Source organism: Abramis brama, assembly GCF_963993115.1.
Source record: "Abramis brama genome assembly, chromosome: 25".
NCBI lineage: Eukaryota > Metazoa > Chordata > Actinopteri > Cypriniformes > Leuciscidae > Abramis > Abramis brama.
The window spans coordinates 16,889,651-17,178,008 of NC_139987.1; the positions used below are offsets into that span (position 1 = coordinate 16,889,651).

A 288,358-nucleotide genomic window follows, 5' to 3' on the forward strand; every position below is an offset into this window, starting at 1 on the left:
AGAGGAAATGACAGGCTTATAATGATATTTCTTACAGATCTGAGGAACTGCTTTATTGAAGACTGCTTTACTGCAAGAGGAAAAGAAAAATCCGGGGTAAAATTTGGTTCGGTGGTCAGAAATCTCTGAATGACTGTAGACGTGACAAGCGCCAAAGGCAGACGAAAATGGTTTCAGAACCAATTTACAGGTCAATGACATATAACAGCGTCCATGAAAAATCCAAGTACACTTTATATTCATAGGTCCATATGGGTTTTAAAAAAACATTCATGCAAAATTTCAGTTAAATGACAAAATCAACAAAATTACCATTTTGAATATTTGTTACATTTTCAATATTGTTTTTAAGTGTATTTTTAAGGGAAAAAGTATTTTTTATTTATAAATATGATTTACAATATTTGAATATTGAAGTTGCACCATTTGAGATTTTACAACCTGAAATAACCTTTCCTTGTCATAAAACCTAAAATTACGTATCTATTTTAAGAACTTACTAACCTTGGCACACAGTCATACAACATTCTGTCATGAAACTCTAGATGGGCGCAGGCTGATAGATACTTAACTCAATCTGCTTGCAATCACATCATTCTCTATAGGGCACAGCTGATTGGTTCCTGCTGTATCAGTAGCCAATGAGCTTGCTGCTCAACCTTGTAGCAGTTACAACTTGCAGCGCGCTTTCAGAAACCCTTCCCCTTCCCCAGCTCCACCTGTATAGATCTGCTCCGGGTAATTCATGTATGCTATATTGTACAGCAGCAGCGTGTCTTACTTGCTCACAGCAGTGTGTCATGTAGCCTATGTATCGGCAGTAGCAAGGCCTGTACTTGCTCTGCAGCAGCAACAGTAACCAACAGCAGCAGCAGCGTAGCAGATCTATTCTGCCAAGACCAAACATATCAACATTGTCATACCCATTACCATGCCAAACACTCAAACACAAAAATTGTCATGACAGAAATTAGGTTATTGCAAGGATCCTCTATATTACATAATTTCCTGTTTCCTGGACAGTTGTATCACCCTGACTTGCTCTGCATAATTGAAGTGCTTTTTTTTATGAATTTTTATATACATTACCAAATAGGAAAAAATGCTCAAGCTCTTTAAAGTCAGATAGCTTTTGATTGGCTGGCAATGTTTTTATCTTTCATCGGCTGGGAAAAAAACATTCTGAAATTGATTTCAAAAACACAGTTTATTATCGTTATAGCTTTAAAAAAAAAAAAAAAATTAATTAATAGCTTTCACACCAAAGACATTAAGTATAATGGTAACTATATAAGAGTCCACTTCAATGGATGATAACATTCTGTTTGTTAAAGTCGGTCTTTAAAGTCGGTGGATTCTGATGCTGCCAATGTTTTTAATGTTTTATTCCAACAATGTTGTTATCATTAGGACTTTAGACTGATTATTCAAATTTTACAGTTATCATCATCCTTGGTGTGAATTTTTTGTTAACTCTTTTGTGAACTTCTCTTTTGTTAGTTTTAATTTAATAAATAGCATCGCATGATGACATTCTGCTTAATGTCATCTATTTACAACAAACAAACGCACGCACACACAAAGGCTGACAAACTGATTACAGAATAAGAACACAACCAGGGTGAGTGCTGCATCCCCGAGGACCCCTGTCACCCTCCAAGCACAAAGCTTATTCCCAAACCCACTCTCACACAATGAAGAGAGCCTTGTAATTAGCTTCCCATCTTTTCATTCACATAATCATCACACTCTTGTCACAATTTGACGCACAATCAACTTTCTGAAGAGGCCTGAAGTGCACAGAGCCGACCTATGTGATCCTGCATACACAAACAAGCTTATTTGCCAAACACAATTAAAAGTTTCCTTGAAACACATATTCTGTTTGCTCCCTCCTCCGGTGTTATCTCTCAGTTTTTCGGGGGAACAATAAAGCCGTACTCGCTGGCCCTTTTCAAACACTTGGAAAAAAGCTACATTGCATTTCAGTCACGACGCTCTGTGTATTTCCTTTGTCCTCTAGTTGTATTAATTTGCTCCTGTCTTACAAACAAAAGCAGTGCTGGAATACCAAATGTAGAGAGGGCTCTACCTTATCCAACTCATTACTGTGATTCTTTTTTCTAATAAGATACTTTATTGAGGCCTTGCCCTTCATTTGCACTCCTTCCAATTCATATAAAAATATATCCCTCCATTCTTCAGTCAGATCTCCAAAAGGACAAAAAAAATTTGGATTGTCCTTGAAGTGTCAGGTAAATTAGGGCTTCAAAACAGCCAACTGTCCTTCTCTCGCCAGAAAAGAAAATGATGTTTAGTTGGTTAAACTTACAACAGTAGCACGCAATTTGTATGTATGAGCATGTCCACTCTGGAGATGAATGATAGGTGTTCATATATGGCACGAGGCCTTTAATTACCCAGACATTCTCGTGGGACGCATTATTGAGGGGAATCCATGTGGTCTTTATTAGTGCATTTTAATATTTGGGGGGTTGATATGGCACTGTTTCCCTTACCAGAGGCACATTTGTCCTGCTTTAGGGGGCTTGTGGGGTATCGGTTGAATATGCATGGGCTGGTATGGACTGGTCCCCAAGAGCATCAACCAATGACAGTGTGATGGACGAGAATGCCTGGCATCATCCAGTGGGGGGATCAGAGAACAAAGAGCAGCCCAGACCCCCAGACTTTAACAAGGCTAATGAAGGGGGCATGCTAATGAGGGACATGCCAGCACTGGGGAAAAGAGTTCCAGAAGCAAGAGATGGAATTCTCTGAACCTTTCTGGAAGACGACACAAGAGAATTCCTGAAGATGAGATGAATACGGAACTAAGTTTGTTAAGTATTTGGAAGACGTGAAGGGTTATGACAAGACGGTAAAAAGTTTCTTTCAGGAAAGCTGACCATGCTATAGAGGTCAGGAGTCAATATTTAAAGTTACACAGTATCTATAGATGTTTCAGAAAGTGCTGTAAGTGGTGCCTTGTAATAAGTCTCTTGGATATTAATCAGCTGATTATGAATTCAATATGAAATCGCCTTGATGCTGTAAGACACCTAGGGCCCTAATTTAACGATCTAAGCGCATGGTCTAAAGCACACGGCGCAAGTTCACTTAGGGCGTGTCCAAATCCACTTTTGCTAGTTTAACGATGGGAAAAATGGTCGGCGCGCCAGGCGTGTGGTCTAAAAGGGTTGTCCCTATTCTCATAATGAGAAATGGCTGTGTTTTGGGATTTACGTGTGTTAAACCAATCAGAGTCTCATCTCCCATTCCCTTTAAATGCCAGTTGCGCTCGCGCCATGGCAGATTCGCTATTTACATGACGGAATTTGATAGTGGAAAAACCGACTCCGTCTCCAGAGCGCAAACGGAACTGCTCGTGCGCAAGGTTAAAGCCCATCTAAAGCCCAGATAAAGCCTATCTACGGGACAAGCCGGATTCCACCATATCTTTATGTACACAATAATAATCTTTTACATTGTAATCCTTTTATTTTAAATATTTGGCATGTTTATATGCTGCTGTGCGTCCCTGTGTGTTTAATAAGCAGAGTGTACGCGCGTTGTGGACACGCCACATAAAAAAAAATATTGCGCCATTGACTTTAGACCACCAGGTTTCAGTTGGTCAATGGCGCAGTCTATTTCTGTTGCCTCAAAATAGCAATGCGCCAACAAAGCGCCAGAACACACCTCGTTTTCAGACCAGCATGCCCATGGGCGCACAAATGGGCGCAAATGCATTTGCTATACAAACAACGTGGCGCAGGAGGACGTGAAAATCATAACTGAAACTAGCTAAGAACACTTGCGTCGTGCTTGGCGCTGCATTGCGCCGGGTGTAAGATAGGGCCCCTAGACTCTTTGTGCACTACAGGAGTCAGTAAGATTTTTTTTCTACTTAGATTAGGCTACTACTTAGATTAGATAGTATTATAAATTACTACTTTTATTTGGATAAGGATACATTAAACTGATCAGAAGTGACAGTAAAGACATTTACAGTGTTACAAAACATATATAGTTCAAAGAAATGCCCTTTCTTTTGAACTTTCTATTCACCAGAATCTAAAAAATTTATCATATTTTCCACAAAAATATTAACCAGCACAACTGTTTTCAACATTGATAATAAGAAATATTTCTTGAGGCACCAAATCATCATATTAGAATGATTTCTGAAGGATCATGTGATTCTGAATACTGAGTAACAGCTTCTGAATCATCAGCTTTGCTATCATAGTAATAAATTACATTTTAAAATGTATTAAAATAGAAAATGTAATTTAAATAACATTTCACAATATTACTGTTTTTACTGTATGTACTTTTACTGTATGATCAAATAATTGCAGCCTTGGTGAGGATAAGAGACTTCTTTCAAAAACTTGAATAACTGTAAAAAAATAAAAATAAAAATAAATATCTTACCAACCCCAAACTTCTGAATGGTAGTATATTAATGAAATTTGTTCATAATTTTTTTTGTAAAAAACATAATTTTTTACATTAACCAAATTTGAAATATTAGTGTTCTGCTTTCTAAATATCATTACTTGAGACAGCAAGGAAAAATTTGCCTTAGTATAATGATAAAATGGTATAAATAAAATCAAAATAACATTAAATATTGTATTAATGGGTTTATTAATAGATAAATTAATAACCCAGTGCTTCTGGGTTGTACATCAGAACGTAGGCTCAAAAAGTATTCTCGTCACTTGATAAACTTGAGGTTGAGCCACTGTAGTCACTTGGACTATTTTAACAATGTCTTCTTTACTAACTTTTCTGGGATGGCAGATATCGATTACCTAGCAGCCTATGAAGAAGTGAGACAGCTCTCAGATTTCATCAAAAATATCTTAATTTGTGTTCCGAAGATGAACGAAAATCTTATGGGGTTGGAACAACATGAGGGTGAGTAATTGCTAACAGAATTTTCATTTTTGGGTGAACTAACCCTTTAAAGTCTCAGATTCTCTTCAAATCACACAATAACTAACTAAACAAAAGGCTACCGCTTCATCAACACTTAATAATGAAGTCCCTTAATATTATGTCTAGATATGACTGCTTTGCTTGCTAAATTATTCCAAACCAAACAAACATTGACTTTTCTAATCAACAAAAGCACCATTATATCCGATGAATGCAATTAGATCCTTTTGAAATAGTGCTGGATTAGATTGTAAATGAGGCCACAATGCCACACAAGTTCTCCCTGATCTTTCCTTGCAAATGCAAGCAAGCTCTGAGCAAGCCCTCTAAAGCAGGTCGGCCGGCATGCCACTTCACACAACAGCAGCCAGATAGTGTGTAGTGTGACTACAGATACAATCGTTGTGACAATAACAACAGAAAATTATCTTTAGAAATAAAGGTTCCACAGAGAAAACAATCTATGTACTGGTTCTTTAAAGAACCCAGAAACCTTAAGAACCTAAAAATTTAATTTCAACTTATTTATCTCCAAAAGAACCATAAAACCAAAATTGGCTAGTCAATGTGAGTGAAATTGCCAACTACCAAGTCAAATATTCCATGCGAGTGATGCTTGTCTATCTGTCTACAACATTCCACCACGATGCTTTGGTGCTCTGGGTGGTTGCTAGGGCATTGATAAGTGGTCAGCAGAGTGTTTTGAGTGGTTGTTAGGGTGTTGCTAAGTGGTTACTAGAGTGTTCTGGGTGGTTGCTAAGATGTTGCTAGGTGGTTACTAGGATGTTCTGAGTGGTTGCTAGGTGTTGCTAAGTGGTTACTGGGATGTTCTGGGTCTTAGGTGTTTTTTCTACTCTCAATGTTAGTCTCAATGTTATCCTGGTCATTTTTCACTAGGGTGTTCTTGGTGGTTGCTTGGGCATTGCTAAGTGGTTACTATGGAGTTCTGGGTGGTTCCTAGGGTGATGCCAATGGATTACTAGAGTGTTCTTTGTGGTTGCTGTGGCATTGCTAAAATCTAACTAGTGTTTTGAGTGGTTGTTAAGGTGTTGCCAAGTGGATACTAGAATGTTCTGTGTGGTTGCTAGGACGTTCCTAAGTGGTTACTATGATGTTCTGGGTGGTTGCAAGGTGGTTTCTTACTGCCAAAAGTCAAAAGAGCCCACCTACAAGTCTCTATGTTATTCTGGTCCTATTTCAATATAAGCCTATGAGATTTTTTTTGCCTTTTGCTCACCAAAATTATAAGCCCACCTTTCCTTTAAAAGCTGCAATTCTTGTTCAAAAGAAATAGTGATGCATGACTTATAAAATACAACAAACTACCGCATAACAAATGTTAGGTTGCTATGTAATGTTTACAGTAAATGTTTATAGTCTGAAGGGTCATTAGTGCGTGCCGTTAATCAAAGGCAGAAGGAAAAGAAGAGCCCCGGTGGGCCCCACTGCAGCCCCTCTGTTTCCAGCCCCTTTTAATTAGACTCACAGCAGGGACACCTTACCCACACACGTGCCTCTCAGTCTCGCTCTCTCCATCACTCTATCATCCGCTCATCCCCTTCACCCAGTATATGAGTTACTGTCTGTGAGCCCCAGTGGGGCCAGGACATAATCATAGTCGTGCTCAAAAGACCATTTCCCTGCCCAGTCTGTCAGTAACCAATATTAAATAAGAAAAAGTGTGACGAACAGTCTGAATGCCATCCAATAATAAAATGAACAGGATTATATGAGGATTTAAATAGTTTGTACAGGAACTCAAATGGTCTCCTCTATGTGTTGTAAAACAGTACTAAGCGAAACTTAAAGAATACCTGTCCGTTTCAGGATAAAGGGATGCTTATTACCAAAGGGAAGGATTGGAAGTGTTGCTGGCCATCTGCCCAGTCCCCTGCGCACTGACATTTGGCTGTAGACCTTTAACCCTGCTGGAAAATGTCATGCCACAGAGTTTTCACCCCGGGACAAAGACCTCTCAACCCCTGAAGCAGAATGACACCCGCAATACAATGAGATTCATTAATTATGATTTTCAAAAAGATAATGGGACACTTTTGGTATCTTAAGACTTAAGTATCTCAGCTTAACTCCAGAAAACCCCAAATGAGCTAATTTTCTCCTAGACAAAAACACGACTAAATAGCAACTTTTGCAAATGTCTATGGCTTTTTATCCTGAGAAAAAAAAAAACATTACTCTCACAAAAGTCTCAAAAAAGTTAAAAATAAAAAATCTCAATGTCTCAAACTGTGCTCACATTTGCCAACAAACTAAAGACTGCGATCAAAAGTCAAACAATTATAACATGAGCTCAAACATTTCTCATCAAATTTGTCCTAGATGTAATTATAAGCACCATGCTGCCCACTAATAAATGATAAAGGGCCAATATTAGATTCATATCCTATTTTGTAATACCCTATTTTGTATTATACCCTAATGCACAGCTTGAAGAAAATTAATTTTCCAGTGTTATTATTAAATTATTATTGCTTTTAAAAATTAACTTTAAGTGGCCATTAAATGGCTGTGAATGACAAGTGAATGTAAAAATGTCCTCCCCACTATCCACATACATTTTTACAGCTTACTGAGTGGCAAAAGTTTTATAATTTCTATTCATTGTATTTCTCCCAAGGACACATTTGAGACAAAGTTGTTACGAGACACATAACTCAACTAAGTCTGAGTGTTAAAAGAGGAACCCCAATGAACAATAAAATGATCCTCTTTTGGTTAACTTTGGTTCTGGATCACAGGCTTTATTAAGGCTCAACTGAATATCTCTTAATGTTAAACTTCAGCCACAGTATCCGCCCATGTATCAGACCTAGTAATAAAGAAATCCTAACTGCCTTAACTGCAGACAGAAACTGAACAACCTCAGCAGAGAGAGATAAGACACACATTCACCACATATCCTCTTGAGCTTCGATTGTGGTTATCAATCAAGAGCGCACAAAGTCAGGGGACAGCAAGTGAGCCAATTTCCACATGCAGAGCGTTCTCATTATGAGGCAGCTGAAAGGTGTCGACTGAATGAATCACCGTGCAGCGATTTAGAGGGCCGATGTCTAACACAGCATGCTGTGATGGATTTCATATGCCTCAATCACACGTTACGACATCAGTGGAAAATTCAGAGGTTGGAAATCTTATTGAAAACGACAACCTGCGCTTGTGTATTTGGATTTCATGCAAACTTGACTTACTGTTTGTCAAGCACATGTGGAAGTGAATCAGTCCTGTAAAGAGGTAGAATAAGCCAGGGCCGTAACCACCATAGACATTGAGGGGGACAAGTCCTCACAATAATTAGAAATGGCCAAATTATCCCCCTCAATATTTGATATTCTTGATGTTGCTCTGCTGCACTCCATTACACACCACTTTGTTTGTTTGGGATGACAAAAAGTAAAAAAATTTAGGCTGGTCTGCCTCAGTGTCTGAAAGTGCTTATCAATGTCAAAAAATGATTGATATGGCCAATCAAATGAAAGAAGGCAGGCCTTACTGTTCACAGAAGATGAGTGCAAATCCCAACGCAACGCTTTAGTTTTAACGTTGAAAAAGTGCAAACATTTAATATTTGACAACTGTTTTACAATAGAAATGTTCAACTACAGAAAGAAATATAATGAAAACTACTTAACTCTTTTATAATATTTCGCCATATTTGAATTGAAAATAATTTACATGATTCATGTAATTCATAACTGAATGTGAAGAGAAATTGTTTTGCACTTTTACCATATCAGACATACAATTAAGAGTGCATGTGTGCAAATTTTAAAATAAAATATTATTTGCAAATAGTTTAAACAGATTACTTCATAACCTCAAATAGACCTCGAACATATTTTACCATTCTCGTTTTTAATAAAAAGACCAATACCAACACCAATACCCCTCCCCCAATACAATTATGTGCATCATTATTTATACAATTATTTTATACAATATTTATTTAAAATTAACTGTACAAAAAAATACCGTTGAAAAATATTTATGGTGTATGACATATTTATCAATGTGTATGGTTATTGTCCAATATTGATTATGAAATTGCAACAATTACTTATAAACTGCCAAATTTCAATGATTAATTAGCCTGACTATTACAAATAAATGAAGTTATGGCCAAATAAGCTGCAATCTGCTTGCATGCCTTGTCAAAGCTGCCATGTGTTCTGCAGACCCCCTGTTATAATGAGCGGTGACCGAGACATGTGAGTTATCAGCGGTCAGTGCAGCTGCAGGGGGTAATGGTATATTGAACGACGGACAGTGCTGAGGTCAGGGGCCGGACCCCGCAGATGCAGCTGCCCCACACCTGGGCCACAGAGGACCAGAGAACTGCCCATCCTCGGCCGTCCTCCCGCCCACGCCACCATCAGGCCAGTTCATCTCTCACCATCCACATCAATACAAACCAGAGTGGGCTACTCAATCAACTCATTTATCAAACTCATCGCTATCTTGATGCCTTTATTGACTCCCTTCACAGTTACTCATTCTGACAGAGTTATCAGCGCTGATTGTGCATCAAAGAGAGGAAAATAAATATTCAGAAAAATGAATATGCTTCACTAAGTGCTCAGTTGGGCTTCAAAACTTTTTAAACAAATTTAAAAATGTTTTTGTTTGCTTTAGAGTCCTTAATTTGCTTTTATGAGACTACTTGTGCATGTGCATGAAAAGCTGCCTTGTAAATTCAAGCTTTTGAAGTGCTGGTCATACAAAAATCAATGGAAATGAATGATGTTTTTGCCCAATCTTATTATATTTGCAAATGAAGAGGTCCATAGAGGTGAGGGGATAAAGGGATAATGAGGGCAGTAGTGACCATCCCTGACCCCTCACACAACACTTTGACCACACAAAGCCATTTCGAAAGAAAAACACAACTGTATCTGTTTAAAGTGCAGCTGAGAGTTGATTATTTTATTAGTCCACTTCTATGTTCTGCTTCTGATTGCAGCACAAACATATAAGAAGGTATCTGCTTTTACTTACATAAAAGGGGTCCTTTTATGCTTTTTTTTACATTTTCAGCTTCAATGTGTAATGTTGCTGTTTGAGCATGAAGAAGGTCTGCAAAGTTACAAAGCATTAAGTCCAATCTAAAGGGAATTATTCTCTATATCAGAAAACACAGTTTCTGAACTCCCTGAAACATTTTCTTCCGGGAAGTATATTCCACAATATTCCTCATTTAAAATAAATACCGCCAAAGGCATACGCAAAATAAAAGGGACAAGTCCTGGTTGAGTTGCCTTAGTAGTGTCTTAGAGCGTGACATTTCCGAAACACGCTCAAAGCGGTTGACCAATCACAAAACACTGCTCCAACTAACTAATCAAAGCACACTGCGCTTTTCAGAAGGAGGGGCTTCATAGAGACAGGAACTAAACAGAGCATTACTGACAGACTGGGAAGAGAGGTGCTGCAACTATGTAAAATATGTCAAAAATAAGTTTTTTGAATATTCAAGCATTAAAACCTATTCTAGTAGACCCTTAAAAACAAAATCAAGACTTTGAAAAAGGGCATAATAGGTCCCCTTTAAAATGGCACTATAGCAGTAATTTTTAACCCTTGTCTTGTCGAACACAATATTCAAAACCCCCACCCCCCTTCTTATATGCTAATATATTTACAGTATATCTTCTGTAATTCTGTTTTCTATTCATATATTGAATTAATTAATTAACCACAATTTATTCTATATTCCAGAAGCGTATGTTCTTCAATAAAAATAGCAGTTATTGAGAAAAAAATACAAAGAAACATTATTTCAGCTTACATCTCGAATGTATGTATTAATTTTTTGCATTTTATTTTAGATTTATTAATAATATTTTGTTAATTTAAACTGACTTAGAATGAGACCCAAACCCTAGAGACTTGCTTACACACTTATTGAACAGAACGGAATCAACATTGAATTGACTTCAGCTTTCTTTTTAGAGCTTCTTTACAGCAGAATTGATTTCTGTTTGCATCATGGAATCATTATTTTTCTGTTTATCACTGTAAAGTTGCTTTGAAAAAATCTGGGCTGCATTTCCCAAAAGCATTGTAAGCCTAAGTAGATCGCAGAACCATTGCCACCAATGGTCTCTATGATAAACTTAGCTCACTCACTTTGCTTTTGAGAAACACATATAGCTGGATTCATTCAGAATCCGAATTGACAAAAATAAGTAAACATACCTTGTGAGGTGTGCTTTATTCATTGCTACACTATTGACAGTGAACCTATTTTGCCAGTGAAATTTCGCTAATGTGAAAGCACCTTAAGACCAGACATATTCATATTCACCAGACAAGTGCATTGCGTCTCATCTCAACTTTAACAATAGATTAAATGATACAACAAAATCACAAAGCACTTTGATAATTACATTACATGCGCACATAAATTCAATCATCTGAAAAAAAACCTCCACTAATCACTGAAAAACAGCAAGATGAATCTCAGATGATCTGACCAAATATGTTTACCAACATGATATCATACACAAAATCATCTATCTGTATCTGGCACAGTTCAGTACAAGACTCCATCTTAAACAGCAACTCCCTCGACACGCACAGAGAGACGGCCAACATCAATACAATCTTGCTGAGCCTTGAACTTGGATGCCATCTAAGCCAACGTCACAGCACCCTTCCCATTCACCATCATCCAGGCGTGACATGGCTTTGGCCCTGACCGTGATCTGTTATTGCACTTGAATATCAGAGTCTGCCGTCATCACAGCCTCTCTCATTAGCCTTGGCCGTGTCCGCTGCGCTCTAATGAGACAAGTCTTTAATGTAAAGTTGCTCTCCGGTGAGGGCCTGCTGATGAGGGTGCACGTGTGTTTTGGAGCCGCCGATGAATTACCTTGGCGTCTGACTGAGGGGAAACACCTGGTCCTCGCCGCCAGAGGGGGGGTTAGCCACGGATCCGGCGCTCCCACGGGACCAGGTCCCATCTGCGAGAGGTGCTGAGGTAAATTCTCATCGGGGCGGTGGGTGGCCACGTAAGAGGCCTCGTCTTTATCTGTCTGATGAGCAAGAGAGGCTTTTGTTTGAAGACATGCAGGAGAATTTGGGATGACGGAATAACATAATGAACTAAAGGATGCTGCCCATATGAATCTCTCTGGCATGTGGTGTCATTTTAATTTGTCTGTTTAGGTATTCATTTGGCACGGTGAGGATGTCAGAGTGGTTTTCCACTCAAAGTAGCAAATGATCACCTATTTACATAAATCATAAGGTTTGTAAACTGCATATTAAGTGAAAAAATTACAGTATAACATATAACTACAATTTTTAAAATACTTCTATCTCAGCTTAATGTGGAAATACAACTATAAGTTAAAAAAAAAAAACTGTAAAGAAAGTGGGTTTTTGAATGTAGCAATGTCTGATTTGTCAGGGTTTAACAATATATTGTGTCACAATACATCGCCATACAAAAAGATCGATGTCCATATTTGTATTGTGATATATTGTGACATATATGTATATTGTGAGCAACAATATGTACCGTGTGTATAGTTCACCCCCCCAAAAAAGAGTACTGTATCTTGTATCATGATTCGAACTGAATTGTAACATAAGTGAATTGGAACACCCCTACTGATTTGTGAATAAATCATTCTTTTGAGTCAAATATTTTCAATGAATCATTTGAAATGATCCACAAAACTGGTCTGGGGTGCAAAAATCAATAGAATGAAAGTGTTGTTTTTGAAAAGCTCTAGTTTTTTAAAGTCCTCCTGTGGTAAAAATCAAGGTTTTAATGTTGTTTATTTGTATATGTGGTGTTTTTAATATGCTTTAAGACAAAACATGTGTAAATTCATAAGTCAACACTATTGCTGAGTATTTTCTCCTTAAAAATGCAAACCAAAGACAGTCTCAAAAACGCAGTTTGAAATTGCTGGTGTTTCTGACGTCACAAACTACCTTGTAACCAATCACGTCAATGATCATCAATGAGTGGATCTCTAATGCTGGGTACACACCAAAAGATTTTTTACATCTTATAAGATTTTCAAAATGTGATAGACCACAATGTTGATTATTTACGATTCTCGATCGCAGCGGCTCCGATGTTCTTCCGAGCAGGTTCGGACACTCTTAACACACCTCACACCAAGGGAAAATCTGATAAAATAATCTGTAGGACCATCAAGATAATCGGGACATAGCTAGGATTGTTGAAAGAGAGGAAATCGGCCCAAAATCAGATCTGATTATCTTTTGGTGTGTACCCAGCATAACCTGGTGCGAGTGAGTGGAGGTGGAGCTAATTTGCATATTCATAGAACCGCTTATACTAAATGAGGCAAGGGTGTAGAGTTACATTCAAGCTATTTAAGGCATTTTTTTCAAGGAGCAAACGCTTAAATATGTCATTTTGGTGATCAAAGATGAGTATTAAGGGATAAAACTTTCCTTTTTTTGCTTACATTATGCATTCAAATGTAAAACAGAGAAAAAGAGAAGAAGCTAAAAAAAAATATGAATATGAGTACAACAGAGTATTAAAAAATATGAAATAAATACTTGGTAAAGTTCACAAACTTTTAAAGTCAACAAAACCATTAAGTTGGCTTTACGAATGTGCTCTAGTTCAGATTTAACAACGGATGTGTGACAAAGTTAATAAGGTGGATACAGTTTTTACTAGTTCATTTATCCAACAATGCATAATACTATGGTGGTTAAGCAGTGAGTAAAATAGCTGTACGGGAAACACAACCCTGAGCGATTTGTTCACGATTAAGAATGAATCCCTCAAACTTCAAGCTAGTCAGTGCACTGTGATTGAACGAACTTAAGAATGTCTCTTTCGGACATGTCAGACTCGCAGTGATTCAAGTTAATAAACTCACCAACACGTTGAACCTAATCGCCTCTCTTTCAGAATTGCCTCCAAAAAACTTGAAAGCGATTCCACTGCCTGACTGAACTGGTGTCTCAGCCTGTATAGAAAAAAAAAAATCAATGAATGTCCTTCATTTTAAAACACATCAGTTTTATCAATTCAATTAAACATTTCGCTTTCTTCATGATTACAATTAGAACATTTTTGACAAGCTAACCGATTCTATACACATTATTTTTAATTAAACATTAAAGCTTTAACTAATAACTCAGGGGGGAAACATCAAGCATAGAATCCAGAATCAAATATGGTTTGAAGAATCAAAAATAGGTTCATCTATAATTCCTCAAGGTACAAAAACTATTTAGCTCTCTTTAATGTCATGTATGAAAAAAATGCACATATTTGAGTATTTCAGTGTGATTTCATGACGCTTTAGGTGAAAAAAGAGAGAAAGCTGCCTCATAATGAAAGCCTCCAAACCAAAAATGTGCTTTTTCTCTGAACTGGAGTCTGCAGGTGCTGCAATCAGCCGCGCCACTGAGTGAATCTAATGATCGTTCACACCACCGTGATAATGGTCTGATCTAAAGCCAGTCGAGGGAGATGAGATGAAACAGAATTTGAAGATGGGTGTAAAAAGCTCCAATCATTGACGACTCACTCATACAAAAAAAGAGCGCAAGTATCCATCAGCATCGCTGGCAGAATTTCTGGATTCTGGAACGAAATGGAGATCCGAATCAACTCTCTTTATGTCAAGTAAAAGCTCTTGGGTTTTTAGGCTTGATATGTCTTATAGGTGAAAGTATTGAATGGCATTGCAGGAGGAATCTTGGCAGAGCTCACTTTGTCGGACAAGCAGCACATCTGTGACCCTGTAGGGGGTCAGTCAGCGTGGACACCCTGAAGATCCAAAATTGATTCCTGGCAACCATCATGCCATGCAGAGGTTGTGTATGAAAACATCCTCACCTCCAAAACTAGCTAAAAAAAAAAAAAAAAAAAATCACAATTTGCTCTAATTGACTGTGAATGCATGTGCGAATTTGTGTTCGTAGGGGATAAACGAAAATATCTCTGCCCATTAGACATTATGCAAATAGGCACTTTGGGCTTTATAAAATGCTAAGGAATTTTGCCTGCCAATCCTAAAAGCAATCTCTCCGACACAAATTCACTTAAATGCTTCCAGCATCTTTACTAAAATGCTAAATTATGAAATAATAATCGTAATTATCTTCGCTTTCTCAACGCCCCTTAATGTGTCAGAGGGTCATTACAATTTCTCTCACATTCAGCCATTTAAAGGGCTTTCGTGACTTCGCTGATGATAAAAAAAAGTGCTTGATTTCACGAAGCTGGTGAGTTACTATGTGATCTGACTAAGAAGTGCTCCTCTTAATGTCGGCAAGACGTTTAGAAATGCCTCTAGAGCAAGTCTAATCAGAAGGCCATGCTTCTGATCATGAGCAAACATATCCATTCCCTCATTAAGCTGAAGGTATGGCAATGCATGGGCTGTGAGGTATAATATGCATACGCTAACAGATTCCCATTTTAGATTTGCATTCACAAATATACTATCCATTGTAGTACAAAGCCAATTTTTACAATACGAGGTTGCGGCTCTTTATTATTCATATTCATCATGGTTGAGGGATTCTTTATAATGCATCTTGATGAGAAACGAACACCTTAGGCTAAATCCATACACAATTGAATCAGCCGCATAGGTTTGCTCTTAATTTGTAAAATAATAGCAAATGTAAGCTTAGGATTCTTTTATAGTTTTGTAATAAAAAGTTGAATGGAAAACAAACTAATAGCTTTATCAGGATGTACTGTATGCAGCTACAGCTTAGTATTCAGGATCCATCGCCATATGCTCATGAAAATCTTTACATTAACATACTGGTACTTTTAGAAACTCAAGAGAAGACACAATCTTGTCATCTTTGGTTTTTTTAAAGGTTATACTGTCTCCTGACTCTACATCTAACCTTTAGCAGACATCAGACACAATGAAGTTGTCAGAAAACACTCAGATACGGACAGAAAATGGTGTCAGGACAGTTCACTATTCTTAAAACGGGTTATAACCTTTGACCTTAGACTCTGTTAAATCACGTGATGTATAGTTCAGTTAAGATATAATCCCTATAGGATTATTGTTCAATAATACCCCTATTTTTTTCCCCAGCACAAATAAATAACTTGACAGCATCATCATTTGCATTAAGAAGTGATTCATGCAGGCTTCTGTGGGTATAACAAATTTCATCTCCAATGCACATGTGTGGCTGCCAGAATCAAAACTTGTCTATGACAAACTACATTATACTGAATTAAACAGGACATAAAAAAGAAGATACCGGCAAAATAGGGAATCTAAAGCTGTTATTTTATGCGTAGCATTTTATTATAAAAGAAAAGAAAATGGCGTGATTACATTCATTATTTTAATAAAAACACAGGCAAAATGCATATTTGACATATGTTTACTCATTTAATTATATTCAAGTAAAATTTGCAAAGCCTGTTGTTGCCACTTTGACAAACTCTCTCAGACGCAGTCTTACAGACGCAAGGCAGAATGAAACGATGAGCAACCCCACCTATTGGTCAGCAGTGGTATTGTCGCTTGTAATATATACAGCTAGTGGAAAATATCATAGACATAGATTGCAGCAAAGGAAATTCCGCATCCCTAAAATGGGTAATTCATTTTAATATTTAAATAATAATAGTTAATGTTTTACATATATAAATTGCAATTTGTATTAAATACAAAAGAGATTTTGCTGCTGCAACAGTTGCACTGATGACATGGTAAATCTGACCTGTCATATTTATTTATTTGCGTAATATATAATTATTATATGACATGACATCCGTGCTGTTGTTAAGAAAACAGTTTTCTTGTTCTTATGATAGCACTTATTTAACAGTGTTAAAAATCAAGCTATTTATAACATTAATTGGTTAACTTACTTTTTAAGGCCACCACCAACAGCAAGGCACAGACTGAAAGCCCTGTCTGTCTGGAGTCTGGAACTTTAGAACAGACCGACAGAGTTACTTTCCTTCTCAGAGCATTATGTAACCCATTCCAGCTTCAGTCTTTTCAATTTCCCGCTAATGAAACGACAGCAACACGACACGAGGCGAATGATTTTGGAAGCAAAACACGTGACTTAAACTTCAAACCTACATTCTATGCTGCAATTAAAATTCTCACAGCATTGCTACCGTTTGCAAAAGGAAACACTGACGCTTCGACTTCATTAAAATCTGCTATTTGCAACAGCCAAATCGGCTTTCACTCCGCACCGTTCACAAGGAAGAACGCCGCGAACTTGGTCAAGCGGAGTAATACATGCGTCCCAATGCGGGTATATTTTGTATCAGCACTATTTAATATATATATATCATATTATTATTAATATTATACATAATATATAATATATATATTATAATTATAATATATAACAGTGACATTAATTCAAATTATACATCTAAACTGTCTATATATAACTATCACTTTTCATAATAATTACCTATAATAATTTGTATTTAATATTATTAGCTATAATGAAAACATAAAGTATCATGCAAACATGATAACGCTGAACTGTCAATATGAAGCTGTCAACCTCGCTTGGAGTAAGCGCGCGTGCGCGCTTCCTCTCTGCCCCCTCCCCTTAGCAACAGAGGCAAGATGGCGGCCCCCAGTAACGCCGAGCGTTCTCCTGATATATCGGTGCCTCTGAAGATTCCCAAAACCGAGGTTCCTTCCCCAGAATCCGAGGATCTAAGTGACAGCAACCAATACCATTCCAACCCCTCCACCCCTAACAGATTCTCTCCTCTGAACGTCGGGGCTGCGCTGTCCGGGGGCGCAGGCCGGAGTGGATCGGCCTCTGCATCCAACAGCTTCACTGCTTGTCGAGGCATGTCGTGGACACCGTCCGAAACCAACGCGCTGATCGCCGTGTGGGGCAACGAGAGGCTGGCGGAGGCGCGGATGCAGCAGCTAGAGGTGGCCGGGACGGTGTTTTCTGGCAAGGCGCCGGGACCAGCGATGTACGAGCGGGTGTCCAGAGCGCTGTCAGAGCTGGGTTATGAAAGGACCCCATCCCAGTGTCGAGAGAGGATGAAGGTAAATAACACATCGAAACACATGGCTGTCACTCGGATATGCTCAGAGACTTGTTGTCATGTTTGTTTGGCAGTTTGTTTTTGTTACATGGGGCTTTAGTGAAGCTGTCAAAAGCAAAACACTAACGTTATCTGTCTCACCTCAGGGCAGGCTTATTAGACCGATGGCTGTCAGTTGTGAACATGGAGTTGTTGTCACGTTTATGGAGTCTCTGCTCCACATAGCTTTGGTGAAGATGACAAAATGGCTGCGATTAGGGCATTGAACTTTAGATACATAACATATTCACATAGAAACACAAAAGCTTCATTGTCCGTCCTGCCTGCTTCAGCATATACCTGTGAAATCACATATGCTACCCACCACAACATCAAAGTGATTTACGTTTCATCATATAGCCTATATAATTTTACATTTAAATTAATCTGGGTTTCTTTTCTGTATTATATTTGTATAGTATATATATATATATATATATATATTACCGGCAAAGTGTGAAATCCCGGTATTGTATAGAATGCCTAGGCAATGTATAGAATTCCTGATGTTTTTTGCAAAAAATACATTACCTAATTCTATACATTACTTAGGCATTCTATAGAATGCCGGATTACACACTTTGCCGGTAACATATACACACAAACACACACACACACACACATAAAGGCTGGTTTGAAATCAGTATGATCAGATTTATTTCTACAGGGTTATTGCTACACCACACCAACTGAAAATGTCTGAATATGCATATGCCTCTGCTATATAGTATGCAAAAAGCGGTATGTCAAATTTGTATGATGTCCGAGACTCTGAGTAAGTATCTAGTGTGCACGTTTGTATTTCATAAGGCCATGCAAGCTGAGGTGCTATCAGATTAGAGAAGTTAATCAAGGGAATTGAGCGTGTCTTTTTAAGTGCGAGTCAGTGCTTTTTAAGGGTATAAGTACTAAGAAAGTAGTTGTTCACGGTTTATCTATTCCTCAGAATTGGTTCAAATACAGTGTTCCATCTTCACGTGTATTACTGCTTTTATAAACATGACCTTGATCCCTGTGGTCCTCTGCAGACACTTAGAAGGTGTTATAGCCGAGTGAAGGAGCACGGCATTGGGAAGAGGAAGAGCAGTTACTCCATCGAGCAGCTGGAGAAGGTGTTTGGGCAGGGCGGCTGGGATTCCCAAAGCTGTCAGCCTGTGCTGATCAACAGCAGCGGCCTCTACCAGGAGATGGAGTCAGACGGCAGTACTATGGAGGACTACTCTCAGGAGGACTGGTGCAATCAGGACCTTTCTGCGGCCTTCAATGATGGAGACATAGAGACAGGTGAAAGTGTTAATACGTTTAAAGCCACAAATGTAATATCCTCTGTCTTTAAAAAGGAGATGGTTAAAAGGCAGGCAACCAAAAGAGTCCTACTTGATTTCTGCTTCCACAGAATTCCTCATTAAGCTCCACTGATTTCCATAAAATGTAATTACATATTTTTACATACAGTGTTCAAAAAAGTATTATTTTTTAAAATAATCAATACTTTCATTCAGCAAGTACACATTAAATTGATCAAAAGTGAATATAAAATATACAAAAAAACTAATGAATGCTATTCATTTTGAACTCTCTATTCATCAAAGAATCCTAAAAAAATGCATCATGATTTCCACAAAAACACTGATAATAAGAAATGTGTCTTGAGCACCAAATCGACATATTAAAATGATTTCTGAAGGATCACGTGACACTGAAGACAATGACTGATGAAAATTCAACTCAGCCATCTCAACAATAAATTACATTTAAAAAATATATTAAAATAAAAAGTTATTTTAAATTGCAATAATATTTCACAAAAGTATTGTATTTTTGATCAAATAAATGCAATAGATGTATTTCAAAAACCCAAAATTAATAACAGTATTTCTATTTGTATATATGTGTAAGATGAATGAACATATTTTGGATGTTTTTCTGCAATAAATAAATTCCACAGATTTCCAATTATAGTTATAAACCTCAATCTGTGAAAAAAATCTGATGCCACAAAAATGTGTATTTCTAATATGCCATATAATTCAATCTTGTCTTTCACAGAGGAGAACCAGCTTCCAAAAACCAGAGTTCTTCAGATAAGACTGGAGCCATCTGAGCACACCCAGTAAGTTCGAACCAGTGCTCTATTTCCCAATATGTTTAAATATTCTGAGTATTTCTCCTCACGTCCTCCTCTCCTTATGCTTTCTACAGGCGCCAGGAAGTGATGCAGAACGTGATGCGTATCCTCGAGTCAGTAGAGGTCAAATGGGAGCACTTTCAGACATGGACTGACTTCTCCCGCCTCCACCTGTCCAATAAGCTGGCAATCTTCGGAGTGGGCTACAACACGCGGTGGCGAGAGGAGATCCGCTACCACTACGCGGAGATCAGCTCGCAGGTCCCTCTGGGAAAAAGACTACGGGAATACTTCAACCCTGAGAAGGTCGAGGGCAGGGTGATCATGACCAAGGTGCAGAAGATGAACTGGAAAAACGTGTATTATAAATTCCTCGACATCACTATAAGCGAAGCTCGCTGTTTGGAGCTGCACATGGAGGTGGACTGGATCCCGATCGCACAGACGAGAGCGGCAGGGTGCAGCAGCAGCTCCCAGTACCTCCTGCCAGGGGGCATCCCAAAAACATACGGCCTGTACGCCATAGGCTACGAGGAGACCAGCGGGTCCAATTCGTCTAGCGCAGAGGACAAGTCCTCATCCTCGCAGGAAGAGGAGGAGACGGACCATTGCGAGAGCGTAGAGAAGGACAAGAGGACATCGGCCAAAGTCACTTACTGTTACCTCGGCATTTCAGAGGAGAGGACGCTACAGCAATGTCTGTTCCAGCACTTTCAGACTTCAGGCAAACACTATGGACGAGGGGAGCCTTCAGCCATAACCAGATTCCTGCAGGACAACTGCACCGGCCAGGCCAGGGAAAGCTCCCTCTCTGGATTACACATCTACATTAAGTTTATCGAGGTGGAGCTGGACTTTCTCTCCGCCGGATCTTTATTGGAATGTTTAGAGACTGCGATCGGTTATTCGTTAAAGTTCAACAAGAAGAATGTGCTGTAACGTTTGCCAATTAAAGCCAGGAAATTGAAATCTAGACTTGAACTCAAAGTATTTATGTGGTATGTCAGGCACGGTCTGCTCCGAAAGGGGCGGTAGTCTCCTTTGCAGTAATTGTCTTTATCAGGGAGCGTAAACGGGAGCAAACTGCCTTTATTTTAATCTCTCGAGCCAGTGCAACAGAGATCCAAATGCAGGAACTGTCCGAAAAAAAGAATCCTCAACGAGAACTCTTAATTAATCTAAGTATAAAGTCTATCTACATAGAAGTATAAATATATATATATATATATATATTTAAGAGTATATATTGATATTGTCAAGCATTCCAGCATTTTCAACTATAACATTCGAAGAATGTTTTTCATAAACCGTTTATCAATATTTGTTTTTTATTTGTGAGCTCACACGGTGTCTTTATGTATGATTGTTTCCAGGTCACAGTCTTGTTTACATGTTTGGAAGGACAAAAAATAAATTGATGAAATTAAGTGCTGTTCATTTACTTTCAGTCATTTTTTTCTCTTATTTAATGTATTTTTATTTATTCAAACCATTCAAAATAACACAATAATGTTAATTAAATCTTAAATTAGTTTTCTGCACCACATTTCGAGCACTTGAGATGGTCTTTTTTGTGACCAGCAGGTGGCAGTAAAGATCTGTGAGTGGCTGAAAGAATTAAGTGTCCATTAATGTCATTCTAGAATAGTGAATTATGTATTATAAATACTACTTCTAGGCCCTAAGTAGTGCATGTCAAAGTACCTGTCAAACATTTGAAGTAAAGTGCTTTTTGTAATTCTTAAAACATGCAATACTTTAGTTCAATTTGACCCTGATGCAATGAATTATACCCCAAATCAGAAGACACTATCGTGTTTTATTTAACATAATGTGTACTTTCTCTTTGTAAGTAAAGCTCTTTTATGGTGTTGCAAAGGTAGTTGGAGTGCTGGCTGGTCGAGCATGTGCTAAGAGAATCAATAATTCAAACACAAAGTCTAATTTCCCTGCTTAGCCTGTCATATGAGATGAGTTTCTCCCTCGGCCAGGAAACAAAAACACTCCCAATGGAGGTTGCTACACTTTATCTAACCCCAAACATTTATTATTTGCTTTACTGATCGATTTCTCTGGTTTAAAAATATTGGATGATGACTAAAATATATTGATTTCAGCTTGTTCATAACACCTTTATGTCATGGGTATTCATTCAGTCCTTGTGGTTTTTCCTTCAAATCTTTATAAAATCATTATTTAGCTTTTCATTACGGAACCGTTGATAACAGTGAACAAAATGTTTTAATATTATTTGTGTTCTTAAAAATACCAAAGGTACAAAAGTCATACATGAGAATTACAACCTACTTAAAAAAAATTGTACTGTTAAACTAATTCAATGTAAATCAGACAGAAACTGATTTACAGTTAAGAAAATTGTGTGTATGATGTAAATATCATTATATGTTGTATATATTTTTTCTTAATGGATAGATATATTATATATATATACACACACACACACACACACACACACACACACACACACACACACACACACACTCACCTAAAGGATTATTAGGAACACCATACTAATACTGTGTTTGACCCCCTTTCGCCTTCAGAACTGATGGATCCATGTTCTCATTCTGTTTACGCCAAATTCTGACTCTACCATCTGAATGTCTCAACAGAAATCGAGACTCATCAGACCAGGCAACATTTTTCCAGTCTTCAACTGTCCAATTTTGGTGAGCTCGTGCAAATTGTAGCCTCTTTTTCCTATTTGTAGTGGAAATGAGTGGTACCCAGTGGGGTCTTCTGCTGTTGTAGCCCATCCGCCTCAAGGTTGTGCGTGTTGTGGCTTCACAAATGCTTTGCTGCATACCTCGGTTGTAACGAGTGGTTATTTCAGTCAAAGTTGCTCTTCTATCAGCTTGAATCAGTCGGCCCATTCTCCTCTGACATCTAGCATCAACAAGGCATTTTCGCCCACAGGACTGCCGCATACTGGATGTTTTTCCCTTTTCACACCATTCTTTGTAAACCCTAGAAATGGTTGTGCGTGAAAATCCCAGTAACTGAGCAGATTGTGAAATACTCAGACCGGCCCGTCTGGCACCAACAACCATGCCACGCTCAAAATAGCTTAAATCACCTTTCTTTCCCATTCTGACATTCAGTTTGGAGTTCAGGAGATTGTCTTGACCAGGACCACACCCCTAAATGCATTGAAGCAACTGCCATGTGATTGGTTGATTAGATAATTACATTAATGAGAAATTAAACAGGTGTTCCTAATAATCCTTTAGGTGAGTGTATATGTATATAAACAAAACCTTTTATGTTAGATGCGATTAATCATGATTAATTGATTTGACAGCACTGATATGTGTGTGTGTGTGTGTGTGTGTGTGTGTGTGTGTGTGTGTGTGTGTGTGTGTGTGTGTGTGTGTGTGTGTGTGTGTGTGTGTGTGTGTACATACTGTATATGGAGAGAGAAAGAGAGAGACATCATAATTTTTCTTAATTGTCCATCAGTTTCATCAGATTCAAACCTTTATTAGATTTTATATGTTCTCATATACATATTATTATATTATATTATAGAATAATAATCAAAAAAATAATTAAATATAAATAAAATAAACAAGTCACTATACAAATGATTCATGTTCCCTATATAATTTTAAACAATGATAAATAATTTTAAGCCAATTGCCAATTAAAATCCGTAATCCTCATGATTTTTCATGCTTATCTTCTGGTTGTTTATGGGTGAGCTATGTGTGGTCATAAATGATGATGATGGACCTTAATCACACTGCAGCTCATGTTCACGTCATTATCTGTTCTGTTTGCTTGTCTGGGAGCTGTGAGATGATTATGGCTCTGAATGTGTTCTTGTGTGTAAACCATGTGACTAACAGCACTGACCTTTGGTCTGACGTAGCTTTTACAGCTCTGAATTGGTCAGTTTTGCCTTGGGAATGGCCAATAGGACATGCTTTTGATGTGTTTGTGTCTTTTTTAATAGTCGTTTATAGAATAAAAACGACCCTCTGTGTCAGGGCGTGTTATATTGTAGTTTAAACATCTGTTTATTCTATCCCATACACCCCAGCTCACCCTGTTCTTTGAATTTTGTCTGGATGCAGTTTGCCTGAGGTGCTCGAGCGCGTTTAAGATATTAGCTTTGACTGCACAACCACATGATCGTGTCCGAGTGGCCCAGGGTGTAATCACAGAACTGAGCTCATCCGCCCCTAATAATCCAGCAGTCCGCCTGCATCCACCTCAGCCCTGTTTCCATGGCAACATGCCATCCTAAAGAAACAGGAGTGAGGAGGTATTCACCTCCGAGGGCTGAGGTCGCTGTACCACTGTGACAAGCCCCAATCCCTGTCCTGTTGCATTATCATTTCAAGAGATATAAAGGAAATGCACAACATTAGTGCTGCTGTCCCGTCTTACCGAACAACACTAGAGCAGCCTGAGTGTGTTTTTATTGGTCTTCGGTCTTTTTAAGAGTTAAATGAAACTTGGAAAGTCAACCTGGGTATAGATACCATGTGGCATGAACTGTGACTGCAGTCATAGTCATATATTAACCATAATGCATTACTGAACTGTGAACATTATATAATGTTTTGATAATGACTTGGTAGTGAAAGGGAAACAAAGTGAAAGTAATAAAGTGTTACCCATATTAGTTTTTAAAAACACAATAAACATACTTATAATCATACAGTAAATGGTCTCATAATTAAATCTATCTATCTATCTATCTATCTATCTATCTATCTATCTATCTATCTATCTATCTATCTATCTATCTATGTGAAAAATTATTTTTGCAGAATTCACCTGTAACAGAAGCGATGACGTGTCAGTGCACGCAGGGGGGCGTTGTGCGCGAGTGCAGGTGCATTCATCTCGGACTGAACTATACTCCTAGTGTTCACCACAGTCTCGTTGGCTGTGTAGTGCGTAGAGAAACTCCCGCACTCTCTGAGAGAATTTACTGGGATATTCGCCGCGAAACAAACGGACACTTGTTCGGTCTCATACCACTGAATTCTGAGGAGTCAAATATGATTTCTAGCTAGGATGATGTAGTAGCGTCGGGCTTCTCACGGTGAACATCGCTGGTTCTGACGAGAACACACAGTTTTAGGACACTTGAAAGAGCCCTAGTTCTTTGATTAGTTTGTAGATAACTGTTATCTACGCAGCAGTGTTAATACGGACGAGCGCGCGCAGAGCGGACACTCTTCACATGCTGAGCCATGGAGACGCTAACTGCAGCGAAACTTCACACCTGCCTGTCAATATTCACATTTCTCTGCTGTATTTCAGGTAGGCTGCTTCTAAACCACTATATTAACTATTTCTGTGTGCGTTGGTTATGTAAATACTTCAAATTTTCACGAACTGGGTAGTTTGGTTTCATTCAAGCTGTTACCAGAGTCTAACGATAAAAAAAAAAAAAAAAAAAAAAACTAACGTTATAAGTCAACACTACAAGTCAACAGTATGAATAATATATTATGTATATATTTATATTGTTATAAAAAAAATCATGTAGCCTATAAAAGCCGATTTCTTGCTGTTTCCAGTCCATATGTAGACTAATTTAAGCCATAAACTCGGTTTCACACAGAATCAGAAAATTGATCGGCAATGTAACTTTTTATTTAAGGCACCTGCTAGTTAAACTACATATTTAAACAATGTTTATAATTTTATTTATAATTGTGTGTGTGTGTGTGTGTGTGTGTGTGTGTGTGTGTGTGTGTGTGTGTGTGTGTACCTACTTATTTTGGGGACAAATTTGTACCCAGAAGTCACCAAAATCTCCAAAAACCTCCCTTTAGCGGCACCCTCATTTGTAAATCTGGTATAAAAATTAAGTAATTAAAGTTTTTTTTAAAAATGTAAATATGCTGAAAGTTTTGTGTGATGGGTAGGTTTATGGGTATAGGGTTAGTGTAAGGGGATAGAATATAGGCTATATTTAAGTACAGTATAAAAACCAGTATAAAAATTACGTATAGGCTACAGTATAAAATACAGTATACAGTATAAAAATGACGTTTATGGAATGTCCCCATTTAGATAGCTAAGTAAATGTGTGTGTGTATTGTAATATTAATATAACATGTAATTAATATAGGCCTAATTTAACATTTTCTTATTATTTTGCTTATTTTGTTATACTTGTTTAGTCTTTTTCCTCCTACTTGGTAAACTAGGTTAGTAAATGAACGTAACACATATTACTACCTGGTGTCGCGCATTAGTAAAGATAAACCCTTGAGTCGCATGCCCTTATAAAACACTGTTATCTAAACATGTCCATGAGTAGGCTAGTTTCATCCTGGGTGTGGTCATCTGCTGCTTACGGAATCATTTGACAAGCTGCTTTTCTGGGCAATAGTGTCATTTTCCTTGAATTATTCTATGTGTGAAGTATAAACAATTGACATTGTTTGGATCTGAGTGCTGTAGGTAATACTGTAGCAGTTGTAAGGAACAGGATCTGACTTATGGGAGTACTGAGATAACTTATTGTTTTCTCATGCAAACATGCACATGAGCAACACATTTTGCAGGTGCGTCCTTTTCTCTCCAGTGCCTGGAAATGAGGGAAGTGGGTGAAAATGAAATGGGTTACCAGCTGTGTATTTCTTTGACTTGATTAGGTACAAAAAATGGACAGAACTTGATGGGGGCAAGGCGAGTGAGAAATAGTGAAATGACTTGTATACTAATTGTCTGTAATACTGTAACCGCAGGAAAAGTTTGAAATGTGAAATCTAGAGCTGCAGGTCTCACGTTTGTAGTGCAAAACAAGGATTTACTAAACCCGCTGGAATGAAATAGCTCAGAAAAATTCTATCGCCGGTTTCTGTGTTAAGCCCAGGTGGCAGGGATAAAATTAGTTCAGAAGAACATCATAAGTTACTGTAATCCTGCATTGCTTTGGTAGCGTGTACAAGTCAAAGCTTGGCTTTTGGTAAAAGCCCTTGTTGGCCTTTTGGCAACACTGGTAAGAACAAAGTAATTTCAGGGGTAATTCAAAAGGTTTTGTTTGTCCTGTATTTATATTTAGATATAGAAGAGCAAAGCAACAACTCCAAGTTCCAACAGAAACGACTGAATCTAGAATCTAACTGAAAACTTTGTTGATTTAAAGTGTCCGAAAAAGTATTTGGCCACTTTAGCCACACTTAAAATATCTGAATGTCTTTGCATCAGATTACAAAATATCAGATTAAGTGGTATTTCTTTGAAGAAAGAATGCGCAAGCACATTTTTTTTCAACTATCTGTTAAATTAAACAAAAAAGATTTTCATGTTTAAAATGTTAAAAGAATAGATTTATTGTTTAAAATTAAGACAAAAAGTATTTGGACACTTTCATGTCCATAATTAATGTGATCATCTACACCTGTATGAAATGTAGAGGGACTGACTTCATAAATCCACTAAAACTCACTTTAAGAAATAATTTTAAATATTTGCAAATGCCATTTGGTTTGATATTTTTTTCTAATGCAATTTCATTCATACATTAAAGTGTGACTCATTGCCGTTGTAATCTTTAAAGTGCTCATTGCCGTTGTAATCTTTAATTTTTACTATGTTTGTTAGGGTTTGTGTTGTGTATCAGGATGTCCCATATACGGAAGCGAGAGGAGTCCCTCTCTCAGTGCTGTGTCCCCAGAGGAACGTGCTCAGTGCGGTCTGGGGTCATGAGAAAACTAGTGGGCGACTTTCCCAACTCTCTTCTTGGCCTATTGACATTCTTGGAAATACACTTACACATATGCGTAATGGCATCATAAACCCATTTTTAAAAAGACATGCCACATCCTATTGGAGAAGTGGTTTCACTTTATTTTGATGGTCCCTTTAACACATTCTGTTGACTATAAGCAATGTTGCACCTACATGTCTTCTAACTCTCATTAGAGTGTTAGTAGTATTAGTAGACTGGTAGGGTTAGAGTTAGAATAAGCTGACATGTAGTTGCAAAGTTACTTATAGTCAACAGAATGTTCAAAAGGGACCGTAAAAATAAAGTGTTACCAGAGATGTTTTTACATCACATAGCTTGTACAGTGATGATGTTGTAGAACAGTTGTACTTATTTAAAGTAACTGCACCCACATAACACAATTTGTCCTTTGATGTGCCATTGTGTCATTGTGTTCACAAAGCACGATAAAGTAAGAATAAACATTCCACTATTACACACATAAATCTAGTTCACTATGTTCAGTATAGAACCACTGGCCTAAATCATTATTAAGAAAAATAAAAAAATCAATATATTTGAGTGAATTATTATTTATAATTATTGTTATTTATTAAATTGGATAAGATCATATAGTCCTAGTGCAGCTCAGAACACCAACGTGTGTCTGTCCATTTATCATTCAATTTAACTTGATGTGGTGTTGTGGCAGGCTGTCGGGCCGATGTATCAGTTTAGTCTATACTGAACTCATGCAGGGTGACGGTGTGTTGATGCTTTTACTCTGCTCTCTGTCTGGTCTAACAGGAATCTGTAACAATTCATGACTTGAGACACTGAGGTCAGTCGCAGAGACTCCTTCCTGTCATCTCTCAGACACAGATTCTCACTCATATAATAATAATATCTTAGTAAGAGAAACAGAGTGTGATGCATTTCAGAGCCAACACCTATGTCTTATTCACTAGCAACCTACAGTCCAGTTTAACCAAGCCATGAATATTTAAATTAAGGCAAATTGCAATTTTTGGAGTATCTTTGCACCATTTCGTAATTTGCATAATTCCTTTAGAGAACGTTGAAACAACACAGACAGCGCATGCAAATGAATGTCAGCTGGTGCAATTCATTCTTGAAGTTCCATTATGTCTTGTAAAGAAGACTTGCAAATCAGTATATGAAACCAATTACTTTAAATAATAGTCATATTGGATATTGCATTCCTATTATCATCACAATATTGATTGTCCTTACCTTGCACTTAGCATCTTCACCCTTGCTTTTGAAATTTTGAATTTCTTTTGATAACTTAGCATCAAAACTATTGACATGAAACTAAATGAATCCTGGAAATCCAGTTAATGCAACTCAGGCGAAGAGTAATCTTAGTGAGCTAACTGAGCGCCTGTAGAGGAAGTGACAGAGTAATTACCACTGCTGAAATCCAGTGTAATCTCATATGGCCGGTCAGGAATCATCCAGTCCTGAAATGCAGTGACAGCAACTCTCTTTGTGTCTGCCAGATCGTTCCTTTGTACCTGGAGTTCTCTGTTTGCACTGTCAGAAATGTTTTAACTTAGAACATTGACCCAATATGGTAGCATCTAAAATCGTATTCTAGTGAAAATTATTATTTATATTGTATTATCATACAATATAGTACCTAGGATACAGTCATTTTTAGGATATTTTTTTTTTGTATGTTGTGAGAATTGTTCTTTTGGCTGCACAAGCAGAAGCCTTGCCAAAACCTTGTGTGCAGCATCCTAACCATCACTTGGAACGCTCTACAGCAGCTCCATGCAGCACACAAATAGTGCATACTGAATAGCACATGAGAGTAGTGTTTTCGGTATTGAGATTTAAAAAAAATGCATTTTGAGCGCTGTTGAACGGATTCTTAAATGCCTCTGTTTGCCCTTTGTGTTCACGCTCTCAACATATGTCTGTGATATGTCGACGGCAGCAAGCTTTATGTGAACACTTAAGTGCATTATTATGGTTTAGTATTTTTCTGTAATGTAAAACAATGTTAGCAATGTTACATTCTTTCTCAGCCCTGAAACTCAAACCAATTTCTGATGCCTAATTAAATGAATATCATTAATGTTCGACTAGTTGACTAAGTGAACGACGACTAGTCGACTAAAAATCTTTAGTTGTGGGAAGCCGTAGAGACTGCAGATTGAGTGATCAAATGATTTCAAAAGAGTTTGCTGTTTGCATGTTGTTAGAGTATAACACTTATGGATGCACGATATATCAGCCACCATATCGGTATTGGCCAATATATGTTAATTTTTTAATGTTATCGTTATCGACCCGATAAGAAAATTTGGCCGATGTATTAAAGCCGATAAATAAGGTATTATTTCCTTTAGTTGTGCCACTTCAGATGCACTTTGTTTCACCATGATGTCTTTGAATTGCTTAAAATATGATTGGAATCACTTCAAAAAGCAAAGTACTGTTAAGTGCAACATGCAAGTCTGTCATATAGGCTACATAAAATTATAATGAGGACATAATTATAATTGTCTGCTTGGGACATGGCTTTTAATGTTGAGACTTTTGTTTTTGTTATCAGGTTCTCAAAAATTATATAAAAATGTGGTTTTAAATTTATCGGCTATTATAACTGTTATCGGCTTTCAAATATTAAGTATTATCGGTTATCGGTATCGGCCAAATTTTTCATATCGGTGCATCCCTAATCACACTGTTAGCTTAACAAGTAAAATATTGGGTAAAACAGTCCATATAAAATACACTGAACTGATTTAATTTATACTTCTCGGTAATGAAAGAAATAATACATTTATTTATAATTATAATATTTCTTGTTTCATTTGCCATCTTGGATTTATTCTTCACAGAGCGTATTGCAGTGCACTCTGGGATTGGCTTTACTCTAAATATCTGTCTGTCTAGCCAAGATAATGAGAAAAAAAAGATGTGGTTTATTATGGAGAGAGAGAAAGGAAGAAGTTAGAGAAGAAATCAGAAGTAAGCTGTCACTGAGGTTATGCCCACCTGTCATCCCATCAGCCATTAGAGGACAGAAAGCGATACTTTACCGCTCATCAGCACAATTTCAGCTCCTGCGGCAGGGCAAAGCCTCAACCTCATTGCTGTAAGAGAAAAAAACACCCTGCACACATTCATTTATAACCCTTGAGAACAGTCATCTTCACATGTAATTACACACTTGCTCTTCAGACATGAACTGAAGGGTCCTGAACCGATGTTTATACATTCTGGTGACTATAACAATAATTTTGGCGCAGCTCTCATTATAAGCCGTAATTATAGACTCTCAGAGGGAGTGTTAGAATCACTGGCACACACCAGTGTTTTGGAGTGCTAAGACTTCATTATGTTAATGACAGCTCAGAGGTAAAGACCCTCTGTCTCGCTGGTTTTATCCTCCCATCGGGCTTTCACAGACAAGACACTGACAGAGCTGTTTCACAATCCTAACTAAAATGAACAATGATTTAATTAGCATTTTAATTCTCCATTCCACTTCATGTGGTTTCCATCTCCATTCCATGATTTACAGGAAAGATGTTGCTCTAATTCAATCAAGGGTGCCAGAAGAATAGGTTGTTCCTGAATAACACATTTAGTTTAGTCCAATGTGAGGTCCAAGAATCCAAAGCAAACTTTTTTTTTTGGCCTCTAAAGTTGCAGTGACCGAATGGCCATTGCCCCACACATGTAGTAATAGTTTAAATAGGGGGGATTGATCAGAGGGCCAAGCCTCAGGCACTGACCTCTTGTTTCATGCTCTTTCATTAGGGGTTTCATGCTCTTTCATTAAGGGTTAAATGCTCCAAAATGAGCGTACTATGTTTAGATCTAAACTTTATTGTTTAGCAGCCACACATCTTGTGCCAAGTCTGAGCAAACACAAAGGGAAATGAAGAAAATTTGCTTTGTTGTTGTCGGGCAACCATCATGAATTTCATCAAAACACGCACTTAATGTATATGCTAACATGCAGTTTTATGGTGGGAAAATGTCTTCAATAAAGAGACCAACTGTAACATTTCAATTTATTTATTGGTATTGTGATTAAATTTCAGGCCGTTGCTGCTCGACTCTCTGTGACCCTCATTGACATTTTGCGAGTGTGTTTCTTTCCTCATTAGTGACTGATCATTACTGTCATTGATTTTCTCCCTTAAATCCTTTAGTCATTAAGGTGGATCCTCTTTGGCTCATTATGGAGTTATTTTTGGCTGTCATTTGCAGAAGTTGTATTGTTTCGGTTTGAAAATGTTGTTCGTATTCATTCTACGTGCCTGTTAGGGCTGTAGGGCTGTTTCGAAACTATAGTAATTAATCATTTTTAATTAAAATAAATAAATAATTTCAAAAATAAATAAATAAATAAATAAATAAAATAAATTATTATAAAAAAATAATTAAATAAATAATTAATGAGAATTTAATAGACATAATAATATAACAATATATCTAAAATTATTAAGACAGAAATGTATTTATTGTTGTAATGTAACTGCACTGTAAAAAAGGAATATTTTGTAGTAAGTATATTAATAATTTGACTTTACTTGTAAAATTACAATATTTATGTTTTTTTATGGAGTGTGTCAGACTATAGCCTGTTTTTTAAATTAAATTATAGCCTTGTGTGATTTAAGCACACAGTAAGCCATACCATGATTTGGATTTTAGTTTGGTTGCCAAAGCAACTGCGCAAAACACAATGTTACAGATATTTTGTTATTAGTATAAGTGTATGTATAATGTATATGTATGTAAATATAGTATAATGTAAATGTATGTGTGTGTGTTTGTGTGAATGTATACACGTGTACATACATACACATTTCTTATTAACACTGTCTTTGCCTTGATTATAATAGCAGTTCGAGTGTGGTTGCAGCACTTGCATACTATTAAGTGTTGCACCATCCAAATTGGAAGCGAGTGACACATCATCTCTAGTGAATCCACAGGTGATGTTTTTTTAGCACAGATTTTTTGAGCTACAGAGAAATGTGAAACACGAAACACTCATTTGTGGATCAGACTTAAAACTCAGTTATTAGAAAAAGATGTTACTGAAATGCCTAAAAAATAATTAAAAAGCTCTTATTTGCCATTGCATTTATGTGCATTTAATTTCTTAATTGCACAGCCCTACAGTCTGCTGCTAATGCAAGACATAATACAGATATTTGAATGTGCCGCTGCTTTTATTTCTTGAAATCTAAGCATATAGACTATTTCTATGATAATTTATGATAATTTTATCCTCCTAAGAAAGCCCTGGGGTGATGCTGCATCTCTGCGGTATATATCGAGCTAATATCTCACACACTGCTGCTCCCATCAGCTACATCAAGCATGTAGATTTGAAGCAGGGTAATGCAGTATGCATTAGTACATGCAGGGACACATAAATCTGCGCCCCAACATGTCTACGTTCAAAGTTGGATCTCTATTTGACACCTCATCGCAATATGGAAACATCTTCTATCCCAGAATGCTTTGCTCAATTTTGAAGTCTTGCAGTCTGTGAATTACAGCATGCCTGAGGCCATCAGTATTCCATCCAGTACAAGTTCTCAGATCTACTCCTGTCGATCCCTGCATTTTCAGTTAAGCCCAGGTTTTTCGATTGTCACCCACACGGCTTTGTATCAAATTTAATATTTTTATTTCCCCTGTATGTTGTACCGTGGTCCTCTGAGCTCGCACAGATCATTTTCTCGATGTTCTGCCACCGCAATCTCTGGAGTAAAAATTTTTGTACACTTTATCTTTCGCCATCATTTTGTTCCTAATTTATACAGGCAGCACTCCGTGCATCCCTCCATTTCCAGTTTGCTCTTGACATTTGTGGAAACACGTATGAAAATAATAACCCAGGGTCTCCCAACAGAGCGTCGCTTTCAAAAAACACATTAAAGCGAATGAGAGAGATGTCCTGTTCTCACTTTGTGCCCAATCCATTTCTGGCAGTCCCTGTCATTAGCCGTTCATTCCCACTCACCACTCAGAAATAATCAGTACAGGAGGTGCACCAGGGAGTTCATCTTCTCCCCATCAGTGTAAAAATAGCCGGAGCTGTCGGGAGCAGGCCTGCTTTCCCCCTCCACTATCGATAATTCAGGCTCCTAATTACTGTGATACATAATTGAGCACTTGATGAAAACCTGTGAATGTTCATTTAAACAGTTTCACCTTCAAACCTGCTGCCTCTCACAACGACAGCCTTCGAGAGGTTCCGAATACTAATGAGATTGGGAATGATTATGAGTGAAGCATTTCTCTTTGAGATTTATGGAATTCTTCCAAAGATAAAAATACCACTCTACACACATTATTCAGGAATGGTTTGAGGAACATGATGAAGAGTTCAAGGTGTTGCCCCGTTCTCCAAATTCCCCAGATCTCAATCCAATTGAGCATCTGTGGGATGTGCTGGACCAACAAGTTCGGTTCCACCTTGCAACCTACAGGACTTGAAGGACCTGCTGCTAATGTCTTGGTGCCAGTTACCACAGGACACATTCAGGGGTCTTTTAGAGTCCATACCTCGGTGGGTCAGAGCTGTTTGGAAGCATGCGGAGGACCAACAGCATATTAGGCAGGTGGTCATAATGTTTTGGATCATCAGTGTATATGTATAAAATTATGTATCATCTTATCTGGACTGCAGCTATCCATTTTAAGTTACACAATAGCCAGATGCTGATAACTGCAAAATGAATTATGAATTTGAATTATGTTCATTACAGTCAAGAGGTCTAGTATAAAATTAAAACTGAATGCTGGCAGTCTTTTGGGGACAAATATTCTCAGGGGTCAGTGGGCAATTGAAAGAAGACTCTTTCTAGGATAAATGGACGTGTTGTAATACATCGAGCAGAGGATGTGAGGAAACACCAGCAGGCAATGACTGGATCAGAGAGTATTGAAGTGAGGTGCCTATTAAAAACAGAAAGACTCTGAGCGCCAGATTTGACTGTTTAATCGAGCCTGTGAGGATTAGGGTTGGATTATTCAGGCATTGCGAAGAATCAGCAAATTAGCTAGTGGGTTTAATCCGAGAATAGGACACGCACAGAATAAGCACAGATACTGTTTGAGTGTGTGTGTGTGGAGGGAATACTCAATGAAATGCGTTCTAAAAATTTGACTAGCTGATATGACATATTTGAAAACCAATACTATTTTGTGACTTTGTTTTTATATAATGTGAAGCAGCTGTTGTGTCATTTATTGCACTTGTCATTGATAAGAATATCTTATCTTTTGGTTTGCCTGCATCTCAAGTTACTAATGTAAAGAGAAAATCCGAATGAGAAATTCCTTTATTGGTTAAGTATTAAAGGTCTTTACATTTCAGAAAACTGAGTTGGCTTTCTTTAACTTGAGATTAGCGTAAATGCAGGCTCAAGGTATTTACCATCAAAGCCAAGGTATCCTTTGCTTTTCCAAATCACCTTACTCAATATTACATCTTGTGCAGGTTGATAACTTGGAGGTGACATTGAAATCATTCTTCAAAGCTTTATAAAGACATGGTAGATTTGAAATGCACAGTTGCAGAGGATTACTACGCCGCCTGAGGATTGTGTGCACGGTAGTACTTAGCATCTCACACATTATAGCACAACTGGAAATTTATATCATTTTTGGAAACACTGTGCATGGTTTTCCAGGATACACCTTCAGATTCACATTGTTCAGCATTCAGCTGTCGCAAATTAACTTAGAGATCAATTTTCACATTTTTCTTTTGAAGCTTCAATGTTTTGGCCGTGAATGATAGTTGCAGCTCTGTGAGTGATACAGCTGTCAAACCTGCACGCAGCTGATAAGTTGTGCGACCATGAAGAAAGTTGGTCCCTCGAGTGAGGTTTCTATTTCTGGTGACAGAATTAAGGTAAATCTCATGACATTTAATTCGCATGACTGACTGAGCAGAGAACATCTGCAAAAAGTCTTAAAATGGAACATCTTAAGATTATTTATTAATACAGCAAAGCTGAGTATGGAACTTTCTTACTGAAGTTATTGGGGCACGGCACGTACGCAAGTTTGTCCTGGGTTGTCTGATCAAATTGTCAGAATCACAGATGAGAGAGAGAGAGCAAAAAGACTGTGGCGATCACCTTACATTTAGTCACTGTGGTTCAGATAGCAGCACTCTCAGCTCTTTCACACAAGGCAGACCTCCTTAAAATCATAAAATTAAAATTTGAAAACAAAAAGGATAGGAAAAGTAGCCTATTACTATTAAGTCTGGCTGCAGTCTTGTTGTATGAATAGTGCTTTTTTTTGTTGCCTTTTTTGCAATAAAAAAAAACTATGCAATTCAACTATTTTTCATTGGCCAATAATCCTAAAATGCCCCAATATTAGTGGATTAATCGACAGGTTGATTGTATGTATTTATCAACTGATATTTCATGGTATTTTGTGTTTTGGTATTCCATCTCTGTGTGTACTGTATACCTCATTTTGTCATCTTGACAATAGTGTTTAGCTGCTTGACGTGCTGTTGAAAATTAATTTAAAAGTCTTTTAAAAGACGAGATGAAGGGCTGTTGTTCTCCTGGAACATCTCCCCAGAGAGAGAGAGAGAGAGACACACACACACACACACACACAATGCACCATAGTACTGTCATAATTACTCTGCTACTGATTAAAGGCATGCACTACTGTATATGATTGGTCAAAGTGTTCGCCATGTGGACCCTTTAGCCTGGAAATAATTGTGCTTTCTTCGAGCTTAGACTGATAATCCTAATAGGAAAAGGGTTTATGTGAATGCTGATTGATTGACTAATCATCTTTTTTAAGAGTGAGTTCTAAACTCCTCTTTCTTTTTTTTGTTTCTTTTTTTAAGTGTACTGCTAGTAATACAAAACAATTGTCTCTTAAGTAGCATTTCTACATTTTAATGTTTTAAATTTTAATGCTATTTGTCTCAATAGTGTCGCTTTTTTTTTTTTCTCAGATGCCCTGATTTATGATTTGAACACTAGTTTCTGCTCTCCCCTCCATAAAAAGTAATTACATGAAGTACTAATTTGCATTTGCATTCGATATGCATCATTGCAGTCCCATTAGTAGCAAGTTTGTTTACCAAAAGATAATCTGTTATATCATAATGCTTAAATCTCTGTGTAAATGTCTCGTATGTAATTAAAAAGCCATATAGGCAACCAATTTAATACTGGGTGGCCTATGTGGTTCTCTATAGTGAAACTGCATTTTAAATTTTTATTTTGTGGTCAAAGATGTCTCACAAATAACCCAAAATAACATGGATATATAATTGATGTTTTTTTATTTTTTTATTAAATGCCCTATACAGTTGTCTGGTGACCCATAGATTTTCGTATCCGCATAGGTATTTTCAAATACTAATGCTTTGTTGAGAGTTTTAGAGTTTAGTCTACCATATAGACCATTTCAAGGACGTAAGCATTAACAAACATGTTGGAATGCATGTCTGGTCCTGAAGCATTTCCGGTGGCGGCATCTTTTTAAAGTCTGCGTGAACCGGAAGTTGCAAACGACTTTTCTCCAGTGTTGTGACGTATTTCCCAGTGAAACGGAATATTGAACCGAGGGCAGGGTTTTACTCTAGCGCTCCTCCTCTCCATCTCTCGCTCATAGCAGACTAACGGTTTGAGGGGAGTGGTTAAGCGTTTCCAAACCCAAGCCGTCAAACCTACATCATCAGAGAAGGAACGCCATTCCAGACCGGAAGTAACTTTTCAAACTTTGATTAAAGATTACGACGGCAAACAATTTTTTTCTGTGTATTAACTTGCACGGATTAATTTTTCACCACAAGACTAGTAATATGCGCTAACAAAGTAAATAGGGTAAATTTTGATTTCAGTTGGACTTTAAATCACGGATGTGTCCAAACAAGCTTGTACTTCGAGTCTAACATAAATGGAACTGTTAAAGTATTTACAGAAACTGAAACTGAAAATAAACAATGATTACTTTGAAGTGCAAACTTTTCACACAGAACATTAAATGTTCGTTTACCTGAAGTATCGTATCCAGATGACTATCATTACCTGGTTGATACTGCAAGAGATGCGGTAAAAGCATGTCGCAGTCTGGATGATTAACAATAACGTTCTTGGCGGAAAGGTTGGGAACATTTGATCAAAATATGTGGATGATATTTGTCTTGTTTTTGGTGAAGCTGAAGCAAGTCATTATGGTTTGTCGCTAAGGTGCCCGGTAAGGTTATTAGTTTACACTGCATTTGCATGGCTGGGTCAGTCTGTATCCATGCAAATGGTAAATTACATTTCTAACTGTATGCTAGTAAACTAATTTCTATGTGCCATTATTACTAATTTCATACGTTTCAAAATGTGTTAGGTTTGTTGCTAGGTTTTGTTAGGTTAATAACCCTGTATTAATCCTTTTAGATAAAAGTAGATACTTGCAGATTAGTAAACATACAAACCCACTTTGTTTTTACATTGATCCAAAACCAGTAGAAGACATTGATTTTTCCAAGCCAGTCAGACAAAGAGTACTTAAGAATAGAACATTATAGGTCCTTCAAGGTAAGGAAAACATTTTCAGAAACCTGATTAATGACAATCATTGCAATATATACATACACACACACACACACACACACACACACACACACACACACACACACACACACACACACACACACACACACACACACACACCCATCACACAGGCAAGAAAAAGTATGTGAACCCTTTGGAATGAACAGGTTTTCCTCTCACATTCACATGCTATCCGACTGTGCATCAAGCGCTTCCCGCCGATGTTTTGAATGGACTCGACAACTAACCGTAAACGTCCAAGGAACAAACAAAGACGTCACTTTCTTAAACCAATGTTGAAATGGTCTGTAATGACTCTTTTAAAGGCTTGTATTACATTGAAGCCCTTTTATTCTGAGGAATAGGGGTTTATATCTTGTAGTTGTGGAAAATGGTTCTCTTTAAACGTTCTTTGCAAAATAACATTATATGATCTTAGTGTTTTCTTTTGAAATACAGGAAGGAAAAATGGAAAAATGGAAAAGTAGAAGGAGGGTGGGAGAAAGAGGGAGAGACGGGGAGAGAGAGAGCAATAAATTAAGGAAGAGACAGCATTTAGGCCTTTCCTTTTTCTGACTCTCCACTTCCTCTTCGACCGCCTGGCACTCCCTGATAAGCTCCAGCATTCCCTCACCAGGCAATTCCACTGTTCCCAGATCACCTCGATAACGCCACCAAATAAATAAATACATTTCGCTGTCCTCTGAGTAATTCAGAAATCACTGCAGTGACTCAACCTGAGATACGCAAACTTCTCCAACAAGAAAACGCTGTCAGTCTGAACAATTGTGGTTTAAAAGTTGACTTTCCCAGTGGTGGTATGTATAAAATTACTTTTATCTTGGGTTTTATATGAAAATAATTTTCAGTAAGTCATTCTGGAATTCAAACGATTTTCCAAGCCTGTTTTGCAGAATAAGATTTCCATCGTGATAGAAGAAGTCACAGCAAATTATCACGGTCACTGTTTGGAAGGTCTGCAATCTAATCTCCAAAGTTTAAAGGGAAATGTGACTCTGTTACCCAGGCCTCCACCCATCCTTCCTGAAAATAGACCCCCGCTGAAAAAGAGGCTTGTAAAGGAACGCTTTGTTGGTATTCAGTAGCAGACGCTATTGTTTATTGTCCCTCGGGATGCGCTACAACAGAGTGTCGTTTTGCAGACGCACATTGAATGCGCTCTGTAGGTGAAGAGATGGCAAAAACAGACATTATTGCAGGAAAATATTCTTTGATTACGTCCTGGCAGATCATCTGTTCATAGAAATAATAAATGAAGCTTGTGCTCTTCATTCAACATGGCTTGAAAATCTTACAACTCTGATCTTCTTAACCTAACTAGCCTAGCTTCTTGAGAGACTTGTTCATTGCTAATTCTGTCTGCCTTGCTTCATATTACTAAATTGCTTGACCATTTGTCTGGTCATTGCCTGTGTGCTGGTAATCTCAGATATTTGTGAAGGTTTTGCTTAAGGTATCTCACTTCTATTGCTTTGAAAGCTTGGATTGAGTGTAGAGCTGCTCACATCTAAAGACCACTTTGAGCTGTGAGAAGATTAAAGGAGAGAGACGAGGCTTAGACTCTGCTAGAGAAGACCAGCCCAATCTCAGAAAGTGCAAAAGGAGGGTGTTGTGAGGGAGATGGACGTGGTAGGATGTTCATAGACTTATCTCACCTCCAGTTAATCATCTTAAACAAAACAAACCTATCGAAGGTACTCACGTTTTATGGTTCTGCAAGATCACAAAGACATTGTGTCATTTCTTCAAGGTCAGTCTCTTAAGGGTGTCCAGATTTCGGACAGGCGGATTTTGAAGACAGATGGTGGCGCTCAGTGACCCCTGTCTGTCAGAGCAGATCAGAAACCAGCTTCACATTCTGTCGAAAGAGTTGATCCTTAAAAATGTATTGAGGCTGTAGAACTCATGGCTTCCATTCGTTTCAACATTCCATTCCTCAATTTCTCTGGTCATTATTTATAATTATGTTAAAAAATAATAAGTCATATAATGTGGGCTAACGAAAAGATGTGAACAAAATTTCCTCTTAAAATTTGCTCAAAATTCATTCAAAATGTGTTTTCCATTTGATAAGACTGTCAGTAAATTTTGGAACTAATGCTTCTGTTAATCAGCTAAGTGATCCTATTTTTTTCTAATAGAATAATGTCAAAATGGCCAAATATCATCTGATTAATTCACCTGCTGCCCATCACTATAAATTATACAGTATCAATCGTTTTTGAAAGCCACATCCTTTTCACTCATACAGGATTTCAAAAACGCTAATTAGACTTTTCCATGCAAATGTGTGAATTTTGAATAGGAAGGGTATTTTAAAAAGGCACTTAGGTTTTTTTTTTATTATTATTATTATTTGAGAGGCCTTTGTTGATCTGTCTGGGTTTGATTTTTGGCTACAGTCGTAATGTGGGCAGCAGAAGAATGTTTCCATTCCCACTCATTTGCTATTCTGGTAGATAAATAGCAAACTGGTGTGGTGACATGTAAAGGTCACTGATGGCTGTAGAATGTGGCTGGTGTGTGATATAGCATAGCATAGCATAGCATAGTATATTATATTAATACAAAATACAGTTTTGACGGTAAGGATTATCTATTAGGGGTGGAACGGTACACAGAAGTCACGGTTCGGTTCATACCTCGGTTCAGACATCACGGTTCGGTACGAGTTCGGTACAGTGGAGGGAAAAGCAAAGTAAATGCAGAAGGCTTGTGCATGTCTCAGGCTGTACCACCAAAGGAAAATAAATTACTTAAGCCTTGTATTTTTTAAATAAGTTTTATTAATAAAGTAAAGGCATAGAACCAGTTTATTTCTAATGCACTGACAATAGTTTTATATAATTAATTTATTAATTCAGTTAATAAAAAGACAAAAAGACCTTGAGATATGTTTGGGAATTGTACCTGAATGAATTGAAAATTAATTTGCTACATTTCAGATTAATATATTTGTTTTCCTTAAAATTTTAATTAACAGTAGGTAACTTAAACACTTTGCAGTTTGAATGATGTCCTGTATAAACAAAATGACGGAGTATGTTTTTATGTTTCCACTGTTCGATCGCGCCCGCGCCCGTGCCACCCACACACACGCACACAAATATAAGTAAACACCTTGCGACTTTTCGATCGCGCCCCCCTCTCTCTCTCTCTCTCTCTCTCTCTCTCTCTCTCTCTCTCTCTCTCTCTCTCTCTCTCTCTCTCTCTCTCTCTCTCTCTCTCTCTCTCTCTCTCTCACTCTCACACACACACACACACACACACACATTGCAATCTTTACATCGCAGCCTGCTTCAGAGCTAAGGCGGAGCTACAGATTAGGTGTCCCTAAAGAACCTGCGTATCTAACAGTAGTTCCGCATTACATTAATTAATTTGCATGCGAGTTTTATTTATTTTTATACCGTGTATTCTCTGTGTAAATGTACGCACCGAACCGTGACGCCCGTACCGTTTCGGTTCAATACAAATACATGTACTGTTCCACCCCTATTATCTATTAATAGGCAGGTGTGTGGTTTATTTTGGACCCCTCTTATCTTTTAGTGCATGTGTTTAGGGTGTGTGAGAGGGATTTCTGGAACGGACTGCCAGTTGGGATTTCTAGATCAGACAGATCATTAACCCTGAACAGTCAGCTGTAAGCTTTTTGGCTTATCTTGCCATCTTCTTAATTCACAGATTGAGTAATTAGTTTATTTGTCACACCTTCATCTGAAAAGCTTTAGATTCTCTCATCTGTGTCATTATGAGAAACAGCTGTAGTTGAAGGCCGATAAGCATTTTATATGCCTATAAACACTGTTTATCTTTTTATCTTTTCCTCTTATTTTTCATTTTTCCATTTATTAACTATATTGGCATAAACTGAACATGATCCAACCTCACATAATTTCTGGGTATGCTTCACAATATAATTTCTACCTGCGGCACTAACACCTTTATTATATTCAATATTTACACTGGGAATTGAAGAAAATGTTGAACAAACACTCATAAATTCAGCAATAATGGTCAAATCCAATAGCCAAGACGAGTCAGAGTTAATCGTCGGTCCAGTGAACAAACACGCAATCTCATGCAGTTACCCCAAATGAGAATTGCAAAGTGACTGTGTGGAGGGGTGAAGGAGATGACATGCCGAGGTGCAACCGTGAGGCATGTTCTGCTGCATTTCTGTGCCTGCCGCAGTGTGTACTACACCGGTCCACCCTCTCTTAGCACTCATTCTCAATGGGAGACAGGTAAATGCTTAGATGGTCCTGGTGGACCGCTGTGTCTGGCCATTTCTTGTTTTGAACTCATAGCTTCTCAAGGTCAGACTGTGCACTCAAGTGCAAATAGCTTTTCTACTGAATCCATGCACCAGACAGCTCTTGACAAAAATCACACTGAGATGCAACCATCCAGCTTGCTGATGCGTTTGCCTGAAGAGTGGAAGTGGGCTAGTATTTGGAGGGGAGGGGGTTAGCAATGAGGTCTAAAAACTAGGGCTGTGTGATTTAATCGTAATTGATTTTTCATTTTCGATTTTGGTTTCCAAAGATTATGAAAACAAGATAATCGACATGAAGCGATTATTGTGCAGCATCCACATTCCGTCCCGTGCACCTTCCTTTCCTTCACAGTGGTGTGCTTTCGTTCCTCCCCAAAAGCCCAAACTTGACAACCAAATCAGCTAAATAAGTGAGGGTTGTAAAATGCAGTCTAATGTTGCCTGCTTGTGGGACTGCGGGACGTGCTTGATATTACACATGGTTATTAAAAGCGTATTAAACCGCAAAAGATATACAATTCCCTAGACGGCCTCCTGTGCGCACGCTCCGAGACGGGGCAGAACGCGCATAAGCGATGTATACTGTGGGCTTCAGATTCTCGCCTAAATGGTCAAAACGCCTACACACAAATATGTCAAAATGCCGTTTTGGTAAGTATCCTCGTAAAGCAGGATTATGTAACAGTCGTAATGTCTTAAGTGAATGTAAACACTGAGAAAGAGCGCTATGTAACAGTGATATTGGGTCTGTGCATTAGCTCTTAAAGTGACAGCAGCCTAATAAATCTGCTGCAGTCATTATTGTTAATCAAACAACAAAAGACAAAGATAAAATCACTCACTGCTCTTGAATAAATAACCTGTAGTTTTAATAAGGATTAGCCTATATTTAATGTATAGTGTTATTTTACATTTGATTACTTTATTCAATTTCTGTTGTAGGCTAAATTATCTGAATACCACTGTGAGTACATCTTCCTGAAAAACCTAAACACTGTTTATTTAATTTGTAATTTTATTCTGTTGTATTTTTTGTTGGTTTTGTTTATAATTTAGTTTCTTTGTTTTAATTGTATTGCTGACTGTTTACTTGTCTTCTGTAACTGTTTTGAGGATTTTTTCCTTACATTAATTTACCTAGTATTAGTTTTTGCTGAAGTATTGATAATTGTGAAATTTTACTGACATTTAAAATGACTCATATCATGAAATAATATCTCCCATCATATAATATCTTTGATCATATCTCCCACCAATAATCATGTTAAATAATCGTGATTATGACTGTTGCCATAATCGAGCAGCTGTACTAAAATCTGTAATTTAATTTAAATTTATTTATTTTTTATTTTTTTTGTTAAAATGTTGCATTATGTATTAATCTTTTTAATTTACATTTATCTTTTTCATATCTTCTTATATTTTATTATTATTATTATAATATATAAATAGACCTTTCTGTGAGTCCTTGAAGTCAGTTATTTGAAAATCTGGATTTGTTACGTCTCTGCTGGGGAACACAGATTTCAGTCAATGTCAGGAATTATTTGGAAAATACTTTGAAGTCAGGGCTGGATTTGGTTTTTGCTTTGAATTTGCTTTTATGAGATCAGCGCTGACTGAGTGTCATATTCAAAACCTGCTGGGTAACTCTTGATGGGCAAAATCCCCTGATCTAGCAGTGTATTTATCACAATAACAGCTCCCCTCGAGCCCATGGCCTGGATCAAATTTCTCTGGCAACACAACTAAAAGGATTATGACACCAGTAACATCCCGGTGTCATAATGCAATCACCTGAACTGGTATAAACATCATAAATATGATCCTAGATCAGCAGGCCTCTAATGAGATTTGTTACGCATTATGAACAAGCCCATAGCTGTAGTTAAGCTTTATCTGGGTCGTGGGTGTCTAGATCATGATTAACCCATGAGCAGCTTGATGGAAAATATTACATTTAGTGTCAGACCACCTGTCAGTGGCATTAAAAATTAAGATGACATCACTGCTGTTACACCTCTATGGCATCAGCTGTGAACTAAAGCTCGCTTTTTATGACATCAGTTACATTAGTGAGGCAATAACTGATATAAAAGATGTGAAATAAGTCTTTCTGCTGTTTCAACTTGAGTCGCTCCTTTCAGTTGGACATTAAAAAGAATATTGCGGGTTGTGTTTAGCCAAATCCCTATATACTGTACACTGTTAAAAAAATCTGTAGAAATTACAGTATTATTGGCAGCTACTTGCCAGTAACTTACTGTAGATTTAAATTGATGTTATTTACTGGCAACAGTTTGTTCAAAGTTAAATGAACATTAAACATTAACAAGTTTTTAAAATAACAGCCTCATGCAAAGCATTCTGGGAACCAAAATCTGAAGAAAAAAAACAGAAAAAGGTTGATGAAGATTTCTGGTTCCCAGAATGCTTTGCATTAGGTTGTTATTTTATAGTTTTATTCTGTAAAGACAAAGACTTGTTAATGTTTAATGTTCATTTAACTTTGAGCAAACTGTTGCCAGTAAATAACATCGATTTAAATCTACAGTAAGTTACTGGCCAACAGCTGCAAAACTACAGCAAATGTTTTACAGTGTAGCCTAATCCCTATATAGCCTACACCATGACTACAGGTTATATTTTAATATAATGTGCATTAAAGGGATAGTTTACCCACAAATTTAATTTACCTCATGATTTACTCACCCTCAAGTAATCATAGGTGTATATGTCATTCTTCTTTCAGACGAATACAATCAAAGTTACATAAAAAATGTCCTGGCTCTTCCAAGCTTTATAATGCCAGTGAATGGTCGTTTTCGTTTTGAAGTCCATCAAAGTGCATCTATCCATGATAAAAGTAATCCACATGGCTCTGGGGGGTTAATAAAGGCCTTCTGAAGTGAAACAATGTGTTTTACGTAATAAAAATATCCATATTTAAAACTTTAGCGACTAAAATAACTAGCTTCCGGCAGACGACCGTACGCATACTACGCAAGTCGATTTGCGCCACAAAAGTAAGAGTGTATGTAGGAGTATTGTAAGTTTAGCCGCCTCTCGCGGTTCAAACAAACAGGGCTGGGCAACAAACTCGAGCTCCTCCGATATTTCTTTTCAAAAAAATTCATTTTAGACTTCTAATTCATGACTGGTGTTTTGTTTTGCTCTATCCCCTGTACTTTCGCGTTCGTCATTATGTTGTGCGTCAAGTGTTACTCTTCCGCCATAAATCGATGCGTACGGCCGTCTGCTAGTAATATTAGTCGATAAAGTTTTAAATATGGACATTTTTCTTACACGAACACATCGCTTCACTTTAGAAGGCCTTTATTAACCCTCCAGAGCTGTGTGGAGTACTTTTATCATGGATGGATGCACTTTAATGGACTTCAAAACAGAAAACAGCCAGACACTGCTGTTATAAAGCTTGGAAGAGCCAGGATATTTTTTTAATATAACTCCGATTGTATTTGTCTGAAAGAAGAATGTCATATACACCTGGGTGGCTTGAGGGTGAGTAAATCATGGGGTAATTTTCATTTTTGGGTAAACTAATAAACATGAAAAATGTGTATACGCATATGTACACAAGTGTGTTTGTGCTTCACATTTATGCTATTTAGCCATAAGCTTATTTGCTGGTCCATAGACATTAAGTTTTGGGGGGGATTTTCCTTTTGATAAAGAATAGCAGCATTATCTATTGTGATTGTTTTCTTTTGTTTTATTGCTGGGACTTTGGGAGTTTTATCTGTGGCTGAAATTGTCCCTGCATGAGTTTTGTCAAGGGTGGTGACACTCTGTAAATTGTTATTTTTTCCATAAACCGCTCGTCACTGTTCTCCCAGGGACTGTGTTTTCATAACTCGTTGTTTTCAAATGAAATAGTTTTGCTCTATTCTCATTGGCTATATTTCTCTCTATTCAAGCGGGAACCACACACACCAGCATTCACGCTGTGGATGTGCTGTTATACACACAGCTTGAGAGTTTGATCACAAGACCCGACCTCAGCAGTTAGGAAACGTGACCGGCCCCAGGATGTGCATGCGTGCGTGCATGTGTGTGTGCCGAGACGTGCCACAGGATCCACATCCTTTCCGCTTCTGTTTGTTTCTTTTGATCCTCAGGTTAATCAGAACTCCTCTAATGCAGAAACACTAAACAGAGATTAATTACGGCCAAACACAACATTGTGACCTGCTGTTACTGCTCATGCTAATTTTTTTGGCCTTTTAGCCTCCCATACCATGTGCTTTACCCATCAGTAATGGCCTTGTGTGTTTTTAAGACAGGTTTAACTCTGGGGTTGCAGTGGCGGATCAAGGCTGTATGTATTTTTGCGACAGAATCGCTAAACTGATGTGACACCGTGGGAGCGTTAAGTCTTCTGAGAGTGTAATGTAATCCATCCCATAATGCTCGGCCGGTCTGGTGGTGCTGCTAAGTTTAGTGCAAATATTTTTTGGCTCAAAACTGACATTTTCAGCTATATATAAAAATAATTTTGAAGTAGCACTGTGGCTACTTTGTTTTGGTGTAATGAAGATAAAGGACAGAAAAGGGGGCATAAAGAAAGCTGTATGTTTTCCTTTCTGATTGTATTTAGACTGAGTGATTCTTTATTCAGCTCAACAAACATTGGTTTTATCGGTTCTCATGTCAAATTAAGATTAATGTCTCACTCAGCGTACCAGAGAACCTTTATCTACGGCTGTGGTCATGCGTCTGACATTTGAAGAGCCGCCTTGAAATGCAAGTCTTAATCGAAGAGTCCGTAATGCTACTCAAAATCAGTCCAATAAACTACATCCATTCAAGATTGAGCCGTATCTCTTTACTGATAGAAAGAATCACACTAGCTCTGAAGAGCGTAGAGATAAGGCCTTGGTCTCAATGATTTATCTGCACTATTTTCCATATGATTTAGAGGACTGGAACTCTATGGTAATTACGTTGTCTTCACAGTTGGGTAATTAGTTTTTGAACATTCATCCCCAGCATGTGGCTTAATTATCAAATTAGTCATTTTTCCTAGTTTTACTCATGCAAGATGAACATTTTGTCATACTTTGCTTCCAGCTGTATTTCAGGAGACGTACACACAGGCGTTGCATCGTCACTGATTTATTCATCACTTTGATTTATTAGATTTTTTGTGTATTCCCATTTCCCTGTTTTTACATTTAGATTACCTTTGCCATCATCTAATGCTATTTATCAGTTGTCAGACGTAACATGAAATGTATATACATTCAATTAAATAGTGTTCAAAACTTTTTTCTTTTTTTTTTTAAGAAGTCTCTTATGCTCACATTGGATGCATTTATTTGGTCAAAAATATATAGTAAAACATTGATATTGTGAAATATTACAATTCAAAATGGCGGTTTTAAAATGCAGTTTATTTCTTCGATGGCAAAGCTGAATTTCAGTCTTCAGTGTCACGTGATCCTTCAGAACTCATTCTAATATGCTGATTTGGTGCTCAAGAAATATTTCTTATTATTATCAATGTTGAAAACGGTTAGGCCTAATATTTTTGTGAAAACTGCGATACATAGATGAATAAAAGATTAAAAAGAACAGCATTTATTTTAAATAGATTTTTTTTTTTTTTGTATATGTGAAATCTACTGTTGATTTTAATCTATTTAAAGTGTCCTGTGGTCATTTCGATCAATTTATCACCTCTGTGCCCCTTTACGTGTCAATTAATACTGTACATTAATGTATTAACATGGGTTTTCTCATTTCTCCTGTCATTACTGGGTTTGTGTCATTCATTATGACAGCAGTGGTGTGAGGTTAGATTAATACAGCATTAAACAGAGCTGATAGATGGCGTCTCTGAATCGGATTAAAGGCATGAGGTTTGTGTGTCACAGATGATCACATTTGGCGACTCCTGTAAAACACAGGGTAATCCCAGCACAATTCATCATGTTAATCCACTCTCCTGGACAGATTCCATCACCTGCCATCTCTCGGTATTGTACAGATTTGACTCCCAGCTGTCAGTCAGTATGTTGAACTGATCAGATCTGGGCCAGAGGAGCATCCTGAGCCATTGAAGCAGGAGGAGTCACAAGGTTAAGTTATTTCAGGATCTTCGATGGAGACGCAGGTGTGTGTGTGCGCACTTGTATGTGTGTGTGTGTGTTGACCTTACATACTTGTGCTGTTGGAGTGTGTCCCAGTCTTTGTCTTATCTGGCCCAGCTCTCTTTCCTGAATCCCTGTTTTAACACAATGCACAGGAAACAGGAAAGAAGGGAACAGGAATACACTGGATTTAAAACTTCTCTTCCAGTGTTGCCCTTATATGTCAGCGTCAGCCCAGTATTTATCACCCAAGATGCAACAGCCATAGTTTTAAAAACAAGCAAAACTAGTTTCAGATCAGCATATGTACAAATTCTTGGGTGAATCCCATGAAAACATGTCCTGGTCACATTTCACCATATACAGGGGAAATATATATTTCATGAAGAATTATTTTTTTTAGGGCTGTTACCATTTTTTTTTTTTTTTTTTTTTTTTTTTCACTGTATCGTTGTTTTTAAGTAACGATGATTACAATACAATCATTGTTTAAGTGTATGATTAAACTACAATTTGTTTTGATTTAAATCAGCATAAAGGCAGTACCAAACATTACAGTGATGTTTCTACTTAAACAATATGTATTAAACTACATAAATGTATAAATGCATATACAATATTATAAAGATGTTATAAGTAAATATTATTTAAATATATTTTATTATATTTCCAAATTTATTTGTAAGCACATCCAACCCCAAAAAACAATTAGCCTATATTCTGTATGTACGTACATGTATACATACATATTATTTGGGGGGAATGTGCTTGTTGCCAATTAAATAATTTGGAAATTATTTTTCTTTTTTTCTTTTTTTGGGCTGAAATATGACCAAGACATGATTCTGGCAGGTTCTTTGCCGCTCCATTTCTCGCCTATTCTGACTTGTAGAAGGCATTTTTTCAGTTATCTTTATGAAGTCAGACTTATTGTCTCTTCCTGTCCATTTTTCACTATCCACATGAATCAGATTTCTCTCTGCACCCTCATTACCGCTTCAATTAACCTTGAGCCGCTCAGCTGCACTAAAGTCAATCGCAATCCTTTTCATCGGCACATCCACCCTCACGGCTCTCTCTTACATACACACACACACACACACACACACACACAGAGATATTGTGGATAACACGCAATCTTACTTCTGCAATTAAACTAATGGCTTACAAATATTTCTCAAATGAACCAAACAGTGTCACAGTTAGAACTGATGCTCTCCGCTCTCGAGCATCGTCTATAATTACTGAGAGATAGAGAGAGTAGAAGAGATTGGAATAGAAATAAATAGCAGTAGAGAAAGAGGAAGAGAGTTGAAATGAGTCAAGGGAATAAGACTTTTCTTGTAAGATAAGGAGTGTGTCAGAAGACAACCTTGCCTGGTGTCTCTATGAGTCAATGACAAATGAGGATGTTCAAGCTTTTAAAAGAAGAAATTCTACACACGCGTGCCAATATCTTAATTGAACTTTTATACAAAAATTTGTGCAACTAAGTAAAAGGTTTAATGGTTTTCTTGTCACCTGACAGCAAAAGGGCTTCATGTCATTGCTTTATTTCAAGGGCTTTACAGCAGTGCTCTGCTTTTTTTTAAATCAAATATTAGTTTTAAAAAAAACTAGCAAAATCTCTATAGAGTTTTCCACTCTGCAGACCATTAATAGCATTAATTATTATATCTTCTGATTGGGCAATTTTTCTATATTACTGAAATCATCAAATAGTTTAAACACTTGTCTATTTTCATTCTGAAAACAGTTTCAAACTGCTAATAGAGTGTATCCTTTTGTCAGCATTTTAAAATTCTGTCCCTCAGATGGAGATTTGCCCTGAAGGCTCACAAATAACATCCTCCCTTCCACATTACGAAACCACTTCATAAAAGTTTTATCAGTAGCATGAAGAAAGCCATCACTCAATCTCTCAGATCTACAGTGTACTTGTGTACGTCTCCACCCCAGATATCAGTCATCTAGTTGATCGTATCAAGGCTTTATAGTTGAGATTAGATTTGTCATTTTCAGTTGACTCATTTTGTCATAGCAAATAATTTTGGGTGTTAACTTGTCTTGCATGCAAACTGGCCTTCGGTCTCAGATCTGACTGAAGACCCAGGGCAGGAATGCTTTAACGTTAACTTTGCAGCATAGATAGACTTAAGACAGGAAGTTCTGGTCTCTCCGCCCAATGTTCTGCATCCACACAAACTGTCAGATGCATCAAAGGCCTTTCCCGGACTCTTTATCAGAGCCTTGTGCCATCCTTTGAAAAATAAATAGGAAAATTTGCGTTCTTCCTGCAATTAAAAGCATCAACCTCTCAGTCGTGCACATAAGCGTACGCATGGGAACAAACTCGTATTCTGTTGTGCTCGAACCGCCGTGTTCATGTCTTTGTGAATCACTTCATCCATGATTCCAAGTCAACATGACTTTAATAATGTTCATAATGTGACCTTTCAGAGTATAGCATGATGTTCATTGATACAATAATGTAGGGAGGACTCACAAAAAAGTGTCCCTGTATGACAGATTGTTGGAGGGAAGGGGTTAATTAAAGTTGGTTTGGATTAGTTATTCTTTGACGATGAAGGATATTAAACCCATTGTTTGACTTTGGTTTTGCAAAACACATTACCAAGAGTCTTGATTTGTGTCAGCGCAGCACTTTAGAATAATGGGGTTATCTCAGAAATTTAGTTTATATATATATATATATATATATATATATATATATATATATATATATATATATATATATATATTTCAGAATCTCAGAATCAGCTAAATGTTCCACATTGAAACTTTAGGCTCAGCTGACGTTAAACAGGTGCAGTGCATAGAGATAATTATTAATAACCCAGCACTTGCGTATCACAGAAAAATTACAAGCAGTCACATTTGTTTGAGAGTCTCAGGGTACAAGTATGATTGTATTAATATTTCTCTATATAATTTCAATATAACCAAAGTGAGTTGGTAGATTAAATACATATTTTGTACAAAAGTTTGGGACAAATTTTTTATGCCTTTTAAAGAGGTATTTTATGCACGCTGAGGCTGCATTTATTTGATCAAAAACTGTACAAACAGTAATATTATTATAATTCAAAATAACTGTTTTCTATAAAAAAATAAAATAAATAATGCATATGATTCCTGTGACAAGTCTTCAGTGTCACATGACCCTTCAGAAATCATTCTAATCTGCTGATTTGGTGATCTATTTCCTACATCCGTAACCAATGTTATTTGGTATTATCAATGTTGAAAACCGCTGTTCTGCTTAATATTTTGTTTGGAAACGGGGATACTTTTTTTTCAGGATTCTTTGATGAATCAGAAGTTCAAAAGAATGGCATTAATTAAAAATAGATTTTTTTTTGTAACCGTGAAGAAGTCTTTACTGCCACTTTTGATCAATTTAATACGTACTTATAAAATTATTTATTTCTTTAAAAAAAAATCTTTCTGACCTCAAACCTTTGAATGGATATAGTGTATGCTCTGCCATTTTAGTTGTATAGTTATTTAATGTCTTAATGTCATTTTGTATGTACATAATCGGTTTTGCTTAATTAAAAAAGGCAGGACAAGTGAATATTTATAAAACAGCACTGTTTTTATCAGCTACAACGAAGATGCACAATTTCACGTTAATGCTTCGTTTTAATGTACGACTTTATATGTGTGTTAACACTGTTCCAGTGTGTAGTGGGCATTACTGGTGTGATGACTTACTGGTTGAGTTTTTGGTCGCTGACACCTCATTACCTCCCAGCTGTGTGGCAGGAGTGAGATTAATTCAAGGCTCATCTTGATCTTTCCATCTCCATTCTGACTTCATGCTACTTGATAACATATATTATTCAGATCAGACCCATGGGAATGATTTGAACATCAGATTTATAACAGTTTTATAACACTATTCTCTTTACAGAGCTTCCCTCCATTATAAAGAGAATTTTCAAAAACTAAAAGTCCACATTCAATATTTGACTTTCTCTTTCTGCACGTTCTTCTCATTGCACATGTCCATAGATCTTTCCTTCAAACTTTCTGGGGTTCACAATAACAACCGAGCAAACAAAAGCACATTTGCATCAGTAAAACCTTTGTATACACAGATTTTGAGGACTAATGGCAGAAATCATTTGCAGGCTCATTAGGCTGATGGGATTGGGACCGTGCTGGAATGTCTTGTCATTAGGAGCTAAATCAGAAGATGCTGAAATGCTCGAAGAGTCAGGAAATAGGCTCTTTGCTTTTGTCCCTCTGTCATTCTCACAAATCCCTCAAAACATCTCCCAGAGGAGTCATTCATCATTGTTAAATGACTATAAACCACTAGTAGTGGACATTCACTTTGAATTGGTCGTTGGTTTGCGCACACTAAACTCTCCCATGTGACATCACATCCACAGTGCTAATGCTTTCCTTCTGTGGTAAAGGTCTTCATGTTTTTTTCAGGTTGTTCTTCCAGTCACTGAGTTTAGAGGGAGAATTTAAACACTGTTAAGATCCTTATGTGGATCTGAGAGACTCTGTGTTCACAAGAGAGAGAAACGCTCCCAAAAGTGCTCTGATTAATGAGAGATGTTGATGCGGACACAGGTTCCCTGTTGAGCTACTAGTTTAATCTCTTATTGAGGCTTTAGTAGAGAGATCTAGAGATGAAAAGAAGACTTGTGAATGCTGGTTCATGCATCTAATGATTCAGAAGCTCTGCTTTGGTACACACTGAACACATAGATTGACTGTACGAGTCATTGTATCTGTCATGTAATTCTAGAATTAAGGAATTTCAGTAGTGAAGTGCAAGAAACACCATATTATGTTGGTCTTTTGTTCTTATTTGTAACTAAGAAAAGAATATTAAATATAATATATAAACTATTAATATTTAGTAATTATTTATTTATTCATTCTTTGCAAAACAATACAAGTAGTGTTGAATTAAAAGTAGAGTGAATTTATCGAATGGTATTTGCTGCCCTCTATTGGTATCTAGACAGTAATACAGTTTCAGGTCAAATTCTTTCATCGAAAAAAAAAAAAAATAATTGAAAGAAATGATCTCTGTCTTTAAGCATTTCTTCTAAGCTGCTTAGGTCTTAAAATGCTTTGTATGTGTATCCTAGCATTCAGATTATGGAAATTTTACTAGAAATTTGTGCTATTGTGAATGAACATTGTAAATTTTCAATTCAAAAGTGCTAGTGTTCATGTTGACTTCACTCTAATTGACTTAATTAAACGTGTTTGAAAGACATGAATACTCATAAAAAAATATTTATTATAGCCTAGATTACTGTTGAAATGTCGGGTCGGTGAGATTATTATTATTTTTTTTTTTTTTGAAAGAAGACTCAAAAAAGTAGGCCCAGCTTTAGAAAGATATATTTTATTTGATTCAACATAGAATTTATTACACATAAACTTTTAGGCTATCTACCATTTTTGCATCTGAATTGGTAATTATATATATTTATAGATCAAAACAGCATCATATTTAAAATATTTTCTTTTATGTTCCACAAAAGAAAGTAAGTCATATTACACATGAAACAACATGGGTGAGTATATGTAAATAAAAAGATTTTAAATTTTTCAGGACAAAAACATCACTAGTGTGATATTGCTTAACAATATCATATGATACAAATAATAGACGAAAACTCATACAGGGGAATTTTGCCCTGTTATCTTGAATTTTATGGTCATTCTAATTGCATTCTAAAGACTCGCGTATTGTGTCATGTTTGATGTTCGTCACCAATCAACTGTATGAAATGCAAGATGAGCAATGCAGGTCTGGGGTGGCGCTGGCGCGTTAAATGCTTGAAATAATTTGAATGCGTTATTTTTCCATGACTAATTAATTTAAATTAGCGTGTTAAATCAACAGCCCTAAAATGTAATTTATTCCTTTGTGGGCAAAGCTGAATTTTCAGCATCATTACTTGTCAGAAATCATTCTAATATGTTGATTTGGTACTCAAGAAACATTTCTTATTACTGTCAACGTTGAAAACAGTTGTGCTGTGTAATATTTTTATGGAAGCTGTTAAATGTTTTTCAAGATTCTTTGAATATCGAGTTCAAAAGAAAAGTTTTTATTTGGAATAGACATCTTTTGAAATATTATAAATGTCTTTACTGTCACTTTCAATCAGTTTAATTTGTCCTCGCTAAATAAAGTATAATTTTTTATTTTTTTAAAGAACCCCAAAATTTTGAGTGGTTGTGTAAATTTTTAATTTGGCAGGAAGGGTAAAAAAATAGTAATAATAGTCTGTCCATGTTGCATTATCCTGTAGCCGATGGATGGATTGATGACACAGTCTACACCATACATGTGTGGTACATTGTCTTAATAATCAGCACACATCTTCTGTCCTCTCTGTATGTTTGCTTATAAATATTTTAATTTGAGAAGTGATTCACAGTATAGTTGTAACCAGTTACATACGGCTACATAAAATGACAGAAGGAGGTGAACTGGCATGGCCAGAAATCTGTTTTCCCCTTTTGACCTATAAAATGAAATGTTGATAAAGATTTTCCATGAAAGCAGATTAATTCCTTTATACATTCATAATGCGATTCAATTTTTGATCCTGCCCCATAGGCTAAATTTCTGAATTGAACGCTAAGCGACGGCTTTATTTGGAGAGGGTCAATGTAAGAAATTCCACTATCTATTGTTGCTAGTTTGTAATCGGGCTAAAGACCAGCCCGCAAACATAAAGCAGAAGAAAATGTTAGAGAGACGAGCGCAAACAGGATTCTCGTTGAGGATTAGTGGTTTTACACTTAAGGGAGGGGAATTCGAGACAGCCTACACATGGCATTGAGGCTCTCCCTCCCTCGTACCTTGCGCTAAGCCTAAAATAAGATGCTCTGCAGTTGCGTCACCCGTTTTTTGTGGGGGTTTTTTTCTGTGGACTTTCATCTAAAGTCCTAAATGACAAGAGGATTTTAGAAGCAGATTCTCTGTTATGAGTGTCTGTGTGTGGCGAGTATCTGTTTCTACGGGAGCTGAGCTGAAGAGTCCTGGTCAAGCTGGCGGAACAGACGGACGACCAGGACAGCTGGATTCAGCTGGTTTACCTCCACTTGGGGGAGTGTAAGTCATTCCTGGATGTTTCTGAGCTTCAAAGGAGTGCATCTGACATGTGGTCTGTCAACTAGGTTGAGTGTCAGTATTTTGTGTTTCGCAGGTTGTTAATCGATTTTTGCTTTCTGTTTTTTTTTTTTCTTTTTTTTTTTCAGGTGACCTGGCCCAATATCTGCTGCCGGATAAAAACGTAGAAGTGATCCAAGGGAAGATGGTAGTGCTGAAGGCTTCTATCTCTGGTGTTGATATCCAGAAAAGCACGGTCGTCTGGAACTACATGTCCAGCACCACCGAAATGGTGACTGTCTTTTGCTTTGTTCGAGTTGGCAGTGACAGCAGTGTCCTGCAGTGTGATATGCAAAACTTAATCTAAAAATATTGACTTTATTTTTATTTTTATGATGATTTAATTTTTTTGCATACACACTTTTTTATTGTTCTCATACTTTATGTTAGTTATTAATTGAGAGGCTGCGTGTACTATTAGTACGTAATACAAATCAATTTGTCACTCTGCAGAACCACTGAAGTGAAAAACTAAAACAAGAAATACAAGATTCTTTTTTTTTAAATAGTGACTATATATATATATAGAAAATTATATATACTTAAAAATCCTAAAATCTTGATGTTTAAATACATGGAAATGTTATTTGTCACTTCAAGAATTTATTCATCACATTCACAGTTATATACAGAATATATCTTGCAGTGAAATGTAAACCTGATCAGCTACTGAGACTGCATTCAATTTAAATAAATGGTAGGTAAAAATGGTAAAATAAGATGAACATAGAAAATAATAATGAAACAATAAGTAATAATAATAAACAAAATAATTAGGCAAGTAGGATTAAAAAACACCTGAGGTAGTGCAAGGACTGAATACAGTAGAATAAGACAACAAGTAGTGAGTTGTACAAAGAAAAGTAGTAGTAATAACATGAGTTAAAGCTTGTCAAAGTAAAAATTACTATTTTTACCCATATAATGTGCTTTATAGTTACTAATAAACAATTAATACTTATTAGGGTAATAATTGTATTTCTTACGCTCTTTTTATTAGAATAAATCAGAGACAATGTATTATTATAAAATACTATAATATTCAATGAACTATGAAATATATCAATACTATATCATATATCAGTACTTGCTGGGAAGTCTTTATGATTTTATTATGAAACTGTAGGGAACATTACATTTACATTTACATTTATTAAGTTAGCAGACGCTTTTATCCAAAGCGACTTACAAATGAGAACAATAGAAGCAGTTAAACTAATAATATTGACAACAAAATGCAATGACCCTTCTCAGTTTAATCTAACGCAGAATTTTTTTATTTTGTTTTTGTTATAGAACAGAATAGAATAGAATAGAAGAGAAAGTGTTAGTATTACTGGATCAAGTGCTGTCGAAAAAGATGTGTCTTCAGCCGTTTCTTGAAAGTGGCTACCGGCTCAGCAGATCTGGTTGAGTTAGGCAGATCATTCCACCAGCAGGGAACAGTCATGGTAAAGGTCCGAGAAAGAGATTTTGTGCCTCTTTGAGATGGTACCACAAGACGTCTTTCACTTGCAGAGCGCAAGTTTCTGGATAGCGCATAAGTCTGAAGTAAAGAGTTAAAGTAAAAGGGAGCAGAGCCAGTGGTTGTTCTGTAGGCAAACGTCAGTGACTTGAATTTGATGCGAGCGGCAACTGGCAACCAGTGCAATTTTGTGAGGAGAGGAGTGACGTGTGCCCTTTTTGTCTCGTTAAAGACCACTCTAGCTGCGGCGTTCTGGATCAGTTGCAGAGGTTTGACTGTGCAAGCTGGAAGACCGGCCAGGAGAGCATTACAATAGTCAAGTCTGGATAAAACAAGTGCTTGGACAAGGAGTTGTGTAGCATGTTCTGATAGGAAGGGTCTGATCCTCCTAATGTTGTGCAAGGCAAATCTACATGACCGGGCAAAAGTGATGTTCAGCCTAGGAAAATTGACATCTTCACCCTTTACTCAAATATGATCAAAGATTTGTTAGATTTTGTAAGCCTATTGTGTAGTTGTGCTAGGAGTCAATTGTTTTGATTTGTGATAACGCAATGAAACTAAATATATGCTAACGTAATTTTTGGGCAGACTGTCACAGAGAAATTATGAACACATGCAAAAACAAGAGATAACTGATTATGTTAGTCAATATATGCTTTTTCCTGCGAGCTGTTTTTCTATGCATTTTTTTCGATAGTAAAATAAAACTTGTTGCTGTAGTTTGCTTTTTTTTGCCAAATAATTTTGTCAGATAAATACCTCAACCAAGTTTAGTGTTTAAAAACAAATGTCCCCTCTGGACATAATTTTTGCCCACTACTAGTTCATGAAGTAGGTTGTTTGTGATTGCGGAGCAATGTAATGAGTGCAGTATTTTAGGTCATGTGCACATATCGGCTGTTTTTAATCAGATAATAAGAAAAAAAATTCATAATGGGTTATAGATCGATTATTTTGGAGTAGTTAAGAACGTAACATGACATGCAGCTGGTGGAATATACTGTAATGTCTGTGTCTGGTCTCTCAGACTCTTGAGTTCTAGAGGTCAAGAGTGCACACAGAATAAATCCTGGTCCTCATTATCAAACACACTCAAGTACTCGTGTGAACATGTTCCCAGTGCAATATGGTGAGAGGATTCAGTAAAGATTTATAATGAAATCTGATAATGTTATGTCCGTCCAAATTAGATTTCGAAATGGTATGGTATTATGAGTGGGATCATTCCTTAGTTTCTGTGCAGATGCCAGGAAGTTTAGCACCATCTGTGCATGTTGTGATTTGGATTATGAATGGCAGAGACTTAATGTAAAATTATTGTGGACCGATTAAAAAAAAAAAAGTCAGAAGCTCTTAAAAATTATACACTTTTTAATGTATATAAAAATACATTAATATATATATCTATATATATTTTTTTTTATTCAGTTAAATAATTTTGAATCGATGCTCACATCACACGGTCATTGCAGAATCACTTTGTGTCCTCAGAACGTCCTTTGTGTTAACCATTCTGAAACTACAAGAAGTCATGTGGGTCATCACAGCAGACTACAAATCATATTGCCTTTAAGTTCAGACCATCTTACTTTAAGAGCTAGTATAATACTGAGATTGAAATGTCCACTCTTGGCAGCAATTCTCTTTTATTTTGGATTACATGGCATCTCATTACAGAGTAAGAAACCGTATTATCTGCAGATTGTAAAATCCTCTATCCTGCATTTTCTTCAGTTGAGATTAACTCTGCTCACTGAAGGGTTATTCTGATATGAATCTTTTAGAGCTGTCCACTGAGAAATGCTGTCTCTGCCTCTAAAAGATTGATGATCTTACGTCACTCAAATTTTTAATAATACTTTTGTGCAGTGGGTTTGAAATGTACTGCCTTTTGCCTAAGTATTTTTTGTGTTTTTGCAACATTTTTTTTTTTTTTTACAGAATTGTCTTTTGTGTGTGTATAATTTATATTATTGTATTATTATTTATTTATTTATTTATTTATTAATACCTACCATATATTTATGTTTTATTATACAAAGATAGAAAAGTTATTTTAAATTCTAAAAATATTTCACAATATTGCCGTTACTGTATTTTTTTTATCAAATAAATGCCTTTGTGTTTCAAAAACATAAAAAAAAAAACATTAGATTAAATGCATTTCATGTAATTTATATATTAATACATACATATTGTGTAATATTCTCAGAATTGGCAGAATTGTTATCAACTATTCATTCCTCATTTGTAATTATGATCCCTCCCAACCTCCTCTTTGTCTTTCTTTAGATCATCTCATACGTCAGTGGACAGTTAAGTCCTGGCACTGCCCAGTTTGCAGGTCGAGTTGGTTTTGTCCATCCAATGCCCAACAACAACCTATCCCTGTTCATTAACAACACCAAAGCATCGGACTCAGGGAAGTACATGTGCCAGGTCATGATCCCCGGGGCCACAGGACCCACCGGAGAGCTAATCCTTAATGTTAAAGGTGAGTACTTGCTGTCACACTGTGGCGCACACATGCAAAGTCATAAAACACACAAGCCTTATGCACATGTCAGATGCACAAACATGTGCATCATCCCCTAATCCTCTTTCATATGTGTTCTGTGACACAGGCCACATATTTTTTTTTTCAAACACTTGATTCTGTAAGTGCAGCTTTTCACAGATTTAAAAAAAAAAAAAAAAAAAGATTTTACTCTACATTTAACATCACATCATGTCTCTTTCAGTTCCTCCCTCAGTGCCGGTGTGTCAAGTTAAAGAAAAGCCTGTTCTTAAAGGAAACATAACTCTGGCCTGTAACTCTAATGATGGTAAACCGGCCCCCAAATACAAGTGGACCAAGATGAGCCCTACCTCAGAAGTCTTTTTCTCTCCCGCACTAAGTGAGTCTATCTATGTAAGACACAAGAATATGTTTACATAATGTATTAATTTCAATCTTCTTTCTAATAGCGTATTGTGTCTCTCTACTAGGCAGTTTCACATTTCAACATGTTTCCCAAAAAAGTGAAAATCCCTAATGTCTTTCAATCACCTTTCAAATGTTTTTTGAGGAATGTCCCAGTCACTTACAAAGAAAGCACCATAAATGTATACTAAAAGTCATTTACATGACTTGGGATCCATTCGCAACGGTTAACAGCTCACTTGGAGATAAGGTTATTCATGAATATTCACTTTATTTTGGTTGGTTTGTCACATGACTATCGCATGACTTTGTGATACAGCACACGGGTCATTGACTACTTTTATGATACTATGAAAGTGCTTTTTCATCCTTTTTGAAGCTTGAGCTTCAGAAAATTATATTACTCAAAATATTTCCTTTTGTGTTCCATGGAGGAAAGTAAGTCATGTAAGTTTTGAACTGTGAATAAATTAAATAATTTCAGTATTTTCATTTTTGGCTAAACTAATCCTTTAAGCATGATGGGGAAACAGTTTGGGCTGAGATTAAACCTTAAACATGACCATAATTGTATAATTCTCGAGGCACTGGAATAAAATCCTTGGATATCTTGGATAAACATTCCTGCCATTCAGCTGGCAGGACTTTATCGGTTACTGTTACGCGATCTCTGTTTCAAATATTAGATTTGTTTGGGACCTCTGGCTAAGTTATTTTTGTAAACATGCATGTCTGACTTTAACCTCACACTGTTGTGTTGTTGTAGATGAAACGGCAGGAACTTTAAAACTGAACAATCTGAGCAGTAATATGTCAGGAAAATACGTGTGCACTTCATCCAACTCTGCAGGAGAGGAGACTTGTTACATCAACCTGGAGGTCATCACATGTATGTACTGCTGTTTGGTCATTACATAAACTCGTTCAAAACTTTGGGGTCAATTTTTTTGGGGATCTTTTATTCAGCATTAAATTGATCAATCAAAAGTGACAGTCAACAATAATTAGAAATGTTTCACCATATCAGCATATTAGAATAATTTCTGAAGGATCACGTGACACAAAGACTGAAAAGTCATCTCAGGAATAAATGCCATTTTATGTAAAACAGTAAAAATACAATAGAAAATAATACAATAGAAAACAGTTATTTTAAATTGTAGTAATATTTCATAGTATTACTGTATTTTTGAATAACAATTATTTATTTATTTATTTATTTCAAAAACATTAAAAAAAATCGTATTGACCCCCAAACTTTTGAATGGTAATGTATTTGTTTATTCTGTCTTTCATTAACTTTACCTGTTCTTTTTGTGCAGCAACTAATGCTGGGATGATCGCTGGTGTTACGGTTGGTTGTATTGTGGCTCTCATTCTGATCATTCTCTTCCTCTTCTTCATGTGGACAAGACGGAAAGACACAGAGGAGGATTTGGCCAATGATATCAAGTAAGATAATTATGATTTATTGATTGATGTTACGTATTAAATTCTTCTTCTCCCACAAACACTCACAACAAACAATTGAATACAGCAAAAATTAGGAGTTTATTTTAGACAAAAAAAGGGGACAATAACTAAAAAACTACAGGCTAAAATAAACAGGAGAAAATGCATTGTAAAATAAATTGGCACCCCACCCCCTACGAAGTTAGCCCCCTTAAAAGTAGTACTTTTACTTGCTAAAATACAATTACCAGTTTACGCCGTTTTAACAATTGAACTCCCCACAAGGAGCGTAGTTACATTTTGTCATTTACTCAGCCTCAAGTTCCAAACCTGTATGAATTTCTTTCTTCTGCTGAACACAAAGGAAGATATTTTGAAAAATGTCTGTAACCAAACAGTTGTGGGTCACCGTTGATTTCCATAATATGAAAATAATAATAATAATAATAATAATAATACTATGGAAGTCAATGGTGCCCCACAACTGTTTGGTTACTGAGATTCTTCAAAATATATTCTATTATCTTCCACATAACAAAGAAATTCATACAGGTTTGGAACAACTTGAGGGTGAGCAAATTATGACAGATTGTTAATTTTAGGGTGAACTATCCCTTTAAGTAATCTTAGCGCATTGCACAAAGGCTAAAGGCTCACAGTTAAATAGGCTTAGCAGGTTTCACAAATGCTAAGAAGGTACACATGTAAACATGTCTGAAGCAAGAGAAGGGAACTCAAAGAACGGATATCCTCACTCTGCTTATATCCGCCAAGCCACTCCAACCCGCTCGTATAATCAACCACACCTGTCACACTCTGAGTGTGGAGAACGTGAAGAACACAAACACACGTGCCCACACATATACCCTCCCACACAACTGGGACATATGAGTAAAAACACCAGTACGTCCTAGAACATGACAATAACTTATGTAGACACTAAGTGTTTTTGTGTGTTACAGGGAAGATGCTCAGGCTCCCAAACGCGTCTCATGGGCCAAGAGCGGCACTGGATCTGACATCATCTCTAAAAACGGCACCCTGTCCTCCATTCAAACCAGCTCTTACCCGCACAATCACCACCATTACCCTCACTCCGACACCGCATCCATCACCACGGCCACGGGCAGCATAGCCGCCTACCGCGCACAGCCTCCGGCAGACGCCAGCCTGGAGCGCTCGTTGCCGGGCTACAACACCAACCCCACCCTGCCCCGTGGGCCATCGGGACCCCCCAGCACCAACGGAGGCTCCCATCACACCTCAGTGCCCCGGACAGCCTCTGCCCAGCCTCAGATTCCACGTCCGCCAGTGCTGCCCATCACCGTAACTGCGGCAAATATATCCCGCATGGGAGGAGTACCCATTATGGTGCCAGCGCAAAACCAGGCCGGCTCTCTGGTGTAAGACCAATCACTTCTGCTGACCTCACGTCTGCGGTCTTACAAACTGAAGCACATTGGAAAAGGATGGACTGGAACCGATAAGCTTTTTGCCTGTGTATTGAAACTGCATGGTGTAATTTTCTTTATTTACATTTTTTATTTTATTTTTTATAAGTAACGTAAACAAACAAATATAAAGATGCTCATTGTATTGTTTTATAAATTCATAGTTTTTTTACTGTCCAAGTATTATTGAAAGCCTCTCCTTTCTGTAAAGAACTTGGTAAACAAAAAGACACTGAGATGTTTGCATTATTTGCATTTCTTTTCATGAAAAACATTTTATTTGTGTGTTCTTTTGTTGCTGTTACTGCTTTGCTGATTGTTCTTTTGCAAACTAAAGATGCTAACTTGCCTTGATGAAAACAAATGAAAGGTCTATTCGACATTATTTACAGACACTCCTCGTTAATAATTACGTTTACATACGATCAATAGCATATGTTTCATAGCCGCATTAAAGGAAATATCGAGGACATCACTTAAAGTGGCGTCATTTTAAGTTGCTATATTTGCCTTTAAATGTTTTTTGGCCAAATATATTTCAAAACAAACCCGTGTTGTTATCTCTTAGAGATATATGGTAGCATTTTTCAATTTAGAAGTGTAAAATTTGGCGGTATCTTAATCTATATTGGTTTTGTACCCCATGATTACAACTTCGATAATGTATTGTATTGATTATGTAAACAATAATTAAAAACATTCATTCCTTTACCTTACTGTAAATAAGGTATTTATTTCTCATTCTAGGTCTGTGGTTATTTAATGGCAGCAAATAAGTTCATGATTTATCTGGTGGATACAAAACCAAAGATTTCCTGTTCGGTGGTTGTAGATGTGTAAGTAAAAGGGATTGTGAACTTTATAGCAGACAACGAATCACAATAGCGTATCTGTAAATATGCCAAAATTCATGTTATATTTGTTTTTTTTTATTTACCACATAATGCATAAATGCTATTTAAACACTGCTGTTTTTCTTCTTTTTTTTTCAAACAAAAACTTGTATGTACTCAACTGTGCAACTAACTGTTTTTCCAAGCACAAAATATTTTTTATTTAATTAGAAATGTTTTATTGCCTGTACCCATGTCAATATTTGTGTCATCTGCAGACTGGATAACCTCAGATTGTTCTGTAATATAGGACATATAACGTTACCGTCTATGGACATGAAAACACTTTGTATTAATATTTTGAATAAAGGAAACTGGCTGTAAAAAATCAGTCTAGCTGTTTATTTACAAGGAAATATATATACGTAGTAAAGTTACGGTCATATATTTTGTATCTTACAGTTATGTGTATTTGTTTAATGACCTTTTTTAGAACATATCTGTTAATGCTAACTAAGAGCAGAGAAAGAGGCTGAAAAAATATCCTCGATAAAAACAGTCATGCGCATTATTTTTCGCGCACTTTTCAACGAAAGCTTTTAAAATTTAAGTGAATGGTTAAGAAGATTCAGTTGACTCTTCTAAAAAGAAGATAGCGTAAGGTAAGATACTAACTAGTGTTTTATAATTTCTAGTGATACGTTATTAATACTATTTGGAAAATATCAAACATACAATGTATTAATAAATAAGCTGCATTTTAGCAGGGTCAGTATTGCTAAGCTAACGTGACTGTGGCTAACGTTAGGCCTAGATCTCCACAAATGAATAGTCAAGATATTTACACGAGCAAAAATTAATTAGTGTTTTTATCTAACATTTGATATATTTCAAATATTGTTTTTAAACATGTAATGATAATTTAAATTAAATGATTCAATTAACGTTAGATAGTGATTCAACAGACAAAAGTACAAATGAACATCACGGTTTGTAATATATTAGAAACAAATTCCTTCATAAAGGTAAAATGCCCCCGAATATCAGTCCCAAGGGACTAAACACCGCTTAATAAATAATTATAATGTAAGTTAATATAAAGCAGATCTGGAAAGGTCACTCACACACCACCATGACTCTGGAAACTTTTTTTTCCTTTTTCTTTTTTCAAATAATAAGTTGGCTAATGGTATTATCAACAGTTTTGATGTCACCTGTTTATTAGGGTTAACAAACCAACACTTATAAGCATAATATTTCACTAAAGGCCACATCAAAAATCCTCCTGTAATGTCAATACGCTTGTGCTTATGATTATCTGCGTATGACTGACCTCTAGTGGAAGGTTGCGGTATTACAATGAATCAGTCATTCAGTTTTTACAGGGTTTGACATTTATTGGAACTGTAACTCAGCAATACTTCACATTCCTCCATGTCCCTTAGTAAATAAGAAATATATACATTAAAGAAGCACAAATCATGAATGAAAGTTAAAGTTAATAAAAAAAAAGTTTTATTAGATAAATGGATCATCAAAGAAACCACATTATGTAGAACTATATTTAATTCATACATAGGATGAAAAAAAAGTCTTAGGTTACCCAAAATAAGAAAAGTCACAAGGTTTCTCCCTATAACTTGGCATTAATGTAGAACACTAAAACATGCTGTATCTTCAACCAACCTCTGCTGAAATGAAGCCACAATACTAAACGGCAAAAAGCAGAATGTCTGGATGGATTATTTTCAAATGTGCTCTCGAAATCAACGCATCTGCGCCTCGCCTTCAGAAGATTGTGAATAATGCCCTTCTCATCATCACCAGTGTTCAGAACGGATGTGAATTATCAAGTAAAATGCCTTATCTTTCAAAATAAAAATAGTACCTGATCGTAGAGTTAAACCGATTATAGGTCACCTGTTTTACGCTTACACGTTCCATATGGCTTTTGGCCTGAAGTAACGTACATAGTAGAAAACATGTAAAGCACCAGGCGCTGTGGTATGAACGTCGTGGATATGTGAATACAGGAAGGGCAGTGAGATGAGCAAGGTCAAAGGTCATTAGATAAGCAAGAGAAGGATGGTTAGATGTTCAGGGTCCCTCGCTGATACTGGGTAAGGGAGCTCATGCAGCTGGGCTGGAGAACTGAGAGAGGAGAAACGAAGACACCTGGCCTCTCCACAGTCTCACCAACAGCAGATCACGCTCAGGACTTTAGGTAGGACACAGAACTGCAGGATGGAGATATGATAAAGTATTAATGCGCTCAATGCTACTAAAAGTCTAGAATAAAATGTTCTTCATACATATATTTATTTATGAGAAGAATATTTAGAGCTGGAGAACAGTATTACCCTGGGAATCCAGTTTTTGAATTAAAATCATCTCAAAAGTACAATTTCGATTTTTATATCTACACTGCCCGGCCCCAAAAAAAAAGTCGCTGTTTGGATTTAAATAGGCAAATGATTAAGAGTCGATGATTGGATCATTATTGCAGTGATTTCTAGCATGTTATATGTTTGGCAACAGTTCTTCAAACCATAATTGATGGAGTGTGTAGCTTTTCATTTCTTGAACAATCATGTAGGAAGACACATCATGGTCATATTCCAGGATGACAATGTCAAGATTCCTCAGGCTCAAATTGTGAATCATTTTCACATTAATTGGCGGGAATTTCACTTTAAATTCATTGAAAGTCTTTGGGATGTGCTGGAGGAGACTTTACAGAGTGCTGGACTCTTGCATTCAAGATCTTGACCAAAAATTGGTGCACCTCTTAAAGGCAGGGTAGGTAGGACTATATAAAAATAAAAGATCCACATTTGTTAAAACTTTCTATATATATCAATACATAATTAAAATGTAAGTACTCTGAAAAAAAGAGTATAAAAATCAAGTGACTCTAGACCGTTTAATCTGTATTAAACACAGCTCATTATTTCGATTCGGGACGAATCAAAGGATTGGCTTAGGCGACTGTCACTCTCTCTCGCAACCATGGCAACCACCCTTTTGCCACGGGATCTGCCCACTTGCGCGCGCACGTTTGATTTGAGGAATTCGAGAGGCACGGAACCTAGGAATAGCAAAACAATGGCAGAGAAAGAGCAATCAAAATTCACATTACCGGCATGCAGTTAGTGAAGGCAAACAAGGCAAAAAAAGAAGACAGTACAAGAAAAGGTAATGAACAAAAAGTCTTTGGATAAACAAAGAAATAAAACGCGTGTCAATATCGGCGTAGCTTTCCAGCGACCACTCCGTCCTCAGCCTCTACTTCCTCGGACCCTAGTTGCACGCCACGGCCTCTTGCACGACCTCCTCTGCTTCGCCCTAAAATTATTTTTATTTTACAAAAGGACATTTTACAAACCTACATTTTGCGCATGTGCTCCTGCACGCACTTTTCCAGTCACAACACAGCAATCAAAGGAGGACGCGCTGAAAACTGTAATGCTGTTCTCTTCCTTCATAACTCGTACTGAGAAGGTTTGAGTTGCAGAGGAATTTGTGACTGTTTCAGCTGTTCAACCACATCAAAGTTTCGTAATTAGTAAGTCCGTGCTTTTTCTCTTTTTGTTCTTATGTGCTGAAGGGCTGCTGTGCCTTGGTGAAACGGTGTTTGTACGTGAAGAGCTCTTTTCCAAAACGCCATAAACCTAAAAAGCTGCCTCAAAGAACCAGCAAAAGTAATGATTATGAATGTGTAAAATATTGCAATAAGACATTTTAATTGTTTATTAATTTCTGTGTCGGCTGCAAAGATGAAGTTGACGATATTTGACTCGCGATCTTCGCAGTAGGCTAGTGAACGCATGCACCGGAGAAATGCACATTTAGGCTACATAGTTTTATTTTGTTTTGGATGGTTTTGTTTAGAACCAGATTTCTGTAAATATATTCCACATTTTTTAGGCCTGTGAGGCGAGGCTACGGTTCGGTTCACGATGATATAATCTCCAGTTCAAGCACCTTATGTTGTGATTGATAGCCTATATTTACTTTATGTATTTAATCCAGGAATGAAAATATTAATGAATTAATGAAAAAAAAAAATATTAAAATTAAGATACAATTAATACAAAACGAAATTCGTTTTAAAGAAAGGCTTTGTGCTTTCTGTTTTGAGGTCTCTGTTAAAGTTTGAAAGTCTTAGTGCAGCTTTCAGAGCGCTGGCGTCCATAATGGAGAAATGTCAAGTAATATTGTTTTTTCCTCATAAATGCAAACACGAAAAATAAAAGACAAAAACTTTTTTAAAAAGACAAACCATAAATTTAGAAAAAAAAAAAGAAAAAAAAAAGGATTTATAGCGTTTTGGGGGAAAAATGAATGGATTTATACCGTTTTGAAAATGTTGATTGATCATCAACAATATTGTTGTTTGATTTAATAATCACTGTTGCAAGAAGTGCCTAGTTAAGTGTTTTTTTTTTTTTTTTTTTTTGTAAGTGGAAAAAGTAGGGGCTGCCACAGATTCTGTTTAGTTAGCTCCTTTATTGTTTTTTTCTATAGCCTAGAATAATACAGGTCAAATGCAGCAAGTCAAAAGACCAACTGGACCTTCTTTGCCAGTTTGCTCACATTTCTTTGAAGGATGGCAAAAATATCGCCTGAATATCGATATCTAGATATTGGAAAAAAATATCGAGATATTCATTTTTGTCAATATCTCCCACCCCTACATGCAGAACACCATATATGTTATGAATCTTACACGAAATTCATCTTCATCACAATATACCTGATGGTAATGTAAAAAAGTGTATCAATGCAACCTGTTTTTAGCTTATATAACTAGCTCGTTAGCGAATCAAAAAATATATATTTTAAATTTACCAATATCAATATGCTAGCTTGATAGTGAGTACTAAAATACATCTTATTTGTTTATTTTCATAAGCAATTAGCGTTAGATTTTTTTATTACATGTGATTCTGACATGATGTCACTACATGCACTGTGCTCCTTCCTCTCTGCTTGTCTCAGGTAAATAATGCGTCTTCAGCTCAGCGGTTGGAGTCGCGCGTTCATGTGTTTTGGGGGCGTGGCTTTGGAAGGAGCCCAGAAGGGAGGGGGTGGAGTGAATGGAAATAATGAACTGTCTTTAAAACAGTCCTGAGAGGTCTACAGAGACTCGATTTTTATACTTTCTTTTTCAGAGTACTTACATTTTAATTATGTATTGATATGTACATAAAGTTTAAACAAATTTGAAAAAGAAGTTTTTTAGACCATTCCTACCTACCCTGCCTTTAATGGAAATAAATGTGATCCATTTTTTTTTTAGGCCGGGCCGTGTATATTTATCTTTCGACCTATTTAAGAGCCACAGTTAGTTTCTCTAAATTCTCTTAATAGATAATAATACTATATAAATCAATCACAATAAAAATCTCAAATACACCTCAATGAACAACAACAAAAAAAAATCTTAATTCTGGAACAGTGAAAATATTTTAGATTTACCTTTTAATATATAGTCAGTCAGGAGGGTTGGGACCTTCTCACTGTCTTCTTTCATGGCGTACAGAACTGCAAAACAATATTACATTTTATTTATTGGCAGATACTTTTATTCAAAGCCTTCAATGTACACATTTACATTTTTATCAGTTCAAGCTCAAACCCATGAGCTTGGCGTTGTAAGCGTCATACTGTTTGAGCTACAGAAGAGCCCTATATTATATAGTTGAATTATTAATGCAGTTCAGTACACTTACTTTTCGTGAGCATTTGCAAGTCATCGACAGATGGAGGAGTCACCTTTTTCTCATATGGGATGACTGTGTTTAGGTACTTTTGACCACACACACAAGAAAAACACAGACACAGTTTATGGTCAGATTTTATACCTGCATCCAGTATATATGTTTAATCCAGCACTTTAACTGAAATGCTCCTCCTCACCTGTTTTTCTGTCCCTGAGGTCCCAAAGGTCTGTCTGATCCCTGTCTGCAGGATGTTGGACAGACCCTCCATGCTGAAGCGCTGGAAAACATTCAAATATTAAACATTTAGTACCAGAGGTTTCTGTTCTCATACAGTACAGTGCAAGCTAGAGAAAAGATCTGGTAAGCATTTAAAACTATTAATTTTATTTCTATTGTTTTATTTTAAATATATATATATATATATATATATATATATATATATATATATATATATATATATATAAAATATATAAATAATTTAATATAAATAATACAAATATATTTTTAAAATTAATAATATAAGCCATTTCATCAGTATGGAAGCTTGTTTCCGCCACAAAATAAAACATTTTAAAAGATAATTGCGACTTTTTATCTCATAATTGCGGGTTTATATCTTGCAATTCTGACATCTTTTCTCAGAATTGTGAGAAATAAAATCACAATTGTGAGATATAAAGTCCAATTCTAAGGGTGGAAAAAAGATGTGTTTTTTTTGTTTTTTGTTTTTTTATACCTCAGAATAGTTTATATAGCTCACAATTCTGACTTTTTAACATGCAATTGCGACTTTATATCATGCAATTGAGACTTTATTTCTCAGAATTGCGACTATATCTTGCAATTGCGACTTTATTTCTCAGAATTGCGACTTTATATCTCGCAATTGCAACTTTATTTCTCAGAATTGCGACTTTATTTCTCACAATTCTGACTTCATATTTCGCAATTCTGAGAAAAAAAGTCACAATTCTGACTTGATATATCGCAATTGTGAGAAAAAAAGTCAGAATTGTGAGATAAAAAGTCGCAATTATTATTATTTATTTATTATTCAGTGGCGGAAACAAGCTTCCATACATCAGTTATCAGTCATAAAATGAAAATATTTATCAGTTTATAATAATGGCCAAAAAATGTATTTCTTTACACACTACTTTCTTGTTCTATACCCAGTTTCGACAAAAACAACAACAACCTTTCACTTTTATTGGATAATAGGGATGGGACGGTATGAAAATTTAATATCACGATTATAGTGACCAAAATTATGGCGATTATCAATATTATCACGGTTTTGTTAAAACGAGATGAAAGTTTTTCAAAAAGAGTTGATGCTCACACTGAAGAAATTTCAACAAGTTTTATATTTGAAAATCAACAAACAACAAATAAAACAAGCAGCTCTATGCACTTTTTAAAGCAAGATTCTATTATGTGGTATTTCCTTCCTTATAATGACGGTCGTCAATAGCAACGCTTTATAACACCGCGCACATCCATTGTAACGGCCGCCTAGTGTTAAGTAGTGTTCATGACATGAATGTTTATGTGTTATGTGTGATAACTTCTTCTATGGCGTACGTTATTGTATGCATGCTGTTTTTATGTGACCGCGCACGCACAGTGAGAGTGAGATTGCTCGCGCAAAGAGGAAGATGACTCTACTGCTGACTGTTGTTTTATTATAATGTGTTTACTTCCACTTTGATTTGTAGCGTGTTTTAGAGTGTTTTATTTTCCCTTTTAACATTCGCTCTTCGACATGTATGTGAAGAGTGTGCTTAACTGAGAGAAAACATCTATAAAAGTCTCGTAGAACTACCAGTTCATTTGCACTGTCTTGTATCTGGGCAGTATTCAAACTCTCTGACAGACGTTACACCATGTAGGCTATCACAATCATAGACTGTATCACAATGGACGCGCTCTCTCGTTTCATTCAAATACAACTTGCCGTCTTGCGTCTCCGTTTTTAATTGTATTGAAAATTAAATCAGAGTTGATTTATTGTTTACAGAGTTTGATAATATTGTTGTGATCATCTTTTCTGAACGATTGTTTTGTACGCTGTACATAATGGATTTATAACAGTTCGATCAATTCAATGTCCCTGTAATTATGTGGTAAAAAAAAATCGGTGTAATAAGTGTATAATGAATATAAATTATTATCCCTTAAATGTCACATAGTCTTGTTTGAACTTGTTCGTTCGTCTTTGGCTCAAAGCCACTTGCTGCGAACTTTTCTTTGCAGAAGCTTCACGTTTATTTCAAGTGATTGATATAAAATAGTTCAACTTAAAACAACATTTTTTGCCCAATTATTTCCCTGGTATTGAGGTCAAAGTTAACTTGCCTTGCGTTCGCTATACAACAGTGGGTAATGGTCACACAAGACGACTCGGCTACTTTTTCTTGTGCATGTTAGAGCTGACAGGGTGACCATCCTCGATTAAGTTTCCCTCAGGACTTTTGTTAAAGCCAAAATATGACCACACACCTCAGAACTGGTTCTCTTAAAACAAGGCTGAAAAATCTCCCGAGCACGGTCACTGCCTTCCGCAATTCCTTCTTGAATAAAAAACAACAACAACATTGCGCGCTGCGCCTGCGTCAGACTGTTGCTGGCTGAACAGGATCTAAAATCGCGATCATCAAACACGGTTTTAATGATTATTACATTTTAAACGATATTACTAACCGTCAGTACATTTTATCGTGGTTTATAGTGAAACCGGTAATCGTCCCATCCCTATTGGATAAAATCCCAGGCTTCCGAGTTCAGGAAAATGGTGCATAGTTTATTCAATTTGAGATTCACAATTTGCCACATTTACTACCTCTAGTCTCTGTGTACAAAATGACTAAAATGATCATCCCATCCCTGTGAGAAAATGGATGTTGAGGACACAGATGCAGTTACTTCCATGATGTAATGGAATCACGGCAGCATTACAGTAAGAGGAAGCTAGTATTGCCTTCACAGCTCATACTGCAGGGGAATGCTTCCTCTGCTCGTCCAGTAAGTGCTAAGTGCAGCTAAAGAGTCATGGGCTGGGATCCATTAACCGTAGAGAGAGTGAGAGATGGCTGTGTCTGGAGACTGAATGGAGGTAAACATCATGCATCTACTTTCAACACACTTACTTTCGCAGGCATGCTCCCAATCTTCTCGGAGCGAGTAGATCCTTGTAGACTCATGGCCTTGTCCTTACGCCTGCGCTTGCTCAGCTCCCTTTGCTCCTTCTGTCTGTTCTGGACCTCCATTAGAGCTGTGATGAAGGTGTTCTTCACCTCTTTCTCAAACTCCAGCTCGTCCCTCCGGGCCAGCTGAGTTACCAGTTCCTCCGAATACTCTCGTATCGCCGCCTCCACCCGACACAAGATGTCAAGCAGCGCCGAGCTCGGCATCAGCCTCAGACCTCAATGACAAACAGCACAACAACATCCAGTTTCAAAAGCGAGCAACACTTGATTTTCACACTGTGAGTGTGACTAATGTGAGTGTGGCTTTAACGTAATATTTCTTTAGTGTTGCTTTCAGTCGACATGGGCTATTTTTCATTCACTTTTGTTCCACTGCATCTTTGGTTTCAAAAACATGATCTGTTTTATACATCCGTGGGAATCTTAGACAACATGGTTTAAAATAGAAACTATTTTCTCAATAGACATCTGTTTCTATTCCTGGGGTGATGTAAAGCATATTTACATTGACCTTGATCTAGTATATAAAGGTACTTCTCGTAATAATGACTTTTGCTGATGAACCTCATGCTGTTGCTTGTATTTTAACCATAAAGATAAACATAATCTGTTACCTGTCCATGTAGATACCAACTAAATATAAAGCAGTATTAGTACTTTCTTTTCCATCTTAATGTACTGTATAGTTTCACCTGAAGAATTTATTTATTAATTGCAGGTTTATCTGTGCACCTTCATAAGAGCAGTTGTTGTTGGAGGCCTGAGACAGCATGCGGATCTCCTCCAGTAGGGAGGGGTTGCTTTGAGAGGAAGAGACCCCGATATCATCGTCCTCCTCTTCCTCCGTCTCTCCAGGATCTGGGGAGTTTTCCATCATCTCCACAATCTCCTCAATCACCTGGTGAGGGAATAAATAACAGATTTCAGTGGATGTTTAAACAATTTTAAGGACACAAGTAGAACTGTAGTTTTGAATTTAAGCTTTGTACACAGTGAATAAATGCAATCCCATAAATAGCACACTTGATTTTAAATCTAGCAAAGCTTTAAAACTAGGCTACTGTTCAAGTGTAAACCTGCCCGATGTAAACAAACCCTCAAACACAGTATTAGGCTACATTTATCACCCACAAAATGCTGGCACACTAATTTATTAACCTTTTGAAGCATTAATTATTGAATAATTCTTTACTGTAAACAAGTATTCTGGGATTTTTTTTTTTTTTTACCAGTGCAACACATCTGTTTAGGTTAGGCTCACCTGATCAGCTGTAATTAGAGGTTCTTCACGCAGACAATTGGCATTTTCATTCTTCTCGTTCATCTCATCCTCATCTTTTTCATGTATCTTTAAAGCCAAGACAATGAAATATTTCACAACGTGTTTAGGAGCATCAGCAGTATCAATAGGACAAGATGGTAGAGAGTAATGGCTCCATATAGTTCCATTACACTCATTGGTAATGTGCTGAGGAGAGTGCTTTTAAAGGTAGCTTATAGAATGCTTGACAGCTCTTCTGGTCCACATTGATGCACAACAAAAACCTGACTACTCATCTACAGTACTTCACTGCTAAAACTAATCAAAAGCTAACATTATTAGATTACCCAGAGTCATCTGTGTCATCACGATGACTGAATATAAAAGAAAATACGGAAATGTCTGCCAGTCAGGCATGGAGACTTCTGTAAGATTTTTTCGTGATATAGAAACTGTTTATTGCAGAGCTTGCGACAGGCTGAATGTCAGAGAAAGTAGATCAAGTTAGATTTTTGGCAGCCAGTGACTGTATTTGCTGTCCATTTGGCATAAACATACCACACCCTGAATCAAGAGGGCAAAGCTGTACTCTCACATAGTGCTGCAGTCATTTGCTCTGAGGAAATAAATGCTTTTTCAATGAAGGAGAATTATATTATTTCAAAAACTTAGGGTTTTTCATTGTCCAGTGCTTCAATGGTAATTGCTTTGCAACTTAATTCAGTTCCATTAATATAATATAATTAATATTATTATTAAAGTACCCTAACAACAATTAATTTGTACTGATATTATTAACATAATAATAATAATAATATCAAAATATAGATAAGTATTAAAGGGGCTATATGTAGAAATTAGAAACCCTTGTTTTTAGCAACACTAGTGGCCGTTAAGTGAACTGCAGGCAGCAACTTATTGCTGGTGCTCTTAACATAAAAGAGACTGAACGTGATTCAATGCCTTGATATACTTACGGCAAAGTTCTTTTTCGTTCTTTACTTAGAAGTAAAAAGATGTTGCTTCGATATACTGTTAACGAACATCCAGATGTCATCCATGCTGCTGAGAGCGACGTTTAGATGAAAATGTACTGTAAATATGTGGTGCGCACTTTCCTCTCAATAACAAAATAAACACACAACAAAAATGACAGAGGTGAGAAAGCAGCAGTTAAGAAAGAATTGAATCATATTGATGTGGATATGTTTGCACCAGTTCTGCAATTCATCAGCATCATGTCGACAGATGAGGTAACATAACACTAGCTCTTTCGACATTATCCTGAACATTGTATAAGCATTTGTCTCATGTGTCATAGAACGGAAGAGAGGCTCTCGGGAGCGAGTGTAAAGTTCACATCCTTTTGATTTTCCCTGCAAAAACGTCATGAGTCCTTCACAAAAAATCAGTCTACAGGCTTTCATAAACAACCTATGTCAGGGAAGGTCTTGTTTTTTAAGTTTTGTTACTAGCTGTTTACACATTGTCAATAAAAGCTAATTATTAATACATAAAAATACTTACATATAGCCCATTTAAAAGAAAAGGTTGTGCATGCATTAGTAAATAATTTGTTGTCCGTAACATTTTATTGTACTATAGATGTAAAGTATAGTCATGTCCTATATCACTAATCTATACAGTAACCCTGCAGGAAATACAAATCTATTATCATGTCAACAGCATGAAAGTTATCAGAGCAGAGCAGATGTTTACCTCCTGATCTGAGAGGTTGCCATTCAGTGTTTCTGAGGCGGGGTCATCCCAGCTGGACACAGAGGAGGGGATGTAGTTGTCAGTCAGAGCATCCCACACACTACAAAGACACATGCATGGACATTTATATACACAATGTTCCAACCGACACACAGTGAATATGAAACAAATGAGACATTCATTCTCAGAATTATTAATAATACATTCTTTAACAATGGCTTTAATAAGAAATTCCACTTATATGTATTAATTATGATTTGTTAGCACTGGGAATGTAGAGACAGATCCAATGTACAGCGTTCATTTATATGCATTTGTGCACAGCAGTGACGCTACAACATGTTTAAGTTGCTGTTTAAGTAGATGCTTTCCATGTTTATATAACCAGGCTAGTGACAATGCTTTCTTTCTCCTTTCTTTCTCTTCTCTTTTCTGTCTATTCATCTACATGCCGAAATTACTCTCCACACTTTCTTTGTGCCTCTGTCTAGTCATCCAGGGAACAAGTGGCCATTCAAAGTGTGCTGATCTCTGAGGGCATACAGACACAAGCCTACCAGCCTCCATGCCAGCCCTGCAACAACACCAAACTGGTACAGACTCATCGTCTACCCATATGTCATTGTCTGAAGGAGTTTCTGTTTACTGTCTGAAGATCTCTAAAAGCAACATCTTATCTAGAATATTTACCAACCTTGGGTTAAAAAAAGGAATTGCAGCAGGCTTATTTCTGTAATTTGTCAGATGCACAGCCACAGGCTGAATTCTAGCGCAAGGACAGATTTGTGTCTGAATTCAAGCCAAGAACAAAAGCCACGGGCAATGAGAACACATCACAGCGGGAAACGCAGAAAATAACATGCTAACAAATCATAAATCAACAACATATTTACAGCACAAACTAAGAGATGCTCAAATACTGGAAATCCCAAAGACATACTCGTTTTTATCTCTTAAAATGCTACAGATTGGAAAAAAGCATCCAAAAAAATTACATTTGAAGCAAATGCACAACTATAAAGCTAGATTTCTGATGTTGTAATGCTCTTTTTTTATTTCCTTCCAATATTTGTATATATTTTTGCCATTAGAGTCCCAATCAGTGATGATGTTTTGACTGTTTTTTAAATGCATGTGCGCTATATTTAGACCAAGAGATTTTTTTGTCCTGTTTTGCGAGAGGCAGATTTGACGCCAAAGAGAGGATGGTGACAGGCTGCCAGCACAGGCAAGTCAGGACAAACAAAAGCACTGAGGCGTATAAAAATTTGCTGAATAATTCACGGCCAAACCATGGACACATGCGCACAGACAAGCGCTGGTGATGGACAAAGGGTGTTTTTTATAAAGTTTGATTGACGTGGCAGTTGGCAAAGAGACATGTCCTCACTTTGATTGGCAGAGAGAGCCAACTGGATGGGCATATTTATCAGCACAGTGATAACAATGTCCATACATGTATTTGGTGATACTTAATGGTGCAAAAACGTGAAGCCAATTGCATCAAACTGCACAATTAATTAATAAATCTACCTACATGTATTTACGTTATATATTCTGGAAGTGGAACAGAAAAGATCTTGCTTACTCTTCATCTTGAAGCCTCTCCTCGTCCTCCTCGGCGTGAGATTGGTTGCGAATGGGTGCCAGGCCTTCTGTCTTGGTGTTGTAATTATGGAAGCACACATTCAGCTTCTCATCAAATTCATTGACCAGGTCCTCCATGGACTTGAAGCTCATCATCTCGGAGAAGTTCTCTAGCTCGGAGAAGTCTTCACGGCACAGCGGGGCCAGAGGAATTGTTTTGTGAGGCCGACATGGAGGATGCTCTGATTCGAGATCCTCCCTCTTGCAGGGCCGCAGATCCTCGAATTCCTCATCCAGGCACACCAGAGGGGCCTCCATCCTGATGCCCTCTTGATCGCACAGTCACGTGGAGGTCGGCACTGCAATAATCCCTGATTAAAAAATAGAATAAACGTCAAAATGTCATTCAACATCTCAAATCACCGTCTAAAACATAAAACACTGAAAGTGAAATATTTCAAATCGTTTTTCACTTATCTTAAACAGCTAAAACTGTATTTGAATATGAAGTTATATAACAGTAATGGGTTCCTCCGAGTCAACAACATTTTGTACGGCTTATTTAATTATTGTACTATGAACATTTAGACTTATGCAATTTTTCTCAGATGACATCTCGTTAAATTAATTTCTTTCTCTTCCACTAAGCAAGCATGGGGCACGAATGACTGCATTTCGCTCAAGCAGAGTGAAAGTAATTGTGTTTAATTTGCATGGCGGTAGAACCTCTGGGATTTTTCCCAATGAATTCCTGGTCTGTGAGGCAGCCGAAGTCAAACAGCAATTATAGCAAATACTGCTCAATTAAATTCACTTTCTCGAACAAATAAAAAAATAATAAATGCTAAAGTATGTACAGTAGCTTTTTTTCTGCAGTCATTAGTGCCTTTAATACACTATATAGATTTAAAATATTAATATTTATTTTTAGCAAATTAAATATTACAATATGAGCTACAAAAGCTAACTTTGCCAAAAATAGATGCTATTGCATTCTCTTAAAGTCAAGATGACTTGAATGAAGATTCACTCTTCATTGGAATGAACAAGTTCAGTCTGAGAGTAATTATAACATTAGTTCATGCGTTCTTTTTTGCCCTGTGATCTGACAGTTCCCATGAATGAGCTTGAAAAGCTTTATCAGGCTTAACGTCAAAGCTAAAAGACTGCAGGATAAAAATCCATTTAAAACAGGGTTGCATAAGCTTTTACCCCAACATCACATTAGTCAGCAATGTGATATTACTTTACCCTAGTGTGTATGTATCTGTCTGTCAGAATTAAGGTCGTGACCTTTTCCACTTCCTAGTTTTTGGCTACCCATTGATTTGTTTTTCCACCACCCATAATTCTGTGCCTATCGGCAAAACCAGTTTAAAAAAAAACCTTAACATCTAAATCCAATGACCAAAGCACAGAGGTAATTCAATGTTACAGTGATAAACTGCTGGCCCTTATTCACAATTCCTGGGGAAGGGGGTGGAATTGAGCAGGAGTGTAAATAGCATATTGACCTCAAATCAATCGATGGAACACAAACTATGGCAATGGAATAAAACACTTTTGCTGTGCGACCTCCATTGAGGATGACGTGATCTAAATGTGCATTACATTCATATTTATCATCGTGCTGATAAATGCAAGAGATATTTCTCAAATACACTACTTAGAGGATAAATTTGGATTACAGAATGAATTTGTGAATGTTAACATTGCTTGCGGCAGGTGTGACCTATGTTGTGAAAAATGAATATACCATGTCACAAGATAAGATTAATTGACGAGCCATGATGAGAAGAAATATGGCGGACCACATCATAAAGCATGGCAGAGAAAAAAAATAGAAACATCCCACTGTAACGGTTGTAGATGAAGAATTTCTTTAGATCACATGGGTTTGAAAATATTTTTGACTATCCAAATGGAGGAAGAATATTCAAATTGTGCAATTTTAAAATGAAAAATAATAATTACAATATTTTTTCTACAAATATGTACAGAATGAAAATGGAAAAAAGAAAGGGATGGATGCATAACGGATGGAGATCAAGGTTACCAGATTTCCCAGAGGGAATAACGGGAAAACAATGGCGGGATGGAGACGGGGTGATGGAGGAGAGAGAGGGAGGAACAAATTACCTGCAGAAGAATCTCTTCTTGTATATCTGGGTAGAAAGAGCCCCAGCTATTCCAATATAGTCAGAGCAAAAACACCATCAGCAAATCCTGGTCGGGATGAAACAACACCGGACACATTCATTCCCATCACACACACACGCAAGCACTGTGTCGTGATGGCCGCTCAGCTCACTGTTCTAGTCCACGGCGTCTTGTCTAAGCCAGCCGAGGCGCCGAGTGTTGTTTTCTGATCATTAAGCAGAAGCCGTCCTCTCCTGTTCCACGGAGCCTGCGCATTGCTACGGCAACTGACGGAATCATCCTCCTCGCCACCCCTCCCCCTTCTGCTCCTCTCCTCATGCACCTCACTCTCTCCGCCCCCTACCCCTCCCGCTCCCTTTCTCTCGATCTGCCATAAGCCAAATCCTTCCATATTCATGAGGAAGGAAAAAAACAGTGGTAATGGAGAGAAGCTGTAGTGGGGCTTTATTCACACCTTGAACTCGCTTGTCATCGGACACATCAGGGGTCTCTTGGCAGGATCCCCCTCTCATTACCCCTCAAAGCACGCTCAAGGGATTTTCAATGAGAAAGCCGTGCTAACAAGATGCACGCCGGCTCCTTGCTGTCAGTCATTCCTATTGAGATTAAAGATAGAAATGTGGCAAGATTACAGTATATTAATAATGTTGCAGGGTCATATAGTGTATTAGTATAGCATAGTGGGGTCCAAAAGACTGAGAGCACTGCTGAAAATGCTTCTATATTGTTTTGTTTTTTTATCATTTAATAGTTGTTATACAAATTATATTATTAGTATAACTTTAAGTGAAAAGTTAAAATTAACACACCATCAAATCCACAAATTTGATTATTTAATTTCTGTCATGACCATGTTTGACATGGTAATGGATATGACAATGTTGATATGTTTGGTCTTGGCAAAATAGATCTACACTGCTGTTGCTGCAGAGCAAGTACAGTGTTTGCTACTGCCGATACATAGTAGACACAATGCTGTGAGCAAGTAAGACACGCTGCTGCTGCTGCTATACAATATATCATGAATTACCCATAGCAGATCTATAGAGGTGGAGCTGGGGAAGGTGGAGGGTTTCTGAAAGTAAGCTGCAAACTGCTACAGCAAATGCTGAACAAATATTTGAAGGTTGAGTATAGAGAGCAGAGAGGTTGAGCAGAGTTTCATGACAGAACTTTTTATTAGTGACAGAATTGTAAAGGTTTTTATTAATTTTAAGTCAACATTTCTTTGTTTAAATAAGGATGCGCATTATATCAGTAAAATATTGGTTATTGCCGTTTTGTGCACAAATTTGCTTTTAACAATTAAAATAATATATTTTAGTTTTTAGTGTTTTATTTGTCATTTATTTAGACAAAATAGAATTTTAATAATCTGCAATTTAGCAGTTATCAAACATAACATGAAAATAATTATTGACATCTGTATTGGCCAATTTTTGTGTGTGTGCATTTAACATGCTCATTTCCCTTAATTTTAGATTTAGATGAACTCTTCCATCATCTACACATCTTAATCTTTAAAAACACTAATTGCTCACTAATCTCAAAATGAGTATCCGTTTTTTAAATGTACATTATAAGTTATGATACCCAAATTTGCTTGTAGCAATTAAAATAAAAATTGTTTTTAGTTTTTTATATGTAATTTATATTTGTGACCCTGGATCACAAAACCAGTCACAAGTCGCACGGGTATATTTGTGGCAATAGCCAACAATACATTGTATGGGTCAAAATTATCGATTTTTCTTTTATGCCAAAAATCATTAGGATATTAAGTAAAGATCATGTTCCATGAACATATTTTGTAAATTTCCTACCGTAAAGATATAAAACATTTATTTTTGTGAGTGAATGCAGCACAATCAATTTTTTTGCACCCTCAGATTCCAGATCTTCAGATAGTTGTATCTCGGCCAAATAGTGTCATATCCTAACAAACCATACATCAATGGAAAGCTTATTCATTCAGCTTCCACATGATGTATACATCTCAATTTAAAAAAATTGAGCCATGTGACTGGTTTTGTGGTCCAGGGTCACATTTTGTAAAATAGTGTAGACTTTTGATAATCTGACATTTACTGTATCAGTTATCAAACATACCATGAAAATAATTGCCATCTGTATTGTCCTCTATTGTATTTTAATTGCATCCTATTTCAACTTTTGAAAATCTTATTTTAGATATTTAATCACAGATTGCCAATGTGGTCTCAGACTTTTGGACCCCAAGATTTGTCTGACTCTGTACGCCATCCAGTAAGTCAGAGAGACAGAAATGCAGCAAAGACAAAGACTGTGATTTAAAGGACCTGATGGGGCATAAAGAGCCAGTTTAGTTTAGTCATTGCATTGCCCATCCGCCCTCTACGTCACACACACCTCCTATGTGTTATCCCACTCTCCCTGCTGCCCTTAATCCTTCACGGCTTTTAATCGGCATCTCAGCCTTTAAAAAGACCCATACAGTTAGAGACGCTATCCTGCATGCATGTGTCTGCATGCATACGAGCTGCTCAAACTTGGCTTGCCATATTCCAGGGATTAGCATCTGATTTTGTGGATTACAGACAATGCTTTCACAGTTTTGAGCAGATGACTGTGGGAAACAACAAGAGTGTGGCACACGCTGCCTTAATAGAGCTTAGACATCACAGGATGTCCAGTCCTTATATAGTAAAGCTTCCTTTCCATGTGGCCAGATTTACTCAGAAATGTGTTTCTGTGCTTGAAGCTGCGTGACTAAAATACAAATGCAAGTGTACTTGCATTATTACTACTGGCTGCTTGAAAATGGTGATACAGTTTGGTTAATTTGTTGGCTGAATGCATGTGGCACTGCTTTGTCTAATAGACTTGAAACCATGTGAGTCCATTAATGGTTAATATGAAGGAGGAGAGAGCAGAAAGTAACAGTAGTGGGTCTTTATGAAGGGGGAGGAATATTCTGCAAAGCTCAGACAAATATGACATCATCTCATATGGGAGTGTCAATCATTGTCTAATGTATTCAATAACTACAAAACGCTTAGATCATAAAACAATCTATTTTTTTATCATCAAAGCTGCATGGTTTCGATGCAAAAACCCTCTCAAAACATCATTAAGCCCCTTCCACTTGCCAAACCAAAAACAGGGATGTCTTTCTTTTTTTTTTTTTTAACTCATAATCATACTTTATTTAAAAAATGAGGTCACAGATTATCTTATTCCTCATGTTAAAAGTTCACTCTCCGTCCTTATTACATTAGCTGCAATTAAAAAAGAAACACAAACAATGACCTGATTTCCCGTGCAAGACTCCCCCTGCTCACACAGATGCAACTCTCCTCCACAATACAGTCAAAAGATTCGGGATGACGGAGGCCCCATCGCCATGGTAACCGGGTTTGTGCAGCTGAGCATTGCGCTTGGAGCGGTTGCTGTGGTTATTGGTGAAGGATTGGAACTGGCCCATTAGCTCCACGCCTCCAAACACCGAAGGCCTAAGAGGTCTGAATAATTTGGCCACTTCATTTAACGAGCTAAGATGTTGTTTCAGCTGGCATTTACTATTTATGCTGTGATAGCAACTGTATGTTGCCCAAATTAACCTTCAGTTCTTTAGTAGGGCAAGATGGTAGTCACCTTTGACAAAAAATCAGTAAACTAAATGAAATTGCCATTGACATATTATAACATATAACATTTATTTTTACAAACATTTATGTTTGGTGCAATTAATTGCGATTAATCGACTGCACTACACTGTTAAAAAAAAACCTGTGAAATTTACGGTAAAAAACCGGCAGCTGTGGTTGCCAGTATTTTACCGTAAAAAAATAAGGTAGCAACCTTTTATGTTTTACGGGATTTAAATTTACAGGCAAAAAAACACAATGTAAAAAAAAACCTGTGAAATTTACGGTAAAAAACGTCAGCTTGGTTGGCAGTATTTTACCGTAAAAAATATGGTAGCAACCTTACTTTGAAAAAAAAAACCTTCAGCAGGATTTAAATGTGTGGTAAAAAAAACATCAGCTGTGGTTCCCAGTACTTTACCATAAAAAATACAGTAGGAACCTTTTAGTTTTCACGGGACAACCGTTATATTACATAAACCGATAAATGTTATCATTAAATTTCACTAAAGTATTAAAGTCTGCTTTATATCTTTGTAATATACTGATAACCATCATAATAACACAAGTAGTAAAAAAGAAAAGCACACGATGATTTAAGTATACCATTAGTTTTCCACAAACTAAGGCACATGTTAATATTTAGAAGGTGCACAGTGTCATACACACAAACACAAAACACCATCATGGTGACACACACATGACTCCAAATAATGCCATAAACATTCATTAAACAATATATGATGTAATATAAACCCCAAATGTATAAAACTGATAACAAAAACCAAGAAGAAACATAATTATTTAAATGAAATAGCATCAAATGTGAAGTGTCACACAGGGAATTCTGGGAATGTCCATTTAGAGAAACAACAGGAACAGAAAAAAGAGACGAGCAGAAACACAAGAACTACAACTGACTTCAGCCACAGCCTTAGATGAAATCAACTGAAGATAAAAAACATTAAATCTGTGAAGATCTCAGCAGAGGAGGATTAAACAACTCCACAAACAGCATTACCAGCTTCACTTATTACTAACCAGACTGACTTTATTTCTGTCAGACGTCTACAGTTCTGTTTGAGAATTAACAGAGGTTTAGATGTTGATGATTTATTGTTTCATTTGAAGTCACCATGAAAGAGATCAGTGACTGCTTTAGTTGGGCTCTTGACCCTTGACTTTCTGACATTAGTTTTTCTCTGCCTGCTGTAACTCTGTGTTTATAAGACATGTTGATTATGGATAGGAAATCAGAGAGAAAATGAATCATGTGATGTTGGTTGTGTATCAGTGATGGAAATCACCATGTTTGATTCACTGAGCTCTTATAGAGTCTTATCTTTGATTATATGTGTTATTAATTTTACATTATTGATTGTAGTAGCCGTATGATTTTACAGCATGTGATCCATCATTGCTGTGATAATCAGAAGAATTTTTAAAACATTGTGTACAATAAAGGTTTGAACTGCTGTATCTTTCAGACACACACAGACATCAAGAGTCAGCGTATGAATCTCAACAATGGTGATGATAAAAGTGCAGTGCACTTGATGGAGCCTCCAATCAAAACTCATCAGTATCTCCCAGCATGCATTGCAGCAGGAATACATTATGCTGAATTGCCTTAGTATTTTCTTTTATTATTATATCTGCTTTTATTTTTGATGTTGTTTTTGTTGCAGCTTTTTAGTAGATTGTTTTGTGATGTTCAGAGTTTTATCTGATTATTGTGTTGATTGTCACCGTTGTTGAGATTCATACGCTGAATCTTGATGTCTGTGTTGGTTTAAATCGAGCAGTAGTTCAAAACCTTTTTTCTACACCAGGTATTTTTAAAGTTCTTCAGATTATCTGTTGCTCACTGCTGGCTTACATAGATATTATAATCAATAATATGAAATATTTATTTGTAATATTATAATTAATATTATCACTTTGCTCATAAAGTGAGAGATAAGACTCTTTATGAGATCAGTGAATCAGGCCACAATATGACGATTGTCATCATTAACCTGCCATCATCACCTGAGGGTTGTTCCATAAAAGAGCTTAGAAAAGCGGGGATTAAACTCCAAAACCGGACTTGAATGAGCCTAACAAATAAGTTGGGGCTAAAGTGGTTCCATAAAAGGTAATTGAAGTTCACGCAATCTCACTAATTTGATCCAGGTTTATCTAGTCTAGATAATTGCGTGTGCACGCGTTTCTTAAGCAGCCCTAGAGGTCGATCGTGGATCAAATCGATCCACCATCAAACAGCGTATATTTTGTGCTGTTTTATGCGTTTGTGACATGTTTTTTTTTTTTCCCTCAGTGCAAAACTTACATTTTACAGTTATATTCTGCATCTGTAAATGTTAGAAAGTCATGCAAATGTATCCATTTTGCTGCTAATCTTCATATTGAACGAGCACTGCTGCGCGCATGCGCGCCAAATAGGAGCGCAATAATTCTGACTAAAATATACATTTTGCTTGGAAAATTAATATGCAATATTTTATAACACTAGAAATATCTTCTAATTATAATAATTTATCTTTAGGATGTTGGATAAGTTGCAGTGAACTTCTAGCGAACAGAAGTACTTCAGTGAACAGAAGTAGCCTAATTAGGGAAGATTTTTTTTAAGAAACTAAATATATAAAGATACAAAATATAGTTTTGGGTATAGGACCTATGCTACTTAATAAAGATGATGTATACTTATTTAGAATGCTGAGAATTACAGCTTTTAATGCAATAATTTTTTGGAGAAAGCAAGAATCCCCAGTTTTAAATGAGTAGATTTAATTTCTAAAGTACATTATGGAGAGGATAACATGAAATTAAGAGCAAATGTATACATTTTGAAAAGATATGTGCAACTCTAAAATCAAAGAATATTCCATAAAATAAAGGAATATATATTAGCCTACATTAACTACATTTTTATATAACCCTCCCTCCCTTTTATTTCTAGTTATTTGTTATTTTATTTATTTACTTATTTAATATTGAATATTTGATATTCAAATAATATTACTTGAATAACTATTAGGAATTATGTGTCATTATAAGAGTTTGATATAAATATGTGAATGTTACATTTTTCTTAATATTTATTTATTGTTTTTTGTCTTTTCCCCCTTAAATCATATGTAAATGTGTCTAACTATGTACTTTTTGGTTATTGTTCTAATCATGTGTTTTTTAGGCTATGTGTTGGTGGGTATTATCACAAAAGAAAAAAAAGTAGAAGGAAAAATAAGGAATATTTATTGGGGGAAAATATGATGTCTTTAAAGGAACTGTCAATTTGTATAATTGTGTTAAATGTGTTTGAATTGAAAGACATAATAAAGTACATAATAAATAAATAAATAAATATATATATATATATGCTAAAATATTTGTTATTTGGACATTAGATGTGCCTTATTTAGAATTTTAAACCTACAAGTGTATTTTTATGATAGCAATAACTGTAAAGGGACTATTGTAATTGGGTAAATCAAATGTAGGCTAATATACTGTCAATTACTAAGCTCAGATTCATCTTACCAGTTAAAATTTATACTGTGCTTTTGTAATTATTTATTTTTAATTTTGTGATTTTAACTTCTGCTTTACAAAGCTTTTTTTTAGATTGTGTTCTAATGTTCTTCTAATCATAAACATGTACTACAGCTGTCAAACAAAACCAAAGAGAAATGTATTCATAAATCAAAATCTAATTAAATCTTGGGCACAAAACATTCAGCCAGGAAAAAAGAAAACCTGTAGTATATATATTGTATTTAGGCCTATCTATCTATATATATCTATCTATATATCTATATCTATCTATATATATATATATATATATATATATATATATACATATATGTCTATATTGTCTAATTTATCATTGTAGCCTTATTTAAGTTGATTTTCTGTATACTGTGTATTTATTTTTGGACTAATAGTGGTTAATAAAGTCCAATAATGGCATGAGAGAGTGTCAGTGGTAATATCATTGTGTTGCTGTTGGTCAGTGTTAGAGGATCCGTGTAACAACTGAGGCTTAGCCTGACAGTTAGCCTGCCCTGGACCAGGCTAGTTTCCCAGCATAAGTTGCCAGGGTAACTGAGTTTGAACTATTTTAAGTTTGCTTTATGAAACAGAATCCACCGACAAGTCTGACTTACCAAAATAAGCCTGGCTTGTATTCTAATCTTGTTTTATGGAACAACCCTCCGGTCACATTTTCTCTGATTTTCATGCCGTAACGTTTGTGTTATTGTTTGTGTAACTGTTACCACACAGTTAAGGCAGTCAGAGTAAATCTAAAGTTAAAAAGTCAAGGGTCAAGAGCCCAACTAAAGCAAACACTCATCTCCATAATGGTAACTTCAAACTTTATTATTTTCAATAAAACATCAACGTCTGAACCTCTGGTAATTCTCAATAATTAGATTACAGGAAACCACAGCTGGCAGGTTTTCATTTTTTATATAAAAGTTCAGTTCAATGTTCAATGCCATAAAACCTAAAATATTACTACCGTATTTTTTACGGTAAAGCACTTGCAAGCTGCTAGTTTTTTACCGTAAACTTTAGTTCAGTGCCGTAAAAGCAAAAAAAAATTCTACCGTATTTTTTACGGTAAAGTACTGGCAAGCACAGCTGCCAGTTTTTTCCGTAATATTTAGATCACTGCCGTAAAACCTAAAATATTACTACCATATTTTTTACGGTAAATCGCCTGCAACCAGCTGCCAGTTTTTTACCGTAAACTTTAGTTCAATGCCGTAAAACATAAATATTTATACCGTTTTTTTACGGTAAAGTACTGGCAACCAGCTGCCAGTTTTTCACCGTAATTTGTAGTTCGATGATGTAAAACTTTGTAAAATTAGTAAACATTTGCTACCGTATTTTTTACGGTAAGGTACGGTAAATGCAACGGTAAGTTTTTTTTTTACAGTGTACTTCCAAAATCCGTACATTTAACAGTATATTAATGTAAAATTACATGAAATGTCCCGTGAGAGCTATTACAGTTTTTCACTGTATATAGTAAGGGTACATACCGTTAAGGAATTAACATTTTTTTCCATTGCTTTTTTACAGTTTTTTACTGTTAAAAATTACGAACATTTTTTACAGTGTAGTATTATTTCAACCTAAACCTTTTTATTTATTCTTTAGAAATTAGATCGAATTTTCCTAAACGAAAAGTGATTTTATTGCTCACAAGGAACAAAACAGCCTCCCTGAGGAATACGTCTGCTTCACGTCTACTCTATATATTGTGTGACAGATTCAGTTCAGGATTTGAACACAAAGGCTTGTTATTTCTCCTCAGGCCTCATTAGAGTGTATGGGCTTGAATTCTGCAGATGTAGAGAAAGAGGACTTCAGCTATGATCAATACTCATCCAGGTTTCTCTTCTCTGCTTCAGAATTCACTTGGAAAACACAGCTGTCAGCACCCCGGCCAGACGATCAATAACATAATCGCCTCAAAGCCAGAGCACTGTTGAAAACACATCGGCTAGAGGATCTTCCTTTATACTTGTCAAGTTACAATAAATTGTAACTTATTACAATTTAAAATAACTGTTTTCGATTTGAATTTATTTTAAAATGTAATATATTCCTGTGTTATGATGGCAAAGCTTAATTTTCAGCATCATCACTCCAGTCTTCAGTGTCACATGATCCTTCAGAAATCATTCTAATATGTTGATTTGGTACTGCAAGAAACATTTCTTATTAAGAATTTTGAAAACAGTTGTGCTGCTTAACTGCTTTTTACAGAAACCATGATACATTGATTAATTTAAAAATGTGGCCAGTCAAATATATACATTTTAATGCTTTTCTCATCAAAATGGCTATAAAGTGCTGACTAGTCAAATGAGGCGTGAGTCTGCCCTCTAGGGGTTATCAAGTGCCACTGCCGATTGATTTTAACCATTTAGATACCCAATTACCCTCAAAACGTGTTATTTTCCCCATATACAAGACCATTAGACAGTTTCATTTTACGCACCTTATTTCCCCTAACTGAATGCCATTGCTGGTGAAATGAGGACACGTGACACACTGGAAGTTTCTATGAGGGAAAAGAGCGTTTTTTTTTTTTTTTGAGGAATCAGAGTAAAAACAAATTTCATATACAGCACAAGTACTGAAAGATCATTTAGATCACATGTGTGCTCTGCACTCCTGTTTGACATTAGCACAGATCTAGAATCCCTTTGTAAACTCTGCTAGTACCTTAGAGTGATTTCTAAATCATATACTTACAATTCTGTAAATATATACTGTACATACATAATATTAATATAGAAATATGGTTATCTAATGCCGTTTTAAGCAGCACTTTTTTTGCACAATGATAAATGTAAAGAAAGTTAAGAAACAATTAATTCTTGGTTCCTTAGTTTTGAAAGGATACACAGTGCTAATTTTTAAATCATATACATGAAGTCAGTAAACACAGTCTGGCACATAGAGCCATGAGTATTCAGCAAAGAGATGCTTTAGATTTGTGAAACAGACAGCAGAGGTATCACTTACTGTACACATCAAAACGTGAGCTTTAGTCCTCAGTGACAGGCCTTGTCATGTTTTCGTTTGACACCAAAGGGAAGGGTTCTTTTTACATGCCATATAAAAAAAAAGGCATTTTAGCAAACAATATTCAGAGCCTAGTGTGTTTGATCAGTATGTCACAATCATTTTTCAGATCTAGATCTGAGTTTATATTCATTCCCTGACACAAGGATCTTTTATTTTCTTACTGTAGTGAATGGAAGTACTAACAAAAGACCAATATTGTGAAATTGCAGTCTCAAAGAAGGCAGCTCATCGTGAGATGATTCATCATGGTTTTTCGGACGGATAAACACCCCCAACGGTCCTAACATGACAAGAAATAATCACAACTGTGAGAGCCACTAACAAAGCACTGCTCTGAAAGGCAGCCGTAATAAACCTTGTTCAGGTTAGAAGCCATATTAAATGTAACGCAGGTGAAAACGAGGCTGTGAGGGATAGATTTACAGTCTTTACAATTGCACGCACCGTCTAAAGATATTAGATCAAGACATTTTGTCAGCCGAACAATCGTATTGATATTAAACAACAGTACAATTCATTGAACGCACTGTAATTCTATCCCTCACACCCTATTTTCATTGCTGTCAAGAATTTAATATAGCACTACCCTGACTGAGGTCTATGAGCCTGCAATTTCAAAATGGGTGTGCAATCACTTCCAGGACATGCATCCCTTATACTGCGCCTTATACTTCTGCTTCATCCTGATTACTTTATCAGCATTTGCTAAGTTGCACTGGTATTGTCAAAGATTGCAGGTCATATATTGGTTAGTAAAAGGTTAGAGCAATCAATGACATGTAATATGAGAGCTGATCTTCAGTGTTGGTAAAAAAAAAAGAATTAGAACAAAAATGAATGACATTAATGGAGACATTAATGCCTCCTGAAGTCTAGAAATTATTCACTGACAGGAATTAAAGAACATTAAACCACAAAACAGCCTGTGAAAACGCAGTGACACTTTAAAATATGGTTTTTCAATAGTTAACCTTATTGTAAAGTGTTACCCAAGAAATTTCAACCAACAACGTCAAACATTTTGGTTTCCCATAACCAAACCATAACAGCAATAATACTGAATTAAATAAAAAAAAATATTAAAACAAATCTACATTTTAAAACATGGCAAGGAGCTTGTTAAAGTATTATTATGTCAATACAAACCAACAGACTTTAAAATAAAATAAAATGCAGGTGCATTTCAGTTCAGCTACATACTTGTAGGGAAATTAATTTGGTTTGCTGAATCTAAACAGAAATGTGTGATTAATTTGAGGCTGATATGGAGTTTAGGGTTCCTCCTGAGACACTAAAATCACATTGGCAAAAACCCTGAAGTGCTTATAATTTGTCTTCGGGAATGGCAACAAAACGTAAAAAGGCATGTATTGGTAAGCATACTGTATATAAAAAGAAAAATCACTAAAAATATGAATTAGTTAAATACCATTTCATTAGAAAACAGAAACTGAACACTGTATGCAATGTATATGTTATGAAAGAAGATATCTACAATAACAAAACATTCAATACAGAATTTTAAAAAGTCTGGTAAAGGAAGATAGAGATGGAATGTGTTTGTGTTGTCTAGATGGACAGCTGAAATGCTTCAATTAAATATACGGTCAATAAATCAATTAATTCCAGGGTGGCGGACAAAAAAAGTAAACAATCTCAGAGGAACCGCCAGGAAGAATTTGTAAATATCAAATCGTGTTTTTTGGAGTCAGTGTTTTTGCTTTTCACATTCATCCCTTTTTTAAAAGCTACTTAAGAACTTGTTGATCATAAACTGTAATGTTTAGGAATGCGAAATATCATGTTTACGTTGCTCAATCTATTTTGGGAGCACATGCCGCCTTTAAATCCATACACACACTCTCTAACACATACACACATGAGATGATTAGCTGACATGGTTAGGTTCAGTTGCTGTCCTCTTTAGCTTGAGAGAGTGCTTTCTCTGAGCTTGCCGAGCCCTCGAAGCGCTGGGAGGCGATGGCAGCCTGATGGGACATGCTCTTCCTCACAATGTCTCCCTTCCTCCATAGTGTAATCTCCTTATGAATCCACAAAGGATGATAAATAAATAACAACACACAAAATAGATCATGTTCTGAACAATTAATGATTATTTCACTATTGCTAGGGAAACAAGTATGAATCCTTAAACACAAAATGCATAACTTGTGGACTAATTGTTTCATATTTAGTTTCCTATTTTTCATTTATTTAACACCAACCTGTTGTTTGAAGTAACGTCGCTCTTCTTCATCAATGAGTACCAGATTCAGGTAATAACGAACAGAGAATTTCTTATTAATGTCCCTCATGGTGGGCGTCATCTCGTACCCAGCCAGAAAAAGACGGATGGGGATGGATTCACCTAAAGCCATTAAAGATAAAAATTCAAATTCAGTATACTTCATTTCAAGTCAGTTGTAAACATGCTTCACATCAAAGGTGCAGTAAGCGGTTTCTGAGAAACACTTGATATTTGAAATCTACCCAATCAAACACACCCCTCCCTTCATTGCTCCGCCCTCAAAATGCACAAACACCCAATGCAAGAGTGGATGTCCTTCATCATAGCTGAAGCGAAGCAAAATAGGAACGAAAAGAACAAACAAATGAACAGGAACAAATTAACTCTATACAAGCAAGAGTTGGTTGCTAGTCGCAGACAAACAATGAAACTCAAAACTGTCCTGTTTCTATAGCTAACATTACAAACAGCTAGTGGTGCACGATATATCGGCCGATATGGTCATTTTTTTACACATCGGTATCGTTCCGATGTCAAAATATGGCCGATGTGAACAGGCCGATATTTGACGTGAAGTTGAAGATGAAGTTGACGACTCGCGATCTTAGCAGTAGTGAACGCGCCTGAGAGAAATAAACATTTCATACAGATGACATAAGCAGAGAACAGTCTGTTTTCTTTCGTTCTTTTGAATTGTTCTGTTTAAAAATAGACATTTAATGCTTTCTATATATGTCTCAGGTCTGTGAGGCAGGTAGGTTTAAATTTAAAGACAGGCTTTGTGCTGTCTGTTTGAGGTCTCTATGAAAGTTTTAAAGCAGTCTTTTAGTGCCGCTTTCAGAGCGCTCACGTCCTTAACGGAGAACTGTCCTGTCCGTAACATTGTTCATTCAGTCCAGTGCGACTTATGTTTTTTTCCTCTTCATGACACATTTTTGACTGATCATTTTTTTGACTCGTAGATATTTGAATATATTGCTTGATATTTGATACCCGTTCGAATTTGATTTTTCTCAAAAGTGACAGCACGTGTGATTTGTGGATTACTGATAAGCGCGAGTGGATAAACAGGCGTTTATTTATTCAATCTCAGTGTTGAGAAACGTAGCCTTCATGTGTTACGTTATTGTGTTAATAATAACTAAAGTAGCCTACCTAATTATGTTACATATTTATTTTGTATGAAAACTAGCGCGTTCGTTACTTATGGATTAAAAAGTAGGCTACCGTTGTATCAGTGTTGCGCGAGCTCTCTCTCACACAAACACGGACGCGCGCACACAGAGAGAGAAGGTAATTGTAAAATGAAAAATTGACGGGCTAAGTTTAAATTTTGTTCTTGCTTGTTTTTTTTCTGTCAAAATGTCAGAAAGCATTTTGTATTATCCATCCGTGTTTTTAAAATTCGTTAAATGATGGACGTTTTACTGTTAACACAGCCCATATGTCGAATTCGTCTTATAGCCTACTTGTTATTATTTTTTAGAATAAGTGATTCGTTATGCTATTATTGGACTCCTGTCTATTCATTGTCAACTGTTTTCTATATGTTTGTATTGGCTAACATTTATTCAGCTAATACGTGTCCTGTTCAAAATGTGCAATGTTCAAACGCAAAGACAGCATGTCACAAGAAGCCCTTTTCCCTGTGGTATTTAGTATCATATTTGGATATTGGAATAATAAATTAAGTAGCCTATCTTAATTGTACACAATGTTCCTGTTTTTTTTTGCTGTTTTCTAAGGGTTTCTTAATTTTAGACAAGTTGACCAGCACACATTATATGCAATATAATGCATGTGTGTGTGACATATTTTGCACACAGGTAAAGGTGCCCAATATCAGTAATTTCTAAAGTAAAAAAAAAAAATGTGTTTTGGAAAATAGCTCTTTATTTGATAATCATTAAAATTTGTTTTCTATACAGAGATATCGACATCGGTAAATATCGGTATCGGCCATAACAGCAATATTAATATCAGTTATCGGTATCGGCCACAATTTTCACATCGGTGCATCACTACAAACAGCATATCTTGGCAAAACCAATGTTACTCACGTATGAAGCAGAAACAACGCAGCCTCTGCATCCGTTTTCAGGCCTTCCCGCTTCCGTCTCTCCAGCGCTGGAAAGCTTTTCTAATTTTAACGTGGGTCCTAAAGCTCTTGCCTAATCATAGCCCTTCATTTTCCCATGATATTCCTCTGAACTTTTTTTTTTTGTAATGTCTCTCAGCCATCTCTCTTTCTACAGTCTTTCTTCCAATCTCCCTCTTGCTCATTTTCTCTCTCATCCCCCCATCATGAGTGTAAATGCCCCCTACTGCTGATTGGCTACAAGTATGTTGTGGTGCACGGTCCGATCCACTTTCAACATCGTTTCTCAGAAATTGCTTACTGCACGTTTGATCCAGCAGAAACTTCATCTTTATAAATATAAGTGACCATCAGGAGGTGTCAAAGGAAAGGTTCACCCAAAAATGAAAATGATCCCATAATTTACTCACCCTCAAGCCATCCTAGGTGTATGAACAACTTGAGGATGAGTAAATAATTACAGAATTTTCATTTTTGGGAGAACTATCCCTTTAAAAAATGCCTTCTGAAGCCAAGAGATGGGTTTTTGTAAGAAAAAAACTCTCTTGTGAACGCGCATACGGCCATTGCTGAAAGCCAGTGATTATAGTTTATAAAGTTTTAAATATGGAGATTTTTCTTACAAAAACCAATCGCTTCGCTTCAGAAGGCATTTATTAACCCCTTGGATTTGTATGGATTACTTTTTTGATGGATGAATGCTCTTTTTGGAGCTTTAAAAGCTCGGGCACTATTACGGGCCATTACAAAACTGAAGAACCAGGATATTATTTAATATAACTCCCGATTGTGTTCGGCTGAAAGAAGAAAGTCATATACACCTAGGATAGCTTGACGGTGAGTAAATTATGGGATAATTAATTTTTTTGTGTGTGATCTATTACTTTAAGAATTGTTTCATACCTCGAACAGGTGCTCCATCCATAATCTCGTATTTTGCAATGGTGTCATTTTCATGGTACACATTTGGCCCTGTCCCTGTTGTCTCCCGTTTAATAATATCAATTTCCATGTGTTTGATCTTAATTCGCACCAATAGGAAATAGATCTTCCCCACAATCACATCTTTCAGATGATACCTGCCATTTTCAAGATTTTTAGGAGGGAAAGAAACAGGGGAAAATGCAAAAAAATATATCAATAAGTGACAAATTTTAATTTTATTGAACTATTTTAACATTTCCAAATCATCTAAGCCATAAAAACCTCCCATCCTCTGGCTGTTTTTCAGACTTACTTCGACTTGTTGTACTCAAACTCAATGTGCAGACAGTCCTCAATTCCCACTTCCATCTTTATGGAGGAGTTGAGTTCTGGATATGTACTGAGTGTGTGCACTACGATGTCCATCTCTTTGCAGATGTCATTCAGTCTCCTGCTGATGGTTGCCCGCAGGAAATAGCTGAGGGAAAAAATTAGAGTTTATAATAAAATCATTAAAAAAAAAAATTATATATATATATATATATATATATATAAAAAAATGAGTTTGAGTGTGTGTGTATATATATATATATATATATATATATATATATAAAGTCTATCAAATAAATGTACAACATATTGTGTAAGCTCAAATACACAATCTTTACTGAACTTCACAATGACAGGAACACATACCGTAGTTTTACATTCTGGCCTGTGTAGGACTCGTACGGTTTCTCCACATGTGTGAACTCAAAATCAAAGGTCTGAGATTGAGCCATTTCTCCAGGCCGAGCTAAATCCTTTACCAGAGAGACAAACTCATGATGGTTTCCTCTGTCATAGTACAATTCTACAAGGAAAATGAAGACGACACAGGAGAGAAAATGTGATTTCTTAATAAGTTTGCATATTTTGTTCAAATTAGAACAATTCTTTAATGGTTTGAGTTTGTTAGGTTTGGAACAACATGAGGGTGAGCAAATGTTTGGGTGAATTAACCCCTTAAAATACAATAAATATATAAGGATGTATAAATATCACATCAGGGAAAACATTTGACATTTTCTATACATCCAGGTTACTTAACACTTCTTTGTGATGCTTCAAGGGTATATACTGTATGGCTTTAAATAGAGCGCTAACTTAGAACAAGGAGTAACAATCATGGTTTAGGGAAACTGTTCATTTCTGAAAATAAAAACAGGATCCATTGCTTGTGGCAAGCATCCAGAGGTGTGGTTTTTATACCGCCTTTTTTTACTAGAGATAGGAAGAATCGGTTCTTTTGAACAATCAGATTCAAAGAACAGGCGATTCAATTATTATTTTATAAGTAGCACATATTGCTGCTCATAATAGGTTCATTATAATGGTGTTTCTTTATTTTGTATGTAACGAAAATTTAACGCAATTTTTGGTATTCATGATTCAGCTAATATTGTGCTATTTATTTAGAACGTAAATATAATTTGCAAATACATTAAATAAAACTAAATTTCATTTACTTTTCTTAGCTATTTCTTTAACTATTTATTTGTAACATTTCTGTTTTTTGGCTAAATATCTATTCGCCTCAACTGTTCTCGATTAATTATGGAAAATGCCTAAACAGGACGATGCTCAGATCAACAGGTTGGTGAGCAAAGAGTTGTTGGATGAATGCAGAATAGCATACAAGTGTTTAATCTTTTCCTTTAGAATAAAGATTTCGAAGAGCGATTTCAGAACGATTCGGTGCGAAATCGTGAAGGAATCATTAAGACCTGTTTTGTGAACCGGTTCGTTCGAATCACTGAAAATATTCAACTCGAAAGAACGATTCGATCACGAATCAACCATCGTTAATGTGTCATATGTCACGAGACAAGGTTTTTGTAATTTGACACTTCAGCATTTTTAATGCTTCAGTCTGAGTCCCCTTTATTAAACTTACATGGAAGAAAAAAAGAAGGAAAAAAAACAAGCAAACAAACACAGATGTAAATGTTGTATTGAGCGGTAACATTACAGCACATTCGTTACGTCATCAGGCATCGCTGGTTCATATTACGTTGCACTTACCGATTTGCCCGATAAATTCTATTTTGATCCCTTGATGCTCGAGCCTCTTCCCTGGGTTTTTCAGGGTTACATTGACTTTCCCAGAGACTGTCTCCCCATCGTAAAACAGAAAGTATTTGTCCTTTTTCCCGTCCTCTGTTTTGTGCTCGGCCTTTTTTCTCGTCTCGGCATCATTTAAAACTACGTCAATTTCAGCACTTTGTCCGAAACTGAAGAAGCTCATCCCGACACCTTGTACTGGACTGGAATCCTTATGTATTCTAACACCTGGTCCAATTCCACATCAATACAATTGCGTCCTCTTTACAAGCTAGCTGCTTTATCTTCTGCAATGCATGTACGATTATAATAGACTGTTTAAGATTAAATTGTGCTAACTCTTCATATGGCTCCTGTATTACTACCTGCGGAGGATTTTCAGCAATGTACAAACAGACACAAGCTTCAGAAATGATTTTACTTCCGGGATAGTCCACGTAAATATTTTTTTCAAAATAAAAGTCTTATAGAGACTATTGAAATCAAATGTAACATAATAGAATTTAATTTATCAAAGGGCAATTGTACGAATGATTAATCGTATTGAGGATTTAAATGCTTTTAGTTTTTTAATAATTTGGTGCACACAAAATGTTATTTAATAACTTGTGTAATATTTAAAACTTGGTGTCACTGCCATGTAGTTAATGTCTCCCTCTAGTGAGTAACTTTGATAGGCTCTGCATGAGCACCGGTTACACACACACACACACTCACATTTGACTTTGCCACATGTATGCTTCGTTGAAAACATAAAGCATCTTAGTACAAATATAGGAAGTCCAACAAGATACAGTATATAGACTGTTTGACAGGCGAATAAGTGCCAAATGGTTTATAAATCTCACTCCACTCTGCCTTTTAAATCTTGATGAAAGGACCGCTTTCAAAGCCTATTAACAAAATATATTAAACTGGTGATTATTTGATATTATACAACTAAAAATGTGAATGGAAAGTTAAACTGTGGTCAAATTCTTTCATGGCAGTCATAATCCTCTGTAAATCTTGTTTAACTGATATTTAGGAAAAGCCATTTTAACATTTATTTTCTTTAAAACTAATATCTATTTTTGTTACTAGTAGGTACTCGTACTAGTATTTTGATTACAAGTAAATAATCCAACTCTGACTTGTATCTTTTTCAATTTCACTAACAACTATATTATTCCCAGATCTATTCAGTTAGTCACTAGTACTTATTTATTTGATTGGCTACTAGTACTGATTCCTTTGGCGATAATGACAAGTATCTGTCCCACTGTTACTGGTAATGAATTGCTCATTTTTTGCCACTGAATCATATGGGGATATGTTGCTCAGATATCAACTATTCACTTCTTAACTAGTGATCTAGTGAGATAAGAAATGTTTCTATTAACAACTGGGAGATACTACTATATCTATCTGGAATGGATACATAATGACTAACTAGTCACTAGAAATAAGTACTTATAATGAACATATGCTATAGTTATAGCCTAGTGAAATTGAAAATAGATACGGTCACTATTGAATTACTCTTATTTACAGTAACATAAAATAGATAGTACTTTGTAGAAACAGCCTGCCATAGGGATAAACTGGAGTAGCGTGGGTTATGCAAACGTAATCTCTGTTTACCTTTTGAATACGCGCTTGTGATTGGCTGACGCGGCTCTCACTCCCGCTGTGGGCGTGGCCAGGTCACTCTACTCTAAAACGCGCTGCTCCCTGAAAGCGCTTCATAACAGTCATTTCATTTAAAACCGCGCTAGGCATGGTACGATTCACACATCGCTGAGTTATACAGTGCTATCAGATATAGGGCTTCATTATCAGTCAGATATGATCATGTGCGACTGTTAGTGTTAGCAAACTAGACAAAATCTTCACTGCACTTATCATCTGTTTAAGGACAGTCAGCTGACTTGGGTTTGATTTTGGGATGGCAGAAGCGCAGCAACAGCTGGTTGACATCGACCCGGATTTCGAGCCTCTCTCCCGTCCGCGCTCATGTACCTGGCCGCTGCACCGACCGGAATTCAGCGAGCCGGGGAGCTCGAACACATCCTCCCCGGCACCGTCCGTCAAGCAGGAGCAAGGTATCGTGGACTTTATTAACAGCCTAAGTTTACTAGAAGAGACCGAGGACTACCAGGAGGAGAAATCCGTCCTTTTGAACGACTTCCACTGCCAGGACACCTGCGTTCATCCCCAGCAACAGCATCCCCAGCAGCCGAATCCCCAGCTGACGCACCCGCAACAGGTGCCGCCGCTCCCCGCCCCTGCCAGCAGCTCCAGCTCTGCAGCGGCCCAGAGGAAGAGCAGCTCGTCTCGTAGGAACGCGTGGGGGAATATGTCATACGCTGATCTCATCACCAAGGCGATCGAGAGCTCCCCCGAGAAGCGGCTCACCCTGTCTCAGATCTACGAGTGGATGGTGAAGAGCGTGCCTTACTTCAAAGATAAGGGCGACAGCAACAGCTCAGCCGGCTGGAAGGTAATGACTCACCGAGGCCAAGCAGAAACGTGATTAAAAGTAGCATTGGAAGCTCAGATGTGCATAAGTACAGAATACTTCATTAGATTTAAACACACACTCGCATCTACAAAAGTATTTTGTACACTGAAAGCATCCCTTTGATGTGAAGTGTCCATTAAAGTATTTAATTTTTTAATGATAAGTTCGTCAACTCAATGCATGAATCATTTAAAGCACTTTTGGTGTGTTGCAAAGTAATTGAAGGGATTAAATTATAGCCTATGTATTGTTTATCATATCATGTATAAATCTAGAATTTTTTTTTTTTTTTTTTTTTTTTGGAAGTGTATTTCAGCCGACTTATGCAATTGTTATTACCTTAATATAAATATTGTTTTTGACTGAGGTCCTGGATGGCCCTGGCCAAAATAACCTATGCAACCACCCACAACTGTCTGGCCCACCTTATATTTTAGAGGCTTTGTTTGGTGAATTTAATTCAGTTAAATCTTTTTGACTTGACTGATGTTTTTTGACTAGCTAATTTAGGTGTTAGCCTACCACATGAAACCCATGTTTAGGTCATTTTTTTCCAATGTAGGCCCCTAAAAAATGTTTAGTGTAGTATACGACAGTAACAATTAGCCCACAAATGCATGGTTGTGGATTCCCTCTCAGAGCAAATAAATGACATGCGGTTTGTTATGGAATTTGAGGCTCGAAAGAGCTCACAGTGTTCAGAAGAATGCATAACATCCCAGTATCAGCTGCACATGATGCCAGTTCAGTTTAATCATTGTTTAATTTCCTTGACCGAAAAGCTTGTGGTTTGTCTTTCTGCTGTCAACCTGACGTACAGAGAGGGTTAAATGATGGATCTTACAAATTTGCACACGCTCATGTAAAAAAAAAAAAAAAAAAAAATCACCCTCATGTCGTTCCAAACCCCATATGACCTTTTTTGTTGTTCCTGTGAAACACAAATATAGAAAATTAGTTTTTCATGCTGGTACTGAAGCTTACAAGCTTAAAAAAAGATGCAAAACCACCATTAAAAAGTATCATAAACATGAAAAGAGTGACCATTAAAGTATTTAAAGTTTATACTTTTTGTGAGTATATAATGACATATTTTGTGCAAACTGTCCCTTTAATTTTGTAATTTATCTAGTAATGTGAGGGACTGTGGTCATTTTCATTGGTTGTAGTCATGTGCCCTATTGTACTAGCACTCATGCAGAGGTATGTAGTAAGTTTGGTGATGTGACGACACATTTTTAAAGCTTCTTAGGTGCTTTAAGGTGGCTGATGACTATTTTGAGTCCAAGAGGGCTGCCATGAGTGAGGTGGAGCAAACAGAGAGTGGTTTCAGTGTTGAAAGAGTCTTTGTCAACCTGTCATTTATCTCTAGAGCACTTGTTCCTGTCTCTGATTCACCCCTCCATACAAGCCACTTTTGTTTCTTTGCTTGTTCTGTGCGTAAATGGAAATACAAATCCTTACCGTCACACAGGCCTCCTCCCATCACTGAGCTAAAAATACCGGCAGGATTACCTGTCATTACAGGGAGACACAATTACCTGAAAGGTGTGGTCCGCCCCCCTCCTCACCGCCATTGGCTCTACACGCCACGGCAAAACATTGTCTGGACTCATCCACCTGTGACATCATAGTTTCAGCATTCCAGTCACTCATTGGATGTTTGTACTGTTGGACTGTTCTTTATCATCATAGTGTGTACATACCTGAGACTGGAAAAGTATTCTGCTTCCTCTCCCAGTAGATTCCCATCTGCGACGGTCCCATTAACGTAGTAAAACCTGAACACCAAAATAAGGGGTTTGCTGTGGTGCTGTTGACTCTGTCATATGATTATACATTTTTATTTATTTATTTATTTATTTTTGCTGGCCCAGTCAGGACATTAGTTTAGATATGTATGGAAGCTTGTTTCCACCACAGAATAAAACATTTTAAAAGAAAATTGCAACCTTTTTTTATTTCACAATTGCGAGTTTACATCTCGCAATTCTGACTTTATTTCTCAGAATTGCGTGATATAAAGTCGCAATTGCGAGATTCTAAACTCACAATTGCGAGAAATAAACTTTCAATTCTGACTTTTTTCTCAGAATTGCATGTTTATATCTCACAATTCTGACTTTATAACACGCAGTTGTGACTTTGTATCATGCATTTCTGAGAGAAAAAGTCAGAATTGCGAGAGAAAAAGTCGCAATTACCTTTTTTTTTAATTCTGTGGCAGAAACAAGCTTCAATAAACAATGCTTGCAAGACAAATTATTCTTGCAATCGGGATAAAACCTCATGTGTTTGTCAGTTGGATACATTTACCATGGTGACATATTTAAATCAGAATCATTTGCAACAAGAAAAAGTTAAGTTTGAAAGACATCAAAACTGCATCTGACAATGTAAATGTATATTGACAAATATAAGCTAGAACTGTGTGCAAACTGATCTCTTTTGTTCAGTATTTTTTAGTTCAAGCCATGAATTTGAATGTAAAAGCTAGGTCAAGGAGATTGAAGTGAAAATGCTCCCCTGCAGTGCAAATGTCTCCGTGTTCAAAGGTTAAAGGTTAAAGGTCATGCCACCAAATTTGTGGAGCATGTCATGGGAGTCCATGTTCATACCCTCAAAGTCAAAGTGAAATAATGAGAATAGTGTTTAGACTCATTTTATGAGGTTCTGGCACACAGTACAGTATGCTGTTTCTTAACTCTCTTGTGTCTTTAAATATGCACAACATTGTTTTAAACGCCTTAAGTAATCAAATGCACACGCACATACAGGTAGAATTCAATGTGGGTCAGTTTTGTAACTCCCACGTGCCCTCATAACCACCATTACTTTAAAAATGGCATGTACTTTCTATTTCACAGCCCTAGCAGAGAGATGTATTTATGTGTCTGTGGTTTAGTGATACTATCTTGTGTGCAAGACCTACTGTAGCTTGTCTTTTTGTAATTGAAAACATGCTTTACCATTCATGTCATTTTTCTTTCACTTGTCATTTTTACCATTTAATTCCATTCATAATGTCATTACCAGCTCTAAGAGTTACTCGTCTGAATTAATAAATGAACTCATGTGGTTTTCATTAAGTTATTAGAAAAAACATGCTTTCTCACTTCCCCCTCTTTCTCAGGCTTTTAAAAATGTTTAACTCTGAGCCCTATTTACAGCACACGAACCCAGTTACCTCTAACATCCATTGAAGTCTACCATAGGTCTTTCACCTCTCCCACTAACACACACACGCATGCACAAACATGCAAGCTATACATTTGTACGATAGTGTTTTCAGGCCATTTCAAGGCATACACAATATTTGTTCAAGCTTATCTTGAGCAGATACTAATTTCTATTCTCGTTTGTCGGTCAGTAAGTTTCGACTGTAGGCTTACTAGCCACTGATTCTCCAAAACTAGTCAGTTTTGACCTGTTTGTGGATTCGAAGTGTGCATTAGCTAGTTTTATATTTAAAATTCAAGAATTTTGCATTTCAGTTCTACAGTTTGTGAAACTCCGGGACAGATTCTTAGAATTGATCTGATAGATAAATGTCAGTACTTACAGGTGAATTGTGCAGAGGTTGAAGTTTGTGGTTTGTAGCTGATACCTGCTCTACATAATACGGGTAGTGCATAATTAGCATTGTGCAAGGTGCAGCAAAATTGAGGGGCATTCTGCTCTTTTTTACACACACTCAAATTGAAAGAGAGAAAGGAAAGGGTGGAAAGGGTTCAAAATGAAATGAAAGCACATGCAGCGCTGCTTGTACCACAGACGCATGAAAGACTTCATCGCTGTGGCTTGGTGCAGACTTTGGCTCTGTGGGTACGTGGCTTTTAATCTAGAGCTACATCGATGTGCATGCATGGGACAGTAGCGTGACAGAAAAGTTACATGTGAAAACCCTCTGAACTCATCAGATATCAGGAAAAAAGTCCCCAAACTGAAATGTCAAATGACGACAACCGGATGTCTGCGCCAAAGGTGTGATGCAGAACGAGTGTGCTATGCAGTCACCTTGAACAATTCACGTGAAAAGTTATTTAATTCTGTACTTTTATTGTTGGCACCAAAAATAATTATGAATAATGGGGGATTTAATTCATTGACAGAATTGTTGAATTGGAGTAGTATTGGACACATTTATTGGTAATGATTTGGATTAAATTAAAGTGACTTTTAGGTGAAATGAAGCTGATTTATTTGAATGGGTTTCTGTAGGTGAGATCACATTTGTAGTGGAAATCTGAATTTGAATTGAAATGATTTTCATTGAATTGCACTGAGGTGTAGCATTCCTGCAGAATGCACAAAGAAGCATGGAAGCCTAGAGCGTCCTTTGTGATGAAGACACAGAAATAGGTATGAGATAGACAGGAATTTACCCTTTAGCTTGCCAGAGACATTCCAAAAAAAAAAACTTGTTTGCGCTTGCTACGGAAAGACATATGCATTTTAGCTGGAAGCATTCCCTGGACTTATCTGAGCTGAAGTCATGCCAACTTTCGATAATTATTCTAGAAAGCAAGACAATAAGGCATTTGTGTAATGTCAGAGCCATACCACAAGAAATCACACCCAAGACCTCTCACTGTGCTTTTTCTGACCACAAAAGACCAAACATGTCTCTCAACCTCTTTTTTGGTCCATTTAATGAGTTAAAAATATTACATATATATATATATAGATATAGATAGAGCCTAGGGAGAATTTTTTTTATTTTTTTATTTTTTTTGGAAAGCAATTCATTCATTCGGAGAATGAGTTCAGAGATAATTTCCATTTTGTCTTGACATATTGCACTTTTCTATTTTATTCTCGTTTTATTTATTTAACAAAAGTTTAAAATAATAATTTATATTTTTGTGTTTTTGAAAGAAGTCTCTTAAGCTGACCAAGGTTGCATTTATTTGATCAAACATGCAGTAAAATCAGTAATATTGTGAAATATCATTACAATTTAACAGACCTGTTTTCTACTTTAATATATTTAAAAATGTAATTTATTCCTGTTATGACAAAGCTGAATTTTCAGCATCATCCAGTCTTCAGAGTCACATAAATAGATATATTTTGTAACATTATAAATGTCTTTACTGTCACGTTTGATCAGTTTAATTGCTAAATAAAAGTATTATATATATATATATATAGCCTATATATATATATATTTATTTAAATCTTACTTGCCCCAAACTTTTGAATGGTAGTGCATCACAGTTTCCATAAAAATATTAAGCAGCAAAAACTGTTTTCAACATTGATAAAAATAAGAACCATTATTAATAATTGAGGACCAATAATTGAAAATAATTGAGCAGTAAATCAGCATATTAGAATGATTTCTGAAGGATTGTGTGACATTGAAGACTGTAGTAATGATGCTGAAAATTCAGCATTGCCATCACAGGAATAAATTACATTTTACAAATATATTAAAATAGAAAACTGTTATATTCTTAATATATATGTACACACACATACTGTGCATATATGTGTGTGTGTGTGTGTGTGTAATGTTATTTTTTATTTAATTTTTGTATGTATTATAGACAAATATATAAAAACACTGTGTGAAGATTGTTCAGTACAGCTGTGTAGTCATTCAAAGTGTGTGTCTTCAAAAGGTCAACAACATCCAGACGGTGGTATATCTCCACATCTTGTTGTCAGCTCCTGTCAGTCATATCGAAGAACGCAACTTATTGTCTATAGTGTTGGAGGTACCATGGGAGGTCTGAATTGTTGTTAAAGGGATGGTTCGGAGTAATTTCAACCTAGGGTCCTTTGCACCATGACCTCGAGCCAAACACCCCCCCAGAAGCTTTTTTCCCTTGGTCGAACATTATTAAAGTTAGAGCTTATTTAGAGACATCAGCCGAATGGCTTAGTGCAGGCGCTAATCAGTCCCTCCAGAAAAACGCGGAGTTTTTTTGTGATTGTTGCGGGCAAAAATCCTTGATTATGCGGCACGTTTCCTTAAAAAATGCGATGGAATATGTGGGATATTTATGCAATTTTATGCAATGAAATTGCGGGAACTTGCAAAAATTGCGGGAACTTGAGAAAATTCTTCAGAAAACTGAGAATATTGTGAATATTCAGGTCAATATTGTTTTGTGGCCATGAATTAATAATACCTCAGCAGGTTATACTAATTTGTTCCCTCGTTTTACTATATTGTGGCCATGTAATTCGTTAAATTAAAATGAGGGAGGGAATTAGTTCGTGTCCACGATTTATTAAAACGAGGGAACAAATAAGTCGTCGTAACAACTAATTATTTAGATCAGTGGACACAGGGCCCCGGCTGCGTGCGCGCACTCTCACCGCCTTCAAACAATATGCTGTATTGCTCTCTCTCCCTCGCGCATATTAACATCAATTGACACAGGTCGAAAGACCGATTGTGTTTTATAGATTTAGTAGTTTGTTCATATAAAGTGTTTGATTAGCAAGTACATGTTCAGGAAGTGCATAATACAAATTGTATGGGTTAATGTAATGGAAACGGACTGTTTTATCGTTGTTTTTTGAAGAAGCAGCAGCATTATTCTTGCCTCGGAGAATACAACACGGGCATAGCGACAATTTTGCATATAAATTACTATTTATAGGGCTTGAATTACAACCTGAAACTGCGCATGCGCGGGGTAAAACTGCTGGGGTGAAACTGCTGGGGTAAAACTGTGGCTCTGCGGTTCTGCAGACAGATATTATTGGTTTCATCGGCATCGCGGGGTTTGCAGCTTTTCAATGATGTCGCGTAATTACGTCACTTCATAACGTTCCCATGGCAACAGGGGAAATGTCTGCGCATGTGTGAAGTAAACGCAACATTTTTCAACTTTCCGCTAAGATATATGTGACTTTTTGCAACGAAAATGCAGGGATTGTGAAATCATGCCCCCCGCATAAATATGCGGACTTTGGCTGATTATGCATTGAATCATGCGATCGCATAATCGCGTTTTTCTGGAGGGACTGGCTAATGGATCCAAGGTTGCAGCTGGTAAATTACCCCACTAATAATGCCCAGAATGATATCAAACTTCTACAATAGTACAAATAGGTTCTGTACTTTACTCTGTAAATGAGGCATTGGAAAGTTTGTAAGTACATGAGGAGTTTATTTAAATAACACTTGCCTGATGGCTCATGCTACCGCTAACCCGGACGTCGAGGTCACTTCAGTGATTTGGGAAAAGCCTGTAAAAGTCGCGTGATCACCCGGTGTTGCTGAAAAAGTTTTTTGGTATATCCAAATTATTATTTTTTTTCCGAAGTGTTGACAACTTAGTGTTAACTAATAACTGTTGCAAACTGGTACTACCAACAAAATATTAGTGCGTTCCTGTAACTGGGCGTCGTCACACTACATCCTTATGCATCGCTTTCTGCCAGGACTTTTACGGGCTTTTCCCAAATCACGGAAGTGACCTCAACGTCCGGGTTAGCGGTAGCATGAGCCATCAGGCAAGTGTTATTTAAATAAACTCCTCATGTACTTACAAACTTTCCAATGCCTCGTTTTATGAGTATAGAACCTATTTGTACTACTGTAGAAGTTTGGTGCCATTCCGGGCATTATTAGTGGGGAAATTTACGAGATGCATCCTTGGATCCATTAGCGCCTGCACTAAGCCATTCGGCTGATATCTCTAAATAAGCTCTAACTTTAATAATGTTCGACCAAGGGCAAAAAAGCTTCTGGGGGGGTGTTTGGCTCGAGGTCATGGTGCAAAAGACCCTAGGTTGAAATTACTCCGAACCATCCCTTTAAAGCACAGCTACACCCTCCAGAGCATATATATATTCTCTTTGTTCACATTTCTTTCTAAAAATTCTCACACATAGGACTCTCCCTAAATCCAAGAGAGTTCAGAGGCATGTAGGGTCACTAAAGGGCAGCTGAGGGTATTTTGTAGGCCCCACTGTACTCCAGCCTTACTGCACAATCACAGGAGGTGACAACAACTCTCCAGCATTGTGGAGAGAGAGAGAGGAGAGAAGGAGGAGGAATAGAAGGGGAAGTGGGTTACTAGGGAAAAGCGTCAAACATCCTCCATTCCTGAGCACTGCGCTCATTTCCATCTTCGCGTGTTCCTTAAAGCATTTCCTCTGCGTTCCATGTGTGTACAGAGGGACATCAGTGAAGTTGGCTTGAACCTCTTCATTTTCTTTTTTGTATTTGTAACATCAACATTGTGCCATGTTTCTGATACCAAACATCCATGATGTCATGCTTACCAGTCATTTTTGGAACTTTTCCCCCTCTGTCCCTATGTTTTTCACTTTTAAAAGCACTAAGACAACATCAGAAAGAATGTGAGATCGTTGATTCAACATTGATCCCCCCCCCCCCCCCCCTTTTTCCCTTGGTCGAACATTATTAAAGTTAGAGCTTATTTAGAGATATTAGTTAGTGGTTAGTGGTGGTAGCATGAGCCATCAGGCAAGGCAAATTAACTCCTGATGTACTCACAAACTTTCCAATGCCTCGTTTTATGAGTATAGAACCTATTTGTACTACTGTAGAAGTTTGGTGCCATCCCGGGCATTATTAGTGGGGTAATTTATCAGATACAACCTTGGATCCATTAGCGCCTGCACTAAGCCATTCGGCTGATATCTCTAAATAAGCTCTAACTTTTATAATGTTCGACCAAGGGGAAAAAAAGCTTCTGGGGGGGGGGGGGGGGTTGGGTGTTTGGCTCGAGGTCATGGTGCAAAGGACCCTAGGTTGAAATTACTCCGAACGATCCCTTTAAGGTTGAGTAAATGATGATCATTTTTCAATTTTCTAACCTAAAAATATTTTAAAAGCATTATTTTCTATGACTCGAAACTTTCCTGTCCCTCTGACATCCCGCTCCTCTTAATAAGGGTCACTGACCTAAGAATTTCTCCAAGAGTTGTCCAGTGCTGCTGTATCCGTGTCTCTCTGTTACAGAGATGCAGAATCTTGAAAAGCCGCTCTATCTGAGAAAACACTGATGAATGACTTCCCCTGTTTTCTACCACTAATCATTCTCAGCATTGATTAGACTTCTGAGTCCATGTCCTTCCTGTGTATGTAATTCATGTTCAGAGAATGCCTGCACACGCTCTTCTCCTTTTCCTTTTGTTTCCATTTTCATAAATAGAGAATTATTAGTAGAAATATGTGTTGTGACTTGAGCATCTTGTGGCATTTTTTTTTTTAATCATCAGAAGTTTGTACCTAAAGTTTGTATTTCTTTTCCTTGTGGAGACATACAGGTATGTTAATATACATTATGCATTTATTATTTGAAATTATTTATATAATATTTTTAAAATAATATTATATTATTATGCACTAAACCTAATTATTATTATAAAATATATAATATTTATGTATATGTATGTAAATAATAATATATATATATATGTATGTATGTGTTTTGGATCCCGCCTACTATCATATCATATCTGCCCCAAAGGGATCTCATTAAAACCATGGCTAAATCAAACATGACCCTTTTCTCTTCCCTCTGTGAGAGCAGTGAAATCCTTTCCTTTAATGAAAAACTTTTGCCACTACTGAAGCTTTGTCATGTTGAGGCCAGTGGCTCTGTTGGAACCTTTGGCTTGAGGTTATTTTTGCACTTTCCTGTAAAAACAGTGCACACGTCTACCACAATGAGTGATGATGCGTTTCCTGCTGAGTGGCTGGAAAATAGCGACATTCCCTCCCCTGAAAAAGACACACACACACTCAGACACACTCACCCTGGCCAGGGAGACGGGGGGCACCAGAGTTTGACATCAGAACTCGTCGTCAGCCTGTCTGGTTTATTCCAGAATACAGACTTGACTCTGCTGTACAGTATGAAGCAGTTTTACCATCCTCTAAAAACACATGGAAATTAATGATAATGCTAATTCCCACTGAATAAAATTTTCTAAAACTCAAAAATTAGGTTGAAAGTCATGTTTTTAATGGTCAATGCGTAGGCCTGCACAGATTTTTGTGTGCTTTCTTCTTTGCTTTTTTTGCACTGATTGAGCTGAGAGTCATACACACTTATTGGTTGCTGAACGCGTTATCAGATTAACTACAATATTTACTAAATGAAGAGAAGAGATTGAGGATGAGTAGATTTTTTTGTGAATGATGTGCATGTGATGTTCTGTGGAGATTTTTCTGAGAAACGATATTCTTCTTGAGGTAATGTAGGACCAGACTTGATTTATCCATGGGATTTGATTGGTTATAATTACTTTTCCCCACCCACTCGGCCTTGGTCACATCAGCAGAAAAGGGAAGTTGTTTTAAGTGCCTGGGAAACAATAATTGAAAAATTCGGTTATCGAATTTATGTGAAATCTGGGATATCGCGAAAAATGGGGAATGGATAAACAAAGATTGGTAATCATATCTGTAAAAGTCCTGATCATTCGTAGAAGTTCTTTAAAAACTGGTCACTTTATATTTCAAGTTTTCTTTACATAAAATGTGTTTGGTATTGGGGAGGAGAACGAGAGACAGAGGGACAGGAGGAGTGTTATTCTTTACACCGTCTCACAATAACACACACGCCCCTGCAGGCCTCTGGGGGCCATTTGATGGGGGGGGTTCCGCATCCTGTAACACACACATGTACACGTGCAAACGCGCACTCATAACATAAACACAAACGCGCACACACCCACAAAGGCACTTTTGCTCCCATATACATGCACACATAGGCCAGGTGCTTGTCTTCAGAGGGTGTTCCCTCAGAAGGGGGTCCCTGTGCTCTGTTTCTCTCTTTGTTTCTCTCTCAGGGGAGTGGATACCGGTGGGCAGAAAGACCCATAATGCTTGGCGCCTTACTGGAAGTATGTGTTTTTCTCAGTGGCTTGTGACATGAAGCGTTACCACACGTGCACTATACCAACTGGCACTGGCAAGGCTTAACGTACGTCTCTCTTTTCTCTAGATTGACATACCATTGAAAAAGCAGAAAAAGCCTACATCCGAATTTCTCAAAAGCATTTTTCATTCACCGTGAGGGTTAGAGGAAGTAAGTGGACATTTGTTGATGTGGGAAAGCCGTGATAAAGAGATGAATGTGTGTGAGAGAGTGTGTTTGAGCACTCTTTTTCTGTTTGCGGGAAAAAAGCCAGAGATGAAAAGAGTGTAGATAAGGCATGCTCACATGACCTTGGCCTGGCTGTGTATGTCCATTCCTCTTCCTCTACAAAGATGTGATGTCACTTCCTGTAAGTATCCTTGGCTTAAAGATTTTTTTATTGAACTGTTGCCTACACACACACACACACACACATTATACATTTCAAAAGTTTGGAGTTGGTAAGATTCTTTGAAAGACCTTTAGGGATTTCCTCATTTGTAAATCTGGTCTAAAAATAAAGTAATTAAAGTTTATTTTTAAATGTAAATATGCTGAAAGTTTTCTGTGATGGGTAGGTTTAGGGGTATAGGGTTAGTGTAAGGGGATAAAATATAGTTTGTACAGTATAAAAACCATTACGTGTGTGTGTGTGTGTGTGTGTGTGTGTGTGTGTGTGTGTGTGTGTGTGTGTACAGGTTTATATAACACAAGGAAAACCTGAGACCAGCCATTCAGCGGTCCCGAGTATGTGTGTGTGTGTTCTGACTTGGTGTGGTACAGTGCAGGGGGTCTCTGTGTGTGTGACACTGGTATGTGAAGCATGCTGGCTCATTGTATTACGTTAAGTATGGTTTACTGTAATTACTCCTCGATGGGCCCCAATGTATGCATGCAAACCTGGAAGCTATTTTAAAGTTAGCGAATAAGACATTTAAATGGATTGTTTACCCAAAAATGAAAATTCATATTCTTACCCTTGTTATTTTGAATCTGCATGACTTTCTTTCTTCAGTGGAGCACAAAACAGGAGTTGTTTTCCAGAATGCTCTCTTACCATACAATGAAAGTAAATGGATATTAGGACTGTTGAGCTACAAAAAATGTCATCAAATATCCATTAAAGTAGCACAGTTGCTCACTTATCTTAACTGTGCATTCAAGCATATATTCTATAGATTGTATAATTTCAAGATTTAAAGAAAAAACAGAATGGTGTGACTTTAGATTTGTAAAAGTATGCTACATTAGACACTAGCAGAAAGCGAAAACAGCAGAAGGACTGAATGAAAATGCAAATGTACTATCTAGCAGTAGGTGGCGCTTATGGAACAACAGCGATTTCGTTTCCTTGTTTACCGCTGTACACAAAGCAGCACTGCGCTTATGAACACTACTTTATTAGACATTATATATTGACATTGAAATTCAATATGTATATATGTCTTCGAGTATCGTAAACAGTGAGCTTGTTCAGTATCTGCTAGCGCGTCTGCTCTCCTCTTTGCGTCTGTCTTCAGTGTGTTCTGTCTCTGACCTATGTTAACGTCCTGTTTACAGACTTTGTAATATTTCCACACAAATGGCATTTTGGAAAATGATTGCAGTGCAGTTTGTGCGCAAGTCCAGAATAGAGATCGGCCAAAATAAAACAAGCAAAACCTGGTCAATATCGATTTATGGCCGGTCGACTGATGCATCTCTATTTTGGTGTGCAGAAAAGAGCTGCATGAACATTCTCCAAAATTTCTAAAAAACTAAGAAAGTCACACAGGTTTGGAACAACATGAGGGTTAGTAAATGATGACAGAATTTTCATTTTTGGATGAACAAGTACTGTAGATCTCAGACCTTTTGTACCTTGACTAGTACAAACCATCTTTGTTTCTGTGCATGTTTTAAAGGTCCCGTATTATGCCCCTTTTCACAAGATGTAAAATAAGTCTCTGATGTCCCCAGAGTGTGTATGTGAAGTTTCAGCTCAAAATACCCAACAGATCATTTTTTTACAGCATGTTTAAACTGTCATTTTTTGGGGCTCAGAAAAACGCGCTGTTTTAGTGTGTGCCCTTTAAATGCAAATGAGCTGCTGCTGGACGACTCAGGGGGCGGAGCTTCATGAGCTCGCGCTCAGTCTCTCAGGACAATCTCATCTCACGGAATGATGATAATATCAGAAACTCAGTAACGGTGTTCATTTCGAGTCGGACAATAATGCCTACAGAGTCAGAGTGCTGTATAGAGATTAAACAGGTATAGTTTAGTAGTTTAATTACGGTTATTATAACGTATTTGTCATCTGCTTGTATGTATCCATTATTTATTAATAGCCTGTCTGCTGTCTGAATGATCATCAAACATATACTGATGAGTTTAATAAAGTTTATTGTACATCACACAAAAGATGAAGCGTCAGTTTCACTTCAGAAAATCACCGTAAGAGCTGAGTAAGCACAGTAAGTTATAAGAAGTGCGCAAGTACATAAACGAATTTCGGTAGAGTTGAGGGAGCATTCCTGTGGGCGGAGGTTAGTCAAAAAACTGTTCTAGTGACGTCATTAAAGTAGGAAGTAGAGGGATGTAGTCCAAACGGGCCGTTCGATGTAGGCGACTTCTGTTAAATAAAATATCTCGCTTGGCATTGAACTTTGAGCTTTATAATTTTACAGATATTATTTATACTCTAACAACAACATTACACACTAACTAAAGTTTGAAACATGGGATCACGAAGAACGGGACCTTTAAGGACAATATTCCAAACCTCTTTGTAGACTGAAACTGAAAAGACTTGAAAGGGCGAAATGAACAGTCAAGCTCATTTAGAGAGTGACAGAGTTCATGTCGGGTCAGCCTGTTAATAGAGCAGAATGAAAAAAGAAGCCGCAGCAGGTTGCTCTGGTTTCACGGCCCCCAAAACACACACACATTCTTTCAAAGGCACATATAATTCATTTGTAATGTCACAGTGTGATCTATAATAGAAAATGAAAAGTTGGCATTTGTAAACCAATCAGCCAATCATTTCACTCGAGAAGAGCTGAATCACCTAAACGGGCGTGTTTGTGTGTGTGTGTGAGAGAGAGTGTGTGTTTCATTTCGATCTTTTCTCTTACATGCTTTTTAGTTTTCTCTGCCTTTCCTGCCCCTCCCTGAAGCGACCACATGAAATGATAGAACGACAGATCTGAGTTCAACCCAGGTGTTTGCGCTTGTGTGTGAGATTTAGTTCGTAAAGGTGGGACTGGATTAGTTGGGTGGGGTGTGGAAAGCAGTTAGAAAAGCATGATAAACCTCAGCGGGTGTCGAGATGACTGTGACCTCCTACCCTCTTTGTCCCTGTATACATGTGTGCAAACATGTTGGTGGGAAATGCATGTGTGTAACCACACAAAACACCTCACAGGCAGGTAAAATCACACATGAGATATTTCACTTGTTTCTCCTCTCCTCAGTTGATTCTCCTGGAGAGCGAAGAGAGACTTTTGACTCTTCAAACTTTACAAAAATCTCACGTGTTTTTTCTCAGATTTACCAACATTTGCAATCAAAAGGCAGAGATTCAAACATTGCTAATCAAGTATGCCAAGATTAGCTAGTAAATCTGGTGGTTGACCTATGAAGTATTGCTAGTTGCGCTAGATAAGAAGCCTGGTTGGATAACCAGCATCCAAAACAGACTGTCCAAATTAGTTACTATACACTACCATTCAAAGGTTTGCTGTCGTTTTTTTTTTAAAAAGAAATTTATACTTTCAGCAAAGATGCATTAAATTGACAGTAAAGGCATTTATAATGTTACAAAAGATTTCCATCTAAAATAAAAACTGTTCTGTCATTGCAACTCTCGGGAGATTGGTATGGTAATAGAGATTGGCATTGGAATGGATATGGCAATGTTAATGTATTTGGTTTTGGCTGAATAGATCCTGCTACACTGCTGTAGAGCAAGAGACTTGATACTGCAAATACATTCATATTAGACACTGCTGTGAGCATGCAAGACATGATGCTGCTGCTGCACATGTAACATACATGAATTACCCGTAGCAGATCTATACAGGTGGAGCTGGGGAAGGGGGAGGGTTCTGAAAGCATGCTACAGACTGATAACAGCAAACACTGCCAAGTATTTGATTGTTTGAGCAGCAAGCTCATTGGTCGCTGATGCAACAGCAACCAATCAGCTGTGATATGTAGATAATGACATGATTGCTACCAAATAAGTTAAAGTCCTACAGTATCAGCCTGCACCATCTAGAGTTTCATGCCAGAACTAGGCTATACTTTTTAACTTTTTGTTCATCAAATGATCCTAAAAAAAAAAAGTATCATAGTTGCAACCAAAATATTAAGCAGAACAACTGTTTTCAACATTGATAATGCAAAATGTTTTTTAAGCAGCAAATCATCATTAATAAAAGATCATGTGGCACTGAAGACTGGAGTAATTATGTTGAAAATGCAGCTTTCCCATCACGTAAATAAATATCATTTTAAAATATATTCAAATAAATCAACAGTTATTTTAAATTGCAATAATATTTCACAATATTACTGTTTTTACCTTATTTTTTATCAAATAAATACAGCCTTGGTGAGCTTCAGAGACTTCTTTCAAAGACATTCATTAAACACAAATATTTTAGGAGAAATATCCGAGACAAAGCTGATACTGTCATAAAAGATAACTCCAACAAGCATGTAAAAGAACAACCTCTTAGTAATAAAAAGTTTCTTTGGGCAAGATTAAAGGGTTCAAAGTGCTAAACGTCTTAGTTTTATTTGAAACTACAGTTAATCAGTCATTTTTCACAATCAGACGACTTAGAATTGTTGCTTAGAGCTGCAAAAACATAATTTACTCATTACAGTGACTGATTGATAAACACTGCAATCAGGGACTCTCTTCACACGTCAGATAACACAAAGAAGCGGTTCCTCTTATCAAAGGTAACTTCCTGTTTGGCGCTGAGTCTCATTGGTCCATCGTAGAGCAGGTCTTTGTATCATTTATAAAGGCATTTTAATCCCCAAAGGTCCCGTTGGCGGCCCCTGTTTGGGTCTGGTCTGTGCCCGTGCGGAGCCCTGTGGTCTGGCAGAGGGAGAGGGCAGACAGGGGCTCCTATCAGCTTCACGCAGCTTTTCCTGAACGGATGGGCCAAGGAGGGTGACGGGCCCTCTCTCTAACTGCACATGTGGGACTTCAAGTTTTTCTCTTTGTCCCCTTCTCCCTCTCCATCTCTGTTTCACTAACTCAAAATAACTCAGTTGCCACTATGCATACAAACATTTACACTCACCTTTGCATATGTTTTTTGACTACTAACCAAAAAAGAAAGAAAGCAAAGAAAACAGACTTTGAACAAGCAAGATTAGGGCTCTTTGCAGTTTATGTGTTTATCCCTAACGTTAAGCATGAGCAGTATTGTGCTATTCTTTATAGTATCAGGCAGATTACAGTTCTCAGCACGCAAAGTAACCACGTGTATGTGTGTGTTCACATGTATCTCATTGAGTTCATCATCTCATCTTTTCCTGTCCCTTCTCTCTGCAACCACATGAAATGAAGGTAAAGTGCAGCCCTGCGTGTTTAATGTAGCTGAAGATTTCTTTAGAAGTGCAGGTGCTTTTGTTACTCCAGTGAGAATATACTCTTACAGTGCTACTGTTTTTCTGTAGTATTGAGAAAATACCTAAACATCACTCTCTGAAAGGTCTGAAATCTGTTTGCGGTCTGATTTTGGATTCAGTTTACTTAATTAATTGATTATAATTAGTATTTTATATTCTTAATTATAATCCATCTGTTGTAGTTTTTCATTAGATATAAATCATTTTAAATATATAAATAGTTACATATTAAATATACTATATAGTTTTATATTTATACTTTTATAGTATTTAAATATTTTATTTATAATGAAATTGTATTTTTTTGTGTATAATTTAAACTTAACTAAAACTGTAACTAGATTTTTTGCTTGTTTTTGAAGAAAATTTGAGTGGTATTCACCCGTGCAAAACACCACCTAAGGTATGGTGGGTTGTTGCCTAAAGCATGTGGTTGCTTCAATTGGTTTTTAGTAGTACTGTATGGTTTCTAGGGTGTTCTGGGTGGTTGCTAGGTCCAAATCAAAGAGATCACCTCCAAGGTCCCTCCTTCAATGTAAGTCACCTCCCCTGAAAAAGCTGCACGATTTGAGGCATCAGTTATGTCTGTAGCATAAACCGTACAAGGCATGTTGCACGTCATAGTTTAATACCGAACAGATTTATGAAAAAGTAAATGAAAAGTTCACCGAGATAATTTTATTCCTATTCTACAAACTCTGAGAGCAATGCTGCATGCATGTACAGTAAACTTATGTCTGTGTGTATTTGCGTAAATAGGAGAGTAAAAGAACCAACCTTGAGTTTTTCATTCATAACAGGTTCACTGACACGCAAATGTATTTATTCTCTTCTTTTTCACATCAGTGCTAAATATTTACAATGAAGGAGAGAGAGAGATAAAGCGGATGTGCGCAGGAGGAAGTGGTTAGCCCATTGAAGTCTCTTGTCACGGCTTATCTCTGAGGACCTCTCGCCATTCTCTGTTGAACTTGTGCATTCCACTTGTGTTTATTTCCTCCCACTGAAATCTCGCCCACTGACACTCTTGTCCAGATCAGAACTTGGGAAAAGCACTTTAGTCATTTCAGGGGTAAAAAATCTAGATAAACTAGTTGGCCGAATTAGTTGTTGGATGACTATTTTATTTAGATTTGTTTTTGACTAATGCCTAGATACCAGACATAATGAGCCTTGGTGCACACATGGAACCTGCAGGTTTGAGTCCGGGCTTCATCTTGTGCTGATCCCACCTCATCTCTTCCCTCAAATAATTTCCTTTCTCAATTGAAAACGGAAAATGACATTCCTTTCAAACTGTTCGTTTACTGCTTTGTGTGCATATGGCAAGGAGGGAGGTGTAGTATTATGTGTGTTTGTGAACACCAGGCACTCGTCTGTCAGATCGCACCTGGTCTTTGGAAGCGCTGCTTGTTTACTTGGACTGGCGTTCGTTGTCAAGATGTCATGCCTGACTGGCTGCAGTCAAACAGCTGTGCAGGAGTTGTCCAATCCACTGGCGCCACTGTTTGAATGTGTTCTCAGTAGAGCATTTTACATCACGTCTACACTTCAAGTGCATTGCCCGGGTTAGAGCTTTCCCGTTATTAACATAACAAAGCAAGTGCATAACGTATTGTGAGCGAGTATTGTGTCTCTTCAGACCCAAATACTGATGAAAAACTGTCCATATCTATATCTCAAAATCAAGAAATTCTCACACTGGCAACTTTATCTCTTACAATTGGGGCATTATATTTCTTAATTATGACTTTAAGTCTCACAGTGTTATTTAATATCTCACAGTTGCAACTTTATAGCTCACAGTGACTTAATAGCTGCAATTCAGAGGCTGCATGTACAGTGTATGTATATAAAAAGTGGTTAAAATGTTGAATTACATATTAATAAGATGCAATTTTAAATGGTTTATGCTCTTTATTATGTACAGAAAGGCACCAAGGTGAACATATTTAGGCATGATGTGAACCCTGTTTTTGTTTTCAGATAGTTGAATATAACTTTCAGAAAAGTCCAGTACAAACGTTACTGCCGCTCATCAACGGTAGCAATCCTCCGTAGGCTAGTCCGAACTTCACGGCCTTCGAGGGTGTAGCCTCTGAATTGGGACACAGCTAATGTCTCGCAATGTGATTTAAAATCTCACAGTTGTGACTTTGGGCCTGATTTACTAAACGTGGCTAATTAGCATGAGAGCGCAATTCCGAAAGTTCTGGGGTGCGTTTCCCAAAGCCAACTATGGTCGCAAGTTCCGTCGTTACCAATAGAGTTCAATGGAAATTGCGATCATAGTTGGCCAACGATGCTTTTGGGAAATGCACCCCTGCGTGTGATCTACTGACTGTGTTCTTTAGTACTGCAAATTAAAGAACACAGATGCAGCCGGATCATTTCCATAATGACCAACGCAATCTACCAAAAGCAGCGCAAATAAGCATCTGTTTTAAAAGATGCGTATTTTGGGCGGTAAATAATGGAGCAAATGCCTCTAAATTGACTAGCACAAACCTTAGTAAATCACCTTGCGTGATTCATTTAAATCTCCTCCCTTAAATTTTGTGTCTTAAAGGGAAACTCCAACAAATGCAGAAGGTCATCTTCAAAAATAACTGTGCCCATGCCTTTTCAGTGCTAATTTTTCACTGCGTGTCTTTAGTAAATCCTGACAGTAGTTTTTTAACACCGAAAGAGGGTTTGTGCTGGCGCATTTATCTCATAAATTGTGAAAATCTCAGTTGCGACTTTCATAATTATGACTTAATATCTTACAATGTGACTTTGCATCTCACAGTTGCGACTTTACATCTCGTAATTGTGAGCAGGTTGACTTTATATTCCTCAATTTGATTTTCTTATTATAAACTTTATTTTACAATTACCCGTTTCATTTTTTTTCTCCAAGGCAGAAATGAATTAGTTTTACTTAATTAATTACTTAATTGGTTTCTAATGAAGTGATCAGTTTGAAATCTTTGTTCTCTTTGAACACATGTGAGAGCGAGTTGGTTTGGTTATGTTGTGAAGTTGATGGCTGATTAATAATGGCTGCTTGTTATTGAGTGGCAGTCGGTGTGTGTGCTGTCTGGGGTGTCAGACAGGATGCAGATGGGGTATCTCGGACTTGTTTATAAATCCCTCAGGAGATCTGACGCACACACGTGCACACACACACTTAAACACAGTGACCACTTAAGCACGGCTTATTGACACCTATAGCTTCAGAAATAGCTCTGAGGTATAGAATACAAATGTGTTTTTCACACATGCGCGCGCGCACACACACACACAGTATGACACACACTTATTTGCTACTGCACCTGCTACTACAAGCAAATTTGCTTCTGTTTACCAATTTGTCATATACTGACCTGCAAAAAATTCCCTCTCTTTGAAATGACATTTACTGAATGTGCCAGAAAACCGTTTAATATTTATTTATTTATTTATTTTTATGTCATGATGGCTAGAAAAAAAACTGGATTGAATTCAGATTTGATGTCCTGGATTTAGTTTTTTTTATCATTTAATAAATAAATAAATTATAATTAATTTATTAAATATTAATAATAATTATTAATATTTTGTTGCATATGTCATTTTATAGTTTAATTAAAAATGACTATAAATAGCTATAACAATGTAATTTGACAGATGCATTTTTCCCCCCGATGATGGTTTGATTAACATTTAAACTCAATTTATATTTTTATAAATAAATAAATAATACTTATTGGTTTAATTATAATTATTTTTCATCTTAATTATATTTAATTAATGTGTTGCAATTTTTTATTAAATTAATTTGATTTAAAACACATAAATATTTATAGATTAAAATATATTACATGTTTAGTGTGTGTATATATATATATATATATATATATATATATATATATATATATTTTTTTTTTTTTTTATTATTATATTATTATTATTATTATTATTATTATTATTATTATTATAAAAAAATTATATATTTTTTTTTATAAGAAATAACTTTAACACAATATAATTGGAGTGGCATTTGCCAATGCAAATTTTTCCTGCTGATGGCTGCATTTCATGGCGATGCTTCGATTTATTGATTTCATTTATTCATCGTTGAATTCATTCTGCCTGACAAACCTGTAACGGCCTGAAATAAGATGAGTTTCAGTTTGCACAAACCTGAGCACACTTCCCACCCATATGTGTAGAAATTGGTGCATTGGTCCATGTTTTTTCATCTCATACGTCAATTGACTCAAATCTTAACTAAAGGGGATTTTAATGCACACTTTTCTTTGCGGTCTCAGATTAGTTGGGGCTATCCCAGATCTGAGTCCAAAGGTCATTGTGTAGCCTTCAGATAGCTTGCGTACCTGTGATAAGAGGGGTAGAGAGAGGTGAAGGCCCCACACCACATATAGAAGTCACATGTGACCAGAGGTAGGCACCACAGAAACTGCTATTTTTTTCACATGGACTGTGGAGGGGAAATTTGATAAATCTATAGAAAAAGGTTTAATTCAACCTAAATTACAATTCTTTCATTATTCCAACAGTAATCCATATGACTTGTTCGCTATTTTTCTAATATTTGAAGCTATACAGTATCTCTGTGTGGGGAACAAAATTAAATGAAATACATTTTTGATAATTCGCCTTAGCTCTCAAATGTCATTTTTGTGTGCATTTAAACAACATCTATGATTCACATCCTTGACACAGCTGAATTGACGCATTAATGTGTCTGTTATTGAATGTTTGTAGAAATCTAAAGAGCCTTTTTCTGATTTCTGGGGGAGCAGATATCATGCAGATCTGGCTATTACTAATTTCCTGTACTGACCTGATCTTAGATCAGTAGTCAAAGACTAACTGCAGGCTTGAATCTTTTGTAAGGGTATTGAGCAAATAAACAATCATAGCTGAACCTGTTACTGTTCGGGCATCAGCATCATTTTGTTCTTTTTGAACAAGTGATCTCTAGTTTGATTAGAAAACTGTGACACCTTCCTCGTCGCATTCCTGTAGTGACTCACATCCTGCCACCGGGCCTGGTGTGGATGTGCTAAGTGTGTGCACATGTGCTCTGAATGTGATCTGCTAAAATGACTTGATGAATTTATGCATGAGTACACTGGGACACTTTCTTTCTTTTCTTTCTTTCTTTCTTTCTTTCTTTCTTTCTTTCTTTCTTTCTTTCTTTCTTTCTTTCTTTCTTTCTTTCTTTCTTTCTTTCTTTCTTTCTTTCTTTCTTTCTTTCTTTCTTTCTTTTGTGTATGGAGTATAGAGTTCAAGAGTTTACATTATTTGAGTACATCAAACTTGGTAATCTGGAAAACCAAAAAAAAAGGGGGGGGAAATAAATAAAAAATGTGTTTAGAGAAAATATGTTTTTATGGTTAAGAACAGGTTGTTTTAAATTTGTAAAACATGCATATTTCTCTATCGCCTTATAATCTTTTTTTTAATTGTTGAATTTTATTCAAATTAGGCGGGGAGGGATCGGGAAAGGTCCGCAAGCCGGGACTCGAACTAGGGTCGCCCGAAGCATGATGGCTCTATATGTCGGCGCGCTGTCCATGAGGCTTTCGGCGCCAATTTAAAGTTCTTAAAAGCACCTTTAAATCACTAATAATTCAATAACGTAATCTTAATGTAATCTTTAATGTAATATAATCTTTGTAGTGTTTTATTTTTTATTTAAATGCATTTTAATTCATTTTAATAGACAAAATGGTATAGAATTTTAATACCGGCCCTTTTTTATTGATTATCAGCCTGAACATAATTACCAGCTATCAGTATCAGACTAAATTTTAATATCCATACATCCCTATTTTTCTTGTGTGTGTGTCTGTCTTTCTCTCCCTCACTCTCTCTCAGTCTCCGGGTGGAGCGAGGCTGTGCTGTGGGGGTTCTGTTACAGTGTAGACAGACGCCAGACAGCCCCATACGTTATTACTCTCACTGTGTCTGTATGCAAGGGTCTGTCTGCACTACTGGAGAGCCTGTCCTCCTCTACACACAGGCACAGACACACACAGCGAACTCATCGACCCCATCCCTCTCAGCAGGAAAACATTCCCGCTGACCCGCCTCTACCTCAACACACTCCTCCTGACTCAATCCCTACTCCCTGCCTCTGTCTCAACTCCTTTACTTTCCATACTGGTACCTCTATTTCTCATTTTATCTCTATTCCTCCAGCTCTTCCTTTTCCTCTCACTCAGCATCCTTTCTGCGACTCTTTTTTTTTTTTCTCCCCCTCTTCCTAGCAGGGCCAGTTGAACGGGTCAGTTGACCTCTAGTAATTACTTGAGTGTTCAAGACCCAGACAGAAGATCCAGACTGTGTGTTTTGCATTCACTCTGTTCAAATCTGTGCAGTCCACTCTCTTCTCAGATTCTGTGATGTGGAAGCTGTGTTTCCCTTAACTTGACCTCTAAGGTCATGACCTTCAGGATCAAAGGTTGGAGGTGACCTCCTGCTTGACCTCCCTCTGTGGCTTGAGCCTCTGCTTTCCCTCTTCCTACCAATCTACTTCCTGCTACACAGGAAACGGGACTGTTGATCCCGCCAGTAAAGTGCCACTTGATTTGGTCACTTCCTGTAGGACATTCTTCAATAAAATATTTTACTTAAAATGTACTAATACATCAGGTATAATAACAATCTTCTTCGCATGGATCAGTACAGTCAAACTGCTTCAACTGTTAAGTATTGATCTTTCCGCAAAGACTTAGTCCCTTTGAATGTTTTAGAGACACATAATCAATAAGAATATAGCCAGAAACTCTTTCCCTTTGAAAGATCCTAAGTGTTTTTACACGTAGAGCAGTGTAGTCTGTATTTAAGATAGAGGTAGCAGTTACAATTACCTGCTTAGGGATTCTTATCTCCCTTCTGTTTTGTTTTCTCTTGTGGACATTACTTGAATTATACTTAGGCAGGCCTTGTATTTATTTTTTATTTTTTGAAAAAGGATTATAATGTTGGATTATGATGGATGATAGCACGTATTTACTTTTAGATCCGATACCAAGTACCAAGACGCAGATATCTCTATTTCTAAGTGTACTTGTTTTTTGTTTTTTTTCTATTTCGGAGGATAAATTGAGTAATTATAGCCATTTATCATTATTTTAATTTTATATATTTATTCAGCTCAGGTTTATTGGAAAAATGTGCCTGTGGCAACACTATCATATGTAGGCTACGCACATACAACGAGTGTGTTTATCCCAGCACACAGCATTGTTTTGGATGTTTGGTAAGTTCCATCGCAATGCGTCATAAAAGCTGACCAATCAGGTTGTGAACATATTCCTTTAGGTTCGGTGATAAAAATGCCAATCTGAACGCTAAGCGGACCAGAACTAAATGTTTTTTGTGCTTTTGGTCCGAACCAAGCGAACCGGACTACAAGTGTGAACACACCCTATGACGGCAGTTCAGAAATTAATTGTCCGATCAGTGCTGCTAATAGGGTTAATGCTCTATTGTGGTAAAAAATAACATACCACCAACTCTCAACCCTACCCTAAACCAAACCAATAGCCTTAACAAAAGCAAATGTGAGATAAAAACACATTTGCTGAATCAACCATACCATTTTAGCTCCACATCGCAAGTGCAGTGCTGTACCAGGTGAGCTACCAAGCAAGTTTACAACATCAGAAAAGCCACACAAACAGAGTTAGTTATGTGATGCAAGTGTCAAAGAGTTTATGAATCTTACACTCTGGTAAAAGTATTTTGAGTTTACAAAGTTTTGTGCAAGGAACCGTGCGAAAATTAGTATTTGTTAATCGATAATCTTCCTCTGTAATCATAATTTGAAAAGTAATGTTTGAAAAGTTGTTAGTATTTTACTGCCTCTAGCGTTCACGTCAGCTGGAAACTGCAGAGAATTGTATGTATAGGTATATTTTTGGAGTTTTGCAAAAATGTAGGTAGAGTAGAGGCAAGTTTTTTTCAATAAGCCTAGATTGGCTTCATTAGGCCTGAACTGCAAATTATCAGAGTTATTTTTTATTTATTTTTTCATCATTTATTAATTACAAAACATGATCAATTTGAATCAAACTTTTCATTTTAAAACTTTAATTATTATGATGGCATGGGATCATCAAAGTACCACACAAAACATGTTATCAATTGCAGTTACAAAATTGAGTTTGTCATACCACCTTGCATCCTCAAAACCTGAAGATCTGTCTTGCTAACTCTTTTCCTGTTCATCTCTACTCATCGAGCAGTTCAGGCCCGAGAGATTGCCCTTCATCTCAAAGGTATCAATGATAAGAGTTCAAATTATTTGAAGCTTTTAAATAGTACTATGGTAGTCTCTCTTCTTGTCTCTTAGTAGGTGTAGGTCTAGTCAGGGTGTGAATGGAAAAACCGAAGACAAAATATCATTAGCGCAGGGTATGTGTGTATACATAGAGTTCAGTGTTTGTCTCCAAAAAGGACATGACTAATACAAAATGTCCTCTGCCAGCTAAATGGCAGTTCCTCTACTTTATCGCAAGGCTCTGAAAAGAATGTTTGTACCTACAGTTGTGGTCAAAATTATTGGCACCCCTGGTAAATATGATCAAAGATGGCTGTAAAAATAAATCTGCTTGGTTTATCCTTTTGGTCTTTCATTCAAAATTATATCTGTGATTGGGTGCATGTGAATTGGTAACAAATTACAAGGTTGATATCTGTCATTCTTCAAGTTTTATCAATGCATTAAACCTTTAAACTCTTAACCTCTGACAAAAACACATACAAACACTCTCACAGCAACTTGTCTGTCAAAATATTGGCTTTTGTCAATCAAAAGTCACTTCTTTTATCTGGAAAATTTGACTGGTTTAATGTGTTTCATTGTGTCTTACAACACAAAGCAAGATTTAATGACATTGGTTGATTGCAGGTCATTTCCACTTTTTTTTTTATTGGTTTTCAGTCGGACATCTACACTCAAGATTTTCATGTTCTCATCCCTTTCTTTCTCTCTCCCCCTGACAGAACTCAATCAGACACAATCTGTCCTTGCACAGTCGTTTTGTGCGCGTCCAGAATGAAGGAACAGGGAAGAGCTCATGGTGGATGCTGAACCCTGAGGGGGGAAAGAGTGGCAAGTCTCCACGCCGGAGGGCCACTTCCATGGACAACAACAGCAAGTTCACCAAGAGCCGTGGACGAGCTGCCAAGAAAAAGGTCAGTTGAGGAGAAAACAATCTCTGCTTACTGCAGATTCTCTGTGTGCTGAAATATGAATGTTTTGGTTTAAACTATTGCATGCATAACTAAACATGACATTTCTGTAATCAGTTATTTATTGAGTTATTCAGATGTTTGTACAGTTTATAATCTCAAATAAAAAAGTCTTGTCTTTGATTTGAACTCTTTTAAACTATTGATTTTGTCTTCACTGGATGTGAGGGTCACTTTGCAATGCCTTACAACTGAATTGTTCACATTTTAATCAATGAAACGATCAACTCTGGAAATGTCCATTGTGGTACATGCCTTTACTAGATGCTTTACTATATTACTATTCCCAAACATTTTAAACTCAATTGCATCTAATCAAGTTCAATTTAAAATAATGTGTGGCCTCAAACTCAAATCTTGAGATGATAAATAGTTGTGCCAATTCCAGTGTAGACACAGCGAAATAGTTACTTTTTAGTAATATATATCTGTGCAGTAATGTGATACAGTTGGTTTTCATGGTTTCTTGTTTTGTGTCTGTAGATGTCATTGCAGGGTGGTCTGGATGGTGGCTCTAACAGTCCTGGTTCTCAGTACACAAAATGGCTCGGCAGCCCCAACTCCCACAGCAATGACGACTTTGAACCCTGGACCACCTTTCGTACTCGCGCGAGCTCTGACGCCAGCACGCTCAGCGGCCGTCGCTCGCCTACCTTCCTACCTGAGGAGGACGAACCCAGCGAGGTCCACATCGGGTACCCAGGGACCAAACTGGGTGGACCTCTCCCCAGCCTGTCCGAAGTAGCGGGTCACCACGGTTCTGACAACGTGATGATGAACGATCTCTTAGACAACCTCAACCTCATCTCACCCAAAAACAACACCCAGGGCAGCCAAGATCCCCAGACTGCACTGTCCTCGCCCATGATGCAGGGAAGCCCTGGGTACCCGTCCTACAACTCCCCCAATATGGGTCCTCAACCCCAGGTCCAGCAGGACTACCGGAAGTGCCTGTACGGACAGGTTGGGGTTGGCGGACTGAGTCCCATCGCCATACCGACTTTATCAGACAGTAAACCAGGAGGCTACGGACCCTTTGTTAGTCAGTACACCTGTGCTGCAGGGATGCTGAAAGAGCTGCTGACAGTAGAAGCCGATCCGAGAGAGAACCTGATGCAGTCTTTAGAGTCAGTGGTTTCTAGTGAAGGACGACGGGTGCTACCCAGCTATGCTAGTCAGGGACAAATGGGACAGGGGGGCAAAATGATTGCACATCCTCACCTGCACGCACACCCACGATCGCTTCATCAGTTGCCCTCGCCAACAATGGGCATGAACGGCTGTGCCCTGTTGCCCCACGGTCATCCTCTTCGCCTCGGTAACATGAAGCCTCAACCACACCTGCCTCATCATCACGTTCAGCTGGGAAGAGGCGGAGGTGAGGCCGGGATGCCGAGTTACACCAACGGCAACGGTTTTCACAGGCACGGACCGGTTCATCACCACCATCACAGCCACCCAGAGCGTTTACCCAGTGACTTGGACGACATGTCGATCGAACAGCTGGAGTGTGACGTAGAAACCGTCCTTCATGACACGCTCATGGACGGCGACGCTCTGGACTTCAACTTCGACCCCATGTGTCAACAAAATTTCCCGCACGGGGTCAAGACCAACACGCATAGCTGGGTATCTGGATAAACATGTACACATTAGCTGTTTTTGAGTTATAATATGAATTAATCATAGCAAATGTGTGTGAATATATGTGTAAATATGTCATAGACATATAGCAGGTCAATTGACTTGACTAAAGCAGACTGAATGCTGTCGGTCATGCCAAAAGGCTACACGTACAAGAGAGATTTAGAACTTTTTTTACCTTTCCATCTGCCAATGACTCAATAATTGAAGTGTAAAATAAAATAATTACAGGTAAAAATAATATGAAAGTAGCAATTAAAAACAGTTTGGTTTTTTTTGCCACTTTTTTAAGCATAAACCTATGGGATCCCATCTTAGAACCATTTTATTTACGGTAATTGCGACTATCTTGCTATTGTGACTATTTCTCACAAATGCGACCTAATTTCTCTTAGTTGTGATTGTATATGTCACAATTCTGATTTTATTTCTCCAAAACTCTGCATTTATTTCTCAGAATTGCAACTTTATATATCTCATAAAAGACAAAAAAAATGACTGACGTGTCATTTTAGTCACTATTACCATATTCTCTCTCTGAAGTGTGTGCATACACCTCATGAACCTTTTACCTCAGCCAGAACTTCTGCAGCCTATCAGCAGAGGCCAGTGAATGGTCACTATTTACTGATTTACAGTACATTGTTTCAGTAGACTCCATGATTGTCGAGAATCATCATAACCTGCTTTTTTGCTTTTGGTTAGAGTGTAAATACTGAAGCTGGCTAATCATAAATGGTCACATCAAACACTCACAGATTCACATGGCTTTTTTGTATATTTTTGTCTCAGTTTGGCAATGCAGGTCACTAAAATGAATTCGGGAGAGAAGTTTGTCATGTCAACTGGAGTGCTGTGTAATGTCTGGTGTAGTGCACATTAACAGTTATCATTGTCATTTCAGGGTGCTGAATAAATGCATTTTGTACAGAGATGTATATTTTTGTTGTACCATTGGGATGGTAAATGAAATGTTTATATTTGTACACTTTTAAGTTTCTTACTGGTCAATTTGAATGCTCTTCGAAGACCCCTCCCAGTCTTTAAATGTCAAAAAAACGATTCTTTATTGTGGCCTTGGTTGCTGTTTATATAATATAGTTTTTCTCAAACTGCTGGATGAACTTTTTCATTGAATAAAATAATTTGTACTTTGTGCCTTCCCCTCTTACAAACTGGCTTTTAGGACAGGTATGTGATCATTTTTCATCAATTTCTGAATTTAAAATCATATACACATTTAAAAAAAATAAAAATGGTATAATCATCCTGAGATGATTGCAAAAAGTGTTAAAAGGCCTTTGATTTTTTTTAATGACATGGAAACGAAAGTATAACCCCAAGAAAACTTCATGATATTCATGATTCAAAAATGTGTATGTAAATGAATCATTTTTAACATATTTTTGAAAACATTTTTCTTATAATAATTAAGTTTCTTCTTTTTTTGGATATATTTAGAGTAAACAAATCCTTGAACTTTGGAATGGAACATTGAAATTGACATTTCTTGGCACAAGATTATTGTTTTTTTTATCATCTCTGATATTTATTTGTATATTTATCATTGACTTGTTCATCATAATGGCAAAATTGAACAAATCTAAAATTAGCTATGCTAAGATTCTAGAATCCTCAGTGAAGGTTACCGGAGGTCACATTTAATTTAGACTAATTTTGTGTCTGTCTGGGGGTGTCAGGCTAAAGGCCTCCATAAAATGTTTCTCAATTTATGTATTTGACAGAAATTCTATGATAATTTAATGTAATTTAAGACTTTTCTCTGTGTTCTTGTGTCATACATACACATACATTCGATGTAACTGTACATCTACAAAATATTTAATGCTTTGAGATTTTCAACATGTGAGAGATTTTCTATCCAAACAGTGAGGTGTACCATGAAGGTTTGTAAATTATAAAGAATATTTTAAACATATATATTTTTAACAGATATAAAACAACTATCTGCATTTTATAGCAATTTTAATTTACTTTAAGTATTAAAAGTATGCTTTGGTTTGTTTGTGTCTTTGTTATCTGATCATACCTGTATATGTTTCACTGACATTGAGTTTTTTTTATCTTTTGACATGTAAATAGCTTTGACTTTGTCTTATTTAATAATCACACGTCATTTGTTTTGACTCTAATTTCGTATTATGAATTTGTCTCAAATGTGTTAGTGAAGTTTTTTTGTATTTGCTGATTCTAATGTTGTTGTCTGACGTGACCTAATTGAGATGGGGAGATGTGTTCCCACTGTAGCCGGTTGTACATTAGAAATATACAGTAGCCTACACTCATCGTACAGTCCTTGTAAGAACCATGCTTTTTTTAGACTAGTTCTACATGGAGGAAGTGCCTGATCATATTGTAATGTAATTAAACAGCGATGAAGAATTGATTTTCAGTTAACAAAAGGAAAATTGCAGCTGTTATATGAAGCCATAATTGTATATAAAGGTATGAATATATGAAAAATTTGTTGTTTGTGTATTGTGTATAGACCTACTATGTTAAGTATGAGTTTGAGTGTGTATAAGTGTGTCTGATATTAATTCACGTAACAGTGTCCTCACAGGAAATGGCTAATCTGCGTCTGTAAATCTAGATGTATGTTAATAGTATCAGTGCTTTCAAGGCATAGTAAAGTTTTAGGTACACTTTAACCAATTTAACCAACAATCTAGGTACACTTACTGGCAATTTTTGTCAAGTTTTTACAATTGTACTGTAAAAAGGTTTGGTTTTACTGTCAGTTTACAGTATTGTAAAACAAAAATTACTGTTAACAAATAACATCATACTGTATTTCTACAGTGCATCGTATTATGAAGGTATCCAGCATGCAATGCACCATGAATAGATTATGAGTTTTTTTTGATACTTGTTGGTTTTATCTGTGCTGCTGAAATTATTTTTAGCTCACTTAGTGTTGTTGGTATATTTTGTTCGATATGTAAGTTGATATGTTTCGATATTTATAGCGCAGTAGTTGCTATTGTGAAAGATCCATCTACAAATAGCTATGTATTTGAAATAAGTTATTGGTAAGTCTTCATGCTTAAATAATGCTAATGTAAAATATATTCATATCCATGCTAAGAATAGTTTGACTAACTTAAAATCAGCCAATTAGCTTATTTGATATTCTAGCTTGTCATCTTTTTAACATATGTTTGCATTTGCATGTTTCCAAGATTCCGAGCAAATGGAACAGCATTCACCATTACAACAATTACAGTGGTAAACAATTACATTTCTTACAGTGGACTGGTTAAAGACAACTTTATCATTTGAATTCACAGTAAAACAAGAGTAGCCTAGTAAATGACTCTGATGTTAGCATCATTCTGCTGTTGATTCACAATAATTTGTAAGAAAATGACCCTGCATCCATTAATGTCATAGTTAATTTATTACTACAGGAATTTATTGTAAAATAATAGCCTACTCTTTAATCCTGTAAATTCCTGGCAATTTTTTTTTCAGCATAGCAGACAGGTTGTTATGTTAATATTACATAGACTAGGATGATATTCGTGACAATCGTTATTTTGAGGCGGAACTTCGATTAATCGGTTGACAGTTGACAAACTGAACGATTTGTTCACAAATCATTTGATCCGGTTCTCGAGTCAGTCAAGCAAGCGGAAGATAATCAGTGACAAAGACATGCCAATATCAGAATTGTCGTCACAAAATGGCTTCAGAAAACTTAAAATAGGTACAGTATATGTCAATGTGTGAAGAAGTAGGCTACGTCATTTGAACCAAATTTTTTGTTGCGCGAAATATCCAGTAGGCCTAACGTTACCCACTCATTGTTATTGTCACATGTCAATCTCCGTTTGAGTTTTAAGGAAAGAAGTCGTACAAGCTGAAAGGTGAGTAAACAGTGGCAGAATTTTAATTTTTGGGTGAACTAACTTAAATATATAGCCTAAATATATCTTTAAAAAACTCATAAACATATAGAACACTCTTTCATATGAATTCTTCTGGTTGAAATCATGTTGGAGAGGGTAAAATAGGAGACAGAGGGGGTCTTTTCTGTGTCCAGTCGAGTCATTAGCTGATAAACTCTGATTAAGTGAAAGGGGAGCACGTTGTCCCCTCTTGTTGGGACAGGTCAGTTGTAGCCTAAGTCTGTGGTGGGTCAGGTCTGCTGAAGAATGTGACTAGACATATGCTCCCCATATGTTTCTCCTGATGGATCTGCAGACAGGGATTTGGAAGAAAGAGAAGAAAAGAGGCCACATTAGGACACTAGAACACACTACATGAGTTCATTTTGTGGGACACACCAAGCAATGAACTCAAAGACCTCACTTTCCCGCTGTCAGATAGGAATCTCTGTAACTTCTTCTAAGCTGTAGGGGTTTGTTGTAGCACGGAACACATTTTAGTATCTTCTTGTCAATGTGTGTGTTCTTCTGCTTTAGAGGAAGTTTCTATTTAAAAGCACCACTGTATTTTAAGTTTTTTTTGTGTGCCAACAATCAGGTTTCTTCATTTGTTTTTTGGACAGAGAAACCAAACTGAGCTCTTTTAGTCCTTTGAAGATGCATCGAAGTGGTCACATGGACATTTTATGAGAATTCCACTGGAATTTGTTTATTCAATATATTCTTTAATTTGCAGTAAAAAATGCAAAAGGACACACAGTTTTCCACTTTTAGTGTCGGTTTGTAAAACATCTGAAAACATAAAATAACAAAATAAAATATTTGAAATATAAATAGTTTTGGTAACACTTTAGTTCAGGGTCCAATTCTCACTATTAACTAGTTGCTTATTGGCATGCATATTACTAGGACATTGGCTGTTTATTAGTACTTATAAAGCACATAGTAATGCTTTATTCTGCATGACCATATTCTACATCCCTTAATCCTACCCAATACCCAAACTTAACAACTACCTTACTAACTATTAATAAGCAGTAATTAGGAGTTTATTGAGGCAAAAGTCATAGTTAAAAGTTAGTTAATAGTGAGAACTGGACCCTAAACTAAAGTGTGAGCATAATTTTTTATGGCATGTAGTATGAAAAAAGTGAGTATAAAAACAATTTAATTCAGTTGCAACCTATTTCTGTCACAAGTCAATTTAACTTCTATGTGTAGCAAAGGCTATTTATTTTGAAAGTGCACCGCATACGCACACCTGCATTTACATAAGCGCATGGACAATTTCTTCAAGACACAAAGACTTGGTTTGTGCAAACATTTCTTGTTTCCCCTTCTTCCCCATTTTAAAGTGTCCAGGTGAGGCTCAGGCCACGGTTTGTTCAAGAAGGAAGTGAGACTGTGTGCCTCTCCTCAGCCAGAAACCGCCAGGCAAACTCTCAGCTGCCAAAATAGAACCCCATCGAGACTTCAGCTGAAGTTCATCAAGTTCAGCACAAATGTTCAGCACACGCTCATGCTGGGTCAGGGAGAGACCCTACAGTATGGAAAGATTTAGAATTCATTCAAAAAAGATGAATGAATGACAGAGTGTTAAAACCCTGATTTTAAAAGGTTTTTTGGTGCTTGCAAAAAAACTATTATTTTGAAAGGTTTTTATTTTAATGGTGAGGCTCTTCTCGTGTCACAGTTAAAGGAAGAATTGAAAAAAAAAAATTCTATCACCAACAAAGCTCCATGAAAGTGCTTGTGTTCCATAGATGGATGGATGGATGGATGGATGGATGGATAGACAGATAGATCGATCAGCGGATGAAATGAGGATAAGTAAATGATGAAGAAATCCCACAATTCTTACTTGAATTTAGAAAACGTTGCGCCTGTATAAAGTATATCTTCCATCATTTGTTTATTGCAACCATGTGGCACATAAACTTTGAATCAGGAGTTTCATTGTTATTCTGGGCTGAAATTTAAACAAACCAAAAATGTAAATGTTCTACAGAAACGTTAAATATGAGAAAAGCACATTAAAGCTCTGCGCTCTGGCTTTCATCAGCGCTGCCTCTCATCGTCTTTCACTTTTTCTCTTTTACGCACTCATTCTCACTCTCTCTTTCTCAGTGTGGATTTTACTTGCGCTGATGAGCGATGCAATCTGTTTTTTGCGTCTGGTTCTCCTCAGAGCAACTGTTTGTGGCCCTCTGGCACTGCAAGGAAGTCTTGTTAAGCTGTGAAAGTGGAAGAAAACTCGCAGCGAGTGCTGACAGCTTTGATACATGGAAAATATAAAGAGAGCTGAGAGCAGTTTAGTTGTGAGAGGCGCAAATATGATTATTAGCCTGTATCTTAGATCCATCTCTGCTGTGAGTTCATTAGGGTTGCTTGGCTGTGTAGTGGATATGATAATGCGGTTGCGGTTGCCCTTGTTGCCCTTTTGGTTAATTCGTTATGAGATGCTGGTGGTCGGTCCATTTATTTAACTGGCAGCTGTAGCAACTTGTATCTATAATATGTTTGAAGCATATACACTAAAACGCCATGAGTCCCTCATCTTCGTTTGGCTGTGGATTCATTGCATCCAGTTATTTTGAGTTTAAAGATGTTTACTTTTTCTGTGAACCACAGCACCGCTTGCTAACTTGGTTTGTTTAGCAGACATTTGGACTTTGCTGATGATGTCATGGAAAGTACATGTACAATGACTAAAGGCTAAAGTCTGCTTTTAAATGTGAGGAGTAACCATGGTGATCGGAGACAATGTGGAGGGACCTGACATCCCGTCGTTTGGAGAGTACAGATATGAATCGGTCAGAATAATACAAAAATAATTCTGCACTCATGTGAAGAATTTCACCATAGAATTTTAGCATAATATGTAAATTACAGCTGATTTCAAAGCTAAGGGATTATTATTATTAAGGACAATACTAGTCATTCAGAGGGTTATGTTAAGCCTGTGTATTGATTTTTCAATTCAAATGAATTTGCGTATAAATCAGATATAGCCTATTGTTCATTTTGCTCATGTAAAAAAGATCTAATCTATCTGTCTGTCTATCTATCTATCTATCCATCTATCTATCCATCTATCTGTTTGTGAATCAGAGTACACTTCAGACTATGATTCCATCCATTTGGAGGATAATTTATTTTTTGAATTGATTTTAGAACACATTATTTTCATCTATCATGTGTTCTGAAAGACTTGAAAATCTGGTAGTGATCGTCAGTCATTAGGTTATTGTCACGATTTGGTCTCGTCTTGGTCACACTTCATGTCTTTGTCATGTTTCATGTTTGCCATGTGTTTGGTATTGCTTCCTGTAGTCCACTGTTGTGTAAGTCTATGTTCGCGTTTATGTCCACGGTTTTGTTTCTTGCCATGCCATGCCATTGTTTTATGTTTAATCTCGTTTTGTTTAAAGGGATAGTCCACTTTTTTTGGAAATAGGCTCATTTTACAACTCCTCCAGAGTTAAACAGTTGAGTTTTACCGTTTTCGAATCCATTCAGCCGATCTCCGGGTCTGGCGGTACCACTTTTAGCATAGCTTAGCATAGATCATTGAATCGGACAGGACCATTAGCATCTCTCTCAAAAAAATGACCAAAGAGTTTCGATATTTTTCCTATTTAAAACTTGACTCTTCTGTAGTTACATCGTGTACTAAGACCGACGGAAAATGTAGAGTTGCAATTTTCTAGGCTGATATGGCTAGGAACTATACTCTCATTCCTGCATAATAATCTTTAAAGAAACTTTGCTGCCGTACCATGAGTCCAGCAGGCGTAATGATATGACGCAGCGCCTGAAAATAGGTCTAATAGGTTAGACAAACTTAGTACACGATGTATCCCTTTAAATAAACTGCACTTGAGTTCTCAATAAGTTTGCCTCCAGTGGATCCCTTACAGAATACTTGAGCAAACATGAGGGCTTAAATACACAAGACTAATGAACTGACAATGGACACCTGTGAACAATGAAACAATGAACCAAAGACAACATGACACATCAGACAAGGGAACACATAGCAGGATCACATGACTTTGAACAGGGGATCACATGACAGACATGAAACATGACAAAGACATGAAACGTGACCAAGACGAGAACAAATCGTGACAGTTATAATGCACAGTTTTTTCTGTAACCATTTACAAAATAGGCAGGCATATGATGCCATGCGTTTTAAAATCTGTTCAGATTGTTGTGTAGAGTATTCCAGCCTTTTGATCCTGACTAGTCACCCAGATGAACACGGAGCCATTTAACACAGCAGACAGTGGGGTATCACACAATAAATTCACTTAATTAGTTCCTGTCCCCTATAGGTTGCAGCACACAGAGGGGACCTTGCAGTTTATTGTTCGGTGGCCTGGTTGAACAAGAGTTCAGCGTGTATGAGGGGAGGACACTTGACAGGAGCCGAAGTCAGTACACAGCTTGACACGACGCACTTGTTAGGATGTTAAAAGGACATCAGTGCATTTGAACGGTGCATTGCATAGTAGGACTTCTGAACGTGTGTCTCACGCTATGCATGTTACTTGAGTGAATGCTTAAGTAAAAAGCTTTGATTTTTCAGACCTTTGACCCTAAAACACAGTGCTTTTTTTTAAAGATTATTAACGCATCGTGAGGTTGTAAAGGCGATGTTATGGAAAGCTTATAGAGTGAATTCAGCTTGGTGCGTGTGCGTTTTTATTCACAGTGGATTTATCTACATCATAAATTATCTTTGATGCAACACTTATCAAATGTCATTTAATTGAGTCATTTTTTAGTGCTGGGAAATTCTGATTGAACCTGTAATTTTCTAAATGTCATTTTCTTTTCAGCACTCAGTTTTATTCTGCTTCAATTTTCCCACCTGTCATCAAAAGATCACAAATACCAATTTCCCTGCAAAAATGTCTGTTTATGATAATTTGATCTCACCATACAAACACTGTTCTGCCCAATATGTGGTATGCATCCTTTTAGTCACCATTTTAAATGCTTAAAGGCATAGTTCATCCAAAAATAAAATGTGAATTGTTGTGCCTGTCACTAAACTGCAATATGTGATGGAAAGGCATTAAAAGGGCCAACAGAACTTTTCTTGTATTCCAAAGAAAAAAAGACGGCCATGCAGGTTTTAAACGACACGTGGGCAAGTAAATGATGACAGAATTTTCATTTTTGGATGAACTGTTTATTTGAACAAACTTTGATTTGATCCACGGTCCTTTTAATGCTGATGAGAGACCTTTCCATCACACGTTGAGGTTTAATGACAGACAGAGCGATTCACAGCTGAAAAAACACAGAACAGGCCAAAAATGACAGGACCCCGCACTGCACTAAAAGGGTGCAAACAGCATAAGCACAAAACAAGTGTCCCGGTCGTGCTATTCCACCACATAAATCCAAAGAAAATTGCTTAGCAATATTCGGCTCATTAGCTGTCGTTGTTATTGGAGCACTGAAGAGAATGAAGTCCCTTATGGGATGAATATGCATAAAATCTTTATTCTTTATGGTAGGTGGTCTGAGAATAGTTTCACATTTCTGATTTTTTTTCTAGATACTGTTTGCAAAAAATTATTTTCATAATTTTTTTTTTCTTGTTCAAAAATACATAAACATTCCTGACACAATATATAATTTGTGAATATATATATAGCATGGTTACAGAGAACATTTCTGTAATTGTGTGTTTTTTCTTACCAATATTTGTAAGTACAGTAAATGTGTGTGTGTGTGTGTGTGTGTGTGCGTGTGTGTGTGTGCGTGTGTGTGTGTGTGTGTGTGTGTGTGTGAGAGAGAGAGAGAGAGCATTGTGTTTCTTGTTGATCTGGTATTATCTCCTGTGTAGGTTAGGGAGAGTATTATTATTAATATCGGCCACCTCCTGTGCATCAGTCCAGCTCGCTGTCACCACCCTCTCATCGCTTCCTGCTCTTTAATCACATGATAAGGCCCAATGACGCCTCCTGGACTGGCGTCATGCAGTGTGTGTTTGTGTGTGTGAGTGTGTATGTATGCATATGTGTCCCACATGGCCCACTGTTGATGTCAGTCACCCCAGATGAGAGCCAGGCCTCCACCCTGTGTCCCTCAGCCTCCCGCTGTCTCTCCCCGTGATCTAACTGGGCAGCGTGGTGAGAGAGAGGCCCAGGAGAAATGTTGGCGCCCGCCTGTGGCACAGCTTATGGGAATTAATCTGGTTTTCCTGATGGCCCCTCTCTAATGGAGAAAGCAGTGTGTGCAGACATGAACTTCCACTTTCAGACACTGACTCTGCTGACGGAAGCAAGAAATTATGATGTTTTGAAAGAAGAGAGTCTATCTATCTATCTATCTATCTATCTATCTATCTATCTATCTATCTATCTATCTATCTATCTATCTATCTATCTATCTATCTATCTATCTATCAGTTATCTATATATCTGTCTATCTATATCTATCGATCTGTCTTACCTTTTAAATGTGATAGATATAAATAAACATTGCTGTTCATTGTAATATTGCAGTTTACACATGATAATTATAAAATATTAGATTTTTTCAAAATAATATATATAAAATTGTGGATGTTGTGTATGCCTTCAATATACCAATATACAGTACTACACAGTACTTACGTACAGGCAGACGGATGGATAGAGACTGTGATAATGTGCTTTGAATTTTTAATTTGAAACAAAGTGGTAAATTGGGAGTTTTGTATGTGTGTGTGTATTCGTGTGTATGTGTGTGTGTCCACAAGGATGGCACTTTCTGAAATCTTTGTCCTTGTGGGGACATTATTTGATCCCTATGAGGAAAACAGCTTATAAATAATACTAAGTGATGTTTTTTTTTGTTTTTTTTTATGTAAAAATACAGAATGTTTTATGTGATGGGTAGGGTTAGTGTAAGGGCATAGAATATACAGTTTGTACAGTATAAAAACCATTACGCCTATGGAGAGTCCCTGTAAACCATATATTCATGTGTATGTATGTGTGTGTGAACTCACACTGTAGTTTAGCCAAAATACACTTGTGAATGAGTCCAGATAGCCTCATTCCAGGAATGTTTCAGCAGTGATCTAACTAAGAGTGACGCTCCATTGGAATGTCTGTGCTGTTGTCACTGCGGCCCAGCAATGAAAAGGAAGTTGATTTAGGACAAGCTCAACAGGGAAACGTAGCAATATGATATGATGAGATTGTTGTGCCGGAAATTAAAGCTTTGGCTTTAGACAAGGCTTTAATTTGATTTGACATATTTTGAAAATTAAAAATATAATGAATGGTGATGTGGTACATGTATCAAGCATTGTTGTCTTGATATTAGTATTGTTTTAACGACTTATTGTTTTTGTTTTTTTAAGAGAAAATGTTATACACACACTCTCTCACATATATATCTTTCAAAAGTTTGGGGTTGGTGAGATTTTTTAATGTTTTTTAAAGAAGTCTGTTATGCTCACCAAGACTCAAAAATACAGTAAAAACAACATTGTGAAATATTATTAACTGTTTTCTATTTTAATATATTTTAAAATGTAATTTATTGCTGTGATGTCAAAGCTTAATTTTCAGCATCATTACTCCAGTCTTCAGTGTCACATGATCCTTCAGAAATCATTCTATATGTTGATTTGGTGCTCAAGATAACATTTCAAAACTATGCTATATGGAATATCAGACTGCCTTCAATGATGTGTAGCTTGTCATATCATGTTGCCGTCATGTCACAGACCAGGATCATCTGTGTCTTTAGTCATTGTTGGGTGTCTGACACATTAATGTGTCTTTGAGGATGCGTATACTAATTTGCAGCATGGGACAGACTTGTAATCATTATACTGGCATGCATTACCTGTAATGCCCCCTGTCAATTATACTTCTCCATCTCCTCCATTCACAGACTTAATTATAGTCCTGTTAAGAGGTTTTTCATTTTCTTCTCCATCTCATTTGCTCTCACATTTACTGTTGCACACAGTTTCATGTGTCTGATCTGCTATGTTTTATATTACGTTATGAGCTTGGCTTTAGTTTCTGGACAGTTCTGTCGGAAATCTCGCCCTGTCAAGCGGCCAACTTTGTTTGTTTGTTCTCAACATGCAAATTGGTAACTTAACATGTGCAGTTAGCACTGCTATATAAATATGCCAGGAAAATACCTTATTCATAAAACACAAGCAAAACTAATTTTGCTTTATAGTTTTTCGCAGTTGCTTTGATACATTTCTCAGATCACACCTGAAATACGCGAAACTTGTTCAACATTCACATCATTTAATCACTTTCACACATCATAAAAGCAAACAAGTTGCAAATGCTTTGGTACATTCATGCAATTGATTATGCACAGAACAATTGTCTGCTATATTATAAATTGCTAATGCCATGTTGCTCAGAATGTATTATACTGGCTCCCTGTTAAATAGTCTTAGCCCTAAAAATATCTAGGTTGGTCGAAAGGTGCAGCAGTAGCATTTTTACACTCACAGTAGCATATTACACTTGCATTTTACAGTATATAGTAAATACACTTTTTACATATCACACAAACACATGTATGCATATATAGTCTTGTCTTTTTCTTTTATATATCGCAATGACATTGTACTGTAATTTGTTGATAGACCAACAGTAAAAGTGTCACTGTGAATCCTGTCCAGTCTCTTGTAATCAATATATCCCATATACAGTAATGTGTCAATTTGTACTGTTAAAATTGATAAATGCCATACAGATAAAGTGCAGTCTTGTTTTCAATCATTGTCATTAAAATCATAGCTATATTTACATCTGAAAATACTGACACTATATAATATAGCTACATTTTTCTATATGAATATTGTTGGTGTAACAGGCAGCTTGGGCTTGAATTTCGGTGAGGGATTGGCATATTCAGCATAACTCATTCCTGCAGATTTTGTGCTCACACCCAAAGCGCGCACACATAAAGACAAGTATTGGCTACATAAAACAGTATAATGGGTCCGTGCGTCAGGTCTTAAACCGACAGCAGCCAAATATAGGCCTACCGGCTGCACAAATTATGAGATAATAATAAAAATATCTGTATGGCAGTTTTTCCTGATGCTATCGATGTCAAAATGGTGGCCAGTGAAAATGAGTGGCTAGTAACTTTGGAAAACCACTAGCCACAGTGGCTGGTGAGCAAAAAAGTTAATGTCAAGCCCTGTGACACTGTTATGACAACGTGGCTAAACATTTGAACTATCTTGTTTGTGAGCAATGACACAGGGATTTGTCATTCTGATAGCACTGATATGTTCATTAATAAATACTTGCTTTTAAGAGACGAACTAAGGATTTCGAGCAAGTTACAGGCTTTTGCAGGTAGTCCATTGTCTGGTGCTGTTCGTACGAATTGTTTCGAGAAATTAACCAATGTTATCTCACGACCAATTCGTATGTAGGCCTATTTTACGAGGTGGCTAATTCGTACGATTTGTCTAAACCCCGGTGACGGGTAGGTTTAGGGGCGGGGTCAGGGGTAGGTCATTAGTACGAATTCATACGATTATAGCCACCTCGTAAAATACGTACGAATTGCCATGAGATCGGGTTGAATGAACTTGTTGAACTGGTTTGCAAATGTTAAGGTTGATTCGAGAAATGCACCTAAGCGACTGAGAAAAGCTGTAAGAACGAATGGATTTATGAACGAGATCTGTTATTTTAGCATTATAGTATTTATTAATATTTTAGATGTATGTTTTCATTGTTAGGCCTATGTGCTTTTGTCATTTTGTAAATATATATTTTGTAAATGTTAATAGCTTAAATTTATTTTCATTTCAGTTTTAGGAATTTTGGAACTTACAAGTGAAACATGATTTGTTTTGTTTAGTTTATTTAGTTGTCAAGGCAGCATTTCTAATTTTAGTTTTGTGTTTTAAGTAAGTTTTTTTTCAGTTTTATTTCAATTCACAAAAACAAATTCGAATAGTTTGTTTAATAACAACACATTTTTAACATTTTCAGTAACTATAATCTATACTGTTTTTATCAAATACATTTTTTTTGGTATAAATTCAGCTTTACCTCTGAGAGGGTAAGTTGCACAGATAAAGTGGACAAGTTTCCCACAGTGTCTAATGTAAACTATGCCGACAGGTTGAACAAATACGCCACAGGCTTTTTTGATTGCTTCACTGTCTTAATGGGCTGATAGGATTCTGCTGTCTGTCCCATAGGAGCTCTCATGTATAACTTTTAATCATCATATGTTGCCATGGTGACAACATAACACACAAGCACTCCCACACCCTGCAGCTCCAGCTCGGTTTAAGGAGCATGAAAACCTGTAGGGTGGAATCACTATGAGAAACAATAGATCATATACAAAAAACTCTCACGCATGCAAGTAAATCCAGACAAAATTCAAATGCAATCAGCAACTGAATGCATGCTGGAACGTTTTCTGTTTGTTCTGCTACATGGTTGCAAAAGAAAACCTTCATTTGTGATTAATGACAATGGGATTAATAAAGATCAGTAGTGCTTGCTATGACAAGTATCACTAATACTGTTGCTCATACTTAGGATTAGGGAACAAATCACTAACAGTAAATATTACAATTTGGTGCATAACTCATAAAAGACATGAATTATGCTTCAGATAATAGGGTTTGTTGAGGAGAGGTGTGTTATTGCTTTTCTAAGGAATCAGTCAAACGCTTTTATACCTGCCAGATGAAGTACATTGAAAGAGACCCAAATCAGAATATCAGAGAGAAAAGGCTATATATCATATTTGATCAAATCAAGAACATCATATCTTTTGACCCAAAACACACTAGCAACCACATAACACACACACACAGACGCACACACACACACAACCGTTCAAAAGTTTGGGTCAGTATTATTTTTCTATGCTTTTATTTAGAAAGGACTGATTAAAACTGACAGTATGACAGAATTACAGACTTTTGCGGGGTTTCATTCTTTTTTCACTTTGATCTCTCAGTTTCCACAAAAATATGAAGCAGCACAACCTTTTTCAGCATTGATGATGACAATAAATGTTTCTTGAGCACCAAATCAGCATATTAGAATGATTTCTGAAGGATCATGTGACGCTGAAGACTGGAGTAATGATGCTGAAAATTCAGCAATGTTAAAATAGAAACAGTTCTTTTAAATTGTAATATTATTTCACAACATTATTGTTTTTACTGTATTTTCGATCAAATACATGCCTTGATGGGCATAAGATACTTCTTTCAAAAACATAAAAAATCGTACCAACTCAAACGTTTGAACGATAGTGTGTAACTATTGTTTAAACACTAACAATGTCATATCATTGCAACATTCCAGCATTACTGTTTTGTGAGTGTGTGCACTCAAGTGAACTGACTTAGTCATAAACCATCAGACGCGTTAAATGCAACAGTTTTTAAAACATGCATGGTTTCTCAGTGAATCAGGGAATCGCAGCCATTTAAAACCTTGCACGGATGCCATTCCAAGCGCACAGAGAATGAGTTACCCGCAGGGAAGTGAGAATTATTGAATAAGAACAACAAGTTATAATTAGGGGTGTGGACCCGCTTGCTGTAATGCTGTAAAAGATGAGACTCACACTAATAGATACTCTATGTAACATGTTCATTGTATCTTGTGCTCTACAGAGGGATTAAGCACCAGCTGTGAGACACCACCTAATTACCTTACTTGAGCTGTGGATTACACCCAGATGAGAAGGTACTACCAGTGGTAAGAGATCTCACCCCTCTCAGACAGGCCCAGACAGGCCTCCTTCAGACCTGGGACAAAGTAACGAGTATCATACGTCCATCTCTTGGGGTTTGTAAGGTGTTTGCTGTTGACAAGTATGGCTGAGGGTGGTGGTGCTGGGCCTTAGAAGATGTGCTGTGGGTCTTTTGCCAAGGTTTGCATTAACATTATGTGCGAAAGGTTTATTGCATTAGGTATTGTCAGGAACTAACAATGAATTCTTTCACAGCATTTATTCATTTTAGTTAATGTTCATTTCTACTTATTTTACTTGAACAACAATGAACAAATAGTATATTATATTATAATATAAATGCTGTAATAAAATTAAACCTTATTGTACATTTTTATCATAGCTTCTATATGTCCCTAATGCATTTTTAAAATTAAAAAATATATTTGTGTAATACAACAATATATTATAATATAAATGCTGTGAAAATATTTACCTTATGTAAAGCACTTTGAGTATACCTAGAAAAGCACTATGTAACAAATTATTAATATTATAATTATTATTAGTTTGATACCTATTAAAAATTAAACCTTACAGTATTTTAAATTATTACCATTGCTTCTAAATGACCCAAATACATTTTAATAAAATTTACTTTTACACCTTTTGCACAAATGTTGACTTTGTCTTGCTGTGATGTCCAAAAGTGAAATTTAAACCTGAATTCTAAAAAACATTGTTAATCCACTAAGCAAATTGGCTATATTGAGCATTTAAGTCATTTAAAGTAAAAGAAGGACAAAACAAATACTAAGAAATTTATATTTATTTCAACTTTTTACCCAAATTGTTTTGTTGATAATATAATTTGTATTAAATTAGACTGATAAATGAAAAATAGGAGCATAATCACTGGTCTCAGACACTGGACCTCGGTGTATATTATAAGACTATAGCGGATCTACCTGAAGAAGAACATTCACCACTAAAAGGTTATTATGTTTGAGTACTTGTTGCGTTCACTTGGAAAGTAGGTGGGTGGATGTAGCACTTCAGATGCTGTGATATGATGATTTCTCATGTCTGTCTGTCTCCGGCTCTCCACTTTTTTTTTCTTTCCTGAGAACAAAACGTGTCTGTATAAAAGCACTGCTGGATGGAGAGTGAATTAAGCTGAGCCTGCTCTAATGGAAAGGCCAATAATTGCTCTGTCTGTTAAAAGATACAAAGTGGGAAACATGGGGATAAGAGTGTGCCATTGAAAGTGTGAACGGGAATAAAAGGACTAATCATGAGGGGTTTTTTCACAGCCCGAAAATGCTGTGCTAGTTAAAGGTCAATCTTTATTAGTGGGCTAGTTTTAGCTCATGCAGACCTACAGCCCAGTTCATCTCTTCAGAGTGTAATTTGGTCTTTATGAAAAGCAAGAGATATTATTTGAATCAAAGGCCATCTGAAAAAAGGGTACAGTCGATGTAATAAAGCTGTTGCACAATGGTTAATATTCCAGTGTGGAAGGCGGAGATAATGGCATCATGCGGTGTCGCAATAGTTAACGTTACTCAGAGAAATTACCAAAATGGCTTTGATGTGGTGTTCAGACTCTTTGGAAGATGGACATTATTTTCAGATGTCTTTCTCTTTTGCACTCAAAAGTATTTTCTACAAGTTATGACTCAGAAGTGAACACACGACTACAAAACTTTTGGGCCTTGAGCTCTCTGGAAAGAAAGTTGACATTTGCGCTGACGAAGACATGAAAGGATCCTCTGCGTGTTCTCCGCCGTGTCTCTCCGGCCTGTCTGTTGTGGTGTGTTTTGTCTGATCATATTCCGTTGACTGCTGTCTATCCCTTCACTCTCCAGGAAATTGTGTTGAATCTGTGACGCAAGGCCAACTCTCACAAGCTCGTTTTGATTCGATTATGGCTCACCTAATCAAATTTAGGCTTTAATGCTTTTCTCAATTTAATCTTGGCTATCAAAGATGCTCCTCAATTCCTCACTACTGCAACAAGGTTGTGAAACCATGGGCAACGTGCCTTCAAGATGCCCCAGAAAAGAGTTTAAAGTGCCAAATCAGATTCATTTCAGCTAAATGATGAGATGAATCCTGTATTTTAGAAGATGTGTGTGTAACGGTGAATGTGAAGTTTTCTGTATAGGTTTTATGCATTTAATTATGGTCTAGCATTGAACCAAAGGCTTTTCTCAGTAAACTGTTGACCTCTGACTCCACTTAAAGACTTTTTTATTCTCAAAAGATGTGGTCATTTGTGTAGCTCTATCTATTCTCATTAAAATATGTAGTCCACAAATCAACTGTAAGACAAAATAAAGAAGACTGTAAAACAAAATGTAGCTGCGTTTCCATTACCCTTCAGATTGCGCAAACTGAAATTGCGAATTGAAAATACGCCCAATGTAAACACGTCAATTTCGCAAAAACTCCCATTTATCGAAAAAAAGTTTTTACGTTCGCATGAGGTGGTTTTTCAGGCAATTCGAAAAATTAATATTTTTAATATATAATATATATGATATATTAATATATGCAATGGAAACAGTTTTTACGCATTTACAGGTCACCTGACTTAGAAGGCGCGGTGTGTTTGGACAGAATACGAGACGGAGTTCTTTATTGAATCCATAAAAGACAAAAGAATGACAGAAATACTGGATTCTAAACCTCAAAGAAATGCCACAATCAAGACCTCGGAGCAGAAATGAGTGAGAAAAAAACAGAAACACTTCATATGTGCCGCTCACAGTATAGCCTAAGGGTCTTTCCTTGCCATTAATGCTTGGATATATATCACAGCCACGTACCGCACTAGACATTATTATTATTAATGGAAGGGAACGTAGGCGTGTTATCCAAGCATTAATGGCAAGGAAAGACCCTTAGGCTATACTGTGAGCGGCACATATGAAGTGTTTCTGTTTTTTTCTCACTCATTTCTGCTCCGAGGTCTTGATTGTGGCATTTCTTACTAACGTCCTTTGCCATGATTTTTGGAATGACTTATCGCGAGAGGAAAAAATGACGTTTTAGTCACATAACATCGGTTAATGGAAACGCCGTCATTTCGCAATAGTTTTTTTATCGATATTTAGAAAAAATCGCAAAAGTTTTGCGCGAATCTTTAATGGAAACGCGCCTTGTGTTTGAATAGTGTTTGCCTCTTAGCAGGTTTCTAAATAACTAGAATTATAACTTTTTCTGTAAATTTAAGCTTTATGAAACTTTATTTTTTGTTGCATTATTATTAGTATTTTTTCATTATTCATTTTCATTTCAGCTCCCAATTTTAATTGCAAGATAAAGTGCAGCTCCTTTTGTTTTGTTTTTTAAAAGCAGCAATAAATAGACAATTCTCGAAATTCTTCTCGAAATTCTCGTTTCTGAACCAGTGGTCCATGGACCATAGTCTTACTGCCTGGGGGTTGGTATCTAAGTACCATATGTCACATGATATGTTCCAATAAAAGAATAAGCCATGCATATAACTGATTATATGAATGAAAATTGGAGAAGTCAGCTGCCTTTAGTTGTGAATTATACTTGCTTGCATTTGGTCGTCACAAAGAAGCTTTAAATATGGATATTTTCTTACACAAACGCATCGCTTCAGAAGGCCTTTATTAACCCCCTGGAGCCGTGTGGATTGCTTTTACAATGGATGGATACACTTTTTGGGCTTCAAATTTTGGGCTCCCATTCACTGCCATTATAAACCTTGGATTAGCCAGGACATTTTTTTTTTATATAACTCGGATTGTATTCGTCTGAAAGAATAATGTCATATACACCTAGGATGGCTTGAGGGTGAGTAAATCATGGGGCAATTTTCATTTTTGGGAATGAAACTATCCCTTTAATGATGTTAATGAGTCGATTTTGTTCTGGGGGTTCAATAGTTCTGTAGTTCAAATATGATGGGGATCCAGAAAAAGGTTGAGATTCACTGTTCTAAAGAACATGGTAATAGTTTGTTGTTAAACCTAAAAAAGTTCTCTCATCAGGCTGCAAAACCCATAATAATACAGTGACTCGAATCGTGAGTTGTTGACTCAGTTTATTTCACTGGGGTTGATGGGAGACACTGCAGACAGGTCCACAGCATGAAGCAGGCATGTGGTGTTTAGTAATGGAGCAGAACGGAGCTGTGTAAAACAGAAAGCTCCCTTATAAACTTTCTGGAGAGACGCTTTTAGCTGAAGCGCCGCAACTTAAATGCGATTAAGGTCGACGAAAATATGATTTCAGACGGGGGTCTCGCCACTGAAGAGTGTCTCTTTCAGCTGTTGAAAATAAACTGACCCATAATCAGATTTCAGCTGTAATTAACATTATGCAGCGGTTGAAACCACCGAATCCTATTTTGCACAAATGATTTTAAAATGCACCAAATAAAGGCTGCAGAGAGTGGCTGTGGATCCAGAGGAGTGATTCGTGGGCCAGTGCTGCTGGGACACAAGCCAGGGCCTGATCAACCCTGGCTGGGTCACCTGAGAGAGTGTGATGTTGAAAGACCCAAAACACATGATGACCTCAGGAATATCACTGAAGTTGTGTCCCAGCGCAGGATTATTAAAAGAGCCAAACACCAGCTTTCTTTGGCATGTGGCTCTGTTTTACTTGGTGTGGGCCTGGGTGTGTGTAAGAGAATACCTGAAACACATCATGTGCACCAAGCTTCACACAAATATGGGAAGATGGGCGAGTGTAATGGGCCAAACTAAAGATCCACACTGTAAAAAAAAGTTGCTGCCTTAAATTTTTTAAGTACAATCAACTTGGATGTTCAAGTCATGTCAACTTAAATTAGATTAAACTGACTTAAACGAAGAGTTGAATCTTGAAAATTGCTTAACTTATTATGATGAGGTAAAGCAATGTAAAATCATGTTTTCATAACTTGTTGATCGTATAATTTTACAGTGCAGTCTCTCTAAATCTGTCATTATTCAGGAAAGCTCCCGACAGAGCTTCCAGTGCAGCGCTGCTATTCACTGCTATTCAAAAATGAATTAAAATATTGATTTTAGTTTAAATGATTTTATAATCTTCCCTGTATATTATCTTAGAGCTTCCACTTAGAAAAAAAATGTCTATCATAATGTACAAAACAGTCGGCACTAAGGAACAAGAGGAACACTGCAAAAAAAAAGAAAAGATTTGTGTAGGCTACTTATTATTTATAGTAAAAGCCGTAAACTGACAGTCCCAGAAATCCTGTGTGACACTTCATAATTGTGTTTGCTATAAGTTATATACATTAGGGTTTTATGTTACATTTTGTTTTAAATTAATGTTTTTTTGGCATTATTTTAGTGTCATGTGATGGTGTTATTGTTTTGTATGACACTGTGTGCACCTTCTATATATATTAGGTATTTAGATATTATTTACCTCAATTTTTTTTTTTTTTCTCTTTACCCCCTGTGTTACTTTGGTGGTTGTCAGGGAGGTATTAAACAGATTTTAGCAGTGTGGCCTTGCTAATTCAGCAGAAAAGGGCTGTTTGATTGACCGGTTTCAAACTAATTTCTTTGTTTACCATGTTTTGTGTTAAAGGACTTCTGTTTTGATATGTATTTTCTGTTTCTGTTTCACTTCCTGTGTTCCTGTTTGCCACTGTTTCCATTGCTGCCATGTTTGCTTCCATAGTTACCCTTGTTTGTTGCCATAGCGATTCATGACCTTCACCTGTGCCTTGTTTAGCCTCTTGTTTGATTATTGTCAGCCTTGTTTAGATATATTTCTTGTTCTGTAAAAATTACGTTTTTTTTAATAGTGTGCAATAATATTAATGCTGAAATCCTCTGATGATTTTCAATACTCTCAATTACTGAGACGCAAGACAGCACCATTTGCGTTTGTATAAAAGACCACTGTGTGATAAACAGTTTGCCACTGATAGGCCATGGGAAATCTAGTGAAATATCTGACTGCTAAATTTCTTCCCTGACCAATCAGAATCAAGTATTCCAGAAAGCCATGTTATGAAATGAGACAAAGTTGAGGAAATGTTTTTAAAAAAGAAACCTAAAACAGATCACAGGACTGCCTCGCAGAGATTTCATGGCGACGTTGTCTTGTAAAATGTCATTTTCTTAAACCCATAGGGAACATTGTAGCTTTGCTGATAATAAAAACCAAATTTACTGACAGCTTTTAAAAGCTACTCAATATTTGGGCAAAGCTTGTTTCCATCTCTACGTTCCAGCTAAATCTATCTAAAAGCCTAACAAATATAGGTTTAAATAGATGAGGACTAAACTGCAACCATGTCTAACGCTTTCTTCTGTACTTGCGTGTCATCAGTTAACTGAGAAACACATTTTAAACATATGTAACTTTTTTTCCTCCCAAGAAATACAGACTGTGTATAATATTCACAGACAGACACTTTATTGTAAGAACTTTGTCAAAAAGGGAAAAAGTGTAAATTTAGGTTAGGTTGGTTGGAGTGTCTGGGTTTGAAACTTGTGAAGTGGCTTTATAACAGCACAAATTGTGTGATTTACATAGCTGTTAAAAATCAAATGTGGCCAACAGGCACACGTCTGACATATTCTTTTCAGCTTGTCAGCATGTTTCAGAAGAGATGGAACAAAGGGAGGTTCCCTTTGACTATGTGAATTCCCCTTTATAATTCTCAAGCTGGTTTGACAGATCATACTCTGAAGAGTAGGTTCCAGAGTGTTTTTTCTCTGAACTGAGGTCTTGCTTTTGAGGGAATCAAAAGCATGGTCAATTAGGGGTAAATTTTATGGCTAATTGAACAAACCATGCTAACAGAACTCACTAAAAAAATTGCCTGCCACCTTGTTGAAATAAGTCATATGACAAACTCTTGTTTGTCTTCATATACACCAAAAGTGCACTAGATCAGCAATATCCCATCCATCTCAGTGTGAGGTCTGCAGCACAAAATGTAAAACCAAGTACTGCGAGTACCAATGAAGCATCAATTTTGAAGCTCAGCAAGTGATTTTTCTGTCCTACTTTCTAACTCTTCCCTTTAATGCAGGCAAATTAAGTCTGGCAGGCTCTTTTGGCCAATTAAAGAGTGTAGCGTGACAGGAGATGAAAGCGCTCTGGTCTACTTTCAACATGTGCAGCACTGTCCATTGCCAGATATATGGCAACATTTTAAAGACCCCATCAAAATTGGCTTTTAGTCCACATATGTTAGCTTTAAAATCATCTATATGGTAGTGTACACCTAGTTCAAAAATGTTATCAAGTGGAAAAAGTTACCCTTCAGTATATGCAAAAATGCTGATGACTCATCCCACACTACACAGATTTTTGTCCAATCAAATGCACTTTAGAATGAGAACGTCACTACTACGAAAACAGTACTTGCAACCAATTAGCAAGTAGCACATTACATTTCATGACTGTGGTATACAGTAGGATCATTGACTTCCTTAGATGTCCACCTAAACTTCCTGTTTTAATAGGAAATGGCTGCGTCTGAAAGCTTAAAATGGCTGCCTTAGGAGGATGCATTTTCATAGGGTGCTTCTCATTTCTTATTTGTGCATCCTCGTTTCCTTTCCTCGCTTCCTTTCCTCGCGTCTCAGCTCCGCCCCCTGTAGGATGCGAGGGAAGGCTGCAAGGAAAAGACGCGAGAATGGAGGATTCGAATGTAACTTTTTTTTATACATTGGAATACTTGATCACTCAAGCGTCATCACGTCATCAGCAGCGCTCAAAGGATCTGCCCTTATGTTGTTGAAGTTTGTTTAAGAAATTCATAATAAATAATAATAAAGCAAGATACCCTGTTGAAATATGTGAGATGTGTGGTTTATATAAACTGCAAAGGTAAAGTATAAATTAAAATGATTGTGACCGATGTGAAGGGGGAGGAGAATTTAGACGTGCGTCACGTTTAAGTCGATAAAACTCTTCCGCATAGGATACACCTGTGTATCCTCGTTCATGACTCCTCAGGAAGCCTCCTAACTCCTCGATCCTCGACTCCTCGCGGTGCAATTAGAGAATTGAGATGTCCTTCAAGATGGCTGAGCTCGATCGGTTTCCGGGTCATAGGATGGAGGACGGAGGAGCGAGGAGACGAGGAGGGATATTGAGAAGCACCCATAGTATGAGTATGGGTGGTATGAATGAAATTCAGGCATACTACCAATACCACTACTAATGCAACAGCATTGTGAACTTTTGTACAGATGCGTTTGGTCATTAACGTTTAAATGCATCATTGTGCAAATTGCAAAACTCATGAGGAAAGTTCTCCGCATGAAAAAACCATGACTGCCAGATCTGTCACCTTTTAACTGTGACAAGATGATTGACAGGGCAGTTTAAATGGTGACAGGATGTACATAACTAAGCGACAGAGCTGTGCAATTATAACATAGTATGTTCCAAAGCTTGCCTACTCTTTTGCTACACACTCAAAAGTATTTACTTTTTCTTCACAAAAACAGTACATACTTTTAGGGCATAAACACTGACGTCAAGGCTGTCAGTGTCAATGCCTAAGTGAAATTGGGACGCAGCACATCTCTGGTACTACATCCGCCATGTTGTTACTGTCAGGTGACCTACCAGCGTCAGTTGCGTCGCTTTACTTCCATTCATAAATCCCCTCTCGTGGCCTCACAGGATAGTAAAGTGTCCATCAGTGCACTTCAGAATCTCTGTGGAAGTAGTATGTCATCCAGGCACTTTTCACGTACTGTTTTTCGAATACTATGGCTGCATCCGAAATCGCATACTTCCCAACTATAGTAGGTGAAAAACAGTATGTGACAAGAAATATGTCCAAATTCACAGTACTCATAAAAAGAGTAGACAAAAAGTACCCAGATGACCTTCTTCCAGCGAGATTCTGGTGTGCATACAATGGACACTTTTCTATCCCATGAGGCCACGGGAGAGGATTTATGAATGGCAGTGATACAACGTAACTGAAGCTGCTATAGGTTACATGATAATGACAACATGGCGAATGTAGTACATCCAGATTACAATCATTCACACACTCAAACTATATAGATCTTACTTTTGTAGCAGTCGTGGAGTAATTACTTATTCAAAACAAGTGCCTACTCAAGAAAGTATGCAATTTGCGATGCAGCCAATGTATTCAGACATACTACTCTTTTGGCTTAGGCTACTGTTTTTTGCATACTATATTGTTGTCACAATTATGTTCTGTCTTGTCTGCACCTGTTCTTGTTAGTCCCTGATTAGTTAACCTTCATCCACCTGTGTCTAGTTAGTTCACTCGTTTACCCTGTGTATATATTCTCCCCGTTCAGTCCCTTGTTGGTTATTGTTTGTGTTGTTGTTGATTGGTGGTCAGTTTTCCACTTTTGATGTCATGTCTAGTGAGAAATTGCTATTGAATTAATTAAATATTCGTTTAGTTATCACCAAAGCTCTCCCTATTTAACTGTAGATCATTAAACCGTTACGCTGCCTAAGTCTGTCTGAAATCAGTTAAGGTACCTTCGCACACAAAGCCTGGCTGCAAAGTAATTGCCTGAGAAGGCAGCGAGGCAACAAGTCAGCTGCCTAAGATTTCGGAGTCGGACACAGCCAATATGTCAGCACAATCTGTGGAAAGCTGTATCCCACAATTGACCTTCGATTTCCTGTGACAAATGATCATCTGCAGATTTTAACAATCCTTCTTTTACTCATTATTTGATCAGACTGCCAAAATTGTATTAAATATTGAATATAATATGCACCCATCATCAGTTGTGGAGATGTAAATTAAGCTAATTACATTTATAACAAAGTTTTGTTAGAAAAAAAAAATTCTGACTGTCTAGTGATTTATTTGTTTTTTTCTAACATAACTTCGTGTTATAAGGTATGAAATAAGTGAAAATGAAAAGACAGTGAAGGTCAAGCTCTTTTAATTAGATTTGTACATTCAGAAACACGTCTTTAATTCATGCTGTGCTCAATTATCTGTGCAGTTAAAACGCATAGAGATCCATCTGAAATGATGTAATAAATTGTACACAGTTAGTTCAGAAGTGTTTTAAATAACAGTTTGTGTTGCAAGAGACCCTTAGCGCCCTTTAACTTCAATTACATCTCCACAACTGATGGTGGATGTATATTATATTCAATAATACAATTTTGGCAGTCTGATCAAATAATGAGTCAAAGAAGGATTGTTTAAATCTGCAGATGATCATTTGAATGGCAAAGGTCAATGGCAAATTGCATTGTGGGATACAGTATTCCACAGTGTCCTCAGATTTTATGCTAAAAGACAAAAAATATATGCACATTCAAGACAAACAACTTCAATTGCAATTTTAAAACTGACAAACTAATCTAAAAGTAAAAGGACAATTTTGTTTAACCAAATTAGCATACTGTGTAACGTATAATACTATATACTGCAGAGGAAGTATTTGTAATATGGTAGTGCACTATTCCATGCTACTCCATGACAGGCAGGGTTGATAACAAGTCCCACAGCGCCACCTACTGTGTTTCAAGAGAAAAACTTGCCTCTGTTTATATTGAATTAATGCTAAAGATCTCCCTCTAGTGGACTGAGTCCACATTCACTGTTTAGTTGCCATTTTAGCAGATTTTTTTTTGTTGTTGACACAAGCAAGGTTCGTCTTTGTCAACACGCACAATAATTTTTGCATAAGTAGGCTAATATACCATGATCGAGACCATCACTTTTCAGAGAAGAGCTATTAGAATAACATAACTCACCCAGCACAGGGTAATAAATACATTTCGTGTAGGTAGAAAATGATATAGCAGGGGGCCCAGCTGGAGACTGTATTTAATGAGTTATATTTGATGCAACCGAGAAAGGTTTTATTGCTGCTTGCTTGCGGCTGTCGACTCGACAGAGAAGTAAAGTGGCAAGAGCAAGGGGATAATGGCTAGATGAGTTTAAACTAAATCACAAAATCATGATAGGACACAATGAATCAACTCATGCCTGTTTGCTCAAAGCAAACACATTTTTGTCATTTTGCTGCCACTTATACTGGTGTGTCTTGCTTAAAGGTCCCGTATTATGCCCATTTTCACAAGATGTAAAATAAGTCTCTGATGTCCCCAGAGTGTGTATGTGAAGTTTCAGCTCAAAATACCCAACAGATCATTTTTTACAGCATGTTTAAAATAAATTGTCATTTTTGGGGGCTCAGAAAAACGCGCTGTTTTAGTGTGTGCCCTTTAAATGCAAATAAGCTGCTGCTGGACGACCCAGGGGGCGGAGCTTCATGAGCTCGCGCTCAGTCTCTCAGGATAATTTCATCTCACGGAATGATGATAATATCAGAAACTCTCAGTAACAGTGTTAATTTCGAGTCGGACAATAATGCCTACAGAGTCAGAGTGCTGTATAGAGATGGAACAGGTATAGTTTAGTAGTTTAATTACGGTTATTATAACGTATTTGTCATCTGCTTGTATGTATCCATTATTTATTAATAGCCTACAAGTCTGCTGTCTGAATGATGATCAAACATATACTGATGAGTTTAATAAAGTTTATTGTACATCACACAAAAGATGAAGCGTCAGTTTTACTTCAGAAAATCACTGTAAGAGCTGAGTAAACACAGTAAGTTATAAGAAGTGCGCAAGTACATAAACGAATTTCGGTAGAGTTGAGGGAGCATTCCTGTGGGCGGAGGTTAGTCAAAAAACTGTTCTACTGACGTCATTAAAGAAGGAAGTAGAGGGATGTAGTCCAAACGGGCCGTTCGATGTAGGCGACTTCTGTTAAATAAAATATCTCGCTTGGCATTGAACTTTGAGCTTTGTAATTTTACAGATATTATTTATGCTCTAACAGCAACATTACACACTAACTAAAGTTTGAAACATGGGATCACGAAGAACGGGACCTTTAAGCTGAAATAAACTTAGGCTATGTCAGGATCTTGTTTTATATATTTCAGTGGCAATGGCAGTAGCACAGGCATGAGCGCAGGGGTGATTTGAGGAAACATGGAGCTGGATGTGCATCAAAAAGCATGAGTTCTACGAGAGGGCCATTTCCTGGATGGAACGTAGCCTACGTCAAGCAATAAAACCGTCTGCCCAGCTGCATGTTTACCTCCCTAAAAGGCTTGATGTTTTCAAGTGAAACTTTTCATTTATTCTTGGGATACTTGTATGGACGAGGAAGAAGAATGAGGCTTGTTGGCCCATCTATTTTTTTTACTACTTTGAAGTAGTGAGCATTAAAAGAATAAGAAATGCTGTTATTTCAATAATTTATGATGCTGCTTTAACATGATTCAATACAACTTTATCCTGGTGAAGCTTTTTATGCGAATCTTTGAGATATTTGTGCGCTTGGTTTAAATGGTCTTTAGCTGTAATGTTTGTAATCCATTTAATCTTTTATTAGGCCTAAACTAGTATTACAACATTCTACATTAAATATTAATATACAATATAATTCATATATTGGGATGGGTATTATATTTTATTATGTAAAAATATAGAATAATTATCACATTTATCTATACTTTAGATTAAAGGGTTTCAACTTCTGGGTCTGTTCTGATAGTGTCAGCAGGGAATCATCAAAAAAAAAAGAAAAAAAAGTGGGATTAAATAGGGAGGAAAAAACACTTCCCATGTCTTTTTATTTCTGGCCTCAAAACATGTGCGTCCAATCAGACTCCTCAGTTTTTCATCAAGGATTTTTTTTTATTACTTTTGTGCGGTTAAGAATTTTGATATTGAGTTGTGTAACGACTTGATGCCAAATGTAAAATCTGGATCCTGAAGCAGAACTAGATGGAACACAGGCTCCCAATCTTTACAGCAGTGGCCCACTAGGGGTCCTCAGTAAACTTCTGCAAGACATAAAAAGGATTTTAATTAAGAAAAAATTAAATAAAGTAACAAACCACTAAAATGCAGCATCCAAAGTGACATCAAACTAATTACTCTGGAGAAAAATCTGGAACTTCCCAAGCAAGAGCACAATGACTGACTTTTTTAATCTAATGAATGGGGTTGCAAAATGACATGGTTGCCATCTACTAATTGTATAGGCTTGTTCATGGCTAAGCCAAGTAAGTAGCTACCTTGAGATTTATTGTCAGGTGGTGTGTTTTTTTTTTGTTTTTTTGCGTTTCTCTCTGAAAAAACAACACATGCTCCTTGTAATTACATTTGGTCTGATGAAAAGTGGAAAAACAACTGAACAATTTAAAATGCAAGAACATCTATAGGTCATACATTTAATCATTTCTAAACTGTTTGCTTTCTAGACGTGTTAGAGATGTAACTCAAACTGGGGGTGGGGGATTTAATCAAAACTATCTAAATTTATGTTCTGAAGATGAACGAAAGTCTTACGGGTTTGGAACGACATGAGGGTGAGGAATTAATGACGGAAATTAAATTTTTGGGTGAACTATATCTTTAAAGGATGGTGCTATAGTGTCACAGAAGTTACACACTTCAGTTATAATTGAATGAAGGATGATAATTAAAAAGGAGAGGGATAAAAGAAAATTGTTATCTTTATTCATTACATTCATCACTGACATTTAATTAGAAAGCAAACAGAAGTTCTCTATAAGCTAAAAAGAGACTACAGGGAGAAGCATAGGGTGTTAAAGTGTGAAAGTCAATTTGAGCGCTATGTGTTATGTGTTCTCTGTCCCTTTCTCCTTCACAGAGTGCTGTGTTTGCATTTATGATTTGTGTTGTGAGGTTTATGGCTGAGACTTCTGGAGGGTGAATAACAGAACCTCTTTCTGATTCATTCACTCACTCAATGTTGCCCTTTCCCATCATCTCCACCCCTCTACCCCTGATCAGGCTCAAACAAGGTATCATCCTTTGTTCTTCATGACTCCTTCTGTGTGTCATTTGTGACTTCACAAATCTGATTGGGTGTCATTTACACTTGGCCAAATAATAGGTTTCTGCACTTGATGTAGCCCAATGTGAACTAAAAACATCAGGTAGCCCAAATTGCTTTTATGATTGCGATATAAAATGCAACAGCTGTTATGTGCCACATTTTATTTTGTGCTCCCAAACGTACTTCCATATATGTTGACATTGTTCCATTTGGGAAGGGTAACAATTAACGTATGTGGCCTCCTGAGGTGGTTTGAATGATCGCATTGGTATCGAATGCGACTTGGAGAGCATTTACACTGCATGCAGCATAAATGCCTTCTTCTTAATCTTGGCTCAACTCAGTGAAGAAGGGAAGGACAATGGCAACCACTATAAAATGACTTTCGTTGTCAGTCTGAATGACAAATTTCTTACAGGGAGACTGTACTGTCTTCAAGTATTCACAGTAATGAGGTAAATGTGTGGGTAACTGTGAGATCTCATTAACTTCTCTTGTGAGATTCTTCATCATTAGCAGGTAACAGTTATGGTGTCTCCGTGGATCACATTTGTCAGTTTAAGCAACATGGTGCAACTACACCACACAAAGACAGACTATTTAACATTCTTATGAAGTTTTGACAGCTCATAACCACTTGTGCGTGGCTTGGGAGAGGGAATAATTATAATGGTCGGGTTTTGATGAGTGTCTTTGCTCTCCCAGGTCGCAAACTGCCATCAAAGTCAGATGCTCCATATTGAACATGGGTAACAAGGTCTCAGTTCACACCTACAAAATCCAGATGATATCATTTATGAGGATGGTAAATGTCAGCCTGGCACTAAATTAACTACTGTCATATACATCTGTGACATGCAGGTATAAATTCTATTGAACTGAACACACATCTGGGTTTACTGGGTTCACTGAATATTGAGCTGAAATCAGATCAGTCAGGTGGAAAGCAATATGGCTTCTGCAAATTGATTTGGTGCTCAAGTAATCATAAGAGCTAATGAAGCAATAACTCTAGCAGGACACAAATATCATAAGTTAAAGTTCTTTAAATTTATGAGCTGGTAAATGCATTTTATTGTGTTTCCTACACAGCACCCCATTACTAATAGCCAAAGTCAGTCATGTGGGGTGTTTATTTAAATATTACACTGAAGATTCATATAATTGTATTATTATTGTTTATTCATTGTTTTATTATTATTTTATTATAAAATATAGTTTGTTAATTATTAATAAAATCAAGATTTTAGGAGGCAAAGATTATTTTAGGATGGCAAGATTGAAAATTGAACGTAGGCTGGGCATATGCAGTTCAAATAATAATCGAATACAGATGGAAATTTGTTGCATACAGATTTTAATTGATTTAATATGCTAAACAGAATAATATCATGCTGTGAGGCTGGTAAGTGAAATATTGCACCTTTTTCTTTATGTCGGTGCAATTAAAACCACCAATGGGAGCAGCATCACAAAGTGTGTGTGAGTAACATTATTCAGTGGTAAGGGGGAAAAACATCAAGCAAACATATGGTCACAAACACTTCAATGATCTGAATGCAGAGCCAGATGCAAAAGAGTTTTACAGAAATTAGTGTGGTGTTTTTCTGTAGGATCATGGTCCATTGAGAAGCTAAATGGTCCGTCTATCTAAAAGGCTTCATGCAGAGATTCAAACAGACCTGAGTTGAACAAACTGAATGAGAGATCAGAGGATTGACTCAGAGGAGGAGATTGAATCAGAGGAGACTGCTCAAATTGTGCTCTCTCTAACGTTCGATTGAGAGATTTCCACTCAAAGGCAAGTTCTGGTTGAAGTGTGTAGGAAATACATCCCACTATAGAAGTCATAAGTACCCCATAACTAATCATTGGACAGACACTTGCAGACCAGATCTTTAAACACTAGGCTATATCACAGTATACATATCAAATAAAGTAGTCTTTCAGTCTGGATATTTAATGCGCAAGATGCGCTTTCTATGAATTCTGCATGACTGCTTACGGCTGCATCGCTTTACACAAGGGAAAGAAATAGAGATGGGCTCCCCCAATTTGCATTTCTCATCAGGGTCAGAACTGCTTTAACATGCAGCAGATCTCTGATGTTGCTTTTGGTTCATAATAAAATGCATGAAACAGCAGTGAAGATATTGAATACTAAAACATCATTACGGCCACATTAGCCAATGCCACCAGAGAGACACTGCTGATGAGAAATAACACGGCAGGATGGAAATTATAATAATGGATCAAGAAGAGGTGCTGACAGTGTACCCTCTCCTCTGTCGGTTCCTGAAGGTCATTGCTGCCCTCAGAACCGTTTTGATAAACATCAGTTTTTATGTGCCGTTTAGGCATTGTGACAGCATACATGTGACTGATGCTAGCTAGCCTAGCTTTTAAAACTCAGCAGTTTGCATAAATGTTTCTCAGATTAAAAGGTTAGTTCACCCAAAAATGAAAATTCTGTCATTAATTACTCACCCTCATGTCGTTCCAAGCCCGTAAGACTTTCGTTCATCTTCGGAACGCAAATGAAGATCTTTTTGATGGGACCAGCGGTCAGCATAGAGAACGCACGGCAAGAGCGCGCAAGTGGTTTTTCAGAATACTCAGTTCTCCTGTTATTTCAGTGTTGCATTTGACTTATGCTACTCTGAATAATGCCTGAACTTCGTATTTTGAGCACTTCTTGCGTTGTTTTTGCCTCTTCATGATGACTCGCTTAATTTAGTCCTAATTTGTAAGTCGCTTTGGATAAAAGCATCTGCTAAATGACTAAATGTAAATGTAAATGTAAATCTGAGAGCTTTCTGTCCCTCCATAGACAGCTACGCAACTGAAACTTTGACATTTCAAAAAGTTCATAAAGAGATAGTAAAACTAATCCATAAGAGACCAGTCCAAAAGAGACTCGATTGGTTTATATGATGAAGAGATTTAATTTAGTCTTTTATTCACATTTAAACATTGATCAGTGAACAGAAACAGAAACTCAACCGATGCTGCTTGACGCCAAAAACAAACCTCATTGGTTCTTGCTGAAGCTCAAACATGCTGCGTAACACGAGAACAAACCTCATTGGTTCTTTAGGGAGCTCAAACTGCTGCATAACACGAGAATGAACCTCATTGGTTCTTGCTGAAGCTCAAACGTGCTGCTTAACACGAAAATTAACCTAATTGGTTCTTAAGGAAGCTCAAATGTGTTGCGTAACATGAGTATGAACCTCATTGTTTACTGCTTCAAGTAATTCAAATTTTCCAACTCAAAAGAAGATTCGTTCTTCAATCGCACAGTTGATGCGGCATTTGCGCAGCAGACATAATAGAATATTTTATCTAAATTATGCATTTTATGTAAACTGGAAATTGTATTGTTGCTTTTTAATTTTATGATTAAAATCGTCATATAGTTAATTTCATAAATTATTGTTAATGTTTATCCTTAAAAATTTGTATTTTGTGAAATTAAGCCTAATTATTGTAGGCTACCACATATAGGGTATAAATCACCTATTTGTCCTGAAAACATTTGTAACCTGATATATTTTTCACCATAGTTGCTGGAGCCACCGTACTTCGTTTCTACTCTTCCACGGAACACCGAATGACAATAATTTACTGCTTTGACTTTGACGAGGGACTTTGAGAGAGCGCGCGGCAGCCGGGCGGAGTCTGGGAAACACAGCATATTGTCAGACCAGCCCCTGGGCGGAGGATCTGGAGATTGATGCCTCCGCTTGCGCTTTCCTACTCCGTTTTAACACTCGGTTTAGTCCCGGGCGGAGACGTGCATGTGCTCGGGCAGTGAGTGGACTGTAGACGCCAGAGTTAAAGACTTCAGGGACGCTCGACCCAGGACAGGATAGAAGCAAACAGACAGCATACGCCACATTTTTTCGTGTTTTATGCTCTTTAGTTGTTGAAAACAAGTGGAATCGGAAACAGTGAACGACACAGACATGTAAGATATCTATTGCATGCTTAAATCAGTTTCTGACTCACTTTTGGACTCTGGTTCTACATGACAGCTCGACCTAATGTTTTCCTTTATGTTTACATCCCACATGGTTATGGATAGATGACTCATAATGTGTCCATTAACTTTTTTTTTCTAAAAATCAAGATTTTAGGTCAAAATGAACGCATGAGGAAAGTGTATGTGCTTTACCATTTTAAATCTCCTCTTACTTACGCTCGTTTTTTTAAGTAGGCTAATTTTAAATGGCCCTGACGTGTGACATATTTTAAAACTACAAATATCACATGTAGTCTCTCCATTAATATGAAGTCATAAAATGTATAATCTATTATGCTAATAAAATGAGCAAAATTCCGTATAAAATTATGTTAGATTGAGTAGCTATGCATGTTACACACAATGTCAACATCCTAAAAATATTTTATGTCCGCAACTAATGTATATACATATTATTAGGTGTGAAAATGTAAATTGTAAACACACTCTTCATTCATTTAAATACCATAATCCAGAGTTTTGAGTCTTAAAAGTATTTTGTTGCCTGGATATTGTATTTTTGTCTTATTGGTGACATTTTATTCAATAATGCATTTAATAGTTTAAGTCTGTTCATTGATCTCTTATATAGAAAACTACCTCAGACTACCCCATTTTAGTAATGAGTAGTAATCATGCATGACTGGAAAAGTCAATCAAAAATCTATAATTTCCTGGGTTCTCAGAAGTGGAAGTCGTCATAGTTGGGTAAACTTCTATAATGGTAAAAGAGAGATGACAGCAAATATATATTTTTTTGTATTCCCATTTGCTTCAACAGCAAATGAAAAAATCCATGATAGTGTTTCCACGACTCCAAAAGACAGAAAAATATAGAGAGATTGATTACAGCAATCTGAACAGAGAAAATTATGTAAAATTTGCCATTATACTCCCTGAGCTGTTGTACAGTAGAAGAACCCTAGCAGCAGCGTTAATTAGTTTTTTTGTCATTTACTGTCGGGGTAATATAACACAAAGTATAGTGTAAAAAAATGTATGTTAACATTTTTAAAAATTAAAACATGAAAAACTTTACTACAGTTGAGATGTTGATAACTGTGGAAACGCATCATCACAGTCTCTGAAAAGGGTTCATTGATCAAAATGTTTGGGTGACAAACAGGCATGTTTACCTATGTTTAATGCACATATGAAAGTGAACAGGTTTCAGTAACCTTTATGCAATTTGAAGAGCTTTGTTGTCACCTTGGATTTATGACTTTTTACTGATGTTCCCACACTTTTTACTATTTCCTCAGGTGTAACCGAGCAGGAAGACATCGGGAGGATCTGGGCCGGTGGGCTTAGGAGCTCTGCATGTGCACAACCTAAAATCAAGTGTCTTTTGCATCTGAAAGCTTTTAGTTTGAGCTGAGCGTGATGGCATCCAGTCTTACATGTGCAGGTGTGGTATGGGCCCTGTTGTCCTTCCTATGTGCAGCCACATCTTGCGTAGGCTTCTTCATGCCATACTGGCTGCTCGGGTCACAGATGGGTAAGTCAGTGTCATTTGGAACATTCCGGCGCTGTTCCTACCCCGTAAGGGATGAAGCTCGTGGTGGGACGGTTATGTTGGAGCAATGTGGGCGCTATGCCTCCTTCCAGGGCATCCCGAGTCTGGAATGGAGGATCTGCACAGTGGTGACGGGGACAGGCTGCGGACTGCTGCTCCTGGTGGCTCTCACAGCAATGATGGGATGCTGTGTTACGGATCTAATCTCTCGCACCATCGGACGAGTGGCAGGAGGGATACAGTTCGTGGGAGGTGAGTCCAATTACAAGGACCTTGACTGGAGATTCATTGGATGGGTAAATGGATAAATGGTTGGATGAATGGATGTATTAGTTGCCTGAATGAGACTGAATTGAGAGATAATTTTGAATAATGAATAATTGAATGGACAACTGTCATATTAAGTGGTTATAGATTGACATACTAGCCATGATGATAACTCTGCCGATATTTACTTTGAGTTTATCGTCCTGTAATATAAATAAAATGTAATTAAATTAAATGATAAAAAAATAGCCTAACATTTGCTTATATAATATAATATAATAGAATTATTATAAAAAAATTGTCTAATTTCAGATTTATACCAATATTGGATTTATATCGGCCACCCCACTTTCTGGTTAATTGGTATCGGCATTGGTCGGCTACTAGTTTTCTGTGCATTTATTGGTTGGATGCATAGATGGGTTGTCAGTATATTAATATTTTGATAAATGGATAGTCAGATGAAACACTGCAACTTTGCAAACACACACTTCCATTTGCTTTCTTCCTAGACGTACTTAGCAACTCCTGAGAGGGAACACATCCTCTTAGTGAAACTCAGTGTGCTTGTTTTGACATTCGGTCGCTACGATTCGTGTCATCCTGTGAAGAGAGGAGCCTGTGACCTCTTGCTGATTTGGGCAAAGACACCAAACTTACATCCTGGTGAAAATCAGTTTGAGTTTGTTTGTTAACCGAACAAATGGTGAAAAGCAAACAAGAGTTTCCTTTCATGTCTTTAGTACTGTTTAGACGGGATTGGTTTGCCAAACGACGATTGAGTTACAATTGTTAACACAGAATATCTTATGATTTCATACTGATTTCGGACGGGGTGTGGGCATATTATGGAACATTTGGTAAAATTATAAAATAAGTTATATACGTTATTATGTGTATAATTAAAAGCATAGTTCATCCAAAATTTGTAATTCTCTCATCATTTACTCTACTCACTAATCTACTCACAAGATATGTTGATGGCTTATGTCGTAGTGTTCTTTCTTTTGTCCATACCATCATGTCCATAGACTTTCATTTTATGAAATAAACATCCTTTAAAAGTCGTACAGGTTTGGGCCGACATGAGGATGAGTAAACGTTAATAGAATTTACAATTGTTTGGTGAACTGTCCCTTTAAGAAAAGGAAGTCATTAAAGTAAGAATCATACCTGATGCTTCTACTACAGTGGCCTTTCTGATCAGTTTGTGATTGGATTTTTCTTTTTATATCGGATGCAATACCAGCAGTACTTGAACCGCCAACTGTTATTTTACCCAGATGGCAAGCTGAAGTCAGCCGAAAGGTCTAAATCCATCATGAAGACTCACCAGGCAGTGAAACGAGAAATGTAAGCTTTAATTATGGCATTCACCAAAGGTCAAAGCAAATGAGGAGAAGAGTTGTGAAAAATAATATACTGTAATCGCACACATTCCTCTCCGGATGGTATTCGATTTCTCACAGGACCCCGGCATTAGCTGAGAAACTTAAATCGCTCAGTAATTTATACAGAGGTTATATGAGGGGGGAACAGACTTGTTCAAACGTCTGTGAAGAACAAATTTACCTGACCTCCTTGGGGAGAACTAGTCAAATATGGCCAAAAGCCAAATAAGCTTTTAATGGTCAAGAAAATGGATGTGCCTTGCAAATGCAGTCTTGCTCACACACACAGGTAGAAAAAGAGCAGGTTACACAGCATAATTTGGCTCTTGTAACTGTCCTTTTTACGAGATCTTTATATATGTGAGGCAGTAACAGATCTGCTTATGAAGCGATTGGCCCTGTAATGAGCAGTATATGAGGGGAGGCGGGCCCCTCACGGGCCCTTATGACTTACATCACCCTTTCTTCTTTTGACTTGCCTCAGAGCAGTGACTTTGCTCCATTTCAATGAGATGGGAAATAATGAAGGTTGATTATACGTGACCTCTCTATGAGGGACTGTAGGCAACTGTTCTCTCTTTCATATCCCTTTCTCCTTTGTGCTCTCTTAACTTAACCACACACACACTTTGATACGTACACCAGCTTGCTTTGTGATGTTTTATTCATGGGCAACTAAATATTTCCTGTTTGTAGTTTTTCCTTGTCATAGAAAGCTGTGGCTTTGCTTTGTTTTTTAATCACTTGATACAGTAAGGGCGATAGAGACTTGCTAATTTTGGGGCAGATGCCAGATGCCATATTGGTGTCACATCTTCAGTTTGCCCTTTTTCAGATGGGAATATTATTCATTAATAGGTCGAACTTGTGAAGTCTATTGTTTAACGTTCCTGCATCATGTTGGATTTCCTCTCACACCCACGTCTCGCTTCACAGCACCCGTTGCATGTTTGCATACATCACGCACCCTCCTGAAAGACCGTCGGCTCAGTCTTGTTTTATACACTGAATTTACCATAGGATTTATGGGTTCCGTCTAAATACTGTCAGGATCCTGTCCAATAAGAACACAAGACCTTGAAATGAGTCTTATTCGCTTGAGAGATCTGCCGATATGACTCAGTTGGTCTGGGTGTTTTCTCAATTGCTCTTTAATGTCTTCTTATCACATTAGTGAAATACTGAGGACATATCCTTTCAGAACAGCCAGTTCCTGGGAGATGTTTCACACTTTGCTGTAATGACAATGCCTGATGAGTTTGTTACATTTTGCGAATACAAACATTTTTTGAATTTCTCCCATGCTTTTCCTCCCTTATGCGATGCCTTACTGTCTCTATCACAGGTCTGTTCTCTAATTTTCTTTCCTGATCTTTTACCTTTTTCTCTTAACTGTTGAAGTATTTTCTGCACTGTATGCATTTCACAGTAAAGATGAAAAAGAATGCATTCATTGAACCATATCAATGGCCACTAGAGTCGGTATAACTTTTTTTCATTTTCTGCAGTGGTTGCAGGCAAGACTCTAAAAGGGTTTAACATAAAAAAAATATAAAAAGAGGAATTGAAGACGGAGTAATGATGCTGAAAATTCAGCTTTGTCATCACAGGGACAAATTACTTTTTTATTTTTTTTTATTTTTTATTTGTAATAATATTTCACAATGTTACATTTTTTGCTGTATTTTTGAGCTTGTTGTTGAGCATAAGAGTCTTCTTTCAAAAAAATCTTACAGACCTATTTGCATGTATATCCTCTATAATATAATTGTGAATTCCCCACATTCAGTTCAAGTGACAGAAATGATGCCAACTTATGTCCGGCTGTGACTCAGAATATCACAATCGTTCTGTTTTTGTGGCCCCTTCACTCCATAGATCACGTCATTGTATTTACAGTGGGGAAATCTTATACAACCTTACCCCGAGGAAAACACAAATAAGTCAGGTGGCAGAAACTCTGTGTACAAGTGCTCAAGTGAGCTTTGAGACGTGACGGTTCAGTAATCCAGGCGGCAGCAGTTGTCTTACTGTAATCTTTCACTTCTTGAATGGTAAACTTTCAACGAATACCAACAGTCAATTCAGCTTGGAAAGCATGTATGTTGTCTTTCAATGTTTAATGTTCAATGTTCTCAGAGTTTAAAAACTGCACAACAATATGGTGTTTTACTCTTATCTTTAAGTCATTAAGCAGGATAAGTATGAAAATAATCATTAACTTTTCCAGAGTTGTCCTTGACTTTCCGTCCGGTCACATTGGACTGCAGGGTTTGCCTCCTGATTTCCCTCTGTTAGCTCAGATGTCCAATATGTCACGTTTGTGTGCTGTGTAAATCTCTCTCGTTTAAATCTAGATTGGCAATATTTAATTAGTCACGCTGGAATGTTTCTAATTGGGGATACGACCGGGTGTTGAGAACTGCTGATTTCCGTGTACATTCGTGTGGGTGAACGGAAGCGTGTGCGCTTGAGCGACGTGCCGTGTGTATTTGTAGTTGTGTGGGAACAGGCCTAGCTGAGGGTGTAAACGCTGGTTTTAGCTGACCCGTGCCGACCCCTGGGCGCTTGGAAAGAGACGGATGGAGAGATGAGAGGACGTAGGGTGGTGTGAATGGGAAAGACAGGCAGGATCCAGCTGATGGAGACAGCTGCAACGGCAGGAAGAGACTTACTGGCTCCAGTACGACGAGAAGACCGGTGCACATCTCTCACTATGTCTCACTGTCAGTTTCTCACTGTCTGTCAATCCGTCTGAAAATTCCGTCGACTCATTGGAATGTTTTTGGAATGTTGCTGGAAAATAGGAGAAAATAAGTCTGAGAGAGTGACACTTAGTGAACTGAACGGGGCAGAGGTAAAGGAAATCTGTTTCTGTCCTTCACTGAAATCAATGACAGTTGTAACAGATATTGTCTTGTAAACTTGACACCAATGGGTGTAGCCCATTATGAATGCAGGATGAATTTCAATCCACATTTCCTCCTTTCTAAATGATACGCAAGATTAGAAATCTCACAAGGCCAGCCATGTTTCACCCAAAAATCAAAAAGAAATTATATTTGACATAAAGGACAATGAAGCCTATATTTAAAACCAGTAAAAAAAAATGCGCTGTGATGTTATTTTAATGGTTATTAAGCAAAGTTTCCCCAAATTTTCTTTACTTTAATGTCCCCAGTATTTATATCATTAATGGTGCATGTTACAAGTTTATCGAATGGTTGTGTAATGTATTATTAAATAAAATTCCAGAATATGCCTGTATGATGTACTAGTGTGCATCCATGCGTGCAAATATTGCTTGCAACCCTTTGTGCTATGAAAGAGATGTTTGTAATTATTCCCTTTCAACTTCTTTTACTGAAGTCAATGGCATAGTGAAAAAAATTAAAGGTAGAAACTACCACAGCTTCTTTTAAATGTATGAATTTAAACGTAATGAATGATTGACGAATTTTAAAGTAATGAATTTACAGATGCTAGCAGTACAACTTGATATCAACAGTGTTGAGGGTAACGCGAGTTACGTAATCAGATTACTTTTTTCAAGTAACGCATAGTGAAATGCAAACTCAGACTATTATGCAAACATGCAATAGTTAAATATGTTAACACATACAGTATATACTGTAATCTGTTTTTAATTTTTTGTTTTTTTTTTGTTATTAAAAAACAAAGCCCAGGTGGAAAAAAGTAATGCAAAAGTAATGTAACGCCTCACTTTCAATAAAAATTTTAGTTACTTTTAGGGAGTAACACAATATTGTAAAGCATTACTTCTAAAAGTAACTTTCCGCAACACTGGATATCAAGATGCATTTTTTTATGTTACATGTCCCTATGCTAGTATGTACTTTCCCATTGCAAAGTGCAATTATAGGAATATTTTATTATTTGGAAAATAAAAATGGGTCATTATACAAGATGTGCAATCACAGTTCCAACTGCCATTTTCTATTCTTTCTTGTTATTTGAGTCACACATAATTTAAGGCATATTTGGGAGAGATGATGATAGCATCTCTCCAGATTCCAGAGAAAACAATGTGAGAGCAGCAGGGCACCATCAGTTGGCCAATCTCAACTTTTATAAAGAAACCCACATGGTTTACAAGAAATGATTCCTCCGTGACTCCTTAAGGAAATGACTGGCCACAGCATTGGCCGCCTTGACAAAACTCTTCACAGCTGTAAGGATATGTAGGTCATGGCTTTGACTGGTTTTCGCATGTTTACATTCTTGTGAGAAAAGCGGTGTGCTGCATGACTTCATTTTCAGCTCCACAAAATCTTTGCCTTTGCTTTGTGCTAGTCTGGAATGATAGGTGCTATCTTTGCTCACTTTGCTCGTTGTAGGTCAAGGACAAAATGCAAAGAAACTTGGGGTTGAGATCAAATACATTGGTATGCCTTTTGTGACACTTTTTTTCCCCGTCTTTTTTGTTGTCAGTTTTCAATTTTAAATAAGAATAAAATTGTTGTTTTTATTTTAGTATTGATATTCAGTCATTTTAACCTATGGATTTTGCTATGGATTTGTTGAATATAAAGAGGTTTGTGTTCCCATTGTTTTGAGCATCTGTGTGGGGGTGTGTGTGGCCAGATAAACGAGTCAGGCGGACACGTGCTGGAAGGAGAGCTTTCATTCATGAATTATTCATTGAAAAAAAAAATCTGTCTTCAAATCCAGTTTGATATTTTAGCTTTGAGGCATAAATCTTGAAACCAGCTCACATAATTGAGAAAGGCTGTGATTCACAAGAGAGCGGGGACGTTCAAATCCTCAGATGCTCAGAATAGCATATGCGAGCATGTGGGTGAGTGCAGCGCACGAAAAAGCGTCCTGATACTTTTTCATATTTGCCCTTCTACCATGTCCTCAGTCTGCTTCAGCGTCCCTTGAAAATAGTATCTAGCACTCCTTCTTCCTTCATCATCTGACAAAACTATGAGCAATATGAGACATGGATCTTTTGTTCCAGTTAATGAAAAAAAATGTAAATTCATCATTTACTTACCCTCATGTTGTTTCAAACACGTATGACTTCCACAGAACACACAAAAAATAAGGATCGTTCTATTCCAATCAGTTTCAATCAATGAGGACTAAGGTTTTCAAGCTTCAAAAAATAAATAAATAAATAAAGTAGTTCATTCCATGTCATACAATAGCTTTTGACTGAAATCGACATCATTATTCAGTAATAATCATCCCCTCCAGTGAGCTGTTATCCGCTTTGACTGGATCATTGAGTCAGTGAGTTGATTTGAGAACTGGATTAGTCTGATTCTTGAACATGATTCAGACATCTTTTGTGAAATGGATCAACCGATTAATCCAAAATCAACTGAAAAGATCTGAATCAAACCATTTCTTAAACTTTTATATTTGATCACCTCCAATCTTTAATTCATGGTTACAACCTCCTTTTTTTGTAAAATAATTGAGATATTTATGGTTTGGTTTGCCGTTGAGTTGAAACAATGGCATTTTTCCAAGGTTTGGAACTACATGAGGGTGAGTAAAGATGACAGAATTTTAATTTTCCTGTGAAATATCGCTTTAATTTCTCATTACAAAGTTTTTTCTTATCCAGTAGGGCAAGAGCTAGACGTTATTAACTTTTCACAAATTTGCACACTCACATTTGAACAAAGCCAACTTTCTATGGATAAGTGAACAAAGGATCCTCTGTGTTCAAGAACTTTGAGAAGTTCCATGTCTGACTTGGCTCAGTCCACTTCCAGCGCTGCATGGTCCCTCTCCGGCCCGGCTCCCTCCCTCAGATTGGAATGCAGGTCTGCATTCTCCTTAGGGCAATCATACTGGAATGTTCCAGGCTTCCAGATGGTCCTCTAAGGTCCACGACTGTGGCAGCAGAGACATTCTTTGGCTACAGTAAAAGAGGAAATAAATGTTTTTTTCTCCTAACTTGGAGACCGATCCAAAAGCGTGGCAGAGGGAGATTTTTTTGAGGATAAAGCAGAAGAGAAGAAAGGCTTGGATTCACACAGATGGCACATGCACGTTTGAAGGAAGCTCAGTAGAGAAGGGTTTTCATATTTTGCAACCTGAATGTGTTATCTCTGAGGAACCATTAGAGCCTTGATGGATTTTTTTTCAGTCTGTTTACTGCTTTCTTGAGTTTGAATATTTTTTTAGTTTTTTTTTTACAGCACTGTAACCTGCAGTTTCTGTTGAAGCTGATGTAGTGAAAATTCTGTCATTTACTCACCCTCATGATGATCTTTCTTACATAGAAGAAGAACAGAGAACAAAGAATGTGTCTGCTCACTTTTTTATGCAGTTACAGTGAATGAGGACTGGAGCTTTCAAGCTTCAAACAGGACAGAGAAGCACCAAAACATATCATAAATATATCATGAAAGTGCTCCATATGACTTATTTATTATATACTGCAAGTCTTCAGAAGCCATGCGATATCTTTGTATTATGAACAAAACAAAACAAAAATAAGACTTGATCTCCTATTCTAGGAGTCTTGCGACCGAATCATTGAGTTTACATTGAGAGTGAGTTGAACGATCTGGATCTGATTTGTGAACAGATCATTCACACTGCTTTTGTGAACTGGATCAACCGATTTATTTACTCAGACTCAGAAGAACAATTCGTGAATGTAATTTCAGTAAATAATGAATTAAATTTGTCTTCTCAAAATAAACTATTATATGAGTAATAGAGTAGAGACAAGGATATATATTTTTTTTAAAGAAATTAATACTTTCATTTAGCAAGGATGCATTAAATTGATCGAAAGTGACAGAAAACACATGTATTATAATGTTACAAAAGATGTTTATTTCAAATAAATGCTGTTATTTTGAACTTTCCATTGAAAGAATCCTGACAAAATAGAATCCAGAAAAATTTTAAGCAGTTTTCAACATTAATAATGGGAAATGTTTCTTGAGCACCAAATCAGCCTTTAGAAAGATTTCTGAAGACTGGGGTACTGAAATTTTCAAATTTTCAGACCTCTTTCAAAAACATAAAAAATGTGTTATAAGGAAGAAAGAAAGTCATACAGGTTAACAAAGGGTGAGTAAATAATAAAAGAATTGTAATGTTTGAGAGAACTATTCGTTTAAAAGGGAACTTGGCTACTATCATTTTAAATAGCTGAGATATTAGGTTCCTCTAAACAGAACTCCAGCATTCTTAATTCATTCCCTGCCTCACACCAACATTGTACAGGTTTTTCTGCAGTGTGATTTTAAAGGTCCCGTATTATGCCCCTTTTCACAAGATGTAAAATAAGTCTCTGATGTCCCCAGAGTGTGTATGTGAAGTTTCAGCTCAAAATACCCAACAGATCATTTTTTACAGCATGTTTAATTTGTCATTTTTTGGGGCTCAGAAAAACGCGCTGTTTTAGTGTGTGCCCTTTAAATGCAAATAAGCTGCTGCTGGACGACCCAGGGGGCGGAGCTTCGTGAGCTCGCGTTTAGTCTCTCAGGACAATTTCATCTCACGGAATGATGATAATATCAGAAACACTAAGTAACGGTGTTCATTTCGAGTCGGACAATAATACAGAGTCAGAGTGCTGTATAGAGATGGAACAGGTATAGTTTAGTATAGTTTACGGTTATTATAACGTATTTGTCGTCTGCTTGTATGTATCCATTATTTATTAATAGCCTACAAGTCTGCTGTTTCGGACCAGGTCCGAATGATGATCAAACATATACTGATGAGTTTAATAAAGTTTATTGTACATCACACAAAAGATGAAGCGTCAGTTTTACTTCAGAAAATCACCGTAAGAGCTGAGTAAACACAGTAAGTTATAAGAAGTGCGCAAGTACATAAACGAATTTCAGTAGAGTTGAGGGAGCATTCCTGTGGGCGGAGGTTAGTCAAAAAACGGTTCTAGTGACGTCATTAAAGAAGGAAGTAGAGGGATGTAGTCCAAACGAGCCGTTCGATGTAGGCGACTTCTGTTAAATAAAATATCTCGCTTGGCATTGAACTTTGAGCTTTGTAATTTTACAGATATTATTTATACTCTAACAACAACATTACACACTAACTAAAGTTTGAAACATGGGATCACGAAGAACGGGACCTTTAAAAGTAACAGGCTTTTGGAATAATTCTGCGTTTATGTTCATGAAAACATTCCCAGCTGTTGGCTGTTATGATGGTAAATGAATTCATGAGCTTAGGACACAGCAGTGGCCTTTTTCATCTATGTTCTTTTCTCTCACCATTTCATGCCTTCCTCAGTCTCTGGCTGATTGAAATAAGAGTTATGGTCCGTGTAAGTCTGTGGTGGTCTATAATGGTGTGTGATGACAGTGCGGCTTTACATCATGTGCACGAGGCTGATAGCAGTGGCTGGCCGCCCGCTTGAGCCGAGCTCAGGACTGTCAGTCACGTCTAGGGATTGAATGCCAAGTTTTATGATGGAACTCCGTTCGGACACTTTGGTCTAGCTGCTGGCCCAACTACTTTATTAAATGGATATTTCACCCAAAAGATTCTGTGTCTTTCCAAACCTGTAAAAAATTGTGGAACACAAAATATGTTTAACAGAATTTTAAAAGTTTAAACCAGTTGGAATAATAGTTTTGTAGTGGCTTGTTATTTTACTCTAATGTTCCTTGTTGGTCTAGCTCAAAGGTTAAACATAAAGACTATCCCTGTCGGGGTCAGCTGGAGCGAAAGGGTCGTCTGGAGATCGTTGACCCTTTTTTGCCTTCTCACACGTTACTGTCATGGTATTTTAGTCATGCTTTGTCGGTCTTTTGGTAAAAGAATTTTCAGAAGAACAAGTCAGAAGATGCTTTCGAGAGGGACACAAACCACTGTGTTCAAAGGAAATCTTTGTTTTGTTTTGACTGTGGCCCAAGAACACTCTAAATTAGCAGCCTTGGTTTGTCCTCAAATTTACTTTACCATTTTATTTTACAGGTCCCTTTTGTGTCCTCGCTTTGCTGGCACATTCTCATGCAGACTTTAACAAACAGCAGCTAATTCGTCACGAAAGCTGCCAAAAAAAGCCAGTCATTCATGGAAAATTCCATCTGTAACAGCAGGTCCGAGCCGGTGCAGGTCCGTCTCTGTTTTCACAGTGTTGGGTTGTGATAAGACAGGACTGCACATAAACATCCACTTGCCAACTCACATATAAGATAAAACAGGATGTCTGAATTTTTAGAAATGGTTGTAATTGCTATGAAGAGTTCCAGATTGTAAGTATGTGAGTTGTGGAACTTTCTGTCTACATTCTGACCAGTTGACTTGGCAACAATAAAATCAACAATGACATGACTAGCCCTGGCAGCGATAACCCTTCATCCCTGGCAGGCCACTTCACAGATTGTGCTGTGGTAATTGAGATGTAATATGCCTAGTGCAGTTATATATAGATTGGAAAGTGCTTGGTGGTGAAAGTCAGATGAGGAGAAGACAAGCTTATTTATGTGCTAGAACTTCCTCCTTTACAAACATTGCACTCCACAATCACTTTGCTATTGACAAATGGTTTGATTAGTTTTCACCGTTTTAGCAAAGTCTTCATATAAAGCTATGAATCACAAAAGGTCAGTGATTTTACTCTGTTAACTGGGGTAAAAGAGCTAATAAGTGATAAATTACTGATATTAAATTTATGCACTTTTTGTTTAAACAAGTAAAAAATAAAAGATTAAAACCAATAATTTTAAACTCTACAGTGAGTTTAGGCATCACAATAGTATTGTACCGTATTAAAGAATGGATATTCATTTTGATGTTTGCTTAGGATTACATTGTTTTTAAAGGTTAACTTTAAGTGAGTGTTATCTAAATGTAAAAAATAGAGTAAATGAGCATGTTCAATTAAATAACATTTTATAGTGGTTGATATTGTTTAATTTATACAAGACAAAACTAATATCGGAAGATAACCAATATAGTATCAATATATTGTGCTTTCCTTGTCACTTTTACACACACCATTGAACTAGAGGGTTCTGGACGGTTGCTAGGGCATTTCTAATATGGTTGCTATGGGGTTTGGGATGGTTGCTGGGTTATTTAATAACCAAAGTCAAAAGTGCCCACCCATGATATTCTGGTCTCTATATGGCTATTTTCTTTAACCTGATTTTGTCCACCACCTAAAAAATTTTCTTCTGGTTTCTTGTTTAATACACACCCATTATACATACAAATGCTTTTATTATCTTGTAGTTCTAGTTTCTGTATCTTCTAATACACTGCCGCAGTCACATTCTCTGAACTCTTTTTTTGGCCAGCTTTATAACAGAAGGCTTGTTGTTGTTGTTGCAAGTTCAATAGACAATGCGTCATTTGAAAGCTATTGATTTTCCATTTTGTAACTGTGCTTTAATTATATTTTTAGAAAGTAAATGCAAAAAACATCTCGCCTCAGTTTTCCTTTAACCTCTGGAAATGATATTGGATTTGAATCACTGCAAAAGACAGACTGCATCAGTAATGCAATACTTACATTGATTTCTTTTGGCGAGAAGTAGAAGACGGACAGGAGTGGTAGAGAGTAATCAGAAATATAACATTCTTCAGTGTGAAACTAGGGCCAGCGGTTTAACATATTTAGAAGTTATTTTTTTGTTGCTTATGAAGGACTGTGTGGAGCTGAATGGACAAGCCAGTTTATGCTCAACCCCACAGAGTAAGAGGATATTGTTTATTCAGTGTCTATTCAAAGCCACTGACTCTGGGTTTTATGCCTCAACCCACTGAAACTATAATACACTAGTAGAACTAGTTTTAGACACTAGTAATGGAACACATTTAGACACATTTCTTTTATAGAAGATGGATAATGTAGATGACTTAATCAGTGTTTGACTACACACACAAAAATCAGTGAAATTTACAGTAAAAAAAACGTCAGTTGCCAGAAATTTACTGTAAAAAAATACAGTATCAACATTTTAGGTTTTACGGATTTAACTTAAATTTATAGTTTAAAAAAAACATGATATAATGATAATATAACTGATGTAATGTTAATATACCAACCTATTGAAGCACTAATATCTATTTCTGTTTTGTACCTAATACACTAACAACCACCAATAACAGGTTAGAACAGGAGTCCAGAACTGTTGTTACTGATGTTGAACTGATGTTATCACAATTTAAATAACGTCTGACTGTACATGAATCATTACTTCTCATAAATCACTGGTCACAGATCAGACATTAGAATTAACATGGTTACTTAAGTTGTGGCATTACTGTCGGGTCCATATCTTACAGTAAAAGTCTTTTTGCCGAAATTGAGACTGATTTACCAAAGAATCCACAGTGAAATGTCCTGAACAAACAAATAATGCTCTACTGAGAAATTCACAATAAATAAGTACTCTCCTAGCATTAGGATCCTTTCGAAGGTAATGTTATTTTTAATCCAGTGATCCTGTATCACTATTCTCTCGGGGCCAAAGATGCGATAAAGTAAAAGTAGGCATTGATCTGATTCTGCAGAGGCAGGCTTTCATTGCACTATTACATAATAATGTGACAAAATCCGAAATGAGTAATTTTCAGAGCTTGGTTTCATCAAAAGCTGTTTTTGGACTAATGATTAAGTTTTGCATTCTAAAACTTAGAGGATGTTTTAGAGGATGACCTCTTACATGTCAAAAGATCAAGGAAAATTTTATTCCTCAATTCATGACCCCTTTAAAAATGCATATAGCACGGGAATTGAAGATCAGATTTATAGATCAGCTCCACTCACAAGATTGATGAGACTTTTTTTGCCTTTCTATTAGAGCTACGGAAGGAGAAGGCAGTTCTAGGAGATGTCCAGGATGTGGTTTTTAGTGTTTTGTGCAGCCTAAACATGAAATAATTGGGACGTCTCACTGTTTTTTCAGCATCTCAGCAGACAAGACAGAGTGTTTAACTTTCTGTCTTCACCAATTGTTTGAGAGCCAATTTTACTTACTTGTTTGAGATCCTATTTTAATAGTTCCACTGTTTTTTTTGTCTGGTCGTAGCTCACTGAAAGTCACGGTCACCTTCTCAAGCTGAAGAAAAGGACACAGTATTGATCATGACGGGACACAGATCAATAGGAAGATAATCACTCTTGACCCCAGTGCCTCTGTGACCTGTAAGAGGGCATGCTTGGTTCTTTGTGCTGATAAAAATGTAGAGAGACATAGTAAGGAGAGGTTTTGTTTGTTTGATTTATTTTGTGTGTTCTAGAGCAGGGAAGGTATCATAGTCTCAGGGGGGGACGACAAGTCATAGTCTGTTCTTTGAACTCCTGGTACAGCTGTCACAGCACACTGTGACACCCTAGTATGGCAGCGTAGGACAACCTGTGATGGATGATTTTTACACACACACACACACACACACACACACACACACACACACACACACAAACAAACACACACACACCAATTCTTCACATGAGCAGTGGACTATAAACTAGAGATTTAATTTTCTAGTTGGCAGTCTTTCCATGATTTGTAACCAGAGTTTTCTGACAGTAGGTGTGTGTGCATTTTGCATCATTTTAGTGTTGCTTGCTTGGACTTATTGCTCATACTCAGGGTTAGGGATTTTAACAAACCCTTAACCATAACCATTGGCACATAACAAATACCTATTTAGTGCAAATCATGCTGCTTAAATATATAAAAAATATACTTTTTTTATTATTTTTTATTATTTTATTTATAAATTTGTACATTTTGTTTTGTAACCAGCCAGAACACCCTAGCATCCACCTAGCGACGTGCTAAAAACCACCAAGAGAGAAACTATGAATAATGGCTTCCGAAAATGTAATAATCTATAGTCGATCATTTATTCTGAAGAACTTTATCCTTCAGAATAGCATGTGACACTCCTTGTCAAACTCCCCTTCACCCATATATCTCATTTTAATATCATCATCTATGTTTCGCTTAAAAATGTATTTTCTTTTCCTCTTTTACTCTCTATTTGTCTCATCAAGCTTTGGCGTATCTTTGAAGTCAATGTTCACATCTTCATTAATGTTTCTTATTGAAACCTCTGGGTCTGTTTATTTCACAATAGGTTTGCATGCTATTATTTCCTGATTTCATTTTACAAAAATATCACTGGTTTTATAAACTGAGGGACAAAAGAAATCCAGTTCACCCTCTATTGCTATATAGGTGAGATATTTTTTCATTATTATTATGGCAGAGTATCAAGCCCTGAATATTACACAGGGGAAAGAGAAAGCGAAATTGTATTAGGGTATCTTGATATCATCCCACTGCAATCCATTTCCTCTGAGCTTAACTGGGATTTTCTTTCCCACATCAAAGCTGATGATGACTCTACTTGTGATGCATGTCTCCTAGGCGGTGACCTTGAATTCTCTTTTTCTCTCCTTTTAGTAGGTATAACCGGTTGTGATGAAGAGTAAATTACTGTTCTCCTTCCTAATGTGGCACCTCACTTCATGCTGGCATTTTTCATTAGTATGATACTGGGAGTGATTTTTCACACCTCCTATCCACCTTTACATGTTTTCCATAACTCTTTGATGTCATTCGTTCCCTTCTCTTTTTACCCTTCAGATTCCTGCTCCGCTGCTCTTCCATGATCAAAGCTCCTTTTCTATATTAAATCACATCTTGAAAGGGAGAAGATATTAAAAGGGTCCAGACTTTTTTTGCATGGCAGAAACCTTACATGTGAGCTATTAAAATCCCATTTAAACAAATTAAAAGGCAGGGATCATTTAAAGTGTACTGGATTAGATTTGAATTAAATGTGGACCTGCATTTAAGGTATTAAAAAAGCCTTTAAAATACCATCTTGATATGTAGAGATAGCTATAAGTAAGCAATGTGTAGGTTGATTCCCACAATTAAAGTGTGAACTGGCAAATTCAAAACATTGCATTGTTTGTTTGTGCTGTCCAACCTGCCCGACAACAGAAACGTTGGCTCAATCAATGGCATGAGTTTGGGGTGGAGCTATCTGTTTGGCTGACCAATAATAGATGGCTGAAACAGTCATTATTTGTTTGCAATTATGTTTGGTAATTGGAGCCTGATAATGTTAACATTAGTTTATTAGCTTCAAATGGGATAGTTCACCCAAAAAATGTAATTCCATCATTATTTACCAACCTTTGTGTGTGTGTGTGTGTGTGTGTGTTTATATTGTAAAAGTCAACGGGGTCCAAAGTTGTTGGACAAAAACATTATTTTATGAATTTTATCAACAATATCATTTATGCTCAACATTTGTACATTACAAGTTTGTAACAATACAAATACATTCAGTAAATTATGCCAGAACTGTTATTTTTGGGTGAACTATTCCTTTAACATACAAGCTTCATGGGTAATGAGTGAAGTTTATTTATTTACAGTTTATCTATTTATTTATTACACTTCTAAGAGCTTCTTCTAGAACAATGGAACTCTGTTCTTTTTCTGAGAACCTTGCGACTGTCATTTAACATCTGGTATTGATAGAAGTTGTGGGTCTTTTGGGAAGGTTCCTCCCATCGGTTCTTTTTCTCAACTCTCTCCTGCTGATTCCTGAATGACGTCTTCTCCTCTGTGTGGGAATGCACTGTGTTGTAACTGCATCCAGATGTTTCCAATGTTGACTTCAACCAAACTCAATAAACTTTCCATTCTCTCTAGGGTTAAAAAGAAAATCAACACTCAACATCTGCAAGAACGTTATGTTGAAACTAGTGAAATCATTGTGGTGTTGAAAGCAAGACTCTAGAAGCACTTCAGATCGTAACCTGTTTAAGAAAGACTTTCTGCTTTCTTGTCTCAAAACACCCAGTTAGTGTGCAGGTTAGGACAACAATGCCTTAGTTTCCCCTATTTAATCCTTAATCATAAATCCTGTTCAAGAGTTTATGGGTGGTCTGGGAAAGTCCTCTGCCTTCAGAAAATACTTGGTAGAATAATCAAAATGCATATTTTCTGAAGCAAATATGAGCAAAAAATTATTTCCTTTAGGGTTTGAGGAGATCGATTGGTTTAAAGTCAAATGAATTTGAAGTGATTTGAGGTTAGAAAGATGATGACACAATTTTCAGTTTAAAGCAAATAATCTGTGGAAGGAGCAGCTCAATTGGACTGACCAAACTTGAAACGAAAACTCGTTCTGTAATATTTAACAGGAAGATGGTGTGGAATAGAAATGTTGTGTCATTCTCAAAAGGCTGTTAATTTCAGGTTAGAATTGGCTTTGGTCTGTGTGGATATGATCTTCCACCATATGCTGCCATAATGAAGCCATCTGTGATCAGATCTTCCGGCCAAGATGTCACACACTGATGTTAACAGTGACAGGAGTGGATGCATGAAAATGGGAGACCAAGGTTGGTCATATGAAGCCTTCAGGGCTCCATTTTCATGAGTTTTTCATCTAAATGAGTGACATTAAAGCCAAGAACTGCCTCTGTTATAGGTCTGTTTCATTAGCCAGGGAGAGTTGTTGTAGTCCACCAAATTATATTCCTAATAATTTGTGGCAAAATAAACGTAGGCAACATTGCAGTGTGATTGAAAATCTTTTGTATTTGGTCATTAAATGGATAGCATGCAAGAATGAAAATTCTGTTATGCCAAACCTGTATGACAACATGAAAGAAGATATTTTGGAAAATGTCTTTTTTTTGTCCTTACAATGAAAGTCACTGGGGTTAAAAGTTGTTTTGGACCCCACTGACTTTCATTACATAGGCAAAAACAATTGAAATGTTCTACAACATGTCTTCTTGTGTTCCTCAGTAGGCTCTGCTGATTAATGTGGCACCCGGCCTGGAGCCACATCAAACCTCAGAAGTGCTTGCTCATGAGAACATTAGTGGACTTTGTCTAAACTTGCAGACCTCACGTTGACCCGTTTGTCATGGCCTTTCATCTTTGACCTGACACTCTTTCCTGAGAGAGGCAACAGTAGCATTGCTAAACGTCAGGCTGCTTTTGCAGCTGCTGAGTTTGAACCCTTCAGAAGTCATTAAAGTCTTCTGAAATAACTTTGTTATACTGACCAATTATCTATTGTAAAAACAAGATTAGAGTTTAGACAATAATTAGACAATAATACAAATAATTTTAATAAAATAATTTATGAGAAAAATGTTATGTCTTAGAGGAATGGATCAGATTGAGAGGTGTTTTCTTTTTTTTTTTTTTCTTTTTTTGCAAGCTTTTGGACATTGGCTATTTTCGCAAATGTGACTGCAGATTAATTTCATTATTAGAATATTCAATTATTATAATCATTCAGTATGTTGTTGAAATGTAATACTTTAGTTACTGGTTGGTTTAAACCAGTGTTATTATTAACTAATCTATAGTTTTCATTAGTTGAAGCTGAAATAAAATAAATAAAATATTAGATGAAAAACTTAAACTTAATTAGAAATTAAACTAAATAAGTTAAACTAAAATTAAACTAAATAAGTACTAAAATGTAAATTAAAGCTAAATATATATTTAAAAAAATAATAAAAATTACAAAAGCACATAAAATTACAAAAGCAAACTAAAATTAAAAGGAAACCTAGATATAATTTTAATTCTATTAATATTATTAATTATATGAATATTAATAAAATATTAATAAATCCTATAATATTATATACATAATAATCATAAGATAACACTTAGTGTTAATAATAATAATAATAATAATAATAATAATAATAATAATTAGTGGTTCGAACCACTAACCCAAAGTATAAGCAATGGCAAACGTGAGGCTTGCATTAGCTACAGGAGTAAATATATAAGGCTGTATCTTCAAGTCAGCAGAGATATTTATCAATATGGAAGAGGATTGTCTAGTCCAGTATACAGTCCAAAGTATATCTGAGCGCTTAACAAATGATCAGGCAGAGAGGCTCATCTTTAAGCCAGCATAAGACAATTCTTCTTCCTCCCCAGTCTTGGAGATGCTTATTTTTTTGAGAAGCAGAGGGAATGGAAGTGGGAGGGCAGGAGAGAGCAAGAGTGCAGGGCAGGCATGGAGCCAGATATCCAGTTCATGAAAGAGCTATGATAAAATATCCCAAAGCCTATAAGACCGACTAGCACTGTATGAATGCCTCCCTTCCTCGAAAATGATGGTTGTGTCAGGACAGCACACTCCAGTTCTGAGGAATGGCTTTCAACGTAAGAATGAGGACCGGCTGGGTTTTGTTCTCAATCGAAGCGGTCGCAGCCTGCCAAGGCTTTTTAATAAAGAAGGGCAGATTTATGCCGACATCAAAGTGGGATTCTAAATGTCTGACATTGTTCGTCTACTACCAAACTGTATGGAAAGGGCAGAGCATGATCTATGATAGTGGTATTATCAAACATTTGAAGACTGAGTCTGAAGACACTTCACACAAACCTTAGATTAGCAGATGACTTTCAAGGTCACAAGTTCTACGTAGATTTTTAACCTTGGCTAGCATGTGGCATAATTTGACTAAATAAGTATTTTTGTTTGAGAAATAATGACTTTATAATGGAATTACACACTGGTTACAAATTTAAAGAAAAATGAAAGCATATTTCTTAAAGGAGAAGTTCACTTTTAAAATGAAAATTCTGTCATCATATAATCACCCTCATGTTGTTTCAAACCTGTATGAATTTCTTTCTTCTGCTGAACAGAAAGGAAGATATTTAGAAGAATAACAGTAACCAGGCAGTTTTTGGGTCCCATTGACTTCCATAGTAGGAAAAAAATATACTATGGAAGTCAATGGGACCCAAAAACTGTCTGGTTACTGACATTCTTCTAAATATCTTCCTTTCTGTTCAGCAGAAGAAAGAAATGAAAATATTTGAAAAGTTGAAAATATTATTTTATTATTATTATTGGTTCTTGGCCAAATGTCCATATTTCTTTGATGTGATATCCTCTCTCAGAGAGGATGGGGTGAGTGATTGCAGTGGAGATGAAAGTGGAATGTTTTGACTGCTGTCAGGAGAAGAGCTATGTCTTATCATTGTGTGCTGGAGTGTTTACTGTATCCATGAGTGACTGATACCCACGCGTTCCCGACAGCAGATCTTCGGGATTGTAAGCGAAATGTGAAGTTCAAGTCATTCCTTTTAGATTATGCTGTCCCTTCCTCCACAGCATGTATTGTTCCCGGTGGAAAACACTTGGTACAGATACTGTATGAAGGTCCTATCTATGCGCACTCACTGAAGAGAGCTTGCGTAAGTAGCAATCAGAGGTGTTGCTTTTAGTGATAAGACAGTTGTCTCAGCTGTCCCTGTGTTGGCGTTCTCATTTCCTGAGGTGTTGTCAGGCTGTGTGAGCACTGTAGAGTTGACAATAGACCAGCTGCTGTGTGTGTTGCACAAAAACTAGTTATTACTTATCACCTCTATAAAACAACCTATTCCATTGTTTTCCCCAAGCAGGGGTGCAAGTTATTTATTTATTTTTTACTATGCTATGAAATATCTGTGTATATTTTTTCTTTGTTAGTTTTATAGATTGTTATTGTGGTTTATAATACATTTCTAAATTACTAATTTTGGTTATATATTTTATTATTGTTATTCTCTAATAAATTTCTACACTCTTTATCAGTAGCTACCTATTTTCCATCCACCTATTTTTCTGTGCATTTTGGGATATCGCATAAAAAAGCATGTATCGAAATGCCAAGATGAGCATACATTTTTGCATTTGTGTATAAAATTGTGTATAAAAAATGTAGGCTCTCAGTTGAGGCGGATACATTTTTTATCTAATAAGAAGACATAGGGCCCTATTTTAACGATCTGAAGCGCAAGTATCAAACGCGAAACGCAAGTAACTTTGTGGGCGGATCTCGGATCTCAAATCTAAAATGGGTTGGTCTGAAGTAGCTACATTACTCATAGGTGTGGTTTGGGCGTAACGTGCAATAAACCAATCAGAACGTCATCTCACATTCCCTTTAAAAGCAGGCGCGCTTGTTCCATGGCGGATTGCTATTATAATGGCGGATTTGTCAGGCGCACGCCAGGAGCGGTTCACAGCCGAGGAGACCGACGTTCTTGTCAGGGCCGTAAAAGACACTTTGTCAGGTGTCCTTATATACCTATGTGTCTTTCCACTATTGGTCAAACAGGTTTGATCCGTCATTACTACAATTAGCCTGAATAATTTGGGTAAATGTGTAAGCTAGATTTATGCCTATTTATTCACATCTTCATGAACACCACAATGATTTCCCTCGTGTGGTAATATTTTTCCTTGTAATTATGTATGGTTTGCACTAATTGTGCACACGCTACATTATGGCCAAGCATGAGCCCTAAAAATAGCATCTGAATAACGCGCCACTGACTTTAGACCAGGTTTTTCCTGGTCTGTGGCGGAATTGTTTTCTGAAACCGCAAAATAGCACCAGGGAAGTTGGGAACGTTTATGCCGGAACACGGCTCCTCTTTTCGCTGAACCGCCCCCGGGAGTGCAAGTTAATTCCCTAATTTACCGACGTGCGTCTGTGGAGGGAAAAGCCCGCTGTGCGTCAGGTGCAAAATAGGAATGATACATGCGTCGGTGTACAAAGTCAATTGCGCTGGGTGCAAGATAGGGCCCATAAACTACGATGGAAACGCATTTACCATATAAATCCCTCAATACACAACAAAAACCTTTGCCTAAACAGAGAATGTGATTGGATAACTGGACTAACAACCAGCGTACCAATTTCAATTTCATAGTATCTCAAATGTTGGTTTGGTCATTCTGAAAGGCTTGAGCCAAAGTCTGTCATCAGAATGATTTGGTATAATGTCCCACATGATTGCGTTCCCAAACACCAGGCATCCGAACGCAATATAACAGGACAATGTTTATTGTGTTTCATCTGCGTGCTCTGAGATGCGAATCATTAATTATGTTGATTAAAGAGCCACAGTTGCTTACCCGATTGCAGCAACTTCCATTTTTATTACAGATGTTTTGCACAAATACATGGGATACAAATGTGCTTTATTCACAAATGTTTTATGTGAAATTCCCAATTTTGCGCACAAGTTAAATTCACAACTTTTGATGGAAACATAAATTATGGAAAAGAAAACTTAATTAAAATCTTAAAAGGTTTTTATTTAAAAATGGATCTGTGGTGAGATGTTTAGACTTTTAGAAATGTATTCGAAAATATTATTATTATTTCTAATAAATTTATAAATTCTGCATCAGTTACTAAATTAAAAGATTTTCTCTCAAATAAAAATGAGGTAAACCCATATTTCTTACATGACAAACATTGACTAATACTAATCCATCTGATATAAGCCTATATACTCATTCTATTTCAGGGTTCTGAAAGCTCAAGTATTGGCAACACATGTGACATGAGAGTTAGAAGATTGAAGTTGTTGTTTTTGTGGACTGAATGAAAATTCAAAATCCTGCCACTCTCTATGCAGGCTGAGTATTGTGTTTAGATGAGGGTTTAAAACAGGATTATGGGTTTCAGGTTAGAGCTTGATCTTTATATGTGAGCAACATGAGAATCCTTAGAGACGAGATGCTCAGAAGTAGTGTCTCCTATGCAGGATTCTTTTCTCCTATGCTTCTCTCTCACATGCATCTTTATACTTGATTTCCTCCAAATGTATGGCAGCTACAGATAAGACTTTGCCCAGTACACATAATGGTTTTACTTTTCATCCTGTTATTCAAACACATATGAAGTAAACACACACATGCCATTTCATGAGATCATTTTCTTCACTTTGTTCCTTAGATAAAAAAAAATGTTTGTGCTTTCTGTTCATATCCAGTATACATTACTCACATGTACAACTGCAACTAGTCAGCTTTGCACACAATGTCATGCACTCTACCAAGTGATTTAGTTTTTTTGCAGTTTTGCAGTTTTTTTTTTTTTTGTAATGTAGACTTAGTGCAATGCATACTATTTTTGTTTCACATTCTACTTATTATATGCTACATTTGTAATGCATAGTGTCTGGTTTAGTCTTGTTGTGTAGTAATTTTTTGTAGTGAATTCTACTGCATACTTGTTTTGTAGTGCATAGTGCCTAGTTCAGTCTAGTTGTGTAGTACATATTTGTAGTAAGCATTGCCTAGTGCATACTGTTTTAATAGTTTTCTAGAGCACTTTTATATTTTACTGCACACTCTTCGATTAAAATGAACTTTTGTTAGTATGCACTAAGGGTGTGCCTGAAGCCGAATACAACATTCGGAAAGGAAATAACACATTCTACGGAACCCCTAAAGGGACATGGTAATAGAAAAAATATGAGATGGGAGGAAAAAGTATAGTTCAATGCTTTTGCGTCTCGCATAATTATATAGTTGGGTAATTATACGTGACCCTGGACCACAAAACCAGTCACATGGGTCAATTTTTTTAAATTGAGATGTATACATCATCTGAAAGCTGAATAAGTAAGCTTTCCATTGATGTATGGTTCGTTAGGATAGGAGAATATTTGGTTGAGATACAACTATTTGAAAATCTGGAATCTGAGGGTGCAAAAAAATCAAAATATTGAGAAAATCGCCTTTAAAGTTCTACATTTATGTTCGCAATTGTGCTGCATTCACTCACAAAAATAAATGTTTTATATATTTACGGTAGGAAATTTACAAAATATCTTCATGGAAAGTGATCTTTACTTAATATCCTAATGATTTTTGGCATAAAAGAAAAATCGATAATTTTGACACATACAATGTATTGTTGGCTATTGCCACAAATATACCTGTGCTACTTGTGACTGGTTTTGTGATCCAGGGTCACATATTGTATATAATTTGCGGGCATCGGAGCCGTAATCAATATGCAGGGTATTCAAATTGTGGTAACACTTTATTTTAATGTGTCCTTGTTACACGTTACATGTATTTACTGTAGTAATAACCATAAATTAGGCATAATTGTATTCAACCAACCCTAAACCAAAGCCTATTGTAAGTAGGCTACACGTAGTTAATTACTATTACTCAGTATTTAAATGTATAATTACACTGTAACAGGGACGCATTCAAATAAAGTGTAACCGAAATCGCTTTGAAATGTGCGCACGCTTTTCACTTTCGATTTCGAATTTGCGATCACGTACTCTGTGTATAGGAAGCGGCTGTTCTGACCACACATTTTATAAGATAATATATTTGTCAATGACGCTCAAGATCCTCAATGCGCATCAAATCCTCTACCTGGGCAATTAATGTAATGTAACCTACCTTAGCAAGCCAAACTATGTCCTTTTAGGGGCTCCGTAGAATGCGCTGTTCATTTTCTGTGCTTTTCCAAATAAGGTATTCAGCTTCAGGCATGGATATTTATAACTATTTAAGAACTTTCCCAATGCTAGTGGTAATATGACTTTGAAAACACAGTGCAACCAGAAGCCCATTGCAGGCCAATAAGCTGCTTTTTTCATATTCTGAGTGTGCAGCTCTCCATCCCTCTTATTCACTTTATCACTGTCAATTTTTCCTCACCTTTTCTGTGGCCAAAGGACCTCCTCGTTTCACAGTACTGCAACAGTCCATTTTTGTCTTGGTTTTGTCAAGGAGAATGCTATACTCGTAAACCTTACAATACGTGCTCGACCACATGCCAGTGAGTGAAATGAGTATGCCGCTGCAATCCATAAAGTTAATTTCTGCATAAGTTGGCATTCTTCTCATGCTCTCACATCCACATAATAAACTTGCCCAATATCGACTTATCGATTACTCGCTCATAACTTCTCTGATTGCAGGATATAGGAAAGTGAAGCACGTAAAAGGTTATTTCCTTTCTCTCTGTATTCCTTTGTCGTTTTGAACTCTGAAGTAGAATGTCATTTTTATAAGTGCCTGACTCAGTGTAATGGATTTTCAGGCCTGCTTGAATGGATGCAGGGAAAAGAAGACATTTGAAGAATTTTAAAGACAAAGACGAGTTTTGAAACGTATAACAAGGAGCGATTCGTATAGAACTGGAATAATAATGTTGTATTCTTGACTTTTTTATATCAAAGAATATCCATGACATCAAAGTAAGTACAAATGAAAGTGTCTTTGTTAGTGGGATTTAGCTTGCACGGCAGTGTGGGAGTGTTCTTTGTGTTCAGTCCTCTGTCCTTTCATTATCTCAGACTCAGGCCAAAACTACTCTGCACAGACAACTTGAGACGATCACACACCCATCATTTGTAAGCAGACACAAAGAGAACCAAACATTACATGGCACACATAGTATGCACACAACAGCACTAACTGCACTAACTGCTAAATATGTTCCATGCACACGGTTAGACAAGGCAAAGTCACTGTATATCTACTTGTAATTTATACAAGTATATCTACTTGTATATTTACTTGTAATTTCTCTCTCTCTCTCTCTCTCTCTCTCTCTCTCTCTCTCTCTCTCTCTCTCTCTCTCTCTCTCTCTCTATATATATATATATATATGTATGTCATATCACAATCAGTATCACCACTGAGAAAAGAGCCTGGCATTGAAATAGATGAAGGCACATGGTTTGCAGTTCTTTTTTTATTAGGAAACATTCTGGTAAGGATTTAGAGAGGAGGTGTCACAGTGAAACTATAGTTTTATATATTTCTGGTGGGAATTACATGCCTGTTTATTTTTGCTGAATTGGTGAGAACATAAAAGGGGAAATATGAAATAATTCCCAAGAAGCTTGTTTATAAATAAGCTACTTGCTGCATTCATTATCATATTTTCATGGCTGTTTGGATCTTGAGCCCAGATGAAAACAAGATTTGTGCTTTATAGTCTCTGCGGAGTCTCTGCGGAGGTGTGTGTTTGCATTTGCGTGTGATAGAGTATCTGTGTCAGATGGGAAAAAAACAAGCTAATGATCCTGCGTTGTTTGCAGTAAAACAAATAATAGCTTTTCAGACCGATGACAAAATGTGTGAAGCTATCATGGCTTTCATGGCTATCATCTATTTTTCAGGAGATATCACACTCTTCTCCTCACAGCGGGGAACTATGTGAGCTCTTAGTCATGTCTTAAAGTTCTACTTCTTGTGTACGTTTGGGTCTCTTTGCATTCATAGTGTGTTTTTTCTCTCTGCAGGGCTGCTGATCGGATCTGGATGTGCCCTGTATCCTTTAGGATGGGACAGTGAAGAGGTCAGACAGACTTGCAGCAACAGTTCTGACCAGTTCGATCTTGGTACGTTGGTATATATATATTGAGACGCAAAATTTCACATTATAATTTAGACCTATATGGCAAAGTAGGGGTGTACCAATATTGAAATTTAAAAATATTAGATATCAGTCTACATTATATGAGACTTATCACAATTTATGTACACTACCATTTAAAAGTTTGGCATCAGGAAGATTTTTTTAAGAACTTAATACTTTTTTTCAGCAAGAATTTATTAAATTGATCAAAAGTGACAGTAAGACATTTATAATGTTCAAATAAATGCTGTTCTTTTGAACTTTTTTTCCACAAAAATATTAAGCAGCACAAAGGTTTTCAGCATTGATAATAATAATAAATGTTTCTTACAATGATTTCAGAAGGATCAGGCGACACTGAAGACTTAAGTAATGATGCTGAAAATTCAGCTTTGATCACAGAAATAAATTACATTTAAAAATATATTAAAATAGAAAACAGTTATTTTAAATTGTAATACCTTTTGACAATATTACTGTTTTTACTGTATTTTTGATAAATGCAGCCTGATAAATGTATCTTACCAACCCCAAATATAAAAAAAAATTGATTTTGCACATTCTATATATATGTGTGTGTGTGTGTGTGTGTGTGTGTGTGTGTGTGTGTGTGTGTGTGTGTGTGTTGTGTGCAAAATCTAATTTCCACAAATATAACAAATTATTAAAGTAAAAAAATTCTGTATCATGGTTAAAATACATGAAAACATTTTATTTTTGTTTAAAAATAGGTAGGCCAACTTTTGAATATGTGGTTTATGTTTCTTCCAGGTTCTTGTGAGATCGGATGGGCTTATTACTGCACCGGGGCTGGGGCTGTGCTGGCCATGCTGTTGTGCACGTGGATGGCATGTTTCGCAGGGAAGAAACAGAAACACTACCCTTACTAAACATGTGGAAGACAAAACAACAGTAGAGGAAACTATATGAACACCACATACGGGCATGACTTTCATTCTCCGATTCAGAGAGCTTGTACATCCAGTCCGCTTCCCTAACACTTATCATATACAAGGAGACATGACTGAACGTTGACCTTTCCACGGCAGTTCCCTCTTGAGATTTTTTCTGTGACTGACCTTTGACCTGCATTGGAATCTTTTGCATTTGAAGTGATCAAAAAGAAATATGTCAAATGACCTATTGACTTTTGTAGTTGTAAAGGACTTACTGTATTACTCTCATTTATCTGTTGTGTTTGTGTAAGAACAGTATTCTTGGTGGCTTAAGTTGTTGCGTTTTAGTACATTGTGATATTATAATAACCTATTCTATATTATGCATTCAATCATGTCCTGTTATTGACTTAAATGTCTCCGCTGCAACAATATACATCTCAAACAGTCTGTGTATTTGCTAATTGTATGTTTGACAATATATTGTCTGATATCTTTGTCTGTTATTTACAACTTTTATATATCACATGCATAAATGTCCATTATATTTCACTGTATTTGTAAATAAATACTGAGATTTAAACTTGATTGTTGAGCATAAATCATTCATGTTAGTGCATTTGTGTTTTTAATGCCTTTTATTGTAACCTTAAACAGAGACTCAGTAAACGTAATTTCTTATCTGCATGATCTGTGTATTTTTAACCTGCATGTATCTTTCTCTTTTCGAATGATGGATTGCCTAGTGTTAATTTCCGACAGGGAGATGCAGTGCTGGAGAATTCGCCGCTGGAATGTGAAACTGCAGGGATCCACACTGCAGGAAGATCTAAAAGCTGATCAGAAGTTATTGACGATCTGCTGTTCCCATTTAGCAGCATCAGCAAACCGTCACACACACGCTGCAGTCAGCTGTTGTTTTAGGAATGCATATGTCTGCCTGAATAAGATGAACTGTTATTGATAATCACAGCATTTCATCAAACCTCCCCCTGGTTTAACACTTGACTGAGTGAAGGAAAGGTTCAGGTTTCCTCCTTGATTAAGCTAAACCTGTCAGTGAGAAGAACAGGCCAATGGTGGAGAGCTGCAGTCAATGTAAGGCAACAGAAAATCAATGTCACACATGGTGGAGTTTTGAAAAATGTATCACTTTGTTCAGCAAAGACAAGCAGAATCTGTCTGACTTAAGGGAAAACAAGCTGTCTATATGTATTAAGCTCATCTCATCGCTGCTCTGTGATTTCTTCTCCTCAATAGTTTTGTTGGACACTTTACTCTCACTGTGGTCTATGTCCCATTGCTCCTACACCTGTATTGTCTCAAATCAGGTATGTCTTTGAATAAGATGGTCAGATGCCTTTGGCCAGATATTTCATATTCACAACACTGTTTTAGACTGGTGTGGTATCGAAATCTGACGCCAATCTGAATCCATTCAACTTTGAGGAGCGCAAGCATTTAAAGCAGCCGATGACAAAACTTTAATAAGCAGAACTTATCGTGTACTGGTGTGGACACTAATATGTATCATTCTAGTATCTTTATAGTTATCGTTCTTAGTGTGAATGGATCTTAATAGAAATAACAAACTTATCTGAGGTCATTTCACAACAATCGATAACTGGAAGGCTGGAATACACTTAAAATGTTTTCAAATTTTACCATAGCCTACTAGGCAGTAGGCAACATACACTTGCCGACTTTGTAAAAGGTTACAGAGAAAAACTAGGCATCATACACTAAATGACTGAGGATCACACACTACCAGACATTCAAGATTTTCAGAACACAACAAACTCATGCAGAAACATGTGCCTTTGTTGCTAGGAGATGCAACATATAGTCTTCATAGTCATAGTATTCATAGTCTGAAGCTAAAGAAACGGATTCTGTGCCCAATGCCCATACACTACACTACTTTTGTACTCCAACTGCCCAATATCAGCAGCTAGCTATTTTCGGCAACTAGCATTAACTGTAATTCGGGGAAAAAATCTGGGCAAAAGCCATGTTGTGTTTTCCAGCCTTAAAGTCGACATTAAAAAGAAGTTGCGGTAGTCTTTTCTTCCCTATTGTGACGTAAATCTGAGTGAAACGGCTTCTCAAACTATTTTTTTTAAAGTAATAATGTGCACATATAATCTATTCAATAACAGCATGATAATATTATTTATAACAAATACTGCAATATTCCATAAAAAAGAACAAAACAAAAAAAAGAATGGTCAATTTTGATTTCATGGTGACTTTAAGACTCAAGATGCATTTCATTTGAAACAAAAGAGAGCAAGTCTGCAGTGTGATAGACATAGAGGTAGCAATTATATTATCCTTCACAGAAGTTGTCTGATAGTATGTGACAAGGTTTAGTGTTAGTGTAGATTAAATACAAAACAGGGAATGGTTGATTTTGTTTTTGATGTTTAGACTGACATATGTGAAGTTTGAAGGGCTACATAAAGATGTTTCCATTTTTAAAGGTGAGAAACTGTAAACCCTGTTTCATTACAGTTTTTTCCCTCTTGTAACATTAGGACTGAATAACATTTAAATATTAAATTAAAAAAATATATATATTTAAAAAGAAAGTAAATGTTAGTGGATATTAAGTAGGTCAATGTCCATTTTAAATCTTATTGTGCATAACAGAAAACAATGCTTTTCACGGCCCATGTCCACTTAAACAGAATAACCAAAATGTTGATCATGCTTGCTTGGTTATCCAACCTTCTTTTTGATATTGAAATGAGTCCAGTCCAGACACACAATTACATACAAGGTAAATGAGTTGCCCTTCTTTATTTAAAATGAATAAAGGGAATAAATGACCATACATAATCATGCAGTCAGCAGAATGGCTCATGAATTATATATTGAATTAATTAAAGTGGAAACCTCGAGGGAAGCAATTTGAGGTCACAGTTGGAGACATATAAGCTCCTTATTTACTCATTATCACACACTGAAATGAAGGCACATTTTACAGTCACATTTTACTCAGCGTAGAGCTGGTTAAGGGCACCAAGATTGTGGAATCTTCTGCCATCTTGTGGCTGAATGTGATTTTTTTTCTACCCCATGTGCACAAGTAGACAATGAACTGTGAATGCGTCCAAACTTTTTAATCGAGTACATTTTGTAGGTATGCAGGTGTGTAGTATAAATATATTCAAAGACATGCTACTATCCACCATGTTGGATAAGTCATTGTCCTTGCGCGTATGTTATTTGACTAGCAAAAACCATGAACGCAATTTACCTCTCATCTTTTTAAACATTTCATTAAACATTAATGTGATTAGACTGGAGTTTAGGTCAAGTGGGTTCGATCGTCCAAAACACTGAGCAGTTATTAGAGGAATTTTATTTTGGTTCAAAACAGGCAGCACCCAGTCTATGGGCAGCACCCAGTTTTCAGAAAAGGGGTGGGGCCGACTCTATTTTTATCACGTGATCAGAAGCAGCCAATACATTTCGTCGGCTAGAGTGACTCACAAACGGTCATCGCCAAAGCCAATCCGACAGTTCGCCGCGCTGAACTCAAATCTCTGTTTGAAAGAGCGTGCTCTGTATTTGAATGTTAGGATAAATGCTCTTCAAATTCACTTTTTAATCTGAGATACCTATACTTGTCTTGTCTGACTGATTGAAGAAGCCTCAGATAACGTAAGTAGATGTTGTTTTGTCAACCGTTAGCATTGATTTGTGAGTATTGCCATGACCCTTTTGAAGCGTGTTAGAATAATAGGGACTCCTTGCTGATTATTTAGTAAGTCAACGTTACTGGTAGAAACCCGCGGATTATTTTGAGTCAATATGTTCAACGTGTATAGGTATAATATATGTCTGGGTGCAACCACCACCTGTTTCTAACAAACTAACGTTATGGTTTTCTCTTGCCTAGCATCTAGCGTCATCAGATAGAAAAAATATATCTGTCATGTCAAATATTTGTCATAAATATTGACAAATCTAGCATTCACTTCAATAATTAATGAATTGAGTCTAGTGTATTGCATGTTTTGCATATTTTTTTTAAATGCAGGAGCTTTTTGGGGTATTGTCAGCTACTGAAATGCAGTTATAAAAAGTCCCAAACAATCATGCATTGTATAATTATTAATAAAAGTGTAGCCTAATCAAGAACAACAAAATGTCTAAAACTTAAAATAAATTGAAAAATAAAAGCTGATTTAAAATATTAATAAATACTTTATTAGTATATAAATCTAAAATAACACTTTTATACACACACATAGATTGAGAGGGGGAGGGGACAAAGTTGAAATGTTGCTGGTTTAAAAACTATTAGGCAGGTAAACTTGAGACATCTTTTCTTGTTTTGCTTGTTTGACCATTATAACAATGTGATGTTCTGCAGGGAAGATCATCATCTTTGAAGAACTGTCCTTTCCCTGATTCACAGAATGGAGTCGGTGGTGACGAGAAAGGTAACATTGCATTTTGTGAAGCAGACCAGCTCTTTCATAGATTTAGAACATTTATTTCTCACATGTACATGTGTAAAATATGTCTGAATGCATGCTTGAAATGTAGTTTGCTCAATTTTGCTCTTTTATTACTTCTATTTAGAATAACAAGGAGAACAGTAAACCAGTTTGTGGCCCAAAAAAACAAGTCTGCAGTATTGTATCAAAACAAAGAGTGATAAATAAATCGGCACCTCTTCAGTCAAAGAATGATCTTAAGGAGGATAACTCTGGAAAAACAGAGAGAGAAAAGGATGTTAGACCGAAGACCAAAACCAATGATGCTGATCCTACTAAGCGCAACACACTAAGCCAGGCCTTCCGTACGCAGCAGACTGTAAGACACAGGAAGCTTGTGGAAGAAGTGCAAAAACCACCTTCTACTGTCTCTGCCATTCAGAAATCCAAACCTGGTACATATAAGGGCCGTGTGGTACAGTCTAAAATAGACTGTTTCAGAAAACCCAGTGGTGATGCGAAGACCACAGAAAAGAAAGTGATTCCAAAACCTGAATTGCCTAAAGTCCGGTCCAAGTCTGTTACTTCCCTGCCGGCGTCCTCTAAACCCAGAGTCAACTTATCTAGACCGAAATCTGTTTCTGATGTCCCGCGGAATGCCACTGAAAAACCAGTCCAGAAGTCAGTTTCCCATTATCGGATACTTCAGAAGGTCCCAGGCTCCATCTCTCAAGCAGGTGCCCCGCGGGTTTGTGTTCCCCCCAGGCCAGCCCCTCTGGCTACAGGGCGCTCGGCCATCAGACCCACCGCTTCAAAGAAGCAAGAGATGGCGAAACCCAAACCAGCCACCACTGGACAGAATGTCAGCAAACCTGTCACTAGTACAATCAGCCAGTACAAAGTGCAAATGAATACTGCTGAAGAGAGAAGGTGAGTTGTATACACTGCCATTAAAAAGTTAAGAAGGTAAGATTATTATAATTAAAAAGACAAAGAACTAATACTTTTATTCAGCAAGGATGCATTAATTGAATCATAAGTGACAGTAATATATAAAATTGCAAATAAACCCGGATAAAAATATATCATGGTTTCCAGAAAAATATCAAGCAGCGCTGTTTTAAATGGTGATAAAAAAAAAGAAAGTGTTTATTTGAATGATTTCTGGAGGGTCATGTGACCCTGAAGACTGGAGAAATGGCTGCTGAAAATGAGTCTTAGCTATCATAGGGATTAATTACATTGTAAAATGTATTGAAATGTTATTTTAAATTGTAATTATTTTTTATCAAATAAATGTAGATGTTGCCTTGGTGTGCATAAGAGACATAAGAGACTTTCTTTTAAGAAACATTAGACCAAACTTTTGAACGGTTGTTTATTTTAGAAACTTCTGTCATATCCTGAATGCAAAACCTGATCAATTATAGCTAGACAAGTGTGACAGTGCAGAGATAGTAGAGGACATATTAATGTGGTTGCCTAATGTTTCATTTATATTCTGCTTTCAGAGCAAAGCTTGCAGAGTGGCTGGCATCTAAGGGAAAGACTCTGAAGAGGCCTCCGGTCTCAGAAAAGTCAGCAACCTTTTCACAAAAAACAGCTCCACAGCCTAAAATTAGAGCCAAAGCCCCAATTGGTGCCAAGTCTAATCCTGTCATCCAAACTGAGGCTGTAAAACCAACCCCTGCATTGCAGACCAACAACCAAACTGATAATATTAAAGTCCCCGACAATAAACCAGTGAATTCTAGTGGAGCAAGCAATATTATGAATACCACACTAGACTTGCTGGACAACAGTGACATGGATCTGCCGGTCGACCCAGAGATAAGGATGGAGTCGGTAAGAACTATAAGATTGTCTTATTTGTCACACACATACATACATGCATGCACTCGATAATTTTATAACTTATTTCTGTTTTGCAGTTGGTGATAAACTTGTGTGATAAACTGGAGGCAATGGAGATACCCTCATCCTGCGAAGATGGTGAGTTTCATGTGAATTCTTTATGCAGAAATTGCAAATTAATTCTAGTATAGTATTACTAGAGTAAACCAGTTTGTAGTCATGATGTGATTTTCATAAATTGCTCATGTTTTTGCTCATCCTCGACAGGCATAAATGCTGACAGAGCTGATGCGTTGGCAGAGGAAAGTATGGAAGGACAAGTGGAGGAGCACGAAATGGATAAAGTGTTTGAAATTCTGGAAGAGGAAGAACTGAGATATGAGGAAAGCTCAGAGAGCGACATTACAGAAGACACTAAGAAGGCTGGCATGAAGATTGAGGATGATGATCAGGAACCTAAGGAGAAAAAGCCATTTGAGAGTGAAGATGACAGTGATGATGAGATGAGGTGTGCCACTCCTGAGATGGCAGGGGCTTCCATTGTGAAATACAATGTGAAGACGACACCATATCTGCAAAGGTGAGTTTGGGGTAATTAGAATGATTATTAAAACTTTATAGGTATTGTCCTAAGTGTGAACAGGCCTTGTGATGTTTAAATATTAATTTGGTTTTCTCTTCATGCCCTTTTAGTGTGAAAAAGAGAATCGATTGCGAAACCGCACCAGCCAGTGGCTCGCGACGCAAAAGCACCATCAAAGACCTAAAGTTTCTGACACCTGTGCGACGATCAACACGAATCCAGCGCAAGTCCTCTCGTCTGCCAGGTATGCTGAACGACCATGACACTTGTGTCTCCTCATTGGCTGAGCTGGTGCAGATGGACGATGCAGATGCGAGTGCCTACATCTACAGAAAAAACCCGGCCCTACTCGAAGACCTTCCTGATCAGCCTGTAGACTTTGCAAAAGTATGCAGTTAAACAAGATAAGCTGATACAACACTAATGTCACTTTCAAATTGGACATTTATACAGTAGGCTAGCATACATAACACCTACATTTGAAGTATTATATGTGACACTATTAAAAATGCTTTATTTTAATATTTAAGTGTTTGTTGCATTTGGCTGCTACATGGAGTAATCTATTAACTGCAATGGCTTAAGTTTTAAGGACAATAATTTGATTTATAGGCACTATTGTGAAAATATGCTATGCTAACATAAGGCGTTTTAACTCTACACTCCTTTTGTTGGGGAGAAAATTGACACGGTTGGAAAAAGTAAGATTTGTTTTGTTGTTGGTCTGTTTTGGGCGGTATCAAAAAATGATCAAACCAAAGAATGTGTTGCCTTTCTCTTTGTAAGATGTTTAAGATGCTGCAATTGTTATTTGTTCAGTTGTTAATTTTCTCACTTTTAAATGTGTAATTGTTTTTTGAACGTACAGTAGTCATTTATTGTTTTAATAAACTAAACTTTGTTCAAATGAGGATTTAATTCAACCCACACTGACCATGTCTTTTTAAAGGCAAGATGAGCATTCAGCTGTGTTTTAACCATTCTGTTTATAACTCTACTATGACCTAAAACAACTTAATAAAGAATATTTCATTGAAAAAATTAAAATAAATCCTGTCATTATTAACATACTAGAAATATTGGTTTTAATTTCGCATGCATGTACTAAAGGGTTTATTTGTTCAAAATGACAAATGTAGTTTATTCACTGTCATGTCTTCTGTAAATTACAAATAGAGATGTTGTGCAGAATGACAGTCACCATTCACGTTTATTATATGAGAGATGCAAGGAAATTAAATGGTGACTAGACTTTTTCTTTTTAAAGTCATATAATAACGTGAGTTTTTTGTCCTTTTTAGAATAGCAGTTACTTTATAAATTGCTCATAAAATTATTTTTTTTCGAATCTATGATTTATTCAGGTTCCTCCCTAACTGCCGCCAATTTCTTCCCGTAAGCGCACTCTGATTGGCTGGAAATTTGAACTCGCGTTGCGAGAGCAAAGCATTGTGGGACGGAGACGAACTCCAACGCGCTTCTCCTCCAGGCCACACAAAGCACTAGAGTGCAGATCAATTTACCGCTTTATTAGTCTATAAAACTAAATTTTTCAAACTTTCTGAACGGAATATCATAACAGTGAGTCAAATGAACTGGATTCGCTATTAAGATTCGACTCAAAGTGAACGCACGATGCCTAATTTCTGCGCGGCGCTGAACTGCTCCAGGAACAGCACTCACTCGGTGCTGGCGTTCTTCAGGTTTCCTCGGGACCCTGAGAGGTATTGCACACGTTTTCCTCATCTATCTTACTCTTTGTTAGCCAGACGATAGGATTTTGCATTTCACTTTAATTTAACTTCATTTATTTACCAGTACAGACTATGCAGAGCTCTCCTGGGCTAACTTAGTTAGCTTGCTTAAAGATAAGATGCAAGTCTGCCATTAAATAACGTTAGTGTTTATATACTACACAAAGTATTATTACAGGACTGGGAGTTATTCACCAGACAGCCCAGTTTTACTCAGCATTTCTATTGTTGGATAGGTAAGTCTATATGTTAGCCCAACTGGCTGTTATAACACAGATTGAATGTACTCATCTGTCATATACTGTATGAACTTTACTGATCTCAGTGTGAATGTTGTGTATTAGCAGCCAGGCACAATCAACATTGTGTAATACAGTAAAAACAAAAATAGGCACTATATCATAGTATTACACAGATACAGTCTTACATGTTTACATCATTGTACTTAATAGGCTAACTGCTATGATGCTCCATTCATGTCATATTTATTCCCTAGATGTAAAAAGTGGGTGGAAAACTGCAGTCGCTCAGACCTGAAAGACAAAACGCCTGACCATCTGAACAAATACCACAGACTGTGTGCAAGGCACTTTGAACCTAACTTGATAACCAAAACCGTAAGTTATGAATTCATGCTCAGTATGTAATTATTGTGGTAGTTTTCTAATGCACTTAAAATGATACTTTAAAATTAGTTTTAAAACCATTAAAATTTCATGAATTTGTATATGTATAATGGAAAGGGTATGTTTTAGGTGCTGTTACACTTAAATGTAATATTTTTCAAAATCTAAAATTCCCAAAAAAATGCATTTATAGTAATTATACAAGTATTAGAAATTGCTGTATACATTAGTAAAGCATGTACAACTATTGGACGCTACAGCTTGACATCACAATTTCCCATTAATAAATAGCATGCGATTACTAACATATTGCATTGCACATTATTGTGATTATTACCCAGAGCCCTTTCAGGACTGTACTGAAGGATACTGCGGTACCAACCATATTTGACAATCCTTCCTTCAAACGGTCAAATAATGAGGTAATAGTTGCTCAGCATGTTTTAATCTATGTTGATAGTGTACTGTATTATGCCTGTCTCTTTACATTTCAAAGTAAAGTTGAAATTCAATTATGTCTAAATACTGAATGTGAGTGGTTTACTAAAAACACACCGAATTCTTTAACAGACTGAAAATAAGGATGCCCCTGAAGCGAAGAAGAATAAATGTGAGTTGCTTTTGTTTTATGATTCAGATATCTAGGCATTGCAGTATAATTTTTCTCACATATTTACATACCTCTCTTTACATTTGAATTTTCATTTTTTAGTAGTGCAGTAATATAGCTATTTGACATTCTTTATATGTACATAATAATAATTACTACATTTACACAAATATTGTTTTTACATTTTCAGCGGACTCCCAAAGTGAGGAAACTAAAGATAATAGTGAGACAACAACCAAAGAGATCAGTGCGAGCAAAAATGGTGATGGGGTTGACAGCAGCCCTCAGGTCATTGATGAGGAAACGCTGAATAAAGAGTATCTCAAGTCTCTGTTTGATGTTGTTGTGATGATGGGCACACAGAACATCCCTCTGCATGGGCACTCTGACAAAGAACCCAGAAGCAAAAGCTTCACTCCCAGCAACTTCCAGGCACTGTTGGAGTACCGGATCAACGCAGGCGACGAATTCCTCAGAAAGAAGTTTGAGGGGTCGCCTGTAAACCTCGAGTACTGCTCCTCCACTCAGTTGCAGCAGATGCTGGAAGTGATGGAAAATTGCATTCGTGAAGAGCTTTTGGCTGATGTTAAAGAAGGACGCTTCTTCTCTTTGGTTGTAGACAACCTGGTTGAGATAGGCAGAGAGAGCCATCTCCCAGTCTTCGTACGTTTTGTGGACAAGACCAACAGCCTCCGGGAGGAATTCGTCGGGTTCCTGCTCTTCGAAGGTGATGTGGAGGCTATCACCGAGAGGCTTGTTGCTGAAGTGACCGAGAAATGTGGCCTGGACATGCAGTATTGCAGAGGACAGGCGTATTTGTGTTCTGGTGTGTCCGCTACGAAGGTCAAAGCGGTGGTGGCCAGAATAGCTGAGCTACACCCACTAGCCGTTCTCACCCCTTGCTCCAATTGCTCTTTGAACATCTGCCTGGCGAACACAATGACGTTCACAGGAGTGCATCTCGTCATGTCTACCCTGAAAAAGCTGGATGCATTTTTCAGTAAATCGCCCTTGTTGCAAAATCAGCTGGAAAGTGCTATTTCGATCTACTACCAGGGAAATGAAGACAAAGCCATTGCCCTTAAGGAGGCGTGTTCCTCGAAATGGACCGAGCAGCACGATACATTTGAGGTAGCTGTTGACCTCCTGGAGTCTCTCCTGCTTTGCATGGATAGCGTCCACGACAACGAAGATCACAAATGGAACGATGAAGTGGCGCACAACGCCTTCATCATATCCGAGGCATTGGCCGATTTTGAATTTGTCATGACGTTAGTGGTGCTGAAAAACGCCCTTTCTTTCTCCAGAGCCTTTGGTAAGAATCTGCAAGGGCAAACGAATGAGGTTTTCTTCGCATCTAACAGTCTAACTGCTGTTCTGCATTCTCTGAATGAGGTTTACGATAATATCGAGGTCTACCATGAGTTCTGGTTCGAGGAGGCTGTCAACCTGGCTGCAGCCCTTGAAATCCCGGTGAAAGTTCCCAGGCTGTACTTCAGAAAACGACCAACGTCTGGTGAGGAAATCCAACCTGAAATCTACTATAAAGAGCAAGTCACCCTTCCTGTGGTCACCCATGTGATTAAGGAGCTCGCTGACCTTTTCTCTGAAAATCATCTGAAGGCCTTGAAGTCCTTGTCACTTGTCCCTGCCATCATGGGACAGTTGAAGTTCAACACCACAGAGGAGACCAGTGCAGACATTTATAAAGATGACCTGCTGAACCCGGACACCTTTCCTGCCGAGTTGCACTGCTGGAAGATCAAATGGAAGCATGGAGGTAAAGATGTTGTATTGCCATCGACCATCTACGAGACGCTTCAGCTGTCCGATGTGAAGTTCTTCCCCAATGTGTGTGCTCTCCTGAAAGTCCTGTACAATCTGCCGGTCTTTGCTCTGACAAATGAGAATTGCAGTACTGCGAAACAACGACTGACAACATACCTGGAAGATACACCCGTGCATCACAGAAACAAGAGTATGGCCCTGTTCTATATTAACTCTGCCATTAAGCATGATTTGGACAACATGGTGGAGACATACTTGAAAATGTATCCAGATAGTGAGCCATCGGAGAAACGTGATTGATTACAGGGAGCGGTACAGTCTTATTTATGGCAGTATGATGACTCTGCTTGTCAATCAGCAGTTTGTAATTTTGCAGCTATAATTTTGTTACTTTTGCTCTTCATGTACAGTCAGCCAAGATTACCAGGACTCAATCCTTTTCTTATTGTCCTACTGTTTCATTTAACATTGTATATATACATCTACCCCCAATTTGAATTGATTTGAAAACATTAAAAAGATATTTTCCTGTCCAGCTCCGTGAATGTGTCTTGAAATTGTCTTGTGTTTTTCAGAATTAAAAAAAAATGTCTGCAAAAATATAAACATCTTATGTTTTCTGTTCTTCATCTTTGGTATAATTTTATATTAAATCAATTTGGACTGTCAAATAAATTGTGATTTCCTTTGGACACTGTATTATTACATTTAATAATATGTATATATTTCTATAAAGAATTTAGAAAAATGCATTACAGATTTAACGGCATTGAATTGCAATGCATTGAATTTTCAATTATTATGTCATGCACATAAAGATTTATTTTGTATGCATATTGCATTTACTAAAGATTTATATTGCCATATCACAAAGCTTGGTTATTTTACTGGTACATTATTTATTAATCCTGAGGCCTTTGATTACAGCTTCAAGATGCCATATTAAATCATTTATTTATTTACACATTTAAGTTCAGCTAAGTAAATACTAGAAAAACTAGTTCAAATCCTTTTAATGAACAAACCACATGCCTTTTCTAAAAAGGTTTCAAAAACATTACATCATTTAATAAAAACACTCCAAAGTGGGAAACAATAACTGCCAAGCGGAATTTATTATAAATCTATTTAAATATTAATATAATTTAAAATTAGAATAAATGTTAATACATGTACCAAATGGTGGTTGTGTTTTATGACATCTTTTAGAGGGGTAAACTGAAATTAAAAATCCGTAGTCATAATATGAAATGTTAACATGAAATCGAGACAGTCTGAACCTGTAATTTATTGTTGACAACTCTGTGTAGAGTACATCAACTTTTATTATATCCTTCAAAGTCAAATGTTACCGGTGGGATTAAATTGGTTAAACTAATTGTTGCATGCATACTTACACATATACAATAGTAGTGTTATTAAATGGGTGTGACCTCGAATGTTCACGTGGGTTAAAAAAAAAAAAAAAAACCCGCTTTGGCGCCTCGTGGAGACTGGAAACAATTTGTATTTGAGTTATCACTTATAATTACATTTTTTTTTTTAAATCGTTTGTGCATTTTTTTGTGACATATTCTGTAAATGCACGCGAGAAGGGGAACGAATGACGACGATAGATTTATTTTGGGGGGATCCGTCCTCAGTTTAGTCCATTTCCGCTCTACATAGGTGTTCTTCCTGGTTGTTGATTCCTATGTGAAAGTAGCAACATTTCGGCCATGAGCAAGTTCCAGTAGAATGCACGCGACGATTGGAAAAATCGCTCGATAGCGTTAAATCTATGTAGACGCGAGCGCGCTCTTTTTGCTGTCAAAGCATCTCATTTTGCGCTGGAGGATCCATGCAATGCAATATTCATTATGATTAAGTCCAAAATGCCCGAATGCTGTGCCGCAGCAAACTGCAAGCAGAGTGCGGACCAGTCCAACGTTTTCTTCTTTAGTTTCCCGCTGGATCCTGATCGGTGAGTGCAGCCTTTTGTGCGTAAATGTAGTCGCAATTTAATCAATGTTATTTTTTTTCCTATTTATATTTTTATATAAGTACAGATTGAGCAAATTAGCTTTATTTGTTAGCTGGTTAGCTTCTGTCCCCCTTTGCAATGATTCATTGAATGCATTAAACCCGTATTTTCAGTTTAGGCTTAGCTATCATGTTGCTATTATTAATCTTTATGCAGTGATTTTTTTTTTTTGCGAAGGTTTATTTTGTAGCTGGCAGTTAATAAATCACATTTCGTGTTTCTTCAAAGTGATTGCTTCAACTTTTATGGGGTTACTGTAAGCAAACGAGTCCTGTGCACGTTCGCCATCATCAGGCCCTTCCCAAAATGGCAGGAATTTAATTCCCTCAGAATACGTTATTCTGTTTATGGCTCTATTTGTGCTTTGCTGGTTTCTTTTTGTGGTATTTGGTATTTTGTGACATCCATTAAACAAAAATGCTTTGTTTTATTTGAGGTTTTTAATGTTAAAACATAATTTTTTACACTACTGCAGTAACCTTACCTCATATCTCTAGATGTAAACAATGGGTGGGTAACTGCCACAGACCAGATCTGGAGACCAAGACAGCTGAAGATTTACACAGGAACTTCAAATTGTGTTCAAAACATTTTGAGACATCAATGATATGTCAGCAAGTAAGTGAGCATTTTCTGTTTCTTCGTATCTGGCATTATCTGCTTAATGTAAGTGAACAAAACCAGTAAAATTAATTTGTTTCCTAGTATTGACAAGTGTAGTGTTCACCAGTGGGCTGACATGTGTCTGTGTCTCCCCCCCCCTCCCCCCCCCCCCCCCCCCCAAACAATTTTTGACATGCTGTCATATGTTTGTAAATGTAAAATTAAATTTCATATATGGTTATTAAAGTGAGTTTTGTGTGAAAGCATATTTAATCAGGTGTAAATATAGCATGAATGTTGGTGAATTGCCCATGTTTGATACCACATTTATTTTGCTAAAGAGTTATTAAAGTATTATCACCCAACATGATAGTAACTGTGCTACATGCTTTAGTGTAAGTTTTAGTGGCTAAACTAGATTTCAGTAAACATTGTATTTAAATGAAATACATTAAGATTGGTCTTATTAAAAAAAAAAAAAAAAAAAAATTCAGTTTGCTCTTCTAAGAATTTGATTGTTTCTTAAAAAGGATAAAAGGTTCAATTCATTCACAATATTAAATTAGTTTATTGGTGCTTGCAAAATAAGACTCTTGAGAATGGGATGTTATTAAACTGATAATTGGGATGTCTTTTTTTTATTGTATAAATTGCAGATTTTTATTAACATTTTATTTGAAATATAAATCATTCCCAAATAATAATCCCTGTCCCTGCCCCTGCCCCTGCCCCAACCCCGTGTCAGAGTATACCCCTGTGTGGTGAAATGTATAAAACTCCTTTCTTTTTTTTCAGGGCGATCTTAAGTCTGTTTTGAAGGATGATGCCATTCCTACTATATTTGATTTTGCATCTATCCAGGACAATGCACAAACTAGCAACAGAAAAAGGACAAGGGAGAAAGTGAGTCTCTGATTTACACTTCAGATTTACATTTTTTATTTTTTTAACAGAATCTTATTAGTTATTAGTAAATCAGTAATGCTTGGTCTCTAGCAACTCCTGAAAAGAAGGATCTACCAAAATCTGGTAAGCCTAAAGATGATGTGAACTGTTCTGCATCGGACAGGTTTTAAAGAGTTACTTTGTAAAGAGTGGTACAGTGAACCTAGCACATAGTAGCATCAAGTGGAGTTTCTGAGCTAAATGTTTTTGCATGCATTGCGTACTGAACTCTGCATAAGACTAATTTTCAGCATAATCTTACACAATACAGGCTTTTATGAAGCAACATAAAATAATGGAGCAAACTACTCACCCTTTTTTGTTGATGCTCATAAAGTTAAATATGCAATGACAAGGTACACAAACACTTTGGGATTGAATTCTGTGAAGATTAATTACCATTTGAATGTAAATGTGATTCCACCATTTCATGTAAATTAAATGTCATGCTTGTAATAGTTCTCAATGGTCCCTTAGCCAACAAGCATTTTATCATTTGTAGCTATCAGTAAAGAAATGTATTAGCTTTTTATTGTTACTATTAATTGTTTTTATTTGTCATGTCTACAATGTGTTATCTACACATTGTAGTGTTGACTTCAAACATTTAGCACATGATGATACATTTTTTTTTTTTTTTTCAGGCAGGAGATGGGCCGATTGTCACAAAGAAAACTAAAGGTAGATAATGCATTTCCATGTCAGCATCTTTTAATTCTCTCTTCTTTTTGTAATTACACAAACTAATTACCGGGGATTCTCTGCTCTTTTGTTTTTCTCTCTCTCTCCTTTTTTTGTTTTGAAGGTGCCACTGATAACTCAAACCCCTCTGCGACAGAGGTGGAAGTTAAAGTTGAGAGTGACTCAGCAGAGAACACTGAAGCTCAAAATCCTCCTGCACATGATGAATCAGAGGAGGATCCTGCTATTTCCAAAGCGAAGGAAACTTTGAAAGACTATTTCAAAGAGACGTTAGCCTTCACTGGATTCAGCATCGCCAACAATACATCTCTTAACTCTGTTAAGCCTTTGGGGAATGACCCAGCTGGGCCGCTTTCAGTCAATACCACATGTACAGAGAAGATCGACCAAAAAGAAGTGCTTAACTTGGGTGAAGATGTGATGCGTGAGGAGATCCGCAATAGCCTGCGCCTTGCACGCTTCTTTTCCATACTTCTCCAAGACAAAATAAACATTGAGGGCAAGGACCAGATTCCTTTGTTTATCCGCTCTGTCACAGGTGAAGGTTTCCCACAGAAACACCTCATGGGATTCCTTCCCTGTGATGTCGACTCTGACAGTCTATTCCTAATGCTTATATCCGAGATCCGCAACAAGTGGGGCCTTCGAATGGAGCACTGCCGTGGCTTCACCTACCTGTCATCAGGTAGCATGTGTCAGAAGCTGAAGGATCTCGCCTGCAGGATGCTGCGGGATTTTCCACAGGTAGTTTTGTCCCCCAGTGAGCCCTACGCCTTCAACATGTGGTTGATTCGCTCCATGCCTATCCTTCCAATTCAAGACGTTGTTGATACTGTAGAGCAGGTCGCTGCCGTTATTAGGCAATCAGAAACTCTGGCGAAGAAACTTGATTCCAAGATCACCGCTTCATACAGCCACATCAAAGGTGAGGTGGACCGAGTCAAGGATTCTTGCCAGAACCATTGGGAATATGGCACAGATGCTTTCCAGACAATGCTTGATATCTTGGAGCCGCTTTTGAGCAGCATTGGAGAGATGTGCACCAGTGCCCTTTCAGATGTGGATGCAGATACTGTCGAAGTGCTTCTAAAGCTGAAAGAGAAATTGAAGAACTTTAATTTCATCATTACTCTTGTGGTCTTAAAGAACACTCTGTGTTGTGTAAGCATCCTGAACCCCAGCCTCAGGGGAATAATCAGCATCAGCAGCACTTTACAGTACACCATCTCAAACGCCTTAAAGCTTCTCACCAAACACATGCAGGAGATTGACATTTTTCACCGGAAGTGGTTCTCCGATGCATTGGGCAGAGCCAAGAAGTTGGGGGTGTCTGTCAATTTGCCAGTCGAGATGGTGACAAACGGTGATGGCACGGAGAAACCTCAAGCATCATTGGAGGATTACTACAGGGAAGCACTGAGCAAGAAGGTTTTGCAATACCTTGTTGATGAAGTCAAAAGAGTTCTTGGCACTGAAATGGCAAGAATCCTCAGATGGTTGTCATTGGTGCCCTCATATATGGCTGACCACAATTTTAGCATTCGCAAAGACAAAGTTGCTGATGCTAACCTGAATAACTTGGCTCGTCCTGACTCCTTTTATGATGAGCTGGGCTGTTGGGAAGTGAAATGGAGGCATGCTAGCAAGCGAAGGATTCTTCCCACTAGCGTGTTTGCGACCCTCAAGATCCCAGATATAGGCTTTTACCCAAATGTACAGAGCCTGTTGAGAGTGCTGGGCACCATCCCTTGTGTCCACGCAGATTCAGATGTGTATGGGCAGTACGACATGGTGCTGGACCGGTATCACACCTACATGAAAGAAGTACCATTGGAAAAAAGACTGAGCAATATGGCCTTTGTTTATGTCAATCAAGATGTCCATTTTAGCATTGAGGAAATGGTGGAGGCGTATGTAAAGAAATATCCAGAAATCCTGCAGCTATTACAGGAGGTAAAGATATTTTTATTGACTAATTTAAAAATATCTTCTTTTTTTTTACTTGTGTTATATTACATTACAGGAGATAATGGCAAAAACAAACTCAAATATATTTTTAACCTGCTGTTCACAATTTTTTTTGTGTGTGTTTTTAGGATGATGTAATGGAAGTGCAACCATCAGGTAAAACTTTTTACTTCTGACTTATTTTTTTTAAATGTTAACGTTGTCTTGTTTTCATAGCTCAAACAAGATTAAAATGAATTTTACTGAATTTTATATTAGATGCAGGTGTTGATTTTTTTTTTTTATTTATTTTTTTTTTTTTTTTAACCCCTATACAGTTCCAGAAACCAGTACAAATGACGCTTCTAAAGAAGATACGGAAGAACAAAGAGAGATGACTTTAAATATGGACGTTGAGAGACCGAAACCACCCGAGTGTTCAGAAACTGATAAAGAGGCATTAAAATCTGCATTACAGACTGCTGTCACTGCAGCATATAGCAGGCAAAGCAGACACACTCAGGGTGATCAAGATCAAGAAGTAGAATATGTGACCAAATCTGAGATGAATGAAGTCCTTAAAGTGTGTGAGGATGTTGTTAGGGATAGGATTCTTTCAGAGGTCAGAAATTCGTTCTTCTCCCTGTTTATTGACAGAGTTGTCAGATTTGGAGAGACTGACTACTTACCCATCTTCCTCAGATTTGTTGACAGTTTCGATGTCATGCGCCTTGAGCTTATGGGATTTGTCGAGGTTACTCTTGACACCGAGGCCATTTGCGAACGACTTTATGATGTTGTCACCAATGAGTGGAGTCTGGATTTAAGCTACTGCAGAGGTCAAGCTTACCTTGGCTCTGGTGAAGTGTCCTACAAGCTCAAGGCTTTTGCATGTAAAATACAGGAGAAGTATCCTCTTGCTATATGCACACACTGCTCATGTTACTCTTTCAATACCTGGTGGTCAAGGTCAGTTCCAGTAGCTGCAGTCATCAGAGCCATAGACACATTAGAGGAGATAGTGTCTTTTTTCCACAGCATGCCTGCCCTTGAGAAACAGTTAGATCAAGTCTTAGCCATAGGCCTAAGAGAAAGCTATGAGAAAATCCATGAGCTTCAAGGAAAATTCTGCTCTTCTTGGCTTGAAAAGCATGACTCTTATGAAGTCTTTGCTCAAATTCTGGAGCCTCTGGCAGATTGGCTAGAAAACATTGACAACTGTCAACCACAAAGATGGAGTTTGGCAGTATCCAACAGAGCCAAAAGACTACTTCAGTTAATTCGGGACTTTGACTTCATTGTGGCAATTGTTGCATTAAAGAATGCCTCATCCTTCACCAGAGAACTGAGTGCAGCACTACAGAAAGACCATTTTAGTGCTGCCTCGCAGCTCAGCCAGATCAGTGGTATTGTGGCCACACTTAACCGAGTGAAGACCAACATCAAGGTTTTCCATCAGAACTGGTTTGATGAAGCTTGTTGTTTTGCTCAGAGTCTTGGTGTGCAGGTTAAAGTGCCTGATAGTGTGATTGTTCCAAGGGACAGCCTCTTGAAACCAGGTTCATACTACAAAGATGCAATGAGTGTCCCTTTAGTTGACCACCTGATAAACATGGTGAAAGATTATTTCTCTGATGACCACAAGGAGGCTCTCAACTTATTGTCCTTGGTCCCATCCTCTGTGACAATGAGCTATGTTTTTGAGACTCTTAAGTCAAAACCTCCATTGTACATTGGTGACCTTCCAGATCCTGACAATTTCTTCACGGAGCTGAGCTGCTGGAAAGTGAAGTGGAAAACAAAAGTGGTTAGTGTAACCATACCAGAGACCATTTTTCAGACTCTGCGTCTACCCCTTATGCAGTACTTTGCAAACATCAATACGTTGCTGAAGATTATGTGTGTGTTGCCAAGCACAGCTTTGGAATATTGTGGTGAGGTGAAGCGGCATAAAATGTATCAAAACTACTTGAACAACACCTCACCCATGGATAGATTGCCCTGTTTAGCCATGCTTCAGATCGGCACTGACTTTAACAGAGACCTAGACAGAATGGTTGCTCAGTGCTTAAAGCTTACTCCTAAGACGCTGGAGGGCATTTGCCTGGTAAGGATCAGTTTTGTAAAAATTAGTTCTGTAAAATGTTTTATTTGCTTTCCAGATGTCTAATGTCCATTGTGCTCCACAGGACAAAGAATCCAAAACCCTAGGAAGGACTGCTGAAATAAAAACAGAAGGTACGTAATCTATGATTATTCTTAATGATAATGATCTAAATGTTTTTCCCTCTCTTTTGGGTAAGGGAAAAGTATTTGTGTGTGGGTGTATGTATATGCATACATGTGTGCATGTTTATGATGTATACTTGTTTTACTGGTAGATAAGTTGTCCACATAAAGATCAGTAACATGCATTAAGAAAATAGGGTGAATTTTCAGTTCATGCCAACTTTAATTCCCACTTTGCCATCATTGCAGATGACATCCACATGGATGAAGTAGAGAACAGGGACACTCTGCAGGTTTGTAAAGTTGCATTAATGATTATGTAGTATATCACCTCATATTTTAAGTGGGTTTAGGGAAGAGTGTAGTTTGGTGATCTAGATAAAAACGTTTTGAACTATTTTGAGTAAAACGTTGCCACATATGTTATTTGTTGAGATCGACCGATATTGATTTTTATTTATAATCAATACCAGTTATTTGCATGTTTTTGTGCCTGATAACAGATATATAGAACTGATATTTATTTATTGTTTATTTCTGTTTTTTTTAACTAAAATATTTGATAAGGTAAACAAATGGGTAATGAATATAGCATGTAAAAATAATTCTGAATATTTTTTATTTATAACAACAGCATATTAACAACAGGAAAAATAAATTTACTAAGTCTAATGTTTTCAAATGGAGAACATAAATAAGTGACAAGGGAGTCTATCAACTCACCATAAATATAAGCATTCGTTTTAAACTACAGTTTTAAAAGGTTTATCTGTTGTTTGATAGGCTAAAGAGTGAAGAGTATGGAATACGCAAACAGTCAGAAAAATAAACAAAACAGCTAATACATTATCGCAATTACTGAGTACATCTCATCTGGCATGTTATCAGAATTATTAATAATGTTTTTGTCGGTCTAGATTATGAAATAGTCTACCTGCTGACAGAGCATTGTTTTTATCTGTGCTTTTACACAGAACGTCTCTCGTGGAGATATTTTATTTCCACAGAGCTGCAATTATTTAGAGGTTTATTAGCTAAATAAATGTTATATTGTAGACGTTAATATAATTCAAGGCGTTTTAAATGAATGGACCCAGTGAGTGAATGACACTATGAACGTGACTTCACGAGACTAATGAAGAGAGAATAAAATTCAGCGCTTTTATTTCCAACATGCACTCATTCATGGCTGTTTTAATTCATGTAAAGTTTCGTCTTTATTGGGACATTACTTGATGGATTACGTGAGTCAAGTTTAAACTACATGACAAATATTTATGTAACTTCATTAATGGCTGTTATGTTAAATAAAGTTTATTAATTAAGGGATGCAAGTTATTTTACCTTTGAACACCGTTGTTGGCTTGGCTCCCCTCAGACGCTGTGCTGTAATGGCGGTCTTGCGCGGCATTCTCAAAACGGCCATAAGATGGCAGTGAATTTATCGGTGATTCTGATATTACAAAACCGATACCCAATTATGGGAAAATGCTTAAATATCGGGAAACTGATATATCGGTCGATCTCTAGGTATTAGTTTATTGCTTTTTTCAGCTTTATTCACAAGTACTTCTTTTCACAGGACAAAGACTCCAGAATACTAGTGGTGAATTCTGAGATAACAGGTAGTGGTTTGTAATTTTTGGGACTGGCTTTTCATTTGAATCCTTGATGTGTTTGAGTCATTAATGTAATATTTGTTTCATTTAAACTTGTACATTATCTAAAATAATGTTTACCCTGCCTTCTAGAAGCAGATATCCACAAAGAGGGAGCAGAGAGCATAGAGACTCCGCAGCAGTCTGAAAACATAGAAGTAGTTGCTGAGGACCGGCATGTAAAGGTTAAAGATGTGGAGCAGGTTGTGGATGAGAATGGACGTTCTGATGAACCAACAGATAACATAAGGAACTGTGAAGAAGTCTTCAAACAGGCAGCCATACTTGCAAGGAGAAACTGCTCGTGGATCGACCTTAACAAACCAGAGCAAGATGCTGTTGTACAGAAACTTGCCTCATGTCATTGGGTACAGAAGGAAGGGGCATCATTTTCAGAAGGGGAAATGCTACAAAGTATTGTGAAGGCCATACGAGAAACAATCCTCACTGAAGTTCAGGACTCTCCTTTCTTTTCCATCATCACTGATAGAGCAATCTCAGTGGGTGTGGCAAAGTTCCTACCACTGTTTGTTAGATATGTAAATGACTGCATTCCTAAAGTGGAGCTCATAGGTTTTCTGCCCTTTGATGAAAGCTCTGATCTGGATTTGCAAGCTAAAGCTCTTTCAACCACACTTGAGGATGAGTGGGGACTTCAGATGGGCTGCTGTCGTGGCCAGTCCATCATGTGCATTGGTACGGGGAGCCAAAGTCTCAGGAAGATGGCTTTGGGCTTTTTAGAGACCTATCCGTTAGCTGTTAACACTCCCAGTGAGTCTTGTGGACTTGCCTACTGGCTGGCTTTAAGCCTACAGAATGCCTACATTACAAAGGTTTTAGAGACAGCTGAGGATCTGCTACAGTTTTTTGACCAGTCACCCAAATTAGAGAGTGAGCTTGTCAAAACCATGGATGGGCTTCTGAATACCCCACGGGAAGCACTTGCAGAGATCCCAGAGACCTGCTTGTCTAGATGGAAAAAGAGAGAAGACTTTTTCGACATTCTGGTGGACATGCTAGAGGGAGCTTTGAACTGCTTAGATTCTGTGAGCACCAACTCCAGTGGGTCATGGAGTAGTAGCATGTCACTGCATTCTCAGACCCTGTGCACAGCTATTAGACGGGTCGATTTTGTCATTCCCTTAGTGATCTTGAAGAACGCCTGCGCTCCCTTGAGGAACTGCAGCACTGTGTTTCGCTGCGGAAACCCTGCTGACATTATTTGTGAGCTTGAGAAGATTATGCCAATAATAGATTCTCTTAGCAAAATGTTGGACAATGTGAGTGCAGTGCATTCTACCTGGTTTGAGGAGGCTGTGGAGCTTTCAACTAAGGTTACAGGATTGCTGTCATATGCGGAATCTGTTAGTAGCTATGATTCACCCGAAGCGTTCTACATGGAAGCAGTTAGCTTACCAGTTCTTAATGGTTTGATTGAAGAAATGAAGTTTAACTTCTCAGAGAATCACCTAAAAGCCCTGAAAGTGTTGTCCCTTCTGCCAACGTGCAACCCTCTTCCCATTCTCCCAGAATCCAAAGATAAACTGCACACAATATACCTGAGTGATCTCCCTGAGCCAGAAACAGTTGAAGAAGACATCAACACCTGGGCCACAGTATGGAGGGAGAAATATCAAGATGTTTGTCCTCCCACCTCCATCTCTGAGACTCTGCTCCATAATGAAGCCAAAAACCTTCCAAACATTGCTACCCTTCTTAAGCTTGTGGCTGTGTTGCCTAGCATTAGCATGGAGTGCGATCTAATGAAGACAACCCTAAATGCCTTGAGGACCTTACTTAGAGATGGTATCTTCAGCAGAGGCAGCAAGACTGATGCAGTCATGCTTCTTATGCATCGCCAGACACTACAGAGCCTGGAGGAGGTGATTGAGAAATGCGTGGATGGTGATCCGGAAAGTCATCAGTTTCTTGCTCAGGTATGGTCAATTTCTTGTAAAATGTCTTTATACTATTATAATTCATTGTATTCAGTGTATTTTGCTGTACCTTCTTATTAGATAACTGATAAATAAATAATGTTCCTGAAAACCCTGTTCTGTTTTATTTTCTGATTGTATTTAAACATGTAGGTAAAAGCAATAGTTAATCACCTGAGAATGGAAGGTGGTAAGTAAAACTAATTACTCAAAAAAAAAAAAAAAAAAATATATATATATATGCAAGTAGAAAAATGAATTATTGATATGGTAGTTTAACAGTTGTTTTTTGAGTAGCTGAAATGGGCCCTCAAAGTATTGTAATAAGCTGTTGTGTTTTTTATTCTGACACACTCTTTCCTGTCCTTTCTCAGAGGTGATTGCCATGGCTCCACAGGAGATGGCTGTGGATACAAATGGTTCTGGTTATCCACAAGAGGCAAAGGATGCTGGAATCGGTCAGTAATACTAAATGAGAAGTATTAGTGATAACCTTAGGTACTTGAATATAAATCATCTCTATTTTTTCTTACACAATCATGTCTCCTATTTTGTTTAGATGTTAAAACTGTTGTTCCTGAGGAAATTCCAGTAGAAACCAGTGAAATAGAAAGGGCTGAAGAAATACACATCATAAGTACACCTGACCAGCCATCATCTTTAATGCTCATCAGTTCAGACAAAACTACAACTGCAGCTCAAGTCATCCCTGCTTGCAGCTCTCTGCCAACCAGCACAACTGACCAACCAACAGAATCTGTCCAAGATGCCACTATGCAAACCACAACAGTAGAACATGATAAAAGTGATCAACTGATCGCACTTGTTCAAGATGTAAATGATAGGTCTGACGTAATTGATCAGGGTGGAATTGGTCTGCTAGTAACAGGAGATCAAATTGTAACTAATCAAGGTGTAACTGAGCAGTCTAAAGAAGAACAGCCAGTTAGCATTGTTCAGTTAGTATCAGTTGACCAAAGTGAAACTGAGCAACCCATGGAAGTTGATCAGTTTGTAGCAACAGAACCAATTGAAGCAGACAAGCCAGCAACAGAGAAACCAAGTGATTCATCTATAAATGCTCAAGATGAAGGTTGTCACACAGTAACAGGGTTAGCAGATGGTCAGTTAATAGAGGATCAGACTGAATCTGTTCAGCTCATTGCAGTTGATTACAGTGTAAATGATCAGTTGGTGTCAGTAGATCAAAGTGAAACTGATCAAGTCATGGAAATTGATGAGAGTGGAAATGATACATGTGCATTTGAAGATCAAGTTGGAAATGACCGAAAAGCAACAGGGGAACAACATGTAGTTGAGCAGTTGACAGTTAGTCCTGTTGAAACTGGTCAGTCTATAGTAAAAGGTCAGGATGAGGGTAAAGCTGGTCAGTTGGTACCAGGGGATCAAATTGAATCTCATGAATTTGAGGCTGTTGATTGCTCTCAAGATGAAAATTCTGCAGCATCAGGTCAGGGTGAAACTGATCAGTCAGTAACCAAAGATCAGACTGTAAATTGTCAGTTCATGTCAGATGGTCAATTTGAAATGGATTTGTCAGTAGTAGAAAGTCAAGATGAGGCTGGTCAGAAAGAAACTGGGTTAGCAAATGAAGGTGAGTTAATACCAGGGGATCAAAGTGAATCTAATCAGCTCATGGTAGTTGAATCTGGAAATGAACAGCCCTTAACAGCAGATCAAAGTGTAACTGGTCAGTCAGAAATAGTAGATCCAAGTGTAACTCATCAGTTCATGGTAGAGGGTCAAGATGACGCTGCTCAGATAGAAACCAGGTTTCCAAGTGAAGGTGAAACTAGTCAGTTAGTATCAGGAGATCAAAGTGGATCTGATCAGCTTATGGTTGTTGACTCTGGAAATGAACAGTCCTTAACTGCAGATCAAAGTGTAACGGGTCAGTCAGAAATAGTAGATCCAAGTGTAACTCATCAGTTCATGGTAGTTGGTCATGTTGAAAACGATCATTCTGTAGTAGAGGGTCAAGATGACTCTGCTCAGACAGAAAATGGCTTTCCAAGTGAAGGTGAAACTAGTCAGTTAGTATCAGGAGATCAAAGTGGATCCAATCAGCTTATGGTTGTTGACTCTGGAAATGAACAGTCCTTAACAGCAGATCAAAGTGTAACGGGTCAGTCAGAAATAGTAGATCCGAGTATAACTCAACAGTTCATGGTAGTTGGTCAAGATGAAAACGATTATTCTGTAGTAGAGGATCAAGATGACTCTGCTCAGACAGAAAATGGTTTTCCAAGTGAAGGTGAAACTAGTCAGTTAGTATCAGGAGATCAAAGTGGATCCGATCAGCTCATGGTACTTGAACCTGGAAATGATCAGTCCTTAACAGCAGATCAAAGTGTAACTGGTCAGTCAGAAATAGTACATCCAAGTGTAACTGAACAGTTCATGGTAGTCGGTCAAGTTGAAAATGATCATTCTTTAGTAGAGGGTCAAGATGACATTGCTCAGACAGAAAACGGGTTTCCAAGTGAAGGTGAAACTAGTCAGTTAGTATCAGGAGATCAAAGTAGATCTGATCAGCTCATGGTAGATGATGACTCTGGAAATGATCAGTCTGGAACTGAAGATCAAGATGTAACCTGTCAGTCAGTAACAGAAGATCAAAGTGTACCTGATCAGTTCATAGCAGTTGGTCAAGTTGAGTCAGATCAGTCTATTGTTGATGGTAAAAGTGAAGCCGGTCAGACAGAAACTGTATTTCCAAATGAAGTTGGAACTAGTCAGTTAATTTTGGGGGATCAATGTAGATCAATGCAGTTCATGGTAGTTGACTCTGGAAAGGATCAGTCTGTAATAGCTGATCAAGGTGGAACTGGTCAGTCTATATTACCAAATGAAGTTGGAACTAGTCAGCTAGTTTTGGGGGAACAATGTGGCTCTGATCAGCTCATGGTAGTTGAGTCTGGAAATGATCAATCTGTAACAGCAGATCAAAGTAGAACTGGACGGTCATCAGCAGATCAAACTGTAACTGATGCATTTGTGGAAGATGCAACTCATCAGCCTATAGTAGAAGATCAAAGTGGGTCTGGGTTAGCAGATAATGTTGGAACTTGGCAGGTAGCATCAGGGGAACAAAGTAGAACTGATCAGCTTGTGGCAGATGTACCCTGTGGAAATAATCAGTCTGTAGCAGAAGCTCAAGGTGGAACTGTTCTTGCAACTGCATTGAATCAAAGTGTACCAGATCAGTCTGTGGAACTTAGTCAAGTTGGAACTGACCAGATAGTACCAGGGAATCAAAGTGAAATTGATCAGTTTTGCCCTGACCAGCCTAAAGTAGCTGCAGAAGGTGGCACAAATCAGTTCAATTCAGCGGCTCCAGATGGCTCAGACCAAGAAACTGCGGCAGACCAAGAAACTGCGGCAGTACACGTTTGCCTTTATCAGCCCTCTGCAATAACTCAGAGTGTTACTGACCGCTGCACACCTGTTTCCCCTGAGGATATTACTGATCATCCCATTGCAGCAGAATCAGAAGGCACAGACCAGTCTGAAGTAAAGGCTCATGATGGTGCAGACCAAGTAATTACCCTGGATAGCACTGCACCTGAAAAAATTGTTTTTACCCCCTACAATGCTGATGCTCGAGAGGAATTGCTCAAAGAACTATGTAACATAAAATTCTTTTCCATATTTACTGAAGAAGAGTTTGCAATTGATGGCCAACTGTACATTCCTGTAGGAATACACTACCTTGACAAACAAGACATTCAGAGTGAAAATATATTAGCATTTATCCCCCTTTCCACAAATATTGCTTCATTTGTTGATACTCTCACCATTGTCCTGTCTGAGAAGTGGGGTTTGAACTTGGCACTCTGTAGAAGTCAAACCTTGGCAAGAACAGGTGCCTCACTCTCTCAGATGACACAGGCTTCAGCTTTGCTTTCCCAGAGACTCCCTCATGCTTTCAGTTTCCCGAACCCTGTAACTCTGAAGTCTTTGCTAGCCAGTTTGTCCTCCCTGAGAGGGATAACTCAGAGTTTTGAGTGCTTAGAGCAGCTGTTTATGTGGTTCTCTGAGGATGTTCAACGACGGGTAAGACTAGAGGATGCTGTTGTACATTTGTTCCAGAAGGACGAAAGGAAAGCCAGTGAGCTGAAAGCCAAGATCAGCAGCAATCAATTGGCATTGAGTCATGAGGTTCTGGAAATTACTACAGACATTCTAGAGGCCATCGTCCTTTGCTTGAATGAGATGAAAGGAAACCAAGATAATGAGGCAACTACAGCACATGCCCAGAGCTTCCTTTCTGCTGTCCAAAACTTTGATTTCATATTGACAGTTGTAATTATGAAAAACATATTGAGCCTCACCAAAAACCTAAGTCTGAGTCTTCAGGGAAATTCCTATGACGTGTATCAAGCTGTAAACCGCCTGTCTGATCTCCTGCCCTCGCTCAATGAAATGAAGAACAGTATTGACATGCACCATCAAACCTGGTTTCAAGAGGCAGTTGCACTAGCTTCTAAGCTGCAGGTACCGTCACTACAACCACCCTTAAATGTGCACTACAGAGAGGACCTCAGTAAAGGGGCCATTGAGCACTATATTGCTGAGGTGGAAGGGATCTCCCAGGATGTTCTGTCTGCTCTTCACTGCTTGCAGGTTGTGCCTTATGTCATGTCAAACGTGGAGGGATGCTGCAAGGACACTGAGTTTGTCAAGGTGTTTCAAGGTGACTTACCTGACCTACACTCCTTCCACAATGAGCTGCAGAGGTGGAGGGACAGGTGGCAAGATCCTACTCCCACTCATCAACACCTACCCGACACTGTTCTTGGAACTCTCAAAGTTTCTGACATCCAGTTATTTCCCAACATTTCAACCATCCTTAGGCTCCTGGCAGTCCTGCCCTTCTCCAGCATGCACAGTAGCTTCAGACAGGGAAAGATGAAATCTGAGCTGTACCCTCTGTAGTAGATTTGACTTAACTTCCCCCAAACAAGCTCTCCATTAGGTTGTCATACACTGCTGAAACTTCAGAATGTCCCTCTGTATTCTCTAAACTGTAGATCACATCTGATTGTAGGTTTCAGTATGTTTATTTTATAACTTCATAATTATGAATTAGACCTGTACACTTTAAGTATAATCACATAATGGTTTTATTGATGTTTTGTCTTTTTTATTTTCCTTTTACGTAAGTGGCATGGAAAAAGAGGACTGCCAATTTGGACCAATGTCTTGCCAAAAAAAAAAGAGAATAGGATGCCCTTGGGGGGGCCTTACTGCTTTGTGCCTTTATGCAAAAACCCTACATAACTCTGAATCACAAGACAAAAAGTCTGGATGGACGCTTTCAGACCAGACTTTCTGGAAATTTCCTAATGTCTTCAGGAACTTTTAAAGACTTCAAATCATGTAAATCCTCTGAGATGCATTGGGGGGTTAAGAAAATCATGTTTTATCACAATAAATTATGATGGTTGTGTTATACTGTCAAAATGTCATCCCACGGCACAAACTAAAAATGTATCATTGGATACTTGGATAACCCTGTATCATTATGCGTGTTACAAATGTTGATTTGTTTGCAGTTTTCTTTAGATGAATGGATTTTTCTGTAAACATTTCTCCCAGAAGCCCTCCTCATGAAGGAAGCATTCATATATATTTGACTAAAATAAATAAAATCATTGAAAAGAAGCAGTGTTTTATCTGAATCTCTGCTCAATTCAAAGTCAAAACATTTCAACCTGTCCACAAGATGGCAGTGTACACCTTTCAAAGTTTGGGGATTACTTGTGGGTAAGTATTTCATTTCTGTATTCTTTTTGTTTAGCTTTTTGCCCCAAGACTTTTTTTCTTATATGATTTTTCATGCATTATATAAACTAATTTAACTGTATAATTGTTTTAATGATTTGAATAATTGGCCAGTTATATAAAATTGCAATGAATAATAAAAAAAAATGCAATAAATTTATGCAACATTAATGAAGTTTGTTATGGTGCAGTATTGTGGTGGCAGTTAACAGTTGATGTCATTAGCTGGTAGTGCAGTCTGTTTAAAATATTTATTTAGTTTTAGTTGTTTTAATTGCTTTTTACATAGCTTTTTTTTTTTTTTTTTTTAACTATCAAGGATATAAAGACTAAGGAGAAGAATCCTGCTTCTGTTTACCATTTCCTGTCAGTGTCCTCTACTCTCCCACTGAGTCAAAGGTAGTTAATGATTAATGTCTTCACTTTTTAATGCCGTTTTCTAAGAGTTCAGGCTTTTCACAAAGTAGCTTTGACCCCCTGTAGCCTATCGATGATTTGCAGCCATTCTTTAGTCCTTTGGTTCATAGACTGCAGATCCATCATAGAATATTGTTTTCAGGAGTAGATTTCGAGATGTCGTTGAGAAGCAATCAGTCTCCCATTTCCATGTAACCTTGGACCTATGATTCACCCTTGGGGGCTTGAGTCTTTAACCTTTTAAGGTCATTTCTTGTGAGAGCGGCAGTATACATGGTTGGAAAGGCAAGAAAATAAAGCTATTAACAAGACAACGCCACAGTAATTGCAACTACAAATCAATCAAGGCCTGGTTTATTACTTTATTGTGTCAGACTGAATCTATGACTTGCAGTCAAGAAAAGAGTAGCAGCTCTGAGACCATTGAAGACAATTCCAAAGAATGTATGTATTTTTCTTTCTTTTCTCCCCTGGGATAGGATTACCAAGTTTTTGCCAATAGCTTAAGTGATTTAAGTTTGTATCAAGACAAATGCATGATTTTTTAAATGATCAACAGTTTCATCAAAGCATTCAAATACATTCATACTCTTATTCTACTCTGTTGTTAATTAGGAAAGCGTGGTTAGAAAATAGTGTGCAAAATATATCTATCCCGAAAACAATTGCTTGTTTGGTCAGTTCACAGCGGATTTATTTTTTCAATGTGCCGTTCAATAGTGTGCTGACAAGCCAAGTCCTTGTCCGTCTTCATCGACCAATGCGTTTCGCATACCACAGTGGTTTTGATTTTCCCCCCATTTTTCCACAAACAATAAATTATTTTGTCTGATGATATGAAAGCTTTACCGTAAGTTCTGCCGGGAAGACTGAATTGTTACGTCACTTATTACTTTCTCATCTATCCAATCGTGTTCTAATACTAGTATAAAAGATCGGTATTTACACATGTCTGAGTTCGCAGATGCTGATGCCTACATTCACCTCCATCCTCCCCACCACCACCTGGATCCCTTCCCATACCTCCCAGGGGGTCGCTGCACCCCTGCCTTCGTCTTCAGGCAGGAAATGCAGATTCCGTACCCTCGGATTGTGAGCTACGGTCGGGGCCTACGCCAAAGAACTTAATATCACAATACTTGCTTGCTGAGCTGTTAATAAATGCATGATTGTTATTTTGTCTCCCACGTCTTTCTGGTAGAACTGGCCAGATTGTTGTGAATGCTTTGTGATATTCATTGTACTCAAATACAAAGTTATATGCTACATTTATATGTTCAACAACTTTCTCGTCTTTAGAAACCCCCAAAGAAGTCAGGTGAACATCAGTTAGGTGAATTTGTATATTATTTTTCCTGCCACGGAATAGACCTCTTATTGTTAGTTAACACTGTCGATCCGAAGACACTGTTGCTCTTATGTTTTCAGATATTTTGTAACTATTCATTATAAGCAATGAACATCTAGCCTATCTTTAAGGACTGAATTCTTGTTCCTTTGTCAGCCTTTTCCAGGTTAATAAGCCTTAAAACCCCTGGAGCCATTAGCCGCAGCTGAAATGCCAAGATACCTTTTCTCTTGTGATCTGCTATCTGGGATTAGTACATTTCCTCTCTCTCTCCTCCAAAAGCACTCAGTTTGAACGTTGTTTCACTCTGTGTGTTCATCTGGAGCATCCTCCACTCTGATCACTGAAGAGGGCTCATGTATTCCCTGTCTGTAGGCCGAAACAGAGCTGCCCTCTCCCTCCTCTCAGAACAAGGGTCTGATTGTGTCTGCTCAGCCCGGTGTGAAAGAACTATCTCTTCGTGTTTCCCCTGCTCATCCACAGAGCAAACGGATCTGTAGACTGGGCAGCCCAGCAGTGCTGTTTGCAGACAGGATTACGTCTGAATCCTCTGGTCTTCTAGTTCTCAGAGACTCCCACCATCCGCTTTTGTCATAACCATTTTATTTCAAATATTTTGAATTCCTTTATCTGTTAATTCTAAGTTTTGTCTGTAATCTTATAATATGTTGTAAAATCAGATGTAATCTTTCAAATGGCTGATTTTTATTTTTTATTTTTTTTACATATTTCATCACTCTCAGTTTGATTATATTACATCGCTTGCTAATCTCCTGGCCAAACTGAGAATTGCCCTAATTGAACTCCTGAGCTTGTTTCCTGCTGGAAGTCAAGGCTGGGCCATGCCGTAGGACCTGTGCCGGTGCATAATCATGTCCATGCACAGCATGGTTTTAACTATACTCCTGAGAGAGAGGCAGAAGGCTTAACAGGATTTTATTTCAAGGTTTCCACGCCGGCAATCCCTTGCCAAAATCTCAGACCCACCAACAAATAACGCATTTGGTTTGAGTTATTTCCAATGTCAAATATGTTGGTCAGATCCGGAAACACTCTGTTTTTTTTTTTTTTCTTCTTTCGTTCTGTGTATTCTGCATGTAAATCTAGACCTTAACATCAGATCTCTCATGTATTTAAATGCCATGGATTAACCTGTGAGTTTTTAAGCAGTTTTAGTGTTTCGGCCCCCCCCCCTACTTTTAACTGAACCTGAGTATTTTGGAAGTAAAATGGGCATATCTTTGACATTAATATGGCTATTAGAATTCTTGAAATAACTGTGTGCTTTTTGGCTTTCTAAATCAAGAGTATTAGGAATGTGTGTCACTGATTAATTTGCTTATGAGAGTTTGAGGTCTGAGTGCCTGCCGATATGAATAATGCCCTGCTGTAAGAGTGGAGGGCAAGTAGGATTACCTTGTGATTTGGAGTGATTAGGTTACCGCTCTGGCAGTCTTTTCTCCCAACTACTTTGCTTTCAGATCGGAGTGTCTATAGTTCTTATAACCGACCCGGTACTCTGGTTTCTTTTTGCTTTAATCCTACAGCAAGCTATTGATCAAAAACAGATGTGTCTGTACAGTTTATCTATTGTTCTACTTGTTACCTCTTTCTGCCCTGTTAATCTCTGCCGCCTTAGTAGATCAGTGTTCATCTAGACCCAAAACTTTTGCCAAGACTGTGCCCTTACCACCCAGACAGCTCAATCCATTCTTTCATTTGGATCAAATTCTTCAGAAACAGATATACAGGACAAAATCTGCAAATCAGGTGAAAGGCTATTATAATAGGCCATGTTCACACAGCAGCAGAATGCGGTTGTCAGAAGAGTTGCCAAATCCGCTTATTATGAGCGACTTTGGGATTTTTTTCTCTTCTTTTTTTAAAGTCGCTTATAGATTTGGCCAATTGCAGGGTTTTTTTTATGGTTTATTTCCATAATAGAGTTGCATATTTGGGCCTGTTATTGGTGTTGGCACCCTAGGACAGCCTATATGTGGTGTGCAGCTTCAAGAGAGAACCCATACATCTTTGTTGTTTGATTTCTTCTTTATTTTCTTCATTTTATTTTATCATTTATATTATTTATAAATTAATCATTTATACCATTTATCATTCAATCATTTATTTATTTTTATTATATTTCTATATTTTATATTACATATTTTCCTTGCTCTTCCTCGATGCTTGCAATTGTTGTTTAATCTTATGATTGATCACGAATGAGAGATAAGAGGTGTTATGGGATGTTGTTGTGAAGCTTGATACAAAAACACTTGTTGGATTTGTGGTGGTCAGACTGAACATTGTCAAATCTAAACATATCAACATCACTTTGTCTCCTGCTTTCTTCTCTTCCCTGGATTCTTCTGTCAGCTTCTCAGGCTAGAAGATTTTTAGTTTATACAGTTTTGGATACCAGACATAATGCAATGTTATAGGTTTTGGGTATCAGACAAAACAGGCTGACTGGTTTTGGATAACAGAAATGCTATTTTATAGGCATATGTGAAATACAACTTTTATTGTGTATTGGTTCAAGGCCAACTGTATTCCTCTAGCTCTTGTGTTGCACAGTTGCTTTTGGTCTCGCTTTTGCTAGGAATGTTGGAACAGTATATTGCGCTTGCTGTCTCATTTCTAATGACAGTGGTTATTTCTCATCTGTATAAACCTCCATAACTCGCTCGCTTTGGTTGATGAGCAGCTTCTTTTGATCTTGTTTTGAGCAGAAAATGCTCTTTACCACAAGAGTGTCTCTTCTGACCGATAAAGTAGCTGATTTTATCTCATCTATATCGCCTGTCCCAGCATTCTCCTTGGCAGATGGTTAAGACTTTGATCTTGTACTGAGGGAAAAATAATGCTCTCTCAAATGTGGACAGGACAACATGGATGCACACAAGGCGATGTCTGGAAGGCCTTTCATGCTTCTGCTGTTTGTAGTCATAGCTTAATTCTCCTTCCATGTTTCATGCTGGCTTGTGAACAAGTGTTCATTGTTCCTCCCCTTCCCTTCCTTGTCTTTCCCACCTATTTTATCATTTACAAGTTGAGAGATCAAACCCCACACAGCTACAGCACTGCAGTGACAAGCCACAGAGCATCGAGTTCCCTGCATGTTTGTTAATGATTATACAATTTGCTTTCATGAAAGGTCTACCTCCTTGTAGCAAGTTTTGTCATTTTCCAAATCACTTTGCATATAACCATATCTGAGAGACTTCTTTGAAGTAGCAAATGTTACCAGACTCCAATAGCATAAAACAAACGGGTGCATGTTCCCATACAGTGAGACAAGTCACTTGTGTTTTTGAAAGTACCTCCCATCTGGTACATGAAAGGGGCCATCGCCTTCAAAGAGGGGAGAGAGGGCCAGTCCTAAACAAATGGTCCCTTTCTGAAGAACAGGTCCAAACTCTCTAAACAGTCTGAATTGGACGCTGAACGTTTTTTCTCTGGGTTCTCCTGCTGAGTGTGACTGTCCCAGTGTTTTTACAGCAAAAAGCACGTGAGAACACACACACACACACACACACCCTGACACAAAAGCATGTTCTGCGTTTTTTTTTCCTTGTTTTTTTTTTTTTTGTGAACTGAAAACAAGTGTTCGTGGAATTTAAAATGAAGTAATTTTGAAAAGTTTCTGCATAGGAATCTTAATTGCGGGGAGCGGCTCTTAAGTTCTCATTCTTGATGTTTAGTGTATGTAAACTTCCTAAAATTTTCTCCTAAACAGTAATTTGTTTACATTCAAGTCAATTGAACTTTAGCACCACCATGCTTGCAATAGAAACAAAACCTCATACTGGCATGCCGACATAAGCTGTTTGTCAGGTCTCTCTTCGTTCAGCCTATTAAATCATGATTTGTTTTTATGAGATTGCCTAATTAAAACAGGTTTCAAAAGAACAGCCAAAACAAAGCTTCTCCCACCTTAGCTTAAATAAACTGATTGGACACAGTGCTACAGCCAAAATGATGCATTTCCTCTTAGTTTAAACAGCCAGTCAATGACAGACTCTCCATCACAGAGCACCAGACAGCACCAAACAGACGCTGCCGCCTTTCTTGTGTCTCAAACAAATGGATTTCGTATTTGTTGGAGACGCAGAGCTGCTGAACAATGTTTCAAATCAACATTGTTGCTGTGTTCTGTTTGTACTGTGTAGATGTTTTCCCTCAAACGGGTAACGATTCCACCCATTTGTTGCTGGCACCATGTATTCATGCAGAGCAACGTGTCTCAATTTTTCTATAACAAGTTTGACTTTGTCTAAAAGTCAATATATATTGCTAACCAAAAAAAGAAGCTATGATAATTTTGTATTATTTCAATATTACTTGTGGTGGTCTACCAGTAGATTATCAGCATAGATATTTTTGCATTCGTGAAGATATTTTGGTTACACTTTACAATAAGGTTCATTAGTTAACATTAGTTAACTAGTTAACATGAACTAAGAATGAACCATACTTCTACAGAATTTATTAATCTTAGTTAATATTAATCTCAACATTTACTAATACATTATTAAAATCATTGTATTAGTTAACATTAGTTAATGAACTGTGAACTAACATGAACAAACAATGAACAGCTGCATTTGTATTAACTAACATTAACAAAGATGAATAAATACTGTAACAAATGTATTGTTCATTGTTAGTTAATGTTAGGTAATACATTAACTAATGTTAACTAATGAACCTTATTGAAAAGTGTTACTGATATTTTATATTATATGTAATATGTGTAAACTATAGTACAATGAAATATAATAATAAAATAGATACTGTATGTATATGTTAATAAATGAACATATAATTATCTATCTATCTATCTATCTATCTATCTATAATGTCTATCTATAATGTCTATATATAATTATACATTTTTAATTTGTTTATACACACACAGACATATTCAGTTATTTGTGATATAAATTTTAGAGCAAGAGAAGCACTTCAATTTGTTTTAAATCTTGTTGCACTTAGATCGACAAAAGATGAAAAAGACATTGAATAAAGTTGTCGAACAAAAATAAGTCTACTCTAAAGTTGTAAATAATATTGATCACAGGTTTTATTATAGTATTAGCATCAAAAGACAATAAAACCTCATCACTGTTGACAATATTCAGGCATTTTTCGAAACTAAGACGCATTAAGACAGATATATTTGCTTTCAGTTGAAGTTTATTTGTTCACGTAACTCTACATCTTTACTGAGATTTAGACCGTTCAGATTTCTCCGTGCAGTTCTAGCTCTGCGCCGCTGACAGTCGCTGAGACAGGAGACAGCTGTTAGCAGGGCAGAGACCCGAGACGTCAGGGGACGGGGGGCACTGTGTCTCTGTACTCCTTCAACAAGCTCAGAATGAATGACCTGAATATGTGTCAGGGTAAATGGCACTATGTCTGATGATGTCTCAGATAGAAGACAAATTGCGTGGACCAGTTGGCACAGCTGCCGCAAATGATTCATTATGCAAACCTTATATCATTAGTATCAGTGACGGCATTAAACTTCACACATGGATCCCCACCACAAAATATCTAAAATTACTCAACTGAGTTAACATTTCAAACAAGAAATATAAAAAAAAGACATTTTCTCATTCAAAGCACATGTATTTTTCTGCCCCATGCATAATTTCAGTTATATAAACCGAAGTCGCTTTCTTGCCCTCTATGAACCAGCCTAAGGCTATGTAAGACTCTCGGCTTGAAGATCAAAGTGTCTGTGGTGTTGATCCTGGTATGGGGAGGAATTGAGAATCTGCATGTTAAAACCTCAAACAGAGACACTCTAGGGAGGTCACAGCTCTGTTAGTCAGTCTTCAGTCCGATTTAACCTGATATTAAGAGTTCATGCCCATTCACATCTCACTGCTACTAGATGCTTTTCACGTCCCTCATAAAAAGGGTGTAAGTCTCCATAAACACGCTCCTATTATGGCTCCACACTGCCTGAAAAGAAGCTCTTTGAAAGATGCGAATGCATATTTTTGGTTGCTTTATAACATATCATGAATCAGTTGGTTTTATCATTAAAATAAGTCCCATTTATTGATGGCTACCGTCTATTCACTATGTTCAGAATGCACTGAATCTCTGAAATGTAAGGTCTGTGGTCCAAAGTCTATTATCTCCGGAACGTCCCCTCCCCCTCAGCTTGGCTAATTCCCATTCCCACATATAATTTGCTGTGGGCAGATGAGTTTAGCGAAACGACATATATTTGCTTTCCCATTGCTTTGGGTCGAGATTAGAGCTCCACGGGCATTTCACGTTATATTGAGCTGAAATGATGCAGCTTGGCAGTGAATGAAAATGTCATGCTTCGGCAATTGGCGGTGGTATCTCTTAAGAGTATCAGATTAGCTCTAAATATACACGCTGCCCTCTTTTCTGCTCTTTGCTGCTTTGGTTTCAGCTGTGAGAGAAGGATTACTTTATTAGATTATTTCTTAAATCAATTAAACAAAAATAGTCATGCCTACAGTTTTCAATACCATGCCCCTCTCGCATGCCTTGTTGAAGTGAATGATATAAGTCTGTGTGACATTTGGTTCTTCCTGACATCCCTCAGTATGCCTTATTATATGAAATAAGACGTGTAAGGAATGGCATTCAGTGGGTCAATCAAGGTTATGGTGCATGATTTACTGCACATAAGTAAATACAGTTCATGATAATAAGTAGCAGCAGGCATTTACTCATACACACGCAAGACCTTGATCAAAAGGGATCTGCGCAGTTAGATTCAACTTAATAGGCGAGAAGCATCCACTCAGTTTCTTTTGATTTTGAGAGGCATCAGAGAATAACCTCATTCAAACATTTGCAGAAATGTATTTTGGTATGAAAAAAGGTATTATTTAATAAATAAGCAGACTTTTTATTCTTCTGTATTGACCTATTGTAATGCTGTATTGTTATGTAGTACTTTACAGTAATTTTCCCTAAATGTTATGCAATATTTTCATATGCAGTATATGCCTTGTTTTTTGTTTTGTTTTGTTTTCACTGTAGCTTTGATGTATGTTTTTCTTGTTTTTTTTCTTTCTTGCTCATTTGTCTCAAATTCATACTCACAGCCCTATGTTCACACACTTAACCACAAAATCAGTGGAATTGCCTGTTTTATATAAAACAGATAGGCTACTGTTAACAGTGGAAAAACTCTTAATGGTCGTATTTTAATTGCGTCGTTATTCGAAAATTGGGTTGTGTGGTGTGTTTTACAGAGGAATCTTGTGAGTGTTACGGAATTCACTGCAGGAGGCGTTTTTGGACCAGAGAGCCATGCAGGTTAATAAGAGAAGCATATGGCCAGAGAACATCTTGACGTTTATTACACCATAGACACTATTAAAATGACAGTTACCATAGATGGTTAAAATATTAACTTGGCCATTGTGTGTGGTGGGAACTGTAATAAATGGATACACGTAGTGGACTATTTTTTATTCTATAAAAATATTTTCTCAACACATTTATATTTATTATTAGCAATCTGTAAGGATAATGAATCCTTTAATGGACTCTTTTATACTTCTTGATAGACCAAAAATAACAAGAGAATTTAATAGCTCATTATTATAAATTAGGAAATATCTTTGCTCAGATGTGGACTTCAATGGGCTACTGGGAGTATTTCTGAAGGTTAAATCATTTATTGTGTGAAATGTAGAAGAACCTTTGTCATATAGTGGCTATATGAAACGTGCATCGGGATGTATTCATCACGTGGAAATCATTATTAGCGTGCTTGGAAAATTGCCTTTGCCGTTTTTGGAGTGGCCAATATGGGCCGTGTACAGCACTGTAAATGGCATGAGTGTGGAAACTCTGGCTTACAGCCGCATAGCCTATAATTTTATGGACCATACAAACACTAGAATTGCCATATTTCCAACTTTGTAGCGAATTCTGTGATTTTATTTCCCGAAATTCATGCTCCCATGATTTCTCACTTAATTTACTTCTCGTGGATTGCAGTGCTGAAAATAGGGTGTCTTTCCCAAGTATCAGTTTTTAAAATATATGCTAGCCAATTGCATGATATTATGTGTGCTTTATTAGAAGGAAATGTAATGCTGATATTTCAACAAATATTCCGTTTTCAAAAATCGTTAGGCTACTGTACTACATAATAATGGTGACAGGATGGACTAGCCTATTCAAAACCATGCCCAGACAAAATAACAAGATAAAGTGATGATAAATCACACCTCTACGCTTGAGTATTTCATATCCTGCACGGATGATGATGTCATCATGACCGTTTAGGAATTGTAAACCATTTTAATAAAGCACAGTTATGAACAACTAAATTATATATAGCCTAGGCTTATATATATATATATAAAAAAAATCCATCGAAATGTGTAAAGGATATTTGGATAATTAAGAATAATTTGGAAACATAAGAGGAAATTAAAATAAAATACAATAAAATATTTGCCTTCAATATCATATAATAAAATGTGTCAGATTGTCATTGTTAAAGTCATCGTTTACACACATACTCATGAGGGACACAAAACGCACCTTTTTCGAGGAATGACCCACAATGCAAATAGCCTTGGGAAAAAAAACGCTGAAATTCCCAATCAAAAGTAGCGAGATGTCTGAGTGTCACAGATCATATTTTCAACGTTTTCTTTGGCTTCGTAACCTTAACCACTTTGTTATGCTAATGGCCCCTGACATCAGCGCGAGATCAAAGTGGCGCGAGGGCTCATATAGTCTCGACCTCCGTGTGCACCGTCAGTCCAGCAGATTCCAGCGCGCGAGCAGCACAGCACAGTAAAATCAAGACTCTTCTCTTTATCACTGGACTGTTGCATGATGCTTTCTCACTCGGACTTCACAAAAACGGATTAACTGCAGAAGTTTGGCTGGATTTAAATAAAACGCACTTTTGGATTACTTTGCACAATCGGCAAATCGGCAATCTGTTTGATAAAGGTGAGGATGAAAGTGCATTCCGTTTTATTGCGCACAAAGTTTTTACGCTTGATTGCGTCTCTTATTTACAAAGATGTCGTAGTTTTTAAATATCCCTGGTGCAAATTAAAGTCAATTGACAGGGCAATAATCTGCAATAGTGCCTAGATTGTAGACCACCCAAAAGGGGTTATATCGAGTGAACTAATTACATTTTAAGTTTACTTCGGTCCCCCCCCCCAGGTGAAAATACTGGAGATAAAAGATAAAGTGCAATTTTTTGCGCAAGCGCTGCCTGCAAGAGTAAAACAGCTGTTTTATTGCTTTTGCGTAGGCTATTTATTGCTACTTAGCCTACAATATAATCTTATCACTCATATATTTAAATAGGCGTTATCTATATCATAAATGAGGTTTGTTTAATTATGTAGGCTGTATATGAGCTCTGAAAAATATTAAAATCTCTAAACCACGTATAGGCGTAGCTATATCTGTCCTAATATAGATTATAGATAATGCATGGGATGTAAACTACACTTGTATTGTTGAAATTTTCTTTAAAGCAAAGAAGAAAAAAATGAAGAAAAAAACCTTAATTGCTGCCTTAAATTTGTTTGTAAAATCAAAGTTGTGTCCAAGTTACAATCTCCACTTTGAAATTTGTTGTTGATAAGCACTAATAAATTAAACCGTAGAAATGATTAGGCTATAGTAGTAATTATAGTAGCAAGTTCAACAGCAGAAAACCTTTTAAGTGTAATACATATTACAAGTACTATAATTTTGATACATTAGGTAGGCTACGTCTGTAGTTGTAATAGCACTTTTAATGTATAGTTGTCTGGGTAGGTCTATAGCCAGGAGGGGGAAAAAACAACAACTCTGCTATCTGGACAATCACTGTCTGTATGTGAAAGCATCATGCCTGAGGCCAGACAGCATGTCCACTGGGAGGTAGTATCTGTTTATTGCCGTCCCGTTCCAGCGAATGGAATAATCTGAAAACATTTGATAACATTCCAAAAATTGCCACACCTATATTTCAGAAATTTGCATGCTGAGTATTAGAAAACACTTTGCAAAAATAAAATTGCAATGTACTATTAAAAAAATTGAGTTTTGCTTTAGAATAATTTATCTTTTGTAATTAGTGTTTTCTTAACTGCTTCTCACAAGGAGATACAAAAACTTAAAATGTATTTAAAATTGTATTTTTAAACATGCACAACAAGAGAATACGGTAATGCAATAGAATTGGCTAGTAAAATAACAATACATAACAATACAAAATTACTATTTGGAGCAAAGCGGTGTGTAAAAGCTGTTTTTTTATGTTTTAAAAATTCTTCAAAGTATGTCAAGTGCACATTACATAGCAACCATCAGATGTGTGTGATCGATTTAATCTGAATCTTATTTTCTTTTTAAAGCAGGAGAGGGACAGAAAGAAGGAACAAGTGTCATGGCTTTTGGCTTTTAATTATAATTGTGTCAAGAAGCAGTGGGGTCAGCGAGCACCTGCGTCAGTGTCTTCTGATTGAGCTGGATCTTATTGTACAGCATGAAGCGAACCTTCCCTTCACTCCCGCTCTGTCTTCTCACATTCCTGCTCCTGTCTCAGCAGTGCACAGGAATCAAATGGCTGTGAGTTGCTCCTTTCTCTCTCTATATATATACTGAAACTGTTTCAAATGCGTTCAAGATGTTTTTTCAAGTTGATTTGTCAAACTATGTGTAACATGAAAAAATAAAATAAAAAAAAGAATTTTGGAACCTGGGAATCGACCTTTTCTTGATAGTGGAACAATGGCTTTTGCTTAGGAAAAAAGTCGCTTCATAGAATTTGATCTTAATTCTATTAAGTCCAAAGTAAATCCAGTTCAACACTAATTTCCTGGTAACCTGTAATTTCTGCAGAATGTTTTGTATTCACATAATTGATACATTGGAATGGAAAACATGACGGTGGATAAAATTGGATGTGAAGAGGCCATTTCGCATGCACAGGATGCTGGTAGAGAGTATTGCATGGCAAAAAATACAAAACAGATGCCGCCATAAACACCTGTGTTCCCTGGATAACAAAGACAGAGGGTGTATGTGTGTGAGTGTGGAGGTTAAGACAGGGGTCTGTCAGTCATATCATGGAACATAAAGTGGCGCCCCTAATCTGAAACAGGCATAGGTATTGGTTGGTTCTCACGAATAGTAATACATGTATGTGTTTTAGTAAAATAGAACAGGAATCATGAAAACAACGCTTGAATTCAACAGGTTTCACTACAAAGTCTTACTGAAATGAATATTGTTTATCTTTAATGATTTTGGTCGCAGACGTTTCGCAATCATTCCTTGTAAACTGAAAACCTATTAGATCATTTCTAAGATTACATCTATGACTTGAGGTTTCTACTATGACTTAACCTTGCAAAAAGTATTCTAGTATTGTATGACAGCTGCTATACCATGGTACATTCTCTAAAGTTTTAACAATGAACAAATCATCTTGCGGATAGACAACATTTTTTCCATTGGCAATTGCTTTTTGGTTCCTTTCTTGCTTCCAAGTGACGCAGAAATAATCTTCTTCCATTTGCTCTAATCTTGATTGATTATCTCTGGGAATGGGTTGTTGTTTGCATGCCTTTGCGAGCGAGACACTGAACAATTTTAGCCCGCAGCTTAAATGCGTGCGAGAACGCTTTGTTGATGTTACTCTTAATATTTTAGGGTTGGCTTTAACCATGTTTAAACTCAAGACTTGCCACAAATATTTTGATCACTTTTCACACCACCAAACATTTGAATTCTGTTTAACTTGTGATATAAAATTTGATTGAACATCTTCACCTCAAAAGACATTTAAATGAAGGAATAGAGTTTACAGACATCAAGTGTTCACTGAAACATGTGTCTTTCCTCATCCAGGGCACTATCACAGACCACACAGCACATCAACAAGACCCAGCACTGCAAGAGTTTGCCAGGCCTCGTCTCCTCTCAGGCTCAGCTCTGTAGGAGTAACCTGGAACTCATGCAAACCATCATCCAAGCAGCACGGGAGGTTAAAAAGGTCTGCCAAAAGACCTTTGCAGACATGCGCTGGAACTGTTCCTCTATTGATACTCAAAAATTCCTCCCGGACCTGGAACGAGGTGAGTTACAGAAGAAAATCATGTCCAAAGAGGATTATTTCCAAGTCAAGCCTATTTTGTGTGAACCTTTTCTGAAATCTATCCACAGATGTTCTGTTTAGACACAGTAAGCCCTAAATATACGAAAGGGCCACTCGCCGTCTATTGCCAGTTCCTTCAAGGCAACTTAAGTGACCACACACCTCTCTTTATACCCGAGTATGGTTTCCATTCAGGCCTTAATAAGTCTGAGGAACCCATCTAATTGTTGAGGGAAAACTTTATGAGGGCAATGGTTTAAAAAGCAGCCTACGGTGATCCTTAAACACTCTCGCTCCGGGTAACGAAGACTATGCCAGTTAAATGCTGCAATTGGGCCTAAGTGCCTCGCTGCATGATAAAAGAAATCGTACCCCTGCTCACCCGGAAACCTCCGACCCATGGAATTCTTGCACATCGCTCTTCTTTCTATTGCTCCGTTTGATGTGAGGCTTCACGGAGGAGCAGCGTTTACTGTGAGGACTAACAATAGGATCCATTCTATTCAATGAGAGATGCTATTGAGTGAGTTAGTCAGTAATGGACAGAGAATTGCCTTTTTTTTGCTAGTTTCACAGTCTTTTAAATCCTACAGTTTTACCCTTTGTCCGACCCCTGTAGCACAGATGTGATTTTTTAGCTGTCAACAAATTAAAGAAATATGAAATCAATTAAATAAAATAGTCATGAAGGGATATCATGTTGTCCACTTTATGTTTTTCATTGCTTTTCCATGGATTTATGTTGTGTCGAATTTCCACACGGCGCTGACACATGCATGCTTTGCTTTAACGGATGGTTTAATCGTCCTCCCTATTTATTTATTAAGAGCTTTTAGCATGATCCAAATGCTGGTTATGGTCAAACTAAATCTGGTTGAAGTTCTAGAGAACTGCCCTCCTTCCCCGTAGACCGTTCGCATTTGTCAAGACTTAAAGCGCTCCTGCTTCTCATAAGTGCACCGCTAAGGAGATGGTCTTTGATGTACCTTGTATGGGGTCAAGCTGAGCCTCTCCAGTTTCTACACCTATTATCTTGTCATGACATATGTGCACTGTGAGAACAGTTCAGTAATCTCTGCCATTATCCTTTCTTACTGCATTCTGACGGGTTTCTCATGTTGCTTTGCTTTTCTATAAGGGAAAAAAGTCAGTGATGAGGATTCAGAATTCATGTTTTTTTTTTATACTAGCAAATAATTTTAATCTGTTTTTTTTTTTCAGGAACGAGGGAATCTGCATTTGTATACGCTCTCTCTGCAGCCGCTATAAGTCATACTATAGCACGGGCGTGCACCTCTGGAGACCTGAGGTTGTGCTCGTGTGGTCCCATTCCAGGTGAAATACCAGAGCCTGGGTACAGGTGGGGCGGCTGTGCTGATAACCTGCATTATGGTCTCCTTATGGGCTCCAAGTTTTCTGATGCACCTATGAAGTTTAAGAAGAAGTCTGGCACGCATGCCAACAAGCTGATGCATCTTCACAATAGCGAAGTGGGCAGACAGGTAAGCGGTACCTCACAGAAACCACATGGAATCAATTATTCACTATGAAAGACTCAAGGCTTAAAGGGTTAGTTCACCCAAAAATGAAAATTCTGTCATTAATTACTCTCCCTCATGTCGTTCCAAACCCTTAAGACTTTCATTCATCTTCGGAACACAAATGATTTTGTGAGATTTTGAAAGATTTTTTTTATGAAATCTGAGAGCTTTCTGTCCCTCCATAGACATGAACATAGAAAGACATCTTTTCATAAAGAGATTGAAAACTAATCCATATGAATTGAGCGGTTTAGTCCAAATTTTCTGAAGAGACTCGATCGTTTTATATGATAAACAGATTTAATTTAATTATTTAGCTGAAGCTCAAACGTGCTGCGTAACATGAGAATGAACTTCATTGGTTCTTGCTGAAGCTCAAACGTGCTGCGTAACATGAGAATGAACCTCATTAGTTCTTGCTGAAGCTCAAACGTGCTGTGTAACACGAGAATGAACCTCATTGGTTCTTGCTGAGGCTCAAACGTGCTGTATAAAACGAGAATTAACCTCATTGGTTCTTGCACGTCAAGCGAACGTTCTTGAGCCTCCGTTTACCACAACTGATGCGTGAGATGGTGAATGTTTAAATGTGAATGAAAGCCCAAATTCATTTTAATTTTTGGGTATACTAACCCTTTAAGGTGCGTTCACATGTATTGTTGCTTGGCAAAATTTCACGGGACATTCCAACAAGAATTTACATGGGAGTTTTGCATCAGGGCGAAAAGTTTTCCACGAGATTTCGCTCATGTTTGAGTTGGTGAAACGTATTTGCTGACAGTCACTTCTCTGTGAGCTGTTCTTATTACATCCTACACTATTGACAATCTACCTTTTTTGGCTGCGAAATTTTACTGAAATACTGCTAATGTGACCAGTCTGACAGGCAATCGGTCAAGGAATCTGATTCGAATTATAAACTTGATTCAAACCAAGTTCTTAATTAAAATGGGGTTTTTGGTATTCGTTTGAGTATGATCTGTTTTTTTCTTTATTTGATGCAGAAAAGCTGTCCAAATTCACTAGTATGTTGCATTCCCTGTGTAGACTGTCATAATGTCATTTTACTTTTGACTTCATCTGAATCCATCCCAAACCCCCCTACGCAGGCTTTGCGAGACGCTCTGGTCATGAAGTGCAAATGCCACGGTGTTTCTGGATCCTGCTCCATTCGGACCTGTTGGAGAGGCTTACAGGACCTGAAAGACATCGCAATGGATCTGAAGACCAAGTACTTGTCAGCCACTAAGGTGGTCCATCGGCCCATGGGCACACGCAAGCAACTCGTCCCCAAAGACATCGACATCCGGCCAGTCCGAGAGAACGAGCTGGTTTATCTGCAGAGTTCACCAGACTTTTGCATGAGGAATGACAAGATGGGCTCTTTTGGTACTCAGGACAGGTGAGACTAACTAATTAACAGATTACATACTTCAGTGCTCAGACAATAAGGATTGTTTGTTTTTTTGGGAAATTTGGAATTTATAAAGTCAAATTTATAAATGCCCCACCAATATTTTCACAGGCCCTAATGCAAAAAGTATATTTCTAATATCATATTTTTATTCATTTGAGATTTTTTTTAAATATATAATATTTAAAAAATATTTTATTACCATTTCATATATCTGTCATTTTAGTTGGAATGGACACAAGTACTTCATGTGACAGCAATGATAGATCATAAAAACATATGATCTAGAAACAAAACTAGAATCAAATTTAACTAACTCTAAAGGATTGACCTCTGGCCTCATTTTTAACTTGCTGATTTGTTGCTGATAAGAAAAGCAAATTATTCCACATTTCCACAACTATTTTAACTCATAGGTTGTTTTTAAGCACAATGCTCATGTCATTAAATGTGGTGCAACCTTTTAGTTTGTCACTTCATAAGGTTTATTTTGTCCCTCTTTTACTGTCTCTTCTCTTCCTTCTCTGGTGGCACCATTTTGTTGTGAAAAGCCCTGATAAAGCACAGAGGATCAGTCTGTGTGTGTACACACGTGTCTTTGACATGTCCAAAGTGACTGTGTCCTCTTTACCGTTATCAGAGTCAGTCTGTGAGTAATGCAGTTATTCACAGAGCTAAGAGCTCTCGGCTGATACCAGCACTGCACACACAGATTAGCACGACAATGAATTCTTCCTGCTTATTTCCTATTGCTTTATCAGTGGAGACTCAGGTATAGATTTAGGTAAGAATGGAGTAACCTCAGCTTCCTTGCTTTTGTTATGTTTGCGTATAAATGTGCTCTGTAATGTTGTTTTTGGCTAAGATACATGGAATTATTGGATCATATGACATTATTTTTCAGCAACCGTGTGCAATTCACAGGCTTAAAGTCACCATGAACCTGACAATTCTTATTTTTAAATTCATGTGCCCTCATAATTTATAATCAAAATAACTTCCCCTCCCTCTTCTCTGATGATGTGTTTACTGGTGCGAGGGCAGGAAAACCTATCACTCACATGACATCACAGCAATAGCAAACCACAAACATCCAACCATCCAATCAATTCCTGATTGACAAAATCAAGTCCCGTCCTACATTTTTTCTTGTTTGAGAAGCTGTTTCGTTTTGATCACAATAGGGAAGTAAAGACTATCGCCAAAAACACTTCCAAAAATGGTGGCAACAAAAATAAAAGACACTGGGTCTTAAAGGGCACTTTGGGAATGGGACACCATTTGTAGGGGCGATCCAAACGAAAGTGAACTTTTAAATCTTTTCATGAAGGGCCCTTCCACAAGTCCATTAGCAAAGGGAACATGCAATGGTCACTTCAAGGAAGTAATTTAATTGTTTACGGTTAAGTCCTCGCGATTCTTTTTGAATCTAGCTATGGAGGGTGAGCTGGAGTTAACGCATGAGAAGTGCCCTACTGCCTACAAAGTCCCCACTTCAAGGGCTCTCACTTCCGATTGGAATTTGCCCACTAATATATAGTAATAATAATTATATATAGTAATAATACAATTATTTTACTTATTTTTTCTATAGCGTTTTGCGTGATTTGAGCCACAGAAGAAATATTTATAATGTTTCTAACATAACATTTTAACATGAAATAATGTTTGCATAATAATATCTGCCTAGATGTCACCAAGATGCCCACTGAGTAGATTTGTCATAGATTCTTCGGTGTCAGTTATATCACAATGTCTTTGAACGTGGCTCATCCGGTCAGAATTTAGAGTTGGAACTTTATAATTCTTAAACTCAATATTTTCAGTTGAACATCGTAACCATTTAGGCTATAGGTATTATAAGTCAGTGCACAAATAACCTAGAGACATGCTGTATGTCAGGTGCACTCAACACACAGTATGCATCCTCGGCCTTAATCCTGATAAGACCACTCACATGCGCTCTCTGTTCATATATTTAGTGCTTTGCACTTGGTCACAAGACACTGGTGTGTTTTGTAATCATTAGAGAACGTCAACAGGGAACTGTGTGTGTCGCACATGTTGCTTCCATGGTGGTCTCTGGTATGTAGAGGGTTCGGCTCCTCTGTTGAACCCATCACCCTATACCTGTCTCTAAAACATGTGACTACAACATCTCCTGTCCTCACATTTAATTGTTTTGATTTGCTGTCAGTTCTACAGAAGGTCAATTAGCATAATACCATAAAACAAGGGTGAGTCTCATGAAACCTGTGAAGAACAAGACCAGGTCATATTCCACCCCGAAATCAGTACTATATATAATATCAGCACTATAACAATTAATAATAACATTTTATTTTATTTGATTTTTTGATTTTGGGGTGAAATGTGAGATTCACCCATGAAGTCAGGAAGCGGTCAGGAAGCTGCTATCATTGCACATCCTCTCTTTGTGATTTGGAAGGTCTTAAGATAATGAGCTGTAAGTGTTACCCTAACTAGACCTGTAGAGTTGGGTTCTCTAATCTGATTTGGCGATGAGAGATGGGTAGAGACCAAATGACAAGCGTATCTCATCTGTCTCATCTATAGTTACATTGCTCTCCGTGTTCCCGCGTGCTGCTTTGTGGGCCTCAAGACTGTGATTAATGAAATTGGCACATTAGAAGTTCAGACAGAACAACATCCCAAAGGCTTAGAGATGATCGGTATCGCTAAAGAAACAATCTGTGAGCGATGTTTAAAAGATGTGTTTTAAAATGTGTTTTCACTTTGAGGTAAAATTTAAAGTTCTGCTCACAGCTGTTAAATTGTGAAACTGATGGTAAAACCAGATCACTTTAAGAACATTAGGAGTTTAGGAGGAAAGTGTCCTAAATTTAGGCTTTTTTTTCCCTACTCTTCATAAATTATAAACTTTTTGACTTTTGACTCCACGTTGGTGCAGATTAGCATTTGAATATATGCTACTCACCGAGTCCTAAAGCATATTTGCCTGCCTTTCAGCACTGACCTGGGAGAGACTTTTACTTTAGTTTTAAATAACAGCATTCTTCACTTCTCTCTCCTTCTCATAGTAGCCATGCCCTCTGTCTATCTCTCAGCACCCTGAGCATTAACACCACACAATTATAAAACAATGCACTTACACGGAGAGGGCTACACACAGGCCGACCCCTAGTGTATAGAGTGTGATTTATGACAGGGCTATTCGTTGCTCAGATGCCTCAGGCTTCAGTACATGAGGGCGTCTGCAAGATCCACTCCTGCTAGATTTAAATGCAAGAGAAGAAAATGTTCCCTGGGTACGAATCAACTGGCTCTTAAACGAGCTATAAGAAGTTTTAGTGCTGTTGGTTTAATATGTGGCTGAGCTAAATGTTTACCTTGGTCTGAAAAGACGCTTATGTTTAGTAATGGCTCTCATGGTCACAGAGAGATGTTTGGTTATCTATTTGTGTAAAAATTTATTTTTGAAGTCTTGTTCCTGGATTGGGTTGGAGTTAGTTGTCCAACAACTGACTAGTCAGTTAGTACATTTATCCAAATTAATATTATTTTTTTTAAGTGTGTTTTTTTTCCATTCATTATTAAAAAGCATTGATACATTTTTAATCAGTGAGACAAATTGGCTGTTTTATATTTTACAAATGTAAAAATAAATTATAAAAAAAAAAAAAAAAATCTGAAAATATTTATAGAATTTATCATTCATTCAATATTAAAATGTCTGGATAAAAATAGTTTAAAATAATAAATAATATAAACTGTGAAAATAGACAAATTTAGAAGATATTTCCAGATTTTTTGAAAAATAAAAATAAAAATGTATATTCTTTAATATTTAAGTGTGTTGATAAAAAAATAGTCACATAATTAAAAGTTTGTAAGTACTTATATAATAAACTTTATATGTTTAAAAAAAATACTTTTTATGAAAAACTGTAATAAAAAGTACTATTTTATCAGAAATATAAAAAGTGAAAATATAGAAAATAAAATATATAGAAAATATTTCTGCAGATTTTTATATAAAATATAATTCATCAATATGAAGTCTTGATAAAAAATAATGTCAAATAATTAAAATTGACTTTAATAAAAATAATAATGGAAAATATTTCTATAGATGTTTCTATAAAAAAATATATTTCTCCCAAATATGTGTGTGCTTTGTCCCGCTAGAAGCATTGCACTTTTAAGATGACCTGTTAAAAATAGCCCTGAAATATTATGTAAAAATCTCCTGAGAAAGTCATCCAGTAAGAGCAATTATACTAGTATAACTAGTTGCTGTCAACCCATTATTTAGTCTAGTTTATTTTTTTAGTTGCATAGCCTTAGTTTTTATAATGTTTCAGAGTTGAATGGTTGGTACAGTCTGTACTATAAAGTTGTTTTTGTCTGTTTGTTCTATAGGCAGTGCAATAAGACCTCCAGCGGCAGTGACAGCTGTGATCTGATGTGCTGTGGCAGAGGCTACAACCCTTATTCAGAGAGAGTGGTGGAGCGCTGCCACTGCAAATACCACTGGTGCTGCTACGTCACGTGCAAAAAGTGCGAGAGGACTGTGGAGAAATACGTGTGCAAATGAGTCTGCTATCCATCTCCGATAATTGTGCTGATCCCCATCACTCGTACCTATTCTCAGCTAAACTAATCTAAGGAGATCTGGAATCCGCTCTACTCATTTTAACAGAACTGGACTGAATTCTCATTCGAATTCCCAGACATTGTGGTTGAACAAGCTGAAAATGTCAAGACTTGATTCTGTTCTAGATATATTCAGCCTGGGTGTGGAGCATAACCTTTGTCTACCTGACATACTCGGCCACAGATAACCAAAGCATGTTACCAACAAGGCTTACTTTTGTCTTATGCTTTTCCAGCTTGTATGCTTTTGAGAAAACATGGTTTATTTTTGGCTATATGAACTTTTATAAAGAAATATCAACTCAGAAGCTGGACTTTATTTTTTTACTGCACAAATGAACATGTTTTTTTTTTGTTAAAAACACCCAGCTCACCGTCCTCAAGAGGATTTTTCCTCTTTTTTTAAACATAAAAGCATATGCTCCTTTATCCAGATTTTAAGTCTATTTTCTTACACAGTACCCGGGTCCCTTTTTTTATTTTTTTAAAAGGTACATTTTCCCTATTTTTGACAAGGCATTGATTTTAAGCACTCTTCTTAGAACCTTCGGAATTGCTTGACGTTCCAGAGGATTCCACATTCCAAGTTCTAAGGGATACAGGCCTCAAAACTCAGATGGTACTTTACTTTCACCAGTTAAGACTGTTTAAGAGACTGACGAGATAAAGAAAGTGCTGAACACGCAAAGGGAACTTCAAATGCGGCTCTTGGATGAGGAACTTTGCAATGGCTTCCATCTGTTGGTTGGTTACTTCAATTCTAGAGGAAGAATACCTGTATTTATTCCACGTATATCAGCAAGGACATTGGACTATATGTGTTGTGCCTTGTTATATCTTTACCCAACATAAAAAAAAATGCTGACATTCAAATGCCAAACCTCTCTGAGCATGTGAACAGAGTATGTGGGTCACCCATTACGGCCTTCGTGAACCACTTATCTGTGGATGTACATACTGTCATTTTTGTATGCTGAATTAAAAAAAAAAGAAATATTTATAAACTAATTAAAAATCTTTACCATTTAAACCTCTAAGACTCCCTATTTTCTTTTCATTCACAAGGACTTTCATGACATGTTGAGCAAGATTGACTGCAAAAACAAAACCACACTGGCTAATTATTTCTTGACCAGTATATCCAAAGTTTTAACATAGTTGTCATTAATTTAAGTTCCTTGTCTTGAGCAAATAACAATTTAGCACAATTACACATGACATTTCTATTAATCATCTCACACTTGTTATTGTTCCGATTAAAAGCAGACAAGAACTGGTCTCTCAAACTCAAAAACCCTGGGGAAGTGTTTGTTTGGACATCATATCCCAATAAATAGCAACGTGCTAGTGCTAGCGCTAGCGCTAGCGCTAGCAAAACCTCTGTGCTTGGCACAATGTGCTCAACTCTTTCCAGCGTTTAATTGTCCATTACTCAGGGGCCTGAACGACTGTTGTTTTATTCAGGTTTTACAACAACAGAGAAGATGACGTAGATGGACTGAAACCTTACATGAAAAAAGTTCAGGCTCAATTCTTTGTTATTTTCAAATTGCTTCTCATGGTATGACCAGAACAGATTTTCAAGGGGTTAGCATTAAGATGAGCCTCTTTGCTTTAGCTCTGTTTTAACGCTTTGAGGTCATGAGCACCACCAGGCAAGCACATGTTCTCCAGGTTGACTGACATTGTAAGAGAGCAAACTCGGCCAGGAAAGCAGACAGCGCAACGCAATACCAGACAAGGAGGCCTGGATAGATTTTGGAGCTTTTACAGTGTTTTGTTTGTTTGTGGTAGTCAAGAAATCAGTGTGCGGGTGATTAGCACGTATTTTGAGAGGATTTTAATGATGAAAGTGCACAGTTCATATACAGAAAAGTTCTGCCTTGTTAGCTAGCCAAGCTGTTGTCATGGACTCATATAGGTTTTTCATGCTGAGACTGCTCTCGGGCCAAGAACAACGCTAGTGTTTTCATACATGCTGAGGAAAATCCTGTAACAGAAAATCATTTGTAAAGTGGGACCGCTGAGAAGGAAGCAACGTGCTCGTACATCACATTTCAAGTCGATTACGACCCAAAACACAATTGCAGATAGTAGCAGCAAGCTCATTACTTCCTGTTCTCCCTATCAGCGTTGAACCAGACTTTCAACACAGATAAGTGTTTTCAAGTGATGAGTCTATGCTACAGGGTCTACATTTTTTCTTGTAAATTTAACTAAAAACAACCTCAGACAATTTACAATTTAGATCGAAAAACTCATTTTGGCTGAATCTTTTTCAAATTTCCCTAAATGGCACGTTAAAATAAAATGGCTGTCGTTGATCACTTTACATACCAGTTAAGGCAGGAACACACTACAGAACTTTTCAAATCTGAACAGATTTCTAAGACTGCATCATACACTTGCTGACTCTGTAAATTGTTGAGAAAACTGGGCATCATAGACTTAATGACTGAGGAAGGATATTGATGGGCATACCTGAGTCAGACTTCCAAGTCCTTCCAATTAAAACTAACTCACTCAGAAAACATGCACCTTACCGCTATGAAGCGCATGACAAATAAAAACAATCGGCTCAAAATATCAAATGTGTTTGATATCTTCCGACTGGACGGATCATAATTTGAAGTGAAGAAAGTGAAGTGAAGAGTCTTTGCCATTATACACTACATGATTTTCGGTTTCACTTTATTTTAAGGTGTCATTTTTACAATGTTATTATACATTTAAGTACTGAGTAATATTACATGTACTTACTGTATGGTTAGGGTAGGATTAGGGTTTGGTTGAGGGTTAGTTGCATGTAATTATGCATAAGTTTACTGTTATTACTATGGTAAGTACATGTAACATAATGTAACATGGACACTGTAAAATAAAGTGTTACCTGATTTTCTGAAAAAATGTCAACTCGACTGCACGATATCCGCAGAGTGGATCTGAATTCTGCAACTAGCATTGACTACTCCAGACTGCAAATCAGGGTGACAATTTGGGCAAAAGCTGTGTTAGTGTATTCCAGCCTTGAGATGGTCTCTTCCTGTCTAAGTGGGCAGTTCTTGACCAGAATAAGCAACAAACAGACTTTATCTTCCACTATAAGTTCACATGCCAAATCAAAATGACATACTGGGTTAGCATGAATAAAGTTAGTCATGGGGTTGAGCTGGCATTGGATGTCTATGTATAAGTCTAAGTTTGGGCCTGTTTGTGGGGGCAGGTAGGGAAAAGTGAGGAAATAGCCATCATGTGCAGGTGGGAGGGGTACTTCAGCACCCACAGCTAGTTCTGTCGACAGACTCAAGGACGCCTCTGTCAGTTGTGTGCCCTATCCTGGCAGCTGGAGGTGGGGGTTTGGGGTCACCCCTGCCCTCTCTCTGTCAAAGGGGCTTGAGCTATCACCAACACCAGGGACTCTCAAACGATGAGTGAGAAGACGCATGACCGGGTACCCCGTTAAAAGAGGACAGCGAACACAAAGACCGTGGAGGTCCAGCAGTCCTTTTCTCACGCACTCTATCAGCCAGGAGCCATACCTGTCACACACACCTTTAAAGGAGTGTGAAGGTTGTCATGTCATGAGGGGGAAGTATGGCCAACTAATCATAATGGGACAGGTATAATGGGAACAAAACTGAAATAGAAATTTTGACAGTTACTGATAGCCAGTAATTATTTTCCATGCTGCTGCCGACAACATGACGTCTGATATTATAATCTATATTGTTAACAGTGTTTGCTAAGGCAAGCATTTATTTTATTATTGGGCATACTTCATACTTTTTAAAGTAGGGCCTATATTAAACTTTGTGTGCATATGCCAAAATATAAAACACTCAATCCAACCACATAGCAACGAGAGAGAGAGAGAGAGAGAGAGAGAGAGAGAGAGAGAGAGAGAGAGAGAGAGAGAGAGATCATAATATCACCAAAATAAACATGATTTGGCTTGAATAGCATTGCTTCGCTGCAGCAGATTAGATTTAATTCAATTCAGGAGTTCAGGAATGTTATTACTCCAGTTTTGACCTGATCACCTTGAAAATGGGACAGCCAAGGCACATTTATATATTTTATATTCATTATTTGTTGTAATTGATTTCCTACTATACACAAGCTGAAATTTAAGAATGAAATTTATTTTGGCTTTATGAATAATTTGTAATTCAATTACTATTAATTGTTCATGGCAAAACTCTGCATTCAAATTAGAAAGGTTTATCAAGTTTATCTTTAAAAGCAAGTCCCTGTGAGAGATTTCCCATCTTTAGATGTTTGCACTAACCCCAGCATCATGTCCTGTGTGGATGCTCTGAGGATTGACCTCATTTTGACCCCTGTAAAAGCAGGATTAGGCTGGGATGGAAGCATAATGCATGCAGCTCAAAATCACAGGGAGATTTCTCCAATCGCTGTGTCCTGACTCAAAGCCAGGCTGAAACGGAAGCGGGACTATGAGCTAATGTGAGGCGAATGGCTCCAAAGGCCGGGACCCCCTTTGTTACGGCAGCTAATGTCTCCTTAACAGCAGAATCCTTTTGGTGCTCTGAAAAAGGCTGATTGTTCCATCGTACAGAGGAACTAATTATTGTTAAAGGCAAGTTGCCGCATCTCGCTCTCAGATTGCTTCACACTCGAAATGACCCGTGTGATGGAAAAAGAAAGGGAGAAGTTTAATGGCTTGATAGAGAAAAGAAGGAGCAGTTTAATGGAGAGGAGCCAAAATCTGTTGGGTTAATGTCAGCGGAGACCATAAACCGCCGGTCAGCCTTTTGTGTGTGGCGTGGGGCTAGATACTTATTGTCAGTGGGGGGGACACAAAGAATTTGACTGGAATTGTAAAGGTATTGAGATGTACTGACCCGTACTGTAAATGGACTTTTGTGAAGCTGCTCTCTCCCCAGCCTCCAACCCTTTTGTAAATAGCGGGAGCAGTGTGCTCAGTTAAATACTGTTTTGTCATTATTGTGACCCTCAGGCTGTTCAGGACAGGCTTCCGGCATGTTGCCATGGAGAAGGTTGATGCAAGCATTCCCATCCTTCCCTATTCTCTCTGCTAGAGGGGCTGGGGCATTAAAAGTGGCCATGGATTTGCAATCGGGAACAACCAGGCTGAAGAATCCTGGATCACTGATCGAGTCTGAGAATGTATTTCCATTCTGGAAGTTCTGTTGTAGTCTGCACCTCTCAAATGAGTCTGTTGAAAGCAGTGATTTGTTGGTTTGTTGAATTTTGTTATACATTTACAGGGTTTTCTCATGACAACATTTTTGTTGGAAATGGTTTTGAGTTAAACACATTAGTTAACTATGCAAAGAATTTTAATGTTACAACGTGAGGATAAATATAGTCCCTTAAAAAAATTCTGATAAAATTGTCATCTCTCTCTCTCTACACACACACACACACACATATGAAGAGTTCAGATGCAAAAGCCTCAGTGCCATCTGACATTTTCTTCTAGAATGATCATTTTTATCAAGCTCATATATTTAAGTTCAGTAATTTCCCTTAAATGGCCATGAAAATTACCTATAAATTGTCATTTAAGTGAAAAAAATATACAAGCTTGATAAAAATGATCATTCTAGAAGAAAATTTCAGATGGAACTTAGAGGCTTTTGCATCTGAACTCTTCAGATATGTATATGTATATGTATATGTATATGTATATGTATATGTATATGTATATGTATATATAATATATACATACATACAGCGCATGACTGCCGTGTTCTTGTTGCCTCTTCTTGCGTTGGAATGGTTTAAAATCGTGTGAATGTGTAAATTGACAATACAAAAAAATGTGCAAATGATAAACCTTAACTCTATGATGGTTGAACTTTGCAAATAATCCGCTATAATCCAATTCTGAATTTTGGGGCCTGGTCCGTATGGATCACAGATCAACAACGATCCGCTACACCCCTAATATATACACTACTGTACACTTTCACCCCCCCCAAAATGGTTTTAAGCCAGTTGATCATATCTTTTGCTGTAGTGTGTTAGTAGGAAATATCAGTTTACATTTGCAAACATTAATTTTGCCATTAATTGTAATAATCAATTGAGATTTTTGTATGCACAGAGTCTGACAACAGCCGGTGCTCCACACGGAGATCTGATCTCACCATAATTGAGTCTTTCTATGATTACATGAAAAAAAGGAAAAAAACTACCTGCAAAGCTACAGTACTTGTGTAAAAATGCTGTAAAGTGAGGATGCTTTCAAAAATAATTGTCATAAATAGATTTTAATTTATCAATTAACTTCTATTAACTAAGTCAAATTAATATTTGGTATGACCACCCTTTGTGTTTAAAATAGCTTTTGTCCAGTTTTAAGGGTAGTTTTTCAGATAGCTTTGGAGGAAGGTTTCTTGAGGCGTCTTGAAGAGACGTTGCCACAGTTCTTCTGGATTTAGTCTGTCTCAGTTTTTTCTGTTTCTTCATGTAATCTCAATGATGGTGAGATCAGATATCCGTGTGGAGCACACCGGCTGTTGTCAGACAAAAACCTCACTGGATTATTACAATTAATGGCAAAAGGAATGTTTGGAAATGTAAACTGATATTTCCTACTGACACACTTTAGAAAAAGATATAAATAACTTGCTTAAAACCATTTTTGGGGTGTGAAAAATACTAACGAGTCTAAGACTTTTGCACAGTACTGCATATATTACAAAATATTATAAAATAAAATAAAATATTGCTTTGATAAATTCAACCCAGAAATAAAGTGTTAAAGCTTCAAGTAATTAACTATTGGCAGTTGTATGTCCCAGACCAATAACTCCTAAATAGGATAACACTGACCTAAGGAGACTAAGGTACACAGTAATGGAATTCTGTTTCTACAGTATAAAATCTGGAGTTAAGCACTTTGGGAAAAGTCAACACGAGTCTATGTAATTGCTGCAAATCTGAACGTCCGAGGTGGGAGAGAAAGGTTTGACTAAATAATGGAGTCAACAAACACCAGCACAATCACTGTGAGGGGTATTAGTAGCTGAGGCTGGTGAAAGGGGAGGCGACCCTGGGAGCGTTTTTAAATGGGCACTGTTTGACTGGGGCCTCTGCCAACCCCAGCTAGGGTTCCATATGTGTGCCTTTATTAGAATGGGATTGAACTTAATCACGTTTGGCTTATGTTGCACCCTGTGATTGCCGAGAGTAATTTTCAAGGCCAGCTGCTCATACAGACTCCCCACATTTCCCTATGTCCTCTGCTCTTAAACAGGCTTCAAACCAATAAATTATTTTGCTTATCATGTTATGGCCGCTGTCCACTACGAACACACATACTTAACACACTGTTGCTGGCCAACGTAAACTAGTCTGGTCTACCGCTCCAGAGCCAATGCAGTGGCCACGGTTTGGCCAGGCTAGAGATCAGCGTCGATAATCCGACGAAATGGATGAACTCGTGTTTGAATCTGACCTCAGCTGAGAGTGAGGGCGGTCAGCTGTACATCTTCTCATGTCAACGCAGCGTGTGATGGATTCGTGCTGTTTTCTTTACTCTAATATACAGCCGGGCGTGCTCTGATAATCTGGCAGAAGAGGGCTCTTGTAAATGTGCCATATTAAATTCCTCAGCCGTTCACTCTACTGTAGCATTTTGTTCATCTCCCAATTTCCGAAGGATGACTTTGGTTTCAAATAACTTGGCTGGAGTGCAAAGTCCAGTTTGATTCGTGTTACTTAGTAAATACTAAACTATCACAGCCTCTAATTGAGTAATACAATACTGCTTAGATTTGCACCAAATTTGTACACTCATTAATATACAAAACCATTCACTTTTCAGAACGAACAATGTATTTGAAGCTAATTAAAATAAAGTAAGGCCTAGACACATGGGTCATTTAATTCACTCGTATTTCATTGTGCCATTAACATTTGACAGAAATACAAGTCTTTGGCTCACAGACATTACCTTATAAACTTAATACGGTATAATTATAAGTGTAAAACGTTCAGCGATGCACCTGCAAATGGAGAAACCATAAAAATGAGATTTTAATTCCAGTACAGGAAGTACGGCAGCCTCTGACATCCGAATGACACTGTGAAGTAAATAAATCATGCGGCCTTGGAATCTCGATCCATTTTTAACGTTTTTGCAAGGCAAGGAAAACATCAGATTCCATTTGATTAGGGCGAAATTAAAACATACACACATGTACGTTCGCATCAATCTATCTCCTGCCACTGAAAGCACAAGTGATTGTGAGAGGTAGCTCTGCCGCTAATTGCTTCCATATATTTCAGCATGGATGAGGTAATTCCATGTATTTAGACCTGACTGAGAGCGAATGGCAGCAGTCAAACTCATTACAACTGATTATGAGTGCTTACAGGAGAGTATTGGCCAAAGTGCTTGAGAACGGTCTGATTGTGGCTCGTCCCATCAGGAATCAGGGTTGATTCTTCTCCGCAAGCAAAAAACATTTTGACATATCATTAAACAGTCATATACTTATTTTTCATATTATAATTAAGGGACACGCCATGCATCCCCCCTACTCATCTATCACGGTAAATTATTATTGTAGGAGAAGGTTCCCTGCGTGTGCTTTGATTTATACATTAGCGGATCCATCGCTCTTCTGTTCATTTGAGCGGAGCTGGGTTTTGACAGGGAGAGCAGTCTATCACATCTCGGGCAGCTGACCCCATTCATAGGCTGCATATATCATACCCAGACCTGACAGAAACCTGATTTACAGTATTTTATTATAGCACAGTAATGTGTTAAACCTCCACCTGGGCTGCTAAAACAACTCTGTGGGTAAATCTGGAGGGAGAACTAACTCTAGACTCAGAGCTGTGAACTGGCACTTAATAAGCACAGATTGTAGCGCATTAAACCCCCGAGAGGACTGAACTGTATCAGTCGAATATGAGAAGGAAGACCATCTAATGTTCTGAGAAAACCCTCACAAATCCTTTGACTTGACCTCGATTTCACCCTATACGGCTCACCCAAACATTCATCTCTTCTGCTTGGACTGTAATAATCATTATTTGCATTCCAGTTCAGTCTCCATCTATATTTGGAGACACTGTAAGAGGTTGATGGTAAAGTCTTTTTTTTGCAAGGACTCAGCTGAGTGTTTGGAAATGAAACCCAAACACACTGTTCAGCATGAAAGAAAGCACTTACTTTGGCTCCTCAACTTACACTACCAGTTAAAAGTCTATACACACATCATTTTTTATTATTGCAACAAAAAAATAAATTTAAGAAAAATACAAAAACACAGACTGGAGCTCACACTCAAGTAAAAAAAAAACCTTAAAAATGTATTATGTAATTATAAATATAGAATAATTATATAATATATAGAATACAAGTAAAGTCATCAAAATTATGAAATAACAAACAGAAGTATGGGAATTATGGTACATTATCAAAAAATTAAATTATTTTTAAACTTTAATAAAATAAAAATAAAAATTACAGCTTAACCAAATTCATGAGACGCATCCTGGGATACATTTAAACAGTATTAAATGAGTTTGAATGTATGTTGTGCGCCTATTCTAAACTTTAGATATTATGCTAAACTGGAATGAATGAATGAATGAATGAATGAATGAATGAATGAATGAATGAATGAATGAATGAATGAATGCCATGTTTATTTGGCTGGATATGAATAAAGATGTAAGCAGTTGGGCTTTCAGAACAATGACATCTCAACCCAAGACAGAAGATAAATGAAAACCAGTTGGCCATTTGAAGAACCCAACATGATGTGTAATTTTGAAGTATTAATCTTTATTTTCACCAGGATAACACAGCTGCAACTGATGACAAATATGGTGATCCATCTTAATTTCACTTGGGATTTTGTGGCAGAGAAGGGGGGAGGAGGGAGGGGGGGGTATATCCATCTTGCTCTAACTTGGGCATAGTAAAGAGATGAAAGAATGTCAGAGAAACAGAGCAGCTGTTCTGAAAGTTTAAGAAGAGAGAGAGAGAGGAATCAGATGTTTGTTGCAGGTTGAGAGGGCATCATGTCTACAGCCAGGGCTGGACTGGTAATCTGGCATACCGGGCAAATGCCCGGTGGGCCGACGTGCTTTTTGGGCCGATACATCTCATACTTTTTTTTTTTTTTTTTAAACGGCCCATAAAACTCGTACATCGGCGGCCCATTCGTTTTGTTTTGTTTAATTGACGGCGCTGGGTTAGTGCCGGTGTAATGCATTGGTCAAAAAAAAGTAAGCGTTAGTTTTTTTTCCACTGACAGACCGGCCCATGAAACGCGTAGATCAGCGGCCCATTGGTTCTTTTCTTGATTGACACTGGGCTGGCCCAATCACAGCTTTAAAAACCTCCCCCTTTGGGCTTTGAGTTAGCGTGCAGTGTTAAGTGTGTATCTGTCAAAATAGTCTAAGTAAGAGATGGAGAAGAAACGCATGGAATGTGCAGAGAAATAGCGTGTAATAGAAATAGCAGACGCTGTAAAATGTGTCAAAATATATATGTTTTCTGCAGCAGCAGGACCTTCATCAGCTCCAGTGGCTGATGAGGAGGATAGTGAGGAGGATCAGGGGAGAGATGAGAAAGTGTAGAGTCCGCGCGCGGTAAGCAGAACTACTTTCAAAACACTTTGGCTATGAGTGTAGGAACCCATTACCCAGTTACGCATTATTTCCACATCTGCATAGTTGACGATTACAGAAGTTTACTAGAAGTTTAATGAGACGCGTTTTTATCCATGTTTTCCGCCAAAATAAAAGCTTGATGCAGTTTCCGTCAAAATAAAAGATCATGTGCTTATCTCTTTCAAGTTTAGAAATTAGTACAAAACTAACTATGAAAGTTTTCTTTATTTTTCAGTGCATTTGTTTTACAATATATGGCTATTAGGCTACTGTCATGAGATTAATATTATATAACTATTATTATGTAGTAATATAGACAGACACTGTTACTAAAAGCGGTTTGATTTTTTTCTTTGTTATATTTGCACACTGAATATGGGTTGGAGCTTTTAATTTTGAACCCTCAAACTGCACCAGATTGATGAATTTAACATTAAAATGCACACAATTTTCTTAAGGGGAGCATGCCCCCAAACCCCCCTAGAAAGACTGAGGTCCATACACAACAGTTTTACCAAAAATCCTGTGAGAAACACTGGTATTGCTATGCCAATGCAGCTTATAGCTTGTTTTTTGGATGCATCACTGTGGAGTATAGTTCAATTGTATTAATAAATTACAATTTTGTACTTATTTCATCTGTTAACTCTCACTACATGGCATTAGTGGTTTTTATGAATAGGAGTTGAACAAAAACATATTCAAGGGCATGCAAAGATGGGTGGTGTTTATGATCATGTAGTGGGCCATGTCTGGGCCAAAATGCCAGGGCCGATTTTCTGTCCCAGTCCAGCCCTGTCTACAGCATTAAACGATGATTGAAGCTCATCTCTGGCATGGAAGCCATTCAGGTCTAGTCTTTCATTATCAGCCTGGGCTGCATCTCCTAAAAGCATATTAAGCCTAAGTTGATAATAGAACAATTGCCACCAATGGTCTCTACAATCAGCTCAGGCTTACGATGCTTTGGGAAACGCAGACCTGGTGATTGTATGAAATCGGGGCCTTTTTCAGTTTAATTGTATTGATTATACGCTTACGCGATCTCAATCAGAAAGATTGACTTTTCTCAAATTCCCAACATTTGAGAGCTCCCTCTCGTGCATCCTACATTATGTGACAGAAAGCTCGCGCTGCAGAGGCTGTGGATTACAGGTGATAATGTTGAAAATAATTTTCAGTTTCTTGCACAGATCGTCAATTTCGCTTCATAAAACCTCAATGAATTGTCAAGAGCCACAGGTATTAATTTTGTTTTGCCTTTATATACTGTATATATATTGACTCTAAAAGTGATGGTAGCCATTGACTTGCAATCACCAAGGACCAGATAAGTAATTGTGACTCAAGGTATTAAATGTCAACATTTCTACTAATATAATATAATATAATATAAAAATAAAGCTTTTGTTTATTTTTTCCTATATTAAGTTGTTCAGGATGTATGTAGCCTACTGTTTGAACTATGAAGGCCACACATTTCACCTGTTTTGTAGAATGACCCAGCTGCCTTTTTCCTTCATTATGTTTTCCATCAGCTTTGACAGTCCACTAATCAGCCCTGGATCCATTCACTGAGGAAAACTCCTTCAATCGACAACCGCCTGAAGCTAAACAAACACACCTTGGTGTCAGAGAGGTTCTTCTGCTTCCATACACTAAAACACACTCCCGCACAAATCCACATTTACGCACCTCTATGCATGTCACGATGTTTCCTGCTCATTTTGCATCGCGTGTCCTAATATTTACTCTCGGCTTCAAGTCCGGGCATAGGGTGTGCTTTTACCATCAGCACTCTAACTGAGACTGCCATTAATTCTAGGCTTCTTGAAGGACAGTATGACAAAGATTTGCCTTTTCACTGTACAACTATGCGCTGCGTGGAGCTGTATAGACTGACAGCAGCTTTTATTGCACTTCAATGCAGGCGATTAAGTAATCCAACCTTTGAATGGTTATATAGAACAAAAACAAGAAGGGAAAAAATAATAATAATCTCTCTAGTGTGACTATGCATTCAGTGAATATGGGCGGGTTGGAACTAGAGTGGGAATTCATATGCCTACACATGTACCTTTTGAATCGTCATTGACCGAGTATGTGGAAGCTTATAAAATGAAAAATGAAAAGGAATGTTTGTGCAAACAAACGTAATAACATCATTCATCACAACGCAATCCGCGAATGATGAATAGATATTAAATAAATATGGATAACAACATCTGCACAGATCAGAAGGGGATAGACTGAGGAAAAGATGACTGTGTCTGTCTATGTGGCCAACAGGAGTGTATACAGGTCTGACTGACGTTACACTAAGTAGATTGATGTCGTCTAAACTCTGCCCTTTCTAGAGGTTCAAGAGTTCCATCCAAGTGCAATTACTCTCTGATGTAGAGCGAGACAAATGATGAATCGTTTTCATTCTTTCTCTCACTCTCTCTTTATTGCTCCTCTCATTAATCTATTTTTCAATAGTCCTTTTCATGTAATGTCCACCGGCTGCCTTGCCAAATAGAGATTAGCACTACAGGCAAATCCCCTGCCCAGCCGCCCTTAAAATGGCTCACTCCTGGCCGAAGCATTCCACGGCTGGTCACATGTTTCCCAATAGAGTAGGGTGTTTGAGTCTAAGGGTTCAAACTCAAAGCTAACATTCCTACACTGTCCACACATTTTGTTGCAGGTATTTCTGCTGCTCATCATCAGCGACTCCTGTGACAGGTTTACAGTATCATACATGTGGACGCAGTCTTCAAAACTTGCTTTTTGGGATCAGAATGGGGTGATTATGACACCTACCAGCAGGGGGATAATGCTAGCTTATGTTAATCAGCCAAACCCAGTCCTCTTGGGCCCGACATAGTGACATTAGCTCAACAAATATCTGGAGTTTTGGTAGAATCTGTTTGGCTAAAAAATGGAACATGGGAAGTGTTTGGAAAACTATTTGCAAAAAAATATTTTTCATTTCATTTGGTGCAGAATTTGCTTATAATTTGATTAAAATATATTTCAAATATAAAAAATGTAGCATGCTTTCAAAGTGAAAATTTATTTCATGTAAACCTTCAAATACCAAAATATATTTCCAAAATTTACTTCAAGGGGACAGAGAAAACATTTCGAACCTTAAAATACATTTTCTGACCAGACTTATAAGACTGCGTGCAAAGAGATTTTGGGAAAATTTTGGCTGAGGCTTTGAAAAATAGATGATTGTCAAAAATAAACAATGATTTTATTTAGCAGAGATTTAGAACTGCACGTTTACAGCACAAGGTTCAACTCAAGACATCAGATGATGTGTAATGGACTTAAGCATAGCTGTGGGTTGACCGAACCGAGGCTTTACCACAAGGAAATGAGACCATGTTTGGAGAAGTCTACATCAACAGAGTCAACCTGGACAATAAGTCAGTGGAGCTTGTCCAGCTTTACCTTGGCTTGAAGTCAGAACCAATTATACCTCTCACAGTAAGATTGAGTAATGATCGGTACACTGTAACAGCTGTTTCTTCTCCATCTACGCTAACAAGACGAGATAAGTTCTGGCAAAGCTGAAAGACTCATTTGTTAAAATATCAAGAGGAAAATTTACATGAATCACTTTGCTTTGGCTCTACAATGCTGGAATGAACATGAAATAAAGTGATTATAAAACACGCTTTGTCCTGTGGACTAGCATGATAAGCGAATGTTGTTAGCGAAAAATTTTAACAACTTAAAATGGGGCTGAAAGATAGACCTGAACCCTCAGACCAGAGACAAAATAGAAACATATATTCCTTTCAGATTTCTCCAAGGAAATCAGAATCCAAAAAATAAGTTCCATGCAGAGGATAATTCTAGCTAGTGAAGCAAAACAGCGCATGTGAGTTATTACCTGCTTGATAAATTCTGGGAATTCTAAAACCGCAGCTTGGATGGATTTTAATAATTCTTCCAACTGTTATGTTTAGCTACGTTGCTTTTACCATGTTTTTGGACATTTAAAACCATCTGTTTGGACATGCATTGGTAACTACAATGCAATGTTACAGAAAAGCCATTCAATGTCCATAAATTTGTTAGTCAGCTAGAAAAATTAACTCTAAAGACGAGCATTTTACTAAATGTATGCACTATATTGCATATTCATTGTATTTCTTACTTAACCTGTTCGTTGATGTTTCATGTTCTTCATGTTTTTATGACAGCCACCATTTAAATGTTTATTTTTAAAAAAACAAATAGAAACATAATTATGTCATTAAAGAGTTATTATTATAATTGTATTATTAAAAAAAACTTCAGTAGCCTATAAATCAGTGAATTTTAACCTTTAATATTATAGTAATTTACATGGGTTCCCTGTATAGTTCGTAAGAAAAATTGCTATGTACTGTACCTGTTACATAGCCCAATTAATTGATTTCGAATCGAATTGAATCAGAATCTGAATTGAATCAAATTCAAATCGAATAGTGAAATTTGTGCCAATACCCAGCCCTACCAAGAACATAGCTTCTTCTAAATCCTGTCCAAAGCAGAGAAAACAGGTTTCGGATGAGGAAATGAGGATGACGCTGCTGGCAACGGACATAAGCCTGTCTGAGTCGGTGCCATCCTCAGCAGGAGCTAAGTATGCCTAAGAGCTGATGGGGGCCATGATAGCTCCCACATGCCTTTATCTACGGCGACAGGAATGCCCCTTCTGAAGTCCTGTCTGTGTTTATAATTTGATAACGTGTGTTTGTTTGTGCATTTTCGTGTGTTTTTATGCTGATTTTGATAGCTCTGTTTGCTTTCCCGTTCACTTCACTCTAATACGCATAGGATGTTTGTGAAGTGGATAGGCAAAGACATTTATTTAAGCCTTTTCCCGAGCGAAACAGCATTGATTTCGACGTAAACATGTGTTAGGAGTAATCAACAATCATAATTATCTCCTGTTGTGGTATGATAACAAACACTTCTCACTTTAAAAGAAATTATAATCAGACTTTGATCAAAATCAAAGGGATATTTCTTTCAAGACATTATTACAAATAACGTGTGAATTATTTTGAACTGCAGAGATATAGAGAATGATGTAAATAATGTCGAAACGCAGAAATAAATACACTTAACATGACGTGCAAGAGTAAATCAGTGTTTAGCGATCCAAAGTTTGTGTGGTCACAAATGTAAGCAAGTCGTGAGAGATTTTTCTTTCGCATCTAAAGTTAAACAACCAAACAATTCAGGCCGAGCACCATTAGAGGGCTGATTAATGCTATTGCTCCGACAGATGCTGAGCCGGTGAGTTTTCTTAACATCGTTGTGGAGCAACACTCTCCTAGGGGACAAATCTTGGCCACAAACACTTGTATTCCTTTTTGAGAAGGTTCAGTATTTAAAAGATATAGCAAAAAAAGGAGGCAATCAATTTCTCTTCTTATTGTTTTCCCCAGTTCCTGTTTGTTTGGGTTAGATCTGCCATGTTTTCACGAACACATATAGGCCTCCTTCTGGTTGGCTTTGTGTCAGTGTTCTCTCATTGCTCTACTGAGCTTGCATTTTCCAGTGCAGTGCGCTGGGTTGGTTTAACAGCTGTGCAGGGTGAAATGTGTGCTGTCTTTTTATCTTTGAGGATCGTTTCCTGTGCACCCCTCTAACCTTTTCTTTGCCTGACTGTGCCTCTAATCCACAGTGTGTATAACAGCATAGGACAGATACAAGCGAATGACAATGAGAACTTCGCTCCGATCTGATGCCACAACTTTAAACTGGTAACAAAATTGATCTGCTCTTTTGTGTGGAAGCTCATTTCCACCACATAGGAAAAAAATAATGCTTTGGTAAAACTACACTCGCAGAAAAAGAGGTTCAGTGGGTTTCTATATAAAACTCTAGGGTTCTTGACTGGATTTTAAAGAAGGTTTATGCCAAAAAGTTCTATATAAAGAAAAATGCCTTAAATGATTGCCTAATGCGTTCATGTTTAAAGGGTTATTTCAATTTTTATAGTGATAAAGTATGTTTACAAGCTGTAACTCATAAAATGTAATTAAAAAAAATACAAATTATTTCCATAAAATCCATAAAATGATCCTATAATGGGATCCCCTAAATGGTTCTATGCATGAAGCATCTGACGGAAACGTTTAAGGTTCTATATAGAAACTTTTCTTATAAGAGTGTATGACATAGAAGGTCATAATTATGAGATACTAGACATAATTATGAGATAAAATGTCAAAATTATGACATACTAAATCATAAATATAAGAAGAATACAATACATTTGAAATAATGGCAAAAAGTAATGAGATAAAAAAGTTACAATTATGGAATAAAAATATTTTTGTCAATTACGACCTATGACTGTTTAAAGTGTTAGTTCATGAAGACAGAATTTTACATTTTTGGGTGAACTATATCTTTAATACTTATAACTTTAAATTTCATAATTATTTCCTTTCTCATGGGTAATGAGTGGAATGGACAATTCATACTTTTGACTAAAATCAAACCAAAATTAACATTTGCCTAGCAGTAGAAAATAGTTGTGGAGAGTAATTAAAACTTAGCGACGTATAAATAGATAGAGTCTGCTGTAGCCTTTTTACACTTTTTAAACATTGTTACCCAAAGAAATTTAAGTTCAGTCATCCTTTTTAGACCTGGTTGACAACAATGATATATTTTCATGTGTCCAAGTTCATTGGGCTTTAAGGATTAAATTAATGCATGGTGGCCATTACGCAGCATACAGAAATTCGGTTTGATATTGGCTGATACATCAATATGGATGAAAGGTTTGGTAAACATGACATGCATATTTTTGAGGCAGTAAGCGTCAGGAAGCTTCTGTCCTGAAACTACACAGGCCAGTTCAAATCAGTTTAATTCTGTGTGTAAACATGGATCTGTATAGCTTTACATGCCTGTTTAACTGCTATGTTCCACTTAATCTCTACAGGATACGATTTCCATTTCAATCCACCACAGAAATCCCTCCCCAGTGGGTTTTAAGTCAAAAGCTATGGCTGAACAAATTCATGTATTTTAATGCATATTCAAACAACCCTTTTGTACATCACCGATTAGAAATTTTTAAATCACAGCATCCTAAAACTTGATTTGTACGGTCTAGCCGAGAACTATGTTATGATTTGTACAATCTAGTGTGCAATATTCAGACCCATGAGACACCTTTAAATGAGGGCAGAAACTTCCATCTGACTTGTGAGCTGAATTGTAATCGTGTCTGACACAGCAATGCCACATCCGCTGGCTCTGCCCTCCCTCCCTGCGTGCCGTGTGCAGCCAGACAGCAGGAGTGAGTAACAGCTGATTTATCGATGGGTTAATGTGGAGCAGAACTCTTGGAGGGGGCCCTGAGATGGAAAGCCATGCACAAACACACTCGCAGGCACGCACATTTGAGCAGTCACACATATTCTAATACACATACACTACCAGTCAAATGTTTGGACACACTTGATTGATTTTATGTTTATCATGATCTTTAAAACGGAATGAAAGAATGCCTTATGCTTAATCGCCTCATAAAGTAGACTAAGCGAACGCCCAAAATGTACAGAACTGGTAGTGTTGCATACAGAGAAATCCACCAATCACACAGCTTTTACACTGATCTGAGGCTTGCCAACTTATAGTTATGCTAAATGATATATACACTGTAAAAAATTAAACCGTGATTTTTACGGTAAAAAAACGGCAGCTGTGGTTGCCATTACTTTGCCGTCAAAAATACGGTAGCAACGTTATTGGTTTTACAGACTTAACTTAAAATTTACAGTAATAAACCGTAATTCATTATCTGATATAATGTGAATTTAATGTCCTATTGAAGTATTAATATCTGTTTTGTACTATTGTAATACACTGATAACCAACAATCACAGCAGTGATGAGAGTCACATGATCAATCAAAGCTCATCAGAAGCAGCTCTTCCACAAGAAATGTAATACTAATATAATAGAAGCTGCACAGTGTCATTCACACAAACATTAAACACCATCATGGTAACACACATGACATTTTTAAAATGCAGTAAACATTAATTTAACAACATTAAATGTAACATAAAACCCTAATGTACATAACTGATTAGATCAAACTAAGAAAACTATGAAGAAACATAGTTATTTTAACAAAAATAGATCAAATGTGAAGTGTCACGCAGGGAATTGTGGGAATGTCAATTTACAGTTTTTCACTGTAAATTATACAATGAGTTGTTCTTTTTCACTTTCAAAAACTGTAAATTTAACGGTATTTTACAGTAAAATTACATTAAATGTACCATGAGATCTATCACAGTTATTTACCGTATATAGTACGGAAACTTTCTGTTAACCAATTAACAGTTTTTCACTGTAGCATCTTTTACCGTTAAAATCACGATAATTTTTTACAGTGTATATATATATATATATATATCCAATCATATATAATTATCATTCATAAATTCTTCTTCCTCATTATTCATATAAGACTGTCCAAAACAAAACATGGCATTATTTATCAAGATTCATGTCCAGAAATTGTAATAACTTTGAATTATGAAAAAAGCATTTTACTGGAAAAGCAACAAAATCTGTAGCAACAGTATAAATATATTTTAAAATGATGTGCAATTAACCTCTAAATATTTACATGCCAATTAAATTCAGTTCATGTCATGAGGCCTGTTTACAAAATTAAATTGAATCGCATAGTAAAAACACCCCCGTCCGACGTCATCCATCTGATCTGACAGGTGGATTTAACTGCAAACAAAGACACTGTAAATATTTACATTCCTTCATTGTTCCTTGGATTCTCTTCTCCGTCCCTCATCCCTCATTTTCTCCTCTCTTTTAACCCTGTCTTCAGCCACTCATTTACCCAGGTCATCTGGCGTAATTGTCCTAGCACACTCTCCCTGGTGTTCGTATGTACGATTCCAACTTGGTTCTATTTGAAAGAGTTTAATCCTGTTACAAAACAAATGTAGCTTTTGATTAAACACAGCTTTCAACACCTTAATGAGGTTAGTTAGATCTACTTTCATCTCGCTCTCCAAAGTATACATAAAAATACACAAATTACTTTTTTTCTCTCTCTAGGTGCAAGTCAGTGTATATACCATATTCCCATCTAATTAATTATCAGTGTTGTCTTTCCTTCCCCATTTTCCATACAGTGGCCCCCAAAAGTATTTGTACACTTATGTAACATTAAGACTGCCATTGCATTGTATACAGCAAAATACCAAGTGCAAGAAAAGTAAGACATTTCAAATGATAATACAGTCAAGATAAAACTACAAGAAAAGAAAGTATTTGGATCACATGTCAATAGTTAATGTGCTGAACAACACCTGTAGGACACCTTGAACTTGAGGACTTCATACAGCCATTTAAAATCACATTGGGAATATTCGGTTTAAAAAAGTGCAAAAATGTCACAGAAGAGTGAAGATAGTTCTAAGAAAAGCTCTAGCGTCATTTGTTTGCATATGCAGCTTGGTTTGATATTTTGTATATAATTCAAAGATAGATTATGAAGTGTTATACTGTAAGCTTTTGAGGTAACTGTAAATGGTCACAAAGTGAAGGACAGAGGAGAGTCTCTACACGGAGCCCGACCATCTGCCCAACATACCTTCCTGAATGAGAACTCAAGGGACACTCATTCCCTCTCTCCATTTCTCTCTCTCCTGGTCATACCGGGCCATTGGAAGCACAACTATGCATAAACACCCATCTGTTTCTATAGCACTTGAAATAAATGCAGCTCTTGCGCTCGGTTGTCATTATTTAGCTCCCCATGTGGCATCATTACACAAAGCCAAAGAGAAATAGAGATATGGACAGACAACAAGACCTGCTTTCCAAGTCATAACAGACATACCTCATCTGCAACCTGCGATCTAACCTTGGTTTCTCTGTTCTCGAGCCTAATAGATTGCATCTGTATTTTTTTCTTTTACAAATCTCACAGGAAACTCACAAAGTCACAAACTATTACATTTACAGACTGTTATAAGCTGCCTGAATCACGGGATGTTTTCAACATTAAAGGAATAGTTCACCAAATAAAATACAATCCTGTCATTATGTACTCACCCTCATGTCGTTGACATTAAAAGGTGAGTTGACAATGACCGAACTATGGAGTCCTGCAAAAAACAAAAACAAAGATATTGTGGAGACGAATTAAGAATTCGCTCCAACAATTTATTAATACACTAACATATTTTATTAAATTGTTTCCTCGTTATGGTTAAATTGTGGACACGTTCACTACTCTTGTCAATATAATAAAAGTGAATGAGGATTTGTCTATGAAGCTCAAAACGATAAAAACAACATCATACAATAGTCTTCTAAAGTCACAAGCTGCATGTGACAAACAGACCAAAATTTAAGTTACGTTTTATTTTATTAAAAATCTGAGAGTTCATGAGAGTTCAGTGTCTGATTTGTTAATGAATTGTTATTTTGCATCGAATCAATCTGATGAATCGGCTTATTCAATTCTTATTCACAAAACTCAGGGGCGTAGCAGGGGGTGGATTCTGTCCACCGGTTGATTAATTGTGTTGTAAAAAAATAAAAACATTACGATGCCATAAATGGGGGAAAAATGTCCCTGGATCAATTTGGGCTAAGCCCCGAATGTTTACCATGTGTGGCTTCGCCCCTGATTTAAATGATTTGAGTTCAACTCACCGACTGAATGATCCGGTTGCAACAGTAATTATCAGCGCCTTTCATGAGCGTTCAATATATGATTTGTTAAGTCGTTCTTTTGCGTCAGATCATTTCAATGAGTCAGGTCAAAACTGATCTAAATGTTTCGTTTACTGATCCGGTTCTTGGGTTCATCTCCCTGATTCAGTGATACGGTTACAACATCACACAAAGCTATGAAATATGACGCACAAGCTGAACCACTTTCTTCATGCATTTATTGTGCCTTTGCTTCCATTTTGAAGCCTGAAAGCTCCCCATTCATTGTCACGGAGCAAGCCATCAGGATAATACTGAAAATGTCTCCCTTTTTGTTGTACAGAAGAAAATAAGTCATATGGGCTTTGAAATGACATAAGGGTGAGCAAATAATGTATGTATGGTGTATGAACAGCTATTCTTTACACAGTTTCCACTGTGATGAGACAAGGGCAACCGGTAAGCATGCACAAGGGTATTGTATTCCCTTTAGAAGCAGTTTGCTATACAGCGGTCACAGCAACAACAAAAGAGTTTATTAGTCTCTCCCTGTAGAGCTGTCAGCATTAGTTTTATTGTTATAGATGGATGTAAGAGGAATGGACACATCCTGTTGTCCTCTAGAAAGGTTACTGGAATCCTGTGAGCTGGGGAATAACAGCAAAAGGTCAAGCCCTGCGATGTAGCCCAGTAGGGGGAGACATATGGGGGATTATTGTCCTCAGATTGGAAGGTAATAAGCTATATCTCATGCTCTAGATCAAAGTAAAGCCACATCATTGGAGCTGTCCGTGGCACACAGCAGGCCATGGGCAGGGTCAGAGCAATGTGCCCAAAATAAACATGAACCGAGTCTGTCGCCTTCACACTGCTGCAATATCTTCTCTTAAAAGTAACAGCATGTGTTTGCTTTTGTCTCACTTTCTGTGGGAGTCTTTGGTTTGGTTGCCCTGAACCAGATTTTGACCATCAGACCACAGGCAATGAGGCCATTAGTTTAGAGAATAGCCACGATTTGCAGAAATGTTTTACCAAAACTGTATATAAACAGAGACAAACAAAAGTAGATCTGCTGAGCACCTGTGCTTACATGCTTTCCTTTTGTTTTGTCATGCACCAAGTTCTAGACATATTGAGTACACAGCACTCTTTCTTGAGATAATTATTTGCTCCTTGAGCATTAATTATTTCTTGCGTATCAAGAGTTTATGTAAACTGTGCCTGGATGGGATTATTTATATCTGTAGTTCGTTATAAAATAAATCTCCTAACTCGACATTTCTCATGCCCATTATTTCCTATCAGTTTTGGATCTATGGAAACAATAAGAATATTATGGCAAGGGAAACATCTGTGCTGGACATTTAAATCTAACTTAGACCAGCAAATAAAATAAGTTTTAGGATTTTGATGAATTTAAGACAAAGAAAATAAATTCTGCACTCTATTTCTATATTCTCTATTTCTAGGTCAGTAATATTTTTTCCAGGTTTCTTTATTGATTATAAACACAAATAAGAGTGTAAACAGTGTTTTGACGTTGAGTATGTGGACCTCAGATGCTCTTTTGGTCAATCTCGAATCATGCTGGAGAACATGATCACCGGGTCATGTTCTCCAACATGATCAACACATACTTAGAGTTCATGCAACTCTATTGCTGCTGACACTCATGCAAAAGGGAGACAAAACAAATACTAAGACATTCTGGTTTCACTTTATTTTGATGGTCCCTTTAATACAGTACATTCTGTTGATTATAAGTAACGTTGCACCTACATGTCTATTAACTCTCATTAGAGTATTAGTAGACTGGTAGGGTTAGGGTTAGAATAAGTTGACATGTACAGTACTTGCAAAGTTACTTATAGTCAGTATAATGACTGTAAGAGGACCATCACAATAAAGAGTTTGCATATATTAAGCAGACAGTCTACTGATACTCTAATGAGAGTTAGTTGACATGTAGTTGCAAAGTTACAAAAGAAATGTAAATAAATGTATATTTTTCAATTCAACTTACATACGCTGATATAAATTGTATTGAAAAATGTAGATCTGTCAGACTAAGATATCTTACTACACTGCAAACTAAAGCACATTAGGGTTTCATCTGCTATTGTTTGTGCGGCTATAATGAGTCAAACTACCACCTCATAAAAGTATGCATGACCACAGAGTCCACCATAGTGGTGACTGCTTTCATGTTTAACACCAGCGTTGGCCTGAGACCATGTGCAACCATCTGTCAGACCTCAAACCTTAACCAAACACTAAACTATGTAATGTTTCTCTTTATGAAGACAGTTTGAAGTAAAATTCTGCTTAACCAATGTGCATCTCCTGTTATAATAGGGCTGTAGTTGTTTGCTAAACTTTGCGAAGACACTATAAGGTATCATATCAGCCAAATATATGGGTCCTGATGGTATGGTATAAATTATCCTCCGTAAATCACAAAGAAAGTAAAAACGCTTTCCCCAGCATAATGGCAACTGTTCAGATTTTTCACAAGGTTTGGAAAGGAACTTTGGAACCACAACCTGAATGATATCATTTTACTGTTAACCGTTATGACGTTTGTTTGACCGAGCGCAATTCACGGGGAACCGTTTTTCAGAATGGGATCTTTTTAAAGAGTGTTTGTGGGTGAAAGCTTCTTTTAGAATGACATAAAGAGAATGTTATTGGTGATGAAGAGAAGGAGTTTGCATTTTGTATATTGTATATTGAATGTTTAAACTCTATTTATACTCAAAGACATGCTAATAGACCCCACAAAATCAAAATGCGAGTTTTGGGCTTTTAGTTCATTAATGTTAGCTTTTTCAAGCTGATATATACATATATATTAGCCTGAAAAAGCTAACACTAATGAACTAAAAGCCTAAAACTCTCATTTTGATTTCTCATATATAAATATGATTTAAATTTCTGACAAAAATACAGATGACTCATCCTGCACTACATTGATTGTCCAATCAAATGCTGATAACACCTGGAAGGAACTGGAAAGTAGCAAATAATGATTCATGGCTTTAAAGCCATGCAAGCTTGCAGTCTATTGTAAGAAATGGGAGGGGTTTAAGCAGGCTAAATGATCAGAGAAGTCTGACATATAATTTACTAAGAGTAAATATTTTAATTAAAAATGAAGAGGTTAAAACTGAAAAAAAGGAAGCATAATAACATGCATTTAGAAAATAAATAGGGTGAATTTCCTTTTCATGCCAAAAAAATATATTTCCTGCCCAAACTTCCTGTTTCAATAGGAAATATGACTACACAGGATAGAAAACTTTCCTTTAGACCTTAATACCAACCAGCGATGATGTGAATGGATAAAACAGAGACATTCCTTTCATATTGTTTCTCCATATGGGGCTGCATGTCTTTAGGATATATATTTGTGTAGATGCTATGCTCTGCCTGGTACCGTAGGTCTCAGTAACATGAGTCTCCACAAACTCTTGACAGATCTAAGAGCAAATGTACAGAAGTAGCAAAATAAAGCAGCTAAGGTCATGGCCACCACGCAGATGTCATTTCTCAGAGACTTTGAGAGCCAACTAGGAGCCACTGATGTGTGTGTTTCTATTCGCTCCAAGAGGAAATATTCTCACTCCATTTTTCAAAACATACCGCCTACACTTTTTTCAAGTCCTATTCATCTCCTCTACATTTTCCAGAAACTCATTAAGTGTGTTGTGTCAGTGCTGAATGTTTCAATAATCCAGGGCAGGTGGTTATGACTCTACCGAGGACCTAAAGTGTCTAGTCAACTCCAGAGTATGAACAGTAGGCTCTAAACACCCCGATATACTCACAGCAAAGTTATTTTTCGTCCTTCGCTTAGGGGTAAAAAGAAGTTTGAAATACTTTTGCAGCGATATACTGTTAGCAAACTTCCCGATGCCACCCACGCTACTGGGAGCAGCATTTAGATTAATATGCATATATGTACTGCACGCTTTCCTCTCAATAAAAATGACAGCGGTAAGTAAACAGTTAAGAAAGCATTTGACCATATAGCGATGTGGATATGTTTGCACTAGCTCTGCAATTTGACACTCCAATCAAGTCAAGTTATGTTTATTTAGGACTTTATACAATAAATTAAACTAAACATGGAAAAACAGTGTCAGTGTCTCTTTAAATTAGAATTACAACTTCAGTTTCAACTCTAAACAGCTCTCCAGTGTTTTCATGTTTTTACTCACGTTTGATTTTCACGCACTAAACAGAAGAAAGAAGTCAAAGAAGGCGAAGCCTCAGAAACATCTATTACGTAATCACCATGATGGACCAATGGTAGTTCGAAGGTGTTTACCAGTCGGAGCAAACTTTTCCGGCAAGCTGTTTCGAACTCCAGAAATGAACTCCAAATGAACTTCGTTTTGTTTGAAATTACATCACAACAGTTCGTTCTTCGATTTCGCTTGAAGTATATCGGGGCTTTAAATCAAGATTCTTTGCCATTCCCTGGCTTTCCTCTCAGGTCAGACTTTGGACACATGCACCCAGGAGCTGAAACACAACCATGCCCACCCTGAGAGCTTCATGTCAAAGGTCACAGACATCAAGGGGACCCTACGACCCAACTGTTGACCCCTGGGACAGCTTCACTCTACTTTGTGCCTTTGTCACCATGGCCAGTCTAGAAGAGCAGCATTGATTTGCATCACTTCTGTCTTGCTGGCGAGGGAGGTCTCGTCATCTCTTCCCACCCAGGGACTTCATCTCACCAAGTACCGCTGACCCTCACCCTCTTGGGGCCGACGGGAGCTTTGAAGCCCCTGGGACTCGGCTCCTAAGCCTGGTTTTATTGCAAGGGAATGAGACGGGTCAGGTGCCTGTGGAGACCTGTTGAGTCATTCTTATCTGTACGAGCCTAATCTACACAGCAGCTACTGTGGATTAAATCTCAAGTGCCACTCTTTGCTGCTACGGTTCACATGTGATCATTTCCTCAAACTGGAGTCTAAGAGGAGGGCAAGGCGAGTGTGTCGTTGAGGTCCGGAGATTGGATTGAATTACGCAGAGGGCTCTGAGTCCTGAGGCTGTTGGGCTGCGTTTTGTGCTTTCCTGCAATTCATAACACAATGTGTAAGTGATCAATTGAGGCAAAGTGGCCTTACAATTGCCATTTAGAAGCAATTGCTTTTAAACAAAACGCCGGCACTTCAGGGAATTTCACTGGGAACATTTGAAACATATTTGAGCGGTTCTTAAAGAGTAGCAGAAAGATCACAGCTTGAGATGTTTTTTTGTTTAGCCCCATTTCAAAAGGTCATATTTTACACTTGCATTTACCATTAAAGCCAAATAAGACATTTGTTGTCCACCTCTAAACTGAATTTACTCCCAGATCAATCTGGAACAAAAGAAATTTGTCCGGAACAGAAACTGTGGCTGCATATTACGAATCGTCTCCACGTGTCCCATGTTCTGCGGACTCTTTTTTTTACCCAAATAGGCGGGCATTCTTGCTTTGGTACGACCTCAAGATGAAACCTCTTTGTTCTCACTTAGCTTTACACAAATCTTCCTCATCATCGAGCTCCTTCAGCTCCCTCTCCCTCAGTCTGTTAATCATTCACAGAGAGCCGAAATAAATCACCAAAGCAAGAATGTGCCGTTATGAAACCATAGTGCTCTTTGATGGGGTAGATAGGGGCATCAGATTTCACAAACATGCCAGTTTTGAATTTTTATAGAAGTGTATTGAATTTATTTCTAAATTGAATTGGGGATTTTTACAAGAGCATGCAACCATTGAGAGAACGCTTGAATGATGAAGGCCCGTAGGGGCAAAACAAGAATGTTACAGTCTAAAACCTACAATTTGGAAGCAGATGGGATTTTACCATGAGAAAAGAAATGTAGTGTTATTTAATTGTTTAATATTTTTTTTTATTATTCATATTTATTTTGCATCAGGGAATAGTGTTATTTTTAAGTTTCTTTTCAATACTTTTTGTCTGACTTAAGTCAGGGCTTGTTTCAGGCAGAAATGATTACACTGGAGCAATGATTTAATGCACAATGTTGTGATAGTTTAAAGCAGAAACCCACTACACCAGAACACACAAACTTTATTTTATTATTCCTGTGACCTACTCCAACCTGCCCGTTTCCCTTATAAACTTCTCTTCTTATGGAAAACCTTCCAACAGCACTTTTTACAGTGACGGCATGCAATCTACATCCCTAGAGTGAAAGAAATGCGTCCTAACTCCATTTGCATCTGCACACATTATTTTCCTGTATTTTATTTTAAATGTTCTTGATGTTACAATATGACACAAATCTTGCTCTCAGCTTGTTCCTAATCACTCAAAAACCACTTACTGACAAGAAAACCATCAGCTCAGAGAGCCTGTACAATAAAAGTCTTGGAACCAGGCAAGGTTACATTCATCACACCACAGAAATGTCACAGAATATGAGAACGATGTCCTTCAATTACGAGTGTGTATCATAAAGCTGAGTGTGATTTCATAAAGCTCAGGCTTAAACATACAATTAGTCCTTCACTATGAAGTAATGTGTTTAGGAGCTACTGTACTTCCTGTCTGAAAAACATGTCATAATATCCTGATAAGCCCTGAAAGCTTTCACAGGGCATTCAGGAATGGAAACTGCCCCTTTACAGAGCCCATCAAAACAATGTTCATGTGAACACGAATTACAGAGACTCAAACATACTGGGCATACAAGTGGTTTGAATTTGATAAAATAAAAAAAAGCCTCTCCCTTTATCTAATTGCCCAGTATTGTCGTCATTTCATTTTCACTATGTGGTTGAAGTCTTTGAACATTTATTTAGTTTTTATGGAAATCTGTGGAATGAATTAAGCTTATGGTGAACAGATTTTTCCGAATATTTCAAAACATGATAATGTTTTGAGGTTAGGCCTTTGTTAGAAAAGCAGCTATAAAGTAAATTTATCTGGTAATTTTTTTGCAAACTTGTTTGAATGACCTTGCCATACAATTCACTATTTTACAGTCACTATTATTATCTTTACAATGTAATTCAACGAGCCTTTTTATCAGTATCAACATGTTTTTTGGTGTGCCTTACTATAAGTGGCTATTTTATTGATTCATATTGTCGACATTAAAGATGTATAGTGCATACATTTTCTTTTTTTTTCTTTTATCATGCGACAGATGCCACGGAACATTTGTACATTGTTAAAAATATAGTTATAAAACATGATCTTATCACCACCTGACAACTCAAATATAAGAAAAAATACAAGCTTATATAATTCGATTTTTTTACTACAGTATTTGTTAATGCTTTTGTAATATGAAATATTTTCCCCATATTTGCTCAATAAGCGTTTCCAACAACATTTTTTTAATTTTAAATAAACATCAGCTAACAAATAAGTCCATGTTTAATGTTTAATAACAAAAAGTCAATTCATTTTGTATGATCATCAACTTGTCAATCTAAAAATCCAATTTGAAAAAAGCAACATTTCATTTTGCATAAGCATTAACAAATAAAAAATATGAACAAATAGCTCATATGAAATTATTCATTTTACATAAGCACGCTATAAAAATGTCATATTGTTCCCCATATTTTTTTTCAAAAATGCGAAATGCAACTTTGACTTTTGCACAATTTTTACACAATGCTTATGTAACATGAAATATAGATCTGCACTACATAACTCGAGCTAAAATATTTAAAGTTGTACGCCAATTAGCAATTAACAACTAGAAATCATCATGACAATGGTAATTTAACACAGATGGTTCCGCAAACATGCGCTCATTTTCTTTTTATGGCATCCAACCTCAGAGCGATCACACTGATGACATCAGTTCCTCAGATTTGGTGCACCTCACACCCCGTAACACGACAGTAATGCTATATGTTTTAAAGACCTGTCAGCTGTGATGGATTGCCAGACCTCCCTTTAATTCAAAATGTCCTTCTGTCGGATCAGGCAAAGGCTGTGGTAGTTTTACCTTGTCTATGTACAGCTGAGGGAATGTGAGATGGTTGTTCCCCTCTGACCTCAGTGTAGTTACTGTTTTACAGAGATAAGAACTAAAGCTTTGAGGAGACCAGATCCCTTTTTATGTGTCCAGTAAAGACACACAGCGGCATCATTGTGCAGGTGGTTCAGGCCCTCTCACTTACACACACACACACACACACACACACACACAAACACAGAAAGCGCTCCAACTTTTGTCGATTGTCTGGACGGCTGAGAAAAGCTTTCCCTATGGAGTTCACACGGATATGTTGGGCAGACTTACAGAATGGATGAAAATACACTCAATACTGACTCCGCTGACCCTTCCTAAAACCGGCCCTGATTTTTCCTCAGCACAGAATAAATGTTTATACTCTCGCCTTCTCATTGATTTTAAAATGAACGGCCTTTGGTAAACAGGCCGGTATTTGAATAGGGAACAACCTCTGGCTTCGATTGAAAAAAAAAAGAGGAATGTTATTTGTTTGCCCAGGAACCAATGCTGAACATCGCAAGGGCCAAGTCTTATGACAGCTGAAAAGAGACTCAAATGGAGGTGGATGGTTTTAAATAAATCGACCTCATGTTTTGCTAGAAGGAGCCAAGAGTAGATGCTGAAAATTGCAGGAAAAAATTTAACTGAGGTAATACATGTCTGTGTTTATTTGCACACACAAGCTCTGTTCCAAAACCTAGTATGCCGCTTCACTGCCTATAGACAACTTCCATAGTATGAATGCATTTATTAATACATTTCAGTAAAATAAGATACATAAGTGGACAAGAAAAACTGAGAACTAAATTTCATTATTTTTCTTCTTTAGGTCCAAAAAAAATTGGCTTTATCTGAGATTATTGAAAAGAAAAACATGAGGGGAAAATGGAAAATTAAACAGGATGATGAAAGGAAGAAGCAGTTTGGTTATTTTGATTATTGCACTAAATATTTCCCTTTTTCTGCACTGTAGGTGGTGGTATGTTTCTTCCACATTATTTATGGCTGGGATGGAGCTCTCGTAGGGTAATTAATAATGACTTAATTCATCCCAGTCCAAGAGTTCTGGAGCCTGTGGGAGGGGAAACAGGGAGGCTTGACCTGATCCTCCAGGATGATTTAAATCCCAACTGCCCCTTCTCCCTGCTGTGTCCTCTCAGGATCTCCACTGAGTGAATATACAGACCCATATGATCCATTCAACCATGGACAGATATTATTAAATTATTTTTGGTGTAACTACGTCTATGGAGATTTTATGGTAAACACCTCGACACACATAAGACAAGTTTTGGTGAGAGAGATATTAGCTGAATAATAATAATTACAGGTTTACATCTCGCAGTTCTGTTTTTCTTTCTGTCACGTAATAAAAAACATAAAAGGTAATTGAGACTTTTTTCTCACAGTTCTGACTTTTTTCTCGAAATTCCAAGTTAGGGTAAGTGTTTCGGACTTTTCTTCTCAGAATTGTGAGTTTTTCCAAGTTAAGATCTAGGAATTTTGACTACTTTCTTAGAGTTTTCTCTGAGATTACATCTCGCAATTCTGAGTTTGTATCATTTGTTATATATACTCAGAATTGCAAGGGGAAAAAAGTCAGAATTGTGAGATAAAAAGTTATGCAGATATAGATAACTTCTATTATTTGCCCAAAACAACAACAATCCTTATATGCCTCCATTCTATACCAAGACTATGTAATTAAATATTCAGGCGCAAAAACCAATAGCTTTGCCCACCATAATGCAATATACAGATTGCAGTCGATCAGAAAAAAATGAGAAAATAAATTTGTTCAGAGAATGCATATCCAAACCCACTAATCAGTCAAAGGAACAATATAATCAAATTGAATTTTAAAAAAAGTACTTTCTCTGTGCAGACGGAAGGCATCATTTGATTTTTTTTTAGTCTGCAAGAAAAAGAAATGACTTTCTCCCTCTTCATCCTTAGCAGGTCTGGATTGTCTCAGCGTCTCTGCGAGGTCAGAATCTGACGAGCGTGTGACCTCCTCTCTTTCCTGTGGCTGGTTCTGCATAGGCATGTCAGGTGTTAGCTGATACCTCTTTCTGCAGAGGAGGAAAAGGGGATGTAAAAATGGAGGGGGGGGGGGGGGGGGGCATTTTAACAAGCCATATTAAAAGCAGGGGTGCATTAGTGTGGAAAAAATTCGTTTCTGAGCAAGGATCAAAGGTCATTCTCTAAGTGACGAAAAAAGTGCTGCATCTCTATCACTTTTTGTGTTTTTAAAAGAGTATGTCGGGGTGGCTCGGGTAACAGCCCCAATAACATCACAGCTTGTACATATAACTCTCAGGAGAGAAGACAGACAGAGAGTGACGGAGTAAACGAGGCTAGAAATGAAAGAGAGAGGGGAAGAGAAAGGAGGGGTGGTGACTTTTTGGACTTGCCTGTCTAATATGTTTTCTGTATTGGGGCCTCTCGGCTCGCTAGTAGAAATACTCATGGGAGAGATAGAGAAAGCCTCACCGGCACTCATACAAGCCACCTGAAAGACACATCCCAGCACAGTGTGACCATTTCCTCTGGAAGAAAACCCTAGAAACTCTTGCAAACCACTCAGTGCCTTCACATACCTCTGCCCTGATCCGCACAATAGTCTTTCCAGAGATGCGTTTTGAAGTCGGACATCATCATCAGGTTTACCCACAAAAAAACTGCTTAAATTATCTTCCAGTAAACAGCAGGGATCTGAATCACTCACGATTAATTTGGAAGGCTTTCACAGGACCATCACTTATTTGACTTTATGCCAACCAATTATGGTGCTTGTTTTTATTTTGTGTGAAAAAAAATCTACAATTTCTGAAGGATTGAGCAGAATATGAGTCAAAAACATTCAATCATCCGTATTCAATCATACATTATATTTATATTATTTATAATTAGCATTACAACAGCATCCGCTCCGACCTAAAATCTTGCATGTTAGCTACCAGCCACAGAATTAGCATCTATCATTTGTGCTAACTTCTAACTAACAACTTACAGAAAAATAGAAGTCACTTTAGATTCAAAGGCATGAAAATTGAGACAAATTAGCTTACTTGTGGAGAGACCGAACATGAGCACAGCTATTAAGGAAACATAAATATGTATCACTTCCTCCATTATCCAATACATAAAATAGCCCAATACTGCAAACTACAAACTATTGATTAAAAACAGAACTCCAATTTTACAACTGAAAGTCTCTGGTGAGTGCGTGTTGTGCTGTAGCAGTCGAAATTGCTTGGCCGAGTCAGAACCTTGAGGTTGGTGGATCGGTTTACTGTCGCGTCCCTGACGCATGGTAAAATGTAAGATTCATGAACGAGGGCATGTTGAAGAAGTGTCTGGCAACAGTTTGGGATCAAAGAGTTATTACTTTCCCCCAGTTTAATTGTCACGAGGGACTTGAAGAATTCCGTTAACGCCAGCTATGATTTAAACCAGCGACCGAGCATCTCCCTCTCCTCTGAATCGATCGGAAGAGCTTTTACCTATGCCTCGTTGTCTGTCGTCTTGCGGTTTTCTCATGTCATGCGAAAAAAGAAGAATTTGACAGTGCTGGAAACATTTTGGCTGGTATTATTTTCCCATGATACCATGCTGAGATTGCTTCCACTTGAGGACAATTGTGTTTATCCTCCGAGGAAGTTTATTCTTGGAAATGACAAGCATTTCTCCTCTCATAAGCCTATGTTTGACATACACCAAGAGTGAATCTTCACTTTGCTCAAGAGGCCTCTTCTGTATTTCGCATTTTCAAGGTGAGAACTAAATTTTGGGGTTCAAAGACCGTACTGTTTGCTCCAAGGAAATATTAAAAATCCCACACTTGTGGATTCCGCCATCGCTTTTTTTCCGGGAGTTGCCGGGACTCTCTGATAAGCGTCTGTCCTATGCTACAGGCTCCAGCACTGACCATGTAAACATGACCTTGAGGTATACGGACCCATGTGGTCACAGGTCACTAACACATACAGTGTGTGTGTGGTGAGAGGCGGTGGGGTCATAACGTGTCAGCATGCGTCTCCAAGCACTCGTTGACTCCTTACCTGACCATGTAAACACCTCTGGACACACAGCTGAGTTTATGAGCAGGGTGCACCCACAGGGCTTTGGCTGGGATTTTGTATGCCGAACTATTCAAGCAAACGCCCTTGGCACATAAAAACACAAGGCTATTTGTGTTTACAGCAGTACAAGGGGAGTGAGGTCTGGATCGCAGCGCAGCGCTGGTTCTAAGGGATCGCTTTTCTCTAACCTCACTTGAGCCTGTGAAGTCAGTGTTCCAGTAAAACCCAAAACATGTTGTCTACGACGGTCTGTTCAAGGGTTTGCAAACAGACTTCTTTCAGGGTGACCGAGTGCAAAGGTAGCAACCAAACGTAGGTGCTACTATACACATAGTCCATAAATTACTTTCTGAACACAAGCAAAGGTGTTTGAAGATATTGATATTTGTTTTCTATGGTAGCACAGCAGCACATATTAAAGAGACAGTTCAACCAGAGAGGAAAATTCTGTCATCATTTACTATCCTCTCTCAGAGGACATTTTTAAATTTTTGTAAAATTAGTAAAAGAAATGGCAGGAAACTTCATGGAGTTCTTACTGAAGATGTCTCAGGTGTTTTAGTAAAAATCCTGAAGGGAAATAAAAATGAGACAGTTGTTAGCATATAGTAAGAATATAGAATATTGTTGTGGATAGCATTCAGGATTGCGTAGCAAAATCAGCCCATTTACCATTCAAAACCCGCCCAATCACGGCCAAAACTAGCCCAATATGGGGGTGGGGGTGTTTTTCCCCCAGTAAAAATTGCATTCCAGGGGGGAAAAATCACTTCAAGCCGCGGAATAAAAAACAACCTATGGCAACAGTGTAAACTTGGTAACTTAGTAGTGGGCCCATGGCCTTGGCAAAACTGATAACATAATAAGTTACACTATTGCAAGCATTTGATGAGTGAGTGTATATTGCCAAATCTGAGTATCTCAGCAAATCTGAGACATGTTTGAGATCTCTTTGGAAGTTCTAGATTAAACACGTGTGAGATTACCAAGGTCTATTTATTAGAAGAAAACTTTAGATGGATAGCTGCACCCAAAATGAACATTCTGTCATTAATTATTCACCCTCATGTGATTCCAAGCCTGATTTCTTTCTTCTATGGCAGATCATTAAATTTTGAAGAACTGTGAATTTCAACCTTCAAAAGGACCGTAAAAGTATCATAAAAATGGTAATTGGTGACAAAATCCAAATATTTTTTTTATTCTTCTAAAAAGGTGCATCTTGCTCTAAATTTAATTAAGATCTTATTTTTAATGTCAAAAACTGCTGAAAATAGGTGTTCTAAAACTAAATAAAGCCAACAACCAAACCCCAAGAACCATAAAATGATCAAAATGAACAATTGTCAATATGGTGAGCCACTGATGACAGGGTCATTTTTGGGTGAATTATTCCTTTAAAAAGGTGCATTTTGCTCAAAATATAATCTAATTGTTTAGGAGAAACAACTGAGATATTAAATTCAAGAGATCTTATTTGTAATGGCAAAATGCTGAAAAGGGGAAAAAAAACCTATTCAAAAACAATAAAATGAATAAAACAAAACTAAACAAAAAACACAGATCAGACCATAAAAGTATCATACAAATTGCCAATACAATAGAATGATTATTTTGGGTCAAATATTCCTTTAAAAAGGTGCATTTTTGGAGAAACAGGTTTTTGCGCATTTGTAATAGTTGAAAATGGACAAAAATCTCAATACTATTAACTCTAGTTGTTTTAATCTAGCATGTCATTTCTAGATGGGCCCATCATTGTGCTTCCTTCCTAAAGCGCTGATGGATAATGCCCTTGATGGATAATCAGCTCCTCTAAGGAATGCCTGCTCTCACTCACGCTTACCATCACACGCGTATGACATGATCAGAGGGCTCTGTAGAGGTCAGCGAGAGCTGGAACAGGGAGGCGGGCTCCATGTTATGGGACAGCTTGGAACATTTATAAAAAGACTACACCAATCACTACAGGAGAGGAAATACCAGGGAGGTAGAAACAGCCTCACTAGACAAATACTTCACAACCGTCACATGGGATCATTAATTTGCTGATTCTGGTGCAGATGACATTTTTATTTATAGAGGATGATGGTAGAGAGACTCACTCAACAGCTGCTCTCCACCTGGGACAAATACTAAAATCTGTCTTAGGCCACATGGTCACCTTCAAAAGAAAGAGAGTGTAATGCGAGAATAAGAGAGAGGGAATCCGTGAGCATCTACCCATGGTTCAGTGGGGCATGACGGGCACGCTTACTCACACTCGTCGCATTTATTGTGAAAGCAGACAAGGCATCTCCAAAGCTTTGAACATCACAGCCATGTGAACCCCTGTATTAAAGCCTGATCCAGTGGAATTAATCATACAGCACTAGATATTTCCCAGAGTTCTTGCTCTACACACACACTCACATCATACCCTCCGTTCTCACGCAATGTGTGGCTGGCTGTTACAATAGTATGTGAGAGGGCTCAGACACACAATTCTCCCATCATTTAATTAAATGTTTTTGTTCTGCATACATTATTTTATTTTATTCAAAACGCTAAGATGAACAGTATAAATAATTCTGTCATGACAGCTCTGTGAGTGTTTGGCATGGTAATGGATATGACATTTGTTGATATGCTTGGTCTAGGCAGAATAGACGCTGCTGCTGCTGCTGCCAAAACATACATGACACACTGCTGTGAGCAAGACACGCTGCTGCTGTACAATATAGCATACATGCAGATCTATACAGGTGGAGCTGGGGAAGGGGGAGGGTTTCTGAAAGCATGCTGCAACTGCTACAGCAAATGCTGACAAAGTATTTTAAGGCTGAGCTGCGAGCTCATTGGCTACTGATAGAGCAGGAACCAATCAGCTGTGACCTATAGAGAATGATGTCATTGCAAGCAGATTGAGTTAAGGATCTATCAGCCTGCGACATCTAGAGTAATTAATTCTGGTGACTGTTTTTGAGCCAGTCATAGAAATGTATCTGATTATACAATTGCTTTTTATAAAATAAAATAAAATAAAACAAAAATATATGTAATACTGTATCACAATGTATTTTTAAACCATTTAAGGGAAAAAACTGTATTGACTCCAGAAGGTTTTTGTCACATGTTCAGAATATGACATCAAAACTGGAAAACATTTACACACAAACTGACTGATACATCAATACTGCCTTCAAAAACCGATAGGTGAGACATGAAGTGAAGCTAACTTTGGATTTGGTGCCTTGATGCCTTCCTACCTTAGAATACGTCTTCGGACGCAGTCAATGACAGCAACTGTGAAAAGAAAACAAAAAGAACTGATTCTTTTTTCTTCTCTAATAAATAAAGAAGAGAACTGTTCCTAAACCGAATCAAATGCACTTTATAAATGCAATGTCCATAGATCTCCATCAGCAGCATTATTAGTACAGAACTGATTAAGAAACAGCACTTCTGCTCCAGCCATCTGAGAGCATTCAGTCTGTGTGAGGCGATTAAATCAAAATGAGTAACAGGTCCCATAACGACAGCCTTAGCAACACAAAAAATTCATCTCCTCTTTGTCATAAACCTGTATTCAGACAGAGGGAGCAAGCGAGGCCCCCCCCTTCCTCTCGAAACGTTCCCATGATGACATCGGGTCTCCATCAGAACAGAAAAGACACTTTGTCATAAAGCTGTTGAAATGCTAGAGAATAATGTCCCTTCTGCTCTGCCGCTGTTAGATTACAACACCACTGAGGAACTCAGAAAAGTAACATAAGATACTCCAGGTGAACAGAAACCTCAATGAAGCAAAGGTTTTATTGGATGTCACATTGGTATTTTTTTTTTTTTTTTTTTTTGGTTTTGTGGGAGTTTTAGAAAGCAATTTAAAAGTAACTAATACTCACAAAAATATTTAATATATACACTACCGGTCAAAGGTTTGAGGATTTTTAAGGAAGTCTTATGCTCACCAAGACTGTGTTTATTTGATCAAATAAATAAAGAAACAATGGTACTATTGTGAAGCATTACTATTATGAAACATTTGTAATTTTCTATTTTAATATGTTCTAAAATGTAATTTATTCCTGTGATGGCAAAGCTGAATTTTCAGCATCATTACTCCAGTCTTCAGTGTCACATGATTCTGACATGATGAATTCTTATTATTGTCAATGTTTTGTGGAAACAGGATACATTTTTTTCCAGGATACTTTGATGAATAGAAATTTCAAAAGAACAGCATTTATTTGAAATAGAACAATTAAAAAAAAAAAAAAAAAAACTACTTTATTACTGTAAAAGTATAAAAAAAGGATTAATTTACTGACCCAAAACTTCTGAATGGTATTGTGTATTTAAAAAAAAAATATATATATATATATATATAAGTATTTTGACAATTCAAGTGTACAAATACAACTGCAAAGCTAACAAAATATGTTTTATAAGAAAATGTTTCGTTTTCTAATGCAATGATATTCATTTCAGTGTGGCCACTTTTTGGAGTGTTTATTCATTCCTGAATAATTGATTGAAATCTGAAGCACGCAAAGTTGATTTGCACATGAAATAATATCTGAAACACATTGAGTCTGTGAAGTTTGTGTGCAGTACACATCATTAAATAGCGAGTTATTTGGAGCTCAGTTATGGCATAAACAGGCTTGTGTGTGGCCACATGCGTATGCATGAGTGTTTTTAATTCCTCTTTGCTGGCATCCTCACAGCATTCATTTCCTAAGCATTCACCTTGTTGACAAGCCTCCACTCAGACTCTAATACAGCTCAACCGCTCTCTCTGCTGTTTTTGAAACTTCCGAGCTGTCATTAAAACACACTCAAAAACCGGCTTCCTTTCACCCTTGGGACCGAGCGCTCCTGTGCAGAGGATATCCGTCGTCTCCATTTACCTGCCCCCCCCCCCTCTCCACTCTAACACAAAACGTACAAAAACATACTCATATAAATATACATACAAGCACACACACACGTATGCCACAGGCTGATGTCAGTGTTAAGTTTCAATAGTTCCTGCAGGTGAATCATCATCACCTTTGTGTCGCCTCATATCGTGACAGAATGTGTTATGGGGAGGAAGACGCTATTGCCTATCACCTTCAATGACATCACTGTAGTCAGTTTCAGAATAATCTAAAAATATCCCTGTGTACGTCAAGCATGCTTTATTTCAGAATAAATATTTTAATACATTTAATAGAAATTATTAAACATTCGGAAATGAAACATGTTTGACGTAATTAATTGTATTATTTTGATACAAGTAATATAATTTATTTAATAAAATATATTAAATATTAATAAAATATATGAATATATTAAACATTCATTAGAAATGAAATGGTTCCAAATTAATAAAACAATTTATAATTACTATTAATTAATGAATACAACACAATACACACACACACACACACACACACTGAGACATATATAAAAAATAGTTTAATTGTGAATAATTTATATATAACTATTATATTATACTGTCATACATATTATACTATATTAATGTGATCTAAAAATTATATTTCTCTTATGAGTACTACCAAAACTGCTAGGCCACAATTCTGATTTCAAGCTTTATGGGCTCCATTGCTTTTTACATGCCTTATGTTATGACAATATCTCAGTGTGTGCAAGGTATTGTGGGGTCGCTGTGAATTCTGCTCATTTAGGAAGATTTATTCCCCAGCTTTAAATTAAAACACATGCCGTTTCCTTCCCACTGACCGACAGCCCAAAATCACACGGGATCATATTCACATCCGCTCACAGATAGCGACGGCACCTCTTCACCTGCTGCGCCCTGATAAGGTTTACAGCTCTAACTCAGAACACCCTGATAGGTACAGTTAAACAGATATGACGCCATCGGTTTCACACAATCAGATGTGAAAACCGATCATGACAAGCTGCTTTTCCGATAGCTCGCCTTGCAAACGTAAACCACACTATCCAATATGTCATTGAGAATGAGAACGACTCTGAGGGCTATGCTAGTCTAAGGTTTCTCTTTGATAGTACAGTTCAGGCTAAGTGCTCAATGGGTGTTACACATGTATTTACATGCCAAACAAAAGGACAGAGATCACAGCAAGGATGTACACGGAATTCCCACCTTTCCCAAAATAGCGCTCTGATTCAGCTGAGTATCAGATGTTGTTTATAGGTCATTCAAGAGCAGTTTTGATTGTGGTAAGGCCGTTTCTGCTTTCCTTGGCTGCAGGGTAGCACCGTCTTAAATGAACGTCCTCTTGAGATGGATCAGCTTTTGGTACTCATCTACATGTAAACCGTCACAAAAAGAAGCAGCGTGGGGACAGTTTTGGGGTCATATATCAAACTTTCCACACAAACTGAATGGAAACAGTGTGTAGAAATTCCACGTTAAGCATGATAATCTCCGGACAGGATATGGAACCTCTTTAGAAGCGTGAAACCGCCCACACTTAGCTGCAAAATTACATGCTATTACGAAAGAGCCTGCCCTACAGCGGTCCAGACGCTTTGCTCAATGGCCTTTGGGGTCAGAGATGCAGCGATAAGGGAGACTGGCGGATGTTGTGGCTAGACGGAACTAAACCAGTTTAGTCCATCCGAAATCACTCTGAACCAAGCCACCATGTCACTATATCCATTCCGAGGCCGTGTTCATAATAGGCATGCTAAATGCACAGGATCTCGCCTATGACTCCAAAAACGCTCACATGTGATTCCAATAATACTGTATTCCAAGATGGGATGAGGAGAGTCAAAGTTCAAGCCTCTTAAACAAAACATCAGAGGATAGGTGAATAAATCAGGTCTAGGGTAATGCTTTGCAAGCGATAAAAGGTGAATCAAAACTGCGTTTTACAATCTGGCTCCTCAGATTGTATCTTGATATCAGATCTTCATCCCATCGGTCTCGTTTAGCCTGAACCCGCTTTACGACTCGCCTCTGATCTCAGCCCAATACTTTCCACAAGAATCCGCACACCTCCCAAAGCCAGCATCCCAGAATCACATCCCACATTCGTCTCTTTGTGGCTGACAGTGAATCTCTCCCAATGAAACAAAACACAATTAGTCACATTTCTGTCCAGCAGAACGTTCAAACGTGTGTTACACAAACAGTCAATCAAAATATCAGCTTACTGAAGCAGTGTACTGGCGTTATTTTTATTAAAAAATGACAGGCACAATCTTTTATTTTACGCCTTATGTGTTATTTTACAGTATATTTTTGTTTTATGCCTCAGATTTGTTTTGAAAGGGAAACGCCTTTAACGTCCAATAGTGTGAAAAATCCATCTATTCTGTATGGGGTTTAGCTGCTAGAGTTGGCATGCATTGATAAATAAACTGACAACGAATGCCGACAAGGCAGGACAGGGATATAAATATCAAAGGAGATCAAAAAGATAGCAATGTGTTTTGTGATGCATACATCGTTGGAGTATATGAACTGACAGCCTCTATAATTAATTCATTCCAGGCTGCAAATAAAAAGCCATTAAAGATCCCAACAAGTCACTTTCAAACATACAGGTTATAAATAATAGCTTCTACAAAGACCATTGAACTGGATTACATTAGCTTTGTCTGATTTGTATGAGTATGCTCTGCAGGAACTTTTGGTTATGACAGAATATTTATGTACTAATAATGTGTAATACTACACATCCTCATGGCCAGATAAAGTCAAGGTCCCTTTAAGGCAGTTCAACTCTACTTGAATAGGGAAACAGAAATCTCCAAGCTATTTGTCAAGATTATATTTCAATAATATGATCAGCAGTTTGAAAAATTTAGCTTAAGTTGTGTTAAAACACTGTATTTTTTCAGGCTGGCCCAAATAATGATCATGTACATGCATTATAGAGTTAATGAACAGGCAGTTATTTTAGATATTAGTTTTTTTAACTTGACATTTAATGTTAAAAACACAATCATGATGCAATGTAAAGGCCAAATATATGATCTGATGTGTGTGTTCGTAGACCAACATATATAAATGCAAAAATAAAACTTTATGCCAGTAGTACTGTGTTTGACAATATGGGGAAAGTTACTATAATTGTAATGCATTACAAATTCAGCTGTGCTATCACAGGAAAAAATACATTATAAAATATATTAAAATATAAAAGTTATTTCAAATTGTAATAATATTTCACAATATAACTGTGTTTAATGTATTTTCAATAAATGATCAAATAAATGCAGCCTTGGTAAGCGTAAGAGACTTCTTTCAAAAACATTTTAAAAAATCTTACATATTTCACATATTTTGACAGGTATAGTGTATATACAGTTTGAGAAATGTTCTCACATTGTATCATATCTGCACTAAAAGCAGCCAATATCTCTCAAGATCTCAAAAGAAGATCAAGAAAGAAGGAAATTTATGCATCTCAGTCAGGTTGGAATCCATCAGGTAGCTCATGGACATATACCGCAAATGAAATATTACAACCTCCGTATTCAAGACTCTCCAGAGCAAGTCTTTGAAGTGAGTTTGAGAAGCATATAATATTAAAGACATCAGCCATGGGAGGGTTTGATTAAGTCCATCAATCACAACTTAGACGCCCAAGTGGCGGGTCGTGCTCCACAGAGTACATACAGTAAATAAAATACAATTCCCCCCTACCAGGATTTAAGACCACATTTATCCAGTCTCTTCTGAAATGATTCCTGACGCTGTGCAGAAAAAAGGACCGGTTTGGATTTAGCAGATGTTCCGTGCCAGCGGGGTTTCCGAATCTAGAGGGATGGCAATGTGAGGCAGATCTCTAAGGCCACGTCTTAACGCAGACCAGGCCATGGCCGACTAGGCCAAACCATTTACTGCCCTATCTGTCTATTTAATTTCATATGGCTCCTGGAAAATAGGAGACAAAAAGGCAGGTGTGGAGGCGAAGAACGGAAGCTTCTTTCACACAGAAGGAAAAGACAGACAGCCTTCTGAATTCAGTTAGATGGGGTGCCCATTGTTCAATCTAAAGTGGAAAGGTGGAAGCACTTTGTGGTGACCCAGTCACAACTCACAGTTTCTGATGGGGCTCAGTTCACTGAGAGACCACCTGGGATGTAGTAAATAATTATTCAACTCACACTCCACAGACAGATGTGAGCTACTGTTCGGGTGAATGTGTAACCTGACTGTCTCTTTAGAGATTTACCATGTTTCTTAATCCGGAGAGATGAAAGCGGCTCCTGCCCCCAATGGCCTGTCCTACGAAAAATATAATCTTTACAGTTTATTTTATACATTTTTGTTCTTACAGACGTCATGAATGCACAAGTAACAATTGCAATCTAGTGAACTGTCTTCCATATGTAAAAATGATTTATCTATCTATCTGCTTTTCTACCGCTTCAAAGGGGGTGGGATTATAGACTGATCGTTATAGTTGCACAGCCTCTACTGCCGTGACAACATCGCAAACGCGCAACACAGGAGCAATGGAGCATATCGATGGAATGGTGTTCTTGATTCTCAGCATGTGGATGTTTTTCACTGCAAAGCGAAGAAGTTTGTTTGTTCGGGTTTCGTGTCGCAAATCCAATGACGCTGGTAGTGACGATTCTCTCTGACCACATCCATCCATCCATCCATCCAATTAACCAACCAACCAACCAAAAAAAAAAAAAAAAAAAAATTCAGTTAAGCTTCATTAAGCATTCATTAATTATGTACAAATAATTACAACAAAAAACATTTATTTTTCTTAAAACTTATTGGGCCCTATCATCGTTTCATCCCGACGCAGTTATAATTTTCACGTCATGACCCACGTTGTTTAAATAGCAAATGCATTTGCGTCTGAAAACAAGGTGTGTTCAGGCGCATTGTTGGCGCGTTGCTATTTTGAGGCAACTGAAATAGACTGCGCCATTGACTAACTGAAACCTGGTCTAAAGTCAATGGCGCAATATTTTTGTTATTTACGTAGAGCGCGTTAGTAATGTGCGCCTATAGGCGGGTCCACAACGTATGGTCTGCTCGCGCACTTTAACCTTGCGCACGGGCAGATCCGTTTCCTCGCTAGAGAAGCGTTCAGTTTTTCCGCTTCCAAATTCTGCCATGTAAATAGAGAATCCGCCACGGTGCGAGCGGAACTGGCTTTTAAAGGGTATTGATGAGACTCTGATTGGTTTATTGCACGTTACGCTCAAAAGACACCCATTACTCATTAAAGGTGCTAGGTTAAAGGCTAGCTCGATCCTCCCTCCTCCTCCTCATCCTGTCCTCTCCCCCTCCCTTCCGTGCTTCTTGAAACAGTCCTCTCTTTGATCGTGTGTCGGCCATATCAAAATTCTCAAAATTCTCTCCCTCTTCATGCTTCTCTCTCCTCCACTCCCCACACCCCCCTTCATGTGCACGCGCACTAACCCCCCAACCCCCACCCCCAAATCATTCTTGTCGGTTATTGGCTGGAACACTGTTTGTTATGTTTCGTGGTCCAGGTTGGGCCAGTTTGTTTTTGTTGCCGTTTGTGGAGCCTGGGCTGTCTACAGAGACCGCGTTTTTTTACAGTGTGTTCAGGGGACAGGCAGCTAGCGGATAGAGAGGAGGTATTTGCTGTATGTGACAAAAAATGTTTCGGCCTAAGAAACACGTGACATCGCTTAGAACACCTTTAAGAGAATAGGGACAACCCTTTTAGACCATGCACCGGGCACGCCGACCATTTTTCCATCCTTAAACTAACAAAAGTTGATTCTGACACACCCTAAGTGCACTTGCGCGTGGGGCCCAATTGTCTTTCAGTTATAAATAGTAACTATTTAACTATTAAACATTCTTAAAACAAAACCAAATGACACATATACATGAACACACGGCAAAGGGTTAATTCAATATTTGTTCTCTGAAAATATATGTCTTAATACAAGTACATGTATCATGTTTTAGCAAGGAAAATTATTCTTACTTTTTTTTTAAGAAAGTCTAAAAGTTTAAACAAACCAGTATATATATATATTTTTTACTGTGACCATGTTTAATCAAACACAACAATTTGAGCCATATTCAAGTGATATCCCAGTATATTCCAGGCCATAGTAAAGGGTTCTCAGACCGAGGTGACGAGAGTTAAAAAGCCAGAAACCAGAGATCAGGAGCTCTGATTGTGTAAACAACAGCAGGGATAAATCTACACAGCATGAAAGCCTTTCACAACCTTTACCTTTGACCCTTTAAACTCTATCTGTATGAAACATGAGCTACTTACAGTGTCTGCATTGCATTTCCTCTGCACACACACATCTGTGACAGTTTAAGAAAAGGTGGATAGACTAAAATGACTGATGGAAATCAAGCCCACCAAATGACCTTCTGTACATATATACACATGTACGTACATACACTTTATGTTGAGCTGAAGGCTTTAATCATATTCCTGGCTCTTCCTCTGTATTTGCTGTAGTTAATCAGACTGTTGTGAGTGAGTCAACAAACAATTTGGTCTAACTACTCAAATTCTTTCTGACAGCTTTCAGGAATCTGTTTATGGAAAAGATGAGTGATAGATTGAAGAAGACTTGACCTGTCAGTTACAGACAGCGGTAATGGTTTTAGACAAGACCGTTTGCTGAAAGAATTTGTATTCGGTCCAGCTGCAGCTCAAGTTTTTTTGGGCCAAAAAATTCTCATTTAGAATGTTCTGGCTGGACGTGCTTGTGATTAAACCAGCATAATATAATTAAGCTCTGTTACAAAAACCTGGGAAACTGCCTCGCTGTTTCCTGTCTACATAGTCAGCTGTCTTCTAAGGCTGCATCCTTCATATTTTTTTAAATATAAATACTAATTTGTTTGGTTACACTTTATTTTAAGGTGATGTATTTACATTGTACTTACTCAAATAAGTACTGTGTAATATTAATTAACTAGAGTTAGGGTTCGGTTTAGGGTTAGTTACTTGTAATTATGCATAATAGACTGTTTTTAAGTAATACATGTAGTACATTATTTAGTATAGTATATACAGGGGTTGGACAATGAAACTGAAACACTGGCTTATAGTGTTGGAGGTTTCACCGCTATAAATGCGTGGCCTGGTGGCCAATCTTCACTGACTTTACATTCAATCAGTAAGAACAAAGTGTGAAGGTTGAATTAGCAGAGCAATAGCAAAGCTGTACATAAAATATTGCAATGCACACAACATAATGGGAGACATATCAGAGTTCAAAAGAGGACAGATTGTTGATGCGTGTCTCGCTGGCTCATCTGTGACTAGATGAGCTCTGATAGCAAGCGGAAATTATGTGATTGCTTGTAGATTGCAAGTAAAGGACCTATCAGCCTCACATATATGTGTGTGTGTTAAATAATATACTAATATATTCATTTTTAATAAATTAATGTATTTTTTAGTATGACAGGCTGGTTTTCTGAAAGTGCTTCCCAGGCAGGGTGCAGCCTTTGAAAACATTATTTTCAATGCATAGCTATGTATTTGTAAATATGTAGTAGATATATACTGTAGTATACAGTAAGTACAGTTGCAAAACTGGTGAAAATCTTGGTGAAAAACACAGCTAATGGTAATATAGTCCGAATGATTGTGCATTAGGAGCCTTTGAAAGTGGATCTCTCATATCACGTTTACCTTAAGTCTAGAATAGCCCTATTACACCATTAAGCTTACTGTTATTACCACTTTTACAGAGAAACATGACATACAAGTGTGTGTGTGTCTATGTGTATGTCCATACCTTGCCATGAAGCTATGACAGCCTCATTTTCAGGGGTGATTATTTTTGTCATTATCAACAAAAATGGCAGCACTGGCTACTTTCATCAGCAAAAATGCTGAAAATCCCTTATAATGAAGGTATCGTGTTTACCCGTAACATTTTAGCTAATTGTTTTTAATGCTGTGCCCTAATATCGAATGTCACTGCAAAAGAAGCCATTTCAAAGTCAGGTAGCATAGCGAGAGGCTTCAGTCCTCACATGATAATTATCTTCAAAAGCACAAGCTATCCAAATTCATATCTTGACTTTGGATTAAAAGGTCATGTCCACTGCAAGGTATGTATAATAAGCACAAATAAGAACAGATGGACAGGCTGAATATTAGTCTGCTGGCAGTGTTTTCCACAAACTGAAAACAGTTACACTGAGAAAAGATTTTTCTTTCAAACACAGAGGTAAAACTAGCAAGTACTATAGTAGTTTTTAATGGAGGAAACTACTGAATTATTTCAATGCATTTATTTTCTCACATAAACATTTATTTCATATTAAGATGTTAATATATACAGCAAGCCCAGTAAATATATTATTTGAAAAATTAAATATTTAAAATATAAAACAATGAAAACAATATATACATAGCCCTCCAAAAACATCTAATAATCATATTTCATATGCCATACCATGCTAACCAGCCAAACCTTGACCCTTGGTAACAACAGGCAATATAGAATCTAAAAAATCAAAAGAGATTCTAAACTAATCAACTCAGACTTATAACAAATTCAAGATTTTACCTATTTTCTTCTTTCCAGGACCAAAGAGAAAGCAGGACTGAAAAGATTTTCAAGATCAAAAAAGTTTTAGGCCCCATGGATCCAAGAAGTGCAAACCAACCTTGATGGCACCAAGGCCATGTAGCTTGTTTCTCTTTTTATATTGACACAGCAATGCACCACAGCTGCAAACATTCACAGACCAAAGACATGTTTATTTCTATAATGAGTGAGACAAAGAAGAGAGAGAGAGAAAAAAGTAGCCGACAGAAACCAGTGATGAAAAAATCAAGTATTTCACTAATGCATTGATGGATTTCATAAGAGCTTGAATAACTATAATTTGCTGAGCTGAGTCTGAGCAGGGACTTGGGCAGAGAAAAAAGGCTGGACAGGAAGTGAGGAATGGGCTTCGTTTGCCAGGCCAGCCACAGTCCTGGATCCCTCAGCAGGGGTTCTGAAGAGAAGATCTGGCTTGGCATGCTCTTCATCTCCCAAGTGAAAAAATAAAGCCATGTGGTCCTCAAAAGAATGCATTCACATCACTCACTCTGACCACATGGAAATTAGACCATAAACACAGAACGTCTATGACACAGATAACACGAGCCATTGCACAGAAGTCTGTGTCCTTATGCCAAGAACGCAAACTTGGCAAAAAACATTAACAATCCCGCTAGGTTGGATCTTCCATATGTCTCAACATAAATCATATATTATGTGTCCCTCTGATGATGGAAATGAAGGCTCATATTTAATAATAGCTGTTAATGCACACATGGGAAATCACAATCAAAAACAATAAGAGTTTGGAGAAATGAAGCACATCGACATCCAAAACTGCTAGTGAGCCAATGCACCGGGTGAATCTGGTGGCTCCTTTGGGAACAAAGTGAGAGGAGGAGGAAATGGCTTTGGCATGTTATTGAAATCTGAAAAGATGAAAATAAATGAATGTGGTGGTCTCCTACATTAAGTTTGTTAAAAGCAAGTCAGCAAATACATTCCCCCAACAAGGCATGACTCCCAATAATCCAAATGGCTTTATCGAAATGCATACTTTTGCACCAGAGCTTAATGGGTAGATTCTCGAAAAACAAAAACAAAAGTGTGCATTTGATGCCTGATAGTTAGAAACCTAAGCACTAGTCAAAAAAGATATACTTTTTTTTAATTAAAAAAAGAATGAAAATGGCTGTAAATGAGCAAAATGCTGTAAAAATATATAATATAATAAAATGTTTTAGGTTACAGACATCTAAGCTCAGCTAATTTTCATTAAAAAAAATAAATAAAT

At 37.2% G+C, this 288,358-nt stretch overlaps 10 protein-coding genes and 1 long non-coding RNA gene across 17 annotated transcripts; 8 read left to right on the plus strand and 3 right to left on the minus strand.

The window, feature by feature from the left end:
• Positions 1–17,531: 17,531 nt before the first annotated feature.
• msantd2 (Myb/SANT DNA binding domain containing 2) lies at positions 17,532–21,590 on the plus strand. The gene is made up of 4 exons (XM_084103731.1): positions 17,532–18,002; positions 19,069–19,324; positions 20,090–20,153; positions 20,243–21,590. Exons 1-4 carry the CDS (start codon positions 17,562–17,564, stop codon positions 21,105–21,107), a joined length of 1,626 nt encoding a protein of 541 aa, XP_083959857.1. The 5' UTR covers positions 17,532–17,561; the 3' UTR covers positions 21,108–21,590.
• Positions 21,591–25,015: 3,425 nt separating this feature from the next.
• Positions 25,016–64,594, plus strand: esama (endothelial cell adhesion molecule a). Its single transcript, XM_084103865.1, has 7 exons — positions 25,016–25,466; positions 56,166–56,308; positions 59,837–60,038; positions 60,286–60,441; positions 61,234–61,356; positions 61,790–61,919; positions 62,882–64,594. The coding sequence occupies exons 1-7, from the start codon at positions 25,397–25,399 to the stop codon at positions 63,324–63,326; spliced, it is 1,269 nt and encodes a 422-aa protein (XP_083959991.1). The 5' UTR covers positions 25,016–25,396; the 3' UTR covers positions 63,327–64,594.
• Positions 64,595–65,574: 980 nt separating this feature from the next.
• On the minus strand, positions 65,575–80,169 carry fez1 (fasciculation and elongation protein zeta 1 (zygin I); the record flags this gene model as incomplete). Of its 3 annotated transcripts, none has more annotated exons than XM_084103866.1 (10): positions 79,845–80,169; positions 77,707–78,076; positions 76,119–76,218; positions 74,400–74,486; positions 73,871–74,036; positions 73,079–73,353; positions 70,126–70,206; positions 69,939–70,014; positions 69,685–69,750; positions 65,575–66,440 (listed from the first exon to the last, which is right to left on the minus strand). In XM_084103866.1, the coding sequence occupies exons 2-10, from the start codon at positions 78,021–78,023 to the stop codon at positions 66,424–66,426; spliced, it is 1,185 nt and encodes a 394-aa protein (XP_083959992.1). In that variant the 5' UTR covers positions 78,024–78,076; positions 79,845–80,169. The 3 variants fall into 3 exon arrangements, with proteins under 3 accessions (XP_083959992.1, XP_083959993.1, XP_083959994.1); XM_084103867.1 differs by having other exon boundaries at positions 75,377–76,218; positions 79,845–80,041; XM_084103868.1 differs by lacking the exons at positions 65,575–66,440; positions 69,685–69,750; positions 69,939–70,014; ... (3 more) ...; positions 74,400–74,486; positions 76,119–76,218 and having other exon boundaries at positions 77,703–78,076; positions 79,845–80,142.
• An 11,025-nt stretch (positions 80,170–91,194) lies between these two features.
• Positions 91,195–97,934, minus strand: vps26bl (vacuolar protein sorting 26 homolog B, like). The gene is made up of 6 exons (XM_084104766.1): positions 97,441–97,934; positions 96,073–96,229; positions 95,690–95,854; positions 95,356–95,531; positions 92,332–92,474; positions 91,195–92,148 (listed from the first exon to the last, which is right to left on the minus strand). The coding sequence occupies exons 1-6, from the start codon at positions 97,661–97,663 to the stop codon at positions 92,014–92,016; spliced, it is 999 nt and encodes a 332-aa protein (XP_083960892.1). The 5' UTR covers positions 97,664–97,934; the 3' UTR covers positions 91,195–92,013.
• Positions 97,935–99,193: 1,259 nt separating this feature from the next.
• On the plus strand, positions 99,194–129,872 carry foxo1b (forkhead box O1 b). Its single transcript, XM_084103698.1, has 3 exons — positions 99,194–99,961; positions 125,482–125,673; positions 126,214–129,872. The coding sequence occupies exons 1-3, from the start codon at positions 99,407–99,409 to the stop codon at positions 127,369–127,371; spliced, it is 1,905 nt and encodes a 634-aa protein (XP_083959824.1). The 5' UTR covers positions 99,194–99,406; the 3' UTR covers positions 127,372–129,872.
• On the minus strand, positions 99,968–103,612 carry LOC311075959. The gene is made up of 4 exons (XR_014604599.1): positions 103,545–103,612; positions 101,689–101,763; positions 101,524–101,602; positions 99,968–100,913 (listed from the first exon to the last, which is right to left on the minus strand). It is a non-coding gene; the product is annotated as an uncharacterized lncRNA (long non-coding RNA).
• A 3,102-nt stretch (positions 129,873–132,974) lies between the features above and the next one.
• lhfpl6 (LHFPL tetraspan subfamily member 6) lies at positions 132,975–189,840 on the plus strand. Of its 2 annotated transcripts, XM_084104013.1 has the most exons (5): positions 132,975–133,115; positions 142,948–143,032; positions 162,169–162,674; positions 188,143–188,241; positions 189,030–189,741. In XM_084104013.1, exons 3-5 carry the CDS (start codon positions 162,290–162,292, stop codon positions 189,146–189,148), a joined length of 603 nt encoding a protein of 200 aa, XP_083960139.1. In that variant the 5' UTR covers positions 132,975–133,115; positions 142,948–143,032; positions 162,169–162,289; the 3' UTR covers positions 189,149–189,741. The 2 variants fall into 2 exon arrangements, with proteins under 2 accessions (XP_083960139.1, XP_083960138.1); XM_084104012.1 differs by lacking the exons at positions 132,975–133,115; positions 142,948–143,032 and adding an exon at positions 160,641–160,852 and having other exon boundaries at positions 189,030–189,840.
• Positions 189,841–192,650: 2,810 nt separating this feature from the next.
• On the plus strand, positions 192,651–197,077 carry LOC311076150 (cytoskeleton-associated protein 2). The gene is made up of 7 exons (XM_084104079.1): positions 192,651–192,823; positions 193,539–193,608; positions 193,751–194,535; positions 195,117–195,450; positions 195,537–195,597; positions 195,727–196,039; positions 196,153–197,077. Exons 2-7 carry the CDS (start codon positions 193,585–193,587, stop codon positions 196,439–196,441), a joined length of 1,806 nt encoding a protein of 601 aa, XP_083960205.1. The 5' UTR covers positions 192,651–192,823; positions 193,539–193,584; the 3' UTR covers positions 196,442–197,077.
• A 397-nt stretch (positions 197,078–197,474) lies between these two features.
• thap12a (THAP domain containing 12a) lies at positions 197,475–201,426 on the plus strand. The gene is made up of 5 exons (XM_084104153.1): positions 197,475–197,766; positions 198,293–198,413; positions 198,764–198,844; positions 198,993–199,032; positions 199,223–201,426. The coding sequence occupies exons 1-5, from the start codon at positions 197,678–197,680 to the stop codon at positions 201,118–201,120; spliced, it is 2,229 nt and encodes a 742-aa protein (XP_083960279.1). The 5' UTR covers positions 197,475–197,677; the 3' UTR covers positions 201,121–201,426.
• An 838-nt stretch (positions 201,427–202,264) lies between these two features.
• On the plus strand, positions 202,265–218,552 carry LOC311076232 (uncharacterized protein). 2 transcript variants are annotated; one of them, XM_084104261.1, is made up of 14 exons: positions 202,265–202,783; positions 203,341–203,461; positions 204,242–204,349; positions 205,036–205,072; positions 205,197–207,046; positions 207,190–207,217; positions 207,379–209,147; positions 209,230–209,278; positions 209,519–209,562; positions 210,852–210,894; positions 211,021–212,864; positions 213,018–213,054; positions 213,239–213,322; positions 213,424–218,552. In XM_084104261.1, exons 1-14 carry the CDS (start codon positions 202,680–202,682, stop codon positions 217,821–217,823), a joined length of 10,518 nt encoding a protein of 3,505 aa, XP_083960387.1. In that variant the 5' UTR covers positions 202,265–202,679; the 3' UTR covers positions 217,824–218,552. The 2 variants fall into 2 exon arrangements, with proteins under 2 accessions (XP_083960387.1, XP_083960388.1); XM_084104262.1 differs by having other exon boundaries at positions 211,024–212,864.
• Positions 218,553–229,217: 10,665 nt separating this feature from the next.
• On the plus strand, positions 229,218–240,471 carry wnt11 (wingless-type MMTV integration site family, member 11). 3 transcript variants are annotated; one of them, XM_084103701.1, is made up of 7 exons: positions 229,218–229,416; positions 230,245–230,349; positions 230,826–231,039; positions 232,324–232,550; positions 233,792–234,072; positions 235,221–235,513; positions 239,930–240,471. In XM_084103701.1, exons 3-7 carry the CDS (start codon positions 230,957–230,959, stop codon positions 240,102–240,104), a joined length of 1,059 nt encoding a protein of 352 aa, XP_083959827.1. In that variant the 5' UTR covers positions 229,218–229,416; positions 230,245–230,349; positions 230,826–230,956; the 3' UTR covers positions 240,105–240,471. The 3 variants fall into 3 exon arrangements, with proteins under 3 accessions (XP_083959827.1, XP_083959826.1, XP_083959825.1); XM_084103700.1 differs by lacking the exon at positions 230,245–230,349; XM_084103699.1 differs by lacking the exon at positions 230,245–230,349 and having other exon boundaries at positions 230,829–231,039.
• The last annotated feature ends 47,887 nt before the right edge of the window (positions 240,472–288,358 follow it).

Excerpts from the sequence above, each read along its gene's own strand:
- msantd2 (XM_084103731.1), top strand. The coding sequence starts at position 17,562 with ATGGCGGCCCCCAGTAACGCCGAGCGTTCTCCTGATATATCGGTGCCT. Across the intron at positions 18,003-19,068 it reads AGTGTCGAGAGAGGATGAAG|ACACTTAGAAGGTGTTATAG; the intron begins GTAAATAACACA and ends GGTCCTCTGCAG. Across the intron at positions 19,325-20,089 it reads TGATGGAGACATAGAGACAG|AGGAGAACCAGCTTCCAAAA; the intron begins GTGAAAGTGTTA and ends TGTCTTTCACAG.
- esama (XM_084103865.1), top strand. The coding sequence starts at position 25,397 with ATGGAGACGCTAACTGCAGCGAAACTTCACACCTGCCTGTCAATATTC. Across the intron at positions 25,467-56,165 it reads ATTTCTCTGCTGTATTTCAG|GTGACCTGGCCCAATATCTG; the intron begins GTAGGCTGCTTC and ends TTTTTTTTTCAG. Across the intron at positions 61,920-62,881 it reads GATTTGGCCAATGATATCAA|GGAAGATGCTCAGGCTCCCA; the intron begins GTAAGATAATTA and ends TGTGTGTTACAG.
- vps26bl (XM_084104766.1), bottom strand. The coding sequence starts at position 97,663 with ATGAGCTTCTTCAGTTTCGGACAAAGTGCTGAAATTGACGTAGTTTTA. Across the intron at positions 95,532-95,689 it reads TTTGAGTACAACAAGTCGAA|GTATCATCTGAAAGATGTGA; the intron begins GTAAGTCTGAAA and ends TGAAAATGGCAG. Across the intron at positions 92,475-95,355 it reads GGATGGAGCACCTGTTCGAG|GTGAATCCATCCCCATCCGT; the intron begins GTATGAAACAAT and ends TAATGGCTTTAG.
- foxo1b (XM_084103698.1), top strand. The coding sequence starts at position 99,407 with ATGGCAGAAGCGCAGCAACAGCTGGTTGACATCGACCCGGATTTCGAG. Across the intron at positions 99,962-125,481 it reads ACAGCTCAGCCGGCTGGAAG|AACTCAATCAGACACAATCT; the intron begins GTAATGACTCAC and ends TCCCCCTGACAG. Across the intron at positions 125,674-126,213 it reads GACGAGCTGCCAAGAAAAAG|ATGTCATTGCAGGGTGGTCT; the intron begins GTCAGTTGAGGA and ends TTGTGTCTGTAG.
- lhfpl6 (XM_084104013.1), top strand. The coding sequence starts at position 162,290 with ATGGCATCCAGTCTTACATGTGCAGGTGTGGTATGGGCCCTGTTGTCC. Across the intron at positions 162,675-188,142 it reads AGGGATACAGTTCGTGGGAG|GGCTGCTGATCGGATCTGGA; the intron begins GTGAGTCCAATT and ends TTCTCTCTGCAG. Across the intron at positions 188,242-189,029 it reads TTCTGACCAGTTCGATCTTG|GTTCTTGTGAGATCGGATGG; the intron begins GTACGTTGGTAT and ends TGTTTCTTCCAG.
- LOC311076150 (XM_084104079.1), top strand. The coding sequence starts at position 193,585 with ATGGAGTCGGTGGTGACGAGAAAG. Across the intron at positions 193,609-193,750 it reads AGTCGGTGGTGACGAGAAAG|AATAACAAGGAGAACAGTAA; the intron begins GTAACATTGCAT and ends ACTTCTATTTAG. Across the intron at positions 196,040-196,152 it reads ACGACACCATATCTGCAAAG|TGTGAAAAAGAGAATCGATT; the intron begins GTGAGTTTGGGG and ends ATGCCCTTTTAG.
- thap12a (XM_084104153.1), top strand. The coding sequence starts at position 197,678 with ATGCCTAATTTCTGCGCGGCGCTGAACTGCTCCAGGAACAGCACTCAC. Across the intron at positions 197,767-198,292 it reads TTTCCTCGGGACCCTGAGAG|ATGTAAAAAGTGGGTGGAAA; the intron begins GTATTGCACACG and ends TTTATTCCCTAG. Across the intron at positions 199,033-199,222 it reads TGAAGCGAAGAAGAATAAAT|CGGACTCCCAAAGTGAGGAA; the intron begins GTGAGTTGCTTT and ends TTACATTTTCAG.
- LOC311076232 (XM_084104261.1), top strand. The coding sequence starts at position 202,680 with ATGATTAAGTCCAAAATGCCCGAATGCTGTGCCGCAGCAAACTGCAAG. Across the intron at positions 204,350-205,035 it reads GAAAAAGGACAAGGGAGAAA|GCAGGAGATGGGCCGATTGT; the intron begins GTGAGTCTCTGA and ends TTTTTTTTTCAG. Across the intron at positions 207,218-207,378 it reads AATGGAAGTGCAACCATCAG|TTCCAGAAACCAGTACAAAT; the intron begins GTAAAACTTTTT and ends ACCCCTATACAG.
- wnt11 (XM_084103701.1), top strand. The coding sequence starts at position 230,957 with ATGAAGCGAACCTTCCCTTCACTCCCGCTCTGTCTTCTCACATTCCTG. Across the intron at positions 232,551-233,791 it reads CCTCCCGGACCTGGAACGAG|GAACGAGGGAATCTGCATTT; the intron begins GTGAGTTACAGA and ends TTTTTTTTTCAG. Across the intron at positions 234,073-235,220 it reads ATAGCGAAGTGGGCAGACAG|GCTTTGCGAGACGCTCTGGT; the intron begins GTAAGCGGTACC and ends CCCCCTACGCAG.